This window comes from Lissotriton vulgaris, chromosome 9 (assembly GCF_964263255.1).
Source record: "Lissotriton vulgaris chromosome 9, aLisVul1.2, whole genome shotgun sequence".
Lineage (NCBI taxonomy): Eukaryota > Metazoa > Chordata > Amphibia > Caudata > Salamandridae > Lissotriton > Lissotriton vulgaris.
In genome coordinates, this window is record NC_141697.1 from 585,388,553 (window position 1) to 585,621,695 (window position 233,143).

General features: G+C 47.7%; 2 protein-coding genes across 3 annotated transcripts; both read right to left on the reverse strand.

Annotated features, from left to right (window-relative positions):
• Positions 1 to 44,706: 44,706 nt before the first annotated feature.
• Positions 44,707 to 149,437, reverse strand: ARL2 (ARF like GTPase 2). 2 transcript variants are annotated; one of them, XR_015299970.1, is made up of 6 exons: positions 149,290 to 149,422; positions 140,773 to 140,883; positions 125,077 to 125,239; positions 124,507 to 124,587; positions 47,422 to 48,524; positions 44,707 to 46,736 (listed from the first exon to the last, which is right to left on the reverse strand). XR_015299970.1 is itself a non-coding variant. In XM_086938154.1 (5 exons), exons 1-5 carry the CDS (start codon positions 149,352 to 149,354, stop codon positions 48,390 to 48,392), a joined length of 555 nt encoding a protein of 184 aa, XP_086794280.1. In that variant the 5' UTR covers positions 149,355 to 149,437; the 3' UTR covers positions 44,707 to 48,389. The 2 variants fall into 2 exon arrangements, 1 of the variants encoding a protein (XP_086794280.1); XM_086938154.1 differs by having other exon boundaries at positions 44,707 to 48,524; positions 149,290 to 149,437.
• Positions 149,438 to 171,252: 21,815 nt separating this feature from the next.
• On the reverse strand, positions 171,253 to 172,539 carry LOC147691883 (uncharacterized). The gene has a single exon (XM_086939485.1). It carries the CDS (start codon positions 172,537 to 172,539, stop codon positions 171,253 to 171,255), a length of 1,287 nt encoding a protein of 428 aa, XP_086795611.1.
• Positions 172,540 to 233,143: the final 60,604 nt, after the last annotated feature.

The following is a 233,143-nucleotide window of genomic DNA, read 5'->3' on the forward strand; positions in this document are numbered from 1 at the left end:
TGTGGCTAACACTAGAAGAGGAAAACACACAAGATAATGGACGGAATGTTGCACAATGGCAAAACATTCACCCCCAGTCACAGATCTGGGTTTAATCCATCGTTATTTTGCTCACCCAGCCACCCCAGTTCAGACATGGCCAAATGCATATCAGTCTTGACTCTGTGCCTCATGGGAACAGTCCAGACCGAACTGCGAAGCCATGTCTGCCCTGGACCGGAATCAAGCATCCTAGGACCGGTTTCTGGCTATCAGACGCCTTCAGCCAGGATAGCTTGACTCCAGTTGCGTAGTGAGAGCGGGACCCACGTCTGGGCATACCCTTCCCACATAGGGTGAACAGCAAAACACACAAGATGATGGACGGAATGTTGCACAATGGCAAAACATTTACCCCCAGTCACAGATCTGGGTTTAATCCATAGTTGTTTTGCTCACCCAGCCACCACAGTTCAGACATGGCCATATGCAAATCAGTCCAGGGAAGACATGGTTTGGCAGTTCGGTCTGGACTGTTCCCATGTGGCACAGGGTCAAGACTGATTTGCACATGGCCATGTCTGAACTGGGGTGGCTTGGTGTGCAAAATAACAACGGATTAAACCCAGATCTGTGACTGGGGGTGAATGCTTTGCCATAGTGCAACATTCCGTACATCATCTTGTGTGTTTTGCTAACACTAGAAGAGGGGCTTTGGCTCCGTCCACATGTTGGAAATCTTGCTACATGTTTTTATTGGGCAGAAGTTGTGTGCTCCCACCAAAAAGTGCTTGCCCGCCATACAACTGTGATCATTTTGTATACTTATCCAGCTGGCTGAGTTTTAACCTTCAGGGTCATACACATGCATTGCCACTAAAGTGTCTTAGATAACCAGATCATTTATGGTGTTTGTCTTTCTTGGACAGCAGCATGGATGGGCGGATGGCAGTCATTAACCTACATGAATTTTTAGGTCTGACTTGACAGTGCAACTTTCACCTGCCTTTTTAACCCACAGCAATATTATTCTACAGCTCTTGGCTTCCACACAAAGCCATAGCCAGGTTTCAGGTTTTAAAGTCTTTATTTCGATTTTTAACAAATCATAAAAGACACATTAAAATACAAAAGAATATAACTAATTCAATTAGAACATCCACAGAAAAACAATACTTTAAGGAATATTTAAACACTAGCAAACAATATACAAATAAGTATACAAATAAAAAGAACATTTCATGACAAATGGATAAAACAGGATTAAATTTCAATTAATGAATAAAGAAACCTGAGTATTTCATATAAGTATAAGAATAAAAATCATTGCATTAAAAGGTCAACATTACAGTTCAGAATTACAAAAAAGAATCAAGGGATGCAGATGATGAAACTTGGCACTAATGCATACTGGTTTTTAGCCTTAGAAGCCAAGCCCATCCCAGATACTTTGCCAAAGTTACCACAAAGAGTTCTGAAGTGTTAGTCCTAAGCACCCATATGGCTTCCATCGCTGTTTTAAATGGTAGTTTTTGAAACAAAGGTTTTAACCATTTCTTTCGGGTGCACCGTACCTTGGGCAGGCAAAAAGAAAATGACCTTCAGATTCAACATGACCTGGGCAGTATGTACATTTGGGCGATATCCCTGTAGACCGTTTGTTCAGAAAGGTGTTTAAGGGCAAAGCGCCCACTCTAAACTGGTGGTACAACTTCTTATCTAACGGTCGAGATATAACATCCCAGTATGGCTCTCTCGATAGGTCAAGTTTGAATGTCAAAAACCTGCCTGTAAGGCCGTTTTTGTTGGATAGCAGGACTCTTTTTAGGCAGGTTGTGGCCCAATATAGTGATTTAAATTCGTCTTTGGGTGGGAAAACGTTAGATTGTGGGGATGTCCAGAGATGTTCCAAGCCCATGTCTTTAAGAATGAGATATAACATCCCAGTATGGCTCTCTCGATAGGTCAAGTTTGAATGTCAAAAACCTGCCTGTAAGGCCGTTTTTGTTGGATAGCAGGACTCTTTTTAGGCGGGTTGTGGCCCAATATAGTGATTTAAATTCGAAACATAGCCATTCTAATGCTATGTACTTGTAAAGCTTCACATTGCCATACAACAATCCTTTGCAGCAGGACCTATTGGTACTGCCGATGCTTGTTAGCAATTTTGGATACACCATTAGAACCTTTGTCAGTGCAAACGATTGTAGTGTGTCAATTCTCCCAGGGTTGCCGCCTTTCTTTGGGAAAAAACACTTCAGCTCAACACCCTGTTATTCTGGGCAAGTCACTTAATAACACTGTGGCAAAAAAAAATTAACGTGACCATGTGTAATATAACTACCCTTTTGTTGAATTCATGCTATATAAAACGTGGGGAAAAAACCTGACCACTTGTTTACGTTTTGCTATCTTGGAGCAACCAAGAGCTAGTAAGTGAGAAGGAAATTATCTAAAATATTGGGAATTCTTTTGTAACATGGCCTTATCCCTCTATTCGCTCTAATAACCATCTGAAACGATTTAGACAGCTGTCTGACTTCGTTTTGCGTAAGGCGTTTTAGGTTTATGTTTCATTAAGGTAAAAATAATGGATTTCATTGCTTTAGCCAATATTTTTATCACCCTGGTCTTAAAAATAGAGACACAAAAAGCTGATGGATGGAATGCTGAACATTGTCAAACATTCATCCCCAGTCACAGATCTGGTAAAATCCATAGTTTTTTTGCTCATCTTGATACCCCAGTTTGGACCCTTCCATATGCAACTCTGTCTTGACCCTGCTCCCCATGGAAACAATCCTGCCCAAACTACCATGCCAGGTCCTCCCTGGACCGAAAACAAGTGACTTGGGACCAGTTTCTGAATATCACCCCCCTCATCAGCCAGGCTAGCTTGAATCCAGTGGCACAGTGAGCGCTAGACCCACATCTGGGCATACCCTTTCCACTTAGGGCAACTATAGCAACACAAAAAGATAATGGACAGAATTCTGAAAAAGCTACCCTGGCTGATGAGTGGTGATATCCCGAAACCGGTCCTAGGATGCTTGTGTCCGGTCCATAGAGGACCTGGTCTGGCAGTTTGGCTGTTCCCATGGGGTGGAGGGTCAAGACTGATTTGCATATGGCTAGGCCCAAACTGGAATGGCAAGGAAAGCCAGAAATTAGAGATTTAAGCCCAGATCTCTGTACTGGGGGGGAGGGTGGGGTGGGGGTGGGGACGGGGGGTGTGTTTTACAATGTTCAGCATTCTGTCCACCATCTTTTTGTGTTACTTAAAAATAGAGGCCAGACCATTAAAAAATTGGTGATTTGGAGGCCCTATCACAATATCATTTTGCAATATGTAATTTGTGCCCTCAAGGTGCAATTTCTGCCCACCATCTGAGTCGAAATGGTATAATCAAATGAGTCACAAATGGTGAAAATACACAGAGGTAGGAAGATCAGTGGTGATAAACTAATGATTGGATTTAAAGCTAGCTTATTTGTAGCTGAGATGTCAACTCTGATTTCTCATGTTTTAAAAAGCTAGAAATCTTTTTGATGCTGGTACTTGATTAAGAATTTGCGGTGCAGAATTGTATAGATCTGTATTCTTTTTTAGGTTTACATGTTTTTATTAGGTGCAACAGAGACCAGACAGCAACATTTAACATACAAAACATACTGTCTTTGTAGTCATTTGCATTATTTATAAAATTTTATATACACATTCATGTTGCTCATTTGGGGTGGATCGGTGACAGTGTTACCTTCTATTCATGAGGCAATGTGTCCCAAAGATAAGGTACAAAACAGCATTTCAAAAATACAGTTAAATAAGTAAGCACTGACTCCAAAAGGGAGTTGTAGAACGTAATTTAGAAAAAAAAAACATAAAGGATTTTTACAGATTTCAGAATTGCAAAACAGAATAATGGAATGCAAAACCTTCTGGATTACATAAAGTTAGTTGCTATAAAGACCATTAATGCAAAATAATAAAACAAATTGAGAAATGCTAAATCCCAAATGTGCAGTGAAATCAGTGAGAAATCGCACTCATTCCTAGGGATCGTGAGAGTTGTGTGACTCACTCCCAAATACAAGGGTTTATATACAGTTGTCTTCCATAGAAATGTACAAATTCTGCAAAGTCATCATGGTATGATCATTTCACCAACAAATCACAGTGTTGCTTATCAAGCAAAATAGCCCTATCACCTAAGCACTAAACAACTTCATGAATATTGATTCAGAGGGGCTTAAATAATATCATCCAGAGCTGTCAAAACAAACTAGTTACAAAAACAAAAGTGAACTATTGTGAATGAATTTAAATACTGCATGTAATCGGAAGGACATTGAAGAACCTGTTACAGTATGCTAGAGAGCCTTCTTTGAGAGCAGTATAATTTGTAAATAAACAAACCCTCATCCTGCTTAACCCCTTCGCAGCTGGGCAAATTCCCATGCTGTGCTGGGGGCGCGCACAGCGCCCCTGTGCTCATGACGAGATCAGCTCGTCATGAGCCACGGTGGTCGTGTGCTCATGACGAGCTGAGCTCGTCATGACCACACCCATTTCTTTAGAACGTTCGCACAGCAGGGGAATTAGCCCAGCGTGCGAGCGTTCTAAAGGTCATGACGAGCTCAGCTCGTCATGAGCACACGAGCACTGAGATTCGTAGGGGTTAAAACACAAACAAAGAATAAACATGATGCAGCATCCATTTTAAATAAGATGACATAGAGTCCTAACTGATGAGAAGGAGATGGAAGAAGATGCTAAAGATCGAGTCTATAATCAGCTTAAGATGTTGGCAGAATGAAGACACAAGAGAGAGAAAGTGTTGCAGACTATATTGTAAAAAGGTTGGGGATTCAGTGATGATAGAATCACCACGGGGTAATATGAGGACTGAGTTTGAGGATGCTTTATGCTCTCTAAGAAGTTACTCTACCTACTGTAACAAGTTCCTACAAGGTCCTTCTGCTTGCGCCTCAACTGATTTTCACAAGCCGTACTCTTCAAAAACTTTGACTTCACAAGAAACATTAGCAACATAAGCACTAATAATTTTACTATTATCTGGGATGGAAGTACATCACTCTCTCACCTTCGAAACCCTTTAGACTTTGCCTTTCTCTCCAAGAAGATTATCTAGCGCAAGGTTGTTCTGCATAATCATCACGCGCACAGCAGTAAACTCATCATATAACTGGGTTAATACACCAGCAGTGTTAGAAGCAAAGCAGTCTACAAGTACAGCTAATCTTCCAATTTTCACATAATTTATAGCCACTCCAGAAGATATAATCATGGCTCCTAATACACCCAGTACAATTTGTCCAAACCCTATTTTCACTGTCTTCAAACCACTCATCTCATTCACACTGTACAACCTCAGATATACCAAATCTAAGTAGCAAGCACCCACCCAGTTACAAAGTAAGGTAAAATAAGCAGCCTTTCCACATACATAATTAATTCCTTTAAGTATTAATTCTTCACCATCCAGAAATTCACAGTTGATAACAAAACTCCTATCACACTCACTCTTCCCAACAAACTTTGTTGACCTAAGTCCTTTTGTTTCTCGACGCACCATACATAATTCACTGTTTCTCTCATTTTCCATTTTCATTCTTGGATGCAAATTCAGATTCCAAAATTTCTCTTCAATCTCTATCTATCCTCTTTTTTTGCTCTCATCATTCCAACCTCTCAAAATGTTTACTCTCCTTTTATTATATTCCTTAAGAAATTCACACTCCTCTCTACTCAACTTGCAAAGAAACTCCCTTTCAGTCATTTTAGTATTCAAGTTAGTTGATGCAATCAGTTGTAGATTTTTAATATAGGTCATTGACTGCTCAGCTTTTTCTGGAACAGGAAGATCTTCCAACATTGAAATCCAACAGGTTTGACCACACAAACTGTTGCTTATTAAATATATCAACAAAAACATTGCAGAATAGATTATAGGATAATGGCAGTTGATTTTAGGTTTCTCCTTCACCTGCAGAAGTAGAAGAAAAGTGCAAACAAAGCAACTTCCTATACCCATAATCCAGATGTACTCATTTAATAAATTAGCATAAATGTTCCCCCTATAATTATCCATTAATCTGTCCCTATGTGTTAATGTCTTGTGATTTACTTGCTTGTGTACTGTGCCTATTTAAACGTGTTAAGAAGAGTTATATCCAACTGGAGAAATTAGACACATAAGGCCAATCAACACTATTGGCCCCTTTAGTGAGGGCGTTGGCACAGTCTCTCACCAGTGCGTCTGTCAGCTATTGGCCAATGCTGGGGAGGGTTTAAAGGACACCTTAGGTTCTTCTACCCGAGATTTCATTAAGGAGAAAAAAACTGCATGGTGACGAAGCGGAATCGATTACGCTTCTGTCCCTGCACCCTCCGCCCATCTGTGCATCAGTATGCCTCGTGTTGCGATGGCGTCACAAATTCCCACCAGACAAGGATGAGCAAGAAGGTGAGTGCTCTGTCTGCCATCCTGAGAGGCTTACTTTAGCCTCCATGCCTCCCCATGTTTGATGGAGGCATAGGTGGAAAGGGAGTCTATTCTTTCCAGCCATGCCTTCCTCAAGCTGTTTCCTGCTCATGGATCACGAACACACCATGATACACAAGCACAAAACAACTAGACACCAGTGAAAACACTAGGCAACCAGGGATATTGTGACTTTGGGGGTCAGCCCCCTGGAATATGAGCCGATGCCCCCTTGGGGCAATAATGTTTGTTTATCCCTGAGGGGGGTAACTATCATGCCCCTCCGGAGAAAACAGTGGTGCTCAGACAATCTGGGAGTCGGCCCTACCCAGACACAGGCCAACCCCCATTGCGGGCATTGTATTTTGTGCATAAAGTGTTTGTTTTTCCTCAAGGGGGGTGAGATCACACATCTCGCAGATGTACACACCCACAGATAAGCTAAGCGCTTTTACACTTTGGTACACCCATTTCACAGACGCACACACCCACCCACCCACTGATTTAGATCCATACTTCTGCTATCTACGTAGGTCTAAGAATTTCAGAAGAAAGATTAGACTGCCAATAGTGATGGCGTCTAGGTGGATGACTGTTTTCCAGACCTCAACCAGAGTTATGGAGCACAGCTTCCGAGGGAAAAGAAAATGGGGCAGAATCTGAAAGAGAGTTTTCGGTCTGCGTTATTCCATCAAATGACTCGTCTTCCAGTGATTCTGATGAACACGGCCACAGCAGTAGTGATGGCCCTTTGCAAGCACAATCTGTGCAGCGGAGAGACAGCATCAGAATAGACTAGCCCAGAGAGCAGGCACATGCAATGACAAGCACAGACTGAGTGCTCTCTTGGCAGTCTCCTAACTTAGTTCAGACCTGAATTTCCCAGTTCACTGCAGATGCTGGATGTAAAGTCAATACAGCAATTTTTTTGTTATTGACTATGTCCATCCCCTTTTGGATGTTGACAGAGGGAGCATGGATGCACTATTCAGCTTTATGCTAGGTTACACAGATGTACTACCCTTTCACCGGGGGAGTTGAAGACATTTCTGGGCCTTTTTCTTAAAACGGGATAGTGCACGAACCAAGCATGCAGTTCTATTGGTCTGCTTGCACGGTTTAGGTAACACCCAGCTTTGGACTGGTCATGAGCAGAGATCGGTATATGCTTCATTTCAATGAAAATTCTGCTGCATTGCCCTGGTACCATGCAAACCATGACAGCTTGCTCAAAATTTGGCCTGTCATGGTACATTTGTCTGCCAGGTTTCAAAAGATTTAAATTCCAGGAAATAATATAGCCATTGGAGACTCCTTCATACTGTACAAAGGGCGGCTGCTGTTCAGGCAGTTCACACAGGGTAAAAGAGCTTGTTATGGCATCAAAATGTACATGCAGTGTGAGAGCCCTACTGGTTATGTATACAGCCTGAGAGTGTGTACAAGAAAGGACTTCAGTCTTAATCCTGCTGGTTGCCTTTCCACAGTAGGAGTCACACCAAAGATTGTATGGGAGCTTGTCCAACCACTCCTCCATAGAGGGTATATTGTTTATGTGGGTAACTTCTGTACAAGACTAGAGCTATTTATAGAGCTGTGCAAAGCAGGCATTGTGCAACGTGGTACAGTTCGAGGTTGCTGCAAAGGATTCTTGCAGGAGCTTGTTTGTAAGAATCTCCAAAAATCTAAGAGCACTGTGTTGCATCCAAGAAACTGATGACAATCAAATTCTCCGATAGGCGTGATGTGTATGTATGCCTGATAAAAAAAGCTGCCCCACTTATGTGGCTAGACCTAGTGCCATTAGTTTGATCAATTTCTGTTGTGGGCACTAGTCCATTCAAAAAAGTGGGGCAGTGTTTTTATTGTGACATGTGGGAAAACGCTTTCAGGTAGGAATTTTTTGGGATTCCTTCTAATTCTTGAAATTTCCATCACAGAAATGTAAGGTAAATACATGATTTTAGACAAAAGGAGCCTGTTCTTCATCACACCAAGACTGGAACCGGAGCACTGCTGAAGTGCACTACTGATATTGAGGGACTCGCATCCTCCTGTGGCATCTGCTGTGTCTGATTCTTCTATTCCAAATCAGGCACACTATATTTCGCTGATACAGGACTTGAAGGGTGATGTGGGAGTGAGGGTGTTAAAGTCAATGGTATCATTCTGACCACTTCACTGAATCAGCTTTTAGCTTCCCGCAGGGATAATGAAGTAACTGCTCACCAAGTCCCAACTATACCTACTGTCAGCTCTCTTCTAATCCAGCCGCCCCCCCTTGTAAACCACGAACGGAGCCTTCCTAGGTCCATGGAACCATGGAATGCTAGGCAGAGTAGGGTAACTATCAACACATCTACTACTCATTTACTTGCATTAAATCTGATAGTACTTTACCACTTGGCAGTTTATGGTTCTATTTCCAAATGTTTTTGTTTCCCAGAAACAGCAGGCATACTACTGTTGATTCTATTATGATGATTAATGTCCCTAAGCTGAGCCCTCATGTTAGGTACGAAGGGGAAGACTCTATCAAAAATAAAGGGATACACTGGAACCGGCACATCAGGGGTTGTCGTTCAGTCATCTGAGACGACAGAGCTAAAAGAATAGTAAATTCCAGTTCCAATTACAACATGGTTGAATTAACTTTTAGAAGTATGGACATGGCAGACAACCTGGAAGGCCCTCGATGCTAGGATTTGTCCTACTAGCCACGCAAACATCCAATTCAAGTATTTTAGGTCTTCTATACTGACAAGCAATCTAGCTCGGTGACGGACAGCCGTTCCTCACTCCTGAGTGACAATGATTGACTCAGGGTGGTAACTGGTGTTTTCTCCAATCAGACGTTGCCTTTGTTGTCAAATTCTATTCAGTCCTCCTTATCAGAGGCTAGTGGAGTGTTTGTTTCCTCCAACTGTCTTTGCTCTTCTGAGGCCCCTCCTAAACCTAACCCAAATTATTTGTCCACTGCCGAGCCTAATTTTACTACTTCAAATATTTTTGACCCTCCTTTTTCTAACAGCCTCGTCTCGTATAACGAGACACTCCAGGCCAGTGCTATAAAAGAGGTACTTGCAAGTTCAGAGTCCAGTAAGTTGTCTCTTGTCTCCTGTAACATGGCCAAACTTAGGTCCAAGTTAGCACCGCCTGATTGGGATGCATTCATGGAAGAACATGTTAGAGACTTGGTCTCTGGATTCCATTCACTGGCCCGGCTAGCTTATCATCTTTATTCCTGCAATTCCAAGCCAGACAGTTAGGCCCTCCGGTGACCTATTTTCCTGGGCTAGAGCTTCACTCAACTGCCAAGTACAACAACTTAATATATTCTGGCCATTCAGTTTAAATGTGGTCCCAACCTCAGGACTGTTATTTTTAACCTCTACATTAGAGGGGCTAGAGGAGGTGGGGTATATCGCACCTTCCAAGTTTGATAAAGTTTCATTGTACAGCATCCCCACCAACAGTATCTTATTTATGCCGGCAATTTTAATGCAACATTCAAGCCCATTGACAACGATGAAGTTTATTTAACAAAAGATGAGGATGCTGCCTGGGATGTTCCCCTTCTACATATTCTGCCAGTTAACAAATGGTCACAAGTAGCTCTATAACTGAAGGCCTTAAATATCGAGCTTGGGCTAAGGGCTGTCAATGTCAGAACTAAATCTGACCCAAAAGAAGCTCATACATACAACAAACCACTCCATACGAGTAGAATTGGTTATATTTTAATTGATTTAAGGTTGTGGTCATCTGTCATTGACATGGCTGTATTAGAAAGGTTAGAAAGTGATCATAATCCTCTCTCCTTGTCTATGCAAGGGCTATTTGTAGTAACCTTCTAGCATTGGACATTGATCTGATGAGAGGCATGAGGAGAATTGGAGAATGAGGGGGTAGAGGAGCTGGGGGAACTTAACAGACACAGAATCTGGCAGAACAACAAATAGAGTGTGATGACGGAGCAGATACCCCCTTTAGACCAAAGTTTAAATTCAATCCTATTTTGCCACATGGCAGTATAGATTCATTTAACAAAAGTATGAAATATAAATTTAAGAAATTGAAAAAATCTGAAGTGAGGAGGAGAAAATGTAACACTCCATGGAAGCTGAAAAACAACAGAGTGATGCAAAAATGGTCAGATAGTGACAAATATATTATCCACAGTACAGACAAAGGAGATAATGTTGTTGTTTGGCCAAAGGAAATGTACATGTAGGAAGCATATACACAACTAAATGACAAAGCCTGCAACAGTAATATAACAAGACATGAATATGACAACCTTAGACAGGGTTTTTACCAAGATTTGAAAATATGGCGGGATGCAAGTTTACTCAGTTTAGATGAACACAACGTTTTAAAAATCGCCCATTCAAAGGTACAGATCTTGTATTTACTGCCAAAAATACACAAAAAATCAAGATCGGCCGCCAGGCAGGCTGATTATTTCAGCTATAGGCAGCCTATTTGAGAATGTTTCCAAATATGCAGATTATTTTTTATAACCACTGGTCCAAGATTTACCATTTTACATCAGGGACACGACTGATTTAAAAAAAAAGGATTTTTTATATACACTGGGAGGAGGACTACTTAATGGTTTGCTTAGACTTAAATTAATTATACAACAGTGTAAGACATGCAGATGGCCTAAGAACAGTACTTAATTTTTTTTAATTGAGACCTATACAGTTCCACAAACACGAGATGCTGCTGAATATGATTTCGTGGTGTCTTGAGAGCAATATTTTTCTCTTAAAAAATGACATATACCCACAGTTTCAAGAACAGCGATGGGCACCTGCTTCGCCCCCAGTTATGCGAATCTGCATATGGCTGGTGGGAGGAGCAGGTGCTGTACAATACAGAACTTTAAGATTCATCTCTACACATCATTATGTGGCTCGGATACATTGACGATCTTTTTCTGTTCTGGAAAGGAGATCTAGAATCTGTTGCTAAGTTTGTCAAAGAAATAAATAAAAATTACTTGAACCTTTCCTTCACAAGCTGCACTAGCAACACTACTATCAAATTATTTGATGTCAAACTGAAGTTAGTAAACAAACACCTGACCTCTTCAGTGTTCAGAAAAATGACTGCAGGTAATGCAACGCTGCATGCTACAAGCTCATATCCTATACTATTAAAGAATAGAATACCATATGGTGAGATGTTAAGAGCTAAGAGAATCTGTGGTTCCAAATCTATGTAGAATAAAACTGAGGGAGACATGATCTCCAGAATAAAAGACAGGGGATACAAAGACGAGGCCGTAACTAGAGCAAAGAATAAAGTAGCCACCACAAACAGGTCAGATTTATTATTCAAAATGCCAACAGCGAAATTGCAAAATGACAGTGAGTGTAAATACATCACCACTTACAATAAACAATGCAAGGAACTGAGACAGGCCATGCAAAAACATTGGTATTTAATCTAACAAGACCCTTTAATTGGATTGGAAATTAACGCTAAGCCCCTAATCACCCATAGACAATCACAATCTATGAGGGACACTCTAGTCAAGACAGAAATGAACATCAACAGCAATTGATTGAAACCTAGCAATGGTTTCAAATGCAATAAATGTAAAGCCTGCCAACATGGCAAGAACATTACGTAGATTAAGACAGATTTAGGTGAATGGATACAGATCCGTAAACCGCTAAACTGTAAATTAGAATTAGTAGTTTAACTACTTGAATATCCTTGCCCCAAGAAATACATTGGCAGTACGATATTACAGGCCCATAAGTGCATCTTACAACATATTCGAGCTGTAATAAAAATACAGACAAAACATACCCTGTAGCGAGGCATTTTAAAGAACATCATCAGAGCAACTCTAATCTCGTGACATACAGTGTACTATATCTCAGGTGAAGAAGACATGGGGGGGGGAGATAGGGAGAAGACATTGAGACAACTTGAGTGCTGATATATTCTAAGATAGGAACGAACGAACCTTTGGTGTTAAACACGGATGATGAGATGCTGACATATCTATGAAAGGGAAGTTATTTCCATTCCTTGCCTCATACATTTTAAAGTTGTTTTAACTTTGTAGGTATTGAATGCCTTAAGTTAAATAATTGTGCAAACATAGATATTGATTATATTCTGTTTTGTTTACTTACAGGGCCCTATACAGATATGCCCTGTGTGATCGAATTGAGAATGCAGGAGAGCTCAGATATCTTTTCTTTCAATTTTGGACATACTATTTATATATTTTTTTAGAGTGAATTCTCTTTCCCTGCTTTGTAGGTAGCCCAATGGGGCGTGACATGTGAATATATCCATACGTGTATATTCTAGGTTGTCTCATTGCTAAATGGTAATAAAATTGTGATTGCTTGGTTTACAAATTAAGTGTGAGATAGCAAGAATTATCTAGTATTTGGCCACAACAGCTTAGTTGTACTGATTATATTAGTAATTAGGGATCTGCTAAGAATGAGGCAACATACTGATTTTAGATTTTTGATAATTACTATATGAATTTGAAGGGCTCTGAGATATCTGTATAGTTAATTTAGTTTTTGTCCAATAGGGCTCTACCACAATTAATTTATAGTTTGATATACTGATTTGTGTGATAACATGTTCATTATTGTTCTAGTATTTATTAGTTGCTATTATGGCAGAGATATGCATTAGCTCATATTCCTGCGAAAGTGAATAATGCCCAATGGGGCTCAATTGCTGTTAGTAATGAGAGCATAATCATGGAAGCATTCTCGTTGGGTTATTAACATGTGTAATACATAGAGATTTGACTACTGGGTTCCTTATCCTTAAAAAATCATTTAAATTGATTTTTCTAAAGAAACTCTGTAAGTCTCTTTCCAAGTTAAATTTATCTACTGGAGTGCATATTGCATATCCTAACCCTTTTTCCAATAGAGAGATTTCTTCCATAAACTATACTCTACTTGAGAGGTTGTTAATAGGGGCTTTTTTGTCTAGTCCCATCCTGTTTGGCTCCTGATCTTCATATAGGGATGTTTCTGTGGTGGGTTCTGCGATTAAAAATTCCCTCTCCCCCGCCCCGATTTTGATTGGGGTGGAATTGTCGCTGTTTTAAAAAAGAGACACTGTCCCTGCTTGTACTTGGAGTTGGTTCTGTTTCCTTTAAGTTCTCATGTTGATTCTCATTTTCTGATTCTGAACTTGTGTATGAAGTATCTAGAAATGTGACTCTTTTCTTGGGGAAAGTTCTTCTTGGTTGTTGCCAATTGTTCCTATTGTAATACTCCTCTCTGGGTCGGTCATAAAAATCCTTCTATATATAAGGATAGACGTGTTCTAAATTATACTTTGCACATCCTTTCCAAATTTATTCGACTTTTTGTTCAACAGGTAATCTCAATATACAGATATGTCGTTTTGGATTTTTTCTAACTTTTTCCTGGCATCTTCCAAAGAGGTATTCTCCCTTAGTTTGATTTCCATTTCTTCAATCTCTTTTCTTTCAAAAATAAATATTTCATGGGCTGTCTCTATAATCAGTAACATCCAGTCCCTACTGCATCTATTGGCAATAAATGTCCAATTTTCAATGAATTTAGTATTTCTTATAAAAATTCCTGATTCGTTTTTAACCTGCTATCCTCTAGGTATTATGCCTTTCTTGCAGTATTTGATTAAAAAGTCTGCATGTAATTTGGTTCTGATTGTTTTTTTCTTATTGTTAAACAAATCTCTCCATTGTTCCTCATTGCAGTTATTGGAAGTAATGGAGGAGAAACTTTTTGATGAACCACTTATAATCTTATTAAATTGCGCTTCAGAAAAGCCATACGATTCCAATGCATCCATTATCAATTGGACCACTGAAGCCCTATTATTTGGGCAGAATCAATTAATCTCCCTAGCTCACAAGCTGGGCAAAATCTTACAAAGAAAAGGTAGTTACCCCAAAGCAAAGCAACGGGACGGGGAAAATACAACACTACCAAAGAAAACGATGTCCCTATCGTTTAAATATCAGAAGAGGAATTATCTCACCATGGACCAAGTGTCTATATCAATATCATATTTATTCTAAACAGTGTTTAACTGATTCAAGTGATATATTTTTTAGATTGTAACCCTAGACAGGAGGAATGCTATGGTGTCCATCAAGGCTAGAAATAGCTTTGATTGTATGTCATTTGCAGTCTGGAGCCAGTCAATATCCCAGATTGTGAAGCGGCATTTTTTAAAATCACCCTAAACCCTAACTTCACGTTCTCCGGTCTCCTAATATATAGGCCCCCCAGAAATGCCAACACTTGGGCGGCTAACTTGGCAAACCACATCCCTCCTTTTCATCTTGACTCCAAAAAGTTCACACTTCTTGGAGATTTAAATTTGCACCTCGAGGATTCCACCAATATGACATGCAGTAACTTACTGGATGACCTCGCAGCACTCAACGTAAAATTACTCAACTCAGGACCCACTCATAAGGCAGGACACCTGCTAGACCCCATCTTTTCTAATATTCCCGATTAAAAATGGCTAAAAACCAGTCCCATCTGCTGGTCGGACCACCATCTCATTCACTTCTGCCTAACACTACCAGCTCTCCTTCAAACTAACATGGCCTGGCCTGCTATTTCCATGAGAAATTGGAAGCTACTTGATGCTTAAAAATTAAACCAAACCCTTGCCAATAAACCCCCTACCCAGGCCCTGGATATGGAAAGTATAGCCGAAGCAACAGATTCATGGCTGGAAAATGCAGCAGATGAATGTCTTCCTCCATCTCAGGCAAAAAGGAATGTCCACCGTTCCCCAGCCCCCTGGTTCAACGAACTTTTAAAAATCGAAACATAAAAGTGCAAAGTCCTTGAAAGACAGTGGCGGAAGGACTACACTCGAAAAAAAAACTGATATATCATAAAGCCAGAAATGTTTACCACTCTGCCTGCATTAAAGCCCGAGCCCTTTATGTAGCAAATACTTTAAACACAGCCCTCAACAAGGCAAGAACGCTCTTTAACACGGTTAAAGACCTTGCAGGTGCACAAACGACCGCAACGACCCGCCCTTTAAACAGAAAACAATGCCAAGACCTTGCCTCTTTCTTCACTGAAAAAATTGACAGGATCATCCTTGACATCCATTCAACCTCCTCCGCGAATGGCTCACAAGAGGACATCCCCTTGAGGTTGGCCGAAATAAACATCTTAGAACACTGGCCTCCCATAACCGTGGACTCACTTAAGTCCTCCCTCAAGACCATTACATCGGGCTCCCCTCGTAATCCATTACCCGTTAGTGTCTTGAAACAGATTGACACCCCATCCCTGACCATCATAGCCGACACTTTAAATTCTTCCCTTCAACTTTCCACAGTCCCTGCACTCTGGAAACATGCTATGGTCAATCCACTTTTGAAAAAACCCTCAGCCAACCCTGAAATACTAGCAAATTACCGACCCATATCTCTGCTCCCAGTCTTTTCCAAACTCTTGGAAAGACACATCCATTCTGCCCTCACTCTTTTCACCGAGGAAAATCCCCTCCTTCACCCATCACAGTCGGGTTTTAGAGCGGTATTTTCCACCGAAACCGCCCTGCTGGGTGTAACCAAAAACATCAGGAAACTCCTAGATGACGGTCAAACGGTCGCACTCATCCTATTAGACTTGAGTGCGGCTTTTGACACCATCTCACACAGCAAACTCCTGGCCACACTTGGGAGGAATAGTATTCGTGGTGACATTCTAAAATGGATCGAGTCCTTCCTGACACACAGGACATTCCAGATCACCTCTGCTCTCGCCTGTTCTGATACGTTCAGTGACCCACACGGAGTACCTCAGGGCTCCATCCTGAGCCCGCTGTTTTTCAACCTCTACCTCAGACTCTTAGCTGACCTAGCCGACAGCGTAGGACTCACCCTCATGACCTACGCTGATGACTCCCAGATCATCTTTTCACTGTCAGACTCTAACCCTCTAGCTCCATCCCTTTTCAAACAGGGGCTCCATAAAATCTTCAGCTGGATGTCCACCAACCAGCTGAAATTGAACAGTGACAAAACCGAGATCCTCCTTTTAGGGAAAAATAAAGATCTATTGAACTCTTCCCACTGGCCCCCCGAGTTAAAAAACCTCCCCACCCCTGCAACCCAGCTAAGAAACCTAGGGGTTATCATTGACAACGACCTATCCATGAAACAACAGGCCAATAAAGTGGCAGGCCTTTGTTTCACCATCATGAAGTGGCTGAAAAAAATCCTATGGATGCTGCCCCTTGCCACCCAAAAGACCGTAGTGAACGCACTTATAACATCTCGTCTTGACTACGGCAACATTCTTTATCTGAGCTCAAACCAGGCAGTCATCAAACGGTTACAACTTGTCCAAAATTCTGCAGCGAGACTCTTGTGCAGAATTCCAACAATCGTCTGTGTGTCGAAACACCTGAACGACCGGCATTGGCTCAGGGTGGAAAACCGCATCAGGTTCAAAGCCCTGATCTATATGTTCAGGATTAAATCAGCACCGGAATACCTGCAATCACTAGCTACCCCCTACTTACCAGCAAGGAACCTGCGCTCCCAAACAGCAGCTAACTTCGCGGTCCCCAGGTTCAGATGACAAGAATAGGAGGAAGATCCTTCTCTGTCCGAGGGCCTATTCTCTGGAACACACTCCCCCCTCACATTCGCAAAGAAGAAAACTGCGCCAGGTTTAGGAAGAACATAAAGACATGGCTCTTCCAGAAACAACCATACTGATCATGCTCATCTCATACCTCTGCTCAACTACATGTCGTCGGCGCCGGGAAACCCTTTTTGGGTAGCTGCGCGCCATACAAGTGTAAAAAATAAAAATAATAATAATAAATATGTTTTTAATAAATGCTTATTGTTAATAAATTTTCTTGAGATATTTTTATAATTTGTTATTGTTTATTTTCCTCACCTACTGACTGTTTAGAATAAATAGGATATTGATATAGGCACTTTGTCCATGGTGTCATAGGTGATTCCTGTGCTGTGAGTCGTATGGTGCAGCAAATCAAGTACGGGACGGTTCACCAGCCCACTGTGGTTTCATTTCAATGGCAGCGCGCATGCAAATTCACTTGAATTAATACTGCCCGGTATCAGTTTGTCCACCAAGACCAGGAGGCAATCTGTTTGTTCCGCCGACTGGGGCGAGTGTCATAGGGGATTCCTGTGCTGAGGGTCGGCATGGAGGTGTCTTCAGAGTCTGCCCATGAAGAAGTGAGCAAGGCGCACAAAACTAGTCGGCATTAGAGATCTGTTATATTTGTGCAGTTTCGTTTTAGACTGATGGGCTGCAGCTTTCATCAACAAATTGCTAAAAACGTACCTGTCTGCTGTGTGCTCTTTCTAGGGGACAACCTTGTGTTTGGATGTTTTTGCGTCCAGTCCTGCAGTGAAGGAAGCCCCGCCGTGGTAACACGGCCATGGCTGGCGCCAACCTGCATCAGTTTATATGAGCTGAGAGGTGCAAGATGAAAGTCGTATGGTGCAGCAAATCAAGTACGGGACGGTTCACCAGCCCACTGTGGTTTAATTTCAATGGCAGCGCGCATGCAAATTCACTTGAATTAATACTGCCCGGCATCAGTTTGACCACCAAGACCAGACGGCAATCTGTTTGTCCCGCCCACTGGGACGAGCGTCATAGGGCAATCCTGTGCTGAGGGTCAGTGTTATAGAGTTGACAGTCCAGTAGTTAGGGGTGGGAGGAGCTAGGTGGGTAGAGGGGAAGAGGTGGGGTCAAGACAGGAAAGGGTCAGATAGAGTAGGGACGGGGACCGAGCTACATGTTCAATAAAGAGCTCGTGCATATTCAGTCAGTGTCCTTGTGTGATTTGAGTGGGACATGACAGCTGGCGACGAGGGTGGGATGTAGCTGCAAACCCACCAGAACAAGCCCCGTCCCGCAGCGTAGAGCGCCCAGAGCTCCGCTGTGACCGTGGTCCTGAGGCGCCACGGAAGAGACCCCGACGTGACCAAGAGAAGTCTGAGCGTGACCAGGCGGTCCTCAGAACGAGTGAAGAAGAGCAGACAGTGCGCCGAGCGAGGGCGCCGAGAAAGAGAACCGATCGCGCTGGACGCGCGAAGCCCGCCAGGATCGAAGGCAGGGCGCCGGAAGAAGAGAGCCGGTCGCGCTGGAGGCGCAAGACCCGCCTGAAAACCCGCCAAACCGTGAGTGAAAGTCGGGAGCCCACTCCGACATTGCCCCAACTCACTGTGTGACACGGTGCAGGCGAGGGAAGCTAACGCGCGAAGAATAGCGCCAGGTCGGCGCGCGCGTGATGAGGAAGCAGCGCCGAGTGGCCCGCCCGCCAAACGCCCCCCGCAGCGTGAGCTTACCTGAAAGGCAGCAACCGGCAGCTATCTGCACACGCGAGCCCAGCCGTGCAGCGACGTGTGAGTGCACCTGGAGAGCGAGAGAAAGCCTTGTGTCTCACAGAAGGGAGCGGCCATTTTAAAGTCAGGCAGCTCTAGAGACAGACCCTATTAGAACAGAGGGCGGCCATCTTTGGGTCAGGCGGGCAACCCAAATAAGCACTGGCAGCCCCAAATTGTCACAGTGAAGGGCGGACAACGAGCAATCAGTGCCAAGTGAGTGCCACAAGAAACAAACAAGCATTGGCACCTGCAGTAAGAGGTAGAGGGAACGGACACCAGCAACTGCGTCCAGGGTCAAGCATCAGAACTGAAACCTCACCACCAAGATGTCCAACCCTCCCGCGCAAAACGCGCAAGACGCTCCCGCCAAAAAGGAAGTCAAAGGCACGCACCTGCGAGCGCCAGAACCCTTAATAATCACGACAGGAAGCAGCATGGGCCTCAAATGGCAGGAATGGCTGGAGGACTTTGAGGACTACATTGAAGGCTCTAGAATCGAGACAGACAAAGACAAAATAATAACCCTTCGCAATCTAGGAGGGCGCGAGATCAGCAAGATAGTGCGAGAGATCCCAACCGACGACAGTGACACCTATACCAAAGTGAAAGATATATTGAACAACCGCTTCCTGCACAAAAGAAATGTTGATTATGAGAGACACAAGTTCCACCAACAGCGCCAGGACAAGGATGAGCCACTAACCTCCTTCATACACCGACTGCGACGCCAGTCCCAATACTGCGACTTCGCAAACTTCTCGCCGGATGCGGCCATCAAGTCCCAAATAATCTCAGGATGCCACTCAGAATCGCTGAGGCGACAACTGCTAAGGAAGCCACAAGAGCTGGCAGAAATTGAGGAGAATTCCCGGATATACGACCAAGCCGAAGAAAATGCGGCGGATATCGAAGTCAAGCCCAGCACTAGCCGCGAACATGCCAACCGTGTCTCCGACCGACGACATGGACGACAGGACTACAGAGGCAACCCGCGTGACAGGTCACGCCGATCCAGATTCTCACCCAGACGTCGAACAGACCACCGGCCAAAAGATTCAGAGAGGAGAGACCGACGACCTGAACGCACAAGACGGTGTTTCAGGTGCGGGTATGACTACCCTCACATTGACTCATGCCCCGCTATGGGCCAACGCTGCCGAAAATGTGGACGATCCAATCATTTCGAGGCTATGTGCAGCGACTACCACCGAGAGAAACGTGGCGGCAATGACCGACGTGCCAGCCAGCAAAGATCCTCGAGGACAGAGACCAAACGGCACCATGTCAGAGCCGTTCAGGGTGAACCTGATCGATCCCCGACGTCGTCTCACTCCAGTCGTGAATCCAGACGTTCCAGATGGGATCGCCGCTCCCCCTCGAGAGACTCCAGGTCCTCCTCATCCAGGCGATCGTCCTACACTACAGAGTATGTCAACATTGCTGACAACGATCAGCTCAAACGCTACCCACGGCTTGACATCATGGTGGGCAATCATGCAGCAAAATTCGTCATGGACAGTGGCGCATCCCTCAACTACATCTCCGTTGCCGAACACGAGCGAATGGTTCCCAAACCTCATCTGCGCTTTGCACCTGTCCGGGTATACACCTGGATGTCAAGAAAACCACTCCTGTGCCTGGGCAAGTTCGACACCACCCTCACGCACGGCGGCACCACCATCCCAGCAGTCATCCACGTCATCAAAGGACCCGATGCCGACTGCCTACTGAGCCTTCCGACTGCTGAGCGCCTGCGCCTGGTGCACATCCTATTCAACGTGAACGACAGCTCCAACTACACCGCGAAATTTCCATCTCTATTCCAGGGCCTGGGCAAGCTGAAAGGTCGGCAAGTACATCTACATATCAATGAGCGAGTCAAACCAATTGCTCAACATCCGCGGCGAGTGCCGTTTCATCTGCAATCCGCAGTGGCCCAAGAGCTGCAAGATCTCCTGGACGCTGACATCATCGAACGCACCGAAGGACCCACTCCCTGGGTGTCCCCGGTGGTTATTGTACCCAAAAAAGGGACTCCAGACAAGGTCCGTCTCTGTGTAGACATGCGCCTGCCAAACACGGCAATCGAAAGGGAAAGGCACCCCGGTCCACACCTGAGCGACATGATTACGGCACTCAACGGAGCTACGGTGTTTTCCAAACTAGACCTCAACAAGGGCTACCACCAGCTCGAGCTGGATGACAGCTCTCGCCCCATCACCACATTTGCCACGCATCTTGGCCTCTTCCGATATAAACGTCTCAGTTTTGGCGTCTCCTCGGCTGCCGAAATCTTCCAAGAGGCGATACGCCTGATCATCCACCATATCCCAAATTCACTCAACTACAGTGATGACATTCTGGTGTACGGCACAAGCCTCCGAGAACACGACATCGCCCTTGACCGTGTCTGCCATGCTCTAATGGACGCAAACTTGACTCTTAATAACGACAAATGCGAATTCCACCAGTCAACACTGAAATTCTTCGGACACATTTTTTCGTCAAGCGGCATGAAGCCCGATCCAGACAAGGTAGCTGTGCTTAACAACACCAAAAGCCCAACTGACGTGAACGATCTGCGCTCCTTTCTCGGGATGGCGAGCTATTGCGCTCGTTACATTCGCGACTACGCCACCATAAGTCACCCACTGAGGCTCCTCACGAAAGCCAACCAGCCTTTCAACTGGACCCCGGAATGCGAGCGCGCCTTCAGAGACATCAAACAGGCAGTGGAATCATCTGACTGCCTGTCCTACTTCAATCCCAGACGGAAGACAGAGATCACCGTGGATGCCAGTCCGGTGGGCTTAGGGGCGATCCTGGCTCAGTATGACGACGACTCGGAACAACGGAGAATCATTGCCTACGCCAGCCGCAGCCTCACCGATCCGGAAAGGAAGTATTCCCAGCCTGAGAAGGAGAGCCTGGCGGTCGTGTGGGCGTGCGAGCACTTCCACATCTTCATCTATGGGAAACACTTCACGCTCATTACTGACCATCAGGATTGAGCGGTGGGGCCTCCGCCTGCAGGAGTACACATTTACAATCATCCACAAACCGGGGAAGGGAGAGAACCCTGCTGATTACATGTCCCGCCACCCCCGGGACTCTGCAGAGACAACTTCTTCCATAGCAGAGGAATACATTCATTTCGTGTCAAGTCATGCTCGCCCACCAGCCATACCAATGCACACCATCAGGGAAGCAACCTACAAGGACGCTGTTTTACAAACTGTGATGAAACGCATACTATCCAACAGGTGGAGACATCATCCACAAGACAAAGACGAGAATCCTGATGTTAGGAAAGAACTCCAGGCTTTCCGACACGTCTCTGATGAACTCTCAATAACCGAAGACGGCCTCCTTCTAAGAGACCACCGGATAGTCATCCCAGCCACCCTGAGACAAGGAGTAGTCGACCTAGCGCATGAGGGTCATCGAGGGGTCGTATCCACCAAGAGAGCACTTAGAGAGCGTGTCTGGTTTCCAGCTCTAGACCAGTTGGTCGAGGACACTCTGAAGGACTGTCATCCCTGTCAACTAACCAGCCCCAACACTCCGCCTGCACCACTTCAGATGACCCCACTACCTGACGGGGTGTGGCAAGAAGTTGCAATGGATTTCTACGGGCCTCTGCAGTCAGGGAAATACGTAGTCGTCATCGTGGATGAGTACTCTCGATTCCCAGTGGCTCAGTTTATCCCCTCCACCAGCTCCACCTGTACTCTCAAAGTACTTGAAGAGGTCTTCGCAACCTGGGGCGTCCCCAGAATCATCAAAACAGACAATGGGCCCCCGTTCAACGGGCATGAATTCGGCGACTTCGCGAAACAGATGGACTTCCAGCACCGCAGGGTCACCCCGCTCTGGCCGCAAGCCAACGGCACTGTTGAAAGGTTCATGTCTACCATCAAGAAAACCTTCCAACAGGCCACCGCCGAGAAGAAGGATCTGCAAGCGGCACTGAACGAAGTCCTCTGTGCCTACAGAACCACTCCTCACTCCACGACGGGCGTCTGCCCTGCCACTCTCATGCTTGGGAGGACACCGAGAACTCGGATCCCAATCTGGGAAGGAGCACTGAAGAAACCCCTCTCAGACCATCAGATCAAAGACATGGCTGCAACAGATCAGTATCACAAGGAGAAGATGAAGGACCACGCTGATCACAAACGGAGGGCACGGTCACCCTCCCTCAAGGAAGGTGACAGGGTTTTCGTCAAACAAGAGCAGCGCCAGAAAACTGACTGTCGTTTCAAGGACGAGCCCCTCACGATCGTGCAGCAAAAGGGCACCATGGTGACCGCTGAATCAGAGAATAGGCGAGTCACCCGCAATGCATCCCACTTTAGGAAATGCCCTCCTGAAAGACATGACTGCACGCCTGCAGCTTCCACGCTGGAGAACCTCAGTGTCCCAGAGGCTGGCACACCCGACTCTGCACCTCTCATGGTGCAGGAACCAGTGGTAGAGAACATTGTGTCTACACCGGCTCGACCCCGACGCCAAGTGCAGCCTCCAAAGAGACTGATCGTAGAAATGGACTAAGTTTCACTTTCACTGCTGTTTGTTAAGAAAGGGAGAGATGTTATAGAGTTGACAGTCCAGTAGTTAGGGGTGGGAGGAGCTAGGTGGGTAGAGGGGAAGAGGTGGGGTCAAGACAGGAAAGGGTCAGATAGAGTAGGGACGGGGACCGAGCTACATGTTCAATAAAGAGCTCGTGCATATTCAGTCAGTGTCCTTGTGTGATTTGAGTGGGACATGACAGTCAGCATGGCGGTGTCTTCAGAGTCAGCCCATGAAGAAGTGCGCGAGGCGCACAAAATGCATCGGCATTAGAGACCGGTTATATTTGTGGAGTTTCGTTAAATAAATTGCCAAAAACTTACCTGTCTGCTGTGGGCTCTTTCTAGGGGACAACCATGTGTTTGGAGATATATATATATATATATATATATATATATATATATATATATATATATATATGGAAGAAAAGGTTGCCACCTAGGTGGGAATGCACTTACAGGTAGGAATTAATGCCAGCGCAAGGGCACGAGCTGCGAACAGAGTCCCTTTCCTGCCAGACGCGTTTCGGGCCAACGCCCTCTTCAGTGGCAGCACATGTGACATGACGGCAGCTGCAGGCACCAGTAAATACCCTCAGTGATTATGCACAGGTGTGAAACCTGAAGCAATGCTTTCTGGGACTGGTGGTTCGATAAAACCCAAGTGGGTCGCCGCCGCCATTCGCATGCAAAAAAAGTTTTAAAGGGATTGCCAATGTCCCCGCAAGCACCCCGCAAGTAAAGGCACCTCCTGTACCACAAAAAGCTGCCCAAATGAGGTAGCCGTGGACCCGCAGTTTGTCCGCGGATGTGCAAACCCGCGACCGTGGCCGGCCGCTAACAAATGGAAGAAAAGGTTGCCACCTAGGTGGGAATGCACTTACAGGTAGGAATTAATGCCAGCGCAAGGGCACGAGCTGCGAACAGAGTCCCTTTCCTGCCAGACGCGTTTCGGGCCAACGCCCTCTTCAGTGGCAGCACATGTGACATGGCGGCAGCTGCAGGCACCAGTAAATACCCTCAGTGATTATGCACAGGTGTGAAACCTGAAGCAATGCTTTCTGGGACTGGTGGTTCGATAAAACCCAAGTGGGTCGCCGCCGCCATTCGCATGCAAAAAAAGTTTTAAAGGGATTGCCAATGTCCCCGCAAGCACCCCGCAAGTAAAGGCACCTCCTGTACCACAAAAAGCTGCCCAAATGAGGTAGCCGTGGACCCGCAGTTTGTCCGCGGATGTGCAAACCCGCGACCGTGGCCGGCCGCTAACAAATGGAAGAAAAGGTTGCCACCTAGGTGGGAATGCACTTACAGGTAGGAATTAATGCCAGCGCAAGGGCACGAGCTGCGAACAGAGTCCCTTTCCTGCCAGACGCGTTTCGGGCCAACGCCCTCTTCAGTGGCAGCACATGTGACATGACGGCAGCTGCAGGCACCAGTAAATACCCTCAGTGATTATGCACAGGTGTGAAACCTGAAGCAATGCTTTCTGGGACTGGTGGTTCGATAAAACCCAAGTGGGTCGCCGCCGCCATTCGCATGCAAAAAAAGTTTTAAAGGGATTGCCAATGTCCCCGCAAGCACCCCGCAAGTAAAGGCACCTCCTGTACCACAAAAAGCTGCCCAAATGAGGTAGCCGTGGACCCGCAGTTTGTCCGCGGATGTGCAAACCCGCGACCGTGGCCGGCCGCTAACAAATGGAAGAAAAGGTTGCCACCTAGGTGGGAATGCACTTACAGGTAGGAATTAATGCCAGCGCAAGGGCACGAGCTGCGAACAGAGTCCCTTTCCTGCCAGACGCGTTTCGGGCCAACGCCCTCTTCAGTGGCAGCACATGTGACATGACGGCAGCTGCAGGCACCAGTAAATACCCTCAGTGATTATGCACAGGTGTGAAACCTGAAGCAATGCTTTCTGGGACTGGTGGTTCGATAAAACCCAAGTGGGTCGCCGCCGCCATTCGCATGCAAAAAAAGTTTTAAAGGGATTGCCAATGTCCCCGCAAGCACCCCGCAAGTAAAGGCACCTCCTGTACCACAAAAAGCTGCCCAAATGAGGTAGCCGTGGACCCGCAGTTTGTCCGCGGATGTGCAAACCCGCGACCGTGGCCGGCCGCTAACAAATGGAAGAAAAGGTTGCCACCTAGGTGGGAATGCACTTACAGGTAGGAATTAATGCCAGTCCCAGAAAGCATTGCTTCAGGTTTCACACCTGTGCATAATCACTGAGGGTATTTACTGGTGCCTGCAGCTGCCGTCATGTCACATGTGCTGCCACTGAAGAGGGCGTTGGCCCGAAATGCGTCTGGCAGGAAAGGGACTCTGTTCGCAGCTCGTGCCCTTGCGCTGGCATTAATTCCTACCTGTAAGTGCATTCCCACCTAGGTGGCAACCTTTTCTTCCATATATATATATATATATATATATATATACACACATACATACACAATACAATACTAACTTTTAAAACGCATATGCCTTTACAATGAAATTCATTGTAATGTTAATGTTATTCGAACGTATAAAGCGCACTATTACCCCACGGGTATCCTGGCGCTGGTTTACACTAGCCCTACTATTCACATATGTTTCAGTGAGGATAGCACTCGCTAAAAATAATGAAGATCTAGATTACACTTTTGGGATAGAGCCAGGTCTTTGTTTTCTTCCTAAACTGCAAAAGGTCTTCTATCTGTCTAAGACTGGCCAGGAGTTAATTCCATGAGGCATACCACTTTCTGTGCCTTGACTGCTGGCAGTAAAAGCACGTACCCTTAACAGAGGGTCCCTCCTGGGATCTCACTTTCTTGGTTGTCAGCAGTAGGGTGGGACTCTTTCTCCTTCTCAGAAGTTTGAGACGATAAGGAGATTTTTTGGGATGCTTTTTGCTCTTCTTCTTTCCCTTGTGTGTGAATGCCCCTCCTCCTGGGATCACACCTGGGACCTTTTTGGCATTCTAGTGTGCACCCACTGGTCAGTTGCCTTTCTAAGCTTTCTGGGGCCAGTCACCTTAGAGTCCACTAGATGCTTGTGTAACTCTGAAGAACAGTTACTCAAGATGTGCTCTGGCATGACCAAATTGTGTAACCCATCATAAATGTCAACTGCATTGCTCTTCAACCAGTCCTTTCATTAAGCTGTCCACAAAATCTACCTAATTTGTTTTAACTCTTTTTATGGGTCCTGGAAATTCTTCCTATACTCTTCAGGTGTGAGACCAAACATCTGCACTAATGCATTAATTATATAGGTGTATAAGGCAGCTAGCCCTTCTTCTAGAGTCAGAATTACATCCTTTCCTGGTGTAGATACTAACCTCCTCAATAATGCTTCCCAGGGCTTATAGTTCACCCAGTGCATTCTTAATGTACTTTCACAAAAGGCAAATCATTTGTCAGTGTCGTCCCCCACCACAAAAGTAGGCCCCACTATTTTATGCAAAGGAGGGGTGTGTGCCCCTACCCAACCCTCATAGACACCTCACCATTTATCTCACCATCTTCACTGGATGTCAGGCCCAGCCTAGCCTTCTTCTCTTCTAAGGCTAGTTTCTTCTCTTACAGTGCAATCTTCTCCAGGGCTAGGGCAGCTAGCTTGGCTTGAAGATCTCACACTGCCTGTTTGGTAACTCCATCTGGCAGGCTGCCAATTGCAAGAGGCTCAAGCTGTGGGCACCTTCGCTTCTTGCCCCAGAAAGTGTACATGAGAAGCTTTTTTTAGGTATCCTCAGCCCTCTACTCCTCCTGGGTTTAAAGAACCTCTTAAACATTCTCCTCTGAGGTGACGGGTAGCTGTTGGACTACTTCCAGGCCCTGTGGGGTTTCACACAGAATTTCTCCTAGAATTCAGGCCTAATTTCAATTGCCTGTCTCTGCATATGGATTTCAACTCCACCACTGTGAGAGTTTCCAGGGTTGCCAGATCCCCCTCCATGTTCCCTTAGATGTTTAAAGGTACAAAAATTGGAATAAGAAAAAAAATTAAAAATTACCTAGTTAAAGACCTGAGAATTAAAAATCAATTCTCGCTTTCTGTTCAATTTAGGGATTTTTTTAAGACAACATCGCTGTTTCTTATGCAATACACATTGCAAGTTACATTTAGCACCGTACAGGGGACCAAGGCCAAATCAACATATATCTTAAACACAGTTTTCCCCATACCTTTGCCTCCATAATTCCAATTCTACCACAGGCGATACGCAAATCTCCCCCTATATAGATTCCATCGGGACCATTTCCTGTCCCACTTCTTCGGGCACCCCTAGCAACAAACACTTCTTTCTCAGCTATCATGCATCTATTAAACTCTCTCTGCCAGACCGCCACTACAGGAGGCGCCACTCCGCCCCAACCCCTCGCAATTTCCCTCTTAAATAATGTGAAGCCTTACGTCACAAACTGCTGCTCCGTCTCAGATAATAAGTAGCTTCCCATATTTTGAGCAGGCCCAATCGTGGTGTCAAATTAAGTGTTTTCCCCAGTGCAGATTGCATATGTGTTGTGATTCTGTCCCATCGACTTCGCACTAACGGGCAGTCCCCTATGATATGATAAAAGCTGGCCGACTGTCGGCAGCCCTTCAGACAGAGATCATCTGGCCAGGACCCAATTTTTGCAAGAGTAACCTCCGTCAAGTATGAGCGGTGTAAAATATGAAGTTGATTAAGTCGGAACTGAGTGTGATGGCAGCCTCTCTAGATGACATTAGCGCCTGCCTCCAATCCTCCTCATCAATCGGCCACAGGTCCCCCTCCCAACGCTCCTTGAGCTCCCCGAAGGAATCAGGCATATTATTACTGAGTTTCTTATAAGTGAGGGAGATCGCCTTGGAATGCAACTGCCCATCCAGCAGACGATCTTCGAGAGGGGACAATTCAGGTATATCCTCACAGCTGGGGAACGCCGTCAGCAAAGCATGGCGGATTTGTAGGTATCAAAAGACCTCACTCAACGCCAACCGGTAGGTCTTCTGTAGCTCCTCAAACCGTCTTACCCTTTTTGATCAGGTCGTGAACTGTTGAAATACCAATCATATCCCACCTGTCGAATCCTGGGTGATGGCAAAGCATGCAGAGTCCCTGCGAATACCATAGCGGCATCACTTTAGTAAGCACGCCTGACCAGCCTAAACGGGAATTAGCTAACTTCCAGATCTGCACCGTGTGTCGTGTGGAACCTATATAATGTTGCCTCCTAGTATGAGAGTAAAGCGCCACAAGATAACCGGATCGATCCATCTGATACCTATCCAGAGCACATGCCGGGTCATCCGGCAGGGCGTATCGCCACCTATTCACTGTCACCATTTGCGAGGCCCAATAATACAGCCGTATATCAGGCAACGCAATGCCCCCATCATACCATCCTTTCATCAATTTCTGAAGCGCAATCCTCGGGGCCTTCCCATCCCAGAGTAGTGTATGCACCTCACCTTCTACTGCAGCAAAGTAAGTATCTGGAACCCTATGCAGGTAGTTCTGGAGAATATACAAATCGTGGAAGGGTCAGCATCTTAAAAAGAGCAGCGCGACCCACCAGTGACAATGGCAGAGACCTCCAATGCTTGACATCAGCCCTCAGGCTTGCCAACAAGGGCGCCAAATTGCGACTAAAAAAAGAGAGCCGGAGCCGGCGTGACGAAGATTCACAGATACCTAAATCTATCTTCCGAGATCATCAATGCACAATCACTCGGGAGACAGGGGGTCTGTCCATGGAGCACATATAACACCGACTTGCTCCAATTAATAGCATACCCTGAATACTTTCCAAAATGTGTAAAAATATTGAGGACCATATGGATGGACCTGTATGGGTATGTAAGGTATAACAATATATCGTCCGCAAAAAGGGATATTCTGTCTTTGCACTCGTGTGACCACCGCAGACCCTTTGTCATTACGTCATGCCGTATCCAGACTGCCACGGGCTCCAGCATGAGCGAGAACAGCAGCGGCAAGAGAGGGCAGCCCTGTCTGGTGCCTCTCCGTAAGGGAAACTGCCTGGATATATGGTTGTTCACTCTGACCTGCCCTAAGATGTCGGCATAGAGTAGCCGTACCCACCATATAAATTTACGGCCCAACCCTGCTCTTGCCAGAACTTTGAACATGTAGGGCCATTAGATTGAGTCAAATGCCATAGAGGCGTCAAGGGACAGTATGACTGCATCCTCCTCCAGATATCGCTGACGCGCCAACACATTATGGAGCCGGCGAATATTAAGAGCCGTATTTCTCCCTGGCATAAAGCCGGATTGGTCCAGGTGCACAAGGGAGGATATCACTGTTCCGAGCCTCGTGGCGAGTACCTTCGCCAAAACCTTCGCCTCTACATTGATCAAGAAGATCGGCCTGTAAGAACGACAATCATCCACCAGTTTGCCGGCCTTGTGAATTACCACAATACTTACCAGCCGCTGGTCCAGTGGTAGAGTCCCTTTCTCCCAGCTTTTCTGATATTTCCCGCAGGTGCGGGACCATTTGGGGAGCCGCTACCTTGAGAAACTCCACGGGGTACCATTAGGCCCCATCCCCTTTCCAGATTTAATTTGCCGATGGCCTTCCGAATCTTCTCATCCGATAGATCCGCGTCAAGTATCTCTCTATCTACGTCTGAAAGAGTCGGTACGTCGCTTTCTGCCAGCAGTTGACGCGAATCCTCCGCTGTATATCACGTCGAGGGAGAGTACACCATTTCAAAATAATCAGCAAATGCGTTCGCTATTTCGCCAGGGCGGTAAAGAACCTCACCACCTGGCATTGTCAATTGGGGCACCCACCTCGCACCTTCCTTTCCAACCATGCAAGAGTCTTCCCTGCCCTATCCCCAAGCTCATACAGCCTGTGTTGGGTAGCCGCCTGTTTAGCCAACATGTGCTCCTGAGCCTTAAGTTTGTATTCCTCCTTTTTGAGCGTCAGGCAACGTAGCGTCTCTTCCGAAGGGTGGAGCGCATGCGCCGCCTTAAGTTCTCGAAGGGCTTCCTCCAGTTGCACTAGAAGCTCACGCCGCTTTGCAACATATTTCACTTTTTACGACAGGGCATACCCTTTAAGAACCACTTTATACATCTCCAATATCGTCTGTGCTGACTCTACTGACCCGTTTTCCTCCAGAAAGTATCCAGTCTGCACACTAAGTTCTTCGCTGATATCTGGAATTTTGAGCAACCATGGGTTACTAACAATAGTGCGACTCTGCTGCTTATCTCCATGAGTAAAGTCTATTCCCACCGGGGAGTGATCCGATAAACCCCGGGGATATGTCCTGGGCCGCCTGAAGTAACCCACTGAGGCCGCATACGGCAAAAAATAATCAATTCGGGAGAGACTGCCATGCACATAGGTAAAGTCAGTAGTAACGACCTGCAGCTCCCGCCCCACATCCAAGAGGCCCAATGCTGTGGTAAACTCTGCCATAAGCTCATTCGGCCTCGCCCCCTGCCTTTGAGGACCGGTCAGTCGTATCGTCCATCGTCATGTTGTAATCCCCACCCATTAATAAAATACCATCTGGGAGATCAATCAGCACCGGTGGCAAATAAACAGAAACTATGTTCAAGGCTCTCCCCTCTATCTGAGCCTCAACCACCGCAAACCGCCCAGCAGAATCCGCCCAGGTATTGTGAACTATCAATGGAGTGTTCCTTAGAACCAGAATACCTGTACCCCGAGATCCGGTGGTATAGTCAGCATGCACCAGGAGCCTGTACCCCCATCTATTCAAGGCCTTACTTTTATTGCCAACCAAGTGGGTTCAGTTTAGGGATTTTTAATTTCCAACTTAATAGCTGAGTGGGACTGCTAAGCAGAAATTATGGATCCGACCTATGACCCCCAATGTGAGAAAGGGGTTTATTTGTTGGAGTGGATGGTATTCCACAAGTAATAATGTCCCTAATCTTATTTGGTCCAGTAAAGGTTTCAGTACTATAAACCTGAACTCAAATACAGTTAGCAATGGCACAAAGGACACAGACTTAACTTAAGAAAATGCAGAAAGCATTTAGAAGTACCAAAAACAGTTAAAAAGTCAAAAACACAACACAATAAAAATCATCTATCAGTTTATAACAAGAGAATATTTTAATGACCAAAAAGAGACCAAAACTATGAAAATTGAATAAGGGGAACTGGAGTTTCAACTAAAGTTTAGTGCCAAAAAACACAAAGCGCCAACAAAAAGCAACGGGTCACACTACACCAGGGCAAGGATAAGGTTTGAGGACTACTGTAATAAAGCATCGATTGGATAGGAGGCCAGTTCAAAGATTTACCTTCAAACTTAAAACTGTTTCTGGAGATAAGTGGATTGTCGTGGGCGCGGCAAGCGTAAAGCTGGGTCCGAGTCAAGGTTAGACGATGGTGGGTTGCTGAAGAGCGAGGTTCCGGTGCAGTCATTGCCAAAGGTGGGTTGTTCCAAGCAGGTTAAACCAAGTGTCGGTGCCCAGGAAGGTCTCGACATTGATTGGCTTTGACTAGGCTTAGCTCTCGGTGAAGCCCTCTACCTTCAGACATTTCTGGAAGTCATATCTCCTTAAGCAGAGCAGACTAGCATGCTGAATCAGACTGGTGGTTCAACAGCTTCGGCTCAACTACGTTCTTAGTCTGCTGCTGGTTCTTCAGAGAAAAAGTTGACTCGCAAATAGTTTCTAACTCCCAGTTTTGGTCGTTAGGGCAAACAGAGTATACTTGAGAGGCCCCAGGACCTTAGGGACACCACTAAGGAGTCAGGCCTCACTCCAGTAGAAGCCGCCAGCAGGATCCAAGGCAGGCCTAGTTGTGGTCTTCTGGAAAGTGGGCTTCTGGCAGCCTTTGTGCTCCTGTAGCTTATCAGCAGAACCTCTAACTAACCTTTCGAGTCCACTTCCTGGGCCTCGGTACAAGTAGGAGCAGGTCCAGCCCTTAGGTTTCTTCTCACAGGTCACAACAGCAGTTTTCCCTAGTTTTTTGCCCTGAGCTGTGCTCTCAGGGCAGTACTTTCTGCAATTCAAAATTACCACTATTCAAACCATCCTAAAAATACCTGGGGAATTTATAACTTTACCCAAAATATCCCAGGGCTGGAGTTAGTCTAGTAAATAAGCCTCCGGTAATGTTTGGGGGAAATCAGCTCTTTCTCCAAATATTCAACTACTAGAGTTAGAATAGAACATTTGACCTTCCAGTGTCTACCATGCTTGCTGCTGCACTGGGGGCACAGTTCAGGGCAAGAAAAACAATTGAGCACAATGGAAGGTGCAGTCCTTCTTCTGTTTTCCATAGCCCCAGTAGCATTCTGAAAAGGCTATTGGGGGTGCCACATTTATGACCGTTGCCAGCCTTTGGGCCGGAGAAACTCCTGGCCTTTCCCTAACCAATGGGGTGAAAATTCTCAGGGGTGACCGTACCCACTTTTACAGCACTTCTTGTGTGGTTTACTAGTACTATCCCACAGTGCCCCTTTCTACCTAAAACGGATGTGGCAGAACCATACTTCCCATGTGCAGAGCCCCTTGTGCCCACCCAGAGATTTGGCTATAATAACTGGCAAACCCTTCCTTGTAATCATTCCAAAACAGCTTTGGGAGCAGCTAATCTCCCACTGGATTGGTGCATAGCTGGCAAGCAGAACAATAGAGGGGCATGTTAAAGTGTGACCTACCTCTGCCTGTGACAGGCTGGGCATCTTTTGAAGTTAATTAAGTTCCCCAGAACAGCCTAGATGGCCATCCTATCAGGGGAATGTCAAACCCTCTCCCTTTGTCTCAGCTCTGGGAGCAACTTCACACTTAATCAATAAGCCACTCAGCTCCTGGTTGAAAGTAAACACTGGCAGAAGGGCACATTTGGCTTAGGCAGGAAAATAGCAACTTTCTAAAAGTGTAATTCTCAAAATAGTACTATAAAATCCGACTTGACGATTAAGCTGGATATTAAATTACTATTAAAATGTGTCCTTGAATTATTTTTCGAGCTACTCCCAAACTGATGTTTGGCAATATAAGGTGATAATAATAATAATAATGTAACCCAGTGCTTTCCTATGGGAGAGCCAGCCTTGCCACAAAGAAAAATGACTTTTTCAGTGGTAGGACATGTAAAACATAAAATATAACCATCCTAATTTTTAGATACCATGCATTCTGCCCCATGGGCATTTAGGATGTAACTTAGCAATGACTTTTAAGTATCAAAAAGGTATATGTAGGCCTGACAAAAGGTTTATTTTGCCAGGTTGAATTGGCAGTTTTAAAATCGCCTACCGAGGCTGCCAGGGGCACAACTGGAGACATACTTTGCATTGTCACTTTAGTGGCGCCACAATATGTGCTGCAGTTCACTAGTGACATGTAACATACAAGCCCTGGGTACACTTTGCGGCATATACTATGAACTTATAGGTAGATTAAATGTGTCAATTAGGTGTATACACATTTTGACATGTTTTTAGGGGCCAGGGTCTGGAAGTCAAATAAAGTGTTCCCTTTGGGTAAAATTACACATCAAATACTACACTTACAAACTAAACATTGCAAACATAATTGATTCAATCCATACAGCCCAGCAAGAGCAAAGATGATGCAAGTATACACATTTTTACATGTTTTTAGGGGCCAGGGCACACAGACTGGGCACTGAACAGCAGTGTCCCTCTGTGTAGAATTTTAAAAAACCAGCAACAATATCTAGCAAATAAATGAGGGTGACCAAGCAAAAAGGGGCAGTTTCCTACAAAAGAGGAAAGATATAAAGACAAGGAAAGCGAGAAAGGAGGGTGAAGCTAGTAAGGAAAGCGAGATAGGAGAGTGAAGCCAGTAAGGAAAGTAAGAAGCAAACAAAGAGGAAAATAATATAGGAAATGAAAAAAGAAAGGAAAAGAAGAAATGAAAGGAAATGGAAAAGAAAGAATGAGAAAAAGAAAGAAGACATTTAAATTTAATGATGCTGTAGTTGACTCTCTGACGTCATTGAAGCAATACTTTGTCAGGGCAGTTTTCAGGTTTACAAATAACATACACAGAGGCATTTATTTTTAGGCTACTTAAGAGGAAGCAGCAGCAAACGTATTTACATGAGACTGGAATGAACACTGCACCTCCAATCGGGCCTCCAGGAACAGAGTTCACGGTGTTTTTAAGTGCAGCATTAGCAGATAGGCACTACGTTGAATAGTTCCAAACGTCAGCCAGTGAGCTACTCCAACACAGCCTGTAAGCTAATAGTATCTCTCAATCAACGTGCTGGAGAAGCCAGCATTACTGAAATGGGGTATTGATATTAACAGTGTTTCTTCTCTATCAAAAAGTTAAAAATATTTACATAGCACTGCTTTTCTACTCACAAAGTGTGATTATGCCATCCACGCTGCAGGAGATGTGATAAAATCATCCACAGCACGCACAGTGCTGTTGCTGCCTTGTCTTATTTTTAAAGATGCTTACAATGCCAGCTTTTTAATATTACCATTATTTCAAAGTGAGTAGTTTCCTTCATCTAATTGATGTTAAGAGTTGTTCCATACCAGTCATTTAACACAGACTGCAAAATATTTCTGTCAGAGGATAGATATCGTGTCACGTTGTACTAGTCTTTGCCTTTGCTGCCATCTACTGGCATAAAACATATGGCAGGACAGATGTCTGACGAAGAAATGGACACACGTGAGGAGGTTTTAAAATCAAACGTAAAACAATTTATAAGCTCTTCTGTCTACACAGCTGTACATTTCTCCGTATAGTCTATTGGTCAAGGACATCATCGGGACAGGAGTGTCCAGGAAGCAATTCTGGCCCAGATCCTTACTGCTGGTAGTAGCAGTCTTACTAACAGTAAACCCAAATAAAAATCCCGATTCTTACAAGTTTCATTCTCTCCATAAAACATTTAATTACATCTTTTTCAAAGGGCTCAGTTTCTATTTCCTAAGGGCCGGTGACTTCAGCAGAAAAAACTGCTAACAGGATTATTGACATTGTCAATGGTATATATGGTTATCTCCGCAGAAAGTTGGTAACAATTCAGATACACAACACTAGACAGTATATACTAGAAGTAGGAAAACTAGCAGAAAAATGTAAGCATATGGATAAATATATCCTTTTCACTGATGACGACTCCAATGCCATTCTATATACTCAACACATGGATTTTGATACTCAAGAGCAGACTGATTCCACTTGGTTTCCTCCCTCTAAACATTTGCTAAAGAATATTTTGAAGCCATCTAGGAAAAGCGGAGACATTTTCCATCTCGAAATACTGGATTTCTACAGAGAACCCTTGTTCGATCCCCTTGTTACATTTTCATCTACAGGTTGGTTTGCTACTCATGTGGAGGAATATATTTAACACAGAATTCAAGAACCACTGAACAGATTGGAAACGATCTGAATGCCCTAAACCTCTTGTGAGGAAAAAAGGTTCTGACTACTCCTGCTATTGATCTAAAATTATTGTCCGTTTTCTCTAAATATAAAACAGACCCTAAAAAAGGTATTGCCAGAGCGTGATCCACATCTCAAAACTAACTTCATGAAGCAGGGGGGTCTCGTAACCAAAATGTTCTAAATGGCGGAACAAGCCAGACAAAATGGAACTCCCATTAATCCCAGTGACCTCTCTGACTGGATACAGCAAGTTATCTGTTTTGGCAATGCTAACTCTGCTCTCTCTCTGAAACATAGTAAAGGTATATTGATAAAACTAGATTCCAAGTTAACGGAATCAGCTGCAACGGAATCGGGCCCTAAGGCTAATAGCCTTTTATTTGGAAGTTCCTTTATAAAGGAGATAACTAGAGAAAAACTTTGGATCAGGCGTATTTGCTGTTTGTCGGGAAACAGATTCAGATTACGAGTCTGGATCGGATTCGGTTGACCCTTATTGTGGGGTATCTTCCTGCGTTGCTACACGTTTATTTTTAGTTAATTAATGAAAGTGTTGAATACTCTACCTGATACTTGGAGCCCTGATGAAGTTCCTTTGGTCAAAGGAACGAAACGCGTTGGCTGATGGCCATTTTTACTTCTATTGCAAATAAAGAAAATGTTGGATTTATATATAAGATTTTGCCTTGATTTCCTGGTGCACCTTCCATCTTCAAACAGTTTGCTTTTTCTGTATTTCAGTGGAGCTCAACGGCGGCAGGTTCCGGAAGTGGATGCACTGGACTCTTAATGCTTGTGGCTAGGGATTGATGTGCTGAGCCTTGAGTCAGCCGTTATCAGGAGTGCTTTGTTTATCTTTCTTGTGCTGAATATGTTCAATGTTGGTCAAATTATCTCTCAAGGGGTCGTCTGCAAAACTGCTATTGTTATGTCTAATTTCATTTAAATGCATTTTTTACATAAGGACTCAGGATCTTTTTGGGCAGGCAATTTACTCTTCTGGGAGTATACCTTGCTCTCTCCAGAAGAACGAAAACGATTTCTTCTGTGGCGTATCCTGCATTCCCAATCTCCAACGCTGTGTGTCGTTCAATGTCTTAAGGAATAAGAGTCCAGAACTGCTTCTTGCAGTACTTCTTCCAGTCAATTACTCATTTCCCATATGAAAACACGTGCCCCTGTGTCTTTCCATACTCTGGCAAGATGAGGCAAGCTCCATTTCACCCAAGGCGATACTGATATTTCCATTTTTGGTCCTCATCTTATATCTGCATGAGTGCTGCTGACGAGCTCAGCTCGTCATGAGGCACAGTTGAGCTGTACTCATGACGAGCTGAGCTTGTCACTGCCGTTGGAACGTTCGCACGCGGGGATAATTTCCCCGCTGTGCTGAACGTTCCAAACACGGGTGTGGCCGTGACGAGCTCAGCTCACGGGGGGGGGGGGGGGGGGGGGGGGGGGGACAACCCCGTAGCAAAGGGGTTAAAGCATTTTCTTCGGGAGCATCTATGGAGGATATCCTGACAGCAGTCGACTGGTCTTCAGATTCTACGTTCAAAACATTTTATTGCAAACCAATTACACATTCTTCTTTTGCAGTAATTTATTTGCTTTAAGATAAGCACCATACGTTTTGACATAAAATGCAGATTTTCAAAATAAAGATGTAGGAAGGTCCAAATTACGTTACAGAGGTGAGTATTATGCTGTCCCTGTATGATTTTTTTCTTTCTACCCACCCTATTTGTGATGGTTACTGCTTGTGTCTTATTGAAGTTCCTCAATCAATGGGTTCCTAACCAAGCTGATGATATGGACAAACGGGAGCAGATGTTAGCTGTTTTTCTTAAGTTTATCTGCATCTTCTTCACCATCTCTCCTTTGTTACCTAGATGACAGGCCTTACGCAACAAGAAAGATAAAGGACAATGATTGAGAAGACTATTTATAAAGACTCTAGTATAACACTTGCGTGCCCTCCATCTGTAGTTCATCACCCAGGCCAGCTGGGATGCCTAGTTTTTCTTCACTGTCTGTCAACCATTTATTTACCTGGCTCCTATTGCATTAAAGAAAGAAAAGCATCATATTCACCTCCATGTATTTAATAAAATTTGGACTTTCGCACGTTTATTTGGAAAATCCGCATTTAAAGACATGATTTTTGTACAGTTCGATTCACCTTGGTAAGTGCTAAGAGTAGTAAAAAAAAAAAAATTATCTTGGGTCTTTTAGAAGTTCTATGTGGTCCAAACTTTTTTTTTTTTTACTTTTGCCTCGTCATTTATTGTGAAATCTTGCAACATTTCATCATCCCTAAAAATATGAAATCAAAAGATAATATTGTAAAATTATAGAAAACTTTACAGATCACAATGTCAAGACATGCTGAATGCTGAGACGCCGTGGGAGACTGTTTGCTGCTCTGTCCCCCGCCCTACCCTACCTTCAGCTGCTCGCCGCTCCCGCTCCGCGGGAGCCGCTTCGTGGGAGGACCCACCAACGCTGTTTGCCGCCTGGCTGCCGTGATTGCTGAGAGTGCAGGCCGTCTGTGGCCGTCCGGGGCCAGCAGGGGCCGGGACGGGCCACCCCCCTAACAACTCAGGTAAAATAGTGTCTTGCTTTTGTGGGACATATAACATTGATCACCTTGTACTACGTTCCATATGTCTGCATACTCCCCAATGGCTACTCGTTCAGGCAGATGCTCAAGGCGAGGGGGAAATTCCACGATAGGCACCATGGATAATTTCATAACCCGTGCAGTTTCTGTTGTAGAAAAAGAAATCATCTTAGCAGAACGCAGACTATCACGGGAATATTTGGCACATAAACGCTCTTCTTTGGGAACACTGGTGCAGGCTAAATCCCCAACGAATACTACTTCAGTAGAACCCCTGATTTCTGCAACACCTAACCACCTGCAACCTTGTGCTGTTGACTTAAGGCAGGATCATGGCCTTCTTGAAATTGTTTCTGATTCAGTATCCACAAACAGAATTCTAGGTAATACTGACATAAGAAATTGTTCTGACACCACAGTAGTTGATCAGTAGTTGATCCACCAGCTCTGCCTGTAATATTGGTACATGAAATGCCTGCAGGTCAAGTTTTAACATCCCCCCTGCCAAAAGCAAGTCGAGTTGCAGTAAAAAGGAAGAGACTGATTACCCCGCGAAAAGCCTATAGATTGAAAGCCCTTAAGAGGATACGAAGGAACTATATGAACGGGGGTGTGTACTGTAAATCGCTAGAGTCGGAAACTATGAACATTGGGTCAGAAGTAAGTGAACAACAAGAGGGTGATCATCGAAATGATTTAGCCCGTCCAGTGTTGGTCGCTGAACTAAAAAACTGCCCAAAAGATCTACCAGCAGCTAACCTCCTGCTTGACCAGATTCAATTGCTCATGACAACTTTGCTGCTACCAGTAACTGAAAGACTGAAAGGGCTATCGGAGCGTCTGGATAAATTTGAGCAAACTTCACTGGACAATTTTTTTGCCCTAAAAACTTTGGTAAAACTTCACTCTAAGATTGGAGCAGATACCATAAGGGTGGAATCTAGCCCTATAGTTCCAAATCCAACACAACAAACTCGACCACCTAGGAAAGACAAAGTGTCAGATCAGAATAAGACCAATACTGTACTGGGGGGATGCCAAGTAGAGCTTTCCAAAATGCAGCCAACTAACGGGGGAACTCAACTGGTTGCTCTTCCAAAACCTGCGCCACGTAAAGTAAAACAGGCGATTAATATTACCACCTCTCAAGCCCCGGCGCCATCAAAGGCCGTTGACGGGACAGACACCACAGTTTGCACAACCAACTGTGGTTTGAATAACAATGTTCAAGCAGCTGACCACAATATAGACAAACCAATATCGAAAAAGATCCCAAATGCACACCTTCCACCGGGGTGCCAACCATACGTGGTAGTGCTTACCGGCGTCCCTCCTCTGAAACCCAATAAAAGGGAGTCTTATGACAAACTGAAGAATAAGACCCTATATTGGCTGAGAGAAAATAGACCCTTGCCATATACCGTTAATTGCCAGGTCATTCAAGTCCTAAGAGTTAGTTGGTTGGGCACTAGGCCGAAAGACATAGCAGGGGATTGTATTCTGGTTAACTTTAAAGATCCCTCTGTCGCACACCTTGTGTATGGTCAAAACCAACGGAGAGGCCATCTAGGAATCGGTACTTGTGACCTTAGTTATTTTTATCCTATGCAGCGGATACAAGACAATAGAGATTCATCCCGACCAGGCTTGATGAACAACAGATACTCGTTTTTTGATCCTCTGACCCCTGTTGGTAGAATGTACCCAGAAAATATGGATATGGACAAAAACTGGTCATGGTGGGGTAATTGACAAGCAGGAAAGTGTGGAACCCACGGAACTATTTCCCCCATATTGAGCAATCACCTAGGGGATCCATGTGTAAGATCAACCCTGGGCACCTGTGTATGCCCTCTGTAATTGATCGATCCAAAACTATACGGGCCGGATCTTTGTCTATTAGTCCTCTTAAAGACCACCAAGGGAGGGAATTAGCGAATGTTTGTATTGCACAGGATCAAAATATGACATTAACGGTACATAATGAGCTGCAAGATTTGGTATCCAATAGCGAGCCTTTGGATGACCCTAATGAGGGGGAAATGTCAAGTATACCAGGTATACTTAGTGTTTGCCCTAGTAACTTAGCACAGTATAGTCTAAAACGTGATATAAAAATCCTGTCATGGAATATTGCAGGGTTGTCAAGAAACCTTTGTGATGGAAACTGGAATTCTTTCCTGGAAGAGCATGACATCATGCTCTTACAGGAAACATGGGCAATTAATATGGTGCATAGACTTGGTTATAAGGTATTCCATTGCGGGGCGATTGCATCTGTAAGAGGTAGACCCTCAGGGGGTTTGTTAATTTGGATAAAAATATGCTTGAATGTTGTTGTTTCGCCCCTGAACATTGTTTCTAATGACTTGCTTGGGGTAAAGATCACCACGAAGGATATGGGTGATATTTATTTGATAAATATCTATAACAGACCACATCCTCAAAAAAAGGAGTCAATGGTTGTGGAACAACTAAGTTCGTACTTGAGTAACCTAGAGCCAAATTCTAAAATAATTATAGGCGGGGATTTTAACTGCCAATTCCAGCCTGTGTTGGGGCTCGAAAATGTACTAGAAAATGAAGATAGGGCTCATGATATTTCTTCCCTAGACAGCGTAAAACCAGTAAAAAGCTCAGTGGCAGCCATGCAGATCTTCGAACTGACTGTATCCCATGATTTAAGGGCATGCAACGGTAGACTAGATCCAGATAAACCAGCCAATTATACATATAGTAAGGGGACATCTAAATCATTGATTGACTTTGTATTGATCACAACCAATTTGTGGCATCTGTTGTTGGCTTTCACGGTTGTGAATAGACCAGAAAGTGACCACTTTCCTTTACAATTGGGGCTACTCCCTCAACCGTTTTTTACATCTGATGGGGGAATGGAATCTAACATGGAGGTGGGAGAGGTCGAGGTTTCCAACAACAGTAGAGCTATAAAATGGCCACATATCCTAGCAAAACAAGACATACTTACGGGCATTTATAATACCTTCTCAGACATTATCCCTCTATATGATAACTTAATTTTGGGATCCCATGAAGTCCTCAAAATGCATTACCATCTAGTAGAGTCACTAATTCCCCTTCTGAGTAAAACATGTAGCAATAGTAAAGGAAATACAAGAAGGCAATTGGAACTAGAGACACCATGGTACAACAAACAGTGTTGTCTAGCCAAAAGTAATCTAATTAATGCCGTGAAATCCAAAGATCAGATGAGGGTAAGAGAGTGTAGAAATGAATATATAATCTCCCTCTAGAGGGCTAAAAAAGAATGGGATGACTCGATCTGGGAAGATCTTTTAAATGCTGCTAGGAAGCATGACCAATGTACCTTTTGGAGCTTGATAACAAAAAACAATAAAACGGGTAGCTCCAACAGAGATTTTTTCTTAGATGAAAAAATTTGGTATGATCACTTTCTAAAACTATATGATTTGACAGGGGTGCCCCCAGATGAAAATTATTCTGGATCTTTTTCCCCACGCATTAATTCAGTTAAATTTAGCATTGAAGAGACATTGTGTGCAATTAAGGCAGTTAAGGCCGGCAAGGCTCCAGGCCCGGACAAATTACCAGGGGACTTATTCACCCATAACATTGACGTATGGTGCCCCTATATACATTTTTTGTGTAACTCCATTCTGTTAGGAACTCCGATTCCCGAATCATGGAATGGGGCGGAAATAGTCACCATCTATAAAAAAGGGGATCGTTACAATCCAGGTGATTACAGACCGATAAGTTTAATTGATATTTTACAAAAAAATTTTGCCAGACATATTTTAAATCGACTTTTAGACTGGGTAGAGGAATCTAAAATCCTCTCAAAATACCAAGCAGGATTTACCTCACAGACCTGCAACACTCCGGGCCCCGAGTCCTAGAAGTCATGCGCACCTTTGGCAAGGTCTCAGGCCTTCGGCTTAATCTGCACAAATCGACCTTATGGGTGTTGGGCGGCGGGGTCGTGGCGGACCCCTGGGCAGCGGGACTGCGAGTGGCGACGGATGGGCTGAGGTACCTCGGTGTATTTCTCTCGGAGTCGCGCGCCGTTGCCTGGGACCGCAGCATTCTGCCGGTGTGGGAACGGGTCCAGGCCGACATCAAAACATGGTCCAGGATGCCCCTTACTATTTTTGGAAGATCTGCCATCTTCAAAATGGTTGCGCTCCCACGCCTGCTGTATCAGCTACAAAATTACCCCTACCCTATTGGCCCACAGTGGTTTCGCCAAGTCAATTCGGCGCTGGGCCGCTTTCTATGGGCTGGTGGTGCGGCCAGAGTGACGCTGAAGACGTGTTTCCTGTCTACCTATTGTGGTGGCCTGGCCACCTCCGATCTGTTATCCTACTATCAAGCTTCTCAGTTGCTCATCCTTAACGAATGGTGGTACAGTGACAGGGGGGACCCGGCCTATGCCTTGGAGCGATCGCTTATGGGTGATAACACGCTACACACCATTCTATACTCGGCCCGCTTGCGACGAGCACTGCCGTCGGTCACGAGAGTAGTGTTTGCGGTGTGGAGACAGACCCTACGCCGCATGGGCTGGTGGGGCAAATTGACGGCGGAGACGCCGCTGTGGCATAATGGCCTGCTCCCGGAGCTTTCGGCTCTTGAAGGGTTTGCGGGATGGGAGGCAATTGGCATTTCATTGCTGGGCCAGGTAATGTCCGGCACTACCCTTAAATCGTTCCAGGAGCTCCACACGGAGTTCCAAATGCCTCAGTCCCAGTTCTTCCGCTATTTGCAGTTACGCCACGCCCTCACTCCGAGCATTGCCCATCTGGACTCTCTCCCTGAATTTAGCCCGGTTGAGGCGAAGGTCTTCATGGGGGACCTGGGGGATAGAAAGGTCTCCCGTATTTATCAGACGCTGGTCACTCACTGCTCCTCTACCCTACTCCCTCTTCGGGCGGCATGGGAAGTGGACGTGGGCCCCCTGAATGAGGACGATTGGAGGGAGGCCTTGGAATCCCCGCGTGGGACCGCTATCGCTGTGAGACTTCGGCTTATCCAATTCAAATACCTTCATAGAGCCTATTACACCCGTGAACGATTGTGGAAAGCTGGGTTGATTGAATCCCCGGAGTGCCTGCGCTGTGGAGCCATGCCTGGATCCTTATTGCATACCGTGTGGTCGTGTGCTCGATTGTCTGGCTTTTGGAGGGGTGTGTGGAGCTGCCTGTCCGAGGTCCTGGGTTGGGATCTTCCCCGCACTCACCGATTGGGGTTGCTGCATGTTATGGAGGGCATTGGTGGAAACATCTATAAACGTCACCTGCTGCTCTTGGGGCTTGTTGTTGCCAAACGGGATCTGGCCCGGGCGTGGAAGGGAGTGAGGGCCCCCCCCCTTGTCTGCGTGGAAGGCAGGGTTGGACTACTATATGTGACTTGAGAAGCCGATCTTTGAGGCAAGGGGTTGCCCCCGCAAACACTACAAAATCTGGAAGCGGTGGGCCGACTACAGAGGACTATCGCTGGATCCCCCAGCGGAACGTGAAGAGGACATATGATTGTACTAATGTTGCTGGCCCGATTCTGTGACACACCCGTCACACTACACCTAAACCTTTACTTGCTGCTACCTGTACACGTGCGTGGGGAGGGGGGGGGGAGAAGGGGGGGGGGTGGTCCTGGGAAATGGGGAGTTCTGGGTGTTGACGGGGTAGGGTGGGTTGATTCATATTTGAGCCTATTTTCGGTACCTAATTGGCCTTTACTGCATGTTTTACGAATTGTGTCCTAACTGCTGGTGATCTCCGAATTGTGGGGTGCCACGATTTTATTGCCTGCTTTGCTCAATAAAAATGGTTGTGAAAAAAAAAATACCAAGCAGGATTTAGAATTAGGACAAGCACTGTGGATCGGTTTATGTGTATTTGTTGGAAATATGTCCAAATAAAGAAGTGTAGCATATATGTAGCATTTATGGACTTACGCTCAGCGTTCGATCTTGTCCCTCGTTCCCTATTATGGGACACTTTAAGGAATATGGGCGTCCCGGAAGAATTGCTGTCTAATCTTATAAAGCTTCACACTGACAACTTTGCAAAAGTAAGATGGGGACGAAATGGCGAACTTACTCAAGCCATACCAGTTAAAAGGGGGGTACGACAAGGGTGCGTGCTGGCACCGACCCTTTTTTCTTTATTTGTAAATGATATCCCCCCCCTATCTGGCACAATGCAATCATGATTCCCCGAAACTATGCAATGAGGCAATTACAGCACTGTTATTTGCGGACGATACCATTTTAATATCACAAACACCTAAAGGTTTACAAAATTTAATAAATCAATTCAATAGTTATTGCGAAATAAAGGGGCTAGAAATCAACTCATCTAAAACTAAGTATATGGCCATCAATCCCCCAAAAACTTTTAAGAAAAATTTGGCCCTAAATAAAATTAAATTAGAGTACGTGGAATTCTTTGACTACCTGGGTAACAGGTTTGACAGTAAAATGTCTTGGATAAAACAACTAGAAAAAAGTAGGCTGACTCTTAAACACAACTCTCTCCCTATTTTAAAAATTCATGGAGGGAGTACCTCAAAAGCTATAACTCCTGCGATTGAAGTGTTTAAAGCTAAAGCACAATCTGCTGCCCTGTATGGGGCCGAGATTTGGGGGCCTTACTCAAACAGAACATTTGACACTGATGAGAATATGTTCTGTAGGCGTCTATTGAGATTACCAGCAAGAACACCTTTAGTTCCTGTTTTTCTAGATATTAACTTAAAACATACAGACCATCTATGTTGGTTGAGGCCATTGCTCTACTGGGTAAGATTATGGTCTACCCCGGAACTCGCGGACTATAGAGCTGGATTAATGGAAATTAGGGAATTGGACACTTTTAATTCGATCAAGTGGCTGAGACATATATCCACATGGCTCACAAAAATAGGTCTCTCGCACTTCTGGAAAAATCCAACCACCTTGCAAAACAACTGTAAAGATCAGGTAAAAACCGCTTATTGGTATTACATGAATAATAATGTATATGAACGTGCCACTGGGTCACTAACACTTAAGTTTTTGCAATTTAAGGACATCCCCATATTCGAACAGTTTATGGATGAAGTCGAACCACCTTTGGCTAAAACCATATACCTTCAATATAGATATGGGGTTTTGCAGATAAATGCAAATACTTGCCGGTGGGGAAACTCCAATTCCAAAGGGAATGACCCATATTGCAAACTGTGTGACTTGAAACAAAACGAAGATGAGGCACATATCCTTTTCTTTTGCCCATTATACAAACCACAACGCATGAAATGGATTAAACCTCTTTGTAAAAATCTGGGCATACGTTCATACAAGGAGGCAGAAAGATTACTTAGATCTTCAACCATCCGGTTGATAACCTTTGGAGTCAGTCGGTACCTCCATAGTGTCTGCTTGATTAGGAAAAAACATGGACTAAAAACATAGATTATAGCATTTTTATAACTGGCATTTTAACTATTTAAATAATGTATATAGTTGCTTTTTTAATACTAGGTCTTGTAAATTAAATATAAACTGGATGAAACCCTGATTGTATGTTTATCATGAATGGTGGAAAAGTAATGTATCCCCACATAAATTGTAAATAATCTGTGATTTTGTCCGGGGACTCGATATATGCACATATTGTACCTTTTAAAGATGTTATTTGTTTAAAAAAAATTATGTTTATGAATGTATTTTTATGTGTTGGCTTTATGGCAAAAATGTCGAATAAAAGCTTTACAACAACAAATCAAAAGATAATATTGTAAAATTATAGAAAACTTTACAGATCACAATGTCAAGACACACAAAAACCCATATTTGGGCATAACATTATACACTATCCAAGCCTAAAGCAATGCACACTATCCATTCATTATTTGTTGCATGCATTTGATCAGTGGGGAAAAAACTAAAGGTAGAAATAGATTTCAGAATGATAAAACAGGATAATAGATGGAAATAAGCAAATTGCCCATGTAATGAAAAATGGCAATGCCATTTTATTGTTTGCCACCTCCGTTGGCTCGGGTGGTAATTGTTACTCCACATTATGAATCAGATATCCTATTAAAATCATATGGAAGTGTGCTAATGTGTTAATATATGTTTTCTCACCGCCCCTATAAGAAAACCAACATCCTTGTAGACCCATATAGAACGAATAGGCCATGTTACATCGCATGGGTTTACAACGCATGCCATTACAACAACCGCATTGTTACATTGCATACAATTAGAACGACTTGCTGTTGGGGGGGGCGCTGGATTTTGGAACAGTATAATTTACTATTCCAACTCCAGTCTGTGCAACAGTAGGGAAAGTGTTGGATTTTAAATCCAACACCTTCTGCCCCCTACAGCAAGTCGCTGTAATGACTTGCGTTGTAATGGTGTGCGATGTAACTACGCAGTCGTTGTAATGACCGCATTGCAATGTCATGCGTTGTAATGGCATTCGCTCTATCGCATGCGTGGTAACAATGTTTACCATATAGAACATGGAAAGAATAAGGTAGAACTTAGACATGTCAACTTTTCTGACAATTTTCATGAAACAAACGTTATGTATTTACAGTTTTGCTCCTTTGGCAGTTCAACAGGAACTTAGCAATAGCATACATTTCTGAAATATAACCAGCCATTCAAGGAATTTCTTGGAGGTGGCTTGCATATATTGTGCCACATTTCTTCACCTATAATATAATAGGAGCAGATTCCCCATTGACAAAGGAAAATCGACTGGAGAGTACAGCTGTGAAGGTGTGCATTCTCACACTTCTCACATTGAAAACTATACAATACATATGATCATTCAAACAGGTAATAGAAAAAGGGGAAGACTTGGAATCCACTCATGTCGTCAACTGAGAATTTGGCAAGAAATTATCAATATTTAATTTAACTATGCTTTTTATGGCCTGGGCATCCATGCATCAAGGAAAACACAACAAAATCATAAATTTATCTTAAAATAAATAAGTCTAGAGAATGAGAAGTGAGGTCACTGTGATGATCCCACAAAGTTCCAGTAGCCAAAACACCCTGCTCAAACCAGATGCCAATAAGTACTGACATGGATATGTTTGTGCCTTGCGTGTTCTACTGGGAAGGGGGCGGGCAAAGATTGACTGCCATATGCAAGTCTTCTAACATATGGCGTTGAAGAAGTCAAAGAAAAACAAAAGCCATCATTTGAATCAGCAATAAGGCAGCTTCTAAAACACAGTGCCTATGCTGGAGTATCTATTCAATCACTGGGCCATAGCCCAAATAGTTATGTTCAAACATGATTTCCCGAAGAGTTAGTAGGAGACCTCCCACATGTGACCACAAATTGAGGTAAGCTTCATTCAAGGAGCCCATGGTGGAAACACAATGTAACGAGTCTTAATCAAGAGCTTAAATCGAGGCTACAGTTATAATATAGGCCACAGAAGTAAGTGTATGTATGTATGTATATGTATAAACACACATACTTACTTTTGTGGCCTATATGATAACTAGAACGTTGATTTAAGTTCTTGATTAAGACTATGCATATATACATCTACTTTAAAACAGAAAAGATCTAGAGGTCCATCAACCTTTAATAACAAGTGAGGTAAGTTAAGAGAAAGAACCTTGAATTGTCATCACTCGTCAAGCAGCACAAAACAGAATATATCTAATAATGTCCTTCGTGTTGTTGTCTTGAAAGTTGATTGCATTAAGGCTTAAGTGTGGACTTTCACAAGAAAAGGTAATCCATGAAGGCCAAATCCACTAAATAAGTATGCAATGGTAAAATAAAAGTAGTCTTAATCTGCAGAGAACATCGACACTTGGCTCAGCAACCCTCCATCCCACCTTCGTGGGAAATGGTCACAAAGGTCCTTTGGAGTAGCACAAGTGAGCAGTGGACACCATCTTCTAATTTAGTCTGCTGTGAATATCCTGCTGGAGATGTCATCCAGTAGCCAGTCCACGCCTATCAGAAGGTTCTCGCCAGTGACTGCACTGCAGCCCTGAATGCACCAGTGATGGCTTTTGATGTTGTCCAGCTCCAAGGCCTGCAAAGGAAAAAGGAAACAGTACACATGTATAACTTCTTGTAAAGTTAAGATATGGGCAGGGTTATCAGTGAATAGATCATGCCTACAATTTGCAAAGGTGACTAGCGCCATATTACAATGCAAGGGGCATCTGATGCCAACTCACTGCGAAAACTCACATTAAGGAGTATTAATCAAGCACAATGTTTACTAATTGGATTATATCTGGTTACTCACCGCTGCCCCATTCAGCAGCATGTGATCTACTAGCTGTGGGTGCTCTCAAGATTGGTGCAACATTATTGGAGGGGAGTGGCCGAAAGGGTGTTGGGTCGTGTGATCTGTGCGTTCCTAAGGTGGGAGATACAACAGAGGTTGGATCTTACGCTGTGTTCGGGAGATGGCAGCTCTACAGTGAGGCAAAGTTTTTCAGGAGTAAGGTTGCTTTACTAACAGCAGAAACTGGTGGTCATAGGACAAACGTTTGAGGTTAATGGTGAACGTACAGTTGTGGGGGCAGGATTAAGTGTGACGCATTAGGTTCTGTTGGACTACCACTTCCCTTCTGTCAGTCTTAGGGTCCCTTGCTTGGTACCTTTCTGCTGAACACATACCTAGCTACCCTTATTTGTCTGCATCCCTCTGATCCTGTGTCTGCGTCTCCTAGCCTCAGTGTTCTTGCTTCTATTGCCCAGAGCACACATTTTGACAGTTCAATGCCAGTGACTATCTTTCTGTGTCTGTTTGTTTTATGATGGTGCCGGAGCCCATGCAGACAGCTATATCATTCTCTGAACAGTATCGGTAAAGGTGGCAGTAAACTGAGGTGTCAGTAAAGCTGCTGGGATAGGTTTTAGTAAAGGCATCAGTGTAGATGTCCGCATACATACAGGTGCTCGCCTATATTAGGACTGGGTGAAAGTTCCGTTACATGGGTGTAATACTGCATTATGTGAAATGCTCAAAATGATGCTAATATGCCATATTGCATAATTATGTGCCATTCACAGCCAAAAATGTAGCAAAGGTCCATAGGAACAACACAAATAATCAGAATGAGTGTGGCAGCATTTTTAATTTTTATTAGCGCAACATGCGTCCTTGTCTCCAAAATCGATGTGAGGAAGCATTTTGCACTAAAATATAGCATATGTAGGTTTTGCTTTTTGCATAATTACCTGTCATTTTTATAATTTCGCATAATTAAGTAGAATCAAATAATGTCATTTTGCACAACTCTAGTATATATGTCCCCAAAGATGAGATTAAACCTCGTAGTGCAGGTGCTGCCGAGATCAAAGTTAACATAGCACATGTTGTCCTGCTGACAGAGTGAGAAAAGTGACAGTAAGAAGCTGAATGAGCAAGCAAGCCTGTAGCTGCTGATGGCAAGAAGTTACCCTGAAGAATGGCTTGCCAGTTGCTCATCTGGGATGTAAGCAGGGCAAGTAACAGAAGTGCTCAGGCTGCAAATGGCTGGCCATGCCCCAGAGGGTTCAACTAAAAAAACAAAAAATGTAGCATTGGAAGGCATACAAATTAGCCAAGAATATGTTATGTTAAAAACGATTTGTCCAGTGGCGGCTGGTGACATTTGAAAGTGGTGAGGTGTAAAATTACTGTCTTACTTCACCGCGGCGAGCGAGCGTGAACAACTTAAGGAGGAACAAAAGTGAGAGAGAGAGAGACAGGAAGAGAGGGAGAGAGAGATCTAAAACGAAAGTGAGATAGATAGAGAGAGAGAGGAAGCGAGGGAGGGAGAAAACGAGAACAGAGAAAGGGAGAAATGAGGAAAGATGGGAAAGGGAAGAGTGAGAGATGGATGGAAAATGGAGAGGGGGTGGAGGCGGAGATAAAGATGGAGAAATATAGAGTGGGCCAGGTGAAGAGAGAGGGAGAAGCTTATGAAGAAAAAGAGAGACAAACAGGAGCGAGAGAGAGATAGAAGAGAGAGCAAGAGATGGAGAGAGACGAGAAAGAGTGACAAAGGCAAATATGGAGAAGGAGAAAAGGAGAGGAGCACATAATGAGAAAGAGAGAACCAGATAAAGGTGTGAAAGGGAGGTAGAAAGGGAAGAGATGAGAGTGGAACGGGGAATCTGAGAGAAAATGTGAGAGAGAGCAAGAGGCCGAGAAATGGGGAGGGACCGAGAGCGCGAACAAGAGGAGATGAGGAGCGAGAGAGACAGAATGAGGGGTAGAGGAGGCAAGAATGGAAGAGAAACAGAACGAGGTCAAAGGAATCAGTGAGAATATAAAACAGGGTGCTGCACCCATCACCGATTTTATAACATCATTCCGAAGTCATGTTTTATCAAATGATGATTTCTAAAGCTTAAGGCAATTCTTTTCAAAAGTCATAGGGCTGGTGAAGTGCAAAATTGTAACTGAGCCTTTTATCACTGTTGTCCTGGGGCCTTACCCTGCCACTGTGCCCAAAACAAAGCGCCAAATAACACCAAAAGCACTCAACCCTCAGGGGGCAAAGGTGAGCAGCCCAAAACTCACTCAGGGAGGGCTGTGGCCGGTTACAGCTGTATCCGCAAGATTTTTCAGTTCATCTGAAATGAAAAGTGCATTGATAGCCCTAATTTTTAATCTATTCCAGTGGACGTGCACAATTAGGCAGATACAAATCACTCATAAACTTAGTTAAAGTACATTTTGTTAGTTGCTGCTATGTTATTTCCCATGATTATTCCCACCACCATCGCCAAGTAATGTAGCTGCCCTGGGTGCCAGCCTTTCAAAACTTAAACAATTTAATACCATGCCACTGCAAACTTTGAAGTAGAAGCAAATTGCATATGTGTAAGTAGTAGAGTTTCGCCATAAGAATGCTTACTAGGTAGATTAACTTTATTTTAGCCAATGAGACAGAAATCTATAGGCTCTGAAAAAATTGAAGATAAACCCACTCCCAGCCCATTGGCATCCTGAGGTTTCTTGCAGAAGGAGAGAAAAAACAACTGACTTAGGGGGACTTGATTTAGTTTTCAGGCACGTAAATAACATTCCTGTAAACATTGTAAAAACATCTAGACATTTGTTCAACTGAACACACTCTAGGACGCTGAATCCATCACACTGAGATTCTGTCACGATAAGGAAGACCCTCCGGCGATTCCAATACAAGAACTTCACGAAGTGTAAACACACATTACTTCTGCAGTAGTTATTTTTGAAAACATTATGGCAGGATTAAAATAATGGATCTGGTGGCAGAGTAGATAACTTCAAAATGTTAATGTGTTCCTTTCAGTCACCACAAATGTGAAGAGAGTCACGGCCGGCATGAATCCGAGGGGTGTATTTAATTACATTAAATACAAACAAATAAACTTACCAGGATGAGGAATCTCCTCTGCCGGTCCCGCCGCGCATCCCGTCTCCGAGTCCTCTCATGGCAAGTGGCAAATCATGAGACTGGATGTGACTCAAGGGCAGCTACTCAACTGTATCCTGCCTGTTGACAGGGCATGGGGCGGCCATACGTCACCGCCCGTGCAGGATCCTATCTTCAGGCTCCTGTACTACATTAGGCATGCGCAGCATGCCTAATGTAATGTCAATGGAGCGGGTGGGGGGGCTGAAATTAAAAGCGCCCCTTGCAGATGCGCAGTCGGAGTCTGCTGGACTCCTGCTGCTCTCGCCTGGTGCACGTTTGTAGTTGAATGACGACTGACTGTGCTCATGCGCAGTTGAATCTGTGAAGGAGCTGCCAGCACAGGAAGGAAATGTAAACAGACGAATTTCGTCTGCCGTCTGTTTACATTTCCTGCTGTCCGTGGGCAGTTTTGCTTATTGAATCTGCCTAGTAGGGCGCTGCCCCGACGCCCCTATGGACCAGCCGCCCCTGCGCACAGCTACTCTGCAGAGTGTCCCGTCGCTAAGACAGACAGATACAGAGGTCAAGGGTGAAAAATGGGGGCATCAGGCCCCGAGTGCCAGATCATTATCCCGCTTGTTGAAACAGCCAAGTTTTTAAGTTGTTTCCTGAAAGCCAATAAATTTGTGGCCTGCCTGAGCTGGAGTGGAAGCTTGTTCCAGGATCTAGCCACTAGCACCTGAAACGAGCGACCGCCGCAGCAGGCTTTAAAACATCTTTGAATAACTATTAGGTGATGGTGAGCTGACCTGAGGGATCTACCAGGTACATAGTAAGAGACTCTTCTATGGCTGTACTGTGCTCCCATGCCATGCAGAGCTTTAAAAGCCAGGACCAGAGCTTTGAAAAGTATTCTGCACCGGACAGGCAGCCAGTGCAGATTTTTCAGATGAAGGGAAATCCGGTCTCTGGGACCGAGGTTCAGTACTGCCCTAGCTGCCGCGTTCTGCACAATACCTTAACAACAGCACTGGAATGTTATGAATCTTACTTTCAGAACATGGAGACTCCGTTTAGCACAAGGGAAGTGCTGCCTTACACTGCTGGTCCCCCCACAGTACCGAGAACCACATAGTTTCAGCCCACAGAACCTCAGCATGCTCTGTTGGTTGAAACCCGTGACTTGACAGCCTGTCCGCCACTCGGTCACTAGTAACTGTAAATTTGCCATACTTCAGTGCCCCCTACACTTCTGCCATTTTGGTGATAGTGCTTCCCCTCCTCTCCAATGCTGCTGCTGTTCATTGCTCATCCATATGCACCACTGACAAAAAAATTCCACTGAGGACTCCATCCTCCCACACACTCCATCTACTTCTATTCATTAATCTATGTCCAATCTCCAAGTCCACCTATCTGGCCGCCATTCGTCATTCATTTATAATTCAGCATTCCTAGATTTATCTTCCTCCAGTCCACATCTGCAGGAAATTGACAATACTTCATGTGACTTATTGATGAACTGTCCAGACCGGATAAAATATAACGATGGAGGGCAGTCTACACAGATTCATCCGGAAGCATTGGCACAATACCAGGCATGAGCCCTTTAAAAATTAAACTACAAAATGCAGATGCAGCCTCCAAACTGAGCCACTACTGGCCACAGGTGGCTGTCAAATGTAGCCGCAACTCTCCAGGTGTGAAAACAAGATATAGATACATAATTTCAAAGAAATCTTTCCGAATAGGTCAAAGAACTCCAGATAACATATTTCTGGTAATAACATTCCTATATTTTCTGCTCGTTTATAAACTCTCACAAGTTACTACTTGTGTAACTATATATCTGTAAGAGACATTAGTTAGTGATAGATTCCTTACCTTAGAATATCCCCAGGCGTCAGACTGGATCCGGAAACTTTTGCGTAGCAGTACCCTTGCGCGCCGGTAGGCGTCGTCTGCGTCTCCGCGTCCGTCGTCGGCGTCGTGGGCGCCGTGATGACGTCGTCGGAGTACTTAGACGCCGCCACCGCGTTCTGACATCCGTTCTTAGACACAGCTTTTCCGCTCCAGAAGCGCAGAGCCATGCCAAAAACCACCACTGGTGCCATGAAACTAGGGCACTGAAAGGGGATGACCTTAACCCTAGATATCGGTTCGCAGAACGGGGAGGATGGGTGGGTCGGTAAGGAATCTATCACTAACTAATGTCTCTTACAGATATATCGTTACACAAGTAGTAACTTGTGCATCTGAAAGAGACACGTTAGTGATAGATTCCTTACCTTAGAATAGATACCCCAGCAATACCATCCCCGTGGTGGTGGGTCTGCGAACCAATAATCACACCAGAAAGACCTGGAGGACGGAACGGCCAAAGTAGCCGTCCCTCCGGACTTGACTGTCCAGGCAATAATGTCTTGCAGACGTGTGCAGCGAGGCCCACGTAGCCGCCTGGCAAATGTCCTGCAAGGGCACACCTCGGCCCAAGGCAGTTGTAGTGGCCGTGGCTCGAGTGGAATGAGCCCTCAGCCCAACAGGGAGTTCCTTCTTAGCCAAGGAGTAACACGTCTGGATGCACAAGATAATCCACTGGGAGATGGTCCGCTTGTGCACAGCTTTCCCTTTCTTAGCTCCCGCGTATCCAACAAAGAGTTGATCATCCACCCGGAACTGTGTGTTCGATTCAGATAAAATGAGAGCGCACATTTTGGGTCCAGACGGCGGAGCCTCTCCTCCTCTCTCTCGAGGGGTGCGGAGGCGGAAAGAAGGTGGGCAACGTGATGGATTGCCCAATGTGGAAGGCCGTGACTACCTTGGGTAGGAAGGAGGGCCTTGTCCGTAACACAACTTTGTCCGGATGGACTGAAAGGAAAGGAGGCTTACAAGATAGAGCCTGGAGCTTACTCACTCTCCTGGCAGAGGTGATGGCTACCAGGAAGGCAGTCTTCAAAGAAAGAAGGCGAAGAGGACAGTTGTGCAGTGGCTCAAAGGGAGCGCACATCAGAAACGTAAGAACCAGGTTCAAGTCCCACTGAGGCATCACGAAGGGAATAGGAGGAAACGTATGAGTGATGCCCTTCAGGAATCGATTAACGATAGGGGACTTGAACAAAGAAGGTTGGTCAGGCAGCCTCAGAAAGGCTGAAAGAGCTGAAAGATCGCCCTTGACAGTGCCCAGAGCAGAGCCCTGCTGGGCAAGAGAGAGAAGAAAGAGGAGAACCTCAGAAAGAGGGGCATTGAGGGGATCCACAGCCTTTGCTGTGCACCATGCCACAAATCTGTTCCACCTGCAGGTGTATACCGACTTTGTAGAGGGACGCCTGGCTGCCAGAATGATGTTACAGACTTCAGGAGGCAAGTCAAATGGCCTCAACTGTCGCCGCTCAATCTCCAAGCATGGAGGTGGAGACCGGACAGGTTCGGGTGGAGGACCGTCCCCTGCTGCTGCGATAGAAGGTCCTGAAGAGGCAGACTAACCGGGGGATCGATTGACATACTGAGTAGCTCGGGATACCAGTACCTTCGTGCCCAGTCCGGAGCCACAAGCACGACTTGTGCCCGGTCGCGCTTGATCTTCTTCAGCACTCTGGGCAGAAGTGGTATAGGCGGAAAGGCGTACAACAGACCGCAGCTCCACTCGCGACGAAAAGCGTCTCCGAGCGAGTGCCGCCTTGGAAATTCCAACGCGCAGAACTGATGACATTGCGCGTTCTCTTCGGTGGCGAATAGATCTAACCAAGGCTCTCCCCACTGCTGAAAGAGGCCTTGCGCCACGTCCGAGTTCAGACGCCATTCGTGATCCATCGAGCGGCTGAGTTCGTCCGCCCTGGCGTTCAGAGAACCTGCCAGGTGTTGAACCATCAGAGTCAAGTCCTGAGGTTCCAGCCATTGCCAGAGGCGCAGAGCCTCCTGGCAGAGGGTCCACGACCCCGCCCTGTTTGTTGCAGTACCACATGGCGGTGGTGTTGTCCGTGAACACCTGCACTACACTCCCTCGGACAGACGGGAGGAATGCCTTCAGTGCTAGACGAATCGCCCGCAGCTCCAAAAGGTTGATATGGAGCCGGGACTCCGCCGGAGACCAGAGGCCTCTGATCTCCGCCTCTCCCAAGTGGCCTCCCCAGCCCTGGAGGGACGCGTCCGTCACAACTACGTGCTCCGGTTGGGGAAGGGAGAGGGATCTGCCGTTGACCCAATCGTGGTCCGTGAGCCACCACTGCAACTGTCTCGCAGTGCCCTCCGAGATCAGGACATGGTCAGACAGGTTGCCCTGATGCTGGGCCCACTGAAACTTCAGGTCCCACTGCAGAGCCCGCATCAGCCACCGAGCGTGACGCACCAGAAGGATGCAGGAGGCCATCAGCCCCAGAAGCCGCAGGGTCAACCTGACCGAAACTCGGGATAAAGGCCGGAAGACCGGAATCAGAGCCTGTATATCCCGAACCCGCTGTTCGGGCGGGTAAACCCGAAACTGCGCCGAGTCGAGAACCGCTCTGATGAAAAGGAGCTTCTGAGAGGGGCACAGGTGTGACTTCGGCACATTGATGGAAAATCCCAGCTGGTGCAGGAGATCCGCCGTAGTCTGGAGGTGGCTGACGACTGTCTGGGGCGAACCCGCCTTCAACAACCAGTCGTCGAGGTAGGGAAAGACTGAGACCCCCAACCTGCGCAGATGAGCTGCGACCACCGCCATCACCTTCGTGAACACCCGTGGGGCGCTGGTAAGGCCGAAGGGGAGCACGGTAAACTGAAAGTGCTCGTGGCCTACCGTGAACCGCAGGTAACGCCGGTGGGCCGGCAGGACGAGGATGTGGAAATACGCGTCCTGCAAGTCCAACAATACCATCCAGTCTCCTGGGTCTAGGGCAGCTAAGACCTGAGCCAGAGTCAGCATTTTGAACTTCTCCTTCGGGAGGAAGCCGTTGACGTTCCTCAGATCCAAGATAGGGCGTAGGCCCCCTTTGCCCTTCTTGGGTACCAGAAAGTAGTGGGAGTAGCAACCACGTCCTACTTCTGGCCCAGGAACGCGCTCGATGGCCCCCTTGGCCAGGAGGGCCGAAACTTCCTCCTGCAGGAGTCGCAAGTGATCTCCCGATACGCGGTGGTGTTGCGGTGGCATGGCTTGAGGAGTCGTCTCGAAGGGGAGGGAGTAGCCCCTCCGGACGATCTGCAGCACCCACCTGTCCGAAGTGACAGTGCGCCAGTGAGAGTGGTGATGGCGAACCCTGCCTCCCACTGGCGTCACATGGGCCGAAAAGCACGGACTAGGAGGGTTTAGAGGTGGATGCCGCGGGGGCAGGTGTGGACTGACTTCGCCTGGTTCCCCGACCGCCTCCGCGGCGGTTTCCACGTCTGCCGCCGCGCTGGACGACAGTTTGCGGCGAGTGGCTGGCGGCACGTGTGGGGGCGCCCCTTCCCTGGCCACGAAAGGAGCGAAAGGCACCCGTTTGCTGGCGCGGGGCCGAGAGGCCCAAGGACTTGGCAGTAGCCCTGGAGTCCTTAAAGCGCTCAAGCGCGTGGTCTGCCTTGTCGCTAAAGAGGTGACGGCCATTGAACGGCATGTCCATAAGAGTGTTCTGGACATCTGCCGAAAAATTGGCGGATCTCAGCCATGCGTGGTGTCTTACCGCCACTGTCGTAGCCATCGCTCTGCCCAGCGAGTCGGTAGTATCCAGCCCACACCTGATGGAATACTTGGCTGCGTCCCGGCCCTCCACAAGGGCTTGGCCGAGTTTGGCGCGTATCTCCAACGGGCACTCTGGCAGCACTTCCGCCACCGTCTCCCACAGAGAGTGGGTGTAGCGGCCCAAGAGGCAAGCGGTGTTGGAAGACCGCAGTCCCAAACTAAGGGATGAGAATATCTTCTTTCCATAATTCTCGTACCTCTTGGATTCCCTGTCCGGCGGGGCCGTCGGGAATGCGGTCTGGGAATTAGAGGCCTGGATGACCAGACTCTCGGGGGTGGGGTGGGAGGACAGGAAACATGGGTTGCCCGGAGCCGGGCGGTGGCGTCTGGCCCGTTCCTATCTACGGGCGAACCCGTAGCGGGCCTGGACCAAGTGCCCAAAAGAACGTCGGTCAAGGCCTCATTAAACGGCAGCAGAGGCTCCATTGAACATGACTGCGGCTTAAGGACCTCTGTGAGGAGGTTAGTCCTCACGGCCGCGACGGGGAGCTCAAGGCCCAAGGCCTTGGCAGCCCTCGTCAACACCACACCATAGGTAGCCCCCTCCTCCGAAGCCACGGTAGGAGGAGAGACAAATCCAGTGTCTGGAGAGGTGTCCAGGCCACTGGCCTCCCCAAGGTCTCCTGCCCAGTCCATATTAGACTGACACTCCTTGGTCAGAGGGTCCTCAGACCCCTCCCAATCCTCCTCATCACCCATCTCCTGAGATTCAGGGTTGTAATTGTATGAGGTCTGTTCATAGAAGTAAAAATCTCCAAACAGCGTCGGGTGCGGCACCGATAGGCGCCGTCCCGACATCGGAACCGAAGCAAAGGAGGTATCGGGGACGGCGCTGCCCGAGGACGGCGCCGGAGGTGACACCACACGGACCAACGCCGGGGGGGTCGTAAGGTCCACCGGTGACGAGCCAGAGCCCGAGGAAGGCCCAGCGGCGCCGGGCCCGAAGGCGCCGGCGGTTGCCGCTGTTCCCTGCGGCGCCGGGCCGGGGGGCACCGGCGGTGTCGGGATCGTGGGGCCCTGCGGCGCCGTGCCCGAAGGCGCCGGCGGTGTCGGGCCGAAGCACCCAATGGCGTCGGGGTCGAAGCCCCCGACCCACTAGGGCCCCCAGACGGGTCCGCTGGGCCCGGAGGCGCCGCGGAGCCCGTCAGAGGAGAAAGGGACCTCATGGCCATGAGGAAACGCTCAATCTCCTCCGGCGTCGCGTTCAGCCCAGGGACCGGAGGGTATGGGGCCGGACGCGACGCCAGCGACTCCCGAGGAGCCGCGTGGGCGGTGTCACCTTAACCCCCGGCCGCGTCGGGGGGAGTCAGAAGAGCGATGATGCCTCTTCGACTTCTTGTGCTTCTTACCCGACGACTTGGACCCGGAGGAGTGGTGCCGACTCCCGGAGCTGTGACGGCTTCGTCCCCGCGACCTGTCCCTCGACCTCCCGTGGGACCGGGACCTCACGCGGCGCGGGGCCGACTTCCGGAGTTCGAGCCGCCCGCGGGACCGCTCCCGACTGGCTTTCCTCGAAAGGGCCCGACAGTCTGGGCAGGCCTCGTTGTCGTGGTCGACGCCCAAACACGTCAGGCACTGGCGGTGAGGATCCGTGACCGACATGGTGCGGTCGCAATCTTCACAATGCTTGAAGCCGGGCATCCCTACGGCACCGTCGAGTCGCTAGACTTCGAAAAGGATCAAAAAGATCACCAAAAAGTCAGTCAAAAATTGACTGGGGTTACTGCTTTTTCCAGATCTGCGCTGGCTGGCGTGGAAAAAAGAACTGACGTCAGCACGCGGAGGCGGCGTCTAAGTACTCCGACGACGCCATCACGGCGCCCACGACGGACGCGGAGCCGCAGACGACGCCTACCGACGCGCAAGGGTACTGCTACGCAAAAGATTCCGTATCCAGTCTGAACGCCTGGGGATATTCTAAGGTAAGGAATCTATCACTAACGTGCCTCTTTCAGATATTCACTTTATCCTCACTCCCGGTCATACTTTTCGCCCATTCGGAGGTCATCCAGTATGAGAATTCGAGGTGCACCATGCCAAGAAAGTCTGCACAGCTGCTACCTTCCTTTGTAAGAGATGAATGGTTGCACTATTGCTGCCGTCATCTATGCGGTCGTCATCTATGCTGTACCTGTTGTATAACTGTAGCTTATACTGTTGTTACCCAGGTTTGCTAGCTAGGTATAACAACTTTCCAGAACAGAAGAGCCACAACAATTGGTCTTGTTAATGCTTGGCACATTGCAGCTTGCTAGCTAAGAAGCTTATGGCACATATCTGTTTTCTTTTTTTACTGCAGTGGCTAAAGAGCTAACAGAATGTTTGGTAAGAATTACTTTAGTTTTAACTAACAATGTTAATGTTATAGGATTTATAGAGCGCATATCGGCCCAAAGGCTTTCCAGCGCTAAAGATCAGAATATGGTGCGAAAGCCAGAGATGAGTTTAGTGTCACTAATGGAAGAAAATGGTCATGAGCTTTTTACTGAAGATTGCTTCTGCTTCCAGAAACCTAAGTTCCCGTGGAATGGAGTTGCAGGTTGGGTGCCAGATATCCAAAGGATCTGCTGCCCCATCTGGCTCTTGATTCTAATCGTTTTTAGTAACCGTTCAGTGCCAGATCTAGGGCATTTATTAGAAACATATAGACTCACCAAGTGTCTAATTTTATGGGGGCTCTTGTGTATAGCTTTGTGTGTCAAGCAAAGAGACTTGAAATTGACTCTAGCCTCTATCAGAAGCCAGTGTAGTGCTCTTAGATGTTTTCACGACATTTTAGTGCCCCCACATACAGGGAGTTTCCAAAGTCGAGGCGTGATGTGACTAGTGCATGGATTACGGACTTTAACTGTATAGGAATAAGCTCCAGAGTCTTACAAAGCATTCAGAGTAACCCAAAACATGTGCCTGCAAGTTTCTTTGCTTGGGTCTCCATTGTTAGTTCCCTGTAGAGCCAGAAGCCAAGATCTTGGACAATAGCGCTCAGGTCCGGTGACACGCCTAGACAGTTAGGCCAGCTAATCAAAGGCCTAGTGACAACATTATTGTCAAGGACCATTAGCTCAGTTTTGTCCCCCGTTTAATTTCAGGCAGCTGCTAGTCATCCATTCCACAACCTTTTCCATTCATGGTGCTAAAAGATCGGATTCGCCTGTGGTTCTGGAGTCAAGTGAGATCACCAACTGTGTGTCATCTGCATACAATATCAGAGATACCAAACCCCTGGACTATTTCAGCCAACTGCCCCATACAGATGTTAAATAATGTGGGGCTAAGTGAGGAGCCCTGTGGCACCCCGCAAGTGTGGCAATGTTTTTGAGAAAACAAAGAGGATGGACATCGGTTAATTAATATAGTATATTTTGAGTGTACTCTGCTTCATCCTGATCACCCATATTTCTCAAATTAAGAGCTAAAAGCTGGTGTGAGTTTCCAGAGTTGTTTGGTGTCTTAGAACACTTTGGTTCTAGATGTACCAAAGAAATCTTTATTTCTTTGGACGTGCCTACCAGATGTGGTGTTCTATGACAAAGGAAGACAACTTTATAGACGTGTCTCAAGCTCCATATTTGCTTTTTCAACACAATCAAAATACATTCCTTTATAATCTAGGCCTGGAAATTTACTAAAATCTTCCTAGATTTGCTTCTGTTAGGGGTCTTTCTAAAGGGTCACAATGCACTCAATGAATGTCATTTGAGATAAGTTGCCCTGATTTTTTTATTTGGGCCGCTACTTTAATAGATACATTCCGGTCATCAACATCTAGTCCTTCTGGAAAACTTAAGATCCTCAAGTGCTTTCTCCTTTGATTATTTTTTAAAGCCAGTTCGCTACCTTCTCAGCTATAGATTAGGATGTAGAAATTCTCATAATCCATGTGGCAAGTATGCCTTGGAACCCACAAGGTGTTTTAAAAGAACCTTTACTCAGCAACCTAATTGATGACATGCTTCATCATTGGGTTCCCACCCTAGTCGCCGAATGCTTACAGGGTGTGCTACGTAGTCGGATTATAGCAGGGCTTGACAGTGTATGTGGTGATGATATGCGATTTTAACATTGGCTCAAAAACTCCCTTCTCATATAGTGGTTTTAATAATGGTCAAACTTTAAAATCAGTGGTGGGCCTTTTTAAGATATTAATTGATCTGAAAATATCCTCAATGTGGTGAACATGTTCAGCCATCTACTCAAGTGCCTCTATGGGTCAATGTGGCTTTCGTCAGGTCCAAGTATCATAAGGCATGCACACTACGGCATGCGAAATAAGGGTTCCTACTTCCTAATCCCTAGCTGAGTAGGTAGCGATCTCGTTTAAGAATATTTTCTGAAGCCTCCAGCTTTGCCTGACGCCATTTTTCATTCGTCTTCAGGAGACAGATGTCTTCTTTATTAGTCTCACCAGCAGTTTTTTAATCTTTCACCACTCCCTCCAGAGTGGTGGTCTTATTTCACACATTTTCCAGCTTTGTCTCCAAATTCTCACACATTCATCAGATCTCCTTTTGGTTTACTTCATAAATGTCAAATGTGTTCCTGATTTTTATGGGCGAGGGCATGCATCATAGCTCCCATTGACTGACTTGCCTCTGATTCTGTGATTTGGAATACCCATGGCTCCCCATGCTCTGGCATACCTTCGGAGAGGGTCCAGGGAGGGTCTCCCTAGATGGCAAGGGTTCCCCATCGTTTCCAGATTCTGGTGCCTGGCTGCGTTTACCCAATCAACCCCCAAGTACTTGAAACCTATTTGAGCTACTAAAGCTCAAAAGTCCACTGTTGACCTATTATTTGCTATAGGGAGTTGCCCTGATCCATCCAAACTTGATGGTATCTCCCTAGGTCTCATATGGACTCTCTTCTCTCTGCCTCTATTTCCCTCACTCAGAACAAGTCTTAGGCAATATTTTAAAGTAGGTCCAAAATGAGGGGGTAATCTTAACCTTTTGCGCTGGTTCCTTAGTGTGTGTGTGTGTGTGTGTGTGTGTGTGTGTGTGTGTGTGTGTGGGGGTGTGTGTGTGTGTGTGCGTGTGCGCATATATATATATATATATATATATATATATATATATATATATATATATCCCCCTTGCAGAATCGGCTTTATGGTTGAGCCCAAGTTTTTGGCAGTGACAGCTTGGCACATTATCCAGCTTTCCTGTGTTCTCTGCACATTTTCCTTGTGGCAGGACTTAAATAATGGGTGGGTGAATAGCCTTGTACACATCTTTATGAGCACTTCTTAACAGGTACCTGGGTGTTTTATTCTGCCCAACAAAAGGAGGCTGGGCTGTTCCTAAACGAAGAAGAAAGGGACGGTCACTAAGGTGTAAGGGGTAGTGCTCAACGGAGAGCTAACCCTGGGTATCCATTGTGTTGGATATAATGGCCTCACACTCCCTTGCGAGTGTCATGCTTCATCATAGGCAATGCTCCTCGTTGGGTAGGTGGTGCAACACCCAACGGGCACACCTCAAACAAGCATTTACAATGCAACGGTCTCGCCTTTGCAAAAGTTAGAGCTATTGGCATTGTAAATGACAATTTTTTTATATATGTGTTTGTTTTGACAACAGATTAATAAATGGCATTGTCATTTATAATGCTAATAGCTTAATCTCTCGCAAATGTGAGACCTATTGCATGTGCAACCACACACACACACACACAGAGCCACACAAAGAGCGCACACACACACACATAGATGTGGTGGAAGTGGATCTGATGGATGTGGGGGTGTTGGATGTGTTGGTGGTGGATGATGTGGTGGTGGTGGATGTGGTGGTGGTGGATGTGGTGGTGGTGGATGTGGTGGTGGTGGGTGTGGTGGTTGATGTGGTGGATGTGGTGGTGGTGGATGTGGTGGGGGTGGATGTGGGGGGGGGTGTATGTGGATGTGGTGGTGGTGGATGTGGTGGTGGTGGATGTGGTGGTGGTGGATGTGGTGGTGGTGGATGTGGTGGTGGTGGATGTGGTGGTGGTGGATGTGGTGGTGGTGGTGGATGTGGTGGTGGATGTGGTGGGTGTGGTGGTGGATGTGGTGGCGGTGGATGTGGCGGTGGATGTGGCAGTGATGGATGTGGTGGATGTGGTGGTGGTGGATGTGGTGGTGGTGGTGGATGTGGTGGTGGTGGATGTGGTGGTGGTGGATGTGGTGGTGGTGGATGTGGTGGTGGTGGATGTGGTGGTGGTGGATGTGGTGGTGGTGGATGTGGTAGTGGTGGATGTGGTAGTGGTGGATGTGGTAGTGGTGGATGTGGTAGTGGTGGATGTGGTGGTGGTGGATGTGGTGGTGGTGGATGTGGTGGTGGTGGTGGATGTGGTGGTGGTGGATGTGGTGGTGGTGGATGTGTGGTGGTGGATGTGGTGGTGGTGGATGTGTGGTGGTGGATGTGGTGGTGGTGGTGGATGTGGTGATGGTGGTGGATGTGGTGATGGTGGTGGATGTGGTGGACGTGGTGGTGGTAGATGTGGTGGTGGTAGATGTGGTGGTGGTGGATGTGGTAGTGGATGTGGTGGATGTGGTGGATGTGGTAGATGTGGTGGATATGGTGGTGGTGGATGTGGTGATGGTGTTGGATGTGGTGGTGTATGTGGTGGTGGTGGATGTAGTGGATGTGGTGGTGGTGGATGTAGTGGATGTGGTGGTGGATGTGGTGGTGGAGGGGGTGGTGGACGTGGTGGTGGTGGACGTGGTGGTGGTGGACGTGGTGGTGGTGTATGTGGTGGTGGATGTGGTGGTGGCTGTGGTGGTGGTGGATGTGGTGGTGTTGGATGTAGTGGATGTGGTGGTGGATGTGGTGGTGGTGGTGGATGTGGTGGTGGTGGTGGATGTGGTGGTGCTTTTAATTACTTAAAATCCCGCCATACATTGACAACAATGTGCGTGTCGAGTGGGATGTCCGCTGAAAGTTTACTTCCTAGACTATTAACAATAACAGAGCCTGTCGCCCTCATTGAAATAGGCACGTGCTGGTGGCAGTAACAAAGCCACTTGTCCGCAAACACTGAAAGCCACTGGTTTTAAACCCAACACATATTTAACCTCCCAGACGCCTACAGCCATTAACCGTGCAATATTTACAGCAGCCTATTTTTCCATGATCTCAAGGGAGGGTTTGCAACAGAAAAGATTGTTTGTTTTCCCTATTGGTTTTTACCGGGTTGAGCAGTGAGCTAAGATGGGCCAAACGAGAAATACAAACGTTTGACCCAAGGGGTCATTAGGAACAGCTGGTTGTTGAAAAATAACTACGCTCTGCAAAAAAAACACAAGACTTTTAATTTTCACAGCTGTGAGAGCAGGGTGGAGCTCGTCGCTGATCTTGGGGTAAAGCCAATGGAGCTGACGAGACCAGGCAGTGAGTGCTCAGCACTTCGAGCCGAGCTAGCCGCACACTGCTCTTGGGGTGCAAGCACGGAGGATGACAAGAGCGGGTGCCTATAAAATGAAGACATCCATCAAGCAGAGACTGTGCTAACGAAAATGTATACTTACTTGTGCCAGCCTGGCAGACTGAAGGCTCTGAAGCAGGGAAGGGGCAGGGATCCTCCAGGGGCCAGGACTCTCGCATATCACCCCGAACGTGCCACGTGCAGAGTCTGGACACCTAACTCCCCGGTTAAGTTGGTCCGTGTAAGCAACCGAGAGGAGGGGAGAGTCGTGGCTGCCTGCAGCCAGCATTGCTCTGCTGTTACTGCCCGAGCTCAGGTTTCCCGCAGCCTGCCTGCCTGCTGCAGGAGCTTTCACAGGACACAACCTGCAAAAACTTGTTTAGAGTGGCGCTGAAGAGGGGGCGCATAGTAATGTGGGTTGCACAACTCTTACTGTGTTCACTCGTGGTGCCTTGGCGGGGCTTGCTGGGCTTGCTTGTGTGCTTCCCAGAGAGACAGGAGATTGGGAAACGCGCGCGCGCGGCCGGCGCCGATCGCTTTCAAGAGCGTGCTCGTGACATCTCCTGTCTCCTGGGAAGCAGACCCGGCAACAATAGTATCGCGCCTGCGCGATGGCATATGGCTTCGCCATATGCATCGCAGGCGCGAGACCTAAAAAGCTCAGTCCCTTGCCCTGCTACCAGTGACCTCACTGCTGACCTCTTCCTTTTAACGTTCTGCAGTTCAGAGGTCATACAGCTGGTCCTGCTGGGAGAGCAGCTAAGCAGGCTTCTGCCTGTGCCACATACCTGTGCACCATCTGACAAGCCTGCTCCCAGGATACCTTCGCATTGCATTCCACGGCCATATAAACGATTGCAAATGGCATCTCGTGGGTTTTACAAGGCTCTACAAACTGCTTTGTTTCTTTCCCCATCTGCTAAAACTCCTAAACAAGGGCACAAGTCGTGGGAAATATAGTGGGGGGAGGGTGATTCATTTGTGTTTTTAATTCACAATGACACCACAGCCCGTGGGGTCACAATAAGTAATGTTAAACCCTTATAAGTGTCCCCGTTTAAAACTCAATCGGACTATTTTCCAAAAGCAACCATTGTGCAAACTCACAAAGAAATGAGGAAAGAACACGTTTGGTTTGCTTTACGTTGTAGGTTGACGGTATCCGTCTGTTATGCAGCTCGGAAAGAGAGTAAAGAGGCCCTGCTGTGGAGAGACCCGAGGAACTTGGAGTTAGATCCTCAAACTGCGCGAGGAGAGTAAACAAGGCGCTCTAAGGGGTCTACAGCGCGCCCCACCCCCAGCCCCTGGGCCGCTCTCGCACATAAAGGGAATGCTAGGTGGGAGGGGAGTTTTAAACGTCCCGAGGCCACGCTTTACAATGTTTGTAAACGCAACGCAGGCATCTGCCGTGCAGGGCCGGGGTCACCCCTCAGCCTCATTCCGGCGCAGGCGAAGAGCGCGAGGCCCCTCTGTAAAGGGAGCGGGTGGAACGGGCTCCCTCCACCCGCCTTGGCCTGCCATAGGCACAGATGACAAATAGAACTCGGTGCTTTTCTCCGGGGGCTGCTGCAGCGCTGCAAAGGTGCAAAGGTGCAAATCTGGTCGAGTCTGTCGGAATGCCGGAGATAAAAAAAAGAGATATCTTTCATAATCAAAGGATGTCTGGAAGCTGGAACCGGCACATGGCGTTTTGATTAGACAGGGGATGTGCGGATGCGGACGGCCAGATTAAAGGGGTCTGAATCTGCAGATATTCAGGACAAGGGAAACCTCTGAACTGGGTAAAAAAAAAATTGAAGGCAAAGGTGACTGGTTGAACGCCCCAGTGTGGTTGGAGGAGAGTCAGACGAGTGAGGAAAAAATATCCTGCTGACACCCACTCCACGTGTGCTTCCCAGAGAGACAGGAGATTGGGAAACGCGCACGCGCGGCCGACGCCGATCGCTTTCCAGAGCGTGCGCGTGACATCTCCTGTCTCCTGGGAAGCAGACCCAGCAACAATAGTATCGCGCCTGCGCGATGGCATATGGCTTCGCCATATGCATCGCAGGCGCGAGACCTAAAAAGGGCTCTTTATCGGAGATCTTTTTATCCATCTGCCTATGGGTGAAGTATGGGTAAGGGGCCAGAACAAGGTAGACAGTGTGGGTGGGGATAAAATGAGGCACAAGGTACCGGAAAACAATTTTATTCTGGTGGTCCTCCGCCGCAATTTAAATAAGAATTGGTCTGTACTCGCTGGAACGTAAGTTTCCAAGAGCGGGACAGTACTAAAGGGTGAAAGGTGTGGTCAACATGTTTCTCGCTTAAAGTTCATTGACATGCAATTCTTCAGGACCTAAAATAATTCAAAACTACTATCTACAGTAACATGACCTATGGAAAGTGTCAGTTTACAAAAAGCACACAAGTTGTACTACCTGTTGAACACCTGCTCTTGCCTAAATTGGGAGACAAAAGAGACCGTTACCACAGGTGAGTGATAAAATGTAGTCCCTGTAGTGACCGTGAACACGCAGTGATAATGTGACATACTAGTGAAGGGTGTGACTAGTATGTGGTTAAAACCAAAGTGACAAATCCACAGTTGGATATCTTAAAAACAATAAAACGAGGAGCATTGCCTATGATGAAGCATGACACTCGCAAGGGTGTGTGAGGCCATTTATATCCAACACAATGGATACCCAGGGTTAGCTCTCCATTGAGCACTACCCCTTACACCTTAGTGACCGTCCCTTTCTTCTTCGTTTGGGAACAGCCTAGCCTCCTTTTGTTGTACATTACCCTCAGGGCTACGACTGTGGCCGGACCTTCCACTCATCTTCTTTGAGTGGTAATCTCAGCCCTTTTGGATCATAATTGATCCTTTCCTCCCCTCCTTTTGACATATATGTTTTATTCTGCCGTCACGCTCTACCTGGACTCCCCAAGTATCACGTTTTTAATCTTTGCTCACAAAGCCCCCTGGATTCCTTGCCTCCTTACCCCTACATTAACATTAACAGAAGGTGCCAAATCAGCAAAATCTGCAAACGTCTACTAACACAGCAGCCTCCTTCTCTTGAGGTTTTTCTGAAGCGACCAGTTGTTTGCAACTGTACCCTCCATACTTGAAACTGCCTCCATCTTCCCTTCTTTTAAGGAGATATTGGTAGCAGCTCTCCACCATCTGCGGAAACCAGGCATGGCTAACCAGCGCTTTGCCTTGGTCTTGAGATCAGCTGCGCCCGCTGTGGCTCCCATGAGTATTCTCCCGTGACCCGCTGCCTGCCATGTGTGTTGAAACAGAAATTGTTGAGCGTGGATGGGGTAGCTTTTGAAATGGGATAGGATGTCTCCCGGATTACCCTCAACAGGCAGTGGAGTGTTGGGAAAGAGAGCAGCCATGTTAAGGAAACTAGGGGCCACATCCCAGATGAAATTTCTTGCTGCTCTTGGAGTCATGCATATTAACAAGATGTATAACTTCGGGGGATACAGGGAGGTTGATGATCTTGAAGAGGGATATCAGTCAAAACAGTGCTAGCTGAGAATAACTGTAGCAGGTGGAAATATTATTAGAAATTCTCTATCCTTGCATTTCTTGCTTTGCAATTTATTGGTCTTCTCTACTACAGTTTGTTTTGGAGTTTATGGGGATACTCTGCTTCCACCATTTGCTTTTTGCCCTTTTTAAGTGTGTATTCTGAACGCAGCGCTTCCGAAGGCATTAAGCCTTGAGGACAAGGAGGGTTCTCAAAGGGTGGGGTGAGTTTGGGGTAGAGATGAACAAGTTACTTACCTTCGGTAACGATATATCTGTAAGAAACATTAGTTAGTGTTAGATTCCTTACCTTAGAATATCCCCAGGCGTCAGTCTGGATCCGGAAACTTTTGCGTAGCAGTACCCCTGCGCGTCGGTAGGCGTCGTCTGCAGGCGTCCCCTGCGGCTCCGCGTCCGTCGTCGGCGTCGTGCGCCGTGATGACGTCGCTGGAGTATATAGACGCCGCCTCCGCGCGCTGACGTCAGTTCTTTGCACACAGCATTTCCGCGCCAGGAGACGCAGAGCCATGAGAGAACCAATACTGGTGCCATGTAAAACTAGGGCCCTGAAAGGGATGTCCTTAACCCTAGGTATCAGTTCGCAGAACGGGGAGGATGGGTGGGATCGGTAAGGAATCTAACACTAACTAATGTTTCTTACAGATATATTGTTACCGAAGGTAAGTAACTTGTTCATCTGAAAGAAACACGTTAGTGTTAGATTCCTTACCTTAGAATACATAGCCCAGCAATACCAACCCCGGTGGTGGGTCTGCGAACCAATACAAACTACACCAGAAAGTCCTGGAGGACAGAACGGCCAAAGAAGCCATCCCTCCGGACTTGACTGTCCAGGCAGTAGTGCCTCGCAAAGGTGTGCAGCGAGGCCCACGTAGCCGCTTGGCAAATGTCCTGCAAGGGGACTCCCCGGCCCAGGGCAGTGGTAGCCGCCGTGGCCCGAGTGGAATGGGCCCTCAGCCCAACAGGAGGCTCCTTCCGAGCCAAAGAGTAGCACGCTTTGATGCAGAGGACGACCCATCGAGAGATGGTTCGTTTACAGACCGCCCGTCCCTTCTTCGCACCCACGTAGCCAACAAACAGTTGGTCATCCACCCGGAACTGGCGTGTGCGATCCATGTAAAATGAAAGCGCACGTTTTGGGTCCAGACGATGGAGCCGCTCTTCATCCTTTGAAGGATGCGGAGGCGGGAAGAAGGAAGGGAGGGTGATGGACTGCCCGATGTGAAAGGCCGAAACAACCTTGGGCAGGAAAGAAGGTCTAGTCCTCAGAACCACCTTATCAGGATGAATGGACAGGAAAGGAGGTTGGACAGAAAGAGCCTGGAGCTCACTCACTCTCCTGGCAGAGGTGATGGCAACCAGGAAAGCCGTCTTTAAAGTCAGGAGACGGAGAGGACAAGAATGAAGGGGCTCAAAGGGAGCACACATTAGAAAGGTCAGAATCAGGTTCAAATCCCACTGAGGCATCACAAACGGAACAGGTGGAAACATGTGAGTGATGCCTTTCAAGAATCGAGTTACAATCGGGGATTTGAACAAAGAAGGCTGATCAGGAAGCCTTAAAAAGGCTGAAAGGGCAGAAAGGTAGCCCTTGATAGTGCCCAGAGCAGAGCCCTGCTGGGCAAGAGAAAGAAGAAACAGAAGAACCTCCGAAAGAGGGGCAGAAAGAGGATCCACAGCCTTTGCTGTGCACCATGCCACAAATCTGTTCCACCGACAGGCGTATACCGACTTAGTGGAGGGACGCCTGGCTGCCAGAATAACATCACAGACTTCAGGAGGCAAGTCAAATGGCCTCAACTGCCGCCGCTCAATCTCCAAGCATGGAGGTGGAGACTGGACAGGTTCGGGTGGAGGACCGTCCCCTGCTGCTGCGACAGAAGGTCCTCCTGAAGGGGCAGGCGGATCGGGGGACCGACTGACATGCTGAGTAGCTCGGGATACCAGTATCTTCGAGCCCAGTCCGGAGCCACAAGGATAACTTGGGCCCGGTCGCGCCTGATCTTCTTCAGCACTCTGGACAGAAGTGATATAGGCGGAAAGACGTATAACAGACCGCAACTCCACTCGCGCCGAAAGGCGTCGCCGTGCGAGTGCCGTCTTGGAAACTCCAACGCGCAGAACTGACGGCATTGCGCGTTCTCTTCGGTGGCGAATAGATCTAACCAAGGCTCTCCCCATTGCAGAAAGATGCCTTGCGCCACGTCCGAGTTCAGACGCCATTCGTGATCCATCGAGCACCGACGGCTGAGCTCGTCCGCCCTGGCGTTCAGAGAACCTGCCAGGTGTTGAACCGTCAGAGTCACGCCCTGACGTTCCAGCCATTGCCAGAGGCGCAGAGCCTCCTGGCAAAGGGTCCACGACCCCACACCGCCCTGTTTGTTGCAGTACCACATGGCGGTGGTGTTGTCGGTGAACACCTGCACCACACTCCCGTTGACAAAGGGGAGGAATGCCTTCAGTGCCAGACGAATCGCCCGCAGCTCCAACAGGTTGATATGGAGCCGGGACTCCGCCGGAGACCAGATGCCTCTGATCTCTGCCTCTCCCAAGTGGCCACCCCAGCCCTGGAGGGACGCGTCCGTCACGACAACGTGCTCCGGTTGGGGAAGGGAGAGGGACTTGCCCCTGACCCAATCGCGGTCCGAAAGCCACCACTGCAGTTGTCTCGCAGTGCCCTCCGAGATCAAGACGTGGTCGGACAAGTTGCCCTGATGCTGGGCCCACTGAAACTTCAGGTCCCACTGCAGAGCCCGCATCCGCCACCGAGCGTGATGCACCAGAAGGATGCAGGAAGCCATCAGTCCCAGCAGCCGCAGCGTCAACCTGACCGAAACCCGGGATAGCGGCTGAAAGATGGGAATCAAAGCCTGAATATCCCGAACCCGCCGTTCCGGAGGGTAAACCCGAAACTGCGCCGAGTCCAGAACCGCTCCGATGAAAAGGAGCTTTTGAGAGGGACACAGGTGTGATTTCGGCACATTGATGGAGAACCCCAGGTCGTGCAAGAGGTCTGCCGTCATCTGAAGGTGGTGGACGACTGTCTGGGGCGAGCCCGCCTTCAACAACCAGTCGTCTAGGTAGGGGAAGACTGAAACCCCCAACCTGCGCAGATGGGCTGCGACCACCGACATCACCTTTGTGAACACCCGTGGGGCGCTGGTAAGGCCGAAGGGAAGCACGATAAACTGAAAATGCTCCTGGCCTACCGTGAACCGCAGGTAACGCCGGTGGGCCGGCAGGACGGGGATGTGAAAATAGGCGTCCTGCAAGTCCAACGCTACCATCCAGTCTTGTGGGTCTAGGGCAGCCAAGACCTGAGCTAACGTCAACATCTTGAACTTCTCCTTCCGGAGGAAGCCGTTGACGTTCCTTAGATCCAAGATAGGACGTAGGCCCCCCTTGTCCTTCTTGGGCACCAGAAAGTAGTGGGAATAACAACCACGCCCTACTTCTGGCCCAGGAACGCGCTCGATGGCCCCCTTGGCTAAGAGGGCCGTAACTTCCTCCTGCAGAAGTGTCAAGTGGTCCCCCGACACACGGTGGTTCTGCGGTGGCATGGCTGGAGCAGAGGTCTCGAAGGGGAGGGAGTAGCCCCTTCGGACGATTTGCAGCACCCACCTGTCCGAAGTGATCGTGCGCCAGTGAGCGTGGTGATGGCGAACCTTGCCACCCACTGGCGTCACATGGGGCCGAAAGCACGGACTAGGAGGATTTTGGGGTAGATGCTGCGGGGGAAGGTGTGGTCTGACCCCGCCGTTGTCCCCGACCGCCGCCACGGCGGTTTCCACGGCCGCCACCGCGTTGAAAGGATTGTTGCGGCGCGTGGCTGGCAGCACGTGTGGGGGCGCCCCTTCCTTGGCCACGAAAGGAACGAAACGAACCCGTTTGCTGACGCTGGGTCGAGAGACCCAAGGACTTGGCCGTGACCCTGGAGTCCTTGAAGCGTTCCAGCGCGTGGTCCGCCTTGTCACCGAAGAGGTGACAGCCATCGAACGGCATGTCCATCAGTGTATTTTGGACGTCTGCCGAAAAATTGGCGGATCTCAACCAGGCGTGGCGACGAATCGCCACTGTCGTTGACATAGCTCTGCCCAGCGAGTCGGTCGTATCAAGACCACACCGTATCGAATATTTCGCTGCATCTCGGCCCTCAGCCACAGCCTGACCGAGTTTTGCCCGCACCTCCATGGGGCATTCTGGCAGCAGTTCCGCGACCGTATCCCACACAGAGTGGGTGTAGCGGCCCAAGAGGCAGGCGGTGTTGCAAGACCGCAGGCCCAAACTAATGGACGAGAAGACCTTTTTGCCAAATTGGTCATACCTCTTGGATTCCCGGTCGGGCGGGGCCGACGGGAATGCGGACTGGGAGGTCGAGGCCTGGATCACCAGACTCTCAGGAGTGGGGTGGGTAGACAGGAACTTGGGGTCGTCCGGACAAGGACGGTGGCGCCTGGCTACGTTCCGATCAACAGGCGGACCTGAAGCGGGCCTGGACCAAGTGCCCAACAGAACGTCTGTCAAGGCTTCATTAAACGGCAGCAGTGGCTCCTGTGGGCATGACTGCGGTTTGAAGACCTCGGTGAGGATGTTAGGCCTCACGGCCGCGACGGGGAGCTCAAGGTGTAAGGCCTTGGCAGCCCTCATCAGCACCACAGAATATGCAGCTCCCTCCACCGATGCCACGGTAGGAGGAGAGATCAAACCAGGGTTAGGAGAGTCGTCCAGACCACTGGCATCCCCCAAGTCACCTGTCCAGTCCGGGTCATACTGGCACTCGCGTGACAGAGGGTCCTCGGACCCTTCCCAACCTTCACCGAACTCTTCATCACCTCCGTATTCGGAGTCAACGATGTAGACCGGCTCCTCGGGGTTCATGGGCCCCATCGGCGCCGGGACCGGCGTCGAGCGACGCCCGTCCGGCGCCGCGTCCGGCGTCGGGGAAGGTAAGGGGACGGCGCCGCCCGGAGCCGGCGCCGGAACCCCGGAGCCGGCCGGAGCCGGCACCGGGGAACCGGCGTCGCGCGGGGGCGGCGTCGGGGGTAACCCCGATGGCAACGGCGCCGGGGAGGCCGGAAGACCAGCCGGCGCCGATCCCGAAGGCCCTTGCGGCGCCGGGGTCGGAGCCGTCGGCGGCGCCGGGGCCGGAGCACCCGACGGCGCCGAGGCAGGGACACCCGAACCGCCAGGACCCCCAGACGGTAGCACTGGGCCCGAAGGCACCGTAGGCCCCGTCGGAGAACCGAGCGCCCTCATGGCCATGAGGAACGCCTCGATCTCCTCAGGCGTCGCACCGTGCCCAGGGACCGGAGGGTATGAGGCAGGCCGCGCCGGCGACTCTCGCGGAGCCGCGGGGTTGGGGTCACCCGAGCCCCCGGCCGCATCGCGCAAGCGTCGGGGGGAGTCGGGGGTACGATGACGACGCCCCGACTTCTTATGCTTCCTACCTGACGAGCCTGACGAGTGGTGTCGACTTCCGGAACGCTCGGCGCGGCTCCGCGATCGTTCCCTCGAACGCTCTCTTGACCTCCGGCCGGACCGGGACCGCTCCCGGTCCCGACGTGGGGCCGACACCCGGAGCTCCAGTAGCTTGCGGGACCGCTCCCGCCTAGCCTTGTTGGTGAGGGCCCGGCAGTCGACGCAGGAGTCCACGTCGTGGTCGGGGCCCAGACACCGGAGACAGAGGCGGTGATGGTCTGTGACCGACATCGTGCGCTCACAGTCATCACAGTGCTTGAACCCAGGCATCCTATCAGGCACAAGTGAGTATTCAACTTCGAAAAACTTGGTCAAAGACCGGAGTACTGCTCTTCAGATCTGCGTCCACTGGCGCGGAAAAAAGAAGAACTGACGTCAGCGCGCGGAGGCGGCGCCTATATACTCCAGCGACGTCATCACGGCGCACGACGCCGACGACGGACGCGGAGCCGCAGGGGACGCCTGCAGACGACGCCTACCGACGCGCAGGGGTACTGCTACGCAAAAGTTTCCGGATCCAGACTGACGCCTGGGGATATTCTAAGGTAAGGAATCTAACACTAACGTGTTTCTTTCAGATAGAGGTATAGGCACTGGGTGGGGAGCATTTGGGAAAAATGACAAAACAATTACCTCAAACACCTCAGATATCTTAGAAGCCCCATTATGTTTTAGGCATGGGGGGATATTGTCTGCGGTACAGGGGGAATTAAAGTGGACATGGCAGTCCCCAAATAAATGTTGTCATTGACTATAAACTGTTTACATGTGAAAGGGAGGAGGAGAAGGCTCCAATGGCTCATGTTATCTTGCAGGTGATTAGTGTGCCGATCTACTTAATTCTAGAAAGTGGGTACAACAACTGGTCTGCATGAGGCACAACGTGTGCACAAAAGGCATGGTCATCCTGACAAAACAAACATCAAAAAGTGTCCATTAAAGAAAATGTTACGGACAAGGCAGGGACATGGGTCATCACTAAGTTGGCAGTGTATGACCAGAATTATAGCCTTACAGGCCTATTATGGTTTGAACGTGTGCAATACAGAACCACTTAGGTAAAAGTTCTGGAATTTATTGCATTTTCCAGATTCTATAATACTAGCAGGGATTTTAACATAACCTTGAATAATAACTTAAATAGATTGACAAAAACCAAACCAAATCAGGTGCAAACCCGAAAATGTTATCATTGTTCAGAATCATGATGAAGCGAATGGAATAACGTGACATATGGAGAGAGAGGGCAGGATAAAGGCGAGGATATACCTATAACAACATAGAAATATGGCCATCAGTCAAGAATCAATTACTTTCTTTTTTTTTTTTTTAAATATCTTTATTTGACAACACAAAGATTGTACATAAGAGACCGACATATGATAAAAAGGAAAATTTGTCACATAATTCAGCATAAATAGAATTTCATTTATACAATCATGTTAGATAGATAGATCTTAAAGCCATATATAGCAATTTATATTAACAATTAAAGAATAGCCATCCCTACAGATATCAATTAATTAAAGAGATCTATTAATATTGTTCCAAGTTTCAATAGGCTTCCAGATTTTAATTCCCGGAGCTCTGGCCTTCCTTCCTTTACATGCAAAAATAGCTTTCTCTTGGTTAAAAATACCTAAGAACCAGGCCAGCCAAATTTGGAAGTTAGGGGGATCCACGTCCTTCCATCGGGCAGTAATTATAATTCTATATACAGCAGTTCCTAGAAAAAGACATGTTTTCTCTTCATTCGTATGAATAAGTGTATTATCATATCCCAGGATATAAAGAGTGGGGGATTCAGCTAGAGTATGCCCGAACACTTCTTGCCAAAAACCTGCTAACATTCGTCGAAGAGGTATTAATTTATCACATTCGTATAGCATATGAATCAGATGTGCAGGACTTGTTCCACATCTTGGACAGTCTGAGTTCGATCTTTTCCCCCATGAATATAATTTGGCAGGGGTATAATAAAGGTTATATATTGTTTTATATAGCTGGGCTTTCAGATTAGAAGAAACAATAAGCTTAGTTAAAAAGTGTAGGGACATATCAATATCCACATTGGAGTTGTTTAATTTCCTTGCCCAACCCACTTCCGTAGTATCCATATCATCCCCCTGATTTTCAATTAGGATGTCATAGATAGTACCGATCCTGGTTGTAGCCTTTCCCAAACAATCCAATAAGGGGATACTACCTAAAGAAATGTCGGGAAATTTCAAATTAAGAATCGTATTGATCTGGATAAATTTAAATGACTCGGTACTTGGGACCAAAAAATTCTCTTGTAAATATTGGAACCGGTTAGTAGAACCTGGCTGTAAAAAATCTCCTACAGTAAGCACCCCCAGACCTTCCCATCTCCTAGAGATGTCATTGTTGGCTTGCTCGGGTAATAGAGAGGAGTGCCATAATGAGGTATACTTATTAAATTTAGGAACACGGGGGGCGTGGCCAAGATGGCGGGGTGAGCGGACGCTTCCCCCCGTAGCTCCTCCGGCCCAGCTCAGCTCGAGCCCCGATTCCTGCGCTTCTCTCCCCCCGCGGCTGCACTGCGGGCGAGAGAAATGTGCCGGAGTTCTTGGGGCACATTTTGATGCCACTTTGACTTCTGGTGCCCCGGGGGAAGTCCCCGAAAAGTTTGATCAACGATCGATTCGAGGAGTGGAGCCTGGATCGCCCCGAGGAGAAGGGCCTGGAGGCGGAGAGTGTCGCGGCGCTGTCCGCGCGCCTCGGCTGGGCCGAGTGCTGAAAGCAAGGGATCCCGAGGGAGCGGACTCGACGGACTCCGCGGAGTGCGGAGGCTTCCTGGACGGCGCCCTTGTGACCAGAGTCATCGCTGGACGACAGACCCCAGACTTGCGCCGGCGATCTATCCCCTTGCCATGGGTGTCGGGGTGTGACGCCTGGCGGACCCCGAGCCTGGAAGAGAGGGACGGTGGAGTTTGAGCGGTGACCGAACTGGGCGTACTAGTTGGTGAAACTGGGGGTCACTGGCATCGCACTTTCCCAACCCGTTGATGTTTGAGGGTCGCCCATAGACTTGCTGGCCTGGGCTGCCCTCCTTGGTTCCGCCCTCCCGCCATCTTGGCGTTGAGGAGCTGGTATTGGTGACCCTCGCCGCGCCCTTGTCATACGGGCGCCTCGGCTCATCCTGGTGCCTACGCATCTGCCGTCCTCCCTGGAAGCACGCGGCTGAAAGCCTCCGACCTGAACCTTGATTATCGCTCTGACTGGCTCGATGGTCGTATCGCCCTGGCCCGCGCCGCCATTTTGTCGCCTGTGACGCACTACCCTTGTCCTCGGTGTGGTCTTCACATCTGGTGCCCACGAGCGGCTGGGCGCATCTACAGCGGCCTGCTCTAGGCTTCACCCACCGCGGAGGTCAAGATGGCTGGGAGACGAGGCGCGGCGCGGGGAGATCGCACTCTGCCGGACATGCTCGGCAGGGCCCAGCAACTGCGAGACAGGACGCAGCCGTCCCCGGGGTCCTCCCCGGCCTCAACGGACGCCACAGGAGGCGAACCACCAGTCACGAGGTCCTTCATGGAGGACTTATTCAGCTCCCTCAAGGAGGAATTCCAGACTCTCAAGACCGAGGTGGCCGGAGAGGTCCGTGAAGTGCGCAGAGAAATCGAGGGCCTGGGCGAGCGGGTCGACACTGTGGAAACGGCGGCCCAGCGTCGTGATGAAGAGATAGTTCATCTCCAGCAGGACGTTCTCTGCCAGGGAGCTCCAGGCCCACTCTGAGGACCTCGAGAACAGGTCCAGGCGGAACAACATCCGGGTGCGAGGCGTTCCGTCCGCGGATGAGGGTGCGGACCTAGTGGCCTACCTGCAGGATCTGTTTCGCGACATCTTGGGAGAAGGAGCGGACTTCCCGATCCGTATCGACAGAGCACACAGGGTGGGCCGCCAGCGCCAGTCATCGGCACCCCCACCTGATATCCTGGCATTCCTGCCGGATTTCCCCCTAAAGGAGCGCATTATGACAGAGGCCCGCAGGAAGCAGCCGCTGTCCTTCCGAGAACGACCCGTGGCGCTCTATCAAGACCTGTCCGCCATCACACTGCAGAAGCGCAGGGTTTTCCGCATCGCTACGGACTTTCTGCGGGAGCACGAGACGGCCTACTCCTGGGGTCACCCCTTCCGTCTTATCTTCCGATGGAATGGGGTGCTACATCAGCTGCGCTCCTTACAAGATGTCTGTGGGGTGCTGGGACTCACAGCTACGGAGGAAGAAGGGGCGACACCCGCATGGAGGCGCCCCGAGCGGCGGGGCCAACGGAGGTCGAGAAGGCGCCAATCGCCGGCGACCCGCCCTGACTCCCCTACCATCAGGGCGGATATGGCGGAGGCCCTGAGGACTGCGGCCAGGAACTTGCCTGAATCTAATGGCGTGGCCCAGACGGCCTAACTTTTCTCCGGGGGGAGAGACTCTTAGCTTCTGCGATGCTGAGCTGGGGCTGGGGGTTGGGGGGGAGAGGTTGGAGGTGTGTGGCTGGACGTCCACCTGACTGGTTTCTACAGACTCGCCCACTAGGGCTAGACTGAGACAATGGGGTGTTTTTTCTTGTTTTTGGTTTTGGCTGGTTGCCATGGGTTGGTTTTGGGGGGGTTCAAGAGCTGGTTTGGTGTTGGGGGGGCCCCGTCCGATATTGTCCGAACACATGCGAAGCCGACTCTGGCCTTCCCTGCACCCTTGCCCCGCGCGCCCCTTCCACTGATCCCTCGCTTGCTGCATAGCGCTTTGCGTCCCTGGGAGCGATGCCGTCCCTGAAAGTAGTGACCCTTAATGTTAAGGGTCTGAATAATCCTGTGAAGCGTAGGGCGATCCTCTCCCTGCTAGAAGGGTCGCAGGCGGATATCTGCCTCCTGCAGGAAACCCATTTACTCTCTAAAGATTGCCATAGGTTGCGCTCTGCCAAGTTCCCCACACAACTCTTTTCCTCGGCTGCGACTAAGACTGCGGGGGTAGCCATTCTTCTAGCCAGCTCCTTCAGGGGTGAGGTGTTGTCGACACCAGGCGGGACCTCCAGCGTCTTTTTCCTCTGCAATGGTCCTCCTCCACGGTGCCTTACCTGGGGATTTTGCTTGCACCCTCCCTACCTGCAATGGTCGCAGCTAACTACTCCTCCCTGGGCAAGAAGATTAAGGAGGAACTTGGCCGTTGGAACAAAGGCCTGCTCTCGTGGCTGGGCCGTATCGCAGCGGTGAAGATGACGATACTGCCTCAGATCTTGTATCTTTTTCGCGCTCTACCTCTCCAGCCCCCTGTAGGTTGGATACGGCAGGCGCAGGCTGACATCTCCCGCTTTGTGTGGCAGGGCCGTAAGCCTCGAATGAAACGGGTCCTCTCCATGCTTGCCCCGGAGGCGGGGGGTCTCGGTGTCCCGGACCTCCGGAAGTACTTTCAGGCGGCGCAACTCCGATATTTGGTGGAGTGGAGCCGGTGGGAATCGGACAAGCACTGGCTCTTTCAGGACCAGGCAGTTGCGGGCCGTACTCTCCAGGAGGTCCCGTTCCTGCGGCGCACTCACCGCCCGCCTAATCTCTACGCCTCCTTTATCACCCGCGTTCCGCTGCGAGTGTGGGACGTGGTGTGCGAGCTTCGTGAGCTCACCACTTTTCCATCACCGTTCACTCCCATTGCTGGCAATCCAGACTTCACTCCGGGTCTGGAACCGGGAGCCTTTTCCCACTGGGTGAGCGCGGGTTGCAGGGCGCTTTTCCAGATTTACGGGCCGGAGGGTGTGCTCCCCTTCCGGCAGCTCCGACAGGAGTTTGGTCTGACGGAGGGGGACAGACTGCGTTATATGCAAGTCCGCCACTGGGCTCTTCAACCCCCAGTGCGCGACGTCGCTGCCCGTTCGATTACGCCCTATGAGCGGTGGCTGGTAACCCGGACCTCGGATGCCAAGCTTATCACCGACTTGTATAAGTTTCTCCAACCCCCGCCGTTTCATTACCATAACCCAGGGAGGGAGCGCTGGCACAGGGAATTGGGCAGGACCTTGAGCCACAAGGAGTGGGACAGGATCGCGTATCGGGCGAGGCACTCTGCGTACCACACTGGGCTGACGGAGACCTTTACTAAGGTGTCCACCTATTGGTACTACACCCCGGAGAGGCTCTACGAGATGCACAAAATCGGCGATAAAGGTTGCTGGCGCGGCTGCGGACAGGAAGGTACCCTCACGCACATTCTCTGGGAGTGCCCGGTGCTGTCGGCCTATTGGAAGGAGGTCCTGGATGAGGTGGACAGGCATTTTGAGATCGAACTCCCGCGCTTCCCTGCGTATGTCCTGCTAGGCCTCCCCAATGACCTGATGGTCCCGCAGGGGTAGACAGATTGCGATTGCGCTAGGCTCGGCGGTTCAAAACATCCTTGTACTCTGGCGTACCCCCACTGCCCCCTCTATCACTGACTCGCTACACAGGCTCTGGCAGGTATTGGGTATGGAGAAGATGTCGCTAACAGTGGCTGGGAATGTAGACCAGTTTGAAGAGCTCTGGCACCCCTTTTTAGCGCTGCTGTCCACGGAATTTCGCGAGCTCACATGTCCACGGTACCTGCGACTCCTTAGGCTGACGCCGCCGGCGGCTCCAGCGGAGTGAATGTGGCGGGATCGGGGGTTTGGGGCTGGGGGTGGGAGGCGGGGTTACATGCTTCTAATGCTGACTTTCGGACGGGGAGGTTGGGGTATTGTTTTCTTCCTTTTTCTCCTTTGCTTTTCTTTCTTCTTTTTCTCAGGGGACGGGGGGTTGGAGGGATGGTGTGTTTTTCTTTGTGTTGCGGGACGCTACTCTAGCTCAGCCTTGCTCGGGGAATGGGGGTCTTCTGGAGGGTCATTTGCATTGCCTTATTGCCTTATGACTTATGCCATGTTACCCTCCGAGGCTTCCTGCCTCCCTACTTTCCTTCTAAATCGCTGCACCGTCTCGCATCTTGTATTGTATGTTCGCTTGACCTCCTATTCCCTTCCCCATGTTTTTTGTATCTTAATAAAATACTTTAAAAGTAAATTTAGGAACACTAAGGTACCTCATAGTTTTCCTCCAGATTCTCCAGGCGCTAGTTATTATCTTAAATTTGACTTTCTTGAAGTATGATGGTTCAACGTGTCAATAATAAGCCATTAGCCTTACTTCCAATTGCTAACTCATAGATTGATGGTATATAATTATCTAGAATTGGCTCTGGTGTTTTTATGAGACATAGTGGCCATCATTTGCTGAAGTAGCGAGGCCCAAAGATATAATACTACATTAGGGATTGCTATACCACCTCTTGAAAATGGGAGAGAGAGGTACCGCATAGATCTCCTTACTTTACCGTAGCTCCATACAAATTGACTCATTTGGGACTCAAGAGCTTTAATGATCTTGTCTTCAACGATTAGGGGAATAGCGCGGATGAAATACAGTATTCTGGGGAGTATGTTCATTTTCAGGAAATTGCCTCTCCCAATAATTGAAAGATGTAGACTATCAATCCTTTTCAAGTCTTTCTTTATATTTTGGAGAAGGGGCTCATAGTTTATCTCAATGATCTTATCTATTTTGGGAGTTATACGAACTCCTAAGTAGACTGCACTTCTACCTTTTTATGATCTTCAAAGGGAATGTTCGCGGTACATATAACCATTGTTTTATCCCTATTGAGAGAGTACCCAGAGAACTGCCCAAAGGTTTGGGTGATCTGTTCGATTTCTAGGATTGCCTCTGTGGGGTCAGGTGTTACTACCGCCACGTCATCGGCGTATGCTAATATCTTAGTATCGAAGGGGCCAAACGTGATCGGTTTAATTGCATCACTTGCGAGTAGTTTCAGAATCAGGGGGTTAATATAGAGGGCAAACAGAATTGGGGAGCAGGGGCACCCCTGCCTAGTACCTCTAAGTATATCAAATAATCCCGACTCCTGGCTCATCACCAGAACCCTAGCCTTAGGAGAGTAGTACATTGCCCTGATGGATTTTATAAGGCAGGGTCCCAGATTATTTTGTTCTAACACTACCCATAAAAATTCCCAGGACACTCGGTCAAAGGCCTTCTCTGCATCAAGGAGGACCATCGACATCCGGCCCCCCACCGCACTCATGGCATCAAATAGTGTTATAACCCGACAGGTGTGATCCGTGGTGCCCTTACCCGGGATGAAGCCATGTTGCCATGGGGAGAACAGACTCTCGATGACCCCCCTGAGCCGATTAGCCAAGATCTTAGTTTTGAGTCAGAGTGTATCAATGATATTGGCCGATATGAGGGTAGATTAGACGGCTTATCTTTCTTCGGGAATATAACTATATTAGTTTCCCTCCATGAATTCGGGGGGATACCGTTCCCTTGGATTCCTATAAATAGATCGAGAAGAAGAGGTGTTATAATATCACCCAGAATTTTATAGAGCTCCAATGGCAATTTGTCGGGCCTGCAGCTTTACCTGAAGCTAATTCCGCTTGGGCCAATTGCACTTCAGTGTTCCTTATATCACTTTCCAGATCTCTCCTAGTAGCCTCGTCTATTCCTAGACTTCCTTCAGGTTCCGTTAACCAATTAGTGAGAGCTTCTTTAGTAGCTACGGAATCTAAGATGTCTTCATTTTGGTATAGTTTTTGGTAATATTTTCTGAAGGTATCTAGTATGTCCTCAGGTGATGTAAACTCCTGGCTTTCCAGTTCTATACTAGTTATTAGATTAAGTGATTGTTTCTGGTGGGTGCGAAGGGCTAATTGCCTCCCGACTTTCTCTCCATCTTCATAGATCTTATTGCGGTTAGATTGATAAATCTCCGCCGCCCTCTTTGAGAGCCCACTATTTATTTTAGTTTTGAGGATCAGCAGTCCTCTTAAGGTTGAGCCTCCATCTTGCCCCTGCATTATTAGAGCCGTATGTTTCTCTTCTATTTTTGCCAACCACTAGGAGCTGTGATCTATTAACCTTGTTCGCTTCCTTCCTCTGCTTGGCTACATAGCTTATTATCTCTCCACGGATTGCAGCCTTGAAACAGTCCTGCACCATAGCTCTGGATGCACTATATCGATTACATTAAAAAAAACTCTCGGTCCATGTTTTAATATAATCAATATATTCATTGTTAACAAGTAGTTTCCTATAAAATGTCCACACTGACCGCGGTCTTATTGAGTTAGTAATTTCCAACGTAAGTACTAAGGGATTATGGTCAGAGGTAGTCTTTGGTAGCTTGTTAATTAATGCCTTATCAGAGCAGTTTCTGGTTACCCAGATATAGTCAATACGAACGTATTTGTTGTGTGGATGCGAGAAATACGTATATCCTGGGTCTGGTTGTTTTTTCGTTTCCCATAAATCGATTAAGCCTAAACTCTCTTTTAGGTGTGAAATGGCTCTGTATACCTTAGGTTTACGACCAGAATATATATATATTGACCTTGGTTATATCGCCCCTCCCTTTGCGTCAAGGAAATATTAAAATCCCCACAGAATATCAGTGTCTGGGGCCAAGAAGCCAACTCCAACTCAAGTTCAGTAAGGACAGAGGGATCATCCTGGTTAGAAGCATAGATTGAGCAAATTGTGATACCCATCTTAAGCTCCACGATAACCCACCTTCCCAGAGGATCGGCTGCCTTACGTACAGCAGGCGCCAAAAACGGTTTTACTAATATAGTAACACCTCTGGTTCTCGTAGTTTGAGTTGTATTTACTATCAGATTTAACCCAGGGACCCTCAAAACATCTCTTTCTGACCAAGGGATATGGGTCTCTTGAAGACAAATTATATCAAATGCATTCTGTCTAAATACCGCACACATCCGCTCCCTTTTCTCCCTATCATTTAGCCCCGCCACATTCCAAGAACATATCTTCGGCCTATCCATATTGTTTTGTATATTTCCGATTTACTTTAGCTGCTTTAAGTTTTTTTAGCAGGCCGTACGCAAGCGGTCAGGCTGGAGGGTTTCCTAGGCCCTTCCCGTTCTGTCTCCTGTTGGGTACCCCAGGGTTCTTCTTTATCCCCTCTTCTGTTTAACCTTTACATACATCCCCTTATTGTTGCTTTACAGGACATGGAGGTCACAGCGGTTAATTACGCTGATGACCTCCAGCTTATCTTTAACCTCTCTTCTTCTCCTGACTCAATTTCTACAGTTCATTCCACCCTTACTTTCATCTATAACTGGATGAATCTTAACCAATTGAATTTGAATCCTGATGAGACGGAGATGATTCTCATTGGTGGTCCCTCTAATCCCTGGTCCTCTGCTTTCTGGCCCCCTATCTTTGGTTCTCCCCCGTCTCCGTCTGCCTCTGTGAAAACCCTGGGCATCAAAATTAGTCAAGACCTCTCTATGCGGCCCCAGATCAGCTCGGTGGTCTCCTCTTGCTTCCTATCCCTTAGAACCATTCGCAAAATCTCACGGTATTTCTCGGTTGAAGCCCTCAAACTTATTGTCCTGGCGATGATCTTATCCCGCCTGGACTATGGCAACGTCCTGTATGCTGGCATTCCAGCCTACGAACACCGCCGCCTGCAGCTCATCCAGAATCAAGCAGCTCGCCTTATTTATAGGCTCCCAAAATCAAGTCACATCATCCCTCTGCTAAAGACTCTCCATTGGCTCCCAATGAGGGAACGTTCGCTCTTCAAGATGGGCTGCCTGACCTTAATGTCCTTAGCCGGCACTGCCCCGCCTTCGTTAGATCTATGATTAACGCATATGTTCCTGGCAGAAATCTCCGCTCATCCTCCAAGTTCCTCCTTAATGTTCCCCGCTTCCGAAAGAAGAAATTTGGTGGCTCCAGATTTTCGACCCTTGCCCCCTCCTTCTGGAATGCACTTCCTTTTGCGATTAGATCCACTCCCTCCTACGTAGACTTTCGTGCAGCCTTAAAAACCCACCTCTTTTCTCTAGCATATTCATCTTAAGCTCACCTCCCTCTCTTCCTCAGTTCCAGTCTTTTTCTATAGCGCCAACAAACCGCGTGGTAGTAGAGCGCTTTACAAAACCCTTTCAACTTCAACTTAAGTGCTATCTCTACTACATGTGAAACTTTCATCTTGAGCCTAAAGTCTCTATACGTACCAATATGGTTGCCTTTTTTAAATATTTCCCCCCTAGCCACTCTTCCCCACCCCCCCATCCCCTCCCTCATCCCCTCCCCCCACCCTCCCAAAAATGAGGCCTGCAGACTCCATAAGAGTCTGTTGTGACAGAAGTGCAACTCCTGACCAGTGTTAATAAATGACTAAACTTCACACAACACCCAGCAGAACATACAATCTCGGAGACCTTATAACCCATGTAACATCACCATAAACCAATCTGTAACTGTGTCTAATATCTGTGCTAATCTTAATTCCTCCCCCCCTAAAAGAGAAACAAGTTATGCTGTAACACTTTCCTTAGTGACCGCTTACATTTAGAAAAACAAGACCTAACATCATTTTAAACTATCCAAATATTCTTTTGCCTTAATTTCAGAGGTAAAAAACGTTGTTTGTTCTCCATTAATGACTTTCAACCGGGCAGGGTTATTCAGGTACGCCTGAAGTTTTTTTATCCTGGAAGGGTTTTATGAGTTGGCGTAAACGCCACCTCCTCTACACAGTCGTATGGCAAAAGTCAGGTCTTACAAAATATGATATCGCCCCTCTGGTTCTCTTAGCCTCTGGCCTAGCTTTATAAGAAATTGCCTGTCTACAAAGAAAGTTGCCAAAGTAAACTAAGAGAGCCCTCGGATAAGCTCTAGGTGTCAGTGTATGTCTGATCATGAGGGGGACTCTGTGTGCACGCTGCACCTCCAACTCCCAGTTCCAACTGGACAGCTCGGGGAGAGTGTCTCGAAATAACTGAATCAGAAAGGATCGCGCATCCCCCCCCTCAATTCCTTCAGGAACCCCTAAAACACGAAGGTTATTTCGGCATAGCCGATTTTCCATGTCCTCGAGCTTCCACCCGACATCCGATAGCTCAGTCTCATGGAGATTAATCTGTTCTTGATTCGTGGCTATCTCCGATTCATTTGTAACCACTCTGGTCTCAACCTCAGTCATTCGATCATTGAAGGACCCCATCTTTCTTGACAGTTTGCGGACCACACCTTGAACCTTACGAAGCTCTGCTTGGGCCTTACGCCCGTCATGAGATGTCTCTTCCCTGTGTGCCGCTATGGCTAAGAGTACAGTCTCAATTGTAGGTGCCACCGAGTTCTGAGGTGCAGTAGAATTTGATTGCGGGGCTGAGGGAGCTGATATTAAAAGGCAACTTGAGGGTGTATAATCCCAAGTCAGCTCTGCAGAATCCCGATGACTCTTTCTATGTTTTAGCACCCTTTTTTTGTGTTCTGTTCTCTTTAGCACTTGTTTCATCATCGCTGGAGTCACTTAGGGGGGAACCTGTATCGTCAGACCACCCTTGTTCATCCGAAAATGAGTAAAAATCACTAGGATCCTTATCAGGATGAGCAGTCAGAGATCCAACTGTCCCTGTTACCTCGGTTAGCTCTGTTACCTCTGTTGCAGGGGGGGCCATCTGGATTATCTTAAAAAGCGGTTTGCCAGGGGCACAAGTGTCAGTTAGGAGCTGATTGCCCTTATGGGTAGTGGCATCAAGAATTAAAGAGGTGTTGGAAGTAATATCTCCTTCCACTAAATTGCATTCTGATTGTGTTTGTACTTCTTCCACCCCTACATCATTGTTATTGGCATCAGCCCCACCAATCTGTGTAGCTTGTAAAATGCTTACTGTCCCCTCCTGTGTCATCCTGTTGTCATTTATCATAATGGCGTCTGTTACAGCACTCGCCGCATCACCGCTCGCCTTTCTGCTCGCCTCTTCGCTTGCAGCCTCGCTCCCCTCCGTGAGAACCGGCACTGGTGTATGCGGAGCTGTGTGGGGAACTGGTGACTGACTCCTCCCACTCTGACCCGGAAGGAGTTTCGCCGGTGTTGGTCGGAGAAGGTCCACGATGGAGGGAGTAGTCTGGCTCCCCTTTCGCATCGCCCCTGCCTTGTTGGGGACCTTGGCCGGCGTCCTCTCAGGTATTCCGACCCCCAAGGGAGGCTCAGGACCCACCCGTCCAGCCGCATCCGCTGCTTCCCGTACGGCCAATCTCGCCGCTCTCGCCTTTGCCGCCGCAGCTGCCACCGCAGCATTCTTCGGAGCCATGCTGCCTTCGTTGTTGCCTTCGCCGTGGATCGGAGCACCACTCTGCTCCTTTGCTGCAACAAGGTAGGTCGGGCAGGAGCTCCTATGGTTCGTGATAGTGCACAGATATCGGATAATGAAGAGGCCGATTAGAGAGCCAAGCGTTAACACTTGATCTTTCACAGCCACTCTCAGGTTCGCAGGGGCTCCGTTCTCCATTGTTTAGTCCATATTTTCTAGCGGGTCTCCTTTAGTTTATTCCGAGCAGGTGAACATCGATTCCGCTTATTTTCTCACAGTTAGCACTGGTCAGTGCACACCGCGGTCTCAAGCGACCGCCATCTTGCCTCCTTCCGGATTACCTTACACCAAGAATCAATTACTGTCTAGTCCTCATCATCAAAGCTTTATTTCGATATAAATATATCATAAAAGCATTTTCCTTTATGGTTTAAAAAGGATTAGGAGAAAATTTTAAAATATAACAAGGTAAAACGTATACCCCTCGTAAACAATCAAAATATGTCAGTTCATCCGAAGAAAGGAGAATACATGGTTATAAAATCATTTACCATCACATTTGAAGTAAAAAGAAGCTAAAATACACAGTATATATTATTTAAGAATGAGTTAAATAATCACAGCTTTGAATCAAAGTTAAAACTCAATTTCAGAAAACGGTTCACCCAGCACGTTGCTTTTTCGAACGGATCACCCATGACCACCTGAGAAATTTGGCCACCCCACATACCAGAGTAGTGTTAATATTCTGCGTAAAATTCTCAGGGCTTCACAGTGATTCTTAGTTCCTAATTGAGAGCAAACCGGGTTCAACCATTTTTTCCTCGGATTTGCGTAAGCAGTGCAAGCGAACATAAGATGCGGAACACTTTCCACTACGTTATCACAGTGGCGACAAGATGATTGGGTCTGATACGGGGGTTTCCATCTGCTAGCGAATTCTCCAACAGGAAAAGTACCCAACCTAAACTGGACGTAGAGAGCCCTATCTTTAGGTTTGTGAATGAAATCAAGATAGGGTTCTAGGCTTGGGACCCGTTTGTGTTGACGAAAATCATCAGACAGCCTACCTATCTACCTGGTTTCTGGATTCCTGACTATCAACCCATGCCCAATAGGCACTCTTGATGTCTATCTTACTCGGTAGGATCTCTGAGTCCCAAGCTTCACTAAAGCCCAGCTCTATTAGAATTGTTTTTATATTCGACAACCAGCTGATTTTGTGGGATCCCTCAAGGTTTAACACTTCTTTGAGACCGTCAGCATATTTGGATAATTCAGGCGTGCGCCGCAACTGAGCCCAATAGAGGAGAGGACGTAAGATTACAAGGTCTTTCAGTGAACGACGTCCCAAATCGCTCAGCAAAGGCTTAGTTGGAGTTCCTTGGGGCAAGAAGACCAGCTCTCGGAAAAATTTATTTTCTGCCTTAACCATGTCGTTAACTTTCTCAAAGCCCCAGAGCTCAGCACCGTATAGTGCTGAGCCTACGGCCTTGGCAGCATAGATCACAAGAGCAGGAGCAATTGGTCTGGAGCTTTGAGGAGCGGTGCTCTCTACCTAAAGCTCCAATGACCCTCTTATGGTTCAGAGTCATTTTGTCAATATGGGGTTTCCAGGACAATTGGTCTGAAACTCTAATGCCCAAGTAATCAAATGTTTTGACGCACTCCAAAGGCACCCCATCGAGAGTGAGAATGGACTTGGACTGTCTACTGGAGTTGAAGAACAGGAGCTTGGTCTTTGTTGTGTTAATTACCAAGCCCCTCAAATTGCAAAATGAATAAAACCTATATAACAATTTCTGCAAGCCTACAGGGGTTTTGGAAATTAGTAAGGTGTCATCCGCAAAGAGTAAGGCGGGCACCTTATCTCCCGCCAGGACTGGGGCATCTGCGTTTATTTCTAAAAGATAAGATATAACCCCATTGACAAAAAGAGAAAAAAGAGTTGGGGCCATAACACAGCCCTGGCGGACACCTCTCTACTGGGATTTTCTCTGTTTTTTGTCCCTGTGTACCCCACCTAATTCGGGCATAATTGCCCTCGTGCATATGCACCAAAAGATTCAGTATCGGCAGGGGAATCCCCATTTCGAGAAGATCCCACCAAAGGCGGTCTCGTGGGACCAGGTCAAAGGCAGTCTTTAGGTCGATAAAAGAGAGATAAAGACTGCCCTTGCCTATGGTCACCACCTTCCAGTATGGCAGGGCCAACCTGAAGGCCTGGTCAATTGTGCTGGTGCAGGCCCTGAACCCAGCCGGATAGTCTGACAGGACATTGTTCTCCCCAACCCAGGAGAGGATCCTCTCCAGGAGGACCCGACCAGCCACCATCTGCCCAACATCAATAAGACTGATTGGGCGATAGTTGGCCGGGTCACCCCTGGAGCCCTTCTTGAAGATGGGGATTACCTCAGCCCCCTTCCAAGAGGCGGGAACAGCTGCCCCCGCCAAGAGGGCATTGAGCAAGTGGGCAAAATAGATGGCCCATTCTCTTGGATTTGCACGGTATAGATCAACTGGAATGCCATCCTGGCCAGAGGCCTTTGCCGGGATGATCTTATCTATAGCTCTCGCGACCTCACTTAACGCTATGGTTGAAATGGCTCAGAGGGGAGGGGAGACAATGGACTACAAAAGGACTCTATACCCAGGACTACCTTCTCCCTCGTACAATTTTCTAAAATGGTCAAACCATTCCGGATTGGTGATATGGTCCGGGATCTGGTCAGGATCATGACCATTAGATCTCCTCACCAAATTCCAAAACAAACCACCATTTTTGGACAGGCTGGCCGCCTTCAAATCTAGCCAGTGGGACTCCTCCCTCACCCTTTTCGCATCAACCATAGTTCGTCTGTAATCCTTTCTAAGCCATTGGACCTCCTTAATATTGTGATTCTTAATTGCTAAGATCAGAGAGGACTTCTTTTGTCTACACTACCTGTTGTACCATACTTGTGGGGACTTACGAGTCGTGGATTTATTATTAGAAGCTAAAGGTGCCAAGAAAAGGGAGCTTAACTTTTCATTAGTGCTGGTGTATACATCCCCAACTGTTTGTGCCCCTTAGTTTACACTACAAGCTATGATCAATTTGGGAGTCTGGACGCTCAGTATTTCACCAATGGCCAACCTTTTCTGCTCATTGATTGCGACTTTTGGCCATCTGAGAAACCGCTTACAGTTAGATGGTATTACTTCTTTGGTTAACATCATGTGGCCACTGATAGAACGGGATGCCTCAGTGAGCCAGACGTCCATCATTACGAAAGAAAGTGTGTTATGGTCACTAGCAATTGATGGAATAACGATCATATCAACCACTTGGCTCCAAAATCTCTTATCGACCAGTATATAATCAATTCTCGAAGGGGATGAAACCCTATTAAATGTATTAGCTTCTAGGGCATCTGAGGGGGTTCGGCCATTGAGTGCCCTTAGTCCGAATTCAAGAACCATGGCGTTCAGTGTGAATGACAAGCGGAGACCATCTCTTAACTGGCGGAAGTGTTAGAGGCGGTATACCCCATCTCACATCATCCTCCTCCGTCCCTATGAGATCATCAGAAGCCAAGAGTTCGAAGGTACAATTAAAGTCACCGGCCACCATAATCTGGGCACTAGCTGGACATAAAAGGAGTTTGTTAGATAGAACAGAAATAATTGGTGACTTAGCTCCTTCCCTCGTGCCTCTAGCATAAACATTAAAAAGTTCGATGGTGGTACCTCCAAAAGGCCCCCTCAGGGTTAGTCTCATTAAATCCAAAATGGAACAAATATGATGGGTGACCCTACAGTTAAGAGCAATTTTCACCCAGACCATAAGCCCTCCTGATGGATGGCCACGCCCTTGTGAGATGGCAGGTATAAAAAAGCACGAGTAGCCGTGTTTGTGGAGTGGTACTAAGCTCCAGGTCTCCTGGAAGATACATAAATCATAGCCGTCTATAAAATTATTCCAGTCTGACAGGGGTAATTTACTTTGAAGACCGGCTATGTTCCAGGAGATTATTTTGAAGTTCGCGGATGTTACCCTTTGGGTGTTCGCACAGCTGATAGTTGCCAAAGTATAGGAGGATGAAAGACTAACTGAAAGAGGGTCACTCGTGTCGGTGGTGGTAGAGAGCACAAGATCATCTTGTTGATGGTCAACCAGAATGGATGATGTTGTGTATGCACTAGAGGTTAATTTGGTGCTCCTATTGACAGGGTTAGCGTTGGCAAATAGTCAATCATTTACGTCGAGTGTTGACTGACTCTCTAAGGCTGAAACAGGAGCACAGCTAACATATCTCTTAGGTTCCATGCTAGGGAACCGCCTAAACTGTATGGCAGATTGGCCTGGGGGAAAGGTTCTAAAGTCCAATGCAAGAAGGCCCTCAGCGAGCACATGATTTGTGAGAGTTAACTCAATGGTGTCTGTACCGTTATCCCTAGAGCTACTTCTGCGTGCCCTACTTATGTCCTCCCTTATCAATGACCGGCAACCCCTTACGTGCCGTATCCAGTGTGTTGCCTTGTTAATCAGCGAGCCCTCATCTTCTCGGGAGCTAATTTTAGGGGCGTTAACCATGTACACTCTGGGTTGGATAGTCTGAGGCCCGAATCCTGAATTATACAAAGGTTGGGATAATGGGTCAGGACCGGGTCTACTATATATAGGTTTGGGAGCAAGACCAACACTGGAGCAACGGGAAACGTTCTCAACCAAGGGCTATTGTAGTGGTTTAATTTTGTTAGAATCAATTTGTCTAATCTTCTGCCTATTGGTGCTGTCAATCGATGTTGAGATCGTTACAATCGGGGATTTGGCATTGTTTGCATTAGGGATTGATCTGTTTTTGTCCCGCCCCGTTTCTCCATCAGCTTTAGAGACAATACCCCTGACTGGTGGACCAGTAGGAAGTTTGTTTAAAACACCCAGCAGATTGTGCACTAGTAATTTTAGTTCTCCTATTTCTGCTATGAGGGAGGCGATTGATTGAACAACGTCATGTAAGCTTCCCCCATACGGTAAAGGCCCGGGGACTCTTCTGACATACTGTTTCTAGGAGCTGCTTCCTTCACAGCCTCTTCCAATGAATCCACAGTTTCAGCCAATACCGAAAAGCGGTTAGAGCAGGATATTACTATGGGCTCCAAAGGTATATGGTTGGGAGTTGTTGTGTGCTCAACCCCAGAATCAATATATTTAGCCGGAGGTTTTTGAAACATCGAGGGTACAATAACTGCTCGAATTAGACTTGAATTCTGGGGGCTACATGTGGTAGATTTACTCGAGGAGGTGGAGGCTAGAACAGAATCCGAAGACAGGATATCCCCCGCAATCAGCTACCAAGGTCTCAATACTTTCTAGTGACTGTAAAATGCAGGGGTTTTTAGAGGCCTTCCTTGCCTTTTCCCTTCTACCCCCCCCCCCCCCCCCCCCTTCCTGCTACTGTTCCACCTACAGGGTCCAGACGTTTCCTCTTGCCCATATTTGCTAGTTGATAGAGGTAAGACAAAAACAAAAGCCAAACCTTTGACGGATACAAGCGTACTCGGAAGCAAACAAGATCAGAGGGGAAACCAACAGTACAGCCAGATGCCAGATATGTCCTGGAAATCGTATTAAATGTACCTTTACCACATTAAGAGTTATCGAAGTCTGGTGTACTGGGTGCAGGCAACAGGGGGATGGGCCCAGCCCGGCCTCTTCCGGGCAATGACGGACAAAGACTGGCCCGCCCTTGGCCCGGGCTTTGCCCGCGCCCGCCCCGCGCTGCGGGGGGCGCTCCCGGTGTTTGTAGCGCCTCCAGGCGCAGGATAGTGCGTCACCAGCGCGCCCGTGGCCCCGGGGTGGTTGGGAGTGGTAGTTCTGGGGTGTTTCTGCTGGCCGTTTCCCTCACGGCGTGATGGGGGAGGAAAAGCACCCAGCTGTTTCCCTCACGGCTCCGAGATGATGCAGGAGGTGAGTTTGCGACTTTCTAGTCTACCAGAGCATAAGGAAGCAGGTCCAAGACGTCATGCACGTAGGGGCACATTTATCATATCATTCTGCAATTTGTCCTGACCTTAATCCAGCTAGTAGGTGGAACAGAGGAGGTGAACGTTGTATTGCACACCCCTGCTGGATAAAGAGGCTTTGAAGGTACTCCGATCAGAAACATTCGTTTTTTTCATACTAATTTAGGTTCAACTTCTCTGGGCATGGTATGGGACACCTTCAAAGCCTTCCTGAGGGGTAGAATCACTAGCTCAACTTCAAGAGGAAGGCTTACAATAAAGAGGTAAATGAGTTGGAGTTAGAACTACAGGAGACAGAGGGGAAACTGACTCAACAGATGCTTGACCCAAGCGGGATGGGAACATTGAAGCCCTATACTAAGAAGATTAAGTAACCCCAGGGGTGAGGGTGAGCAGCTGAGTTAAAGAAGACCTAGGTATCCTAAATAAAGAACAGAACATCCTTCCTCATAGTAATATTGAATCGTTTTAAACAGTCAATTAGGCCTGGCAAGTCAGCAGCCCCGGATGGTCTGCCACATGAAATATATAAGGCCTTGGGGGATGTCATTTTACCGGCCATGACTAGGTTATTTGGGGAGATTTTTTTTAAAAGGGTCAGAGTTACCCCCATCAGGGACAAAGCCATAATTACGTCAATTCTAAATCCAGGGAAATGCCGAAGGAGTTGTGAGTCGTATAGGCCAATTTCACGCCTAAACTGAGATTATAAAATGTTCGCTAAGATTTTGCCTGATAGGCTGAATGGAGTGACAGAGGGTCTCCTGCAAGATGATCAACTGGGCTTTTTTTTAAAGGGGAAGGGCCCTACACGAATTAACTTATGGCTTAATTAGTTCAATAGACCTGGCTACAATAAACAAGGCATCCTTGGCAGAGGTAATGTTTGATGCTACATAGGCTTTTGACAGATTGAACTGGATCTACCTGCAAACTATGCTCAAGTGTTTTAATTTGGGGGAAAGGTTTTGTAGGACGCTACAACTGATTTACCAACAACCCTGTGCTAGAGTTTTGGTAATTGGGAGTCGCATCTCATCCTTCAGAAGAACTAAAGGAATAAGGCAGGGATGTCCATTATCAGCATTACTGTTCAATTTGTATATTGAATTATAAGCATGTAAAATCGGAAGAGAAAACTCCACTCACCCTTTTGGCTGCAATGGTTGGGAAAAAAAGGTTTCTTTATATGTGGATAGCCTTATGGTCAAACCACAAACCTGCAGTCTGCTTTACCAGCTATTAGAAGCGGACATTAGAGGGTAAAATGTGCATGTTGTCGAAATGTATGTTTATATTCAATGCAATCCCCTGGATGTTTAACAAGGAGTGGTTAGATAAGTTACAGGGTAAGATAAATAGCTTTATCTAGCTCTTAAAAAGGGCATGAATAGCCTGTGAAAAGTTGCGAAGGAAAAGAGAAAAAGAGGGTTTAAATCTTCCAGATTTGAAGTACTATGCAAAGTCTTTCTTACTTAAGAACAGGAAAATGTTGTTAAGTAGCCCGGACAGCTTTGAGACAAGAGGTATATTTAGGGTTAAGCTAAAGGAAGTCAAGGGCAGAGACAATTGCTTTACGTATATATTTGGTAACTCCAAATACTACAAGGGGAGGCCCAAGGTGTTTCAATACCTGGCTGAACTGTGCTATTGCACTAGGAAAGCTACCGGCCTTCCCTACTTTCGCAAATTTGCACCCATTATGACTCGCCAGGTTCCCCTGAGTGCTTTGAGGACAAACTGGCTGTTCCCATCAAAGAGATGAGTTCCCAAAGATGTGGCCAACTATTTTAAAATGGCACGTTGTCACCAGGGGACGAATGCAAGTACCGCCAATTAAAAAGTTGGTCTCAGTTGCCAGCTAGGGGGAAATAGGGGGCTCAAATGAGTTGGAAATTTCACTAATCCACGGGAAACCACGGAGTAAAGTTTGAAGAAGGTACAGGCTGCTGAAGGACTTAGCGAAAGGAGATTTCACATTGCCATAGGAGCTGTGGGGAAATAGCATGCCTGGGATGCAGTTAAGAGATATATGGCAAGTATCTATCAATCAATCAATCAATCAATCAATGACACTTATAGAGCGCGCTACATACCCGTAGGGTCTCAAGGCGCGGGGGGGGGGGGGGGAGCCGCTACTGCTCGAACAGCCAGGTCTTCAGCTTCTTCCTGAAGGAGAGGTGGTCTTGGGTCAGGCGCAGGTCGGTCGGGAGGGAGTTCCAGGTCTTGGCGGCCAGGTAGGAGAAGGACCTTCCTCCTGTAGTCGCTCTTCGGATGCGGGGGACGGCGGCGAGGGCGTGGTTGGCTGATCGGAGGTGGCGTTTGGGAGCGTAGAAGTTGATCCGGCTGGTGAGGTAGCTCGGGCCTTGGTCGTGTAGGGCTTTGTGTGCGTGGGTGAGGAGGCGGAAGGTGATTCTTTTGTTGACGGGGAGCCAGTGAAGGTCTCTCAGATGTCCAGTGATGTGGCTGGTTCGTGGGATGTCGAGGATGAGTCTGGCTGAGGCGTTCTGGATCCGCTGGAGTCTCTTCTGGAGCTTGGCGGTGGTACCCGGCGTAGAGGGCGTTGCCGTAGTCCAGTCGGCTGGTGACGAGGGCCTGGGTGACGGTCTTCCTGGTCTCGGTGGGGATCCACCGGAAGATCTTCCGTAGCATGCGTAGGATGTTGAAGCACGCCGAGGAGACGTTGTTGACTTGCCTGGTCATGGAGAGGGAGGAGTCCAGGATGAAGCCCAGGTTGCGTGCATGGTCTGTCGGTTTGGGTGCGGTGCCCAGGGCGGGAGGCCACCAGGAGTCGTCCCAGGCGGAGGGGGAAGAGCCCAGGATGAGGACCTCCGTCTCTATGAATCTTTTACACAGCATTGTAAAGCCTGCTTGTTTGGTGGTGTGGTGAATTGCACATAGTGTGGGTTGAGAAGGCAAATGACATTCATATGTTTGTAGAATGCCCAGGGATACATAGAACTGGGGGAAACGTGTGCAAGGCTTTAGGTGAAGTGTTTAACATAAATATCCAGGTACGCCTCTCTCTTGTTATCTTTGGGACCTTGGCGGGCCGGGCTAAGTTGAACAAGATAGAGTGAAACTATTTTTCTATATTAGGGCTCGAAAAATCCACTCACTATGGCAAGCCAAATTTAATCAGCACAAGCTATTTGTAGAGCCTAGTCACCCGTTGTGGCGAGCTGACTACAGGTGTTCTTATTGCTCACAAAGAGTGAATGAGCAATAAAGATGCCTTAAATCTCGTTATCTTGTCACATTTGCTCAGCTTACAGAGACAGGGGACAAAAGTTAGTTTGTCTTCCAACAACTACTTTTCACTCTGCAAAGCATGTGAAATGAAAGGCTGTAACAACACTGAAATAGCTAGAAGTGAACTGTTCAAATATTCCAAATAAATTTCACTAGCTATGAAGACACATTTTTGTAATTTTGTGGTGGAAAAAAAGATTTTTATAGGGTAAAAACAAAAAATCAGAACAATTTTCTTGGTGGTGTGCAAATGTTAAATATTTTTGCTGAAACCCAATTTCCAAACATTGTTTATGCGCTATATAGTTTTATCAGTAAAACAACAAGTTAAGTGTGATTGTTTTGTGGCCACTTCAATGGAAAATGTTCTATCTGTAAATGATGATGCTCTACCACATTGTGCTTTAGTAATGTATTCATGAAAAGTGAGTTTTTAAACATGAACTGGGAAATATTACTGCTCCTGCCCAGATGGCAATGCTATTAGTGAACTAAGAGGCAAGCCAGGGATCATGTGTACCCGATATGTGGGTTTGATTCTTATTATACATGGAGCAAATGTTTAGTCTAGTAAATAAAAAGATTTTTGGTCCTGCAGCAGAAATAGTGAAGAAGAAAAAGGCAGTTCCCCACGACAAAATATTTGCCTAGGATCACACAATTTGGAGAGCAGTTCATGGGTTAAGTACATTACAGTTATGTTGAATAGATTTTTCAAGTTACTAGACCTGCAGGTCTAGTAACATTTTTATGATTTTTTAAGCCCTGGAAATGATCCTCCTGGCTTGGAGGGAAATATGTAGTAAATGACTTAGTACTCTCTCACTGACGTATACTGATTGGTTGGGTTGAGCAGAGAATACAAATTGGTTACCACTGGTGAAGTTGCTAGAGCTAAAAGATAGCAAAAATAATAAGAAATGAGTGAGTGACTTAAAGTCTGTCTTATGATTACACCTAATTGCTGCTCTTGCACTTCGATCCTGGGGAGAAAGCCATGGTATACCCAAGAACCAGATGAGTGGTGGTCCCCTCTAAGACAAGGGCGCAAACCGGAAGCAATCTGGAAGGGAAGCCTGAGGTGAATCAGGAGAATAGAAAACAAGCATCGGCAAAGCCAATACGTCTCGCCTTTGGGGCCTTATAAGTGTTTAGGCAGAGCTATTTACTTTGCCAATTGTGTTTAGGCTGTGCTGTAGAGAAGTGTGTCTGCTGTGCAGAATGCTGAAAAGTTGTAATAAAAAAGTGCCAGAAGTATTTTTGTTACCATATATAAGACCAAGAAGGCATTATGTCCAACAGAACGACCATATTAAAAAATGTATGCACAATAAAACATTTTCCTACTTTTTCTTTTGTTCTTGCAATGCTTGTTAAGTTTTTTTTTGAGGGGGCATAAACAATTTGGAAGTTGAAGGCTGTGAACTAGTACCTGTATTATAACACTAGCAGCGGCCAGACGGTAGGGGAGAATCAACAAATGGCAGATTCCGAGAGCAGGCTGAGGTGGTGTTGAGTGATCTTGAGGTGGTGGTAGTGGTGACTGGTGCTGAGACCAATGCTGAGGTGATGCTGAATGATAATTAGTTCTTGTTGAGTGATGATGATGTGGTGGTGTACTATTGCAAGGCGATGCTGAGTGATACTGATGCTGTGTTGGCTGTGATGTTGCTGAGTCAGTGGGAGTCTGTCAGTCAGAGGGGAGTCTGTCAGTCAGAGGGGGAGGGGGAGTCTGTCAGTCAGGGGGGCTGTGAGTGGGGGGGAGTCTGAGTGGGGGGGGAGTCTGAGTGGGGGGTGGGGGAGTCTGAGTGCGAGTGTCTCAGAGTGTCTTGCGAGTGCGCGCGAGTGTCTGCGGGTGCTGCGAGTGCGCGCGAGTGTCTCAGAGTGTCTGCGAGTGCGCGCGAGTGTCTGCGGGTGCTGCGAGTGCGCGCGGGTGCTGCGAGTGCGCGCGAGTGTCTGCGGGTGCGCGCGAGTGTCTGCGGGTGTGCGCGCGAGTGTCTGCGGTGTGCGCGCGAGTGTCTGCGGGTGTCGCGGCGAGTGTCTGCGGGTGCGCGCGAGTGTCCTGCGGGTGCGCGCGAGTGTCTGCGGGTGGTCGCGCGCGAGTGTCTGCGGGTTGCGCGCGAGTGTCTGCGGGTGCGCGCGAGTGTCTGCGGGTGCGCGCAAGTGTCTGCGGGTGCGCGCGAGTGTCTGCGAGTCTGAGTGGGGGGTGAGTCTGAGTGTTGGGGGGAGTCTGAGTGGGGGGGGGGGAGTCTGAGTGGGGGGGGGGGGGAGTCTGAGTGGGGGGGGGGAGTCTGAGTGGGGGGGGGGAGTCTGAGGTGGGGGGGGGGAGTCCTGAGTGGGGGGGGGGGAAGGTCTGAGTGGCGGGGGGGGAGTCTGAGTGGCGGGGGGGGAGTCTGAGTGGCGGGGGGGGGGGGAGTCTGAGTGTCTCCGAGTGCGCGAGTGTCTCCGAGTGCGCGAGTGTCTCAGAGTGTCTCCGAGTGTGCGAGTGTCTTCGAGTGTGCGAGTGTCTCCGAGCGTGCGAGTGTCTCCGAGCGTGCGAGTGTCTCGAGCGTGCGAGTGTCCTCCGAGCGTGCGAGTGGTCTCGAGCGTGCGAGTGTCTCCGAGTGTCTCCGAGTATCTCCGAGTATCTCGGAGTATCTCCGAGTGCTAGTGCGCGCGAGTGTCTGCGAGTGCGCGCGAGTGTCTGCGAGTGCGCGCGAGTGTCTGCGAGTGCGCGCGAGTGTCTGCGAGTGCGCGCGAGTGTCTGCGAGTGCGCGCGAGTGTCTGCGAGTGCGCGCGAGTGTCTGCGAGTGTCTGCGAGTGGCGCGCGAGTGTCTCCGAGTGTCTCCGAGTGTCTCCGAGTGTCTCCGAGTGTCTCCGAGTGTCTCCGAGAGTGCGAGTGTCTCCGAGAGTGCGAGTGTCTCCGAGAGTGCGAGTGTCTCCGAGAGTGCGAGTGTCTCCGAGAGTGCGAGTGTCTCCGAGTAGTGCGAGAGTCTCCGAGAGTGCGAGAGTCTCCGAGAGTGCGAGAGTCTCCGAGAGTGCGAGAGTCCTCCGAGTGTGCGAGTGTCTCCGAGTGTGCGAGTGTCTCCGAGGTATCTCCGAGTGTCTCCGAGTATCTCCGAGTGTCTCCGAGTATCTCCGAGTATCTCGGAACTCCGAGTATCTCGAGTGTCTCCGAGTATCTCCGAGTGTCTCCGAGTATCTCCGAGTGTCTCCGAGTATCTCGAGTGTCTCCGAGTATCTCGAGTGTCTCTCCGAGTGTCTCCGAGTATCTCGAGTGTCTCGAGTATCTCCGAGTGTCTCCGAGTATCTCCGAGTGTCTCCGAGTGTCTCCGGGTGTCTCCGAGTGTCTCCGAGTATCTCCTAGTGTCTCCGAGTATCTCCGAGTGTCTCCGAGTGTCTCCGAGTGTCTCCGAGTGTCTGCGATAGTGCGCGCGAGTGTCTGCGAGTGCGCGCGAGTGTCTGCGAGTGCGCGCGAGTGTCTGCGAGTGTGCGCGCGAGTGCGCAAGTGTCTGCGAGTGCGCGAGTCTCTGCGATGTGCGCGAGTGTCTGCGAGTGCGCGCGAGTGTCTGCGAGTGCGCGCGAGTGTCTGCGAGTGCGCGCAAGTGTCTGCGAGTGCGCGCAAGTGTCTGCGAGTGCGCGCAAGTGTCTGCGAGTGCGCGCAAGTGTCTGCGAGGTGCGCGCAAGTGTCTGCGAGTGTCTGCGAGTGCGCAAGTGTCTGCGAGTGCGCGAGTCTCTGCGAGTGCGCGAGTGTCTGCGATGTGCGCGAGTGTCTGCGAGTGCGCGAGTGCTGCGATGCGCGAGTGTCTGCGAGTGCGCGAGTGTCTGCGAGTGCGCGCAAGTGTCTGCGAGTGCGCGCAAGTGTCTGCGAGTGCGCGCAAGTGTCTGCGAGTGCCTGCGAGTGCGCGAGTGTCTGCGAATGTGCGCGAGTGTCTGCGATGTGCGCGAGTGTCTGCGATGTGCGGGCGAGTGTCTGCGAGTGTCTGCGAGTGCGCGCAAGTGTCTGCGAGTGCGCGCAAGTGTCTGCGAGTGTCTGCGAGTGCGCAAGTGTCTGCGAGTGCGCGCAAGTGTCTGCGAGTGCGCGCAAGTTCTGCGGTGCGCGCAAGTGTCGCGAGTGCGCGCAAGTGTCTGCGAGTGCGCGCAAGTGTCTGCGATGTGCGCGCAAGTGTCTGCGAGTGTCTGACAGATGTGCGCGAGTGTCCTGCGAGTGCGCAAGTGTCTGCGAGTGCGCAAGTGTCTGCGAGTGCGCAAGTGTCTGCGAGTGCGCGCAAGTCGTCTGCGAGTGCGCGCAAGTGTCTGCGAGTGCGCGCAAGTGTCTGCGAGTGCGCGCAAGTGTCTATGTGCGCGCAAGTGTCTGCGATGTGCGCGCAAGTGTCTGCGAGTGCGCGCAAGTGTCTGCGAGTGCGCGCAAGTGTCTGCGAGTGCGCGCAAGTGTCTGCGAGTGTCTCCGAGTGCGCGAGTGTCTCCGAGTGCGCGAGTGTCTCCGAGTGCGCGAGGTCTCCGAGTGCGCGAGTGTCTCCGAGTGCGCGAGTGTCTCCGAGTGCGCGAGTGTCTCCGAGTGCGCGAGTGTCTCCGATAGTGCGCGAGTGTCTCCGAGTGCGCGAGTGTCTGCGAGTGTCTGCGAGTGTCTAGTGAGCAGGTCTGCGAGTGCGCAAGTGTCTGCGAGTGCGCGAGTCTCTGCGAGTGTCTGCGAGTGCGCGAGTGTCTGCGAGGTGCGCGAGTGTCTGCGAAGTGCGCGAGTGTCTGCGAGTGCGCGAGTGTCTGCGACTGTGCGCGAGTGTCTGCGAGTGCGCGCAAGTGTCTGCGAGTGCGCACAAGTGTCTGCGAGAGCGCGCAAGTGTCTGCGATGAGCGCGCAAGTGTCTGCGAGTGCGCGCAAGTGTCTGCGAGTGCGCGCAAGTGTCTGCGAGTGCGCGCAAGTGTCTGCGAGTGTCTCCGAGTGCGCGAGTGTCTCCGAGTGCGCGAGTGTCTCCGAGGTGCGCGAGTGTCTCCGAGTGCGCGAGTGTCTCCGAGTGCTGCGAGTGTCTCCGAGTGCGCGAGTGTCTCCGAGTGCGCGAGTGTCTCCGAGTGCGCGAGTGTCTCCGAGTGCGCGAGTGTCTGCGAGTGTCTGCGATGTGCGCAAGTGTCTGCGAAGTGCGCAAGTGTCTGCGATGTGCGCGAGTCTCTGCGAGTGGTCTGCTGCGTGCTGCGAGTGTCTGCGAGTGCGCGAGTGTCTGCGAGTGCGCGAGTGTCTGCGAGTGCGCGAGTGTCTGCGAAGTGCGCGAGTGTCTGCGAGTGCGCGAGTGTCTGCGATGTGCGCGAGTGTCTGCGAGTGCGCGCAAGTGTCTGCGAGTGCGCACAAGTGTCTGCGAGAGCGCGCAAGTGTCTGCGATGTGCGCGCAAGTGTCTGCGAGTGCCTGCGAGTGTGCGAGTGTCTGCGATGTGCGCGAGTGTCTGCGAGTGCGCTGAGTGTCTGCGAGTGCGCGCAAGTGTCTGCGATGTGCGCGCAAGTGTCTGCGAGTGCGCGCAAGTGTCTGCGAGGTGCGCGCAAGTGTCCTGCGAGTGTCTCCGAGTGCGCGAGTGTCTCCGAGTGCGCGAGTGTCTCCGAGTGCGCGAGTGTCTCGATGTGCGCGAGTGTCTCCGAGTGTGCGCGAGTGTCTCCGATGTGCGCGAGTGTCTCCGAGTGCGCGAGTGTCTCGAGTGCGCGAGTGTCTGCGAGTGTCCTGCGAAGTGCGCAAGTGTCTGCGAGTGCGCAAGTGTCTGCGAGTGCGCGAGTCTCTGCGAGTGTCTGCGAGTGCGCGAGTGTCTGCGAGTGCGCGAGTGTCTGCGAGTGCGCGAGTGTCTGCGAGTGCGCGAGTGTCTGCGAGTGCGCGAGTGTCTGCGAGTGCGCGCAAGTGTCTGCGAGTGCGCACAAGTGTCTGCGAGAGCGCGCAAGTGTCTGCGAGTGCGCGCAAGTGTCTGCGAGTGCCTGCGAGTGTGCGAGTGTCTGCGATGTGCGCGAGTGTCTGCGAGTGTGCGCGAGTGTCTGCGAGTGCGCGCAAGTGTCTGCGAGTGCGCGCAAATGTCTGCGAGTGCGCGCAAGTGTCTGCGATGTGCGCGCAAGTGTCTGCGATGTGCGCGCAAGTGTCTGCGAGTGTCTGCGAGTTCGGGCGAGTGTCTGCGAGTGCGCGAGTGTCTGCGAGTGGCGCGAGTGTCTGCGAGTGCGGTGCGCGAGTGTTCTGCGAGTGCGCGAGTGTCTGGCGAAGTGCGCGAGTGTCTCCGAGTGCGCGAGTGTCTCCGAGTGCGCGAGTGTCTCCGAGTGCGCGAGTGTCTCCGAGTGCGCGAGTGTCTCCGAGTGCGCGAGTGTCTCCGAGTGCGCGAGTGTCTGAGTGCGCGAGTGTCTGAGTGCGCGAGTGTCTGAGTGCGCGAGTGTCTGAGTGCGCGAGTGTCTGAGTGCGCGAGTGTCTCCGAGTGCGCGAGTGTATCCGAGTGCGCGAGTGTCTCCGAGTGTGCGAGTGTGCGCGAGTGTCTGAAGTGCGCGAGTGTCTCCGAGTGCGCGAGTGTCTCCGAGTGCGCGAGTGTCTCCGAGTGCGCGAGTGTCTCCGAGTGCGCGAGTGTCTCCGAGTGCGCGAGTGTCTCCGAGTGCGCGAGCGTCTCCGAGTGCGCGAGCGTCTCCGAGTGCGCGAGCGTCTCCGAGTGCGCGAGCGTCTCCGAGTGCGCGAGCGTCTCCGAGTGCGCGAGCGTCTCCGAGTGCGCGAGCGTCTCCGAGTGCGCGAGCGTCTCCGAGTGCGCGAGTGTCTCCGAGTGCGCGAGTGTCTCCGAGTGCGCGAGTGTCTCCGAGTGCGCGAGTGTCTCCGAGTGTGCGAGTGTGCGCGAGTGTCTGAGTGCGCGAGTGTCTCCGAGTGCGCGAGTGTTTGAGTGCGCGAGTGTCTCCGAGTGCGCGAGTGTCTCCGAGTGCGCGAGTGTCTCCGAGTGCGCGAGTGTCTCCGAGTGCGCGAGTGTCTCCGAGTGCGCGAGTGTCTCCGAGTGCGCGAGCGTCTCCGAGTGCGCGAGCGTCTCCGAGTGCGCGAGCGTCTCCGAGTGCGCGAGCGTCTCCGAGTGCGCGAGCGTCTCCGAGTGCGCGAGCGTCTCCGAGTGTGCGAGCGTCTCCGAGTGTGCGTGCGTCTTCGAGAGTGTGTGCGTCTCCGAGAGTGTGTGCGTCTCCGAGAGTGTGTGCGTCTCCGAGAGTGTGTGTGTCTCCGAGAGTGTGTGTGTCTCCGAGAGTGTGTGTGTCTCCGAGAGTGTGTGTGTCTCCGAGAGTGTGTGTGTCTCCGAGAGTGAGTGTGTCTCCGAGAGTGAGTGTGTCTCCGAGAGTGTCTGTGAGAGTGTCTGTGAGAGTGGGTCTGTGTGAGTGTGGGTCTGTGAGTGTGGGTCTGTGAGTGTGGGTCTGTGAGTGTGGGTCTGTGAGTGTGTGTGTGTGAGAGTGTGTGTGAGAGTATGTGTGTGAGAGTCACGGCGCTGTGAATTTTTCTACCAACAGTTTTACTATGTATCATTTTTTTTCTAGAGAGAGTTTGTCACTGTTCTCCAAATACATATAATGTAGTCAGTCCCGTCTGTATTCTGACGAGACACACTATGAAAATTAGGCGTTCCTTAGCCATGAGGCAACTGACAGAAAACATGTCTTAATGTGCTGAGTCTCACCACAGTTTCTTTCAACAATCTGACTGCAGATTACCACAACTAACAGACGCGGAAGCAAGCACATTTAGTGGATAACGTGTGTCAATTATATAAACAACCTGTGCATTCAACAGTGTTAAGAAATAAGTTAATAGCGTCGTGGTCTCAGATGATCTATTTATTTTTCAGTTCTACCGCACCCAGGAACCTTTTTTCTTTTTATTAGAAGTTGACATTGGAGGTGACCGAAAAAACAGCTCGTAAGATTTTCAAATGAAATAGGCGCCACAGACTGAAAGTGAGTGAAGTCAATGCCTCTCTATAAAATTATACGGGCAGGAGCAGATGAAAGAAATAAGCAACAGCTCGGGAGGGGGGGGGGGGGCGGGGGGGGGGGGGGACAGAGGTAAGAAGCAACAGAGGGGAGGGGGAGGGTCAAGGGATAGATAAACAAGCACCAGAAAATGTCTACTGACGAGAAGGGCGGGGGAGAAAGGAGGGGGGAGTGAGGGTGTAGTGGAAGCAGAGCAAGGCTTAATGAGATAAGAATGGCAGATGCACGCAAGCTTTAGGCCAGGAAAAGCTTGTGGATAGCACTTTGAAAAGCCCCTTACTAAAAGTCGAGCAACAGTGTAGCAGGGTTTCCGTTCTCCCACAGAACTGTGCATAGAGATCTAGAACCTCAGTGAGTTAGGATGATCCAAAACTCATCTCAGTGTCAGAAATCTCCTTACCTAGCTAGCTACAGTGTCTCATGGATCATTATGGAATGAACCATGTCTTAGACAAACCAGAACATGATCTTTAGAATACCTCAGGAATCGTGGAACACATGAACACTCTTTCATTATATAATCATTTCAAACCAAAACTGGGAGTCAAAGAACACAAGTGCAAGTTTGAAATATTTATTATTCAATGCAAAGTTCTCAAACGCAGTATCTTGTATAATACCAAAATGCAGATTATAATAATCAGAGTCAGCAGCATAGTCACTAATCCATAGTAAGCAAAAGGTGCTAGCATGTTATAATGCAAAACCTATAGAAATCGATATCACCTATATTTCGCGCACCCTATCTAGCATATTATTTTATATCTAAGAAGGTCTCATTCGGGCTTTAGCAGGGCGGCCCCATACCTCTCAATGTCAGTAGGAGCAGTTCACATCAACAGCTACCAGCTCTCTCCATGCGCAGCACCAAGTGTCTACGTTCATTCCGTGTAACTCTATCTTAAACCCGCGTAGAGCCCAAAATGTTGGCATCAACATTATTTGTGTTATGTCTAATGTGGTGCGAGGATCAGGCCTCTCAGCAACCTTGTGTTAGGTTAATCTTGGAGTGTGCAGCTCTCAGTGTGCAGACAGTTGTACCAAGTGTACCAGGCAAAGCTGATAGCATAGAAATAACATATTATTCTCAAATAAACCACCTCACCGCTTCTAGGGTGAAAGCTACAACAACAAGTATGTGTCGTGTGCAAAACTGAAGCCGAAGGCAAACCGGCTGTTTAAACATGTAATACACTCATGCTAACTTAACGCAATATATGTAATGAAGTATCCATATGACAACAGCGCATGCGCTGCTGTAGGCTCGACCTAAAAAGGGGAAAAAGCCCTGTATTTGCTAAAACACTATTATAAGCAGGAGAATCACTGGTATTAAACATGATATTACAGTCATTGGCAAATCCAATGCTTTCCAAACTTCTTAAACCCACGACCCAATTTGTAGGAAGACAAATTTTTGCAAGACCTAGCTTTAATGCACATGAGGGGGATGATTTTTTAATGTACCTAATGCATTATGTGGTAGCGCACTGACAATTACAGAAAGCACATTTTCCACTGAAATGGCCACTTTCAATTTGCACAGACATACAGTTTTACTGATAAAACTATTGTTGTGTAGTTCCTAAAAATACATAGGATCTGGGCGTTTGCTGGACAACAAAGTAAGGGATTGGTGTCTAGACTGATTCCGGACACCCCCATAGGATACGTCAGACTATAAACCAGCTAGCACACAGTGCCACTACAAGACCCCAAACTCGACCAAGGAGCTATTCGTTTCAGGCAACCATTGATCATGACAACCCTTGACCCTTCATGGATCGGGGAAACCGTACAGTACTTTTCGCTCAGTCAATCGTGCACGCTTCGTCTCAGAGAGATACACAGAATAAAGGTTAGGAACGTTTTCAATAAGCATTTATTGAACCAGGGTCATTCTTGTATAAAAAACGTTTTGCTGTGACAAGCAATAGACAGAAGCAAATGTTAGAGATTACAAGCACCAACAGAGAAAACAGTAGATACATTTCTACCATTGTAATAAGCAAAGAATATATGCAGGCATATATAAAAACAGTAATATTAGGGTTCTCCTACAATGTGTACCCTACCTAAGTGTACCTCAATGTACCTAGCATGTATATGGGTGTGAAGCCAAGAATCCCCTATGAAAGAGCCAACACCATTGACTGATGGGAGAGAATGAGGACCCCCGTCTTGGTCAAGAGTTGGACACCACGCAAAGGATGTCGGGCCACTGTGTGTTGAAGCCTCAGCGTGCTGTGATCTCCATGTCAGCGTAGAAGCTTCTCCTCTAGTTACCTAGTGAATGTGTGTTTTTTTATACCAATAAGGTAGCCTCAGGGGTTCTACCACATTCGATATGTTGTGAGTACGATTATGTAGATGAGCTTAAATCAATAATTATGCAAAGTAGCTCGGTCGCCCAAAGATGAAGATAGCGATGAGTATGTTAATCCTGTTACGTACGTCATGTACAGGTGATTAAGATAATATGCAAAGAATCCTCATGTATAATAAATGAGGCTAGTTTCAAGGAAACCAATCGGCATTTATTCAGCACGTCACTGGGTTAAAGGTCAGTGCTAGGACAGTTATGCAGGGCAAGGTAGGTCAAATGTAGGTAAAAAGTTGCTTTAGTACTTAGGCCTATGTTAGGGAACATAACACTAAACTGCATGCAAATGATAATGTGTGGAAATCAGGGGTCATTGAACATTTATCATTTGTGCATCATCCGCCGAAGAGTGTCTTTTCGATATTCTCTAGCCTTAAATCTCAGCAGGCCGCTGCAGGGCCTACAATTAAGTCCAATCAGCAGTGTGAGGACCTTGCCACCTTCTTGGTTAGGAAAGTGGATAAAATCTATAGGTCTTTTCCGACTGTACCCATCAACTGCAGGAGGCATTGTGTTGTCACAATGCCAATACCTTAGATGCCTTCCCGCCGATTCTTGCAGACCAGCTGCAAGCATTGTGCAGTAAAATTAAGTCAGGATCCCCCTGCTGATCCTCTTAAACCAGACCAATGTAGGAAAGTGCTTCCTGCGATCATATCATCTTTGGGCCAGGTGATAAACAGGTCCCTCACAAGGGTAACCATGCCTAGGGCATGGAAACAGGCCAGGGTGATACCCCTGCTCAAGAAACCGTCTCTGAACCCGGCTAAACCGCAAAACTACTGCCCTATTTCCCTGCTCCCTTGGGCGGCAAAGAACACGGAGGCATATGTCAACTCCCTCCTGATGGACTTTCTGACCATGAACAACACGCTGGGCCCCTACCAGAATGGCTTTTGACCAGGTCACAGCGCGGAGTCTGCTCTCCTGGCTATGACAGAACATCCCTGGTCAGCACTGGATGCTGGGCGAACTTCGGCACTGATTTTACTGGATCTCAGTGTCGCGTTTGACACGGTGTCCCATACCATTCTGTTGCGACGCCAAGAGGAGGCTGGAAATGTTGGTCTAACCTTGGAGTGGCTTACCTCGTTCCTTAATGAGGTCTTTCGAGGTAACAGTCTCCCCTTTTGCCTCGGGCGTACACCCCATCAAACAAGTGGTGCCACAGGGTTCCTTCCTTACTCTCCTGTTATTTAATCTTTACGTATAACCCCTGGCTGCAGTAGCTAAGAGTAGGGGACTGACCATGGTCTCCTACGCCGACGATACACAGTTGGTGGTGGAGCTCTCGAACAACGCAGAGCGGGACGCCCTCAAGTTCCAGGGCGATATGGCGGCAGTCGCCGAGTGGATGACCACCAACTGTCTCCAGGTGAATGCCAGCATGTCGGAGGTTTTGCTGGTGGGGAAGGACCATGATCAGTGGAGTGAACTCTGGTGACCTGCGAGCCTTGGTAGCGTCCCCCCCCCCCCCCCGCCCCCACTTCCCTAAGCAGGTAGTGAAAAATCTGGGGGTGTGGATGGACTCGTCCCTTAGCTTCAGAGTTCAAACCAAAAAGGTGGCAGGGACCTGCTTTGGGCTACTGCGGAGGCTCAGACCCTTATTGGGTTTCTTTGATGCACGCACACGGCAGGTCAGGGCCTGCCCGGTGTCCTACGCCATTCATTGACTTCACTTGTTGCCTTTGGCCAGGCGAATTGAATTCAAGGCTCTCTGCATACCCTTCAATGCCCTAAAAGTTGCCACCCCTAGTATCCTGGCCAACCTGTTCCTCCACGACATCTCTGCTCCCTGGGGCAACACCTGGAGGTGGTTCCCGGACACGGAGAGTCCGTGCTGGAGGCCGCTCTTTTCGCAGTAGGCCGGCTCTACTCTGGAACTCACTGCCTGCTCACATCCGCGGCCTTAACAACTACCTGGAATTCAGGAAGGCCATTAAAACTCACCTTTTTCCTTCACCGGAGACCTACTCTCTGCTCCATCCGAATGTGTCAGTTGCTCTGCTGTCAGTGCCGGGACGCCCCTTTGCTGGGGCAGCTGTTGCGCTTTACAAGTTGTGGTAACATAACATAACAAGTAAAGTGTCTTGATTGTTTCGATCCTTCAAAAATCTTTGTTTTAGTCACATTTCAGAATTACAAAAAACATGCTTCATTTTTGCTTTTCTAACTGTTGAATGTGTACAGTTAATTTACAGGTATTTACGTTTTGTCATGTTACACAAAAAAAAATATATAGATTACCTTCCTGCAGCCTTTCCTTCAACACTCCTACCCCAGGAGGATTGTCACATAATTCACTTTACATTTCTTTCTCTGACTGCAAAGTCACAGGAGTGTGTAAACACTAACCCCCATGTTAAAAATACATATATATGTGCCAATTTGTCAGAAGAGATAGCCTGACATTTGACCTCGGTCTTTGGAGCGCAGCAATTGGGACAAGATAAAAACAGAATTTAAAGGAATCTATTTTGTTGCTTGGGCTTTCACAACCAGCCAAAAATGGGGTCCCAACACACAGTTTAGGAAACAGACCTATTCACTATGCCAATACTTTTTGTTCATACTGTGCAGCATCAGCAAAAGAAAACGAGCAGCTGCAAAGCCAACAGTTATGGCATTCTCTTGGCCTTGTCAATGCTTTTTTTGCCACAGTTTTTACAAAACTTTATTGTTGGGGGAGGTGCCAGGTCTCATAAATATAAACAAAAAATGGACTAATAGCAAAAAGGTTTTTAGTCTAAAAACAAAACCATGCAGTACCATGGAAGTCCCAGGCACTTAATGAAACTACTTTGAATGTGGGTGGGCTCCTTGTGAATGGGAAGAATGAGGTCACTCACACTGAAGATAGCCCATGGCTGAAGTGGGCTCACCCTACTGACCATTGCTAGATCCTGTAGCGAGCGAAGGAAAAATCTGAATTACACAATAAACAGACAAATGGTTTAAGAGGAGTGGCTGGAACCCTGCACAGTTAAATACATAATTATATTTATTATAATTTCTGTAAAATCAAATGGTCTTGGCTCATGTCAGATGGAAAAAGGTGTGCTGATGCAATCGCTGCTGCCAGGCTGCATCATTCTGTAGATGCGCATGTGTCACCAAGCATGACTGCACAAACAGTGATACGGGCACCATTTTCATATTTTTGTTTAATGATCTGAATGAGAGTAACACTAAATCCTACTAATTAAAGCAGTGGGTGAGCTTTTAGCCCTCTGTAAGGTCTAGGTATAGCCCACAAAAGGTCATTTGGAACCAGACAGCTAAAAGCGGTTTGGAAGGAGACCTAAAAAGTGTACCACCCAAATGTCGATGGGAAGGAAGCCTATTTTAATATGGCCAATTTCCTAGTGAATTGCTGGTTTAACTGGGCTTGCTAGACAATATAGGAAAGGTTTTATTTGTAAACAATCACTAAATAAATCTATCATTTTTATACAACTGAACATCCATCCGCATTGAGCTCGTTTTTAAGGGTTTACAATGTTGGAAGGCAACAGGAAACTGTGGAACAAAGAAATAACAATATCTTAAATTGTGTACGTGTCCAATCCACGTAATGTTCTCAGCACATGAGCTCTTTACCACCTCCATGCTCTAGTCTTATACTTTGCAGAGGTTATTACTCAATTGAAATAGGAGCGGACAGAAAAGCAAATATGACAATGTGCCAGAAAAAGGTCAATTCGAAGACAACTAAAAGGCAACTACGGTTGCTGAAGAAAACGTCAGCGTATTCAAAAAATGGCAATATGCATGTTATGTGCATGTTTTTTGCGGGGGTAGGAGAAGGGGAATTAGCCACAAGGAAGTAGCTTCCAAGTTGCACATATGGGTGGTATTGTGCTTAGCATTGTTGGTGGGGATGTGCACTGCTGCAGCTGTGGTTTTAATTTCATACTTCTAGTGTCTAGTGTCATATTTTTAACAGTTGTTTTAGACGTGCAGTCATGTTCTAGAAGAAGAGACTTTAATTGCAGTTCGAGTCATAGTTATACTGGCGTTATTATAGCATACTGTCGTGCATGAACTTGTAGTTTAGTGGTTATGGATGCTGCTCGATAGATAGGAGAATGCAGGGTGAGAATCGGAAGGAGAAAGTGTCCCCATCACATCTGTGCTCCTGCCATACGAGGATACACAGATAAAGAACCTAGCAACAGATCTCTGCTTTGTCTTGTCTAATGGCTTACACTACAGTATAGTTTCACGAGAGCTGTTCCAAAATAATGTTGATGCTAAGACTGAACAAATAACCATTATTTCACAACTGCTACCCTAAGCACAATCTTCTCAGACAAAGCAGTTGAATCTGCTTCCGCATTGTCCTGGAAAGTCAGGGCGGGGGCCAACATACCAGAGTACCCCACTAATGGAAGGAGCACATCCATAAACATGATGGGACAACAGTGCCACCCAGTGGTCGTTCGGGTCTAGGGGGCTCATCATGATGGCGGGCGGACTGATCGGGTCCCGTGCGGCGGTCCCACCGACCCAATTAAGGATGCGCTGGCCTTTTATCATTGCGGATGTTGCTGCTGCCTGCATTTCACTTGTCCCTTAACTATACTGCACTGGTCACCTTTAAGCCTGGAATTCTATGTCAGGACCAGAGGTAAGGATTGTTTTCTTTTCCTTCACATTATTTACGTTACTTTGACCATGAACAGGGAAAAAATATAAGTCCGTCATTTTATGCATGCAGTGTGGCCCCAACATAATCCATCGTCACAGTCTGCATTCCCTCTTTCTTTGTTGCTCAGCGGCCAGTAAAGTCATGTTTTACTATGCTCTTACTTGATCCTGTATTGGTTTACGAGAATCTGCTTTGGTTGCGCTTCATTATTGCCAACTTTTGCTTTCCAGATTCCCCGATGCAGTTGAAGGACTGCTAATGCGCTCCTTACACGACTGCTCACTTCATTGTTGAACGCGGTGTGGCCTTACGCCCGCTAGAGGGCGTTGTTGCCTGCGCATCTTCGCGTGTCTCCTACACAGCGGAGTTAGATGCGTGCGGTCGGAGCCTGCAGCTACTGAGCATTGTCCCTCTGATGACCCGGTGACACCCCGTATTTTGGGGTCTGTATTCGCCATTGCACTGTTGATTTGATCCTCCTACTCGTCTGTATCTAGTGACACCAAATTATGTTCTGCGGGGCCAGTTGTACGACACTGTCCCAGGCAACCTAATATATATATTATCGCGGGGTGTACACCCCCCACCAGAGCTTGCGCTCATTGAATTGTTGCCTCTGGTCCTCCCACATGCTCCCACCCAGCACCATATTCATATTCTCTGCCTAAACCAAATCTAATCACCATTGCAGATGGTGACCCCAGGGCATATCGCAACGTTTAGGTATCCCCTAGTAGTCATTATCAGCCGCCCAGGCTCACTGTCCTTCCTCTAGAGGGATGGGGAAGTTTACGAGGTGGTGAACACCTTCATTTACATGGAGGTAAATGAGGCGATGGGTCCCATAGACAAGCGCCTCCCAAGCAGATTGTGCTAGGAATGTGCAAAAATCACCAAACCTACCCCACTTGAACTCACAAAGCCCCCCTCCCCTCCAAGACGCCCCGGGCGAGGATTCCCCAACCCAGAAGAAAAAACCCAACGCAGATGTTAACCTTGACACGTTTGCCTATCTCAAGAAGGCCTTCTTTACCCAAGTACCCGCACCAGAAGGACCTGCCGAAACCGTGGCGGCCAGCATGGCCTGAGCTCCTAGAATAGGAGAGTGGAGGTGACTGATGAGGTGGACCCATGGAGACCCTGGGTCCTCATCTCGGACTTCACTACCCATAACAGAATGCGCTTCAGATAGGCTTAACCTGGATGATATAAGACATCCCAGGTAGGCAGACTGGGTTCCGGCAGATACGGTGGCGAAGTATGTAGTGGGGTGCTTTTGCAAGCCCTTGGAGAAATATGTCTGCAGCCACCTTCGAGCGGAGTGCCCGCACCCCTCTTTGGAGGGGAAGGACTACCTCACTGCAGACAGACCTCCAGATGGCCATGCCCCCAACATCCTCTCGGAGTGGGCGCAGCGTGCAATCATATTTCTAGAGAACACAAACTGTGTGCGATCTATGGAGCGACGCTGCTCCTTACTCATTAAGTTTGATCCAAAGGTGGGGACATTGCCTCCTCTGAGGTGGGAGCAGTAGCTTGAGGAAGTTTATTTGGCGATTCTTTCGTAAAGGTACTCGGCAAATTTGTGGCAACGTTCACGTCGTTGGACAAGGCGCAGTCCAATATTAAGTACATTTTTACCTGCAGGTTTTCCTGGAGGCTAGTGGAGGCAGGGGCCGCACGACTGGCACGTCTAATCTCCACCTCCCCTCAGGTGACACGCCCTAGGCGCGGCCAGTGACAAAACAATGTGCACTTCAACTGTTTCCACCCCATGAGAGTCTAGCGGTTCCGTGGTTGTGGCAAATACAAGAGCCAAGCTGGTACTCTACTGGAAAAGGTGAGTGTCCTCCCTTCTTCTTAACTAAGGGTCAGGGGTAGTCTGGCACTTTTTCTCGACGTATGGACCTTAATTATGAGGACAACACGCAGCTGATCCTGTCCTGGGAGGGGAATGACTCTCCCTCCTCGGAGGAATTCCACAACTGTATGAGAGCCACTGCGGAATGGCTGAAAGCCAATTCCTTGCAATTCAATACAGGGAAGACTGAAGTGCTTTATTGCCCTAGGCCTAGGATACATTCTCCTCTACCTAGTACTTCCTGGCCGAAGGATTTCTCGCCCCAGATCCAGCCTGTGAAGGTAGTCCGGAATCTGGGTGTGATGTTCAATAGTGACCTCTCCTTGGAGGCTTGGGTTTCTAAGTTGGTAGCCAGTGGAAGGCCATCCTTCGCCTCTTGAAAAAAATCTTACCCCTGCTACCGTCCCTGGCAAGGATAGAGGTGGTACGTTGCACCGTGCTCAGTAGGATAGACTACTGTTACGTCCTGCTGCTGGAGTCTCCCAGCTATCTCCTGGACAGACTCCAGAGACTCCAGTCGGCAGCTGCAAAACTCGCCTTAGATTGGCCAACCAGATCCTCCTCCTCGGGGGCCCTGGCTCAGTTGCACTGGCTCCCTCTGAGACAACGGGTGATGTTTAAGTCACTTTGTCTGACCTTTAGAGCCCTACATGGGTCAGGCCCGGCTTGCTTTCAAAGGAAATTTTCATGGCATGTGCCGGTCCGCAATCTACGCTCCGCTTCGGCTAGGATGGTGACTGTACCGAGATTTAAAAGATCCAGAGCAGGTGGCAGGTCGTTTAGTGTGGCTGCGGCCAAGCTCTGGAACTCGCTGCCTATTGATTTGAGGAAGATCAATTGCCTTCTCACTTTTAGAAGACAGTTAAAAACCTTGCTCTTTCCCACCTGGGCCTAATCTGTAGTCTGTAACTAATCACACCTTTCTCTTGGGTTCTCCAGCGCCAGGATGCCTCTCGAGGTGGTAGTGCGCTTTATAAGTATAATAAATAAATAAAAATGGACCTCTACCACCTCAGATTCATGGGTCTTGCAAATTGTATAGGGCTTCCACATCAAGTTTTACAGGTGTCCTCAGCAGATATCCTGACAGCGGCCCATATGTTTCTCTCAACACCACACCATCTTATTGATGAGGAGGTTGTCGCCCTCCTACAGCAAGGGGCTATTAGCAAATCGGTGACAAATCCCAATGGTTTTCTAAGCAATCTTTTTCTGGCCCACAAGAGCGACAGCGGACACAGACCAGTTATCAACATCAGGCACTTCAATGAGATGCTGCTTGATCACCACTTCAAGATGGAAGGTATTCACCAACTCAGAAAAGGTTTGCTTCCGGACTGGATGGTATGCCTAGATCTAAAAGATGCATATCAGATTGTCCCCATTTTCCCTCCTCACCCTCAGTTTCGGCAGTTCGTCTGGTGTTGCCAGACCTTCGAATTTGCCACACTGACATTTGGCTTGTTGTGGGTGCCTTGGTGCTTCACAAAGGTCCTCAAGCCGGTGGTGGAGTAACTCAGGGTGCAGGGGATAAGGCAAATTGTCTACTTGGAGGACATGCTCCTTCTGTCCCAATGCCCTAGAAACGTACACTACACCTCCAGATGCGAGTGAATCTCTTACAGGGCATGGGATTTGTTATTCACGAAAAGAAGTCACTGTTATCCCCCACCCAGAGATCAACCTTCTTAGGGTTCGTAATAGACTGCACTACGTCCTCTCTGAGCCTCACTTCTCAGGACATGGCAAAGATCAGGCACAAACGTTGTCAAACTCTGGCCAAACCCCACATGTCGCCGAGACAGATTGTGAGTCTCATTAGCCTCTTCGCCATCTCAATTCAGACGATCTTCCAAGGTCCCCTCCACTATTGGGCTCTTCCGACCCTCCAAGCCCATTACTTGCAGAAAGGCCAATCGGTACAGTTAACTGACAAGGCAAGGGAAGAGATAATTGGTATCTTACCCACATGGAGTAATGGAATAGGTGGACAATCTTCAGTTCCTCACAAGACTTTGTGATCGTATCAGATGCCAGCAGGTCCGGCTGGGGATCCCGGTATGGGGACTTTTCCACAGGAAAAAGTTAGTCACCACAAGAACAGAGCTTATAAATCAATTGTTTGGAGCTTCTTGCCGGTTCATTCGCAATTCAGTGTTGGAAAAAGGACAAGATTCAGTCCTGTGTCCTATTAAAGATGGACAGCGTCTCGGCGGTATGACATATCAATAATTTGGGAGGCACCAGGTTCAGAGCACTGGCAGACCTGGTGAAGAACTTTTGCCATTTTTGTCTGGAGAATCATGTCTTCATCACAGCAGAGTATCTTCCGGGCCAGGCAAACCAAGTGGTGGACTGGCACTTTCGGCATCTCCAAGACTAGAGTCAATGGAAACTGGACCCTCACGTCTTCCCAATGCTCACTGACAGGTGGGGTTTGTTCACAATAGATTTGTCTGTCTTCCGTCTCAAACACCAGCTTCCCTGGTTCTTCCGCTGGAGGCCGGACCCTCAGGAAGTGGCGACAGACTCATTCCTCCAAGATTGGAGTCAGGAGAAGGGTTACGCGTTTCACCCTTCTCGATGATCAGCTGGGCATTGGCACAGGTGTGGTCTCAAAGGGCAGAGGTGGTCATGATAATACCCATATAAAAGTCTCAAGTACGGTTCCTGTTCTGATGGAGCTTTCCAGGGATTCGCCAATCTGACTCTCCCATACTTTCCTCACAGTCTAATAAGGCTGAATCTTGTGCTGAATCGATTAGCGGTGGAGGAAGCCTTACAACTGATGGCGTGGCGGATTACAGGCAGCGTTAGACGCTCTCAGGGCTTTCACAACACACCAAGTGTTCCTTCCCACGAGGGCGTGGGTGGACAGGACGACCAAGCTCTACCAGTCTGTCTGGACAAGATGGGTGTGTTGGTGTTTGCAATGGGGGGGGGGGGTGGATCCAGTGGGCACAAATGTAGTGCAGGTGCTCAATTTTCTGTACAGCTGAGCAGAGGACAGGCTAGCATACTGTTTAAATGCTTTCCAATCCGCTATTTCAGCTGGACATACTCCCATCAACGGTGCCCCAGTGGGAGAGCATGCTTTGGTTTCCAGCTGCTTAGTGGGATTCGACTCTCCCTTCCACCGGAACCCTGCTAGTCAGCACTTTGGGATGGTAACTTGGTCATAAACCTTTTCTTATCCTGGCAACCGAATAGATTTTTGTTGCGGAAAGAACACTATGCCAAATTGGCAATGCTACTGTGCCTGATTTATTGCAGACACATTTCAGATGTGAGGGCCCTTGATATCTCAGGCAGAGTGTTTTCCCTGGAGAGGGTGACTTTGACGTCAAGTAGATGCACTTAGGAGGAGGAGCCTAGCCTGCAGCCGAGATGGCCGCCTAGCTCCTCGGCTCCGTCGGCCCTGGCGCCCTTCGCCGAGATCCTGTTTGAAATCCTGTGCCTCCTGGCATCACGCCTCCCGGCGCTGCACTCCTGATCACGATGCAGTGTCCCCGGTCGGAATCGGAGCTGCCACGGCGGAGTTAAGCCCCGCTCACCATTCCGGCCTTCTGCAGAGGGAGCAGCCGGGCCATTGTTGGTGGGGACGGCGGAGGCGACTACGACAGCGGCGGCCGCTGCGGAGAGGGAGGAGCCGGGGCACCGGACTTGGAGCTCGGCGCTGGTGGATCTCTCACAGCAGCCTTCTCCCTGACAGCAGCCCAGCGCGACTCGATCGCAACATTGTTTCCGGCTCCTGCTTCATGTATCCCGGCCCGGCAGAAGGGGTCCGGGATTGTTTCTTTGTTGCAGTTTGTAGCAGCGGTCGCCATCTTCTGCAACGGACGCCCTGATCTTGCCGGTGGGTCTCCCTGCGCTACAGTTGCTTCTAGCCTTGCAGCCTCTTCTCGTCCGGCTGCCTCCACGTTTCCTGCAACATCGGGGCCTCACAGAGGTTTCATTATTTGCCTGATATCGATGGCTGGTGCCGGGGGCTTGATTCCTTGGGCGCTCAATGGCAGTTTACCTAAGATGGCGGACACAGCAGCACCCTCCATCCTCGATCCACCGCTGAGGCTCTGCGACATCCTGGCTGCACTGGGGGACCTGCGATTGGCCTTCCGCGATTTTGCTACCGAATTGGGGGCCCGGCTTGATGGGGCCCTGTTGGATGGCCAGGATGACTCTCCGGTGCGGCGCGTTAAGCCATACCCTAAGCCGACTGTCGGTGGATTACCCGAATTGGGGTGCGGCACGGTGGCGGAGGGACGTGTCCCAGGACCCGCGGCGGTACTCCTCGGTCCTTCTCTGGAGGAGTCTGACGATATTGCTTCTTTGGTGCGGTCGGGGCTCGGGTCCCCGTCGCCGCCTCGCCCATCTCCTTTGTTCTTGGGTGCCATGTTGCCGAGCGCCCTCCTGGACTTGCTCTCTGTGCACCGGCCGGCTGCTATTTTGGAACCTGTACACCGTTCTACTCCCCGTTGCTCTAGCCGTGGCTTAGCAATGGTACGTCCTCTGGTTCGCTACAGTCAAGCAACGCTCCAGTTTGCCTTGTCTCCTGCACCCCAACTTTTACGGTGGTCTCCAAGGTGGCCCATTTCGTCCACACTGGCTGCACTGATGCTGGTTTCGATTGGACTGCGGATTCGAAGGGGTCAAGGCTGAGGATGGGGACTTTCTTGTTGTACACTGGAACATATAAGACTGGGACTGGGACTTGTGATTGTTGGAGGTACAAGTTGCATGGGTGTTAGGTTGGGGCCTGGGGTTGGGTGACCGCGGGTATCGATTTCGTTTGCTTACATAAATCCTTGGCCCTCCTCCGATCAACCGTGACATTCTATTCTTTTCCTTAGCTTTCTCTTCATCTTCATCTATATTTCGGGTACTCTTCTGGGGCGACAGACACACTGCTAGGGGGGGGGTAGGCCGTAGCCTCTGCATGCGTGTAGGGTGGGGGGTATATTTTCTTGTTGGTTTTTTCTTTCTATGGGCCTCCTTTTTCTTTCTTTCTTCTTTCTTTCTCTCTTCTCTCTTTCTACACTCATTCTTCTGGCTAGCTCTTTCATTACTTCTTTCTTGGGTCTGTGGGGAGAGTGGGTGCTTATGGGTAGCGTTTGGGGATCGCCATTTGATATGCTTCTTAACTATCCTGGTCACATTGAGTGCGATCGCTTGCCTCATGGATAATGCTTGCTGCTCCTCCTTGTGATCGCTGCCCAGTATAAGTCCTAACTGCATTGCTCTGATTCATCTCCTTCCAGACCTGTTGCTATGGACTCATTTTAGAACTTTATTTTAAAATTAAACCTCATCATCCTGTCGCCTAGCGGCACGATTGTGTCTAACGTAATCTGGCATATATGTGGATCTATTGCTTTGTCGCTGAGAGGTGTCATTACTTGCTGATGTGCCCATTATTGTCGAGGCCGGCCTGAGGGTTGTAGACCCGTAATTGTCTGCACATACTGTTCAATAAAGGTTTTCCAAAAAAAAAAAAAAAAAAAAAAGTAGATGCACTTAATCCAACACCTGCCTAATATCCTACCAGGCTTTTTGGGAGAGAGGGGGGGGGGGCGACTGGATTCAAGCAAGCCGGGCTGAAGACGGCTGGAATGCCAGAAACCGGTCCTCGGAAGCTTGTTTCCGGTCCAGGGAAGACATGGCTTGGCAGTTCGGGCTGGACTGTTCCCATGAGGCACAGGGTCAGACTGATTTGCATATAGCCATGTCTGAACTGGGGTGGCAGAGTGGGCTAAAGAACGGTGATGGATTAAACCCAGATCTTTTGACTGGGTGTGAGTGTTTGATTGATTCAGATGCTCCGTCCATCACCACCCCCTTTTGTACCGCTAAGGAGTATTAAGACATGACCGATTAAGTCCGCCCTCCAGGCAAAATACAGTTTCTCACTGCATTGCGAAAACCGCCCAAAGCGGTGTCTTTACCTACGAAAGCACGATGGGTTCGTTGGGCTATGCAGAAGGCTGGTATAGACACTAAAGTATTTGCTGGGCATTCAGCAAGTGGAGCAATGGCCTCAAAGGCTTTTTGACTGAGAGCGCATTTAGAGGACTTAATGCATGCAGCCGACTGGTCCAGAGCCTCTACCTTTAAAGGCTTAATTTAAGCTGGTGATGCAAGTGGCTTAGTTGATCGCCCTCCTCAAGCCCCCCCTAAGAAGCGGTACAACAGATTAACCCACCGGACTGTCCTGGGACAAAGCTTTGCGGATTCGAGAGGAGGATGTGGCAACGAGAGGGACCCTGGCTGCAATCATGGTCAGAGCACTCCGGGGAGGCTGGCCTGAGATCCTCGGAGCTCCACCACCATCTAGGTGACCAAGGGAGTCCTCCGCTCCGGAGAGGTGCGGCAGCTCAGTAAAGTCGGGACCCACATGATTGCAGAGTCGGGGCTCCGACTCACGCTAGCGCAACAAAGACGCTCGACGGGGAGATGGCCGCTCGTACTGGAGCAGTCACTGGGTCCAGCCCTCAATAAGATCGGGGAGTGACCCTGGAGACCTGGATCCTCCCGATCGAGTGAAAGTGGGTCATTTACGATCCTCGGGGGAGACCAGGACGTCCCGAGTCGGGAGAGGAGCTCCGGGACCCAATACAGCAGTCCCAGATGCCTGACTTACAAATGGCTGTCACTAGTTAGAACCGAGACAGAAAGTGGCCTGCAAAAAGACCCCAAACTATCTCGTGCCCCCCTGAAAACGTAAATCGGGTCATTTGCGATCCCGGCTGATACATAGGATGTCCTGAGGCGGGAACGGAGCCCCAGGACACAACTACACGCCAGTAGCCCCTGAATTCCTGACTAAAAAATGGCTGCCACTATCTAAATTGAGACAGAAAGTGGCCTACTTTAAGGCCATAAGAAGACCCCGGACTGCCTTGAGTCCCTCAAAACTGCAAGGCGGGTTATTTGCGACCCACACCATTACACAGGTTGTCTTGAGGCGGAAGTAGAGCCCCGGGACACATCAACACACCAGTTGCCCCCGTTACCTGACTATAACAATGGTCGCCAACCACAGAATCACAGATGGATCCAACTAATAAGGCCACAAGACGACTCTGGGTACCTGGATCCTCCCATACAAAGCGAAATAGGTCAATTGGGACCCTTGAAGGAAACTAGGCCGTCCCGAGATGGGAGCGGAGCCCTGGGTTACAACACGTCAGGCGCACCAGTTACCTGACCCAATAATGGCCGCCAATGCCAGAACCAACTCATAGAAAGACCAGCAATAAGGCCAGAAGAAGACCCCTGATACCTCAGAGACCACTGCATCAAGGACTCAAAGATCAGTGTCTACTAGGGTCCTAATTATGGACCGGCCACAAGAGAGCACCGATTCAATGCCACTCCAATGCGGCCTTGGACTCATAGGGTAGTGTAGGCAGCCCCCGGTCGCTTTTCCAACAACACCCTCCCGGGTCCCAAGTCCACGATCCACTGCCACACCAAGTCACAGGTGTCCCTGCCACCTGGAGAGAATATCTTTTTACGATACAGGTCCCTTACTAAGATATCAGACCAACACCAACACCAAAACCCGGGCCTAGAGAAACCTTTCCCCGCAAGCCCCCTCACCACAGCTCCCTTCCTCCCGAGAGGCTACTCCTCAAGCTTCCCTACCCTCCCACCCTGACAGACAGCACTCTCCTCAGCACGGCCTCCCCCCCCCCCCACCGAAGGGAATTCGCCTCTTCCTAAACCTAGATTGATGGCCTTTGGCCACGCCAATGGCTGCTTCCCCTCTTACACCTAGCTAACAGCTCCCCGAGAGGCTACTCCTCAAGCCCCCCTTCCCACCCAACCTGACAGACAGCATTCTCTCCTCCGCATGACACTCTCCCTACTTCACACCTGAGGAAATCCGCCTCCTTCCTAACCTAGATAAGATGCAGCCGGCCACGCTAATGGCTGCCACCCCTCGAACTACTAACTACTTGATACCCCACGGTATCCTACTCCCGAAGGATCTTCAACAAGCCAAACAAACACTGATGCTCTCCAGAATTGATTATGGGATTGCAACCCTGACTGGGACAGCAAAATCGCACCCAGCCCCCCTGAAAACAACCTTCAATGCTGCAGCCAGAATGGTCACAGGAACTAAGAAATTCGATCACATATCGCCTGCACTCAGGGAACTCAAATGGCTCCCAATTGAAATGAATTGCGAGCCAGTTTCAGAACAGCCTGCCTCACGCATAAAGCCCTGCACACAGGCAAACCGGAATACTTGGCCGCCAAACTCAAAAGGGCCGGCCAGACCAGGAACCTCAGGAGCTCCAACACTCTACTACTCATCCCACTGAAAACTTGTAAGCAAAAAAAAAAATCGCAGCCAAATCATTCGCTGGAAACGGCCCCAAAATCCAAAACTCCACCCCACCCACATCAGAACGATCTCCTCATTCCCTAAATTCAAGAACCTGCTCAAAGTCCTCTTCCTAGACTGCTCTCGAGCGAACCGATAAGAGTCAAGAAAGCACCCAGCCGGCTCTCCATCTCACCGTAATTTTGTGACTGTTCACACTGACTCTGATCTAGATAACTTCTTGGTCACCCGTCCTCATGTTCCACCATAATATTTGTATTGTATATTTGCACATAATTGTACATGCTGTGAAGCGCTCTGATACCATTGGGTCCAGCTAGCGCTATATAAAACTCCTAAAATAAATAAATAAATAAAAATAGTATAATCCTCGCCTCTGGTCCTGACATCGAATGAAACTGTGCATAGTTTCAGTGAAGGTAAGTTTCACTATTATTAAGGACACAGAGGCAAGGATTATCCCACTAGGCGATCAAATTAGACGCGGACCCGCCTCAGTCTGGAGTAAGTAAATCTATTTCATTTTCAAATGAATTATCACACTTGTGCTTACTGTATTGATATGTTCTCTTTGATTGGGATCAAAATAATTGTTAATGGACATTAACAGTGAGATCTGATTAAACTGGTTGATCAGAACAGTCACTTCTGAAGTCTATCTTTTGCAGGGAATGATGGTTCAAAACAGGACACATGATGGCCGAAATATGGAGTGATTCATGCGAAGAAAGGGAGTGCAGGCAGCGGCAATGGACTATGTTAAAGCCATGCTGCAGGGATTAGAGGATGGACTTGTGTGTTTTCCCTGCTGTTCATGTGAGAAGTAGTTTTGTGTTACTATTAAAATGTCCACTGAGTTTAAAATAATGGAATTAAAGCAAAGAAAGAAAGCATAATCCTCACCACTGTGTCCTTAATAGAATTAAAATTTACCTTCACTAAATCTAAGCACATTTTTATTCAAGTTGCACTTAATGTGTACAAGTTTATACACATGTTTTCAATGCAGCCGAATGGATTTTCATCATCTCCCTCACATTTCCAGTTTTAATTTTGTAACACATTACGGTGCATTGTCTAGTAAATGGCTAACCCCTATTAACAGGCTCCACAACACACTGAGCTGCACTGCAGACTTTATTCCTGGAGATCACAGCGGAGCAAGGCAGAGGGCACTGAGCAACAGCCGGTGAGACATGAGCTGGCAGGTAGACACACTGAAGCAATGAGAGATTAATGCGAGTTGTAGCAAGGGATATCATAGCAGGCACTTGGCATGCCGGTCGAGGGCTGGAAGCTATGCTCTGAGTCATTAGGAAGGAGGATGATGGCAAGAACAAATATTCTCATACGGAAAAGCAAATAGGAGAAAACTGATGCCAGGGGAGTGAGGAGACAGTGTGGAGAAAATAAAAAAATAATGTGCAGGCCTGGCCACCAGAGCAGGCCTTAATGAGCCATAGCTATAACATGGCAGAGGAACCAGGGAAGAAATAGCTCAAGGGCCAGCAGTGCAGGCTGCAAGATGGCACCTGAGCACATGATCTCCAAAGCGATGACGAGACAGAGACTGGAAAGGAGCATCCTGGCATGAAAATGCATGTGGGGAAAGTGTGTTGTCACACTAACAACAACCAAACGCGCTAGGAAAACTAAAGAGAAAAGAGCTGCAGGCACAGGGTAGGAAATTAGGTAAAGGGAGACAAGAGTGAAGGAGCTTTAGGGACAGGCTGGAAGCAATTTCAGGAAAGCAATCAGGGGAGGAATAAGAGTGCAGAAACAAAAATTAAATGCTGGACAAAGCGATATACAGGAAGGATATCAACAACAAGGGACTGGGGGGGGCATGTTGGCGTGAAAAAGCAAGCTGAAAACTGAAACACAAAAGGAGCACGTCATGAAGTAAGGGGCAACCAAATGGGATATGATTGGGGGGAAGCAAACTAGGGAGAGAGAACAAAAACACGCACTTCATGGTGTTCTGAAAGAAAAAAGGGAAATCTTTGAATGTAAGCAGTGGAAGATATCCAAGTCATCCAGTCTACAGCTATTCTCCAGGGTAGGGAAAAAGGAAGCAAAGCCATCGAACAAGAAGTAGGCAAATGAGATTGATAAGAAAGCCCACCAATGATAAGCAATGAAGGGGCTGGCCCAATGTGAGAACTGGTATTATCCACAGCAGACCTGCAACAACAGACAGCTAAAAGTTGGTTGTAAGGGAGGCCTTGACAAAAATCAAAGTACACCATGGCAGCAGAATGATAGGTCAAGGCTACAAACGTAATAGATAGATAACATGCCACAATGGAATTGTAAAGGTCACGCATGGTATGCGGTTGGCAAACTAACATAATTGGCTAATTTCTAGACAGCATGTTTACCTGTGGTGTCTGTTGGCATTATTAATAATTGATGTTTAATATTGCTGAAATTCAATGGTACTCATGTAATTGCCTTTAGAAGGATGAAAGGCCAGGTGAACTATAAGTAATTTGAAGATTTGACTGTGTAGATGATGCATTGATACACAGTCACTAGACCCGCAATAGTGTCTTAATGTGTGCTCAGCTGTTAAGGGCGGGATGATGAGGTGTAAGGAAAACATTACTCTAAACTCATTTTGGCACTTTTATTAATAACTAGAATATCAGAGAAGATAACCAATGTCAGCCCCTGCATGGTCATTTCTTTTAAGGGGAGTTTGATAACTCACACTTAAGATTACCCTTTCTAATCAACAGGTTCAGGTAGAATCCAAGAAAGGCAGTCTTGATCCCTCAAAGGTGACAATACATATTACAAAGTTTTAAATTAATTATACTGATTATTTAAAGTTCCACAAGATCATTTGGGTTGGGTTATACATTACACACGGTGAATAGTATACACACTGCCTTATCAGACAATCGGTGGTACTTGTCTGTTCAGTGTGATCGAGGATTCCTACCTCTCGGATGGCATCCTTTGACAAGGCCCCTGGCAGATCCTGCTTGTTTGCGAAAACTAACAATGTTGCCCCAGATAAACGCTGTGGAAAAAGAAAATAATGTCAAAACTGAGGTTCTGGCTAGCAGAGAGGCTAAGGCACCAGCTATACAGAGAGTTAAGATATCAAAAACAACGCCCCCCCTTGGAAGGAGTGATCATACAGACCAAGGAATAAATGGTAAATCACAATAGAGAATAGCCAAGGAATGAATGGAATCTGTAAATGTGAAAGCCAGAGTGGTCTATACGAGGAATCCAATCCTTCAAAGAGAGATCTTGCAGAGCCTGGACTGCTGGATGTCTCCAACTTCTTAAAAAGTTAAAAATAAATGTTCCCTTTGGCCAAGGCCTGTGTACACCAATTCACACAAAGATTACAACCACATTCATGCTTCAACAAAATAATTATCAATCAACTCAGAATGTATTAACTCCTGGTACCAGTCTCCAACTTCTCCCTAATGCTGCACACATGCAGAGCCTGACCGCTTGGTCACAATTTTACTATTCTTTTATGACAATTACCCACCTCCTCCACCAGCAGACTGGTAAGTTCCTGCTTGCAGTCCTGCAGGCGCTGGCGGTCAGCACTGTCCACTACCCAGATCAGCCCGTCCGTGCTCTCAAAGTAATTCCTCCAGTACGAACGCAGAGACTTCTGGCCACCGACGTCCCAAATGTTCAGCTTGAAGCTAGCCGCAGAAAGAAAAGGAGCAGAAACATTAGCACTACATGCCGCTCACAAACATCATGTATTCCTGACACTGAATTGCACAGAACAATCCCCTGGGCTCACAGCACAAGGTAATAATGGGAATGTAGTGACAAGAGGAGAGAAAAGGGGAACAAAGAGTAAGTCACTCAATCACTGGCGCCGCATAGAAAGCCTACCCTTTGGCCAAGGGAGCATATGCAGTCTTGCTAAAGAAAGCTTTAGCTGTGTATTGTAGACAGCATTCTATTCAATACTTTGACATACACTTAAGATGGGCAACGGGTCTGCCCCCAGCTCATGGCTCAATGTCTTTCCTGTCTAACTCAGCTCCCTGCTGCTCACTGGATAGCTTTCATCAATATTTTAGAGTTTGTTCCGCAAGGAGGAGCTTTTTTGCTTTTGTTGTATCTTGGTTAAACAATTGCATCCTACCACTGTTGAACTCAAAAGAACTATTTTTCGTCAAGTGTTTCTCTATGGCATTTTACTTTCCTCCTCTACCTCTCCCGCCAGCAGCTTGCTCCCATACTCTACCAGCCTATGCTTTCACTGTGGCCACACCCCTTTGCCTTTACCCATGAACAAAACAAACATGGCGGGCCATTGGTGTGGTATTTTCTTTACCAGGGCTTATGCAATATCAGTGCAAGCATTGGCAAAGTCAAAACTTTTGGTGGCCATTTTGGAATGTAATTTTTTTACCATTGCTCATTATAGCTACACCTTTTCAAGAGCTCAATATAGTTCATCAAGATGCAATATGAAGTAACTTGGAGGCCATCTTGGACCGGTATAAATAACAAGGGAAAAACAGATCTACAACATGGCTGCCTGGCAGCATTGGCTTTGCCACTGATTGCAACAAACTACAGGTGATGGACAGAATGCAGAACAATGTCATACATTTACCCCAGTATAGAGATCTGGGCCTAATTCCATCGTTTTTTTGCTCACCATGCCATTCCAGTTTGAACCCAGCCATTTGCAAATCAGTCTTGACCCTGTGCCCCATGGGAACAGTCCAGCCCGAACTGCCAAGCCAGGTCCTCCCTGGACTGGAAACAAGCATCCAAGGACCGGTTTCGGGCTTTTAGCCCTCATCAGCCTGGATAGCTTGATTCCAGTGGCATGGAGAGCACGGGACTCATGTCTGAGCATACCCGTCTCACTCGGGGTGACAAATGCAAACAAGCATTTGCAATGCAATAGGTCTCGCATTATGAAAGTTTGAGCTATTGGTCTTGTAAATGACAATTTTTTTATTTATGAGTTGGTTTTGAAAATAGCTAAATTAATAGCTTTGTCATTTACAATGCCAATAGTTATAACTTTCGCAAATGTGACACCTATTGCATTTGTAATGCAACATGTTTTGTATTTACGTGAGTTAGATGTATCGATATTACAAATAACAATGGCTTTTAATTTTTTTAAATAATTAATACTTAAATAAAAGTGATTGCAATTTATAATGGCAATAGCTTACACTTTTGTAAATAACTTTTGTGAAGATTATGTTCAGTGTATTTTATTGTGATGAAAATCCAAGAACAGACGTGAAATATTAACATCTTTTTGTGACATTTGTAATAAAGCTTGAGAGAACATATTTGAACCAGTTGTCGTTGAATGGTTTCACAGATTGATGCTGTGATGGTGCGGAGTGATGTTGTGGTGGTGCTGAGTGATAATGTGGTGGGCTGACGTAAGGACGATCGCTGTGCTACAGAATGCCATTGATGGATTACTCTGTCTACAGCAACAGGGCCACAATTGATGGTTGTAGGGACAAATCAGAGCCCAAAGCTGGTACCACCCAAAGGTGCCAGCTAGTCTTATTCTAGCACCTGGCATCCTTTAGAACAATTCATTTATTAAAGTATTATTATTTTTAATCATCAGAATGACAACCACACGCGCAGTGCCCAGACTTGCCGCATGTGCTGTTAAGGATGTAACAAAGACCCTGCAGCCGCTGTGGACAGGGTGGTCATCCTTCAGCACCCTATGCCCTTCTTAGCCGAAAGCCTCGGCGGATCCGAAAAATGCACGAATTTCAACAGCCTCTTAATCCATTTCAAATGATAGTTTTTCAGTTTTAAATGTTATCAGTGATTATGCTGTATCAGATGATACAAAGTAGCTGACTAGGGCACCATTGGCAGGGGGCGCCAGTCTGGCCCCTATAAGCAGTAATTGTTCACAACGGTTTCATAAGGAAAAGCCTAGTGATGGTTTACCTAGGGTGACAAAAATCCTAGCACCAGCCCCAAGGTAAGCTTGATTTTGATCTCGAAAAATGTAATTTCCGTATTTTGTCAGTGCTAGACATTTTACAGAGCTTTGTCATTGTTACATGCGTGAAGCTCAAGTCAAACACTGCATTCTAGCATGCACCTTGATAAAACACACGCATGCACTACTTTAAAATAATATGAATTTTAGCTTAATAGTAAACCAACTTCCACATATTTATGGATATTGAATAATATCAGGAGAAGGCATGTCCAGATTAGCCGGTAATATTATTTACCCTGTAGATTGTATCTAGTTTACATATGGAGTAATCTGTTCCAAAGTAAATAGGTTGTCAAGCAAGCAACTGTTGAAAGAAGAAATAAAGACTATAATGCTTGAGAAGCCACTTCAGGGAGGTGTAAAATGAAATTAGAGTGGCAGTAAACCCTGGACAACAGACACACAGAGGCGATTGGGCAGATCTCGAGTTGTTAGACATAACACAGTGCCTCTATATCTTCGCTAGCGAAGTAAAATAAACAGATGAATAAAAGTGCAGTGCTTTTTACCAGAGACAATGCATGCTCATGGTAGGCAATGGTATCAGGAAGAGACTTCTTATCCGAGTCCTTCAGAAAAATGGAAGGTATGAACATGTTTTACTAAGCTACGATGGGATTTTCCTGGCTTTCCTTTGCATTGCAGACTGATCACAGATATAGCCCATGGACTTTTTATTTTATTCAGGCACTTCACCGCAGTGTCAACATACAAACCTCCTGTCTCTTCACAGCGGCTGCTGAGAAAGGACGTCGTCATTCACAGAAGGTTGAGAAAACCAGGATTTATCTAACAGCACGAGAGTCAGTTGAGGGAAACTTCCCTGACCAACACAATAAACAGATTCCTTTTGATGGCAGCCAAGGTTGATGTCATAGGTCGCCCTAGTCTAGGGTGCAACTGGTGTGGAAAGCATAACTGCTCAGGAAGAAGAGTACCAGAAATATGAATATCAAAGAAAATAACACTGTGGAAAGGGGGGAGAGTGGTAGATAGGGAATTGGATATTTACGACCCATCAAATTAAATGGACATGGTGTTTCTAATTGTAGGCTTGTATTGCAACAGTGTATTTTGGGAGTTGAAGTCTTCACTTGCTTCAGCTGAATTAACCGGAATACACATTTGATCCCGAGAGCAACGACTTCCGAAAGGAAAGACAAAGGCTGGCATCCGGGTACCCTGAAAGTATGTTATTCTGTTTAGGCAAAGGGTACAACTCAAACATCCGGACTCTTTTCACTCCAGAGTAAAGACCTACGTTTCAGGGCTGCAGTCTGATCCGAGGCAGAAGGCAAGAATGTAGATGACAACACTGTTATTGGGCGTTGTAGAAGCTGCTCGCGAGCAGTGTCTCCAGCGTGTTCTGCTTTATCTTGTTGTGGGACACCTACTAAAATAAATTCACCCACACTGGAGACATGCGGCTAGCACTTTCATATGATTGCTTCAGCAATGTGGTTGTGCATGAACTAAAAGAATGCTGAGCACTAACCACAGCAGTAAAAACGAGAGCGCCTCGTGGCAGCAGAGTTCAGCCGCACAGGCACCTGGGGAGGATGTGGCCTAACACCCAGAGCGGACCACTTCGGAGCGGAGGATCAGGTAGGTTCGAGTCTCGGCAATGACTCTAAACATCCTGTGATTCTGGCCTAATCACCTATTCCTCCCCTGCCGAGCAAAGATGAATGTGTCCTCATGTAACACAACTGTTGCTCATAAACTGCAAATGTAGCGCCAAGAAACAGGAGCGGACAGCGCTTGTCCTGCCAGCCTCATAGACGTACGCACTATCTTTTGTGAGGGAGAGGGGAGGGGCACACAGCTTATGTGCCCCTACAGCTCTCACTCAGTTGTGCACCCTTAAAATCACAAACGTATCAAGAATTGACAAACCCAACAGGCGGGGCTTTCATTGCTTCTCTTTGAGTAATGCAAGCAGATGCCACAAAAGTAAATGAAATCAAATGCAGGTGTCTAAACTTCGTTACCTTAAAAGAACTAGGATCAGCGCCGGGCCACCACATTCGTGTCTGGTGCAAACCGGTGTCTCAGGAGTCTGAAGAATGGGAGGGCGGGGGCTACCCGCTCATGCGCAGCATTTCATCGGGCAGCCCGGTGAGGTAAGAGGGGGTGTAGCTGTGTGTGCGCGCGTGTGTAGCTGTGCGTGTGTATGTATATGTCGGACTGTGTGTCTGTTAGCTGTGCGTGTGAATATGTGGGTCTGTGTGCATGCGCCCTGATGCATTGTGCCTGCGTGGGTGTATGTGTGTGTGTGTGTGTGCGCATGCGCAAGTGTGGCTATGTGTGCGCGCGAGTGAGAGCGGCGAGAGGCTGGCAGGCTGTGAATCTGAGGCAGGGGATGTGCACGGCGCCGTGCGCGCCCACGAGGACAAATCGGCGCTTGTGCCCATCTCCTGTCTCAGATTCCCAGGAAAGTGAAAACAATAGGTCTTTCGCTGACGCGAGACCTAAAAACAACAGGTGATGGACAGAATGCAGAACAATGTCATACATTCACCCCAGTACTGAGATCTGGGCCTAAATCCATCGTTTTTTTGCTCACCATGCCATTCCAGTTTGAACCCAGCCATATGCAAATCAGTCTTGACCCTGTGCCCCATGGGAACAGTCCAGCCTGAACTGCCAAGCCAGGTCCTCCCTGGACTGGAAACAAGCATCCAAGGACCGGTTTCGGGCTTTCAGCCCTCATCAGCCTGGACAGCTTGATTCCAGTGGCATGGAGAGCACGGGACTCACGTCTGAGCATACCCGTCTCACTCGGGGTGACAAATGTCTGAACTGGGGTGGCTGAGTGAGCTAAAGAATGGTGATGGATTAAACCCAGATCAGTTGACTGGGGGTGAGTGTTTGATTTGCTCAAATGCTCCGTCCATCATCCTCTTTTGTTTCGTTTTGCAACACAAGAGATTGGACTATTCCCAGACATGGCTATATGCACATCTGTGTCATTGTGATTCAGCATTAGAAGTGCATTTGGTACATTACACAGACAGGTCATGTGGTATCAGGTAACAGTTGACTAACCATGGACCACAAAAGCAATGACAAAGCCAATACTGGCCATAGCAAAGCGCGATTGACTCACATTACCAATATTTGTTCTTTTTTTTTTTGTAATATATAAGCATCCATTATATTTCAGAGTAAAATTGGAGAGAAAAAAATGACAGGTCATGACTTGCAAAAAGACCCTATCAGCAAAGTTTTAAAATGGTTAAAAAAAGTGTTAAAAAATATAAACTATTCAGTATACTATTACGTCTTGAAAGCAAACATAGACCTGTTTCTAATATTGTAATGTAGTTAACATGAAGTAATACATTTTGTCTTATAGAAACAGTGGGAGGAGATGAAGCAAGACATCAATAACTGCCAGAACAAAAACAGCTACCGAAAAAATTAGCACACAAAGTCCCATAAAGCTGACAACAGTCCTGTATATGTAGAGCTTTAAACAAAGCTGAACTTTCAGATTTTTAGACTGTAATACTGAACATGCAACCAATTTGTCAACTGATACGCAGATCATTTTCCACACTTTGAGAATGTGTCCTGTTACTAAGATCATGCTACCTATATCTTCTGGCAAGACGAGAGCTCTCTACATAGTTTAATATTGTGAAAGATTGACCGCTATCAAGCATGCCTCCAATTATATTCAAAACTCATTGAAAGATTTGCTCAAAGAAACATACTACTACAACTATTACTTTTTAAGCTAAAGTTCACAAGAGCAACTAAAATATAACAGCAGAACTAACTTGGATATCATAACCTATTAAATCAATCCTTGGTTGAGTACATTTCAAGATAAAATTCCTCTGTCCTCCTCTTCTCTATCTTCTAATGCAATCCCCAAAAACATCTATCTGTTTCATCATACATTATTCTTATCCATTCTTTGTCTTAGGGTGGTTCAACAAACATGGCTATCTAGGAGCTGTGAAAAAAGTTACTATGTAAACCCTTAGGTAAGGTTGGTGCATTAGGAATACTGTTTCATAAATATGCAGCTTGCAAACTCATATGTTTTTCATTACATAGTTTATACTTGATCTTCAAGAATTCAAAATCACCCACTGTTGGAACTGGACATTTTTTTATAGGGTTATCCACAAACTTTTTGCCTTCCTACCATGTTTTTCTGACTTCGTTTTGCTGGTTTTAGGACTCCAGGCACTTTACCACTGCTGACCGGAGCTTAAGTGCAAGTGCTCCCTATGTAAAATGTACCTGCAATCCAAGATTGGCATATTTGATTTACTAGAAAGTCCCTAATAAATACAACAGGTGTGCCCATGGCTTGTGAATCAAATTCTACTAGTAGGCCTGCAGCACTGATTGTGCCACCAAATGAATAGCACTGCAACCACGTCTCAGACTTGCCACTACAAAGTATGTGTGGGCAGTTTTAAACTGTCATGTCGACCTGGCAAATGCAACCACGTGCTAGGTCCAAACCTTCCCTTTTACATGTAAGGCAATCCTATGGTAAAGCCCAAGATAGCCCTATGAGCAAGGTGCCGAGCAGTTAAAATGTAGGACATGTACTTGTGTGTTTTACATGTCCGGATAATGAAATAAAGCTAATTTCATTGTTCACTGTGGCAAGGGCCATCACTCACATAGGTCATCACTGGAGCTACCTTGTAACCTCTTACAAGTGTAACTTTCAATTGGGAAGAGATAGAGATTTGGAGTTTGGGGTCTCTGAACTCACAATTTAAAAATGCATCTTTCAGTGAAGTTGGTTTTTAAATTGCATGATTAAAATTGCCACTTTTTGAAAGAGGACATTTCCTTGCTTTACCATTCTGTGGAATCCACGCCCGAGAAAGGGTGACAGTTGGGCTGCTTGCTAATTCACTTAAGACAGTCAAACAAAGAGAGCGGAGGTGTGCCCTGATGGCCCATCACCAGGTTGATGGGTCTTAGTTGGTGGGAGGAGTGGTCATTGACACCTGAATAGGCTATGCCTGCACCCATACAAAGCTGTCTCCACATCCTGTAGTGTGTCTGGAGCCAGATCGGGGAAGGTAGGGTCTTGTGCACTACAAAGACTTTTCTTTAAAGTTTGCCTACTTCAAAGTCAGAAACTGGTATAAGTATTGGAGCTGTGACACCCTAACGTCAGAACTTTTCTGGACTAAGAGGACATTCTGACCAGGAAGACCTTGATGCTGTAGGAAGGACTGGCACTTTGCTTGTTGCTGTGTTGGGCTGCTGCTTTTGTCCTGGGAGTGAAAAGACAGGACTTTGCTTTTTACATCCTGCTTTCCAAGGTTCTCCAATGGCTTGCCTCCTGTTAAGAAGACTCAGGGCCAAAGACTATCTATCAGTGCTGGAGGCTCTTCTGCCGAGAGCCCTGAATTGCCAGGTGGTCCCAAATCCGGTTCCTTAGCCCGTAGATGTTGAATCTGGTAAATCTGAGAAGAAAATTCACGTATTGACTCTCAATGCCCGTTTTTGCAACGGAGCACCACCGCGCAGTGGAAAAATCAATACATCGCTGCTGTGCGGCCAAATAAAACTGACCCAACGCCTGCCGTGTGGATGAAATATCACTGCAGCCTGAGTCCTGAGCACTGTCACAGACATCCGCGTAGCACACTTTGATTCAGACGCAGGCCAGCTGTGCATCCAAAGAAAGAGACGCATCACCTGCTTCACAGCTGTGGAATCTATGAATCACCTGTGACGCTGCATCGACACAGTGCGTCTGCATTTTCACCACATCGTCCCTAGGTGCCAAGTTCTTCGACATTGCCCAGCCGTAACGAACCAAGGACACATGTCCGGAGTGTAGGGAGGTGGATACCTGACTATGGTTGCCCCCAACTTTTTGCCTGGTGTTTTGCTGGTTTTCCGACTTAGTTAACCTGGGACCCTGCTATTCAGGGCCCCAGGCCTACTGCTCTCTCTGTAAAATGGATTCCCTGTACCTTAGGTAGATAACCAATTGGTACTGGGCCACCTTATCAGACCCTGTAACTCAGGGCATAGGTGTACCCAGGGCCTACCAGGGGCTGCAGCATGTATTATGCCACCCCTGGCTGGCCATCCAAATCTGACACAACTGGCTGCACGACAGCTGGGGCAAGGTGGTGTAATCACCTTTTGCTTTAGATATAGTATACCTATATCTAACCCTAAAATGGACACCCGTATTCCTATCAGTCACTCCTATGGCAGGCCTTGACAATCCTGAAGGCAGAGTGCTTGGAATCGTGTGAGATGGTGCTCTGGCATGAGCTGAGCCAGTTTGCAGCTTGCGGAACCAAGTCCTAATAGCTGTTCCATGATAACGTGTACCATATACTCTTAAGTGCATTATAATCCTCGCGGTTATATGCTAACTCTGGTATCGCTTTATCAAAACATGTCGAGTAAAGTGTCATACGAATTGGAATACTAACCCCTCGCCAATTCTGGCGACGCGGTTAGCATTCCACCCTTCTAGAGGGACACAACATGTATGTAACTGTGAACCCCGGTTAAAGTTAACTCAAGCCTCAGCATCACAAAATGGATGCTGCCAACACAGACACAAGTCTGACCTCCTGCTGCTGGGAGTCCTTACAGCGAGGGAGGCTTGGACATAGGGTTTCCTGTCAGGGGCGGTGCTAGCACCATCCCAGACAGGGTTTTGTGTATCCTGGGTAGGCAGGGCTTTAGAGGAAAGTGACTGCCAGTGGCACCCCGGTGCTCACTATGCATCTGCCGGCTAGAACCAGTTCCAGGGGCACACCAGCCCCTGAGCTGGGGAAAGTCCGGCATGGGAGAGGGGTGTAACCACCCCCCTTCCTGGTCCCACCCATGGGCAGGACCTAGTCGCGTGCCAGCCCCTTTTCCTAGTATAAAGATAGGAGCGGGCCCCCTTCCAAATTAGATCATCTTTGAATCCTGAAACTACTTTCTACAAAAGGAACTCTCGACTTCTTCTCAAGATTTCTCCCTTGTGGCTAAGGAGTAGTCACCCTGCATCCGCAGGCACCATCCAAGCATCGCGGTCTGCTGTAAGTCTCTCCTCCGGATCAAGACTGCCCAGCTCGACGAGAACCGGCTTCCCTGGCACCTCTGACCTCAACCTGCATCATCAGCCCAGCTGAGATTTGTGGGTGTGACGAGACCTCGAGGGACCGGCCTTCTTCAGGACTGCACGACGCTTGCCCAGCACGACCGCCGAGGGATCCTCGAGTGAGTGCTTTGGGGTCCGAGAAGCCCCAGCCCTGAGCAGCTCCAGCACCGAAGTTCAGCCCTCCAGCATCCACCAGATCTGCGTGGGACCCTTCTGCTTTTTGCTGCTCACCGCGTTGTCTGGCTACTGGCCCGCTGGCTTGTGGCCTTCCCGACGACGAACGACGACATCAACACCGCTGGTCTGGTTGCTCCAGACTGGCCCTTGCTCCCCTCCAAAAGAGGAGCACCCCGGACCCTCCTGGTCCACTCCAGACCCCATTTTGAGTCCACCGCGTGGGCTTGAATTTACCAAGACTTGTTGCCCCAATCCTGGGTCCAGCGACGTCGACAGCAGCAACCATCGTGGGACAGCTCACACCTCCATCCTGGTCGCCGACAACGCCTCCTGGTCCGTGAGACTGCAGAGCCCAGCGTCGCCCACTCACCTGGTCAAGGTGACTCCATCCGGTGCCATCCTGGTGCCCATCTAATCACTGGCTAGTGATTCAGAACTTGGTCCCCTCTGCTTACAGGTGTCTTCCATCTTCGATCCAGGCTTGGATCCCTCCGAATCTCTTCACTGGTCGCCTGCCAGCAACTTCTTCTTTCAGGCTCCATAGACTGCAACGAGGATTCCCGACGTCTTTCCAGACCTATGCAGCCGCAGCCCCTGGGCTAGGTAACTTCGGCATTTCGGTGCCCCAGCATAGCCTCACTATCCAAGGGTCCAGATCCTTTTTCGTTTTCAGCCTAACTAGTCGGATTCGTCCGATAACACTAACTTTGTAATTCCTAGCAACCATAGACTTTGTTCCGCATCCCGCGTGAGAGTGCACACTCTGCACCCGATCTCCCTAGGCCTCCTGCTAGTAATCTGAAGGTTCAGTAGTCAAGTCCTAGCGATCCCAAAGCCTATTAGAGTAGTACTTACCTGCTAGTAATTTCGCATTCCACTTTTAGAGTATATGGTTTTTCGTGCCCCTCGGGCATTTGTGTAAATTGTGCAACTTTGCGTATTTTTTTAAGAGCTTTGTATTGTGCTTAGCACCCTGTCCTCATAAAGAGTCCAGGGTTGTTGTGTTCTAAATAAATATCCTTTTATTTTCATAACAACTTGTGTGGTGTCCTTTCACTTGGTGTTCAAGGGGTATATGTGATGGTATAACAGCTGGCTTAACACACCCTCTAGAGTTTAGCCTAAAGACTGCTCTTGTCCATGCTACTGGGATAGCTGGTCTACGGTTGACTTACAACCAATCATCAATAAGGGTTGTTTGGACTGATACAAAGTGCTCACTAGAATAGTGAACATTATATATCAGGCCAACTTCTCACACGGAGATAGATGCATTACCTCCTGTCACAGTAAGGAACAGAAGCATCACCTCCCCTCACAGTAAGTAACCAACGCATCACCTTCCCTGCAGAAAGGAACCGACAAATCACCTCCCCTGGCAGTAAGGATCCGACACATCGATTTGCTTTTCCAGCACCTCACCTGTGCATGTTTTCGTCTTTGATTTTGACGCATCTCAGGTACTTGGTGCTAAAAGGGACGCATCTTTAGTTCTCTATGACCTGAACTATTTTGAACCTTTAAAAGTGATATCTTGACTTGTGTATGTTGGATCTTGGTCGTTTTGGTCTTGATTTATTTAGATAAATATTGGTTATTTTTCTAAACCGGTGTGGTGTCCTTTTGTAGTGCTTTCACTATGTTACTCAGTGTGTACAAACATATGCTTTACACATGCCTCCGAGATAAGCCTGCCTGCTCGTGCCAAGCTGGGTGACTCCCTTAGAGTGAGGGCCCGTACTTGGACAGGGTGCAAATCACTGCCATCTAGAGACCCCCATTTCTCCCAATCACTTATTAGTGAACCATAGCTGTTTTACTTTAAAAATACACCTCAAAACAATATTTATTACTAATTCCACAGTGCACTTGTCCCAAATAATTTGACCCAAATACATGAGTTTCTCAAAGTTTTTTATTTTGTGCACATATGGAATTGTGGTGAAGTAGCTTAGTTGAGTAAATGTACAATTAAATCTCCTTTGGTGGCCACTAATGAACTGAGGACAATCAATACCACAGCCGTTTGTTAAATTTATTTTGGTGCTTTTATGCCACTATGTGTTTATGTGTGCTTAAAAATAAACAACACAAAGTGATTTGACCAATGTTGTTTCTGGGTGTACTAAGGATAGTTACAAGCCACCCACAAACAAAAAATAAAACTCCTCTATGTCAATCAAAAATGGATGTGGCAAGAAGTGTTTCTAAGATTCAGTTTCACAGAAGCCCCGTTTTTTCAATGTCTTATCTTTCCCCAGTGAGTTATTGTTCAACACACCAGGTACCGTTCAAGGTGCAAGCTGGCAGTCAGAACATTTTACCATTCCCAGTATCAAACTTTCTTCCTATTAGGAGCCAATGGAACAAACAGATCTGAGGAACCTATCCTGTCGCTGTGTTCTCTTACATCTCAGTGAGTGCAAATGCATACAGGCATGCAATCCTAGAAACGTAAAGTCCGTTCCCTCGCCAACATACCTGTAGAGTGGCACACTGTCAGTATGGTCTCCTTAGAAAATACAGCATGACAGCATAATTAAGAGAAGATTGGTTTCCATGCCATCAGACAAGGTGGTGGTGGTGGAGTCCGAACTCAAATCTAAAGTGGACCCCAAAACTATTTATTACCTACATTATTTAACAACAACAACACTTGAGCACTGGTCTGTCAGTGGTGTACGTAGACAGAAGAAGGGAGATTTTGTCTTTCAAGGGCCGAAGAAAGAATAATACAGAGGCTGATAAATAGCATACGACAGTGGAGGGCTTAAAATGGGGTGGTGGAAACGGGCAGCTGTCCCTCTGGAGGTGCAGAAGGAGGTGGCTGAATATTAAGGGGTATATCTGGGACCTGTGCCAATCCCATACTGGGAGGCATTCAATGAGAGAACATTACAGTATGAGCACTTGTTTACTTTAGGAGATACATGCATTATAGGACAAGAAACGTATCAACATTTGACACGGATAGAAGAACTATGTTTGATGGTAACTATGTTAGGAATAGGATATGTTGACCCGAGAAAGCAATTCTATATTGTGAATCATTTGCTGGCAATTGATTATGTATGAAAACGGACATATAAAAGACGACATTGAGAAGTGACGATAGATGTGATTTGTAAGAAGAATAAAAGTAATTGACACAGTATTCAAAATATGTGTGAATATTATAATCCGGAATGTATTTTGCCCATGTTTGTTTTTATGAGATAACCACAAGTGTGTAAATAGGCTACTCCATGCACCAATTAAAAGGCAACCCAAGAGATCTAAATACAGTTGCCAAGTGTTTATACCCTACAGGGGAAACTTAAGAAGAGTCTTTTTTTTGCACAACCTGCCTACTCCTTTAGTGAAAGATCGACCAGGGCAAGTTGACCAAGGAGTGTACTGCTAACTGGAAAGTTTTTTCAAGGGCTGACGAAGTAATGAATGCAGAGGTTGATAATGAGCCTACTTCAGTTGTGTTGCATATGCGGAGGTTCGTAGAAACCGGTACCTTTTACTGTGGAGGCGATAAAGGAGGACAGTTTAATATGTGTGATAAAGTGGACTTAAAGGCTCATGACTGTTTAAAAGGATTAAGATGTCAGCAAAAACTGAGCTGGGGGTTGGTTCATAGATGTAGATGACCATTCAGCAGTTTATGGCTCTGAAGTACAACAAAAGTTTATTTAAAAGCAAGGAAAATAGAGATCTAGATTATACTAGTGAAAAAATGGCATTAGAACTCAAAGAAAAAAATTGTCTTCAGTCATGACAGGGAGAAGAGGAGGTGGTGATGACTAAGCCTAGGAGACGCCCATTGGAAGGGGGTGAAAGGGAGTAGTAGGTGCATTGGATGAAAAGGAGCAATTACAATGTTAAAAAACAGCCCAGGATAAAGCAGAACCAGTTAGGTAGTTAGTAAAATAAGGTAGCTGGCTGTGCAAAGTCTCCATAAGGGTAAGAAGAGGAGGAACAAGGACTTTCATTTGTGACACGTGGAGGTGATGAAATTGGGGACCTGGGTAAGAAGTCAAAGTAGCACGACTTGAGGAAAGAACATCTTGGTAGGACAAATGGGGAATTAGGAGAGCAGATAGGGTGGTCCAAATGGAGAGTGGTTAGAAGTGGAGGATGGGCAGAGGGAAGGTCGGGTATGTGCCAAGAGTGGTGTGCATGAAAATAACTTAGGAAAATAAATAGAAGGCAAAGATGTTTGTTTTACGGGAGAACCTTATGAATGGAATAGGATTATGTCTCGATAGTACCCAAATTTTGCCTAGTCCAGGACCTTGTGGAGAACCTAAAGCGGTAGATTTTTGGCTATTAAATGGTCAGTGAATGGTGTTTCTGATATTGCAGACTTTCGCATGCGAGATTATCTTTAGTGTAGAAATAGCTAAGCAGGGTTGGGTGAATATAGGGAGAGGATAGGACACCAGAGCTAATCATACAACTGTGCTAAAATAATTACACGTATATGGAATAAGTGGAAAAGGTGGAATTATAATTCTGCTAGGTTTCATTTTCTTAGCTTGACTGTCTTCCAAAAGGTCACAGCATGTCTCTCCTTTTCTGAATTTACTAAACTAGGTTCATGACCAGATACACATCATTTAAAACCATCCTACACCTTAGGAGATGAGACTCTAATGATAGAACACCAGGCACCATTTTCAAATAAAGGCCTAAAATGCTTTAAAGCAAAATACATCTTTGTAATCAGAGTTACACTCATCAATAAGCTTCAGCTCTTCTAAGGGCCTGATTATGATGGCGGTCAGAAGGGCCTCTGCTGTCCCGTCAAAGTCGGCAAAGACCGATACAGTTGCGTCGGAAGTGGTCCTCCTGACCGCCATATTACAATGGCCACTGACAGGCAGTTTTCTGACTAGGACAGGAAAGTTCAACCGCCATAGTGTCGGAAGGGGCCAATGGAGACAGACAGCCGAGTGAAAAGCTGCTCTTACCTCCCACTCTATTACAATCCTCCTATCAGGCCATCCGACGGAGGCGGTTAACCCAGCTCGTCGGAGTTGGCGGAAACAGAGGGACAAATGGCACAAAGCCAAAGCCACGCACCTCTCCACGCCCTGGGATGCCATAGAATCTGCCTTACAAGTCCTGCCACGCTGCTCTACCTGCTCCAATATTATGAAATCTGACACCGTCACGGACCCCACCACTCCTGCTGTATATGAAATCACTGGCTTTCCGACCTCATTGGTTGGAATTGATGTCTTTCCGACTGCCGCTGTAGGAGATTTCCAGTGCATGAATTGCAATGGAGCAGTCGGAGAGTCCCCGTCGGTTGAATTTTTCTTGCTACCACGCCAGTCGGACAGCTTTAACGACCAGCATCGTAATCCGGCCCTAAGTGAAACACCTCCACCTGTCAAGAAGCCAGAAGTGACCTCCAGAGTTAACATGGTACAAGCAGAATGGAAGATTAATATTACACACACTTTAGACTGTAAATTGCTTCCAACTCCCCAAACCGGCTGCTGACGCAGATAATGAAATTCATAAAAGCAATGAAATGTCCATACAAATTCTATAAAGTCATATAGCTTCCAAACAATTCTGTGAGTTACTGCACATTTCAAAAGACTCCAGACTCCTTTAACGTCCCACAGCAGGTAATAAATCAGAGTGCAAAAATATAAAGAAATACATTTCAAACCTCTACGTGCTGGAAGGATTTTGCATCGACTGGCACTGGTCTTTTGAGAGGGGTCCCTGCTTTCAAAGACAGATGAAATCTGTGCAGGTAACGTACAGTTACTCTGTTTTTGTGGCTTATCGCCACAGTGGTTTACTCCCAGGGATGTAGGCATCAGTTACAGGTTCAGAGCCCTCCACTCCTCAACAGACGACCCCTTATGGATGTGAAGGGTTAAAGAATTACCATTAGCATCCACTTTAGAATAGAAACACCTTACCCTCTGTGCTCCAGGGTCTTTATGTTGAACCCCAGCGTGGGCGAGATTGTGTCAATGTCTTCTCCATTAAACTTCTTCAGTATTGTAGTTTTACCAGCATTGTCGAGACCACTGAAATGAACTCATTAAGGAAACATAGTAGAAGCCAAATATGTAGAGTGTAAAAAAAAAAAACAACCCCCACCTGGGATATCCCAGGGCTTCCCACCTACCAATCCTGGGGCTGACCACATGCTTCTGTGGGCCTGTGTCCCCTACCCTGTTCTCCTTGGACATCTCTATCAGTCATGAAACACACGAAATACCTCGAACTAACACACTGCTACTCTTCACTCACAGCCTCACCTAGCCCAATAACTGCCCACCCATTTGCATGGAAACCCCTCTTTATTTGCTATAATGTATCCCTTTCTCAACCAATATAAATTCAAGGGAGCACCACAAATATTTTCCACAGTATCATTTTCATACAGCAATGTAGAAGTGCCACAACGTACCCAGTTCTGAATCTTAACCATCTAGAATGCATTCACTCTTCATCCTCTGCCTCTCCCCCCCCCCCTTACAGACAAGCCTCCCCCATTTGTTTGACTCATTCATCTGTTCCCTGGACAACACCTGAAAAGTAACATATGTCAACCTTTAATGCATTGCACCCACATATGGATCATCTGAGCACTATGCAATATTAAGACTTGCAGACCCACAAACCTGTCCCAGTCAGGTAATAAAATTTGCTTTTGAGACAGACTTAAAACTCAAAAACTGCCACGCTCTTTTTTTTTCTTACCTATCTTTATCTTACTAGTCTCAGGCACCCTTCCCCTCAAATACGCTTGGCAATTGTCCAATATGCGCCGCCAACAACCTCCCACAGTGTACACGTTGCTCACAATCCTTTACCCACATAATTTGACACACCAAAATCAAGACCATGTGGATACACTTCTCCTCTCTTCCTGCTACTGCTTCATGCATTGTTTACTCCAATTCAACCTCAGGCACACAGGGGTGTGGAATTTATTAAAATATCTACTTGTCCATGGGGCAGGTTGCTTCATAAATCTACTTGTCCTGTAACAAAATCCACTTGTCCCTTTGGTGCCATGTAGTTCGGCAACACATTACGGCAGCAATCTCATTATATAAGAGCTCCTATATAGTCTCTCCGACTATGCCAGGGCTCATACCATAGTAGTGTTTGAATACTAGCAATCCCTTTATGTTGCCACGTTTCTGCAGATCTACATACTGGGACTGAAGGTAGTGGTAAGCAATAGTTCCAGGGTTGGAATGCCCTTTTGAGTCTGTGCAAACCTACTACCTTGCATGTTTTAAGGGTTTTCAACAACTCTTCTCTAATCTTTTCTAATTCTGAGAAATGTTGGAAATTTACTCCTGATAATGGCAGAACAAATCTTGCAAAAAAGAACTCAGGGGCCATATGACAAAAGCTAGAAGAGTTAACTTGTTAGCCCCATATTTTCAAATGAAGGCTTCAGAGTACTTTAGCAAAATTGTGGGGGCATTTTGAAAGGGTCTTGGGTGCATACACAGAGGATTTTGACCAGAAACAAACTCATGAATAGTTTTTACTTTGTGCTATCCAGATGTGCTCAACCATCATTTTGTCCCAGAAAGCCATCTCACAAGTCAGCAGATAGACCGAAAGGAAGGAGAGGTTTTGGAATAGGATAAAAAAAAAATCAATGGCAACTTAAAGAAAGAGTGACATAGGTGTGTGTTAAAAACACAACATGCAAAGTCAGAGAGAGCTGGGAAAAGTGGAGATTTGAGGACATTTGCAAAAGAAGGAAGCGGAATGAAAAAATGATGAAAATAATGAACTTACAGTAGACGTGACAGTCACCTTGGTCAAGAGGTTAATGTGGAGGTGGCTGCACCAATATTCAGCCTCGGAAAATGAATAATGTCCCCAGAATTTGATTATTACTTCACAAATCTGTAGGTGTCTTCCTCAGGACGGGTTTCAAAAAGGAGAGGGTACCCCACTTTCACCAGGGAACAGGGTAGGAAGACAGTTAGTCAAAGGGGAAATCCCTGGAGTCAACTAGTCCACTAATCACTGTTGGCCTTTCTTGTTGTAAAAGAAAAGGTCACAATATGCCATGGGTAATCGGACAAACATAAAAAATAGGTTTCCACAAAGAAATAGTCTTGTTTACAATCTAGATTTATTAAAATTACATTAAATTAAACAATAAAAACAGGATAAATTCATACAATTCTTCCAAAACAATTAAAACCCAAGATTAGGTATCTTGGAGGGATAAAAAATGATTATTCAGCAGTATTACACAAACACAATATTACAATACACGATAAATGGAAAAACAATCAGGATATGTTCACAATAAACAACAGACGAAACATAATCACAACAAACCCCTCGTATGTAAGTGGCCCGCTTGATATCTCTGCCACTGTATTTCACTAGATCCAGTAGCCGTAGACAATTTGGTTACTCTAAAGCTTTAGTGGAAAGATGTGATACCCATCTAAAGTTTTACTCGGCCCTATCTGGATTCTTTTAGACCAAACAGTGCGTCGACGCGTTTCGGTGCTCAACACTTGATATCATTGCACCTTCCTCAGGACTTCTTATTTCTGGGGTTTCGGGGAACGGATGGATACACCGTATCCTCGGGACCGTGTAGGAAACGTTCCTAGATGGGGTTTATTCGAAGTTTCACTTTTTACTACTTAAGCGCTGTTTGTCTGCTTCTGCCTCGTTCCTTCACTCGTAGATCGAGTGAAGGAACGAGGCAGAAGCAGACAAACAGCGCTAACCTGAACATATCCAGTTCAGGAGTAGACCAACGACTTTGTATGCCCGTTCTAAGAACGTTTTAAACACATCTGAGATACACGACAAGTGGGCAATCGCCTGATAAACAAAAAACCAAGGAACCCCATAAAAAGGAGCTCCCCTTACAGGAGAGAGAAGGCTCCAAGAACTTCAACTTAAGTAGTAAAAAGTGAAACTTCGAATAAACCCCATCTAGGAACGTTTCCTACACGGTCCCGAGGATACGGTGTATCCATCCGTTCCCCGAAACCCCAGAAATAAGAAGTCCTGAGGAAGGTGCAACGATATCAAGTGTTGAGCACCGAAACGCGTCGACGCACTGTTAGGTCTAAAAGAATCCAGATAGGGCCGAGTAAAACTTTAGATGGGTATCACATCTTTCCACTAAAGCTTTAGAGTAACCAAATTGTCTACGGCTACTGGATCTAGTGAAATACAGTGGCAGAGATATCAAGCGGGCCACTTACATACGAGGGGTTTGTTGTGATTATGTTTCGTCTGTTGTTTATTGTGAACATATCCCGATTGTTTTTCCATTTATCGTGTATTGTAATATTGTGTTTGTGTAATACTGCTGAATAATCATTTTTTATCCCTCCAAGATACCTAATCTTGGGTTTTAATTGTTTTGGAAGAATTGTATGAATTTATCCTGTTTTTATTGTTTAATTTAATGTAATTTTAATAAATCTAGATTGTAAACAAGACTATTTCTTTGTGGAAACCTATTTTTTATGTTTGTCCGATTACCCATGGCATATTGTGACCTTTTCTTTTACAACAAGAAAGGCCAACAGTGATTAGTGGACTAGTTGACTCCAGGGATTTCCCCTTTGACTAACTGTCTTCCTCAGGACGGCAGCCAGAGAACAAGTCAATAGAGACTACAGAGGCAAGTGTTGCACCTGTGCACTGTCCACAAAGAGCGTAAAAGGAAGCACCTTGCACCTGTGCACTGCCCACAAAGAGCGTAAAAGGAAGCACCTATCAGTATCCTCCGGGTGTAACAAGTTCTAGGCATGCCCTGACACCAGAACATGGAAAACCCCTGCCATCACATGTATGACAGAGGTGACGACACTTAACATTCACATCAACATTACTTGGGCTCTTGAGATGGAAAAGGTGTTACAATGGGAGTCAGTGATGACCAAGAGTTTACATGGAGAGCCAGTGATGTATCGGGGTATGCAGGGTGAACTACAGAGGGAAGCTGTGATGTCCTGAGGTAGGAGTGATGTAACAGGATGAGCAGGAGGCAGTGATGTAACTGGATGAGCAGGAGGAGTTGCATAGGAAGGCAATGACCCCCTTAGTCGGGGGTTACAGTGGAACCACTGATGGCCCATTAGTTCACAGCTAAAAATGGGAGAGGTGTTAAAGAAGGAACCACTTATGGCTTCAGGGGATGGAATACCACAAAGCTAGGGTTATGCTGATTTTTAAAGAAGAGAGATGGTTTGGGGTTTAACAGAAAAGGGAGAGGAGAAACACAGCTAACTATATGGATGGTAGAGAGCAGAAAGAGATAGGAGAGCAGTAGAGCAGGGAAATGGAGAGATAGTTGTTTTACACTGGTAGTTTGAGAGCAAATGAAGGGAGCAAAAGTTAGCTAGAGATGTATAAGGATTTAGATAAAAAAAAAACAAGAAAAGAAAGGGGACATTGATGGGGTAAAAAATACAGCATGGGGCAAGTCTGGGTTTCAATGGGAAACTGGAACAGGGGCAGAGACTTTAGACACAGCAAGGGAAATGAGATGGGTTGTACAGGGAATTAGAAAAATGACAGAGCTGCAAACGGGAGAAGGAAAGGGTGGTAGACATAGCTTGTGGTGGTTGGGGTGTTACGTAGCGCGTAGAGGAGGTTCGATAGTTGATACTTTTGTCATTTATGCTGGCTGACAAACAGCATAAGTACACATTCAATTGCTTCTACTACCTCTTCTGAGAGTTTTGCAAAGTTAGCTGTTTCTGCTTTAAGCAGCTTCTAACTGGTACTTTTCCATGTAGTGTATTTACTTGTTTTGCATGCGATTAATTTGCAGCAGAATAAAACGTCCTTCCTGACTGCCTAGGATTAAGAGCCTTGGATTTGTGGTAGCATTTCGTGTCCAGCTCCATTGCAAGATGTAGCTGAGAAAGAGAATCTGGGGTGCTAGAGGCAGATTTCTTTGGACACAGTTACATTACCTTCTCAACAGAGTTAACTTTCAATCTATTTTTAAGAAGCGCTTTTCTGTGCACTGCATAAACACATTGTCCTGCCTTACATGCTGCTTTAACTATTTACCCATCCCAGTATATTTGAAGTACATTTCTGGCTAATGTAGGCACACAATGCACCAGCTCTTATTGAAATGTGGCTTAATTATCGGCTGCCATACGAGGGTGCGGAGCCTCTAACCTTTAATCCCAACCACTTAACCACACTGTGTGATCCTGGGCAAGTGTTGCGTTTTCATGGTCCTAATGTCCTAATCTTCCAGGATTGGTTGTGCTTAGATAAAGGTTAACCCCTTGTACTAAGCGCTCCCTAGAACAACTATATTTTTCTAAACCGCATAGGAGCAAGGGGTTTGACCAAAACTTTAATGGCTTTTGCAGGGGCAGCGAGGTCAAGAAGACCTTTCAGAGACTTGCTTGCAATAAATTAGATAACATATGGGTTATTCTGATGCCTGTGGACATGCCTGTCTTAAGTAAGACTAGAGCTTTAGTCCCTGTGAGGGCCTGAGGTCACCTATCCCGCAGCAGACATTGTAATTGGATGCCTTTCGTCCTGGCTATAGCAGAGATCACCCTTAGTCTAGCGCCCCAGTGCTTCCCTTAAGTCATGCTTACTGCTGCACAAAAAAGCATGTAAAGTCCCATGCCATTTTAAGTGCAAGATTTTGGTGACATTTAATTGAAATTAAGGCTCAGGGCTTTTAGTTAGTGGTAAATATTTTACTTGCAAACCTGCCTGCAAAGGCAAACTATGTTTTGCACCTTCTAATTTCTTCTTTGGGCCTCGCATTCCTGGATGTTGAAGGGACAAGTGAAAAACACCTAGTTTTCTAGGTAGAAGGCACTGGCAAAAGGCTGGAGCAGATAAGCCACGAGGAGAAAAAAAAGCATAGTGCAGGCACCGGGTAAGACTTGAGAGGCTCATGGAAAGGAAATTGACGATGAGAGCCGTAGGGAAAGTAAGGAGCTTTAATGTAGACCCTATCTGAAACATGAGATGCCCAGGGTGGGGAGCAGGGGCTGTAGGTGAGGCCAGTGGAGAGAAAAAGCACTAGATAAGTGCAGAGGGAAAACAATGTGCGAAGGGAATGGCCCGTGAATTACTTCACTGCAGGCCTCAATTGCGAGTGAGTGGGGAGCGACCTGGGGACTGTATCTCAGAGGCCCAGGGGCAGCACATCCGAAGGGTGAACAAAGAGCCCAGGAGAGAGCAGGGTCCGCCAGGCTTTTACCCACAGATGATGTGGCTGTTCTCGGACTGCAGAAGCGGCGTATTGTTTCCCTCTTGCTCTGAGGAATGAAAGGGCCCCGAAGCCACAATAAATCTTTGTGGGGAAAGACAACAAGCTCTTAGCTGATAGCGCTGTGCAATTTCTGTATGAATCTCTGTATCTGTTCAACAGCCTGTGAGTCCGGACAAATCTTTTAATCTCCCCTTGCCTACAGCAATAAAATATAAATGCGTCCTAGTGTAATGTGACTCGCTCTTCTATAAAGCACTTTGTTTCCTTCAGGTGTCTCATTTTACTATAGTGCTTGGTCCACTTGTCCTTGGGACAAAACAGACAATAAAACTTCTTGTCCTTGCATGAAATCTAGATGTCTCGGGCGTCGGGCGATACGAATTGCCCTCCCCTGGGCACACTTCATACTCTCCACCAGCTTTTCACCCTTATTGAGCTCAATATCCCACATTCTTCAATCATATTATCCTGTCTCTGCATCACACAATTAGTTTGAAATTTACTTTCAAGTTCAAAAATTTGTATAGCACACTACTCACCCAGAGGGTCTCAATGCGCTTGAAGGAGGGAGGTGAATTTACTTATCGAATATCCAGGTTTTTAGTTGCTTTCTGAAAGAGAGGTGGTTCTGAGTGAGGCGGAGGTGGGTGGGGAGAGAATTCCAGGTTTTAGCCGCTAAGTAGGAGAAGGATCTTCCCCCATGGTGGATCTGTGGATGCGCGGAATTGCGGCGAGGGCTTGATTGGACGATCGTTGTTGGCCTCTATCATTTATGTTCCAAGAGTCAATACTCTGAAATTCCTTGTTAACAAGCAACTTTACTCCGTCTTTGCAGATTTTACTCACATTTTCACATCATTTCTTCATTCAAACTCACTTTAGCCATGCACAGCAGAATGCCTTTCTGCCATAAGTTACTAGTTGGTCAGTCAACCCTACCAAGTCCGAAAGAGTGTTTTTCCTCAATCACCTCGCAAATATGTAGTCACTGCATCTGTCTCCTCCTTGGTCTTAATTCCTCTAAACTCCTACCAGAACCAAGAGCAAATCATTTCTCAACTATTTGAAATCACATTTCCACTCATGTCCTTTTTCAAACACTTAGGAGGCTGGCGCCCAATGGACAATAGATCCCTATGGTAGTTCATCGAATCAAAATCGTTCACATTCAGTTTCCCTTCAGGTCCTGGTACCCAGCAAGTGTCATCACCTTGGATTTAACCTTGCACCAAACCTACTTCTGGTTTATACAGCAAACCAAACAAAAAATAACTACTATTTGTTCAGATGATCACACATTATTAATCATCTTAACCTCTCTGTCCCATGGTAACCCCAACCGTCTGATAGGTCTTCCTTCTGGCACACGATCACTGGAACACTCCCGCCCAGCATTCTGGCCGTCTTGCTTTAAAAATTACTAAAAGAGCACCCATCTGACCTAAAGAGCGCAAAGAAATACCTACACTTGACAATCTGGGGTATTCCACACCAGGGTTACACCCAGGACTTAAAGAAGCTATGGTTTTAGTTATTGTAATCAAGTATTCTTGAGCAGGCCGGCCAGTTAAGCATTTGCCAATACGAACATACATACCGAATACTAAACAACCCAGCACTCGTGTTTTTTTATCCTTTGTTTTATATGGACATGCATATTCTGTGCATGAAAACACCGCTTATGATTCGTAGCATACATTTTAAAAACTGAAATTAATTGTTCCAGGACTTCTCAAAGAAAAGATGATTTATAGCAACCAGAGTGTTGGTGGGCTTTTCCCTCCATTAGTTTTTCTCTCCCGGTAGAGGTGGGGTCCACTAAAAAAGTAATAACTGGGACGATGACGTGCAACGTGGGCTAAATGGTAGTTGCCCATGGTAAGGAAGCAGTTCATTAGATGCGCAGAACTTCTCCGGGAAAGTTAAAAAAAAAATGCCATTTCTAATGAAAAGATGTACATTTCATTGGAATCTCTCCCATCAACGATGCCAATTTTCGGACCAGACGAGGTGTTTCTACAAATGTAGGATTACGGGGAAAAACACAGAACTGTTGAAAAGATTTCGCACGCTTTTGACCGAAAAGCACATACGTTGCTCGTTTGATGGGACACATCAACGGCTTCTACCTAGTTACACAGCAGTGCATTTTGAAAGCTATAGTTTCGGAGCCCATAATGAAAATGTACGGGGTATCTACAACATGGGTGGATACAGCATAAGCAGTCGGACTTCACGCTCCTTCTGCTTCATCTTCTTCAGGATAGTGAGGAGTCCCATTATACCTGCAGCGCTGAGCTGCACCGCTACCAAACCAGCACCGGAAAACCCATTAGCAACTTCCGGTAGAATGTACCGCGCCCATCGTCAGGCGACCGTCTCCATAGCAGCACGCGAACAAGGCGTTTGAAACTGCAAAGTACGCACACACAACAGATGACGCCATCCGAGGTAGTGAATGCGTTAGCCATCTTGGAGCGATGCTACTGTTTAAACGTCCATGTGACAAAATGAGTTACAACACATCTTACTTTCTTACTTTCATTTAGTACACACACTAAATATTTTACTTAGTACATAAACACATAAATACAAAAAAGTTGGAATAATTAACAAAATGTACGCATCTGTAGTGGGCACGATCGAGGCAGAGGGCAGAGAAACACCCCGCCGAGTTCAACAATCAACTAACGTTTGAGCGCTCCAGGGCTTCTCTTATTTGGCCCTGCCTCATGATGCGTCGGTGCTTGTGCTGCATGGACTTCACAGTTGTTGCCTTTACTTGCGCCCTCGGGGCAAGAACAGGCTCGGATGGGCCCACATTTTTTTAGGTCTCGCCTAGAGTGCAGCGCGCATGCGCTAATCTAGGAGGGGGCTTTTTAGGTCGAGCTGGAGTTGCATCCGAAGGATGCTCCAGTTCGACAACTTTAGTCGTCCGTCTCGGGGGAATTAGGGACAGGAGGATGCCACGCGCTTCTGGTGCTGGATTTGCCTGCGTGAACGCGCACGTCGGCTCCCTCCACATTCCCCCAAGTCAGCCTAAAGCGCGTGCATGCACACAGATACACACACACAATCGGGCGACAACACGCACTTACACTTACACACACACACATACACACACACACACACACATACACACACACACGCAGGCACACACGCGCAGGCACACACATACAGGCAACCCCCTCTCCCCTCCTCTCTCTTACCTAACTGGGCTTCGGGCTTCTCGGGAGCCTCGCAGAGCACTCAAGCTCCTTTGTCATTCCAGCAAGAAGCGGGGCTCTCCCCTTAGGCTTGGGGGTCCCGCAGTCTCCCCGCTGGTTGTTGTATTGTTGACGGTCTAGTAGTTGGGGTGGGAGGAACTAGGTGGGCTGAGGGGAAGAGGTGGGGTTAGGAACAGGAAAGGGCAGTTAGAGTAGGGACGGGGACCAAGCAAGAGATAATAATAAAGAGCTCCTAAGTACAAGTCGGTGTCCACGTGTGTATGTGGGTGGGACACGACAGCTGGCGACGAGGGTGGGATACAAAGAAACCCCCACCTCACGAGCGCCCCGTCCTGCAGCGTGGAGCGCACTCCGCTGCAACGTGGCCCCTGCGGCGCCGGTAGCGAGCCCCCCAGGAGTGGCCGGATCTCCCCTCACGAGTGGACGAGGGTCGAGAAGGAACACCGCGACACAGCGAGCGAGCGCTGAGGTGTCCTGGAAGCGCTGAATCGGAGCGCATGAAAACGGCAGAACAGGGCGCCGAAAGAAGAGCGCCAAACACCGACCGCGCTAGACGCGCTGACGAGCGCACAGCGCGCCAACGCCGACAAGGGACCGGAGACCTCTCCGATGCTGCCCAGGTGAGCCTGATGTGCTGCGTAGGCGGGAGGAGGCGAAAGGAGAGCCCCAGACACGCGCTGACTCACACAGAAGCCAGCGCTAACCCGACCAGGGACAGCAAAAGCAAGACAGGCAGCAGGCAACGCGCGAGACCAGCGCTGGACAAGCAGTCCTTACCTGAGCGCGCTGGGAGAGCGGAGGTCGGCCCAGCTCCACTGCGAGTTCCCCAATACTGAATGTGTGTGCCCGGAGAGGGAGAGGAACCTCGTGGTGTGCCAGAGGAGGCGGCCATTACAGGGTCAGGCAACTCTAGGGACAAGCCCTGTGAAAACGGAGGGCGGCCATCTTTGAGTCAGGCAGACTCTCTAAACAAGCCCTGGCGACACCAAAAGGACACCATCAAGCGCCACCAACTAGCGAACAGTGCCCGTGGAGCACAGCAACAAACAAGCATTGGCAAAGAAACAACAGCAAGGCGCAGCGAACAAGCATTGGCATCTACACATTTACCGACAAACACCAGAAGTGAAGGGAGCGGACGCCCGCCCCTGTGCCCAGAGTCAAGAGTCAGGAGTGAACCCACCTCCTCAGGATGTCCAACAATCGCGCGCAGGATGCTCCCGCTGGAAAGGAGATCAAGGGCACGCATCTGCGAGCGCCAGAACCCCTAACAGTCACGACTGGGAGCAGCATGGGCCTCAAGTGGCAGGAGTGGTTGGAGGATTTTGAAGACTATGTCAAGGGCTCCAGGATCGAGTCAGACGAGGACAAAATAATTACTCTCCGCAATCTAGGAGGGCGCGAGATCAGCAAGATAGTGCGAGAGATCCCGACCACTGATGGCGACACCTATGTCAAGGTAAAGGACATACTGAACAACCGTTTCTTGCACAAACGAAACGTTGATTATGAGAGACACAAGTTTCACCAACAGCACCAGGACAAAGATGAGCCACTAACGTCTTTCATACACCGGCTAAGGCGTCAGTCCCAGTACTGCGACTTCACAAACTTCTCCCCAGACGCGGCCATCAAGTCTCAAATCATCTCGGGGTGCCATTCAGAGTCGCTGAGACGAAGACTACTAAGGAAGCCACAAGAGCTGGCAGAAATCGAGGAGAACTCACGAATATATGATCAAGCTGAAGAAAATGCAGCAGAAATCGAAGTTAAACCCAGCACTAGCCGAGAACATGCCAACCGCGTCTCCGACCGCCGACACGGCCGACAGGCCTACCGAGGCAACCCACGAGACCGATCACGCCGATCCAAATTCTCACCTAGACGCCGGACAGACTACCGGCCCAGAGACTCAGAGAGGAGAGACCGACGACCCGAACGCACAAGACGATGCTACAGGTGCGGGTATGATTACCCTCACATTGACTCGTGCCCTGCCATGGGCCAACGCTGTCGAAAGTGCGGCAGATCCAACCACTTTGAGGTCATGTGTAGCGAGTATCACCGAGAACAACGTAGCGGTGCTGATCGGCGCACCAGCCAGCCGAGATCTTCAAGAACAGAAACCAAGCGGCACCACGCCAGAGCCGTTCAGGATGAACCTGCTCACTCCCCAGCGTCATCTCACTCCAGTCGCGAGTCCAGACGGTCCAGATGGGATCGCCGATCCCCTTCGAGAGAATCCAGATCCTCCTCCTCCAGGAGATCGGGCTACACCACCGAGTATGTCAACATCGCTGACAACGACCAACTCAAACGCTACCCCCGGCTTGACATCATGGTGGGCAATCATGCAGCAAAGTTCGTCATGGACAGCGGTGCCTCTCTCAATTACATATCTGTTGCTGAGCACGAGCGCATGGTTCCCAAGCCTCACCTGCGCTTTGCACCCGTTCGAGTATACACATGGATGGCGAGGAAACCACTCCCATGCCTGGGGAAGTTCGACACCACCCTCACTCACGGCGATATCACCATTCCCGCCGTCATTCACGTTATCAAGGGACCAGACGCCGACTGCCTACTAAGTCTTCCGACTGCTGAGCGCCTACGCCTTGTTCACATTCTCTTCAACATAAACGACGGCTCCAACTATGTCGTGAAGTACCCTGCCCTCTTCAAGGGCTTGGGCAAACTAAAAGGCCGACAAGTACACCTGCATATCAACGAGCGAATCAAGCCCGTTGCTCAACATCCACGGCGAGTGCCGTTTCACCTGCAAGCCGCGGTGGCCCAAGAGCTGCAAGACCTTCTGGATGCCGACATCATAGAACGCACTGAAGGACCCACTCCCTGGGTGTCCCCGGTGGTTGTCGTGCCAAAAAAAGGGACCCCCGAGAAAGTCCGTCTATGCGTAGACATGCGCCTCCCGAATACAGCAATCGAAAGGGAGAGACACCCCGGCCCACACCTGAGCGATATGATTACAGCCCTCAATGGAGCCACGGTCTTTTCCAAGCTAGACCTCAACAAGGGATATCACCAGCTCGAGCTAGATGACGACTCTCGCTCCATCACCACGTTCGCCACACACCTCGGCCTCTTCCGATACAAACGCCTCAGTTTTGGTGTGTCCTCAGCAGCTGAACTTTTCCAAGAGACAATTCGACTTATCATCCACCACATTCCAAATTCTCTTAACTACAGCGATGACATTCTGGTGTATGGCGCCAATCTTCGAGAGCACGACATCGCCCTTGACCGCGTCTGCAGGGCCCTGCTAGATGCAAACCTGACTCTCAATAAGGACAAGTGCGAGTTTCACCAATCGACACTGAAATTCTTTGGACACATTTTCTCATCCAACGGCATGAGACCAGATCCCGACAAGGTGGCTGTGCTCAACAATACCAAGAGCCCTGAGGATGTAAACGATCTACGCTCCTTTCTTGGGATGGCGAGCTACTGTGCTCGTTACATCCGCGACTACGCCACAATAAGTCATCCTCTGAGACTCCTCACGAAATCCAACCAGCCCTTTGAGTGGACCTCAGACTGCGAGCGTGCCTTTAGAGACATTAAACGGGCAGTTGAATCATCCGACTGTCTGTCCTACTTCAACCCCAAACGCAAAACAGAGATCACCGTAGACGCCAGTCCCGTAGGCCTGGGTGCAATCCTGGCTCAATATGACGACGATTCTGACCAACGGAGAATAATCGCCTACGCCAGCCGCAGCCTCACGGACCCGGAAAGGAAGTACTCTCAGCCTGAGAAGGAGAGCCTGGCGGTCGTATGGGCGTGTGAGCACTTTCACATCTTCATCTACGGGAAGCACTTCACGCTCATTACCGACCATCAGGCACTCGTGACAATATACGGTAACCCGAAGAGCAAGATGCCCCCCAGGATTGAGCGGTGGGGCCTCCGGCTGCAGGAATACACCTTTACAATCATTCACAAACCGGGGAAGGGTGACAACCCTGCTGACTACATGTCTCGCCACCCCCAAGACTCTCCAGCACCGACTTCATCCATAGCCGAAGAATACATCCACTTCGTCTCGAACCATGCTCGCCCTCCAGCCATACCAATGGACACCATCCGCGAAGCAACCAACAAAGACGCCGTCCTGCAGATCGTGATGAAGCGCATACTGTCCAACAGGTGGAGACATCATCCGCAAGATGACGAAGAAAACTCCGAGGTCAGAAGTGAACTCCAAGCGTTCCGACACGTTGCTGATGAACTTTCAATCACTGAAGATGGCCTTCTTCTAAGAGACCACCGCATAGTCATCCCGGCCACCCTCAGACAAGGCGTAGTTGATCTAGCTCACGAAGGTCATCGTGGGGTCGTCTCCACCAAGAGAGCACTCCGGGAGCGCGTCTGGTTTCCTGCGCTAGACCAGATAGTCGAAGCCACTCTCAAAGACTGTCATCCCTGTCAGCTAACTGGTCCCAGCACGCCACCAGCACCGCTCCAAATGACCCCGCTACCTGACGGTGTATGGCAGGAAGTTGCAATGGATTTCTACGGGCCCCTGCAGTCAGGGAAATATGTGATCGCCATTGTAGATGAATATTCACGGTTTCCAGTGGCTCAATTCATCCCGTCCACCAATGCCGCCTGTACCCTTAAAGTGCTGGAGGAAGTCTTCGCAACCTGGGGTGTTCCCAGAATCATCAAAACGGACAATGGGCCCCCGTTCAACGGGCACGAATTCAGTGACTTCGCGAAGCAGATGGATTTCCAACACCGCAGGGTCACCCCGCTCTGGCCTCAAGCCAATGGAACTGTCGAACGCTTCATGTCCACCATCAAGAAGACCTTCCAACGGGCCACGGCTGAAAAAAGGGACCTGCAAGCAGCATTGAATGAAGTCCTCTGTGCATACCGAACCACTCCCCACTCCACGACGGGTGTCTGCCCTGCCACTCTCATGCTCGGGAGGACACCCAGAACTCGGATCCCAACCTGGGAAGGTGCACTGAAGAAGCCCCTCTCAGACCATCAGATCGAAGACATGGCTGCAACCGATCGATATAACAAAGAGAAGATGAAGGAACATGCGGATTTTAAACGGAGGGCCCGATCCCCTTCTCTCAAGGAGGGCGACAGAGTCCTTGTCAAACAAGAACAGCGCCAGAAAACTGACTGTCGTTTCAGAAACGAACCTCTTACAGTGGTGCAGCAGAAAGGCACAATGGTGACTGCAGAGTCAGAAAACAGGCGGGTCACTCGAAACGCTTCCCACTTTAAGAAATGCCCTCCTGAGAAGCGTGACTGCACGCCCCCTGCCTCCGTGCCGGAGAACGCTGAGCACCCCGAGGCAAGCGCGCCTGACTCGGCACCCCGCCCGGAACCATACCCCGTGGTCGAGACTGCTGTGACCACCTCGGGTCGCCCACGACGCCAGGTACAGCCTCCAAAAAGACTGATTGTTGAAATGGACTAAGTTCACTTTGCTATTTTGTTAAGAAGGGGGGAGATGTTGTATTGTTGACGGTCTAGTAGTTGGGGTGGGAGGAACTAGGTGGGCTGAGGGGAAGAGGTGGGGTCAGGAACAGGAAAGGGCAGTTAGAGTAGGGACGGGGACCAAGCAAGAGATAATAATAAAGAGCTCCTAAGTACAAGTCGGTGTCCACGTGCGCTGGTCTTCGCCCGGGCCCCCTCCTGGGCCCCGGGACTTCAGGTACGGTACGGCACTTCGCTGTCGCTCCGGGCTCGCGCTCCGACCTCAAAGCGAAACTTTAAAATGTTGCGCATGCGCAGGCAGCCCCCGCCCTCCCACTCCTCCCAGCCCGGATACTAAGCTTGTTTGAGACTTTGCGACTATCGAAGCGTAAACAAGTCTATTATACTTGACGGAGTTTTTAAGAAGCATACTAAATTCATTTGTGGTTTGATAAAGCAGAACAGAAGTTAATTCCCAAGTTAAAAGATTCGATTTTAAATCGATTGGGGGTTCGTAGAGATGACGCTACGTTTTTGTTTTCCTGGTTTCCCAAGTTGCCTGTGTAGTGGTTAGCCCAAAATCCCGTGACTCTGGTTGGCCCCAAGTCCCGTGATGAGCGTGTCCCATGACATAGCAAGAGTCGATTGGCTGCATACTGGTCGCTCCAGGTGAAGCGGTTGACAGTTGAGGCGGCGGCCAGGTCGGTACACGTTTTCGGGCTGATGGAAGACGGCGGAAGCGGGGCGGCCCGAGGGGCTTATGGAGCTCCTAGTTCTGGCGGCAGCTTCGACCTCGAGAGGTTCCTGCGGCAGCCACAGACTGTGACCTGAATCATTAGCGCGGTGAAACCATGAGCATAGGCAATCGTGCTACGGTTGACAGCGAAACTGGAAAGCTTTACGTATTTAGGGCCGTAGTCTTCTCTGCTGACACAGTTAGAAAATGTACTTTCAATTGCATTTTCACTTTCCTGTCATGATCCGAGGTTAGAAACAACTTGTAGAGCAGAGGGTGGGGTTAAACGCTGTCTCGAACATGCTACGCTTTTTAGCTTTGCGTAGCCATGCACCTGGGAGCGGTATGCTTGCACAGCCGTGGAAGGACTTTTGCAGGAGGCTCAGTAAGCATCCCTTTGAGTTGCAGCGATCAAGAGGGGCAATTTTGGGAGCCAGGATGCTTAAATACATTATGGTGGCACGGACTGACCAAACTGTCCCATCACCTGATTTTAACCTGTTGTTGGAGAATTTGCTCTGAACAAATAAGGGTTTAGCATAGATAGTGGGCACTGACCTCACTTTGCGCAGGAAGAGATGTCTCAACAATATCATTTCAAAATACTGTTTCTCCCTTTCTGATACCACCAAGACTGTTACTAGATGGATAGCTGTTCACACATATAACTGACTGAATTCAAGCTAACCTTTCTGATGAAATCGGTCCTAGGATGCTTGTTTCTTGTCCAGGGAGAACCGGGCTGGACTGTTCTCATGAGGAACAGGGTCACGACTGTTATGCTGGGTTTGAGCTGGGGTAGCAAAGTGAGCAGAATAACAATGATGGGTTTACCCAGATCTAAGAGTCACATGGGGTTGAGTGCCTGAAAAGTTTCAATGCTCAGTCCATCATCTTCTCTTTAGCAAGCAGTTTATTCCAGAATAAGACATTACTGCTCCTTGTTCTGGGTAGCCTGGTCTTTGATAACTTTCATCTCTCTGGGATTAGGGTACATGGGATATCCCCCAACAAGGCTCTCCGTGACCGGACTGCAATCCCCTCCTCGTGTGTACCACGCATACTCGGTTATAACTTTTTTAACAGCAGTGACTCACACCTGACAGCACAAACAAGTTCCCGAGAATACGGAGGGAGTGCTCCACGTGTGGGTTGTTTTTCTTCTCGAAACACTGGAAAGGAGTGATTCTGCCCAGCCCACGTGGGGTCTTTAATTCTTTTATTCTGCGCTTTAACCAGTATACTATTTTGTTCCATATTTCTATACAAATTGTGTTTTTCTGCAACTTGAAAGCATTCATATAAGGATGACATAGTACATTTATGTTCTGTCTTTCGACCCGAAGCTCCTTGATTGGAGCACTCACTGTGGAATGTTTGAATAGGGTCATGTGTACTAGGAAGTCTTAACAAAGAGCGTGTCGGGTCACACTTGTGAGCACTTCGTATTCAGAAACTTCTCGGATTACTTTTATTTGAAGTCTCAACGATCTACCCAATAGGTGTGGAAAGCAAAGGAGCCTCTACCGTTCACAGCATTTTAGAGTGTATGCATCTTGCATTGTTTCCGTTTGTGATGTCCTCAGATAGAACATCTATAAAGGAGATAAAACACCTTACAAAAAAAAAAGTTAGCCACTTAGTGTAATTTTTTGTTTGACATCTCACTTTTCACAAATAAATAACCATCGGCTGTGCCTAAAGCATCTAGTCTGCCCATCAGACAGTGTACTTTGGTTTAATTGTAATAATTGGAGGTCAATGAAATCTAAGGATAAAAAACTGCAAAAACATTTCCGAGTTTCTGAGGGGAAAAGAAGTCAAATCTGCAGGAACAACAGTGCAATATAATAATATTCCTGAGGTAAATTTCAAGAAGAATGAGAAAACCCCATTAAACTCTACTTGTGTTTCTTTTCAACATTCCTGAATTTTTAGGCAGCAAATACATTTAAACAGCTATGGTCTGTATTCGACTCACACACATCTTTCCTCATCTACAATTTGTGGTGAATCCTGATATAACCTTTTAGGTTTCCCTTTGCATCTCCCAGTAAATAACTTCCAGCAGTCTATCTGTTTGAAGATTCCAGGGTATCTGACTTAAAGACTCTTTCACTTAGGCCCCTCTTTGCATATTTGTACTTCTATAAGGCAGTCACACTTTTACATTCAGTTGCATGGAATATGAGGCCATGAGTGACCATACGTGCAAATACTCCCTTTGCAGGTGCCATTGGAACAAGCACCATACACTGCACCCTCACACACACTGCACCCTCACACACTCTGCACCCTCACACACTCTGCACCCTCACACACTCTGCACCCTCACACTCTGCACCCTCACACACACTGCAATGGAACATACACTCCAAAATACCACTCAGTGCCACATAATTACACACCACATAATTACACTGCACTCAATGCAACATACACTCCAAATCCCACTCAGTGCCACATAATTACACACCACACAATTACACAGCACTCAATGCAACATACACTCCAAATACCACTCAGTGCCACATAGTTATATGCAACATAATTACACTGCACTCAATGCAACATACACTCCAAATACCACTCAGTGCCACATAATTACACACCACATAATTACACTCTACTCAATGCAACACACGCTCCGCACAATGCCACTCAGTGCCACATAATTATATGCTATATAATTACACTGCGCTCAACGCAACATACGCTCCAAATACCACTCAGTGCCACATAATTACACGCCACATAATTACACTGCATTCAATGCAACATACACTCCAAATACCACCCAGTGCCACATAATTACATGCCACATAATAACACTGCACTCAATGCAACATACACTCCAAATACCACTCAGTGCCACATAATTACACGGCACAAAATTACACTCTACTGAATACAACATACACTCCCCATATCGCCATTCAGTGCCACATGATTACACACCACATAATTACACTCTTCTCAATGCAACATAAGTACACTCCACATAATACCACTCAGTGCCATATAATTACACACTTCATACTTACACTCTACTCAATGCAACATAAATACACTTTATCTGTCTATCTATCTATTGTCCTCACTCTGTCTATCTATCGCACTCACTCTATCTATCGTCCCCACTCTATCTACCTATCCATCGCCCTCACTCTATCTATCTGTCTATCTCTCTATCGCCCTATCGCCCTCACTCTATCTATCTATCTATCTATCTATCTATCTATCTATCTATCTATCTATCTATCTATCTATCTATCTATCTATCTATCTATCTATCTATCTATCGCCCTCCCTCTATCGTCCTCCCTCTATCTATCTATCGCCCTCCCTCTATCTATCGCCCTCACTCTATTTATCTATCGCACTCACTCTATCTATCTATCACAGCATCACTCAGCAACACCACAGCATCACTTAGGGGCACCACAACATCACTTTGAGCTACCACCGCATCACTGAATGCCACAGCATCACTCAGCGCCACCACAGCATCAATCTTTGCAACCATTCAACAATAACTGGTTTAAATATGTTCTCTCAATGTTTCAAGCTTTATTACAAATGTCACAAAAAGATGTTAATATTTCACTTCTGTTCTTGGATTTTCGTCACAATAAAATACAATAAACATAATCTTCACAAAAGTTATTCACCAAAGCATTTGCAATGCAATAAGTCTTGTTTAAATCAGCATGCTTAGAATAAGCAAGACTAGCACTCTATATTACTGCCAACTTTGCTTAGCATAAGCAACGGCTAACCATTCACAAACAATGTTTATATACCAATTGCAAATTAAAAAAAAAAAATTAATGCAAAGCATTGTCATTTACAATGCCAGTAACTCCAACTTTAATGCTGCGAGACCTATTGCATTGTAAATGCTTTTTTTTTTAACAGGGAGCGCTGTACATTGCACCAGTTACGTTACATGAGGACACACAGGGCTCGAGTCGGGGTACCACGCGGGTGGACGGTGTCCCCCCACTCTTTTTACCGGGTGGACGCCGTCCCCCCTGTCAAACAGCTGGACTTCACTGTTTGGCCTCTCTGGGATGAGATCGGAGCTCACAGCACGCTGCTCACGCGCTGACTTCTCAGATGCAATAGCATCTAAGGTGTGAGCGAGGGGAAGCAATGAGCCCGATGGTGCAAGCCACCTTTCGTGACGTCACTTCCTGTCGTGACGTCACTTCCGGTCATAGAGTCCCCCACTTCTTTTTTTTAGAACTTGTGCCCGAGGACAAACATTCATTTTTGTGAGGCACGGGGAGATTAAGTGATTTGCCCAGAATCACGGGATGTTCAGCGTCATTGCCGAGACTCGAACCCAGTTTCCCAGATTTAACTCTTTAAGTGCTGCCGTCGGCCATTGGCTATTTAGCTGGTGCTGCCGTCGGCCAATGGCCGACGCAGCCCTGCCTGTTTTGCGGAAGTGCCGCACTTCCGCAAAATCACCGGTGCAGTAGAGGGGTTAAGGTCGACGCCCTATTTTATTTATTTATTTAATGTGATTAGCTGTTAGGCCAACTCCTCTCCCCACTTCAGACTTTCAAGAGCCTTCTCTGTGTGTGCCTCCTCATATTTTCAATGATAGGGAATGCACACCTCTTTTATTAATAATTCTTCATTATTGGTCCGCAATATTTGTTCTATGTTGCATGCTCACGGATATAATGTCTTGCCCTGGTGGCACCTGAATACTAAATCACTATATGCTGGGGCGACTCTCCGCCCCTAATCCAGTGGCACAGCAAAATGCTCCTTGCACAATTCCTCAGTTTATACAATTTTAATCCTGGTTTTCCTTTCTTTCATCCTGTTTTGCTCACGGATCCTTCTGTTTGATTCCACATGCAAGGTATCCAGCTAATTTCCTAAGGTTTCTCATGTTCCAGTTGGTCCCTCCGGACATTTTTCCAAGAATAAGTACAGAGGAAAACGTTCATCAGAAGCAGTTTTTTATTAACCCAATGCATTTCGGGCATTTCAGGCAATTTCAAGCCCTTTGTCAGGGGTATCTAAAAGTAACAATGAAACAAGCATTATTCTTTACTCATTCTTTTACCCCATCTTATTCTCACAAAGTCACCCATAGCTGTGTTGCACGAAGTAACTTTATGTGCCATGCCATATTGTTTTTTGACTGGCACTGCTTTTTACACACTCTTCTGACTTAATTCATATCTTGCTCATTCATCACCTTGTTTTCAGAAAATTAGATCTTGAACCACCATGCGCAGATCAAGGAAGTGGGTTGTCTCCCTTTCATCAAAATAATGGGTGATACGCTTGTGACCGTGTGTGGCGTGATTCAATATGTTCACAATATTTCACAAAGAGATACGATGAAGGGAATGTTTCCAACCATTGGCAAATTAATACTTTACTTCAAATAACAATTAAATCGGTCAACCAAACTATTGCATTGCGGGTCATATAAGGCTGTACGTTCCTGCCTTATCCTATGAGTCTTGAGAAATTGTCTGTAATCAATTCATCAGGGAAGCTTCTCTACTAAATGCTTCCATGAAGAATTCAATCACAGCGCAAGTGTTTACGCCTTCCACAAACTTCACCCCTGGCCACTTTGAATGATAATCTAAAAGTACCATTGCAAATCATGCATTTCTGGTAAATTCTTCAAGGGTTCTGTAGTGTCGAACTCCACCTTTTGCCAGGCACATTCTGGCCATGGAGTTACTTGCATGGGGGTACCTGGGTCTTGTCATTTTTATTGCAACTTTACACACATCTCACTGTCATACAAGGCAATTAGCCTCAGCATCCACCCCTGGCCACCAGTAATGTCCGCATTTTTTACTTTTCAACGCAGTCATTTCCATATGTCCCTGATGACACTATTCAAGGAGTCGGTTCCGCAAATTCACAGGTGGCATACATTTGTCATTACGAAACAATAATTCACCGTAAGTGGACAACTCAGATGCAACTTGTGCAAATGAATGCAAAGTACCAACAAGACTTTTGATATTGGGCAAACCTTTCACAAGGTATTTTTTTTCAACTAAGTTCAGTTCCTCATCCTTGGCATATTCATTGATCCACAAATTGTTATACTTCACTTCTCCATTTTCTCCACATACATCATTTACGCTAGCCACCACATCAAAGTCCTCAAACTAGACTCTTGAAGCTTAGAGCATGTGAGAAGTTGGCCTGGTATATGATGTTCACTATTCTAGTGAGCACCTTGCACCAGTCCAAACGACCTTTATGGAGATTGGTTGTAAGTCAACCTTATAGACCAGCTATCCTATTGGTAATATGGACAAACGCAGTCTTAGGCTAAACTCAAGAGGGCATGTGAAGCCAGTTGTTTTACCATATGCAATCCCTTTAATACCAAATGAAAGGACACCACACAAGTTAAATATTATAAAATATATGTATTTATTACTAGAATAATCCTCGGCACTCTTTATGAGGGCAGAAGCACAAGCGTTAAACAAAGTACTTCATATAACATACAAAAGTTGCACAAATATGGATAGGCCCTGGTGGCCACTCAAACCATATACTAAAATAGTGGTATAAGAACCACGTCACGAACAATGGAAAGGTCTAGGGCCTTGGGAATCGCCGGGGCTACACTGGACTAACCGAAGTTAGGTCGGGGGAGGCCCACAGGATGCAGGTGCAGTGTCAATAGGCACACGCGTGCACCAATAGAAGTCAATGGTGCATAAAAGTTAGAAAGTTACAGATTTGGAAGTCTTCCGACTGGACTAGAACTTAGCCACTTAAAACTAGGACACTAGGGATGTAAATCTCTACAGGGGCACCATAGTAGCTTTGTTACCTCACCCACAGGAAGCGGTGCATAGGTGTCAAAGTGCGTCGGGTTTCGTCGTGAAGTTCTATGGAGCCTTGGTGAAAAGATGCTGCAGGCGACCAGGAGAGAAGAGTCCGGTTGGATCCAAGGGTGGATCGAAGATGTAGAGTACCTGAAAGCAGAGGGGACAGAGTCTGGGTCACTAGCCAGTGACCAGGAAGGAACCAGGAAGGACCCAGGCAATGTCGGGTTGCGATCAGGTGCTGTCGTGAAGTTTGTCTCCGCTGCCACGTGGACCAGGAGGGATCGACGACACGGACTGTCCCACAAAGGTTCTCGCTGTCGGCGGTGTTGGCTCTCGAATCAGAGTCAACAGGCCTTGGCAAATGCAACCCAAGCAGGAATTGGAGATGGCTTCTGGATCAGATGAGCAAGGTCTGATCGGCTGCTCCTTTTCAGGGGAGCAAGGGCCAGTCTGGTGCAACCAGAGCAGCAGTGAAAATTCGTAGGTTCAAGTGTGGCTCACTGGTTAGAGCAGGCATACCCTGAAGCAGAGGTCAGACCCGGGACCAGGGTTCAATTCCCGACGCGGCAGGGTCTGAGCCCAAGTGTCCACGGACTTGATAATTCTCACTTCGGTGCCTACTCGAATCACGGGTTCACACTCTGCAACTCTGGGCAATAGCTTGCTTAATCTCCACTACGGCCCCCCGCGGCGGGATGCCTGGCTTTCACCCTGGGGATGCCCAGTACGGGTTATCTCACAGGGAAAGAGCCAGGACGGGTTCCCAAGGCAAGCGCCAAGATGCCCAAGGGTAAGTCGAGCGCTATATAAGAACATACATACATACATACATACATACATCGTCACATGTTATAGCCAGTGTGTAACCCAGGGTGGTGTGGAGTGCAAAAAAACGATGGATTTAGGCCCAGATCCTTGTACTGGGGTGAATGTATGACATTGTTCTACATTTTGTCCATCAACTGTGTTTTTTGCAATTTTCATCGTCACAGAGGCCACTAGCCAATGGGCAAGTGACCGTACAGACACGTCAAGCAGGAAAATGCAAAAGGGCCCCACGCAGCACTCGGTGAGTGTGGAGAGGTGATCTTCGGTGCAAAGGCTGCTCGGGCTGGGGCTTCTCAATCCCCAATGCACAGCTTCGAGGGTGCCTCGGGAGCTGCACAGGAAGCACTTTGCTGGCTTCCCAAGATGGCCGCTCCCACGTCTCACGTCACCTCCACGGGTCTCAGCTTTGCTGGGGCTGTGGATCGGGCTGTTGGATGTCTGGGAGCCCAGTTCTTGTCGGTCTCTGTTGTCCGAGCTCCAGCGGGAGCAACAACAAAGAGAACCTTTGAGCGCTGATGGTGCCTGCTTGTGCAGGGTGGTCACTCCTTGACCACAAGGGAGATTCTTCAGTCTTCTACCTCGAGTAGGATGTCGAAGGGTCCAGAGTTTCATATCAAAGTTTCAGTCAGGATGATCTAAAGTCTAAGGGCACAGCTCCTACCTTTATTCCAAATCAAGGGGCTGGATCACCTGCTAGGTCCCCCCTATGGGTGAGACCCAGGAAGGGGGTGGTTACACCCCTTTCCCTAAGTCCAGTTTCGTGCCAGAGCTGGGACTGGAGTGCCCCAGCACAGGTTTGAGCTGGGCTATGCATGGGACACCTTGTGTGCCCCAGGCAGTGTCTAGTTTCATTCAGCCCTCCCTGCCCCAATCCACTATCTCCTGTCTGGGTGGTGCTAGCACCTCCCTGTGACAGGAAGCCTTTTGCCCAGGCCTCCCCTGCCGGTGTTTCGGTCAGCAGCAGGAGGCCAGACTTGTGTCTGTGGCAGCAGCATCCATTTTGTGATGCTGAGGCTCTGGTTGATTTTAACCGCGTTTAAGGTAAGTAACATCTCTTCTCCCTCTAGAAGGGTGGACTGCTATCCCGTCGCCAGGACTGGCGAGGGGGTAGTATTCCAAAGCATATGACACCTAACACGACATGTTTTGATAAAGCCAAACCATAGTTAGCATTTAACCGGGAGGGGAGGCCTGGGCAAAAGGGTATATGGTATGGCAATATCCTAGAACAGCTATAAGGACATGGTTCCGAAAGCTGCAGACAGGCTCAGCTCATGCTGGAGCACCATCTCACATAAAACCAAGCACTCTGCCTCCAGGATTGTTAAGACCTGCCATACAAGTGACTTATAGGTGCATATGTGTCCAGATATAGGTTTAGACATAGGTATACTATATCTAAGCAAGGGGTGATTACACCACCTTGCCCCAGCTGAGTGATCAGCCAGTTGTGTCAATTTGGGTGGCCAGCCAGGGGTGGCATAATACATGCTGCAGCCCCTGGTAGGCCTTGGATGCACCTATGCCCTGGGTACCTATAGTACATTGTACAGGGGCTCATAAGGTGACCCAGTATCCAATTGGAGATGTACTTAGGGTACATGGAGTCAATTTTAAAGAGAGAACAGATAGCCTGGGGCCCTGATTAGCAGGATTCCAGGCCAACTAAGTCGAAAACCAGATAAACACTAGCCAAAAAATTCTGGGGTAACCATAGTCAGGTAGAACAATTGTTACTTACCTGTAAACAGGTGGTTCTCCAGTATTGGTGTCTTTCATAGATTCACATGCTTGAATATTCACCGTCGTTGGAGTGGGAGTCCCATGGTAAATAAAATAGCAATAATATACCAATAATATGTAAAACATAACAGATGAAATACATATTAGAAAAAACAAGCAGTAAATGCCTAGACATAATTCCTCATAGGAAACCATGAATAGAGAAAAAACACTTGTAGCCTATTTCTGTCATTATGTTGGTCCGAACTGTAGCCAATCAGGTGCCAGCAGACCTCCAGAACCTTCTCCTCAGAGCTCAACACCTCAGATTTTCGTAGCACAAGAGTGACCACAGAGTGTATGAGGAGAAGAGAGCCTCTGAGGGGAGGAGGGTGGGTCGCATGTGAATCTATGAAAGACACCAATACTGGAGAACCACCTGTTTACAGGTAAGTAACAATTGTTCTTCTCCAGTATTAGGGTGTCTTTCATAGATCACATGCTTGAATATAGAATAGAAAGCAGTAATATCGGAAAAAAACTTCCCAGTCATGATACACATGCATAGACCTATAAAACCAATATGCGTATAGTCATCCAAAACATACAATAATAAGGCAAACCATAATGGAGGAGGGAAAACAGAGGCTCATCTTATTGAAAAAGATTGCGAAGCACAGCCTGTCCCACTGCAGTGTCTGCTTCGTTGATGGCACCCAGGCAGTAATGTTTCGTAAACGTGTGCCTGCTTGACCACGTGGCTGCTCTGCAGATCTGATGCAGCGGCACACCGGCGAACAGGGTAGTTGAAGACGACATCGCTCTGGTCGAATGAGCCCTTACTGAAAACTGAAGAGGCTTGCCTGCCTGTTGATGGCAGAAAGCGATGGCCGAGGAAACCCAAAGAGCAATTGTAGGTTTGGTAACTGGACATCCCTTGTGGAATCGTCCATAAGCTATGAACAGTTGATCAGCTTTACTAAAAGGGGCTGTTCTGCTGATGTAAAACTTTTAGCACCTTTTAATGTCCAAGGAGTGCAAACGCTGCTCCGCTGGAGACTGTGGAAAGTCTTCAGGAGAACAGGTTCGTTGATGTGGAAATCTGAAGGCACCTTAGGCAGGAACGTGGGATTAGTACGAAGCACTACACAATCAGGTTGAAACTGCAGAAATGGAGGATTTATAGTGAAGGCATGTATATCACTTATGCGACGAGAATATGTCAGCGCAAGGAGAAGAGCAACCTTTCAAGTGAGAAACTTCAAGTCTGCCTTGTGTATAGGTTTGAAAGGGGCTTTCATAAGTTGTGACAACACGATGTTAAGGTGCCAAGTAGGAGGAGGGCGTCGAATTGGTGGGAACTTGCGAAATAATCCTTAGAAAAATTGGCGTATTATTATGGAAGAACAAAGGGAAGTGACGCCATCCTGACGGAAGCGGGAAATTGCCGCCAGAAAAACTCTCAAAGTTGAATGCGAGAGTCCAGACTGAGCAAGTTGTAGAAAGAATGGAAGGAGCTGCGCAGGCGTGGAATGAATGGGATGGAACCCAGCAGCTACGCACCAATGGCAGAATCTCTTCCATTTAAGTTTATAGGTTTTAACCGTTGACGGAGCTCTAGCCTGTGCGAGTATGTCTCTACAGTCTGGTGGGATGGCTAGGCGTGCAAATTCAAGGTGCTCAGGTTCCAAGCTGACAAGTTCAGAGAGGAGGGGTCTGGATGGCAGATCTGACCCCTGTTCATCGTGAGAAGGTCCACCTGAGGACAAAGATAGAAGAAGTAGCTCTGAAAACCTAACCTGACGATGCCATCTGGGGGCAATCAGAAGAATGTGACAAAGCTGTCTCCGCATTTTCCACAATACCCGAGGCACCAGAGGGATTGGAGGAAAAGCGTAAGCAAAGAGATTGCACCAATTCATCAAAAGGGCATTGCCCTGTGATCCTCGGTAGGGATGCCAGCTTGCATAAGAGGGGCATTTCCGGTTCTGTGGTGTAGCAAAGAGATCTAGCAGTGGATGCCCCCAGCTCCGAAAAATCAGTTTGAGTGATTGATGGTGCAACTCCCACTCGTGGGTCGATGACGTGGACCTGCTGAGGGAATCCGCTAGGATGTTGGAAACTCCTGGTAGATGGACTGCGGTGAGAGTGACTTGATGACTCACAGCCCAGTCTCAGATCGACTGCGCCAGATGCGACAAAATTGGTGACTTTGTTCCGCCCTGCTTGTTTATATAATGCATGCTGGTTGTGTTGTCCGTCTGAATAAGGACTGCCTCTCCTTGGATCAAGAGATGAAAGGACTTGAGCGCCATAAAAATGGCCATCAGGCTCTCTGAGGCAAAGTCCACTTGCCTTTTATAGACAGGCCTTGAAGATGAGCACCCCATCCTTCCAACGAGGCGTCCGTCGTCAGAGTCAGTTCTGGAGTGATGGAAAGGAACGACAACCCTGTCGAAAGATTGGATGGCCTCGCCCACCATTTGAGGGCCGCTCTCATGCAGGCGGTGACACAGACTATGTCGTTGAAGGAACCGGTGACCTGGCGCCACTGTCCATGTAGTTCCTCTTGAATGGGACGTGTCCGTAATCTGCAATTTGGGATCAATGCAAAGCACGATGGCGCTATTCCTAGAAATGATTTTAATAGTCAGACAGAAACGGACTATCTTGCGCGCAAGAGAGACACCAATTGAAGAATCTTTTGTTGTTGTCGTTCCTGATATACAAATGCTTTTGCTAGAGCCGTATTTAACGTGGCCCCTAAAAAGTTCTTGCAGGTTGCTGGATGTAATTGGGACTTGGCCACGTTGATGGATAGACCGAGGGAGCGAAACACCTTCTGGCAAAGGCGAGTGTCCTGAAGCAGCTGTGTACAAGACTGAGATTTTAGGAGACAGTAGTCCAGGTAAGGAAAAATCTGTACACCCTGAAGCCGTAGATAAGCTACCAGAGGAGCCAACACCTTCGTGAAGACGCGAGGGGCTGAACGTAGGCCGAAAGGCAGTACTTTGAACTGGAAATCCCTCCGTCCCACACGGAAACGTAAATACTTCCGATGTCGCGGTAGAATAGGGACATGGAAGTAGGCGTCTTGGAGGTCGATAGTTGCCATGAAATCCCCCACTGAGAGTAGTCGTAAGATCTCCACCAGCGTTAACATGCGGAAGGATTGGCACTTGAGATATTTGTTGAGTGCTCGTAAATCCAATATCGGACTCCAATCCAGCGTCTTCTTTATGACAAGGAAAAAACGAGAATAAAATCCCATTCTCCTTTCATCCTCCTGTGTGAGAGATGCACCAGTGACTGTGAGTTTGTTATAATACGTTCTACATAACCCTGAAATTATAGCACAATTTTAATTCAATCCGGATATGTACACCCAGTTCGGAAGTAACTCCTTTATTTCTATGATGCATCTCCCACTTTGGCCACTCCCCAAACTCCGCACTCAAGCCGTTGCGGAGTTCGTGGCCATACCGATGCAGACTACGCTGCTTGCCTGTGCTGTGAGTAACTTGTCTCTTCAGCCACAGTGTTGCCTTTAGGATTTATACGCAAGCCGGAGGTCCAAGCATGTTTTCCGAAACAGCGCTGCCCGCTTAATTTTGATGTGAGTAAATGCTATTTTCGGTGTCGGGAATGCACGCGACTCGCTTGATGTTTAACTTTAAAGCGATACAAATGTATCCCTTATTTCAGAATTCACACGCGAGCGCCGGAGGTGCAAGCCCGCTCTGATTCTATCCGTGTGTTTACACAAAAATGATACAACTGTACCCTTGCCTTTAGGATTCATACGCAAGCGCCGGAGGTCCAAGCATGTTTTCCGAAACAGCGCTGCCCGCTTCATTTTGATGTGAGTAAATGCTATTTTCGGTGTCGGGAATGCACGCGACTCGCTTGATGTTTAACTTTAAAGCGATACAAATGTATCCCTTATTTCAGAATTTACACGCGAGCGCCGGAGGTGCAACCCCGCTCTGATTCAGTCCGTGTGTTTACTACTCCGCTCCTCTTGTATGACGGAGATTGATTAAAGGCTCTACGCCTCATTTTTCTTGTGAGTATTAGTCACTGAATCTGTGAAAACACAAGACTCGCTCGTTGGCTACACATCTGTAGCGTTTACTATGCATGTTTACCACACTTAGTATCTTACTCTCTCTTTCCAGTTGAATATTGAAGACTGAAGCAGCGCCACATTCATTTATTAATTGTATCCTTGCATCGCATTAAGATCTGGTTGACAGGCAGGAGCACAGCATTTAGAGGTAATTTTCAGGATAACCCATGTCCCTATGTGACATTCAATACTCCTGAACCGGGTTCCTTTATGTTTCTGAGTGCTACCCAACCCTTTAGGACAGAAGCTTTTATTAATTCTTTAGAATAGCCATCTCACAGTTTTGTTTGTCTCCTCTGTAGCTGAGGTTCCCACCGCGTTGGACTGACCACTACTTTCTGGTGTGGCGGCCATATCCTGTATAGAGCCCGGCTGGGCCGTACTCCATGGTAAATTCACTCAACTTCTCCCTAATACATAGGATGAACAACTGTCGTCCTTTTAATGTACTAATATCTAATTATTCTTCACACAGATCTGCCCCTCCCCCCTTCTCTCCAGTATGACGTCCTGATGAAGACCCCGCTTAAGGACTTTAATTAGCCTACTAATAGGGGTCGAAACGTCGACTTTTCCTTCCTTGAGATTCCGGCACACCCCCAATCCGTCAATGCAATTAGCTGTGACCGTTGAATATGATTTATTGACTATGTGTGAAATTTGCCTTATTAATTTTTTGGCACTTGCATTCTAATTGTTTTGTACTGTTACTAAATTTGGATGATAACCTTCTTAAAACTGTGTCAACATTTCTTACTCCTTTTTCACCTCCCAGAGCACTACCTTTCCTTCTTACTCTTGGGGCTTGTCAATTCGTATAAAGTTGATTCATTAATTGTCATCAGCGTTCACGCTGTGTTTTGGTAATAAATCACATATACCAATTCCAAAATTATTGTTTATATTTGTCTAATTGATTCCTTTAGTAATTTCACTTCAGTGTATGTCTATTACAATACACCTCCCTTACGGGGACCACTCTTATATGTACACCATTCTCCTTTGAGACTTTGGTACCACTTCGACGGCACCCTTCTGTATCATAAGACAAACTTAATGTAAAAGTTCCCTGATGTGTGCTGGTGGTGGGCCGGAAGGTGGGGTGGGCGGAGGAAGTTTGATGAACTCCAGAGCATGGCCTTTCTCTACGATGTCCAGAACCCAACGGTCCGAAGTGATGGAGGATCATTGAGAACAAAACAGGGAGATTCGACCTCCAACTTTTTGGGGTAAAGACAGGTCATTGTCGCTTGGGAGCAGATCCCCTGTAAGAAGATCTCCCCCTGTAGGTTTTAGAAGACTGTTGTCTTGAAGACTGCTGCTGGTTGTTTGGATAGCGATGGTTGCCTTGGTTGTAGGAACGGTACTGAGTATTTCCTCCTCGAAAAGTGGACGAGGTGCCGCGTCCACGTGCACCCCGAAAGGGCTGTTTCCGAAACTGTAAAGTTCCTAGAGAGCGAGCAGTGTCCGTGTCTTTTTTAATGGACTGTAAAGCTTCATCAACATGAGCCCCAAACAAAGACTCGCCGTCATATGGCATATTGAGGATCTTTGCCTGTACTTCCTGTCGGAAAGATGTGGAACACAACCAACCTTGTCTATGTAGAACCGCTGCTCCAGCGAGTTGCCGGAAACCAGTGCAGGCGATGTCAATGGCACAATCAATTATCTCCTTCGATGTTCTCTCCCCTTCTTGGAGATGTTGCAATGCCTCCGCTTTTGAAGCATCCGGAATTAAGGCTACATAAGCTGTCATGTCAGCCCACATTTGGCGGTCGTAATGCCCCAAAATGGCCAAAGCATTGGCCGCTCTCACTGTGGTGGAAGCTATCGTAGAAAATGTGCGGCCTATAGCATCCATGCGATGACCTTCGCGATCTGGTGGGGCAGTAATAGCCGATGCAGGATTCCGTGAACGACGCTGAGCTGCTTGTGTAACCACTGAATCTGGTTTTGGCTGTCCAATGAGGCACGCTGGAGTGCCAACAGGTGCCTTATATTTCTTTTCCAGCCTGGGCATCTGAGCCGGAAGTGTATTAGGGGTCTGCATCAATTTTACTCCTTCGGCCCAAATAAAGTCAATTATAGGCACAGTATGGACTTGTTTGAAAGGCTGGTCTTTAAAGTCATAGAAAAAACAATCCTCCTCTCTTTGGACTCTAGGCAATTTGAAGCGTTGGGCTGCCCTGTCCATCAACTGATGGAAACTCGCAATATCTACAGGAGGAGAATCCCCTGGTGTGGCCAGAGATGGGGACGGTGTTTGGACTTGATAATTATCCCACTCCGCCATATTGTCATCCTCATCATCATCACGAACCTCACCATCTTCGTCGTCAGGAGAAACCTCATCCTCATCATCGGCATACACAGTTGTGTGTATCTGAACAGATGTTTGAACTTGAGGAACAGAAGCAGGTAGAGGTGCCAAAGGAACTGGAGCCGGCATAGTAACCGGTGGCAGAATAGCAGGGGCTGCAGGCACTTGTGGAGATGACGGAAAACGTCTGTTGTAGTCGTCCAACATATGTTGGCGATTAGAGATAAGCGACAAGGGTAGCGTCGCCGTAGGAGCTTAAACCGGCGTAGATTCCTGCTGGAAATACTGGTCCTCATCATCGTTACTGTAATCTTGGCATTTGATGACCAAATCAGATGGACTACGTGCTGCTCTAAATGATTCGTGAACATCTTCCTCTGAGTCCTGTTCCGAGTCTGTGGCAAACAAAGGCGAGGGAGGCTGTGGGTCACTGGAAATGGAAACCTGGTCCACAGGCACCTTGCGGCGTTGGTGAAGAGATTCAACATTGGCAGATCCAGTGGACCACAATGGCAACATTGGCAAAGAGGCAAACGGAGAAGTAGTCGTCGATGGAGCCACACTGGCAGCATCCGTTATAGTCGACGGTACAGTCGTCGACGGTAATGGCGTTGACGTTGCCTTCGTCGACGAAGTTGACGACGAAGATGACTTCTTTTTCGTCGACGGAGCAGTCGTCGACGGGGTCGTCGACGGAGCGGCCGTCGACGGAGCGGTCGTGGACAGTGTGGACGTCGACGGTGTGGACGTCGACGGGGCTGTCAACGAATGTGATTTCTTCACACCCTTCGTCGACGATGACTTGGTCGTCGACGGGGAAGGCTTCTTCGTCGACGACGATACAATCAGAATGACAGACGGCACAGTCTTGAAACTTTGAGTAACCTTCGTCGACGAGGATGACTTCGACGAGACAGTCGTCGACGATCCAGAAGCAAACGACGTCGTCACCGTCGTCGTCGATGATCCGGAGACGGCAGATTTCGCCGTCAGAACGACTGTCAACGGTCCCGTCGACGCAGAAGCATGTTTTTTCACAAAAACATGAGCAGAAGATGCAGTAGACGCCTGAGAGCCAGGTCTCGTGGGCGTGGACGTAGTAGGCAGAGGTGAAGACACTGCAGGGGCCAAAGAGAGGGACATTTTCTTTTTCTTGATGAAAGGTGATGGCAACTCCTGCACACTACTACGTTTAGATACTGCTTGGGCACGACCAGAAGTGAAACTTTCGGCATCAGAAAGTACACCATCCTTGTCCTTGAGTCTCAGAAGCCATAACAGAAGGCGGCCTTCCCTGTCCTTTAGAGTTTTTGTGGAGAAAGTTCTACAGAACTTACACTTTCCCACTTCGTGGTCGGGGTAAAGACAGTAAATACACTTACTGTGTGGATCCTCTGAATAAAGACGCAGCTTTCCACAAGAAGACAAGGTCTGAAGAGAGATTTCTTACTTGTAGACAATCTAAAAAACACAGGAAAACCTGAAGAAACTGAGAAAACTGAGCAGAGCTCAGGGAGACTCCCTTACACACGACGTGCGGTAGAAAATCTGAGATGTTGAGCTCTGAGGAGAAGGTTCTGGAGGGCTGCTGGCGCCTGATTGGCTACAGTTTGGACCAACATAATGACAGAAATAGGCTACAAGTGTTTTTTCTCTTTTCATGGTTTCCAATGAGGAATTATGTCTAGGCATTTACTGCCTGTTTTTTCTAATATGTATTTTATCTGTTATGTTTTACATTTACATATTATTGGTATATTATTGCTATTTTATTTACTGTGGGACTCCCACTCAGACGCTGGGGAATATTCAAGCATGTGAATCTAAGAAAGACACCCTAATACTGGAGAATCCACCTTCCTACAAACCCCCAACCCCAAACAAAAGGAGATAAGGGTATCCTTGACCAGGTAAGCCTATATTGCCTAAGTGGCTATATAAGGAAGTACCTGCACTAGCATGGTTACCCCCTGTCTCATGGTCCACTAAGCAATCCCTCACCCTAGGGGTATCAGAGGGTCTCCACCATAGGGAATCTGTACCTGTGGTGTGTTTTGGCAAAGTAAAAGGCTGGTGTTGAGATGGAGTACTGAAGTGAGGCTCCACTAATGTAGGGCTCAGCTTCCTCCAATCACTATCCACCATGGATGCCTTTCTTTCCATGACTGAGTTGCACTGTGCTCTCAGGGTCAACCTCTGGCTGCCTACAGCTGGAGGCTGAGTCCCTTTTGTTGGCTTACTGGAGGGACAAGTCGGGTTTGGGGGCCTTTGTGTCCCAGGTTTGGCTGTGCCCAACAGTGTCCATCTGGGGGAGGCTCCTAACTAAGTGTAAGGGAGATCCCTCAGGAGTTTTTGACTTTTTCACCTTGCTGGGGCTGCTAGCTTTGGTGCCCCATATCTGCTGATGGGGTGGTTTTTGTGGACAGGGGGGCCTTTGGGGTCTACCACTGGCCTCCCTGACCTCTGCAGCCCTGGGCTGACTGAGGCAGGGTAGAGAGGGGCAGGTTACCTGCTCCAGACTGGGTCCCACCTTGAAAGGGTCCACTGACATCAGAGGCTCTACCAGGCTAGGCCTGACTACCTCTGGTGCAGTTCCTTCACAAGGGGTAGGGTCAGTTCCCTGAGGAGGCTGACTCTCACCTAATATCTGGTGGGAGGGAGAATTTTCTTCCTCCCCAATGCTCTCTGTTTGAGTGGAGTGATCCATAGTTTCAGGCTCCACAACACTAAAATCTGTTTGAGTTTGGGCTGTGACCATCACAGCCCTACCAACCTTTTCCGGAGGGAACTCAGTTTGGGTGTGGGCTGTGACCATCACAGCCCTTCCTACCTCTTTATGAAGGGATTCTGCTTGGGCTGGGACTGTGGCCATCACAGCCCCACTAACCTTTTCGGGAAGGCCTACCATTCTAGAATAGGTTTCTTGTTCTACCTCAGCCCAGGCTGAGATCTCTAGTTCATTCCCTAGTAGACAATCTACAGACAAGTTTGTAGACACTGCCACTCTCTTGGGGCCAGTGACACCTCCCCAGCTGAGATTTACTACTGCCATGGGATGATCTTTCTGCACTCCATCAATTTTGATCACCTGATAGGTGAACCCAGGTAAAAGTTGTCCTAAGGGGACTAGACTGTCAGTCACCATAGTGATGCTAGCCCCTGTATCTCTGTAGGCTTCAACTTTCTGGCCATTGATGTGGGGCTCCTGTCTGTACTTTCCCAAAGTGTTGGGACAAGCAATGAAAGTGGCAAACCCCATGCCATTTTCACAGACAAGAGTAGCTGTGGTAAGGGACCTGGTTAAGCCAGAGTCTACCTGAGTTCCCCAAGTAAACCCAGCCAAATTCTTGGGGGCACTCCCACCACCTGGGGGATTCCTACTAGTAGTAACAAGAGGTGTTGGAGTATTACTTGGAGGAATATTCTCCTTATTGCTGGCCTTGAGGCAACTGCTGTCAGTCTTCCAGTGGCCAGGCTTTTTACAAACATGGCAATAAGATTTCTTAACCGTAGAGGAAGGATTTTGGGACCCACCCCCATCATTGGAATTTTGGGGCCCTGGGGAAGTCTTGTCTTTAGATTTATCCCCACCTTTCTCTTGAGGCTTGGTAGAATCTTTCTTCTGGCCATTACCCTGATTTCTAGGCCTAATTCTGGTTCTGACCCATTTGTCTGCCCTCTTACCCAATTCTTGTGGACAGGTCAGATCTGAGTCCACCAGGTGCTGGTGTAAAAGCTGGTTTTGCCAATTACTAAGGATCTGCTCCCTCATAATCATATTATACAATCCTGTATAGTCATGTACTTTTCTGCCTTGTAACCAACCTTCCAGAGCCTTCGTAGCACAATCTACAAAATCAGTCCAGTCCTGAGTCTGAGCTTTATGGGTATCTCCAAACAACAACCTGTATTGCTCAGTGGTCAGGCCAAACCCATCAACAGTGTAGTTTTAGCATCCTCAGGTCTAACAGTGAGGAGCTTGTCTCTTCCTTTCTCTGAGGAGAGCCACAAGATTGCTGCCCACTGATCTTGGGGAACCTGCTGTACCATGCAGGCTCTCGCCAGAGCAGTCATCCATTAGTGGATGTCATCCCCATCTTTGTAGGGGGGCACAATCTTACTCAGGTTTCTATGATCATAGGACATGTCTTTATCCTTAGGGATATTGATGCCACCAGTGGAATCTAATCCACTTAATCTTTGTTCCCTTGCTAAAGCAAGTTTAGCTTGGGCCAGGGCTGTTTCCTCTTACTCTATCTGAAGTTGGACAGCTCTCATCCTAGCCTCATACTCTCTTCTCTGAGAGGAAGTGATTCTCCTTTGAGAACCTCTTGAGGCATTAGAGAGGATAGACTCCCTGGAAGGAGATCTGTCACTTCTATTGCCAGGGAGAAGCCTACTGTTAGGTCTGGAGGGGTGAATCCCTTCTCCATACCCATGCAAGCTTAGGTTAGCCTTGCTAAGTCTCCTGACCTGAACTTGGCCATCCCCCTGATCATCTGAATCCTCACCTACATCTTCAGTCTCAACTTCTGGAGTGAGGGTATCATCATGTATGAGGGGTACTCCTTCTGCTATATTACCCGAGGGGCCTCCTCCAGAAGCCTTCTCAAGATCAGCTGTCTCTAGGACATGTATCAGGATTGGGATGGTAGGGTTGTGACCCTTTTTCAGCCTCCTTGAGGTGCACAGGGCACTCAATTCTCTGAATCTTAGTTTTTCATAGCTGGAGGGTGCCCTGGGAGGGTCACTTTCCACAGGTAGAGAACTGAGTGGTTCACCTGTGCCAGCCATGACTAGTGAGGTGTGGTGTGTGCACCTACCTACACTAAGTGTTTATCTACTAGAACCTCTCTAGGAGTTGTAGTCAGGGTGTGCTAAGCCCTTTGGTCTACAACCACTAAGTTCAGTAGAACCTAAGTATTTAAGCTTTGTTTATATGTACCTATGGTACTTGATGTGATCTTTCAAATGATATTGTCAAAGATTAAAATTGGTAAAACAACAGCAAGCTCAAATCCCAACCGCTGCACACCAATGTGAGAAGTTGGCCTGGTATATGATGTTCACTATTCTAGTGAGCACCTTGCACCAGTCCAAACGACCCCTATGGTGATTGGTTGTAAGTCAACCTTATAGATCAGCTATCCAATTGGTAGCATGGACAAAAACAGTCTTAGGCTAAACTCAAGAGGGCATGTGAAGCCAGCTGTTTTACCATATGCAATCCCTTTAATACCAAATGAAAGGACACCACACAAGTTATATATTATAAAATATATGTATTTATTACTAGAATAATCCTCTGCACTCTTTATGAGGGCAGAAGCACAAGCGTTAAACAAAGAACTTCATATAACATACAAAAGTTGCACAAATATGGATAGGCCCTGGTGGCCACTCAAACCATATACTAAAATAGTGGTATAAGAACCACGTCACGAACAATGGAAAGGCCTAGGGCCTTGGGAATCGCTGGGGCTACACTGGACTAACCGAAGTTAGGTCGGGGGAGGCCCACAGGATGCGGGTGCAGTGTCTATAGGCACACACGTGCACCAATAGAAGTCAATGGTGCGTAAAAGTTAGAAAGTTACAGATTTGGAAGTCTTCCGACTGGACTAGAACGTAGCCACTTAAAACTAGGACACTAGGGATGTAAATCTCTACAGGGGCACGTAGTACCCTCGTTTCCTCACCCGCAGGAAGCAGGTGCATAGGTGTCAAAGTGCGTCGGGTTTTGTCGTGAAGTTTTATGGAGCCTTGGTGAAAAGATGCTGCAGGCGACCAGGAGAGAAGAGTTCGGTTGGATCCAAGGGTGGATCGAAGATGTAAAGTACCTGAAAGCAGGGCGGACAGAGTCTGGGTCACTAGCCAGTGACCAGGAAGGAACCAGGAAGGAACCAGGCGATGTCGGGTTGTGATCAGGGGCTGTCGTGAAATTTGTCTCCACTGCCACGTGGACCAGGAAGGATCGACGACAACCAGGACGTGGGCACGGACTGTCCCACGAAGGCTCTCTCTGTCGGCTGTGTCGGTTCTCGAATCAGAGTCAACAGGCCTTGGCAAATGCAACCCATGCAGGAATCGGCGATGGCTTGTTGCTCAGACCAGCAAGGTTTGATGAGCTGCTCCTTTTCAGGGGAGCAAGGGCCAGTCTGGAGCAACCAGACCAGCAGTGAAAATTTGTAGGTTCATCGCCACAGAGGCCACTAGCCAAAGGGCAAGTGACCGGACAGACGCGTCGAGCAGGAAAATGCAAAAGGGCCCCACGCAGCACTCGGTGAGTTTGGAGAAGTGATCTTCGGTGCAAGGGCTGCTCGGGGCTGGAGCTTCTCAATCCCCAATGCACAGCTTCGAGGGTGCCTCGAAGCTGCACAGGAAGCACTCCGCTGGCTTTCCAAGATGGCCGGTCCCACGTCTCACGTCGCCTCCACGGGTCTCAGCTTTGCTGGGACGTGGATCGGGCTGTTGGATGTCTGGGAGTCCAGTTCTTGTCGGTCTCTGTTGTTCGAGCTTCAACAGGAGCAACAACAAAGAAAACCTTTGAGCGCTGATGGTGCTTGCTTGTGCAGGGTGGTCACTCCTTGACCACAAGGGAGATTCTTCAGTCTTCTACCTCGAGTAGGATGTCGAAGGGTCCAGAGTTTTGTATCAACGTTTTAGTCAGGATGATCTAAAGTCTAAGGGCACAGCTCCTACCTTTATTCCAAATCAAGGGGCTGGATCACCTGCTAGGTCCCTCCTATGGGTGGGACCCAGGAAGGGGGTGGTTACACCTCTTTCCCTTTGCCCAGTTTTGCGCCAGAGCTGGGGCTGGAGTGCCCCAGCACTGGTTTGAACTGGGCTATGCATGCGACACCTTGTGTGCCCCAGGCAGTGTCTAGTTTCATTCAGCCCACCCTGCCCCAATCCACTATCTCCAGTCTGGGTGGTGCTAGCACCTCCCTGTGACAGGAAACCTTTTGCCCAGGCCTCTCCTGCCGGAGTTTCGGTCAGCAGCAGGAGGCCAGACTTGTGTCTGTGGCAGCAGCATCCATTTTGTGATGCTGAGGCTCTGGTTGATTTTAACCGTATTTAAGGAAAGTAACATTTCTTCTCCCTCTAGAAGGGTGGAATACTACCCCCGTCGCCAGGACTGGCGAGGGGGTAGTATTCCAAAGCGTATGACACCTTACACGACATGTTTTGATAAAGCCAAACCATAGTTAGCATTTAACCGGGAGGTTCATAATGCACTTAAGAGTATATGGTATGGCAATATCCTAGAACAGCTATAAGGACATGGTTCTGAAAGCTGCAGACAGGCTCAGCTCATGCTAGAGCACCATCTCACACAAAACCGAGCACTCTGCCAAAGGAGTGACTTATAGGTGCATATGTGTCCAGATATAGGTTTAGACATAGGTATACTATATCTAAGCAAGGGGTGATTACACCACCTTGCCCCAGCTGAGTGATCAGCCAGTTGTGTCAATTTGGGTGGCCAGCCATGGGTGGCATAATACATGCTGCAGCCCCTGGTAGGCCTTGGATGCACCTATGCCTTGGGTACCTATAGTACACTGTACAGGGGCACATAAGGTGACCCAGTATCCAATTGGAGATGTACCTAGGGTACATGGAGTCCATTTTAAAGAGAGAGCAGATAGCCTGGGGCCCTGATTAGCAGGATCCCAGGTCAACTAAGTCGAAAACCAGCTAAACACTAGGCCAAAAATCTGGGGTAACCATAGTCAGGTATCCACCTTCCTACAGAGCATAATCTGGCAATTTGAGCAGTAGAATTCTTTCCACCACCAGATGATAAGATAGATATAAGAGGCTTGTGATCTTTCACAATAGCAAAACGATTTCCCCCGACAAAATGTTTAAGGTGGTTTTTAGCCCACACAAATGCTAATAACTGTCTCTCAATTACGGAATACTTACGTTCCGATTTGTTTAATGTTTTAGAGGCATATGCTACCACCTACTCTGATTCACCTGCACTTTGTGACAACACTGCCCCTAGCCCAAAAGCACTAGCATCCACTGATATCAACACTTTTTTTCCTCCTGCAAAAGGCTGGAGAGCAGGTGCATTTACAATTTGTGACAATATATTCTATTCCATTTTGCTGGTCAGTTTCCCATACAAATTACCAATCCTTGCACAGAATTATTCCCAATGGCTCCATCAAAGTGGCAAAGTCTTTCACAAATCTCCTGTAGTACTCACACAAACCGACAAATGACATCAATTTCTCTCTATCATCAGGTGCTTGTTTGATAGCATCCACAAGATCTTCCTTGTGTACAAGCCATTAGCAGATATTGTATTTCCCAAGTAATTTACCTAGGATTCAAACAGTTTAAATTTTTCCACACACAACACAAGTCTTCTCTCAGATAGTCTACTGCAAACGTCTTGAAGTACATTATAATGTTCCTCCTCTGTTTTGACAATTACCAGGCTGTCGTCCTGGAAGCATCTTACTTGACTTTTCATAGCCCTAAACATATGTAGCATAGCTCTCCGGAATACTGAAGAAGCAGATGCCAGTCCAAATGGCATCCTTTTAAACTGGTACACACTACAAGGTGTGATGAAAGCTGTCAGATGCTTCAACTTTTCTGCCTAGTTTATTTGGTGATAGGCACTTCATAAGTCTAAGGTAGAGAACACTGTGGCTCCATTAAACATTGCAAGTAAATCATTTATCTTTGGCAAAGGATGGCTTCCACAATTATGTTTTCGTTGAGTGCCTTTGAGTCTATTTACAACCTGAGTTTGCCATTATTTTTCTTGGTCAAAACAACAAGGGAAATCCACTCTGATATTTCCATTTCCTCAATGACATCCCCTTTTCGCATTTTATCCAAGACATCTTGCAGTTCTTTTCTAACAATGAATGGCACCATCTTCATTTTTTGTTTAACAGGTTCCGCTCCATTTTGTAATCTTATTTCATGTTCATAGCCTTGCAACGTTCTGAATTTTTCACTAAATACTTAAGGGAAGGAATACATTATCATTCTCTTAGCTTGCAGCTCTTGTCCTACCAATACTGGATCTACAGCATTCAGATTGAGTTCAATATTGAGTCTCCATTCGTCTTTCCATCCAAGCACGTTTGCTTCTTTCTTGGTCACATACCTTTTCAATTTAGCCTCTCTTCCTTTAAAGTTCATTATGGCCACAAAATAACCTACAAAATCAATGTGCAGTCCATCAAAAGTAACAGCTATTACATTGTGGTATTGGGTTTCTTCAGACCTACATACTCTGCAAAAACTCCATGACACCGTAACATAGAAGTTGGCACGGAAACTGGAAATGCAAAAGACAAGTTTATTAAGACCCCATGGGGTGGTCGTACATTCCTACAGCACCCTTCGGCAATGCAAGAAGTATCACCCCGAACATCGGTGCGTGACCTCTTTTATACAATTTTACAGTAATATAAAGAGTAGGCGGAACACATTTGCTCAGTTTAGGTACATATAAGGACATTTCTGGAACACAGCCAGCTTATGGGAGGAGTTTTAGCACCACTGGTCAGTTTGGGGAACATTCCTAAGCGATGACTGTCCACTAATACAGAGGGTTTGACTGCGCATGTGCAAGCTTGACCAGTACTAAAAATAGCCTGTTGCTGGTCAAATTAGATGGTCATTGGTACAGAGGAAGGACAAAAGGGCATGCTGACCACGAGGCAGTATGTTCATGAAAATGGAAGCCAGTAATACGAAATGGCCTCCTGAAAACATGGTCAAGATAAGCAGGAATTTGTGTAGCTGAGCTAGACGCTAACCCAATCATTGTCAAATTACGACAGACGACCCTTTTAGCGTTTAGCTGAAGCTACCTCATAATGGACGTAGTCAGGATATTCATCATCAGTATTAATCAACATAATATTCGTTATCTCTCGATTAATCATTTGCTTATTCTTAGCAATGGCTCGTTTGGATGGAATACAAGCAGAAATACACATAGAACATAACATAGGGCCACATTGAATACATAGGCAAAGGAAGAAGAGTATCCCAATCATTATACATAAAATAGTTAACAGTTTCCAACCCTAAGTGCTGAGCAAAGTCCAGAACCAGCTTGAAAATGTCCATGTACCATTTTCGGGATGTATTTCAGCAGCTATTTTATGCAATTTAGAAATAGCATCATATACAGAAGGTGAATTATCAGGAACATATACACAGCAACTACTACCGATAATGCAGCATGCACCCCCACGATCAGCTAACACTACATCTAAAACCATACGGTTCTGGAGTGTTACAATTCTGGTAATTTGAAGTTCCTCAGTCAAATTCCCTAGGGCAAAAACAGTTTCATTAGCAACAGCTTCCACAACACGTGTTAGCCGTCTTATTTTCCTGCTATTTAGGGCAGCACCAACAAATGAAAAGAGGCCTAAATTAAAATCAACATATTGCTGCAGGGAGGTGTCTGTTTGGTCAATCTCATCAATTGCTAATGTTCTCTTCACTCTGTTTAATATAAAATCATGGTATAACACAAAGTCATTATGATACATGGGTGGAGCAATAAATACAGGGGGTAATACAAAGGATATGTAACATGTTCCTAACCATCCAATAGGAAGACGGTGATAACCTTTATTTCCACAAATGAAGTAAGTGTTTTGTGAAGCCACAAAGGCGATACCATTTGGAGTGTCAAAGGTGAGAGTAGTATTACATTCACTTCTCCCTACTGGGATAGTACCTTTATTCCGGACACATGAATCAGCTTTGGTATCAATAACTGTAATCACATGTAAACTGGTCATATTTATACGTCTTTGATTAGTGTAAACACGAGGCAATAACATATTATCTGGTCGATATTCTTCCCATTCGAATTTAGTTCCTTTTGCTTGCGGGTAACCATCTCTGTCATTATAGCAAACTTTATTAAGCCGGAAAAGCAGTCCACCTTTTGTCGGCCATCTCAAAGTAAACAGAAGTGTGTACCAGGCGTTACAAGAACCATTATGAGAGATCGGAAGAGGAATAAGCGGAGTGCCTCCTTTCTTTTGATGTCCAGGCAACATTCCACATACCCAACAGTTCGAAGTGTTCGTCATATTATGGGTGTGATGTAGAATTTGAATGAAACTGTTATTTAGATAAGTCTGTCTATGTCGTTCTTCATGATAAGGCAAGGTGAAATGAAAATGTTCAGATGGGATTGGGGTAGAAGGCAATAAGTATTCTCTTGCCGGAACCAATCGTTCTACAACCCAAGCTATTACTGCTAATACCACTATGGTCGTAACAAAAAACACGGCACCAAGAATTCTCTTGTTTCTCATCGTAGTAGGTGCCATAGTTCAAAGCACAAATGTCTCAAAACAAAACTACTAACAAATTAAAATATGAGTGCTGAGCTCCGAGGTAGCCGTTGGTTTCTTCTCCGAGATTCAAGACAGGTGTCGCTACACTTGGCAGAACTGATCCCCCCCCCCCCCTTTATATTCCCGGCTTCCGTTTTCACAAACCTCAGAGCGGTAACTCAACCAGTCCCGCACAAAACAACTGCTTTCCTTGGCCGTAGATTGTATCTTTCTCCACCAGATACAGTGTGGTCCGGGAAGGCTCCCTCCGATTCAGCAGACATAGTAGCTGGGCTCTTCTCTGCGTCCAAGATGTCTCGATAATCAGACAGCACAGTGGGGTTCACCAGATCCGGAGAGACACAACGACAATGAGTAAAATGCACCTACCGCTTCTTGTTCGTGACTCGCACAGCCGTTCGAGTTGCCAGTAACACCTGCTCAGGGCCACGCCACATCGGCTCCAAGCTGCTGGATCTCTCAAACGATTGGATCATCACATAGTCCCCAGGACGAAGATTGTGAGCCTCTCCAATGGAATTGTCGGGGAGCGCTTCTCGAACCTGTTGATAAATAGAGAGTAAATCATTTGTTAATCGTGCCAAATAATCGTTCATCATTATACAAGGCACATCATGTAGCAAACGAGGCTTAGGAACTCCCCATATATTCATAGGGGTTCCAAACACCACTTCATAAGGTGTGAGGCCAGTTCGGGAATGGGGTACTGATCTAATAGATAGCAATGCTAGAGGCAGGGCATCCGGCCATTTCAAAGACACAGATGCCATGATCTTTGCTAGCTTCAACTTCAGAGTAGCATTATACCTTTCTACCAAACCTGCTGACTGCGGATGGAATACAGCATGGAACTTTTGCTGAATCCCCAATCCTTTCAAGACGTACTCCACTATTTTCCCAACAAAATGAGGACCGTTATCATTCCACAAAAATTTACAAACACCATAGCGTGGGAAGTACTCTTTGAGCAGAACCTTAGCTGTTGTCAACGCTGTATTATCCTTCGTGGGGAAGGCCTCAATCCATTTACTGAAAGCACACACCACCACTAAGACATACTTAAGGTTATTGCAACGCTCAAGCTGGATGTAATCCATCTGTAGTACTTCAAATGGTGCAGTAGGTGGAACAAACCCTTCTTTCGGAGTATAAGTCCCTTTAGCAGGATTGTACTGTAAGCATATTAGACAGGTCTGCACTACTCTTTTGGCCGTATTGGCAATCTCAGGATGCTCCCAAACTCGTGTAAGCAATTTAGTAATTGCAAGAGCTCCAACATGTGCCAATCCATGTGTCATTTGAACCATTGCTTGCAAGTAAGCGGCAGGCAATTTCCATCTCTCCATATCCTTGTTCCTCCAGCAACCCTCATCACCCAACACTCCCTCCGTTGCCCAGGTTGCGAGTTCTGCTTCGGACGCTGATTTCTGAATGTCTCTACATCTCTTCTCTAGCATCATGCCATCGCTCAGCCTGTGATTTCACCACATACATTGGCGAGACATTTGTAGCATAGCAGTTTTCCTCGCTATGAGATCTGCAAAAGCGTTTCCTTGTCCTACTTTATCTGTCACTTTCTTATGTGCACTGCATTTGATTATCGCTACTTTGTTTGGATGTAAAAGCGCATTCAGGAGGTCACGTACTAATTCTCCATGCATAATGTGCACTTCGTGTGAAGTCAAAAATCCTCGTTCCCTCCAGAGCAGGCCGAAATCGTGCACTACTCCAAAGGCGTACCGGCTATCAGTGTAGATATTCACACATAAACCAGCACTTAATTCACATGCTTTCGTTAAGGCTATCAATTCAGCTGCTTGGGCCAATTTCTGCGGTATTCGTGCTGTTTCTACCACTGTCTTAAGTGTCGTGATCGCATAGGCTGCAGAAGATGTACCATCTGGCAACCTTAAACACGATCCATCAACCCACAGTTCCCCATCTACATCTGGAAGTGGCGTATCCTGTAAGTCAATACGACCCTTTGTTTGTTCTTCAGTCAGGAAAACACAATCATGGTGTTCTTCCTCCTGGCCCTCAGCAACTGGATACGGCAATAAAGTAGCAGGGTTCAAAGTGGCACATCTCTTCAATGTAATATGTGGCGCCAACAGTGTTAACTCATATCCTGTTAAACGTGCACTCGTTAGATACTGGGTTTTTGTTTGGTTTAGCAGAGCGTCTACCGCATGGGGAACTAACACCAACAATTTGTGTGACAAAACTATTCCCTCACTCTGTCGTATAGCCACTGCTGTTGCTGCAACTGCTCGAAAACACCCAGGTAATCCTCGTGCTACGGGGTCAAGTACTGCTGAAAAGTACGCACAAGGTCTCTGTTTATCCCCGTGTGTCTGCACTAGGACTGACAATGCATACCCATCCTTCTTGTGTACATATAATGTCAAGATCTTTGTATAATCTGGTGTACCTAGCACTGGTCCGGAACAAAGGGCTTGTCTCAATTGTTCAAAAGCATTCTGACATTCATCTGTCCATTCAAGGGGGATCGGTGTAGTTTTGGACAACAATGCTAACAAAGGTTTTATAATGTGTGAGAACACCATTATCCACTGCCTGCAAAAAGACGTTAAACCTATAAAAGCACGAACATCTCTCTGAGCGCCAGGGGCTGGTGTATCTAAGATTGCTTAGATTCGATCAGATGTCAATGCACGTCCCTCCTTAGACAAAAGATGACCGAGGTAGGTCACCTTTGGTCTACAATATTGTAGCTTTTTCCTAGAGACCTTGTGATTATTCTGGGCAAGAAAAGAAAGCAGGGAAAGACTACTCTCTTCACATTGTTCCTGCGTGTCTGCTGCAAGTAAAATGTCATCAACATGTTGAATGAGAGCCACTCCAGACTGTAAATCAAAAGAATCAAGCTGTCTTTTTAAAGTCTGGCTATAAATGCTAGGGCTTTCAGTGTAACCTTGAGGAACTCGACAAAATCTATATGATTTGTTATTTAATGTGAAGCCAAACAAGTATCGGCTATCAGGATGGTTGGGGATCGAAAAGAAAGCATTCTTCAAATCGATAACAGTAAAGGTAGTAGCTGTGGGCGGAATCAAAGTAAGTAAGGTGGTAATATCAGACACCACTGGGTACTGAGGCACTACTATTTTATTAATTTCCCTCAAATCAATAATGAAACGATAGATTTTAGTGTCTGTATCTTTCTTTAAAATCGGAAGAATAGGGCTGTTACAGACATTATAGGGAACTTCTTCCACCACGCCTGCAATAATCAAGTCATGTACAATATGCATCAGAGCAACTTCACCTTCTCTGGAAATGTTATACTTCGGTACACGAGGCAAAGACACCCCCTCCTTAACAGTGATACGTATAGGAGGGATAATCATCTGTCCCACATCTGTATCCGAAGTAGCCCATAATGTTTTTGGAAGAGAGGCTAACGCCTCGGTCTCTTGCATGAGGCACACTCTCATTACATCTGGGTAATTCTCATTCAAAATAACCCGCACCCCTTCAGGAGCGCAACGTATAGTTGCTCGAAAATATTTAAGCATATCCAGTCCCATGATATTATCTGGCGTGTTTGGTGACAACAAAAACGGGCATGGGCAGTAAATTTATCAATATGAAATGTAAGGGGTTGTGACAATGGGCTAAGAGAGGGTGTTCCATCGAACCCTATTGATGTAATTATTTCGCCAGACAGGGGAGCCCTTGGAACCAAGTGTTTGGACAGAGCACTACGAGTAGCTCCTGTATCGACCAGAAACTGATCAGTAGAACCCAAAACATGCGCTGGTACATATGGACCCCTTTGATCTACTGGTACTTCAACCGATTCCACACCCCATCCTACGCAATCCTATGCATGTACATAATCCTGGGACTCAGTAAACTCACCCTCAGCTATCTGATACTGATTTCGTCGATCAAAAGTATTATGATCATCCTGACCACGACCCCTCGCTTCAAACCTACCACGATCATTCGCTCCACCCCTCGACCCTGAATAACTATTCCGCGTCCTTCCACTTCCTCGACCACGCTGATTACGCTGTTCTCGAAGCACCGGACAATCTGAAGCCCAATGTCCAAACTCTTTACAGTATGCACACTGGTCCTCAGAAATATCGGAACGAACAGAAGACGTACCATATGATCCACGTCTACCCCTATCGTTCCCTCTCGGCTGTGTAGCATGAACCTGAGCCAACATCACCTTCGTCTTTAACTCCTTCGCTTTCTTATCACTACTTTCCTTAGCCTCCAATTCCTGTCATTCATAATACTGAGCCATAGTCAATAAAGAAGCAGGGGTCGGTGTGGTCCAAGAACTTTCACTAGTCTTTAAACGTTTCGCAATCTCCGGTAGGAGATTAGCCACATACTTGTCAACGAACAAATGCCTGCCCGTGTCCTCTGTTAATATTTGCCCACCATAGTCGTGGAATGCTTCCTCAAAACGCGAAAAGAAGTCAGAAACTGATTCATCCTGTTTCTTTTTGCAAGAAGCTAACATAGTCCAATCAACCTTCTTAGGGGGAACAAGCGTTTTCAATTTATTCAAAATAGCCCCCGGGAGATCTAAAATTAATTGACATGGCTTACACATGGGCTTCCCATCCAAATCAGCTTGGGCTAGTTCTTTCCAATCTGCACCCAGAATCGCTCGATCATCAAATTTACGAATCGCTCTCCACATATCAGGAGGTAATATTAACCCAAAGAAAAGATCAATATCAACTAAAATCATAACACACGAAGAAATAGCCCCTTCCACTCCTTCATAGAAAGCTGCCGGGTTTTTACGAGGGTCAGGCAAAGCAGTCTTAAGTGCCATAACATCTGTTCTATTCCACGGCGTGTAAACCCAATTATATATAAAATAACCCTTTGCATTCACAGACGTTTTATCATCATCTGTACCTTGCCCTTTAGGAGGGACATATAAAGGTGCAGCTTCTCGCATAGGCATAATTTGAACTGTAGAACTCTTATCTGCTCCAAAGATAGGATACTCTTTGGATATCTCCGTCGATCCAGGCGCAGCCGAGTCTGATGCCTTTTTCGCCGCCCGTAATTGTGACGCCTCATCCCGCAGACGGACCAACCGTTGGAAAAACGAATCCGCATCTGTAAGAACAAAAATACCTTTACGCAAATTCTCATGACCAACTGATACATCTTTTGGTTCCAACTCAGATGAATATTTTCTAAACCGTTCTACAACTTCTTCTCCAAAATGACTCAGAAAATACAACCGTTCTTTCTCGGACCACTTACGCATGTGGTCATCAATCTCTGAAATAGTTATAGTTTTAAGATTAAGTTTTCGAGCAAACCCACGCAATTCCGCAGCCCGATCAACACTTAGCCTGGTACGACTATCCCCTTCGTCATCTTCATCCAATTCCTCATGCGGAGCCGTAGGTGAAACATACGGAGGCGGGCAACGGTCTAGCAATGAAAAATCATCATATTCATTAGTAATGACAGGATAAAGAGGACGTGGGATAGGAAATTGACCATTAATTTGCAAATTACGTTCCCGTGCCTCCCTCTCTTTCTTTTCCTGCAACTCTTTTTCCTCCAGCTGTAAAGCTTTATCACGGGCAGCCTTTCGCTGCTCCTTGTCCGCCAAGGCTTGTTCACGCTTCATTCGCTCACGCACCGCTTTCTCCCACATACGTACACAATCAAACATATCCTGTCTAGACCTGCGCTGAAACAAACATTGCTCCACATATTGAACCTTTCGTAAATCAAACGACCCATGTAGTGGCCATTGCAATTCACGGGCAGTCTTGGTATATTTATGCCACAATGTACTATACATAATAGGGGGAAGGCCAAATTTGATATACATTTCGCGATTAGGTGTCACCTCTGGGGGAGCCGGCTGAGATTCATTTAATCGATAATTGGTACCTTTTCCAAGACAGCGCATTCCTCGAAGTGTGCTTAAAACAGACATGTCAAAATATCAGGAAAACGCGATATTACTTAATATGGCACTTAATATACTTTACACATGGTGTGCCGTTCAAACAAATACAAAGTCAGAGAAATATCTCCACACTGCCTGCCTATGTGAGGTGCACTCCACATATAATTCAAATCATAGATCCAAATGTTAGCTAACTCAAACAAATCCAAAAAGCCACAGTAAGTGTCCGTAGACTATCTTACCAATCACAAGCTTACCAAATTCTTAAGTATCCAGGTTCCAGCTGCCAAGTTCTTTAATCGAATCAGCCAAACAGGCACTGTACGACAACCCAACCGATCAGGATCTCAGTCGAGGACCGGCGCCACCTGGAAGGTCAGATCAGAAGGAAAGGAAGAAAATACCGTGGGTGCCAAGACTCGGGTCACTCAGTGGCAGCGTACGCGTCCATGGCGAGTTTCCAATCCTTCGTCACGACCTCTCCTTCGGGCATCCGAGTCGCCGATGAGTCCCTTCGTGGTCGCCAATTTGTGGTATTGGGTTTCTTCAGACCTACATACTCTGCAAAAACTCCATGACACCGTAACATAGAAGTTGGCACGGAAACTGGAAATGCAAAAGACAAGTTTATTAAGACCCCATGGGGTGGTGGTACATTCCTACAGCACCCTTCGGCAATGCAAGAAGTATCACCCCGAACATCGGTGTGCGACCTCTTTTATACAATTTTACAGTAATAAAAAGAGTAGGCGGAACACATTTGCTCAGTTTAGGTACATATAAGGACATTTCTGGAACACAGCCAGCTTATGGGAGGAGTTTTAGCACCACTGGTCAGTTTGGGGAACATTCCTAAGCGATGACTGTCCACTAATACAGAGGGTTTGACTGCGCATGTGCAAGCTTGACCAGTACTAAAAATAGCCTGTTGCTGGTCAAATTAGATGGTCATTGGTACAGAGGAAGGACAAAAGGGCATGCTGACCACGAGGCAGTATGTTCATGAAAATGGAAGCCAGTAATACAAAATGGCCTCCGCAAAACGTGGTCAAGATAAGCAGGAATTCGTGTAGCTGAGCTAAACGTTAACCCAATCATTGTCAAATTACGACAACATCAGGTTGTAGTAAAAGTGGCATTTTTTTCTCCAAAATTAGTTTCGAAGTACACTGATAACTCGTACCCAAAACTTGTGAATTACACATGGGTGGATTGATCGGTTCATCATCCTTTTTCATATCTTCTCCACGCCCCAATAACACTAAGTTTTTCTCCATGACCGTGCCATCTTCGATATCAATGTCTCTGAACAATGTGCGTCCAGAAACCTGTGCGGTGCGATGTGATGTTTGGGTTGTTTCTTCATATCCCTGCACATTTTTAAAAAGTAACCTTTTCTTTTACAATTGTTGCATTCTTTGTTGAGTGCAGGCCAATTTCTTGAAGATGCAAAATGGTTGGATCACCACACCTAAAGCAGTAAGTTTTGTTCTCTTTAGGTCACCTTCAATAGTTCTCATTTCTTACATACTATTCAGCCAAAGCGTATGTTGGACAGGCCTCGTGAAGGGCTCGCTCCCTCCCCGCATGACAGAGCCAGGACACCGGCTCTCCCGGTGCCACCAGAAGAACAACCCCGACGACCCACAGAAGCAACCCGCAACCCGTCCCCTACGGGACGCCTGCTCCCGGACATCTCTGTATCACTGGCCCGGGCCACCGTCAGCACCATTGCCCGGCCCAGCCGCCATCTTGGACACTGCACCACGAGGCCGCGTGGCCTCAGCTCGACCCCAACCCTGGGCCTGGCCAGGCCCCGACATCCCGGCACCACCATCCACCCAGGAGGCGAACGGACCACTTGGCAGGTCAATGGGGGAGAGGAGTGTCGATGGCTCTCCCCCGCCAGGTGCCGATCGCCCCCAGCCTCCCCGGGCGCTGGCTCCACCCCCCTGCTGGGTGTCTGGACTCCCTCATCCCGGACCTCCCGACCTCCAAGAGCGAGGGTCCGGACATGAAAGGAGGCCAGACCTATAACTGGGGCAGCTCCAGAGCAGGAAGGCAGTTGTATCCTGGAGTCGAGAGACACCTTGAAGAACTCATCCTTGACGGACTGCTGGCGCTGCCGCAGCCCTGCCTTGTGAATCATCGTCCTGCCTGCTGGCGCTGCCGCGGCTTTCTGCAACCTACATCCTCGTCGGGACCTGCTGGCACTGCCGCGGCCCTCTGCAACCTACATCCTCGTCGGGACCTGCTGGCGCTGCCGCGGCCCTCTGCAACCTACATCCTCGACGGGACCTGCTGGCGCTGCCGCGGCCCTCTGCAACCTACATCCTCGTCGGGACCTGCTGGCGCTGCCGCGGCCCTCTGCAATCTACGGCCTCATCGGGACCTGCTGGCGCTGCCGCAGCCCTTCCTTGTGTGAACTACCATCCGAGCCGCTGGCGCTGCTGCGGCCCAACCTCCCAGAACTTCGAGCTCGAGGATTGTGAGCTATCCACCCTACCACCTCTGTACCGGATCGGTACTAAGACTGTCCCGCTACCCCTTTCCTTCCAGAGACTAGAATTGAGAGGACCCTCGTGTCCCGATCTCACTGTACCGTGATACTTTGCTTTAAGAACTGCATATAAAAAGCGTTAACCTTATCCCTGTGTGGTGTCCATCTGTGGGGGGGGAAGTTACTTGTCTGTACGATCGCTGGAGACGGCCCTCCCCGGAGGCCTCTCCCCTTGTCCTCGGCCGACCCTCCAGGTCCCCGTCTAACATTGGTGGCCAGCGGCGCGATCCGAACCGACGCGTAATCGTACAGAGAGTAGCTCACCCCACGACTCAACCACAATGACAACAAAAGAGAGCGGATCCACAGAGAAATTCCAGATGGAGAAACTAGAAGAGTACAACCATCGAGAGCTAAAGCAATTTTGCATGGAACTAGGCATTGCTACCACCGGGCTGAGCACGAAAGAGGACTTCAAACACGCCCTAGAATCTTGGGCAGAAACGGGTGCAGCCGTACCCCGGAACCAAAACCCCGAGGCACCAGAAACAAACACCACTCCGACGGAAGAAAGGAGAGCGGGTCTCTCCCTGGAAGAGATCCAAGAACGAGAGAAAAGCAGACTCCATGAATTAGAGTTGGCACGGCTCCGGTTGGACGGAGAGCTGAAACTGGCGGAACAAAAGATAAACTTAGAACACTTACGGCTCCGAGAGGAGCGGGAAGAGAAACAAAGGCAGAGAGAACTCGAAGAGAAAAAACTGGCATACGAACACGAGCGCAAGCTAGCAGAAATAGAAATGCGGAAACAGAACAAAGATCTAGGGGTGACCGAGCGCCCGCACACCCCGGGCACTACCGAACCAAAGGTCCACATCCCCAAGGATGTCGTCAGAGAATATTATCGGAACGACGACATACAGCAGTGGTTCAAGGCCTACGAGATCGCCATGACCTCCCACCGGATTGATCGAAGTGACTGGGGAGCCGGGCTATGGGGGAGGTTCGTCAATGAAGGCCGCGATGCCCTGCTACAGCTCCCGGACCATCAGATGACCTCCTATGACCACATGAAGGCCGCCCTCCTCACTCGATACGGACTCACGCCCGAGATGTACCGCCAGAGGTTCCGCGACTGCAAACGGATCCCGGGTACAACTTGGGTGGAGTATGTGAACTATTTCAGCCGAGCCTTCGAGTGGTGGATCAAGGGCAGCCACGTAACCACCTACGAGCAACTCTTTAACCTTATTGTGTGGGAGCACCTTTCCAACAATTGCTTCGTCGAGCTCAGGCAGCACCTCCTCGACAGTAAATTGACTGAACCTCGGCAGCTCGCCGCTGAAGCTGACCGATGGGAAAGCACTCGAGTGGCCCGGAGTGGGCCAAATGAACAAAACAGATTAAACCAAGGTCCCCATCGCCCCCGAGGAGGAGGAGGAGGCCAGGGCCGGGGCAGAGAGGCCGTCCCGGCAGCTCCCGGCAGCTCCCGCCAGCAACAATCCGCCCCCGGCCGGTCGGGGAAACCCCCCGATGCGCCCAGGGTTCCGAGCCAACGTTACTTGCCACCGGTGCCAGCGAATCGGCCACTATGCCAGCGACCCGAGCTGCCCGAAGAACCAGACTCCTGTGCCCCGCCAGGTCGCTGCCGCCGCCCTAGGAGAGGAGCAAACCTCCGAAGAGTATGAAGAGTACGAGCAGGAACAGCCCGAGTGGGAACCTGCCGCCATGATCCTGGCTTGCCTAGGGGAAAGAGACATGATCCCGCGGGCTCCCCTACCCGCCAACACCAGAAAATACAGCCAGTGGGTGAACATAAATGGGCGCAAGGCCGAAGCCCTGCGCGACACCGGGGCCAGTGTGACGGCAGTCCGCTTTCACCTGGTGACCCCGGAACAAATCCTGCCAAACGTTCTTTGCCCCGTCCGAACAGCCGACAATTCAGAGAGCCTGTGTCGGATGGCCTGCGTCCCCTTCGAATGGGGAGGAGTGTCCGGTATGCTAAAAGTGACTGTCCGCGATGATGCCCCAGTGGACTGCCTCCTGGGAAACGACCCCGAGAGTTCCCCGTGGGCAGCCGTTGAGAGAAGAGAGCACCTGGGGATGTTGGGCCTCCCGGACTGGGCGTGCGTAACAACCCGGTCCATGGCCGCCCGCGCCATCCCCAGACCCGAAGAATCCGAATGGCCAGCACCTCCTCCCCCGATCACCCCAGAGGAAGACACCCTCAGTACTGATCCCCCAGAGCAACCCCAAGAGGGGCCCACTCAGCTCCAAGATCTGCCAGAACTGGCTCCGTGGCGTCAAGAGGGGGGACCCACCCAGGAACAATTCCGCCAGGAGCAGAAGACCTGTCCCTCCCTCGAGGGACTCCGACAGCAAGCACTCGCCCAGAGCGCGGGAGACACCGCAGGGGCCCACTGGATCTATTGGGACAATGACCTACTATACAGCGAGCAAAGAATTGCAGAGTTGGGGGCCAGTCGGGTGCTGGTGGTGCCCCTCCGCTTCAGAGACTTCCTTTTAAACTTGGCACATGATGTCCCCCTTGCTGGGCACTTGGGGCAAGACAAAACGTATAACCGCCTGGTAACCCACTTTTACTGGCCCAAAATGCGAAATGACGTCTCCAACCACTGCCGGGCCTGCCCCACCTGCCAGGCCAGCGGGAAGAGCGGCCGAAAAATAAAAGCACCCTTGCAACCATTCCCCGTCGTCACCACCCCGTTCGAACGGGTGGGAATAGACATTGTGGGGCCCCTGGACCCCCGAACAGCACAAGGGCATCGATTCATCCTGGTCCTGGTGGACCACGCCACCAGCTATCCCGAGGCCATTCCTCTTCGGACCGTAACAGCACCAGTGGTAGGCCGAGCCCTAATGGGGATCTTCTCTCGAGTGGGCTTCCCCCGGGAAGTCGTCAGCGACAGAGGCACGAACTTTATCTCCAAATATATGAAATCTCTCTGGCAGCAGTGCGGGGTTACGTACCGGTTCACGACCCCCTATCACCCGCAAGGGAACGGACTGGTCGAACGGTTTAACCGCACTCTCAAGGGGATGATCATGGGGCTAGAGGAACCCCTACGTCGCCAGTGGGACGTGCTGCTCCCGTGCCTCCTCTTCGCCTACCGAGAAGTCCCCCAGAAATCCCTCGGTTTCAGCCCCTTCGAGCTCCTGTACGGACACCCTGTCTGGGGGCCCCTCAGCCTGGGTAAAGAAGGGTGGGAAATGGCCCCCCAGAAGACCCCTCCGGACGTGTATAAGTACCTCCTGACCCTCCGCAACCAGACCCGGCGATTCAGGGAACTCGCTAAAGCCAATCTCGAGGCCAGTCAGGAGGACATGAAGAAATGGTACTATCAACATGCCTCCTCCATCGAGTTCGAGCCTGATCAACAGGTATGGGTGATGTCTCCCATCGAGCCTTGTGCCTTGCAGGACAAATGGACAGGACCCTTCAAGGTGGTTGAGCGCAAGGGCCCTGTCACCTATCTAATCGACATGGAGTCCCCCCGGAACCCCCTCCGGGTCCTTCACGCCAACAGACTCAAACCACACTTCGTATGCTCGGAGCTCAGCCTACTGATGGCCACAGATAGTGGGGCAGAGGAAGACTCCGAGCCCCTCCCTGACCTACTGAGGACCCGTGAGAAAGATGGCTCGGTGGACGGGGTCCGACTCTCCGAAGCCCTGACCCCGGAGCAGCGCCAAGACTGTCTGGCTCTCCTGCTGCAATTTGCAAACCTGTTCTCCCTCACCCCCGGGGTCACCCCCTGGTGCCTTCACGACGTGGACACTGGGGACAGTCCCCCTATCCGTCACCGGGCGTACCGGGTGCCAGATCGGGTGCGCGCCTGCATCCAAGACGAAGTCTCCAAAATGCTCACACTCGGAGTCATCGAGCCATCCGACAGCCCCTGGGCCAGCCCAGTCGTACTGGTCCCCAAAGCTGCTGCCCCGGGCACCACCCCCGAGCTCCGATTCTGTGTCGACTATCGGGGACTGAACGCTGTCACCCGAACCGACGCTCACCCCATTCCCCGAGCAGATGAACTGGTTGATCGCATGGGGGCTGCCCGCTACCTGAGCATCTTTGATCTGACAGCGGGCTACTGGCAGATCGGCCTCACCCCAGAGCCCAAGAACGATCCGCCTTCTCTACCCCGGATGGTCACTACCATTTCAAAGTGATGCCCTTCGGCATGAAAAACGCTCCCGCCACTTTTCAACGACTGGTGAACCAGGTATTGGCGGGCCTCGAAGAATTCAGCGCCGCCTACCTGGACGATATCGCTGTGTACAGCCGCCACTGGACAGACCACCTTCACCACCTCCGAGAGGTCCTGCACGCCCTCCAAGAGGCCGGCCTCACCATCAAGGCCAGCAAGTGCCAAATTGGCCAGGGGTCCGTGACCTACCTCGGGCACCAAGTGGGGAGCGGTCTGGTGGCCCCTCTCCAGCTCAAGATCGCTGCCATCCAGTCCTGGCAGCCACCCGTCACCCAAACCGAGGTCCGAGCCTTCTTGGGGCTCACCGGATACTACAGGCGGTTTGTGAAGGACTATGGCAGCATTGTGGGGCCCCTCACGGAACTCACATCCAAGAAACACCCCAAAACAGTCAACTGGACCCCAGACTGTCAAGCGGCCTTCGAGAAGCTGAAGGCCGCCATGTGCACCGCCCCTGTGCTCCAGGCCCCGACTACAGCCGTGAGTTCATCGTCCAGACAGACGCCTCAGACCATGGCATTGGGGCAGTCCTCTCCCAACTAAACCCAGAGAGAGTCGACCAGCCAGTGGCCTTCATCAGCCGACGCCTGTTGGCCCGAGAGCAGCGCTGGAGCACCATCGAACGGGAGGCCTTTGCAGTAGTGTGGGCCCTCAAGAAGCTCCGGCCCTACCTCTTCGGTACCCACTTCCGGGTACAAACAGACCAGTGACCCCTGCAATGGTTGATGCAGATGCGGGGGGAGAATCCCAAACTGTTGCGATGGTCCATCTCCCTGCAGGGGATGGACTTCACTGTGGAGCATCGTCCAGGCCAGGACCACGCCAACGCGGACGGCCTGTCACGCTTTTTCCGCCTCGACGAGGAGAGTCCCCAAGAGGATGGGTGACTCTCCCCGCCTTCAGCTGGGGGGGACGCATGTTGGACAGGCCTCGTGAAGGGTTCGCTCCCTCCCCGCATGACAGAGCCCGGACACCGGCTCTCCCGGTGCCACCAGAAGAACAACCCCGACGACCCACAGAAGCAACCCGCAACTCGTCCCCTACGGGACGCCTGCTCCCGGACATCTCTGTATCACTGGCCCGGGCCACCGTCAGCACCATTGCCCGGCCCAGCCGCCATCTTGGACACTGCACCACGAGGCCGCGTGGCCTCAGCTCGACCCCAACCCTGGGCCTGGCCAGGCCCCGACATCCCGGCACCACCATCCACCCAGGAGGTGAACGGACCACTTGGCAGGTCAATGGGGGAGAGGAGTGTCGATGGCTCTCCCCCGCCAGGTGCCGATCGCCCCCAGCCTCCCCGGGCGCTGGCTCCACCCCCCTGCTGGGTGTCTGGACTCCCTCATCCCGGACCTCCCGACCTCCAAGAGCGAGGGTCCGGACATCAAAGGAGGCCAGACCTATAACTGGGGCAGCTCCAGAGCAGGAAGGCAGTTGTATCCTGGAGTCGAGAGACACCTTGAAGAACTCATCCTTGATGGACTGCTGGCGCTGCCGCAGCCCTGCCTTGTGAATCATCGTCCTGCCTGCTGGCGCTGCCGCGGCTTTCTGCAACCTACATCCTCGTCGGGACCTGCTGGCGCTGCCGCGGCCCTCTGCAACCTACATCCTCGTCGGGACCTGCTGGCGCTGCCGCGGCCCTCTGCAACCTACATCCTCGTCGGGACCTGCTGGCGCTGCCGCGGCCCTCTGCAACCTACATCCTCGTCGGGACCTGCTGGCGCTGCCGCAGCCCTCTGCAATCTACGGCCTCATCGGGACCTGCTGGCGCTGCCGCGGCCCTTCCTTGTGTGAACTACCATCCGAGCCGCTGGCGCTGCTGCGGCCCAACCTCCCAGAACTTCGAGCTCGAGGATTGTGAGTTATCCACCCTACCACCTCTATACCGGATCGGTACTAAGACTTTCCCGCTACCCCTTTCCTTCCAGAGACTAGAATTGAGAGGACCCTCGTGTCCCGATCTCACTGTACCGTGATACTTTGCTTTAAGAACTGCATATAAAAAGCGTTAACCTTATCCCTGTGTGGTGTCCATCTGTGGGGGGGGGAGTTACTTGTCTGTACGATCGCTGGAGACGGCCCTCCCCGGAGGCCTCTCCCCTTGTCCTCGGCCGACCCTCCAGGTCCCCGTCTAACAGCGTAAATCTCATCTTCCTTTTTACCAAGTTGGGATTCATTTACCTCTTTTCCCCAGTTCATGGACTGTTCTATAGCCTTTGCTGATGTCACCACTTCCTCCATGATGGGATCTCCCATAATCTATAAACATTCTTGAATACGCTTATTATTAGTGTCAACCTTTAATTGATCTTGTATCATCTCATTTGTTTTGTTTCCAAAATTATATATATTTCACAAGCTTATTATTGCAGTTAGAAATTCATCAATAAATTAGCGTTCTACAGGAATGATATCTCTCAAGTGTGGTACTTCTAATAGGCTTCAAACAAGAATCTGATCTCAATAGGGCTTCATCAAATACATGTACTGCCTCATCTTCGTCTTAATTTTCAGTTTTGGGCAAGGATCTGAAGACTTCTTGTCCTTCGGATCCCAAAGAATGGAATAGGATACATTTTTACCTCTCATTCGGCATTCTACTGTCATTTGCCACCATCAAATACGTTTGATTCTCCTCCTTCCATCTCTTCCAAGGTATTGGTGGTTCACCTTATGTTTGTAAGAATTTCAAAGATGGGTCTAACTGCATGTTATCACTTTAGTTGCTTACTACATAGGAAAAGAAAGAGAAGGCACTCTTTACAATACCACCTCTTGTAATTAAATGTTTATAATAACTTTCTTTCAACTGGCTTTGAATGTACCACTCTCAATGAGGTAAACCAAAATCGAATAAGCCGAGCTTAAAATGGCTGCCGGTTAGCTGAAATGCCTAAATCTCATAGGTAACACTGTCCTACAAAATGGCTCCCAATCTCCCCAAACAACGCTTGCACCGCTGAGCAGGTCACTCATTTCGTGAGGAGAACACAGTTTCCAGTCTCCGCCTACAAAGCGTGCCAAACCTCGAGAACCCCCACCAGCAAGCCCACTCACCAGCTGTAGCCTGGGAATCCAGCGCTCAGAGCACCCACTGCACACTCCCGCTTTGCCTTGGAAAGTTGAAGTCCAGCACAGACGGCAATTAACGGGCAGAGCATGACATGTTATAAAGAAAGTGGCACCCTACAGGTCCCGTAACTCGTTGCCAAAAATACTATGTCATAATTAAGGTAATAAAAGAAGAGGCACAGTAAACTTCTCTTCTTGTAAGGAGCGTATTTATTTCACATCTGACGTTCAGCGCCTCACACATAATAATAATACAAACTGTTTTCCCCAACTGTCAAACCTCAGAACCCTCAGACATAAAACATTCAGAGCTGGTGCCCATTGGCTAATAGGTAGAAGGGAGTGGAAACAGGTAAGAGAAAGGGAGGTAGGAAAACCGGGGCATGGAAGGAAAAAAACATACTCATTTTATTCAGTTAATGCATTAAAACATAACACAGGTGACAACCCTATTTAGAGGGTGAACAAATTTAAATCAATGGAGATTAAACTTTTTTTGAGGGCGAGGCAAGTTTTTAGTGCGAGTGGTCCTCCTGAATTATGGAAGGCATTTTACTTGTGTTGGGTATGAGGAGGGTAAGATAAGTGGTATAGAGAACTGGAGAGTGGTGCTGAGGGTCCACAGGAGCAGTTGTGACAGACCATGTCATGAGTGATGTAATATGTGAGGTCATAAGCAGTGCATTGCGGGAGCATAAGTTATAGTTAGCTTAGGTAACTATACCTCCTGAATTTCAATGGTTTTGTACAAGTGAAATCTGAGCTTAACTATATCATCCCTGTAACCTTTGTTTTTTTCAGTGAACTTCTAAGGTTTTTAAACTTTTTCTTCCTAACTATATTGTCCCTGTAAACTTTGATTTTTTTTCAGTGAATTTCTAAGGTTTTTTAAAATCTATTTCCTAACTATAACGTGTCTATAACCTTTGTTTATTATGTACATTTCTACGGTTTTGTAATTTTACTTCCTAACTATAATATTACTTTGTTTTTTTAAGTGAATTTCTAAGATGTAAAAAAATGTATTTCCGAAATGTAATCACTAAACTTTGACAATGGGTGTGTGAGTGAGTGCATGAGTGTCTCAGTAAAGTCTGTGAGTGGGGGTGTGAGTCTCTGAGTGGGCGTGTGAGTCTCTGAGTGGGCCTGTGAGAGTGGTGTGAGGGTGTCTGAATGGGTCTGTGAGTGCGTGAATGAGTGTCTGAGTGCTCTCTATTTTGCCATCTTCTGCTTGTTCACTACTCATTTTCTGCCTTTTCTGCTCCCTTCTGACTTTTTTGCCTCTTTCTGATCATTGCTGACTGTTCTTGTACCTTGTTCTGCTCGTTTCTCACCTTCATCAGATCTTTATCAGACCTTGATCAGACCCTTATTTTGCAGTCCTAGCCGGCTCGCTGCCTCACGCGGGAGCCGGCATTATTCTCATTATTGAAGTCCCCCCCCAAGCATTTAATATGTAACTCCAGGGAGGTGGTGGTCCCTGGAGCCGGTGGGGCCGTGGAGCTCCCGCCCTCCTAATAAAATTATCCCCGGGAGGTGGTGAAGGGAATCCGCGTGGCCCCCCTCCAAAATGTAAGTAAACCCCTGGGAGGTGGTGGTCACCGGGGCTCAAAGAGCCTCAGGAGGGGGTCCTGTGTGCCCCCTCCTTTTTCCCTTTTTCATTAAATGCTTCTGGGACATGGCCCACCCAAGGGCCCTTATTTCTTCCACAGATCCCAGACAATGCCAGTCCTGTTGAGACCCTCCTATCCTTGTAAGGGTAAAAAATTCGCCCACACACTTACAGAGACAGACAAAGTTCCTTAAACTGTGATACAATGATTAATTCGCTGTATCCTTCTATGTACTGAATAGAAACTACTGAATTAACCACTACACCTTAAATGTTAATTTTTTATTTCACCTTTTCCTTTGGGATTTTGGTTTTGGTTTGATTACACACCTGGGTCTACGTATTCGCTACCTATTCTTTCTTTTGTGTCCTAAAAAACACTCACAATATTGTTTGTCCAAAGAATTATTTGTTTAATAAAATTCGGTGCGGCTGAACCGTAGTTTATTACAAAAATACTGGCTTTGCTACCATTGTTCTTACAAATTTTAACTGAATAACACTGTTCGATTTACACGATTCGGTGTCTTTTATAATAATTGATTCCACACATAAGATCTGTGAAACTAATAATTTGCTTAAAAATGAGTTCCATGTGAACGCCTGTTCCAAGGATTATATGATACCCCTGTTCACATGGACATAAGGATTGCTCTTGTTTAAATATACCTTTTCAAAACAAGCGTGGAAGCCCCAGCTTGATTTTTGTTGTTGGTTTTTTTTGCCACAAACTCATGGATATTGTGATTTCACTGCAATTATTTTAAAGGCTTTCTTGGCATAGCAGGATCTCTCTGGGACACCAATACCAAGTTTAGGGGGTCAGGGTATTCCTCCCCTGCCCTCTTTTCTTTTTTTTGTTTTCTTTTAAGCAGAGTCCCAAGATGGCTGCCAACACTTCCTAGTTGAAGTGTTGGCAGCCTTCTTCGGAAGAGTCCGCCGTATACCGCACAATTATAACACAGTTACAGTCTCCCCTCGAGTGTGCACAAAACTCCACCCGGCAGCCACAAGACGCACACAGGCCGCTGCCCCGGAGGAAAGAGAGGTAGGCACTATCCGTGCGTTCCCAGTCTTTACTTCACAAGGGACGGACCTGATAGCGAGAGGACTTACCGGGAGGGAGGGAGGAGGGGAGAGCTGTTTCGCCGTAGTCTGTGCCGGGTACAGGCGGATGTGATAGTTTCTGGATGTCAGCGTGGCAGCCGGTCCAGTGCGTCCCTCGTTATGAACGAATCCTCAAAGAAAAGGCTCCTGCCGGGACACTGGGACCCATGAGGGGTGGCGTACACTCCGGCGGAGCGTGCCGGTAAAGTCAATCTCACCAAGTAAAAACAAAGTTCGTACGATCTCAGGAAATCAGTCCAAAGGCACAGTACTGTTGTAACACAGGTTTGATCCACACAACGCGTTTCGCCTTACAGCTTGTTCACATGTAGAGGGCTCAGAGACCAAACCCACATTAATGCAATAGTGAAGGAACATCAAAGAAGGACCAAAGGTGTAAAAGCATGGCAGCCATCTTAGAGTGGTAAAAAATGAAGTTTAAACATGAAGAGTCAATATATACATTCTATGTCTTAAAAGGGACCAGTAAAGCGCAGATGATAACAAAAATAGTTGTACATAAATCAAGTGGAAAAAATGTGGAAAAAGATTCAGCATTAAAATGATTACAATGTATCCAACATTTACTGTGATCAAAGAGGGTGACGATGACAGAGAAGTGAGATGAGAGTAAGTTTGATGGCAGAGGGAAGTGAGGGCAGAGTGGGATGATGACCAGAGTGAAGTGATAGCAGAGGAGCATTAGGACGAGGCAGAGTAGAGGTAGGATGATGGCAGAGGAATGAGAGGGGAGGTTTATGCCAGAGAAGGGGGGAGGCATATAATAGTGATAGCAAAGGAACGTGATGGTATTTGAGTGGCAGCAGAGGAACAGAATATGAGAGAACGGTGATGACTGGACAGGTTAATGATGGCAGGAGACAGTGGGGTTTAGGGGGCTCTAAACTACAATAAACCAGGAAATATTTGATAAATAAAACACTGCCAAACTGCTGCAAAAAATGCAACTATGTGGTGCAAAAGTTCAATTTTGGTGCCACAAATGATCGCATTCATTATTTGAGTCTCTCTCCTCCCTTTCCCCTACCCCCTTCCACTCATGTCATTATTAGGCCTGGGCAAAAATGTAATTATGCCAGCGTATGTCCGAAATTTTGCTTCACACTTGTTACACAAAATTACACCATTACACTGCTTCACGTAATGATGCACTATGCGCTGTAAACATTTACACTGAAATGATACACTTGCACTAAAAATGTACAGCAAATGCATGAGAACAACAGAATGTGAGTGGCTGTTTGCCGAGGTTTGTCTAAATGTGTCCTTGCAAAATTTCCATTAAGTGTAATTTGGCTGAAATGTTGCATAATTATGCAGCTCTGTAATGTGCATTGCCAGTGCCCGGGGCAAGGCAAGTATTGTGCCCCTGAGAAGCCCCCCTCCACCCCGGATGCTCGCTGTTATGTCGTATTGCGTGGGCGAGCCTATTGGACGAGGAGACCATAAGGGTGTTAGTGATTTGAGCCCTATGGCCCGCACCCCGTGGTACAGGCCATGACGTCAATATAGAAAGTAATAAAAATGCTAGAGGCACGTACCTAATGGCTAGATTCTCCCTGCCAGTGTCTGGAGGGTAACTACACAAAATATCGAATACAAAATATAGACTTACATTAATATCGAAGTAAAGAGAAAGAATGGGCAAAATAGTGAATGGACAGAATATAGTCAACAAAAATATCGAATTTAAGGTAAGTAATTTAATTTCGATTTTTATAAATATAGAAAGTCAAAATATCGAAGTATATATTATAGGTATTAAAATATATCGAATTTTTAATAATATCGATTTTTTAAAAAGTATTTTGTATGTTAGTATATGTGTGAAAAGTGTATACTTTTATTATAATTTATTTTAAGTAATGAATTTTATGTTATTTAATTTTTGCGAAATTTAATTCTGTAGCGGGTTGTGGGTTTATAGGGGAATAGGGTGGGAAGTAATTTAATTGTAATTAATTAAATATTTTAATTTATTTATTGGTATTTATTTTGAATTAATTGTTAATTAATTTGTAATAGGTAATTATTTATTTTTTAATTGGTAAATCATTTTTAATAATTGATTAATTGATAACTATGTTAATTTTATTAATTTATTTTCCGTAGTGGGTTGTGGGTTTATAGGGGAATAGGGTGGGAAGTAATTTAATTGTAATTAATTAAATATTTTTATTTATTTATTGGTATTTATTTTGAATTAATTGTTAATTTTTAATTGCTAATTAATTAATTGTTAATTGGTAATTAATTTGTATTATTAGGCAATGCATTTTAATAATTAATATGTATTTGTATTTTTAATTGAATAATTAATTTATTAAATTGGTAATTACTTTTAATTAATTTTTTTATTGGTATTGATATTTAATTTTTTTAAATTAATATAATAAATATTTACTTTCCCTACTGTTGCACTCACTGGAGTGGTAATAGTAAATGTTACCCTCCCGCTATCCAACGCTTTCCCTACTGTTGCACTCACTGGAGTGGGAATAGTAATTTTTACCTCTACGCTATCCAACGCTTTCCCTACTGTTTTTTGCACTCACTGGAGTGGGAATAATAATGTTTACCCCTACGCTATTCAACCCTTTCCCTACTGTTGCACTCATTGGAGTGGGAATAGTAATTTTTACCCCTACGCTATCCAACGCTTTCCTTACTGTTGCACTCTCTGGAGTGGGAATAGTAATTTTTACCGCTACGCTATCCAGCGCTTTCCCTACTGTTGCACTCTCTGGAGTGGGAATAGTAATTTTTACCCCTATGCTATCCAAAGCTTTCCCTACTGTTGCACTAACTGGAGTGGGAATAGTAATTTTTACCCCTACGGTATCCAATGCTTTCCCTACTGTTGCACTCACTGGAGTGGGAATAGTAATTTTTACCCCTACTCTATCCAACGCTTTCCCTACTGTTGCACTCAGTGGAGTGGGAATAGTAATTTTTACCCTCCCGCTTTCCACGCTTTCCCTACTTTTGCACTCTCTGGAGTGGGAATAGTAATTTTTGCCTTTCTGCTATGCAACGCTTTCCCTACTGTTGCACTCTCTGGAGTGGGAATAGTCTTTTTTACCTCTACGCTATCCAACGCTTTCCCTACTGTTGCTCTCTCTAGAGTGGGAATAGTCATTTTTACACCTACGCTATCCAACGCTTTCCCTACTGTTGCACTCTCTGGAGTGGAAATAGTAATTTTAACCTCTACACTATCCAATGCTTTCCCTACTGTTGCACTCTCTGGAGTGGGAATAGTAATGTGTATCCCTACGCTATCCAACGCTTTCCCTACTGTTGCACTCTCTGGAGTGGGAATAGTAATTTCTATCCCTACGCTATCCAACGCTTTCCCTACTGTTGCACTCTCTGGAGTGGGAATAGTCTTTTTTACCCCTACGCTATCCAACGCTTTCCCTACTGTTGCACTCTCTGGGGTGGGAATAGTAATTTTAACCTCTACGCTATCCAACGCTTTCCCTACTGTTGCACTCTCTGGAGTGGAAATAGTAATTTTTACCTCTACGCTATCCAACGCTTTCCCTACTGTTTAACTCACTGGAGTGGGAATAGTAATTTTTACCCATACGCTATCCAACGCTTTCCCTACTGTTGCACTCACTAGAGTGGTAATAGTATATTTTACCCTTCCGCTATCCTACGGTACAAATATTGTATATTTTTTATTAATATTATGTTAATATATATATATATATATGTTTAAAAAAATAAAATTGTATGTTTTTTTATAACTTAAATTATTTAATAATTTTAAGGTTATTTAAGTATTGTAAAGAATATTTTTGTTATTTATTTTTAATATTTCATTAATTTAAAATTATTTGTAAGACATTTAAAAAAATTCGATATTTTGAATATATTTTTTTTAACTATATTTTTGATTCGATATTTTTGTAACTCTATATTAGTGTAATCGATATATGTCAGTGATCCGTCCGGAGTATCATTGCTGCTAACTGTGTTGCGCTTCGTCACAGGCCCCAAGCCAAGGTCTGTAACAACTAGTGAAGACTGGAAGAAGCCCGATGCCCCGCCTCGTCTCTCTCGCTCCTGCTGACTGCTTCCTGCTGACTGCTTCCTGCTGCTCCAGCTCCCAGCCGAGCTGTGCCGTACACTGCTACCTCTGTCTGGTGCGTGGCCCCAGAGCCCAATCCGCTACCTGCAGTGGGCTTAGGCGCACTGGTAGCCCTTCATCGCCACAACTTCCAGTGTGGTGCCTGCAAGTGCTGTGCAACGTTTGCCCCCCCTTCCCGGCCTTTCTGCTGCCATTACACACCATCAGGGAGGCTTCCTGGTGCCTACAACCACGTGAGCTGGCCTGAGGTGGTGCGCACCGCCTGGTGGTTGTTGAGGCAAGTACACAGTGATTTTTCTTTACTCAGGGGAGGCCCGATGCTTCTGTTTTCTTGGTTGCAACCTCGTGGGAGGCCCAACTCCTCCACTGGGATGCCACTTATATTTACTCAATATAGGGACGAGTTTATTGATATTGAAGGGCTTATGTCCCATAAACCCTGCCTGATACCCTGAGACTGATGTCTTTCTGAGGTAGTGTTACTCTTTTCAACTGGCTATTCTAGGGCGAAGAGGACTGCACATGCCATGACTCCCCACTCTAACAGCATGGGTATACCATAGGCAACGCTCGCAGCAACAGTTACTACTATGACAGCCCTATAGTGTCATTCGTAGCTGATGGATCCCCATCCGCACAAGCTGCTAAGTGGAAAGACTGGGTGGAGCACCATAAAATGTACTTTGCAGCTGTGGCACTAGACAATGACAGACAACTTCCTATGCTTTTACACCTAGGGATAGCCGCTCACTCAGTTCCCAAAGAAGTGTGCTGCTTTGTTTGACAACGACGGAAGGAAAGTCCGCTCAACGCCAAAACCTGCTTCTCCGGCTGCCGCCTCCCCTCAACGAGGACTCGCTGGTGTGAGCGCGTCCTGCAATCGGCAGGACTAGCTAAACGCTCCCAGCTAGAGTCCCCAGGGTAGAGGCTAGGGGCGAATACCATCAGCGTGCCGGGGGACTGCGAGGACCAGCATTCTCCACGCAGCACAGCTGGTTCCTCTTCCCCCGGCAGCCACGCCCACGGACACGCCCACCGCCTACCTGCATTTAACCTTTCGCGACACCCGCTCCGCGGGTGCCACTCACTCAGTTCCCAAAGAAGTGTGCTGCTTTGTTTGTCAACGACGGAAGGAAAGTCCGCTCAACGCCAAAACCTGCTTCTCTGGCTGCCGCCTACCCTCAACGAGGACTCGCTGGTGTGAGCGCGTCCTGCAACCGGCAGGACTAGCTAAACGCTCCCAGCTAGAGTCCCCAGGGTAGAGGCTAGGGGCGAATACCATCAGCGTGCCGGGGGACTGCGAGGACCAGCATTCTCCACGCAGCACAGCTGGTTCCTCTTCCCCCGGCGGCCACGCCCACGGACACGCCCACCGCCTACCTGCATTTAACCTTTTGCGACACCCGCTCCGCGGGTGCCGCTCACTCAGTTCCCAAAGAAGTGTGCTGCTTTGTTTGTCAACGACGGAAGGAAAGTCCACTCAACGCCAAAACCTGCTTCTCTGGCTGCCGCCTCCCCTCAACGAGGACTTGCTGGTGTGAGCGCGTCCTGCAATCGGCAGGACTAGCTAAACGCTCCCAGCTAGAGTCCCCAGGGTAGAGGCTAGGGGCGAATACCATCAGCGTGCCGGGGGACTGCGAGGACCAGCATTCTCCACGCAGCACAGCTGGTTCCTCTTCCCCCGGCGGCCACGCCCACGGACACGCCCACCGCCTACAAGTATATAACTAATACTAATCTAACCGCGACGCGGGACGTGCGCGGGGCGGAACTCGGGGCGAAGACCGGGCAAAAAGCGGGCCGTTTGAGATCGTGAAAGACCGGTCCGGGCCCCTCCTCTAAGCTTCACATCTACGGTCCTCCACTGTAGGTTTTTATACAAACTACCTCTGTGAAGCCAACTACCCTTTAATACTACCAACTAAAGTCTTAGCATACCCTATTCATTGAGAATGAACACGAGGGGAAGCAAACAAAAAAAACTCAAAAAGACTGGAGTAGGAGAACAACTATTAGGACCAATGGATGATTTTATCACCAAAGCAAATACATTCATTGACCAAAGCATCAGCCTGATTGAGGGTAGAGTATCAACTGAACTTGCGATTGCCAGGCGATCCTCAATGGGTCTACTAGCAAGTGCAAGAACCCCAGAAATACAGTGTGCCCCAACTCAAACCTCAGTGGGCAACAATAGGCTTAGTCTCCCAAATGTTGTAGATCTTTCAGCCTCTCAACTCTCTGTAACATTCTCAGAAAACGAGCTAGAAAAAACACCCGAAATTTTCCCTGACCACACCCCGGAAGAAGTAAGGCAAGCAAGAGGGAGGAGGGAGGGAGCCATTAAGAAAAGGAAAGATAGGGAAAAGGTAGATAATACTGGAAACAAGGAAGCGGTCGACCACATAGATCTGATCGACACCACAAACTCGGTAGGCCCACCTTACCAAATTGCTGATCCAGCCAATAACTTTGTAACGATACATCATCCACCACAGAACATCCCAGACACTATCACCCCAGAATCCCCCCCCTCTCTAATAACTGGCAAGGAAAAGGAAACATCAAGGCTAATAAAGGAAATAGCTTCCCTGCTAGATTCCTTTTTCTGCCCAATAGAAACTAGACTGCTTAACATCGAGTCGCAACTGACAAAACTTGCTAGTTGTCCTAAGCCAAAACCTATACAGGGCGCGCAAAAAACAGGGACAAATAATTCGGTCACATTACTCCCACAAAAGAAACTTACAACTTCAGCCTGCCCGTCGCCCAAACAACAACCCACAGAAAAGGCTCCTACAGTAGTAAAAGCTCCCACAGTACCGAAACCCACCCCTAAAGTCCTCACAATCCCCCCTCAGAGTAATACATCACCAAAAACATCTACATTAAACACGCCAGCTATAAAAACACCGGCCCCTAAAACTCCTGCCATCAAAAAAACAAATCCTCCAGTAAATAAAGGAGGTATGAGAGGGACTACTGATAGCAGGCTCCCTCTAAACATGCCACCTGAGGCATGCCCATACATGGTAGTGATGACAGGGGTACCTGAACTAACGGGGGAGGGGGCGGAACCAAATTGGTCGTTAAAAAACAAGGTTCAACATTGGTTGAACACAAATCGACCCATTCCGCCAACCTGGTCAAGCAGGATAACATCAGTATGCAGGACCCCTTGGGTGGGACACAGGAAAAAAAAGTATACAGGGAGATTGTATAGTGATCACCTTTGAGGACCCAAGCGTAGTCGAGTACATTTGTTCTTGGGAATACCACAATACAAGTGGCGGGATCGACACAAGATCTCTTTCCTTTTTTTACCCAAAAAGACATCACAACAACTACTCCCAAGAATTTGATAATATCTGGCGTAAAGCAGTTCCATAACCATGGGAACTAGACTTCGCTGGGTCTAAAACGTTCCAACGAGATAGTGATCACGATAATTTTTGGTGGTCAGTAAATCAGAACCACCAACACCACGAGGGCCCGTGGCAGACCGTGGGACCACAGAATAGAGGCAGAAACTGGGAACATTGGGGCAGACCGCGATATCGACCATATAGACCTACCTATAGAGACACTCCACACTGGCATAATTGGCCGGGAATACCGACTATGAATCGGTTTAGTAGCCTGGAAATGGTCGACTGACCACTAGTCGAAACCCCGAAGCCCGCACAGGCTGCTCCGGTCCCAGCCCCAGATCCACCAGAAAATAAGACGGCAGACCCACTAAAGAACACATCATGGCTCCCCGTCATTTTCTGGAATATCGCAGGCCTCCGACCGAAAATAGAGGATGGTTCTGCTGCCCAATTTCTCGAGGAAGGAAAAATTATATGTCTACAAGAAACATGGGCCACGACGGCCCTACATCTTGTGGGATATACTTTTCCCCCGCCCTACCAAGTAGTGCAGGCAAACCTAGGGGGGGTCTGGTAACCTACATAGCCAACACAATAACAGACTTAAAGGTACTAGAGGTAGAATCCTTTTCAAACTTCCAACTGCTTTCTCTCACGATAGGGAAAAAATATATCATTATCTTAATAAATCTTTATAATAATTTAGAGGATGACCAGTTTCTCAACATTCTCTCCTCAATCCAAGAAAAAATTGCCCATCACAGACATCTACATGAGAAAAAGGGCAACGTCCATATATTATGGGGAGGGGATTTCAATCTACACCCCTGCCCTTCATCGGGTAACCAGATCTGTGGAATGGTGGATGAATATGAGAATCCTCTTGTACACTTCCTCCATTCACGAATGGGGTTAACCATAAATAACCTCCTCTCAGACTTGGAATTATCAATAATAAATCCAATACAACCAATAAAGAATCTACTAGAACCCACCTACCGGGGGAGGGGGCATGAGACTACAGTCGATTATATAGTCCTGACAGAAGGTCTGAAACACTTAAGTAGGGACTTCAAAATCATGGAAAATACCTTAAGTGACCACTCTGCTCTCAGGTTGAATCTACAGCTGAAACACTCAGAATCTCACCTGACAGTAATAGCAAACACTGTATCCCAAAATAGGCTTGAACTGGGCAAAAGAAACGGATACACTATAAAATGGGAAAAAGTGGACCCTAACAAACTGACTAGCACACTAATAAAGACTGCTTACAATAATACATGCTTAGATCCACTAGCAGACGATAATTTAATTTTGAAAAATTTTAAGCTGATATTAGATCAAATAAAAACATTGTTGACCAGAATACCTAAACAAAATAATTCAAGTACTACGGGTTGGTTCAATCGTGATTGCACAAGGCGCAAACCAACTTAAGAAAGGCGCTCGGTAAATCGAGCAGAGACCAGTTAGAGATACAACACCTCAGGCGAGAGTATAACAAGGCCAGAAAGATAAGGAAAAAAGAGTTGAAACTGTCTTTGTGGGACGACCTCCATAAAAGCGCACTCATGAAAGATAGTCAGTCCTTTTGGCGAATAGTGAAGTCTCCCCTTCTATCAGATTCCAACACCCCCCAGATCGATGTTGCTATCGACGAGGAAACCTGGGTAAACCACTTTTCAAATTTTTTTTAACTAACATCTCTAACAGAAGAATCCCATCACACTCTTCCCCCGGTAGTATTCCCAATACCGATAGTTTTCGAACTACAAGACTTCGAAATGGCACTGCAGATGAGTAAGGGTGGTAAAGCACCCGGTCCCGACGGGGTCCCAGTAGATCTAATCAAACATCTTCCTGATCTCTGGGCCCCCATACTCACACGAGTTTGTACAGCAGCGGCGAAACTGGGACTGTTGGAGTCATGGTCAAGCTCTATCATGGTTCCTATCTTTAAACAAGCATTTACAATGCAATGGTTTTGCCTTTGTTAAAGTTAGAGCTATTGGCATTGCTTTTGACACTCTGCACTCTGAAGCTCCACTCTGAAGCTCCACTCTGAAGCTCCACTCTGAAGCTCCACTCTGAAGCTCCACTCTGAAGCTCCACTCTGCATCTGCACTCTGCATCTGCACTCTGCATCTGCACTCTGCATCTGCACTCTGTATCTGCACTCTGTATCTGCACTCTGTATCTGCACTCTGTATCTGCACTCTGTATCTGCACTCTGTATCCCCACTTATTTTTTTAGGATTTGTTCCCTGACTATAACCCACCACCAAGCAATGCACATACCAGTCTGCTCCCAGCCTGCCCGCCTCTCTGAGGGACACATTTCTACACACAACCGCATTCACGCCAGTGAATGGGCGAGCCGGACAGGGCACGCGGATCCTGAAAGGTTGGGATTGTGCGATTCAAGTGCATTTAACGTAACATCATATTCGCATGCAGGGTTTCCGGATTTTTAGAGGTACAAGCTGTCTTCATGACTAATGAATGTTATGCCCTGTACGTTTCCTGTTAACCGGTATCTTGGTCCCGTTTGTTTAATTGAAACTGGCCAAGACTACATCTCCCACAATACAACAGGTTGATACATGAAAGCTCAACACTGAGGCCGTCTTGAAGCCCTATATTTTAACAAGCCATAACGGTAATGTTTCATTTACTATAGAACTCGAGATGCCTCATCGCACCCCCGGGCAGAGCTGTGGGTGGGACCTGCGATCACAGGCTCGAGTCCCGGTTCTTGCTTCGGTCCTCCCAACCCCAAGGCTGGTGACATTTGCAGCGCTTTGAAACTGCCCTTGCGTTGAACAGGCACTTTACAAGTAGCTAAGATATTTGCAAACTTTCCAAATTCATACATTTCTATGTCAAACATTAAGTAGTCCGTCTCTTCGCTAGTTTGCTCGTCAGGACTTTGCCAATGCTGTGCACTTGAAGGTGGCGCGAGTACTTGTACATTCGGTAACTTGCAATGCGCAGCTTGTCGTAGTGAGAACGAGCGAGAGCGAAGATATTGGCTGCCGGCACAATCATTTAATCTGTAACAAGTGGATAAATACATTTTGTGTGTACTACCTAAAAAGGGTAACAAACGAGAAGGGTTACACAAAAGAAAGGATAATGAAGAGGGGATGAACAGTGAAGAATAAGAGCGAGAAAGTAAACATCGAGCGAGATAAGGACGAAGAGCAACAAGGTCAGGAACCACGGGTGCGGAGAGAAAAATAAGAAATCGAGAAAAAAGTGATAAAGAAAAAAACTCCCGAAAGATAGATTGAAAAGGGGTGTGTCGTGTTTTTTTGTAGTTTTTAAGTCGTGATCAAGGAGATGGAGGGGCTGAGAGGCAGAAAAGGGGATTAAGGAAAGGAGATGGGCCAGCTGGAGAGTAAACCAGGCAGGAGCAAGTATGTCAGAGACTAAAATATACCAGTGGAGGGACGAGAAAGGATCAGAAAAGGGGCAGATAAAGGAAGTATTCGGGAGTCAGAGGGCAGCAGGACAGGGGCGTATATACCTCAGATTGATGGTGCGTGTAAGGGCAGATGGAGAGGCAAGAGAAGGGCGGTTGGAGGAACAGATATGGGGCAGGAGGGACAGAGAATGTAAAGAAATGACGCTTCATGGAGTGGATGAGGGTTGGCCTTGGCAGGGTCAATGGAGGGCTGGGGCAGGTACAGATGCAAGAGAAGGCGCAGCTAGAGGAACAAATGGGACAGAGAGTGGAGAGACCGAGGTTGGGGTTGATGAGGGCAGGCACTGGAGGGGTCAAGGCCAGAGCGGGGGCTGGGGCAGGTACGGATGCAAGAGAAGGCGCAGTTAGAGGGAACAGATGGGGCAGAAAGTGATGGAGCAGAGATAACTGACACGTATATGGGTAGAAACGGGCAGGCACTGGAGGGGTCCAGGGCAGAGCGGTGTTTGGGGCAGGTACTGATGCATGAGAAGGGGCAGTTAGAAGAAACTTAAGGAAGAGATGGGGCAGAAAGTGGTGGGACAGAATAGAAAGAACTGACACTCACTGGGGTAGATGCGGGCAGGCTCTGGCGGGGTCAAGGGCAGAGCGTGGGCTGGGGCAGGTACGGATGCAAGAGAAGGGGCAGTTAGAGGGAACTTTGGGTAGCAGATGGAAGAGACTGGAGGGAGCCGATACTGGGGTAGATGCGGGCAGACACTGGCGGGATCCAGGGGGGAGGGGGTGTTGGGGACACGGAGGGGCAGTTAAAGGGACGCTGGAGTGCAGGGGCGGGCCCAGGGATGCGCTGGCCTCCTCCCCCCTCCCTGCTCACCTCGGGGGGGCCGGAGGCTGTGGCGCCCCCAGGGGGATGGCAGGACCGCCTCAGCCCCGCCGGGGGGCGTCTAGAGGGGGCTCCGGGCCTCGGCCATGGCGTGGATCCTGCAGCACAGGCTCTTCCATAGGGCTCCACGGGGGGAGGGGAGCGGGGGAGGGAGGGAGCCTGGCCTTGTACGGTGGCCCCGCTGGCCCAAGCCGAGGCAGCATGGCCGCCGGAGAGGGAGGGAAGGGTGGGGGCCCGGGGAGCAGCGCCTGCCATGCAGCAGAGCACAGGGCGCGACAGGGGCCGAGCCGAGGCGCCGCAGGGACGATGAGAGGGAGCCCGGACCCGAGAACAAAGGAACAGACAGAGCGATGGAACAGAAATGTAACCTTCAAAGCACCCCCCAGACACCCCATCAGAGCCCTGCGACCACCCAGAGCATACCCCAACAACCCATCAGAGCCCCGCCACCCCCCCCCCACACACCCCATCAGAGCCTTGCAACCCCCCAGACACCCCATCAGAGACCTGTGACCCCCACATCATACCCCAACACCCCATCATAGCCCTGCCACCCCATCAGAGCCCTGTGACCCCCACAGAACACCCCCCCAGAGCACACCCATCAGAGCCCTGCCACCCCCCAAAGCATACCCCATCAGAGCCCATCGACACCCGCAGCACACCTCATCAGAGCCCTGCGACCCCCCGCAGCACACCTCATCAGAGCCCTGCCACCCCCCCACACCCCATCAGAGCCCTGCCACCCCCACAGCACACCCCATCAGAGCCCTGCGACCCCCCCCGCAGCACACCCCATCAGAGCCCCGCGACCCCCCCCCCCCGCAGCACACCCCATCAGAGCCCTGCGACTCCCTGCAGCACACCCCATCAGAGCCCATCGACCCCCAGACACCCCATCAGAGCTCTGCGACCCCCCAGACACACCATCAGAGCCCTGTGACCCCCACAGCACACCCATGAGAGCCCTGCCACCCCCACAGCACACCCCATCAGAGCCCTGCCACCCCAGACACACCCCAGCTCTGGGGATCACCCCAGGTGCACCTCAAACGACAGAAGGAGCGAGCTTAGGCAGGGTGACTTATCAGTGTTTGCGACCGGAGCCCGGCACGCTTCTGGCGTCTGCAGACGGGGGCAGGGTGGATGCCGTGTGTTTTATCCCACGAAGCAGAGCGTCTTCCGACGACTCGGGGCTTAAAGCAACAGTGCGTGAGAGTATCAAATATGGACATGTGCATCGTGGATACTGCGCCTCTGTTACGACCGGCCTTGCTTCTGGTAAGCAGCACTATGAGCACAACCTGCTGCTTACGCGCTCCTTGCAGGTCTTCCTCTTTCGTCCTGCTGCGCCACAGAGGTCCTGGCCTTTGGTGTATTCGTCTGCCATGCAGCAGAGCACAGGGCGCGACAGGGGCCGAGCCGAGGCGCCGCAGGGACGATGAGAGGGAGCCCGGACCCGAGAACAAAGGAACAGACAGAGCGATGGAACAGAAATGTAACCTTCAAAGCACCCCCCAGACACCCCATCAGAGCCCTGCGACCACCCAGAGCATACCCCAACAACCCATCAGAGCCCCGCCACCCCCCCCACACACCCCATCAGAGCCCTGCGACCCCCCAGACACCCCATCAGAGACCTGTGACCCCCACATCATACCCCAACACCCCATCATAGCCCTGCCACCCCATCAGAGCCCTGTGACCCCCACAGAACACCCCCCAGAGAACACCCATCAGAGCCCTGCCACCCCCCAAAGCATACCCCATCAGAGCCCATCGACACCCGCAGCACACCTCATCAGAGCCCTGCGACCCCCCGCAGCACACCTCATCAGAGCCCTGCCACCCCCCCACACTCCATCAGAGCCCTGCCACCCCCACAGCACACCCCATCAGAGCCCTGCGACCCCCCCCCGCAGCACACCCCATCAGAGCCCCGCGACCCCCCCCCGCAGCACACCCCATCAGAGCCCTGCGACTCCCTGCAGCACACCCCATCAGAGCCCATCGACCCCCAGACACCCCATCAGAGCTCTGCGACCCCCCAGACACACCATCAGAGCCCTGTGACCCCCACAGCACACCCATGAGAGCCCTGCCACCCCCACAGCACACCCCATCAGAGCCCTGCCACCCCAGACACACCCCAGCTCTGGGGATCACCCCAGGTGCACCTCAAACGACAGAAGGAGCGAGCTTAGGCAGGGTGACTTATCAGTGTTTGCGACCGGAGCCCGGCACGCTTCTGGCGTCTGCAGACGGGGGCAGGGTGGATGCCGTGTGTTTTATCCCACGAAGCAGAGCGTCTTCCGACGACTCGGGGCTTAAAGCAACAGTGCGTGAGAGTATCAAATATGGACATGTGCATCGTGGATACTGCGCCTCTGTTACGACCGGCCTTGCTTCTGGTAAGCAGCACTATGAGCACAACCTGCTGCTTACGCGCTCCTTGCAGGTCTTCCTCTTTCGTCCTGCTGCGCCACAGAGGTCCTGGCCTTTGGTGTATTCGTCAAGATGCAAGAATGGGTCTGCCTTCGTGAACTCCACACCCTACCTGGCTGCAGTGTACACTCGCCCGTAACCGTCAAAGACTTAACCCACTGAGCTATCTCGCCGCCTCGACTCCCCTGCCTTCCCGTGTGGACGCCTGCGTGGCTGCGGAGCGCGAGCTCCGTGGCCCCGCCCCTTTGTGCTTTAGGTCTCTCCGACTACAGCCCCGTCACCTGTCACTTGACAACCTGCAGCCGAGCGGCCGCGTGCACCTGGCGCGAGCCAGGCGGCGTTTCAGAGACTGTTCCGGGGATACTCGCAGGAGGGTTCTCCCCGTACCGCAGGTGGCAGGTTAGAGCACTAAAGGGGCGCCCCACTAAAAACGACGTACTTTGGGGGGCTACTGCGGACTGCTACTGGCAGGGGATGCACCACCAGACAGAGGCACGTCCTAGCCAGCTTCCCGTCTCTCTTTGAATGCGTGCCTCCCCGTGGCTGCTTCAAGACACTGCTGCTAGGACAGAAAACCTACAACCCTGGCAGTGGCACCAAAGTGGCTCTTTTCCAGTCTTTTTTTGGATTTACAATCAAAGCCTCTGCTGAGGGTCCCGGCCAGGCGAGCTCCGTATACTCTTGCCGTCTTCCTTCTTCCCCCGGGCTGCGGGGGGCGGGCACTTCCGGCCGGCCGCGCTAGGATTGGCCGGCCGGCCAGTCACGGGGCGGGAAACGGGGGAGGAGAGACGCAGAAGTGCCGGCAATGCCGGACCAGACTCGGGGGCGTTCCCGGCGTCGCGTGACGTCGGCAAAAGCCAAAGAATGTCGGGAACGCCCCCGTGTCTGGTCCGGCATTGACGGACAGGCCCCTCATCCAATGGCTAGGCTCCATTTATGGAGCCAGCCAATGAATGACGAGGGCCGACCCAAAGCCACACTACAGTTCTCATTAGGTTTTTGCTGCGCAAAAAAGATGCGCAGAGCGCATCTTTTTGGCGAGGCAAAACCTAAAAAGGGGATCGCCAAGATGCGAAATGTTATCGCCCCATCTCGCTTTTAGACTCTCTGGGCAAAGTAGTTGGCAGAGTAGTCTTAGAAAAACTCCAACAATGGGCAGAAGATAAAAATATTCTTTCGGACCTGCAATTTGGATTTAGGGAAGGCTTCGGAACTGTGGAACAGGCCCTCAACTTAAGCATGATAGTCTCTAAATACATTCACGCAAAGCCAGGGACCATGTATATGGTATACGTGGATTTGTCCTCCGCGTTTGATTGCGTGTCTCATGCGAAGCTTTGGACCCTTTTAGGAACAATAGGGGTGGAACCTCCCCTCCTGGATTTCCTAAGGGAGCTATACGGTGAAGCCTCTGCAAGAGTACGCTACGGAACAAAAGGAGAGCTGACTGCATCATTCAGAGTAGAGCGAGGAGTAAGGCAGGGATGTGTCTTAGCCCCCTTCCTCTTCTCCCTGTATACTAACGGATTGGAGGAGACGATGCTGAGGGGGGGGGGGGGCAGGACCTACCCAGATTGAAACATCGCCCGATCCCTGCACTGCTCTATGCGGATGACGCAGTTATTTTAGCACGTACCCCTATCGAGCTTCAGAAATCTCTATCCAAGTACGCCGATTTTATGGGTGCCCTAGATCTACATATAAATGTAAAAAAAACATTTGTCATGGTAGTGGGCGGACAACGAAAAGCCACAAAGACCATTCACCTAAAAGATCAAAAAATTGAAAGAACCTCACAGTACCCTTATTTGGGCATCATGATCGATGAAAGCCTAAACTGGAAAGCTGCTGTCGAAGCCAGGAGACATCTGTTCAAAAGAGCAATTGTAGCACTGATGAACTTCTCACAGAGACTCGGAAAGAGACCACCAGCCGAACTGTTAAAGATTTATGCCGCAAAATGCCAAGCCATCGCCCTCTATGGGGCAGGGATTTGGGGACACACAGCCATTGGTTCATTGCAAATAGAAGACAATACTTTTATGAGATTCCTCTTATCCACACCAAAATGCTCTTCCATCTATGCTTCTCATATGGAACTGGGAATCCCATATATAGACGACCTGATAAAGATCCAGCCATTGTTACTTTGGAGACGCATCTGGCTGTCGGACAAAATTTTGCTGACTAAAGACATCCTACAGGACACCATGGCACTGGACTGTGCACATAAAATACCATGGCTTACCTACATCAGACACTTTTTTTCCGACCTGGGCTTACAAAAGTATTATTCCACCCCAGAAAAACTAACTGAAATATCAAAGAAAGATCTTAACCAAATAGCACTGAGCCATCTAGAGTCCCTTAGGCTGACTTTGCTATCAACCAAAAAATCCGTGCTCCATGCAAACATGATACAGCATACCCCGAAAATTCAGCTTTATCTGACATTAGAACTTACTACATATGACAAGATGCTCCTGACAAGGTTCAGATTGAATCTTTTTCATAGACTAGTGGCTTTTCCAGAAAAGAACACTTGGGACTCAAATGTGGCCCTCTGCCCATGTGACGATATGTCTCACCAGTCATGTATCCATACAATTCTGTTCTGCAAATATTTTCACACCCATAGAAAAATCTGGCTATTTCCGCTATTAAAAGGCTGGGGTTACAGACAGTGTCGCCCAGCCATGTTAGCTCTACAGATGTTGGACTCTGAACGTACCTGCTATCATGTACTTAACTTTTTAAAATGCATTATGAGACATAGGAATAACCTCTAAAAGAAAAAAAAAAAATATTAGATGAGACCTATCATTTTATACCTCGTTTAAGAAATGCACAGGATTCCGGTCATATTATTGTTCTTATTTAAATATGTATGTACACTGTGATAACTTTTATGGTTTTGCATTGTTAAAAACCGAATAAAGGAATTATTATTATTATTATTACCTAGGGAGAGCAGCTAACCACAAGCTAGGGAAATCTGTAGCGGAGGCTAGACTACCGGTCCTGTTTTGCACACTAAAACACCACTAACTGTTCACTTCGAGCCACTTGAAAATCCAAACAATGAATGTTTTCAACTATGCCAAGCTAGACAACTGCCAGAGGAGTCAGTAGATACTTTATATGACTGCCTAAAAGATCTAGCTGGCACCTGCACACTACCCGATGAAAACAATGAAATCTGCGCCAATTCATTCAGGGGTGTTTCTCGATACAGCTGAGAGAAAACATTCTTCAGATTCCCAGAATCCCATGGCAGATATGTTAATGATGGGCAGGTCCAAAGAACTGTTCAAGGTGTGAGAGGCACACATGGAAGCAGCACTACAACGCCAAATAAAGACAGAACCTATCAATGCTGTCGCTGCCGGTACCACTGAAAAGAGGAACACAAGCTCCAAGTCCAGTGCTATGCCCAAAACATGCTATGGGTGTGGAGGTTCATACCCACACCAAGGTCCCTGTCCTGTTCAAGTGAAGAAAATGTATGCCTCTTAATAACCCAGAAAGGACAAAAGCCAAAGCCTGTCAATGCCATGCAAGTATTGAATATCCCAGAAGATAAGGAGGACATGGATGATGACATTGATGGGGCAGTACTCATCATACATGCCATACAACTAGGCAGACATCCCCGAAAAGACATCCCGAAGTGTAGTGTACTCTTGGCTGGACATCAAGTGCAGAAGCTGATAGACACAGGAGCATCCATAAACATTATGACGCGATCAGTAATGCTGACACTCCCTGTGCAGCCCAACCTGCGCCCCACCTTCAAGCAGGTGTTTGCATATCAGTCTACCACTCCACTTCCATTGCCTGCAGTATGCACAACGGAGATTGCTCATGAAGCTCACTCCACTCGTGCCAAGGTGTATGTCACCAGAGGAGGCTCAGGAATGCTACTGAGCTGTCGAACTGCAGAGCATTTGAAACTTGTCGCCTTTGCACTCAGTGTGCATCAGGAAAGTGTGGATGGTCTAGTGACTGAATTCACACCTTTTTTAGAAGGTGCCTCAAAAACCGTCTTATATACCTTCATGACGACTAGTCCATGCAACTGGTTGCCTTCAAACATAGCAGGGTGGCCTTCCGTTTAAGACCGAATGTCAAGGAAGAACTGAATAGATTGGAACAGGCTGACATAATCGAGGGTTGACGGTTCGACTTTGTGCGTGTCCCTGATTGTGGTGGCGCGCAAACCCAAGCAACCTCGGAAAGTTTGGATATGCCTCGACATGCACCTATCCAATCCAGCCATTAAGAGAGAACGTCACCTGATACCCACGTGGATAACATCGTAGCAGACATGAATGGTTCTCAGTGGTTCTCAAAGATGGACATGCGAGCTCGCTATCACCAGCTGATGCTGGACTCGGAGTCACGTGTCATAACTACATTCTCCAGTCACATGGGCCTAGGAAGGTACAAGCCCCTCAGCTTCGGAGTTTCGAGCGCAGCTGAAGTGTTTCAAGACACTATAAGGAGCGTGTTGGCTGGCCTTGAAGAAGTCCTCAATGTCAGTGATGACATCTTAGTACATGCTCCAACGCTGGAAGAACACCTTGATTGCCTGAGAGCTACGTTTCAACGCTAGCGGGACAATGGTCTTATGCTCCATCAAGAAAAGTGTCCGTTCCTCCAGAAGGAAATAGCATTTTTTGGCTATAGATTCTCTCAGCACTGACTCTTACTCCCACTCTGCACCTACCCACCACCTCCCATTTACTACCTGTTCAGAGCAGGGGGTAGATGGAACCGGTCATCCACATGGTTTTTAGAAGTATGTGTCAAATTTGACCCTGTGAAGCTGGCACTTAGTTATAACCCATCCTATAATCTTATAATCTTATAATCATCAGTTTTATGATTGGCTGTACCACCTGTAAACACTTTTTTTTACCACAAAGTATAACACAAAAAACTGTGTTTCTTGCAATCAGGGCCTCTGTTTCTCTGTACAACCCCTTTCTCTCATCTGTCCTTATGATCTTCCTCCCTTTCTCACTTTTTCTTCGCTCTTTGCTCTCCTTTACTGTCTAATTTTGCACTTTCCTCTTTATTATTCCCTTTATCTCTTCTAGCTGTGTCTTACCTATCTCTCTCTCCAACCCCTATTTAATCCTGCTGTCATTCCTTACCTTCTGTTCTTTCACATCCAATTATTTTCTTCACTTATCTCTCACGCTCTTGCTCATCTTCCATTCTCTCTGCCACATGTATTTATGCAGTCTTTTTTTCTTCTCTCTTTGCCCTCTTGCTTGGTCCTATCTCATTTCTCACTCTGGCCCTTACACCTTTCTTCTCTCACTTTTTGTACTATCTGGTACTTTACACACTGTCATATTTGCCTCTCTTTCCTGTCTGCTTTCCATTTTTCCCTTATCCATTCCTCCCTTCTTCTTCCCCTGTTTAGGTCTCGCAGAGAGACCTAATGCCGCCCATCCACAAAGCTGACTTTTACGATGAGGATTTTCAACAGTTCACGTGAATCACAATCACGTGAACTGCTCTCATGCATGAGCCTTCCCCCTGGCAGCAGCATTTCTCCTTTCACGGCTGCCAGGCCACTTCAAAGGGTTCCGCTGCCCCGCCCCCTGCTTCACAGCCATCTGTTCCTCTCTCCCCGCACACAGCCTTACTCGGATTTCTCCTCCCCAAACTGGTTACTTCCCACACACAAAACAACCAACCAACCAACCCAGCCCCTCACCGCTGGAGTAAATCTCTGACCATTTTCGAGGCAAAATTGTGTCTGTGGAAAGTACATAAATATCACCTAACTTGCGAGTTAGACAGGAGTAACTCTCTGCTCATTTTCAGGGCAGTAGCGTGCTTGCTGAAAAGTCAATGAATATCAAATACACGAATAATTGCGACTTTGTAGGCGTTCACTACTTTGGCATACGTTTTTAAAGAGTTACACCTCTGGTCTGTCCCTGTGCACAGATCTGTTCACACTAAAAAGTCTGTCATCGAGATTAAATCAATTTGTAAATGTATGGCCTCTGATTCAGTAAAGTGATAATGCGTGTAAAATATATTTTATCACATCAGTGCAACTCGGGATTTATTTAAGAATTGGGCACCACACACGTAGTAAAACTTGCACTTAACACTTAAGCTTGGGGACTCCTCACATAATCACTTTAATGAAGCGTTGTTGGGATTGACTATGGCCGCAGCGCAGGGAATGGAAAGCATGCTGCTGTGGCGCACGTCACTGTGTCATTACTTCAAATCACCATCAATGAAAGGGCAGGTGAGTCATGATTTCAGTTATAACTTTCAGTGCTTTAGTTACAGTCATTACAGATCGCTACTACTAATGACATTACCAGTGCAACCGCGATTGCAATTGCAATAGGTCTCACATTACTGAATCTTTCAGCTGCTAGACTTGTTTCACCAGCGAACAGTCTCTTGTTGCAGCTGTCACGATCATTGTGCCCCTTGCCCCCACTGGACTAAGTTGATGAACATGACCCTCCCACTCCCCCGCCAAGGAACCCCCCCAACTGCCTGACACCGGGTCATTCGCGTGGGTGGTGGACATGCCAGCGCCTTAAGCGGTACCAGTTCAGTCAGCGCTACATGCCACGTCTGTTATTTCCCAGGGCTTCGTGCTTTCTTAAATTGGTCTGATACCAACACACAACACCAGCTCGTACGGAGGGACAGACCCACAAAACATTATCCATAACAACTAATCATCCCCATACGCACTTATCAAAGAGCAAAACGTTTGGGAAAACTTGTTTAAAATAAATTTGTTGCTCTGCTCCCGTTGTTGCTTCCACGCACGCACCACCCTCCGGCACAAAGGCAGTCTAAGCAGAAACATATTACAGGTGAGCAGCGAGTGTTTAATGTAGGTGGCTGCAGTATAAACTTAAAAAAAAGACCTGACACAAATGCTGCGAGTACAAACATTAAGGTACTGCCGGATCTAGTCTAAAGCATAATTCATATTGCGTCGCTTTAAGCAATTGCGTTTTCCTTGTTATATGGCAGGAACTCATCCCGAAGGTACTGTAGCGCTTTACATAAGCGCCAGTTACATTATGCAAGGACACAATCATTTTGGTAGATAAGGGGAGATTAAGTGATTTGCCCAGAATCACAGGATGTTGGACCCCATGCCGATACTCGGATCTGTTTTCACAGTTCAAAATTCAACTCTTCTGGCTGTTACGCCACACCTTCACTCACCTTTTCCCATCTGAAGTAATATCTGCAGAAAGTGAAAAATCTTTGACGTTTTTTGGGAGGGGCGGGGCTCCGAATGAGTACGATGTTGAACTCTCCGGAGAGTTCTCACTTCTTGCAAAATAGAAACGTAACCTTCTGTTGTCAACACATTCAAACGTTCCTTAGAACCTGACTGATGTGCATATGGAAACACTAATCGTGGACAGGTTGAGAATTTGAGAATGCACGCCTTTTGGTAGAACTATCACCTTCACATGAAACGTCTTTAAAAATAAATCAGAAAGGAGGGTCACGTCTTCTTGATATGTTAATGAGTCTTCTTAAACCCCCCCAGTCAGCTTTCCAATTAACTGGGGCGCTTCCTGCCTTTGTAAAACTGTCGAAGAACAGCTTAATAGCTTTGGCCTCCCCCTGACTCTCGCGCCATTAAGTGAAGTTTCGGTGCCATAAAGGGAGCACATCTGCGCCGAAAACACTTCATGCAGAACGTTCCCGCTGCAAACGCTCCTGCCATGACAGAGAGAGAGGGTTTCTGCGCCAGCTCTCCCCAGATATAGATCTACTCGATGGGTGCATGTTAGGTGTCCTCAGTTTTCAACTGCAATGAAATACATACATAAGTGCTACGACACAGATGGCATGATTGTGCAAACAAAAATTTGTTAATCTGAACCTACGGATTTTGCCACATAACACTTTCCTGAAGTACCGTGCAAAATACGCCAGTCGCAGGTAATCCCATCGCAAAAGGGATTTATGCTGCCACTGACAAGTGTAAATTACTATTTCAAGAGTGAGAAGTGGTGAGAGGATTTAGAAAAAATACCCTCGAACTCTCCACTTCGTCCTTAAACTTTCTAGTTGAACCTTGTCTCGCCCCCCCCTCTTCCCGCTCCCCCCTTAGTGGGATTTAATCTCCAGCAATATTACATCAGTGTGGCATCTTAATATTAGCGAGTAAAAGAAATCTATCTATCCTATCTATCTATCTATCTATCTATCTATCTATCTATCTATCTATCTATCTATCTATCTATCTATCTATCTATCTATCTATTTATCTATCTATCTATCTATCTATCTATCTATCTATCTATCTATCTATCTATCTATCCATCTATCGGCCTCACTCTATCTATCTATCTATCTATCTATCTATCTATCTATCTATCTATCTATCTATCTATCTATCTATCTATCTATCTATCTATCTATCCATCTATCTATCTATCGCCCTCTATCTATCGCCATCTATCTATCTATCTATCACCCTCACTCTATCTATCGCCCTCACTCTATCTATCGCCCTCACTCTACCTATCGCCCTCCCTCTATCTATCTATCGCCATCCATCTATCTATCTATCTATCTATCTATCTATCTATCTATCTATCTATCTATCTATCTATCTATCTATCTATCTATCTATCTATCTATCTATCTATCTATCTATCAATCTATCTATCTATCTATCTATCTATCTATCGCATCACCACAGCATCACTCAGCACCACCAGATCATCACTCAGGGGTACCACAACATCACTATGCGTTACCACAGCATCACTGAACGCCACGCATCACTTGTCACCACCACAACATCACTCCGCGCCACCACAGCATCAATCTTTGCAACCATTCAACAACTGGTTCAAATATGTTCTCTCAATGTTTCAAGCTTCATTACAAATGTCACAAAAATATGGTAATAGTTCAAATCTGTTCTTGGATTTTCATCACAATAAAATACAATGAACATAATCTTCACAAAAGTTATTTACAAAAGCTATGGCCATTAAAAATTAAAATAAGTTTTAAGTATTAATTATTAAAAAAATAAAAGCCATTTTTATTTGTAATATCAATACATCTAAGTCACGTAAGTACAACACATATTGCATTACAAATGCTATAGGTGTCACATTTGCGAAAGTTAAAACTATTGGCATTGTAAATGACAAAGCTATTCAATTCACTATTTTCCAAACCAACACATAAATAAAAAATTTGTCATTTACAATACCAATAGCTCAAACTTTCCTAATGCGAGACCTATTGCATTGCAAATGCTTGTTCACCTTAATAGCTTTCTATTCGTTCTCTCTTTGCATTCTATTTTACTCCCTCTTTCTCTATACATACTGTATCTTCCTCCTTGATGTCTCTTTCCTCTACTTAATGCCTTCCTTCCACCCCTCTCACTTACTTCCCTTTTGGTTTTCCAGTCCTTTCTCACTTCCTCGCCAACTCATTATTTTTCCATTGTCTCTTCTTTCTATCGAATTTAATTATCTCTCTTCCACACTCCCATTTTTGATCTGCCACAAAGCCCACCTCACAGAACCCCTCCTGTCCCCTTTATTAGGTCGAGCCTGGAATACGCATCCGAAGGATGCGGTCCAGGTGGAGAACTATAGCTAGCTGACTCTGGAATGAAGGACAAGAAAGTGCCACGCGCTTCTCTCTGTCTGGATTTCACTGCGTGCACGCGCACCCACATTCACGCATGCGCACAGCCACACGCATACACAGCCACACGCATACACAGGCGCACACACACACCCCCTCCCCCCCACAGTCACACACACACACGCACACACACAGACTCCAAGACACATACACACACGCACGCTCACACACATACTCAGCCCCCCGCCGCCGCACGCGCGCACACACACATGCCCCCCGCCCTCAGCAGCAACAAGCCCCACTCACCGGCTTCCTTGGTGCGGCGGATCTCACCGGCAGCAGGACTCTTCCTCCCTCCTTCGGCTGCGGCTCTTCCGTGGGAGGCGGGGTAGGCTCCATCCCTCCTACTTCCTGTTTCCGGTTGTCCCGCCCGGCCTGCCTGACTTCCTGGTCGCAGGCCGGCAGCGATGTTCAGTTCGTACCGGGCTCAGGCCCGCACCATTGCGCTGCCTGCTGCACCTTGTTTCAAAGATAGTCTCGGGATGGGTAGACTCACTGAGCTTCAGTTCAGCAGTTTATATTGCGTAGCCTCACCAATAATTATGTAATGTCGGCTCCCATGCGTTGTGTAGGATGCACGGATGTGGGTAGTGCAGAGAAAACATATCTGGGCCTGCTCGAATATTACCATATTTATTTTGCGACGGAAGGAGCAGAAAGTCTCCAGTCATCTCAAATGCCGCTCATTCCAAAGACCTCTAAAACCACAGCGCCAGCAGAGACGTCCGTCACACCATCTGTAGAACCCTGGGCTGTGATTGGACAATCGTTTGAGTGCTCTTTGTTTTCCCCTGGCTGCGGGTGCCTGGAGTGGTGATCTGTCTGCTACCTCCAGCGGTGGGTGCCCCGGTCCGGCCTAGTCTGTGTGCTGGAGTTGTGAGGAGCCTGCGCCCGGGAGTCTAAAGCTGTGGAAGTCCTGTTCAAACAGACGAGGAAGAGCACGACCGTGCTGCGTTAGCCGTGCACAGTAAAAACTGATAGGAAGCTGTGAAGTTCTGAGCAAGGCACGCGTTGATCTGAATCCAGACCAGGTAGTGATACCAGAATCAATTTGTGAAAGCTATGTCGATGCATCAGTGCATGCAATCCGCCCCAGACCAAATGGTTGCTCTGCACTCCAAGCATACCCTATCTCGTGACAAAGCACTTTTACATGCATGTCCCCAGAACCCTCACAATAATACTTCGAGAGTAACTTAGCTCGTGACAACCCGACTCCTCACTTCAGCATGGCCGGGCACACAGATTCCCGGCTACTATTCACGTCCTATCTACACTAGGACTTACTAACATCATGGAGCAGGCTTTGGGGGCGGAGTGGCGACTAGGTGGGCTGCCACAATCTCAGATGGTGGGGTCTCAGACCCTGAACTCATCATGTTTTATTCTAAATAGCACGGCATTTCATATCTTGGGCGGACACGCGTCATTAGCTCTGGCGGCCTCGTCGTTTCTGTACAGCCCTGGGTTGTCACATGAGAGTGTACGTTTGAAAAGATAAATGGCTTCTGCTTTAGATAGCGCTTACTATCACACCCTACTTGCCTCGCGGCGCTGCTTTCAGACTTGTGTGTTAGTATTACTTATCATAAACTAATTTATGTAATTTATCCAACAGAATGGGGCATTCTATAATGGCGACACAAGCATCCTATATTTTGTTCAGGTGCTCTTTTGGGGGATGGGGTGCTACAGAGAAGCTCCCACGGCACCCCCAGACCCATAAGTACTTAACAGCTGCTAGTGATGGCTCACATTTTGCTATTGTTGGCTTGCGTTTGGCCCCTTCAAAGCCTGCATTATTAGCACCCCCCTCAATGTCAATTACCCAGCCCCACTTTCACGGACCCCCCACTCTACTCCCAAACCCCCTATACTCCATGTTGTTTATTTTTGCGCGCGTACGTGCTGCTACTCAGCTCCCTCCTTTACACAGCGTATCCCATGCGTGTCCAAAAAACACAACCCGAAAAATGGCCCGCTCCCGTGGGACCTCTGGGACAGCAAGACAAAGCAGCAGCTGTTTGGCAACACGTCTCACCCCAAAACAGCAACTGTGATGTGACTGCATTCCACTGAATATGCAGATCTCATTCTGTGGCGGGGAAACAAAAAGTTTGGCTTCCCAGAAGGCTGTGACAGCCATGGCATCGACGTGGGCAAGAAATGCCAGGCTTTTGACATGATCTCATTCTGTGGCGGGGAAACAAAAGGTTCGGCTTCCCAGAAGGCTGTGACAGCCATGGCATCGACGTGGGCAAGAAATGCCAGACTTTTGACATGACACGTGGGGAACGGAAATATTCTAAAGTGTTGTATTCATTCATCGCTTTATAATATACTGAATCGATAGTATGAGCCTGCACTATATCACTTAAAATCACATTATATCATAATAGAAATGTGAGTGCAGAGTGACAGTGAGTGCAGAGTGACAGTGAGTGCAGAGTGAGTGCAGAGTGAGTGCAGAGTGACAGTGAGTGCAGAGTGACAGTGAGTTCAGAGTGACAGTGAGTTCAGAGTGACAGTGAGTGCAGAGTGACAGTGAGTGCAGAGTGACAGTGAGTGCAGAGTGAAAGTGAGTGCACAGACAGTGAGTGCAGAGTGCGTGCAGAGTGCTTGCAGAGTGACAGTGAGTGCAGAGTGAGTGCAGAGTTACAGTGAGTGCAGACTGAGTGCAGAGTGACAGTGAGTGCAGAGTGACAGTGAGTGCAGAGACAGTGAGTGCAGAGTGACAGTGAGTGCAGAGTGACAGTGAGTGCAGAGTGACAGTGAGTGCAGAGTGACAGTGAGTGCAGAGTGCGTGCAGAGACAGTGAGTGCAGAGTGCGTGCAGAGTGACAGTGAGTGCAGAGTGCGTGCAGAGTGACAGTGAGTGCAGAGTGACAGTGAGTGCAGACTGAGTGCAGAGTGACAGTGAGTGCAGAGTGACAGTGAGTGCAGAGTGACAGTGAGTGCAGAGTGCGTGCAGAGACAGTGAGTGCAGAGTGACAGTGAGTGCAGAGTGCGTGCAGAGTGACAGTGAGTGCAGAGTGACAGTGAGTGCAGAGTGACAGTGGGGCGTCCTTTAAACAAGCATTTGCAACTCAATAGGTCTCACTTTTGCGAAAGTTTAAGATATTAGCATAGAATGACAATGCCTTTTATTTATGTTTTAAAAGCAAAAACATAAATAAAAGGCATTGCCATTTACAATGCCAATAGCTCTAACTTTAATAAAAATCGAGACCTATTGCATTGCAAATGCTTGTTCAATGGGGGAGTGTAAACATAAATACAGGACCCATGCAAGCACTCCTAAAAATGAACCAGAGCAGGCCTATTAAATAAACCACAGGTGGTGCAAGGCTTGTCGTGGTCCTTCATACCCTTGGACCCCTGTGCCACTGCCTCTGTTGCACCACTGTTGGTTATACCCCTGGCGCTAAGGACTACCAGACTAGGAGTCAGAGAAAGGGGTAGACATTGAATGTAAGGGTAGAAATATCTCAGAGTTCTCAGGTTCCCAGGTGTATGCATAAGTATCTGATCATTCTCGAACGTGGACTGGATGACCTTTAAGACAAGGAATTGGAAGACCTGAAAACTCAGGATGTCATATCGGGGAATGGGGTTCTGAGGTCCCTAAGAACACAGGAAATTTGCCGAATCATATGTGGACCCCCCAGGAGGAATGAGGGAGCACGGGCGGGATGATGACCCCCCCCTCCCCCCGCAAAAAAGGACCCTGACCTCCTTTCATGGATATAAAGGCAAATAAAGTAAAAATGGAATGCAAACTACCACTATCGTGAAAGAGTCATGAGAAAACCAGGCGAGAGCAGGTTCTCAAGTAAAGAGAAGGATCGCTCACACACATGGAAGTGAGGGCAGTCGCAGCTGCTGCCTAGAAGCAGCAGTGGGTTGGGTGGGGGGTGTTGTGCAGCGTTGTGATTGTGACACGGCGCTCAGCCAGGGCCTGGAGGGGTGGGCATGTTCTCCACGCAGGCTGTAATGCAGTCTGCATGGAGAACAGGGAAGTGCACATGACTGTTTTGGGCGGCCCAAGAGGGCCGACCAAACAGTCATTGCGCACAGGAGTGTTCTACTTGCCCCGCCCCCTCGCCACGCTGCCTCAACAGGAGGAAAAAGTAAAAGGATAATAACATTATATTATTATTATTTTATTTTTTCATTTCTTTTGCTGCTTCCTGGTAATGGGCCGACACGCCTCGGCTTTAGCATAGGAGCCACTACTGGCGAGGGGTCCAGGAGAAAGGGATAATAACGGCTCCTAGAGTAAGGCAATGATTAAGTCAGGAAAGTGGCTTGCTCAGACCTCTTGAGCGGTATAGTAGCCAGGAAAGTGAACCCAGTGCTTTGAGTGTGCCGGGTACAGCACAAGTAAAGCGGAAAGAACAGTGCCAAGACTAGTCTCTGCTGGGTCCACTTTTCTTGACCTTGACACCTCTCTTTAGCAAAGTCAAAAACAGCTTTATTCGCTTCTAATAAAAAAACATCATAAAAGCACAGATAAAAATACATTAAAAAGCATCAGCAGGGATGAGTCTGAATGAAAATCACATATTATATGCAATTAGTTCATAGTTTTCCTGGATTTGATTACAGACTTTAAAAATGATGAAACAAGGTGCATAATTTGTTTATCTTCAAGCATTTGTAATTTCATCAACACAGTCCTACATTGCCTTAGGCCCCAGTATTTTAAGAGTGGAATCAAAAATCTCTTTCTTGGCACAGTAAAGAATTTGCAGAAGAGTGTGCAATGTAAGGTAGACTGTTTGATACATTGTCACAGGGGCATAAATCCAAATCTCTAGACCAACAATTCTGCACCGGGAATGTTATCAGTCTAAAGAAAGTCCCCCCCCCCCCCTAAATCTGGTCAATAACATGCGCTCATAGCTGCTTGGCACCCTAATTAGGTATTTCTGTAATCCCTGCCCTTGGTGGATTAAATAATAATCCATCACAGATGTTTTACTTTTCTCAGCTAGCCAGCGCTTGCTCTCAAGATACTGAAGGCATGTGTGCTTTAATTTCTTTCTAGGGACTGAGACTAGGCACTCTGGGGTGTCAAAATAATCTGAGTGCCTGATATCAGCCAGGAAACCATTCACATAGCTAAGCCAGGGAATCCTATTAGCCCCCTCTAGATCTAAACAGTCCCGTATCACATCCCTGTTTAGGCCGGTCTCCTCTGTTGACCATACTTTGTGCCACAACAGAATGGGGTCAACTTTAAATATGTCTGAAACATAATCTAAGACAAGTTCTTGATGGCAAACAAGCATTGAGGTATTACGAGGAACAGCTAGTAAATAGCGGAGAAATTGGTTTTCTCCAAGCTGGATTAGTTTAGGCTAGATTATTCCCCTGAGGCCTGCTCCATAGGTCGCAGTGGGCACGCATTTCGCTCAGTAGATGTCCAGGAGTACTGGTATTGGGCATCCACCTAATTTATTGGCAAATGATCGCACTGCCCCAACTGATCTGGTAAATATCATGTTCCTTGTCTCTAGGGCAGAGGTCCACGTTCCCTTTTGATCAAAGTTAATTCCCAGATATGAGAACGTGTCTGCCGTGGCTAATTTTAAGCCAGAGAGAAAAATCTTGCATTGAGGGGGCTTCCTGGCAGCGCAGGCCATTGTGAAAGTTTTACTTTTATTTATTTTAAGACCTCTCTCACACATATACCTAGAAAATTTGGTTACTGCTTTTTGTAAACCCATTTTGGTTCTGGCCATGATAACTGCATCGTCCGCATATAGGAGTATTGGAGCCAGGGATTTCTTAATCCTAGGGTAATCAAACTGATCTTCCGTGAGGTGGGATGCTACGCTGTTTATGTAAAGATTAAAGAGGAAGGGTGCTAATATGCATCCCTGCCTAACGCCCTATTGGATGTCAAATTTAGCGGTACATTCTCTCTTTAATCCATACCCCAGCACCCCTATATAGTTCTTTGATAAAGACTAGCAGATCTGGTTCTACACCCAATTGGGCTAATGTGGACCATAATTTTTCATGGTTCAGACAATCGAAGGCCGAACTTAGATCCACAAAACACAAAAACAGATTTTCCTTTTTGGCCATTATATACTTGGAAACAATTAAAGCCAAGTTCAGGCCTTGTTCTGTGGTGCCAACTCCCGCCCTGAACCCATATTGAAATTGTGAGAGAATCCTTGATCTTCCACCCATAACTGAAGTCTGTTTAGTATGACTCTCCCTGCGACCTTCATTAGTGAATCCAATAAAGCTATAGGTCTATAACATTTTGGATCACTACGGTCGCCTTTTGAAAAAATTGGAATAACAATGGCCTCTTGCCATGTAATAAAAAACCCATTCTTATTAGAGCTGTTTAGGACATTTGTTAAAAGTGGAGCCCATAGTTCCAAGTTTGATTTGTATATGTCTATTGGTACCCCATTGGGCCCCGGGCGTTCCCAGCAGCACTATTGTTAATGGCCTGTTGTACCTCTATTAGCGAGAACTTCACATTTAGTGGGAACGTTTTTTGGGCCTTTTCCTGGGCACCAAATATCTCCTCACTACTCTCAATCTCATTTAGGGTATCTTTCTTATATAGCTCGGTAAAATGTGTGACCCATACATTTTCTGTGATAGCTATTTCTACAGTGTTAGAAGATTTATCTGTGAAGAACGGTGCGTTCACGGCCTTCCGAAATCCTATATTATCTTTTATAAGGCTAGCTTTATGTAGCGCCTTCCAGGCTTCCTCCTTCATCTCACGCTTGTGATTTTTTACTGCCTGATAGTACGCTCTTCTAGCAGATCTAATAGCTATTTGATTTCGTGGGGAAATTTTATGGGTTAACATTAAATGCGCGTGCGATTTACTTCACTCGCTATTAAACCATCTATTTTCCCTGCTTCTTACTGCTCTTTGTGGCCTTCTAAGGAGATTTTGTATTTTTTCAGTTATTTTAATAAAGGCCTCGCATATATAGAAGTCTTCCTTATCCTCTGTGAGACAAGTCTCAAACTCACTGCGCATATTATTGATGAGGTTTGCG

Excerpts from the sequence above, each read along its gene's own strand:
- ARL2 (XM_086938154.1), bottom strand. The coding sequence starts at position 149,354 with ATGGGACTCCTCACTATCCTGAAGAAGATGAAGCAGAAGGAGCGTGAA. Across the intron at positions 140,884-149,289 it reads GAAGTCCGACTGCTTATGCT|TGGTCTCGACAATGCTGGTA; the intron begins GTATCCACCCAT and ends AGTTCATTTCAG. Across the intron at positions 48,525-124,506 it reads CAAAGGATGCCATCCGAGAG|GCCTTGGAGCTGGACAACAT; the intron begins GTAGGAATCCTC and ends TTTCCTTTGCAG.
- LOC147691883 (XM_086939485.1), bottom strand. The coding sequence starts at position 172,539 with ATGTTGGACGACTACAACAGACGTTTTCCGTCATCTCCACAAGTGCCT.